This window comes from Cupressus sempervirens, chromosome 10 (assembly GCF_028749045.1).
Source record: "Cupressus sempervirens isolate cs-2001-9-10 chromosome 10, ASM2874904v1, whole genome shotgun sequence".
Classification (NCBI taxonomy): domain Eukaryota; kingdom Viridiplantae; phylum Streptophyta; class Pinopsida; order Cupressales; family Cupressaceae; genus Cupressus; species Cupressus sempervirens.
This window is the reverse complement of record NC_143127.1, coordinates 138,574,346-138,862,703: the sequence shown is the minus strand read 5'-3', so window position 1 is coordinate 138,862,703 and position 288,358 is coordinate 138,574,346.

Below are 288,358 nucleotides of genomic sequence, written 5' to 3'. Positions count from 1 at the left end.
ATTAAATAAATAAAATTGAAGGTCACAATATAACATTAAAGAAACTAGAAGAGATGAGAGAAACCTAAAATGGGCTCTGCTGATCATAGGCCCAGTCTATTAATTTATAGAGAAATACATAGTAAATGCTATCTTGACTATGCATGGAGCTAGCTATTACAATTAATCAAAAATTAATGTTGGATGGTGCAACTGGTGTGTTTGACAGTGCTTGGACAGCTCACTGTCTGCTACTTTTGATTGTTTTTCTACAATTGTTGGCGATGGGTAGGTGGAAGAAATTAATCCACCAACAAAAATGTAGTTGTTGTACAGCTATCATTTGTTTTTAGTTGTTGATGATGGGTATGTGTGAGAAATTAGTTTGCCAACAAAAATGTAGTTGTATGTTTTCAAAATAGGTATATAGCTGTCATTTGCACAAACTAAGTAAGGCATTTATGTATAAGCATTTGCGTTGGTAAGCTAATTTGCTATGTTTTGGGCTCGGTTATGTCTCTTGTTATCTTCACATATTCATTGTCCACAATGTTTATAGCAACATCATTGATACTAGATATATGTAGCCTCATCAATGTTTTCCATGCAAGAAAGTTCTCCTTGTTTAGCTTTGGTACCTCCCTTTTGTGAGTCATGATCTTTAGCTTTGAGTACCTTCAAAATTCTTTTTATAAGCATTGTGCTCTGATACCAATTGTTATAATGTTTAGAATAACTAAGAAGGCGCGTGAGGGTGTGGGGGGGGTGGTGGGGGGTCGGTTGAATCAGTTACTCAAGGTCCACAAGTACCATTTGAACAATCAAACATTAAACAATATATATTCTACTTAACATGTTGTAGCTCAATCTCTACTATATACTAATAAACAAAATTACTAGTACTTCATTGTCCTAATATAATAGTCTTGTTGAATGTAAATATTTCAATTGTAAAACACCATAAAATATTCAACAGAAGTTTGACACTAGGATTTAACATGGAAATCTAATTTGGGAAAAACCACCAGCAACATGTCACCACTTTTTCACTCTTTTGAAATGAATCCTCTTAGGAGCTAACCCTGTTAAAGGTTACAATACACACTATTAAATGTGACCTGGTTAAAGGATTTAATCACCCTGTTAGGAGTGGCCTTGGCAGAGGACTTTAGAAAATTCCATTAGAATGTCACCTTGCTAAAGGATTTATACAAACTATTAAGTCCTTCAATGACTGCTAGTCAACATTTGATTAAAAGGATTTTAATACAAACTATTTACAATAATTAGAAAGAAAATAGTATGGTTTGATCTATATGATTACAACTCACTTTGTAATTTTAGATCTCTATTCAATTCATGTGTTTACTCTCTAATAAGCTTTCCTTGCCACCTTTGTCCTTGATTCACTTAGCAACCCTTCAAGCAATCATTCTTCTTTTCTCAATAAAATGAAGCCTTCTACTTAGATTTTCTTATCAACCTCACCAACTTTGTTCCATCTTCCTGGAAACACACACAGATTCTTCGTGTCTTACACTTCACCCCTATATCACCTTCTTCATGCACTCTCTCACTCTCTTTCTCTATATCTCTAAAGTTCAGCTCTGCACCTCCTTAAATAGGTGATTCTAGTCCTTTGTCATTTTCCATGATCACTGTAGATCTTAGGGTTTACAATCTAATCCAATAGATTCATTATATATGCCCATATTTTTTCTTTTCTAGAAACTTCTCATCATATTCGTTCATTAAGTATGATATCTAATCCTCTCCTTAAATTAAATGACCCAATTCATCAATCTTGTCTTCAACATGGTTTCTATATCCCAAGAATTCAACTGAGTCGGTTGGAAATCACGATTTCTCATACGTATTCAAAATACTATCACTTGGCCATCACTAACTTATGATGCTCGTTCATCATTGAATTGGTTGGTCATTGTAGAACTTCTAGCTCGGCATCATCTTGTTTGCTCGGTCGATACTAATGCTCAGTCAATATTGCATTTGCTCGACTTGTACTAGAGTTCGATTGACACTAGCATCACTTGGCATACACTTCAAAAATCCTTGATCTTTTACTCTCTTTCTCAAGCTTTACATATTGCTTTGAACTCGATCTTAGACCACTATCCATCTTAAACAATAAAATAAAAATTAATTAAATATGTTATTTAAAGTGTAAAAATAATATTGATATATTCTATCCTTAAGATGAACATGAATGTGAGATGGAAGAAGCGAGCGAAGGCAATGGAGGAGGAGAAGGATACATTGAAGTTCCCCAAAAAGTGAATTAATAATCCGCATTTTAAGGTGAATCCACATAGGTAAGTGTGGGGTTACATAGGGAAAAAGTTTACCCACGTGGGTGATAAGAGAGCCATCGTTGTTTTTAACTTTAAAAAATTATAAAATTTGTTATTGACAAAGTAGATGCTAAATTATGACTGAATCATTGTAAATGTAAAATAAATTAAGGCATGCTTTACTAAATAATTCAAATCAATGGATAGGTAATAATAATGACACTTTGATTTATATATCGAGATTTAATAAAAAAACATTTCTTGACACTAACCTTAGGTTTAGAAATAATTAAGATGTAAATGATGATGATTCATTTTTCAAATATATTTATGTTGAGCTATTAGAATAGTTCACAAGTTGTTTGTGATATTGTGGTGTATTTTGTTTTGGTTCATAAAACACTATGTGTTAATTTGTATTATTTATTGTTAATCATATGTATTTTATTGTTTGATATAAACAAATATTTTTGAGATTTTATTAATTGAACTTTTTAGTAAGAAGTATGATAATAGAAAGCTTTTCAATTATTTTGTAAGTGTTATTGAAAATTGTTAGTAAATTTTAAAAAATACTTTTAAATTTTTTATAACTAATTCTAAATGAAATATTTTAAATTTTGAAAAGTTTGAAAATTGATAATATTACATAAACAAATTGAGATGAAAAAAATTCCATCCATCAAATTTGAATAACAATTTTTTTAAATGATAAATAAATTATAAAATGACAAATTTTCTTAAATTAAAAAAGTGAAGAATACAGAGGCCTTGTCCTAAAATCACCTTTTGAAAATTTTAAAATTAGAAAAATTTAAAAATATTTTTAAAAAAAATATTTTACCAGAGACCTGATCAAATAATTTATTTGCTAAAAGATAGTCCATAAGACCACTTCTTCAAAATTAAATAAATAAAATTGAAGGTTACAATATAAGATTACAAAGAAACCAAAACATATGGGAGAAACCCAAAATGAACTCTGCTGATCAGAGGCGCAGTCCATTAATTTATAGAGAAATGCATAATAAATGCTATCTTGAATATGCATCGAGTTGGCTATTACAATTAATGAACAATTAATGCTGGACTGTGCAGCTGGTGTGTCTAACAATGCTTAGACGGCTCACTGTCTGCTACTTTTGGCTATTTGTTTGTAGTTGTTGACGATGGGCAGGTGGGAGAAATTACTCCACCAACAAAATGTAGTTGTTGTACAACTATCATTTGTTTGCATCTATTGACGATGGGTAGGTGGGAGAAATTACTTTGCTAACCAAAAAAATGTAGTTGTATGTTTTCAAAATAGGTGTATAGCTATCATTTGCACAAACTCAGTGAGGAATTTGTATATAAGTGTTTGCATTGGTAAGCTAATTTGCTATGTTTTGGGCTCAATTCTATCTCTTATTAAATAAATGGGCTTTCAAAAGTTGCAAAGAAGTAGCCAAACTTAGGCCGGATGGCGTTTGGCAACTGTGGAAGAAGCGAAAGACAATCTAGATTCAATAAGTGGTGAAAACCTTATAGAGGAATGGGACAAAGTCCATCTACTAGATGGTTGGATGGGAGGCTAGGCTTATGGTTATATTTATGAGTACGATGGTTATGGTTACGATTATAGTTGGGGTTGTGGTCACGGCCTAAATGTGCAAGAGGGTTTCAAAAGCTGTCTTGGATACATGCTAGTCGTTGAACAACCAATTCCACAAATATTTGACGAAGGTCTGTACAACATCTTTTGGGGCTTTATTCACTTGAATTTAAACTAGTTGAACGTACATAACAAAATATGTGTACTAAAAATAAGAAAGCTTCTACTAGGATTTCTTGTTTTATGCAAACTTCCAGTTTTTTTGCGTACAACTCTTTGTCTGAGCTTTCCTCCTATAGGCACCACTTCTCAAACCACAATTACTACAAGAGCTTTTAGGTTAGGTTATAATGGCTCCAGCTAGTGGTGAACTAGTTGTTTCCGGTTCTCTTGTTGCTGCTTCGGAATGCCATAGCACACCTCTGAACAAACGCCCACGCAAGTTTGTCCCAAAGGTCTTTCATGAGGTAATCTTGATATTATCCTTCCTTTACAAGAATTTGATGCTTCTTGTGAATAGTTAGAACACCATACCTTGATAGGTTATTTTTTTGGTAGGACTCGTCCTGAAGCTATGCTCTGAGATTGGGTTAACAAATGTTGGACTCCTCATGGAGTCTACCTTGATGCTGTGCAAAACCTTACTAAAGGTTTTTTTTAATTTTGCTTCGCTAACCTGTCGCAAGCAAATGTGGCCTTTAACAACAGACCTTGGTCTGTGCGTTCCTCTCTGCTTGTTTTTCAAAAATGGTCCCGAGACTTCACAGTCTTGGATGATAAAAAGCTTAGGGTTCCTTTGTGGGTTGAGTTTCCAGGTCTTCCCTTACCATGTTGGCCTTTCATTGAGTCCATTGCCAAAACCCTTGGCAAAGTTGTCACCAAGGAGCCTGAGAAATTTTTTAATGCCCACCCATAGCAACACATTTGTGTCGAAGTTGATCTTTCCAAGGTTCTCAAGGATTCTATGGAAATCCAGATTGGAGATCAAACCTTCTCCCAAAAGGTCCTTTATTTGAATTTACCTAACACCTGTTATAGGTGCCAGTGTGTGGAACAGAAGATCAAGGATTGCCCTCTGGCTAGGCCTAGGGTCAAGCCCAGACCTAAATAAGTGCCTACCAAATGGGCCAAAGGAAAGAAGGAAGAATGGGTTACTGTTGGGTGCAAGGGAAAGGGTCCCTTGAATCCCTTGTCCCCCAAGCCATCTTATGTGGCGATCGATGCAATTCCTCCTATTCCCACAGAAGCATCCGCACTGGCTAGCATGGGGCCACAAGTGGCTCCTACAGTGCCTATTCTAGGGGTTTTGTAAGTTCCAAACCCTACTAATATGCAAGGGATTAAGGCAGCTACTAAGGTTTCTACCCTGGCTAGGGTTCATGCTCCTATTATAGTTTCTTCCATTGTGCCATCAGTGACAAGGAGTTCTAGCAGTCCTCCTAGATGTGTGAACAAACCAGAGGTAAAATGATAGGCTATTAGGTTAGACGATTTCCTGTCTAACTTCCACCAGGTTTCTACCTTCTTGCATAATAGCTACTCCTATGTTGAGGACGAGGATGATATGGAAGAGTTCTCATGAACTTCCTCTCCTTGAATGTTGGAGGTCTTTTCGACCTCTCCAAAAAATTCTATGTCCGGGACACCCATCATAGACTTGGTAATTTATATTTTCTTTGCCTGCAAGAAGTTAAGATTTTTGGTTTCATGCTTTCTTCTGCATGCCGCATCTTTTAGCAGGATGGTATTCTATTTTCCTCTCAGCATGAACCTGGCCGAGGTGGTGTAGTTACTTTCCTGTCACCTTGCCTTTATTCTGCTATTATTTCACACGGTTTTGACCCCACGCATAGAATTATCTGACACTTTCTTTCCATTCACAATCATTCTTTTGGAGTTATTAATGTTTATGCCTCCAATGATGTTGTGGAAAGGTCCCAAATGTGGGATTGGCTAAATGACAACTTGCCTCCTACTACTTGGGTCCCAAATGTGGGATTGACTAGCAAACACCCTCACCCTCAAAAAAGCCTATGAGGCTCTCACCTTCAACCCTTTTGATGTGGATTTGCAAATTAATCTTGCTGCACTTCGCCATGACAAGAAAATTGCTAACTATGCTGCCCGTGGAGCTCAAATCAAGGCTCGTCTCCACTGGTTGGAGGTTGGCAATAAAGCCTCGAAGGAGTTCTTTCAGGCTCTCCAGGCCCATCATACCAATGTTAGGATTAAAAAGCTCAAATAGGGAATGGTTGTTATGTCCAGTCTCCCTGACATCCTACAAGCCTTCGTTCATCATTATGAGAACATTTTTGCTTCATAGGGAAATTTGGTTGCTCAGGAGGAGGCTCTCAAAAAGTATATCTCTGTTACTCCAAACTGCCTTGTAGTTGAGCAATGTGCTTTTTGTGAGCAACTTCTTTCCCCAAAGACCTTAAAGAATTAGTTGACTCCATTATGGATGACAAGTCTCCTGAATGTGATGGCTTTCCCTATGAATTCTACAAACACCTTTGGGAACAAATAGGTCCTGACCTGCACAAAGTCTATCTCAAAGCATACCATACTAAAAGCTTAGGAGCGATAATAAATAAAGGGAATATCAAATTCATACCTAAAGCTAGTGATCCTAAGGACATATGCAATTGGAGGCCCATTACCCTTCTGAATGTGTCTTATAAGATCATTGCCAAGGCCCTCTCTCTCAAAATTAGGCACATGTTGCCTTCAATTGTGCAGCTTGAGCAAACTAACTTCATCAAGTTCAGATATATTCTGGATAATATCATTGCTGTCTGGGAGGGTATGGAATGGGATCACAAGTCCAAGCAGTAGGCTATCTTTTTAAAGATTGATTTTTCTAAAGCCTATGATCGCAATGAATGGCCCTTCATCTTGGCTATGCTTCAGGCTCTATGTTTTGGCCCCAATTTTCTTCAGTCCGAGGAGATGCTCTTTGGTGATGCTAATGCTTGCATTACCATCAATAATTCACAATTTGAGGCTTTTGGACTTTTTTATTCAATCAGGAAAGGTTGCCCTCTAGCTCTAGCACTTTATGTCCTTGCTGTTGAAGGTTTTGGCTATTTGTTAGCTCATTCTGTGTCTTTTTTACTAGTTCATGGCATTTCCTTGCCTAATTCTTCCTCCTAGTTAGTCAATGGTCATTTTGCTGATGATTCCTTTCTTATGCTTCTTGAGGATGAAGAAAATATCAAAAACACTTTAAATTGTCTGGACACCTTTTGTCAAGCCTCTGGCTCTACCATCCAATGAGATAAAATGCTCTATTACTGCTAGTCTTTTTTGCTAGCTCCACCTTGGCTCAACCAGTTAAAGTGGAAATGGGCCTCTCTTGTGGAGCTTTGGAATGTTGTGCTTGCCAAGATTAGCAAAAAGCTCGACTATTGGATTATCAAGTTGCTTTCTCTTGCTAGTAAATTCCAGATTTGTTCTAAGATTTTGGTTGCCACCCATCTCTACTATTCTTCCTACTGGGCACCATCCAAAGCTTCCTATCTCAAGCTAGAATGTTTTCTCAAAGATTTTCTTTAGGCTTCTAGCTCTAACCATCATGGTTTTCATAGAGTTTCTTGGGATTTTTGTTGTCTCCCTAGTGAGTCATGTGGTCTTGGCCTACTTTCCACTCGAAAATAAGGCCTTTATCTCTGTGCCAAATGGATTATCCAAGCTATCTTTGGGGACGAAGCCTGGTAGATTCTAGTAAGGCACTCCATTTCTTCCAGCTTCCCTATTAATAGGCCTGTGTGGAAGGGGATTGGTTTTCAAACCCTTCTCATCATGTATGAACTAGTGGCCATTTAGGGCTCTTTTATTATTAAGAGTATCTAGAAACCCTGGGAAGCTCTTAAGTCATGGCTTCATTGGGTTGGAGATGAGTTTTGCAATGGGATTTCATTGAATCAATAGAACATTTGGTGGTCTCCCCTATTTGCTATGCAGGGTACTCCTCTCGCCAAGATTCAAGGTGCTAGTGCTCTGCATTTTTTCAAACATGGTATCTGCACTCCTAAGGATCTCTTTTCAAGAGTCACCATGAGTTTTAGGTCATGGGAAGATATTCAAGTTCAGTTCCACCTTGTTAGTATGGATAAACAGACTTTTGACCTTTTGTTGTCTTCCATCCATGTGCACCTTGTTCATAAGGTGGGGATTCAATCTGGTCAGCCTTGGTGGCATAATTGGAAGTGGTATCCTACCACTCCATTTTCCAATTATAAGCCCAGTATGGGGTACTGATGGCTCTCGCCTCATCTTCCAATGGTTGACATGCTTAACCAATTATGCCATTTGCAATCTTTGCTCTCTCAATGGAGAAAACATTTTGATGCCATTTTGAGTGCTATTACAGAACCCAAGATTTTCCACTTTGCTTGTGCCTTGCCTTCCAAGGTCTTCTACTAGGGCCTCGGCTCAAGAACATTGGGGTTCCTGATCCCAAATGCCCATTCTGTGGTCAACCTGAGTCCTTTTTGCATATTTTTTGATTTTTTAAGCGTGCTCAAAATGATTGGCACTGGATTCATGATTTTTTCAAGCCTTTTAGGCCCGAACCATTTTCATGGCACATGATCTTATTGAGTGATTCCCCTAGAATTTCTCGGAAATTCACTCAAATTTGGCATACCTTCAAGATGGAAATTTTTTTTTCTCTATGGAAAGATAGGAATGTTATTCTATTCACTCATAGCTTTTTGGATGTTAACGTTGCTATGTAAACTAAAGCATGCATTTGTAACAATATGATTATGTAGATCCAGGTGGAAGCTAATAAAGTTGCCCTAGAAGTTGCTCACTTATAGAAATTATTAAATCATTGGGGCAATGCTCCTTGTACCATTGCTAGAGTTCCTCTGGATGCCTCCGTTGATGCCTTTATGCCTCATGGCCACCATTTCTTTCCGCCACTCCTTAGGCTGCCACTCACACATGCCACACTCCCAAGCTTCTTGGCACCGCTCTCCCAGTGGTGGTGATAGCGGATGAAGGCACTGCTCTGCTTCTCCACCTCATGGTGGTTCTGGCTAGTCCCCAGCTTTGCCTCCTGGGCCTCGATGAGCGCATTCTGGGAAATTTCCTCGCCTAGCTTTGGCAATTTCTCCTCCATGGCTAGAGGTTAAGGAAGCAGAGATTACCCTTGATCTTGCTGCTGCTAATGACAGCTAGACTGTTCCTAGTCCTCCCCACAATCCCACTAATACGTGGGGATTGCCTTGGCAGCCTGAGGTGGTTTATTCTCTTTTTTCTTTATGAATAGTTATTGTTTTCGGCTAAGGCTATGTTGTTAAGTCTGACTTCCGCCATGTGAACTCTTTCACGAGGTGATCTTGTATTCCCTAGCCCCTTTTTGGTGAATTGTATTATTAGTATATTTTATTAATAGAAAAGGACTATTCATCAAAAAAAGAAAAAGAAAGCTTTTAAAGGTTAGTGTTGATTTTGAAATACAATATTTGACTGATACTCTTATATTATTTGTAAAAGATGTTAGGAATGCGACAATATATTCTGAGGTTCCTGAATTGAGTGAGGAGGGAAGCAGAGTTGCGTTCTTACTATCCTGTGAAGACTGGAATGAGGAGGCCCTTTACTGGTTGGTGCCAGGACTGGATCGGGCAGTAGGGGAAGGTACTGAAGAAACATGGGAAGCGGCAAGCGAAGTAGTCAGCATAATAGCCAGGAAGTGGCAGGGCATGCATGCAAATAACAGAAGGTATGGAAGGCAACTTTTTGCAAAAATCTTTCAAGAATCTCTGGAAGACTTGATAGTCGGTACCGAAAAGTGTTTCAGAGGCTTGATTCTCAAAAATCAAAATTCAGAGAAAGGAAAGTTTATTAAGGAGATTATAGAAGAGATTCATAAAGAACTCATCCACGAAAGAGAGTTGAAAGAGAATTTTGAGATGTTTCAAGACATTGGACCTAACGTTGCTGAAAGATTCTAGTCTGATATGGTTGAACTCGTGGCTTGGCAAACATTCTACATTCTGTGCTCCTGATTATATGATAGAGTGGTGATTCATTCTGATCCATCGCTGGCAAATCTTATTCGCCATGCCTACGCCTTTTTCGGAAAAACTAAAAAAGAAGTGACGGCATCAGCAAAAGAGGCCAACAACGATTTTAAAGGATTTGATGGGATTTCACATTTCCAGATGTTCAGATGTAAAGGTCGGGCTGATGTTTTAAGCCCCTGCCTTCTTCGGGCTACCCAGGAAGGCAACGGGCATCTGATAAAATGGCTAACAGAGAGAGGCGCACAGACCTCTGCAATAGATGATGACAATGAATTCACAGCATTGTACCATGCAACAATGCTATGGGATGAGTCTGAGGGACTTGAAATCATGGAGATGCTGCTAACAGAAGATGGAAGCCTTCCAAACGTAGTTGACCATCAGGAGAGGAATCCTCTGCATCTTGCTGCTTCATCTAGCAAGGACAAAATGTGCACACTACTCCTCGACTACGAGGCAAGCTCGATCGCCCAAGATAAGTATGGGAGCACTCCGCTTCACTATGCATTAGATCATGACGACCACTCAAATGAGGAGGTTGTTCGTGTTCTAATCTGGAAACGCGCAAAAGGTATTGAAAGAAGCGCTTGCTTGGTAGATATTGAGGACAATAGTAGAGAGACGCCTTTGGATAGAGCTATTGGTAAAGGAGATGAGAGCATGGTGACATGGCTGTTGTCACTATCCAGCCAACCAGAACATTATTTTAAGAAATTGTAGGACCGACTGACAGGATATCTATGGGAGAGTACGCCATTGGGGTATGGAGATCCGGTTCAAAAGCTACTAGATGGAGGGGCTGATCCTTTCGAAAGCGATGATGAGGGAAGACAACAATCCACTATGTTGCCGAGGGTGAAAATGAGCATTTGGCATTGGAAATTTTTGAAAGGCTACTTCTTGATAAGAAAGATAAAAGCATAAACTGGAGAAAAGCATTGGTGGTTGACAAATATGGAAGAAACGTGCTTCATGTCACAGCTTTCCTTAGATAGGGATGGCTTTGTGGTAAGCTCTTGGAGGGTAATATAAATCTGATTCATACCAAGGATCATGATGGACAGAGTGCTATCTTTTATGCAGTGGTTGGACCTCATGACAATTCAAAGGTTTTAGAAGTGTTCATCTCAGGACAATTACAAGTTGCGCCACTTCAAGTTTTGGTCAAAGATTTTAGCCAAACAACTCTTTTGCACGTGGTTGTTGCTAGAGGCAACATAAATATGGTAGGAATGCTTCTTTCACTGATCTCAGAGCAAGAGCGCAAGAAGGATTATGTTGAGGCACCAGACGTGTTGGGTCAAATAGTACTGCATAAGGCAGCAAGTGGAGGTCACGTGAAAGTTGTTGAAAAGCTTATCGAGAATGGAGCCCATTTGTTAAGAGAAAGAGATTGTGATGGCCAGACAGCTCTCCATTTTGCTGCTGAAGTAGATGGCAAAGATGCCACCAAAATATCTAAGTTTCTTTTGGAAAGCTGTAAATCGGCAAAACAAAAAAGCCTGCTCCTGTTTGCTTCTACAGTTAGAATTGGTTTACGCTCTAATTCTTCACTTGAAGAATATCTTGAAGAGAAAATGTAAAATAGAGGAAACACTAGGCCCAGAGAATTTTCTTAGAGTGGAGGCAGCATCAGGTGATATAGATATGACACTGGAGTACGTCACCAAGGGCGCAAATATTTCTCTCATTCGCAATGAGCAATGGATGGCCACTCTCTTAGCAGAATAAAAAAACAATGTCCAGGATGGTAAGTTTGCTTATATCTTTTCTTTTGCTTCTTTTCCCTATCAAACAAATGAGTATACAACTATGTATAATTTTTTTTTGTTTTTTTGAAAAACAGTTTTGAAGCAAATAAAGACCATTGTTGAACAAGGGACCTATTGGAATATTAAATGAAATGGTCATTTGCCCCTAGATCCGAACGCCCACCTACCTCTATGATAGCTTGCAGAATGATCAAAAGAATTTATTGCTTGGTAGGTGAGTTTTCTGAAATCTAGAAAAGAGGGGGAAATTTTTGTGGTAGATGACAAAAGGAATGATCAGTTTCATTCAAATAGATAGATCAAAGTTCAGCAGGGCAGATTAGAGAGAGAGAAAGAGTTGAAGTTGAAGAGCTCAGAAGTTGCAGAGAAGGAAGAAGAAAGAAGTGATCAGTAGATCTAGTCGTCAGAGTGCAGAGACAAAAGGAAGTTCATTTCGTGCCTGCAGATGCACGTATTTCTTCTCTGGTCATTCTGTAAGTTTATTGTTTGTTGAGTTTGTCCTGTTGAAGCAGTGATTGCTCCAGGTATTATTGTATGCAGCCATTAGAGCTGCAAGTTTAAAGTTTTTTGAAGTATTGAAGTTGTTTAAAGTTTTAAGGTTTTCTAGTTGAAGCCTAATGCTCCCAGATTTTGTAATAGTTTAATCAAAGTTGAATAGAAAAACAAAGAGGCATACAAGAATACATTGTTCTTCTTCTATTCATTGCATTTGAAAAGTTTATTCAGGATCTTCATACTTTGGCTCTCTGATTTTAATGGTGAAAAGGAGTTCACATTATAGTTCTATCACTCGGTATTGTCTTTGGTAGAAGTCATCTACAGTTCAAGCCGATTTCACTCGGTAACGTCTTCTACGAAGCTCCACTCTACAGTGGCTACCGAGTTCACTCGGTGCCTTCTTCTACCGAGCTCAACCATCTTGTGGCTACCGAGTTCACTCGGCATCCACACTACCGAGCTCACTCAGCACTCTCCTACCACTCAGTTCCTTAGGGTGCCAAGCAAATCTGGTACCCGACAATGGTTGGTGTCGAGCGAAAATTTTTAAAGGTTGTGAGTTTATTTTAATATTTATTCACATGGTATTAGAGCTTTGAGGCCCCACATCCACAATGAGTTAGGGCATTTGTTTTTTTGGGATATTTGACATGGCAGGAGATGCAGGAAAGATATGGCAGCAGCCACCACCCTTCAATGGAAAAAATTATGATACATGGGCAAAGAAGATGAAGACCATAATGATTGTAAATGATTTGTGGGAGTTTGTAGTTAATGGGTTCAATGATCTGACAGACCCAACTCAGTATGCTGCTCTCACAAATGCACAAAAGACTCATTTGAAACAGTCAAGGAGGAAGGATGCTAAGGCATTAAGTCTTATTGAAGCAGCAATGACAAACTATTTTTTCCAAGATTGAAGCATCAAATTATGCAAAGGAAGCATGGGATATCCTTGAGACAAACTTCAAGGGGACTGATAAAGTTTGTATAGTAAAGCTGCAAAATATAAGGAGGGAGTTTGAGAACCTTTAGATGAAGGAAAATGAATCAATTGCAGATTTTAGTTCAAGGACCTCCAATGTAATTAACCAACAAAAGTCAAATGGATAAGACTATCAAGAGGAAAAGGATAGTTGAAAAGATATTGAGAAGTTTACCTCATAAATATGATAATTTGGTCATGACCATAAAAGAGGCAAAAGATCTCATTGTTTTGACAATGGATGAGTTGATGGGTATTCTTCAAACCCATGAGCATTGAATCAATAGATCTACATCTTCTTCTTCCCAAGAGCAAGCATTCAAGGCTCAGTCAAATCCAAGAGGAAGGGGGAGAGGAAAAAATGGCTCAGGCAGAACTCTAGAGGCAGAGGCCGAGGTAATGGAGGACAAAGAAATGCTGCAACAGAAAGCTTAAGAAGAGCAGATGGAGCAAGTAGCTCACAAAATAGTTCAAGAGGAGGTAAGAAAAACTACAACTCAAATAGGAGTAATGTAGAATGCTACTATTGTCATAAATATGGGCATTATGCAAATGAATGCTGGAAGAAGCAAAATGATCAGTTAGGACAAGTAAATGTGGCTAATGTGAACATGAGAAGTGAAAACAATGCCATTGCCTTCATCATGTGTAATGTTAGTGAAGAAGGAAGTCCTAAGGTTTGGCACCTTGACAGTGGATGTAGCAACCACATGAGTGGTAATGAAACCTTGTTTTCATTCATTGACAAGAGTTTCAAATCAAAGATTAAAATGGGTAATAATGGAACCCTACTAGTAGTGGGCAAAGGATCTATTATGGTTCGCACCAAGAAAGGTGAGAAGAAGGAAATACAAAATATATATTTTGTCCCTAGTATGAAGCACAATTTGATGAGCATTGGTCAGCTCATTCAAAATAGATACAAAGTGCTAATGGAGAATGACATGTGTGTCATTCATGAAAAGGATGGGAGCAAGAACGTACTTGCAGTAGTTCAAATGACAAAGAACAGAATGTTTCAGCTTCATACTTTGGCTCTCTAGTTTTAATGGTGAAAAGGAGTTCACGTTATAGTTCTGTCACTCGGTATTGTCTTTGGTAGAAGTCATTTGCAGTTCAAGCCGAGTTCACTCAGTAACGTCTTCTACAGAGCTACACTCTATAGTGACTACCAAGTTCACTCAGTGCCTTCTTCTACCGAGCTCCACCCTCCTGTGGCTACCGAGTTCACTCGGCATCCACACTACTGAGCTCACTTGGCATCCATTGGTGCCGAGTTGTTCTTCATTTGCTGAGCTCACTCGGCACTCTCCTGCCACTCAGTTCCTTATGGTGCCAAGAAAATCTAGCACTTGGCAATAGTTGGTGTCGAGGGAAAATTTTTAAAGGTTGTGAGTTTATTTTAATATTTCTTCACAGGACCGACAAATCGGCTATGGACGATAACCTTGGTAGGTGTAATTATCTAGTATAATAATAAAATATTCATAGGGGAAATTGTGTAACATGTGTTATAACATTGGGCAGGACGAAGTCCCTTTGTGATTGGTCTCGTTACATTGTTTTTAAATCCTTTCATGAAATCTCCCATAACCGTGGGAATCTCGGGAGAATGGGGAATGGGCAAGTCGAGTGTTATGCTTCAGGTAATCATCTTTCCTATAGATCTTAGCACATTTACCTCAAATATATAGACCTGCTATTAATCTAATCCATTATGTTTTCAGACAGAGAGCAATCTTCTAAAGGCAGCAACATAATTAGCATTTAAAAGTTCATTTCACAAAAGCAAATTGGCTAGAGTAGGCGAATCTAAATTATCTGTCACTAGGCAAGCCAGGCGTAGGAAAATAGCAAATGCAATAGAGAAGTTTTCCGCAAAGGTACACACCCTACATCCATAGATTAGATGTGCCTATTTACAATTCATAATCGATTTGTAGATAATGTTTCTAGTATATGTTAAGGTAAAAAGATTAACTGAGAAATAATTTTAGTTTAATTCAAAATTATGTACTTTATGAGTTTTTAAATTTGAAAGGACATTAGGTAAATAATGTACTTCTAAACTGATATAATTTTTCATTTACATAAATAAATTTATTCATTTATATATATATATGCAGATTTGAATAGCTGAATACTATTCTAGTACAAAACTAGCACTAAGTTTTAAAAAAATTATTATAGAGAGATGTGTCATTGTATTTATAGAAAAATATAGGTAGATATATCAAAGATAAATAATAACTCTTTAAAATAGATGGATTATTTATCTACTAGATAAATGTAAATTACATAATTATGCTAACTTAGGCAATGAGAAAGAAATGGTTATGGGAGGTGCCAAATAAGTCCAAAATAGAGTGAAATGTTAAATTTTCTTCTATTATAATTATGAATTTTAATAATATTCTTTTTGAGCTTTAAAATTCCCTTTTTGATTAACATAAGGCTGACGGTTGTCAAATTTTAGGGAGCCCCTAAAAACTTGAGATGACAAGAATAATTGAAAGCTAATATGCAAATAACATCAAAATCTTAGGAGATGGAATTTATGGCAACATCTATAATTGTCGTGTTGTTTGCTCTTACTCTATATACCATGGATGGTGCACAAAATTAATCATTTGTATACACAAAGCATGTGTGAATAACATTTCTATTTGCATGTTTCTCTCATACATTATGGTGATTGCTTGTTTGGTATTCTAGGGTATAGAATGAGAACACAAATATTGTAGCAAAGAACATTGAGGTCATCAAGTGAGATGGCAAGAAGGTTGGTGAGAGTGTGTTGAGTCAAGGGATTTAGTTGTAAAATGAACTATGGAATAAGATTCAAACATGGAAGGGATATGCGGATATGTGTTAGAGGGTAAGAGAAGTTTGGATGTCCAAATGTAGAAGGTAGATTATAAGAGTCCAAAGAATAAGGAGATGAAGGGAACTTAGAGTCATAGATGGGTGAAATTTTGTGAGTGAACCTAGAAACTGTAGGTAAAATGAGACCATATGAGGAGGTAGAATTTGAGAGTTTGAATGAATGAAGGATGCAAATATGGAAGGATAAAGAGTCAGTACTTAAGGATTCAAAGGAATGAGAAGCTATGCAATAAGTACAAAGGTACAAGGATGCCTAGACCAAGAAGAAAAATGGTCCTGGTTATGTTGAAGGAGTTACATATTTCAATCATGCTGGTATGTTTCAATCATGGTGGTATGTGAAAAATCGTAATGTTCCCACAACACAACCAAGCCTCTCTATATGGATGACATGTTATATTGTTAACACATCGAATGGATAGCATGACATATTTTTAACACATTATATGGATAACATGTTGCATTACTAACATAGTGTATGGTTAACTCATTGTACAATTAACACGTCGCATAATGACTAACATACTATCTTTATCCTTCTAATAAAGATAGTCTTCCATTTGCATGATTCATAACTAAAATTTATGTCCATTAAACTTCTCAACCTTCATCTTACCTTTGTCTTCCATTACTCTCACTCAATTGTCAAACATTCTTGTAGATGATAACTGAAACAACCTTGCTCTAATACCACTTGTGAAAACATTAGCGAGACAAAAATAATAATCACATGAAAATATATCCAATATCATGAAAGAATAAAGCACACATAAGTGAACAAAAGATACAAAGGTTCAATGTGGTTCACCCAATCTTTGGGCTACATCCACCAAATAGTGAGTCTAACATTATTATCTAGTGATTTCAACCTGATTATAATTTGCAATCCCTCGCAACTCCATACCATTGCAAGAAGCTAATAAATCATCATACATCATAAAAATCCTTAACCCTAAGTTATTTTATACAATACTTATGATGGTTATAGAATTAGGGCTAGCATATATCATCTAATAGAAAAAAAAAAAAAAACTCTTGATGTCTTTTATAATAATAAAGTCATTTTTGAGGTTAGGGTTGTTGCCCCTCAACCCTACCTTGTATCATAACATGGAGCACACCTGGGGCTTTTCCACATGACCTTGCCTTAGGTGCAGCCCCTAGATCTCGCAAGGAATGTTGCCCCTTAACCCCATCATGGGGGCACTATCCACAAACTCCCATAGAAAAATATGGGGGGAACCATATTGAAGAAAGGAAAATTAACCTCTAAGCTTAATTAGGCTCCACATAACAACAATCTCTCACATTGAGACTGATCAAACTCTACAAGAATGACCTCTCACTTGGAGACTAGTTATAGAACTAGCAAACTCATAACTCCCATTGGAATGTAAAACCACCCTTATTGTTCTATTTTATTCTATTCAGTCTAGAAGACCAACCGAAACTGAAGAGGAGAGCATTTTCTACCTTGGAACTTTCTTTGTAAACTTTTATTTTGGATTATCATCTATATGTATCTTTTCCAACTTTAATTGACTATCATCCAAAATTGATCGAATAAAATGGTATCCTAGTTTTACGTTTTTTTTTTCCCCTTGGAATATAAAACAAAATTATTGGAAAGATAAATGACACTCTATTATCTGTATATAGATAATTTTCTATTTCTGGGTGTCCTAACTTTTCCATGAAAATTGAAGTCATATCATCTCCTTGGTTGCCTCTATTGTAAAAACACGCTCAGTCTCTAAAGTGAATAAAGTATTCACCTTATGTAACCAAGAAATCCAACTCACTACTACCCCACCAATAGTAAATATATATCATATAGTATATTTCTTGGTATCTAGATCCTTAGTTGAATTTGAGTCAACATAGCTTTTTAAATCAATAGTGGAGCCTCCAAAATGTAAACATTTATTGGATGTAACCCTCTAGTATCTAAGAATCCATTTGACTTCATTTCAATGCTTAATCTCGAGATGCCTCATATGCCTACTAACAAATCTCACAACATATGCAATATCTAGTCTAGTACACATTGTGGTATGCATTAAACTACCTACATTTGAAGCATAAGGTACCTTGGAAATTTTATCTTCCTCTTCTTGTTCCTTTCAACACATCTCCTTTGTCAATTTCAAATGATCACACAAAGATGTCTTGACATCTTTGACATTCTCCATATGAAAATGTTGCCAGACCTTCTCAATACAATCATCTTGAGATAGTGTCAATTTTCTATTCTTCCCATCTCTACAAATTTTCATGCCAAGAATCTATTTTTTTTTTCCAAATCCTTCATAGCAAATGAATGCACTAACAGTTGTTTCAATCCCTTGATGTGATCCATGTTAGACCTAGCTACAATCATATAATCAATGTGTAAACATAAAATAATCTAATTATTTTCATCTGACCTCTTAAAATAAACACAATGGCCTGAACTAAACTAAGTGTATGCATACTTATTTATAAAACTATTAAATTTAATATACCATTGCCGAGGTGCTTGCTTCAAACCACATTAACTTTTTTTCAATCCACACACTAAATCCTCCTTACCTTTGACCTCAAATCCATGATGTATATGCTTCTTCATCAAAATCACCATAAAGAAAAAAAGAATTAACATCAAACTATTCTAAATGCAAATCTTCAGTAGCAACAATACATAGAACAATGCAAATAGAAGACAATTTTATAAGTGGAGAAAAGATCTTATCAAAATCAACTCCCTTTTTATGTGCAAATCCTTTTAAAACTAATTGAGCTTTAGATATTTTCTTTCCTCAACTCTCTTCTTTCATCCTATAAACAAATTTAGTTTTAAATCTCTTTTACCTATAGGAAACTTACATTAATTTCATATTTGATTTTTCACCAAAGAGTATATTTCTTCTATCATTGCAAACTCCTATTGAATCTTTGTATCCACTTGAACAACTTAATCATACCCTTATGGTTCACCTGCATCTATTAATAAAATAGAGTACAAAGACCTAGAGAAAATCTTTTTGGAGGTCTACTTAGCCTTTGTGATCGTCTTAACATTCATTGGAATTTGTAAAATTTGTTGTTGTTGTAGAGCATAAGGGACCATGAAAACATCATCTTTTGGAGTATCATTTAGTATAACATAATCATTTTCTTTCTTTTCATGTCACTATAGAAGACTATTGTACAACACTTTTTCATTGAATATGACATACTTATTCTCAACAATTTTATGATTTTCAAAATCCCAAAGGATATAGTCAAATTGATCAATTTCATATCCAAAAAAATACATTTCTTTGATTTAGGTTCTATCTTGGTTTAACTTTCATAGTTTATATGGACAAATACTTCACAACTGAAGGTTTTGAGAAAAGAATAACTCACCTTCTTACCTGTTCATACTTCCTCTAGAATACCACAACCCAAAGGAGTAGAGTGACCTTTATTGGACCCAACAAGGGGTGCTGGCCTCAAACCCCCATAAAATATTTGGGGGGAAACTATGCCAAAGGAAGTGGGAAAAATTAACTTTCAAGTCTAATTAGGCTCCACATAACAACAAAATAGGCACATTATTATGAAGTATTCATGTCATATTCCTTATTATATTCTTTTATTGTGTAAGTTATTTCATTACATTTTTTCACCATCATTTTCCCTTTAAAACTTACTTATAGTTTTAAATTTTATGTTTTCTTAATCTGTATAACTTGTATGAAACAAGAAATTTACTCTCTTTTAAATGAATCATTTTGTCTTCTCTCTTAAAGGTCAATAATGATACTCTTTTCTTGCATTATAGTACACACATTTTGATGCTAGCATGACAAACACTTTTTACTTGAAGCTATGAACCATTGACAAAATCTCTATTATAAAGGCTCCTTGAAGTGGGAGGCATTTGCTTTCCTATGGTGTTGCATTACATGGAGTCGGGATGAGAACAATATTCCAAAAACACGGATTCCCAAGATGCTCCCTGCTTTTGGTAATAATCTTAGGATGATTGTCTTTGTAGATGATCTCGATCGCTGTGAAGAAAGTGTGATTCTACAGGTATAAATAATGAAATACCATCTATTTACAGGTTTTATATTTGTTAAATATTGGTCTCTAATTTTTCGAATTTCTTTAATAAATTTCAATTGTCAGGTATTATCAGCAGTGAATCTGGTTCTAGCCACTTGTGAGATCAACGTTATTTTGAGCATGGAAAACAGCATGATCCAAAGGGCAATACTAAGAAAGTACAGGAATAACAATAGCAAAGATAATAAGTCTAGCGAGGAGTTAGCAGAGAAATACTTAAGGAAGATAGTTCAGCTACCGCTGCACCTACCAGACCCTAGTGACTCTGAGTCTAGCGAATTTGTAACTTCAACCCTAGAGAAATTTAAACAAGGTGAATATATGTGGGATAGTATAGAAGGGTCTACCAATCGATCCACCAATCCGACAGCAGAAACAGACAAATACACTGCTTATGTACGTAGTAAAGCAAATCAAAAGTTCCAATTTGTAACTTCAACTGAAGAGAAAATTGAACAAGGTGATATGTGGGATAGTATAGAAGGAGATAGCATAGAAGGGTCTACCAATCCAACAACAGAAACGAAAAAATACACTGCTCATGCACATAGTAAAGCGAATCCAAAGTTCCACTTTCTAACTTCGACCCTGGAGAAATCTAAACGAGGTGAATATCTCTGACTCTATTAAGTAGGACTAATCACGATTTATATTTGTCCAATTTAATGTTGTTGTTGGTACAGAAAGAATAGAAAGTGGTTTAGCTAGAGTACGACAAAGAGAGCGCGCCGATTCAGGTGAAAATATTCGCGATGCAATCCTTTTAGGCTGAACCGAAAATAGGATAGTAATGGTCTAAGCATTACTGTATACTTTAGTGATGATTTTAACCTGAAAACGTTGCTTCCTGTAACAGATTCGGATAGCGATACTCCTGATATGGCCCAACAAGGATTAGGACAAGTGGAAGAGCAAGAAATAATTGAGGAATCAGGTGAATATCTAATTCAAGTTACAAATACATAGCTTAGAGTAATGGTCTAAGCAGTAACATATAGTTAAGTAATGATATTTACCTGAGAATGTTGCTTCGTCGAACAGGCACTGATACGGTCCAGCAAGGATTAGGAAAAGTGAAAGAGCAAGAAATAATTGAGGAATCAGGTGAATATATAGTTCAAATGCACAGAGCAGAGTAACTGTCTAAGCATTACTGTATAGCTTAGTGATGGTTTTGACCTGAGAATGTTGCTTTCTTGAACAGACACTTGTACAGATACGGCCCAACAAAGATTAGCACAAGTGGAAGAGCAAGAAATAATTGAGGAATTAGGTGAATGTATAATTCAAATGCACCGAGCAGTACAGTTGATAGAGTTATTTAATGTAGGTTCACATAATGCACCATCCATTTTCATTCAAAATGTTTGACAGCAGAATGCTCTAAAGTTGAAGAAGGAGCGACTGTGATAGATATAACAAACAACAGTGAGCATCCACAAAATGCAGGTATCGAGTTTAATATGTTGCTATATCATATTTATTTATTTTCCTATAAGTTTCCTGTTGGTGGTAGATGGGGTCGTGGGTGAACAAAATCCACAAAAATACAAGCCCCAAAAATGCTATAGAATTTATCTTCTTTTCAATATACAATGGTCTTAGGATAAATCTAGAACGTGGGCCAACTGGTTGCTTACAAGTAAAGGTTTAATGGTTCTCACATTCATCTGTATATCTTCACTAGTCTAAAACCGAATATTCCAACTTACTTAGTTTCTCTCAAATAATGTTTCAGTTATTTATTCTTCTCATTTAACATTTGGTAGGAGACCTAATGTATTCCAACATTTCCCAATCCAGATCATTTATATTATATATTTCAATTTATATATACATAATCATGTCCTAGTGTGACTATCTTACACAGGCCCAACCAGCTGATAACATAATAAATATAATAATAATAATAACAACAAAAAAAAGATTTTGATAAATCTCTCACAGCCGCCACTTATGAAAAGAAAATAATGAAACATTCAACAAATTCAAGCATACAATCTAATAAGATAAATCTGTAATGCTTGAAAACTGTTACAGCTATTTCAAAAAAACATACAAAACAAAAAACAGTTGAGGAAAAATGTTGAACTCTTCATTTCTTGACTTGTGGTTAAAACATTTTTAACTTAAATACCAAACATTTTTAGTAGAAAATTAATCCTTTTGTTATTACTATTTGTTTAATATAATTTCATTGAAGTACACGTAGCATTTTAGACAATGATTTATGTAATGTCTGATGACATAATTCACCATCCATTTTCATTCAAAATGTGTGTTTGAAGAATGCTCCGGAGTTGAAGAAGAAGCAACAGCGATAGATATGACAACCGGCATTGATGAGCCAATCAAAACAGAGGAGCAACACGAAACAATTGAGAAACCAGGTGAATATTCATTCAAATACACAGAGGATTTTAGTAATGTTTGTCCAATGTAGGATGGTACAATTCACGATCCGTTTTTATTAAAAATGTTTGCTAGTAGATAGGGTATCTCCGATCACACAAATATACAGAAATATACAGAAATGTATATGCAGTGTACCAAAACACAATTCACAATCTGGAGGCGAAGAAGCGACGACTGAGATACAAGAGATGACCGACAGTCAACTATCAACCAGAACAGACGAAGAAGATACTGCAGATTTTAAATTTAATAAGCTGGCTATACCATTATATTCATTTTTTTTGGTCTACGTCCAGTTTCTTGATAAAATATATGCGAACCAATATATTTGAATTTGCATCTAAACAGTTATGCCCAACTGCAACTATTAAACATCTCTTCATTTAAAAAACTACAATAGTAGACTACTTATTAAATTCCAATGCCATATATAGAGCTTTGATAATAACAGCTTGATGTTTGCTGCAGGTGATCAACAAAAGCAAGAAGGCAGCAGGTGCAAGCGTAGTCTTATTGATGATCTCTCGTCAATAATTAGTGCAATGCTCATCCCAAAGTACACCCCGGGAGAAAGGAGTGCTTTTCGCTTTCTTCATAGTCGGTGCACACGCAGTAGAAAACTTCCCCGAGAGTGGAAATGTTTCATGGCATACCATCGGCTAGCATGGAATATATGGTATCTAATGTTCCATCAGGAAGATGTTAAGCGAGTTGAAGGATGGCAGGTTCAACTCATTGCATGGATTTTCGTGTGCTGGGAATGGAAGGACCTCGTAACAATTCTTATCAAAGTAAGTTACCATCACAATTTTTCCTTTAATCCCACCTTAATCTTCTTCACTTGGACAGACAAGGGTAGCTAATTTATTTCCAAAATGTTACTTGTTATAACCAAAAATTAAAACAAAAAAACCTTTGAATGCATTGATGCAGAAATGGAGCAAACTTGAGGTTTTAAAAACTTGGAAAGCTGAAGAGGGGCCTTCTCTGCGAGAGATTGTTGAGTATTATATCGATGACAAGTGGCCAACTGAAATTGGAAAGCTTAATGAGGATGTGGCTCATAAGTCTAGCAGCAACACAGAAGAAATGGAGAAAAGTGACAACTTGCCAGGCGAAAAAATGACAACAATTTACAGTGACGACACAAATGGAGATGATTATCTCAAGGAAGTTCTAAGGAAGGTGTTGAGAGAGCAGGAGGAGATGAGGGAAATTCTAAGAAAGAGTTTGAAAGAGCAGGAGGAGATGAGGGAAGCTCTGAGAAAGAATTTCAGAGAGCAAGAGGAGACGAGGGAAATGTTAAAGAAGAAATTTTCTAAAGAGGAAGAAGAGAAGAATCAGACAAGAATCATCCAGAAATTTTTCATAGACGATGAAGACATGGAAAGAGAAAGCTCAGTGCAACAGAACACAGCGGCTGAGGAGCGGGAGGAATGGATTAAGCTGAGAGACTCATTACGGCGTTACAATGTTTCCATGGACGGTATTCAAGCCTTCCAAAAATTTAGGTTTTATTGCCAGCCTGGACATCTTCCATGGCCCTTGCCAGAACTAGCCTAAATAAACATCACCAAATATCTGTTAGAAAAAGTCAGCATCCACATCATGAATTTGTTACAACTAAACTCATTCTAGGTGTGCAGTTTGACTGCACTTAACTCCACATCTCACTCAAGTTTCCTATGAAATTGCATTCAGTTAGATTATTTGTCACACTAGAATAGATCTTCCATCCACATAAGTCAAGTTTGTTAAGATTACTTCGAGTTTTGTCATATTTTACCTTCTCCACATGTGAAATCAGTTGAGCTTTTCTTGGTTTTAGAAAATGTAAACTTCTCTATATAGAGAGAGGTAATTGTAGCACAAAAATCAATCAATAAACAATATCTTTCTTTTCAAATTTGTTTTGTGCTGGTGTTCTTTTCTCTTAAGTTTGTTTATGTTTTCATCATGCTATCAAAGCATTATTGACTCTTGGGCTGTGGCATTTTTTTTGTGTGAATTTTTTTTTTTCTTCAAGATATAATCTAATTGAGCAGCATCAAAGAAGCCTTTGGAGTGTTTGGAAAGCCAAGATGGACAGTGGAATAGATTTTTTTTTAAATTGCGGCCTAAAGGAGAATAAAACGTGTCTGGTAAAAGATTACTGAACAGAAGGGAAGTTGGTTGTTGCTATGTTGTCTATAGCTATAGTAAGAGAAGAATGAGATTGTTAGAGGTAAAATTATCTATTTCATCAATGAAGAGAAAATGTCATACAGTTTGGTGTGATATTGTTGAGATGGTGATCATTTCCAATAATCTTATATTTGAATTCTTAAAGGAATGAATGAGGAAATCTGAAATTGTTACTATGATTGTGAAATGTGGTAATGCTAGTTAATTCAAAGAAAGTGTTATTTGTGGATTAATCACAATGGGGAAGCAAGGTAAAAGAGTGTTAAGAAAAGAAATGATGAATTAGAGGAGGAAATGAAGAAAGTAAAAGAAGAAAATTACTTGCTAAAGGATGAATTAGAGGAGAAAATGAAGAAAGCAAAAGAAAAAAATGACTTGTTAAAGGATGAACTAAATCAATCCATCATTGAAAGAAATGCATGTGTGAAAGAAAATTAGTATGCAATGTTTCATGTAGTACATATGATTTGAATTCACCACTAGAAAAGTGTGACTTTGTTGAGGTTGTTTATGATAAAGAATATGAAAATGTGGCATCAAATACTATTAGTTGTAATAATAACAATATTGGATGGAATATAATGAAGAAAATGGGTTATAAAGGTAAAGGACTAGGAAAACATGAACAAGGAATCATAGAGCCTATTGTGCCAATCATGAGACCAAAGTATAAAGGACTAGGATATATGATAGATGAAAGAAATGATTATATGGATTCAATCAGATTTGCTCAATGTAAATAATATATGCAATCATCAAATTATAATAGGAAAGGGCACATGAAAGACATGTGTTGGGATCTACATCCATGCAGTCTTTGTGGATTTAAAAGTCATTGTGAAAAGACATGTTGGAATAGAAAATGTAAAAATAATTCTATGGAGAAATGCTTCAACATGGATGTTGGATGGAGTTATGGATCAAGTTGGAAAAATATCACAGGTATGATAAAAGGTTTGTTTAGATACAAATGTTTGAGTATGAGGAATAATCAAAACATATCAAAGTGTCAACTCTCAAGAAGGATTACAAATGGTTCATGCAAATTAGAATCATTATCTACCAAGATATCCATGAAAAGTGAGCTTAAAGATAGTTTTTTGCCATCAGTGAAATAATTTTTTTTGCTAATCCCTTGAAAGGTTTGTGGTAATCCAAAACCACTGGTTTAAGTAAATCTATTGAATAGTTTGAAGTAAGTCAAAACCACTTATTTAGGTGAAAAACCTAAAAGTCTTGAAGGGTTTGTGGTAAACCAAAACCACTTGTTTGGGTGAAATATCCTAAAGCATTTTTTCAAAAAGTTTGTGGTAAGCTAAAACCACTTGTTTGGATGCAAAACCTAAAAGGTTTGTGGTAAGCCAAAACCACTTGTTTGGGTGAGAAATCCAAAAGAAAAATCAATTTTGTTAGTTGGGGCAAATCCCAAATTGTTATGGGTCAATTGGTTAAAAACCCACATCATAATGACATAGGGAACAAATTCATAATGAAAAGGGGAGCCAATTTTTTTAAAAATTTTGTAAATGGGTACCTAACAAGGCTCAATGCTAGGACTTATCCTATCCAAATTTCTTATTTTAATTTCTCCCACTGAAAGATATCTATAGTGGCAGAAATTAAGGGAGGGTATTAGGAAAAGTCAGCATCCACATCATGAATTTGTTACAACTGAAGTCATTCTAGGTATGCAATTTTATTGCACTCAACTCCACATCACTCATGTTTCCTATGAAATTGCATTCAGTTAGATTATTTGTCACACTAGAGCAGATCTTCCATCCACATAAGTCAAGGTTGTTAAGATTACTTGTAGTTCTGTCATATTTTACCTTCTCCACATGTGAAATCAGTTGAACTTTTCTTCATTCTAGAAAATTTAGACTTCTCTATATAGAGAGAGGTAATTGTAGTGCAAAAATGAATCAATAAATAATATCTTTCTCCTTCAAATTTCTTCTATACTATTGTTCTTTTCTCTTAAGTTTGTTTATGTTTTCATCAATATCCCTCTCATAATGGTTGATGTGGCTACATTTTCAAGTATTATTAGCCCATAGGCTTTCCCACTAGTTAGAGCCCACCCAAAAGTTATCACGTTGTTGGTTGACTAGTTATCTAGAAAAGGAAAATCTGATGCTAGCAAAATTTGTTTAAAATGATAACTAATAAAAGTCAAATAGTTTTTACAACACATCAGACTGAGTTTACATGGACAACTATGGGATTTCTTAGTCCATTTTCATCATTTTTCATGCCAAAGATTTCCTCATGTGTGAGATGAATAAGGAGTCCTCTTAGAAAGAGTTCATATCAATAAATTCGATTAATAAGTTGATCTTAGGCCTAAAGCTCTATAAAGCTCCATTTCATTATTTTGTTTTAGGTTTTTCAATTCTATTTTAAAATGATTTAGAGGTAGGTTGATTGGTCATTGTTGATAATTTATTAGTGCATAAACTCTAAATCAATGTTTCCTTGAGTGAATCAAATTTCTATTTATTCTATAGTTTTGAAAATGAAAAATTAATGGTATAGTATGTTTTTATCTATTAAGAAATTTTTTTGTGGTAGGTGAGGAACTTAGTAAAATAAGTTCTTTAAAATGGTAATATTCAATTATAAAATGTATATTATAATAGGAATTTATTTATGACTGAATAATCTTGATCAACATGTGGATGTTCTGTGTGCTTGGATGTGTGTATCACAAAATAATAGTGTGATAAATTTAATAGATCACATAATACCTTTCGTAATTTCACATATAGTAGATCAACACTCTCCTATATCTTATACCATAAATGTTAAACCATGTAACCTTTGTGCTAACACAAGGATTTAAAATATTATAATTTATCATATGGAAATTATTAGCATGCTAAATTCAAATATGTCTTGTTGTTCTCTACTCTAAATGACACAAATGCAAAAGCCTAAATCAACATAAATTTTTACTGACTTTTCTTTGTGCATTTTATAGCATTAAGGATCAAACTACCGCCAATCACATGAAAATCTATTATGGTATGCAGATTTTGAGCTTCTTTCAACCCATGACCTAAAATAATATAAAAGAAGAAATATTACTTTCAAGCACCATCTCTAAATTACCACGTAACCTTTGAAGACTCTCTTAATATCATTCTTAGTTGCCTTTGTTATTTACTAAGTGGGTTTTTCATACCACTAATTTTGTTGGGTTTTCTACCAAAGATGATGAGTTCATTACAACCATATTTTATTGTTGAATAGATTAACTTCTCACTTCTACCTTACACATAATATTCTACATCTCCACAAGGTCATTTTAATTAAGAAGCATAAAACTACACATTTTTGTTTATGGTATGACACTTCTAAAATATTTACAAGATTTAATTTGCCTATTCTTATATTAACATGGGTGAGTGGTGAAGAGTTATTATTAGGTTGTGCTTAGTGATATGCCAATGTTTAAAATAAAAGATCTTATTACATGATATTGCTATTAGGATTTAACTATGTATTTTTTGAGTCAAACTCATTGACCCATATTTCATGAGTAGTGATTCAGCATGAATCCATCTCTCATGAGAATAAATGGAACAGTTAGCACTCATTGGATCCAGGTGATGGTCATAGGGGTGAAGCATTGACACTTCCTTGGAGGCCACCTATCCCAGTACTACTCCAACCTAAGTGCACTTAACCACAAAATTTCCTCCATGGTTAAAACCACTCTACTTGCAACCTCATATACAAAACCTTCACCAATTTTTGCGCCTTATGAACCATTCATTAGAAAGCCCCTTAAGCTCATCAATTGACAAGTATGAGGTAATTTCCATAGCAAGTCAAATTATGATATTGCTATCAGGGTTTAACTATGTATTTTTTTACTCAAACTCATTGACCCATATTTAATGAGTTGTGATTCAACATGAATCCATCTCTCATGAGAATAAATGGAACACTTAGCACTCATTAGATCTAGGTGATGCTCCCAGGGGTGAAGCATCGAGACTTCTCAAGAGGTCCCCCATCCTAGTACTACTCCTACTTGAGTGTGCTTAACTACAAAGTTTCCTCCATGGTTGAACCCACTCTACTTGAAAAACCATTTACAAAACCTTTACCAAGTGTTATGCCTTATGAACCATTCATTAGAAAGCCCCTTAAGCTCATCAATTGATAAGTAGGAGGTAGTTTCCATAGCAAGTCAAATTATGATATTTCTATTAGGATTTAACTATGTAGCTTTTGAGTAAATCTTATTGACCCATGTTTCATGACTATTAATTCAACATGAATCCATCTCTCATGATAATAAATAGAACACTAAGCACTCATTGGATCTAGGTGATTCTCACAAGGGTGAAGCACTAGAACTTCTTAGGAGATCACCCATACCAACACTAATCCAGCTTGAGCACACTTAACTATGAAGTTTCCTCCATGGTTAAACCCACTCTACTTGCAACCCCATTTGCAAAACCTTCACCAAGTGTTGTGCCTTATGAACCATTCATTAGAAAGCCCCTTAAGCTTAAGTCAAACTCATTGACCTATATTTCATGATGAGCTTAAGCCCCTTAAGCCCCTTCACACAAACTCATTGACCCATTCATTAGAAATCCCCTTAAGCCCCTTAAGTTTCTTCTTACAATAATTTGTTAAAGTTCTCAATTCACTAATTGATATATAAATGATTGCAATTAACTACATATCAATATTTAATTGCATATCAATATCCAAATGTATATCTTGTTATTTAGCTAAATTATTTTATTACTAATTTTAATTTCTCCACTTATTACAATATATTTTATTAGTAGGATTATAAGCATTTATAAAGATTATTTTAATTCATAGACTTTTTAATCTTTAATAATTTATTTAAGATATATAAAATTCTCTACCGGCTTAACCTTGTACTAGCCTTTGTTACAAGCACTAGTATAGATATATATAAAGTTTAATTGTTATTACTTCCTACCTATGTGAAGAGTCAATTTAGTTATTTGACAAAGTCAAATAATCAATGAAGAAAAATTATTAAATTTTAATGCATGACCAAACTTGAGTACTTTTAATTAATATTATAATTTTTTAGGACTAGTATAGTCATTTATGTCGGTACACAAGAGTTCACCATAAGATAACTAAAGCTTTTTATGATGATTTACAAAGTTATTGTTGTGTAAGTCAAGATGATGTTAGATCAATTTTAAGGATTTTATATCTAAATGATAATATATAATACTTAAAAATAAATTATTTTTTGTTAATATATTTTTTCTAAATTTTTTTAATTTCTATTATAATATTTATATATAAATATTTATTTCACTAATTTCAAATATCTGTAATTTTATTATTTTAATTTTAAATCTATGAAAATGTTTTCCTATTCTTCTAGAAAAAAATCTTTAGTTCTACACACAAGAAAGTTTGAAGCAGATGCACAATGGTGTAATTGCCCTTCAATTTTTGATGCCTTGGAGATTTTGATCTCAAAAACCTCAACTAGTCAAAATCTTTGTCCAAACTAACTCTCTTAATTCTTTTTTTGAACCTTTTATGTCTACAATTTTAGTCGATCTATTCAAATGCTTACCCTCAATTCTAAGACTAGGGAACTCTATTTTATTGGTATTGTGTTTGATCTAGATATGAAATGATTTATGTTGATTTAATTTTTGTCTAAAATATCTGTGTTATGAATTTTATTCTAAGCTTGAAGATTTGGAAGAGAGGAAGGAATTAGTACAACCACCATCTCTACATTGCTCGTCAACAAATAACATTTTTTGTTGAGTACCAAAACAGGGTTCAGTTACCAACGAATTTTAAACATATTTATTTTTATCATGTTAGTACAAGAATTTATTGAGTTTTATCCAGAGTTATGCATCATATATTACTAATCTATGTGTAACAAGGGTCTCTGATATAGCTCAAGGGTGGGTCAGTGATCCACTTACTTTCAGTATAATTTTTGCCTAATTACAAATCCTTGAATGTTTATTGATACACAATTTTTTTTAAATTATAGATATGTGCACTTGGGATATGGACACATGAACAAGTTAAGGCCTAGAAGCCAATGGAAAAGGAGGAATTTTGTTTAGTCAAATTTGGCACACCAGAAGATTTTCCCATGAGGGTTAGTATTTCCATGCTTTCACCTATTTTTTCCAATTTAGTTGATTCTCCTACAAAAAAAATAGTATATGTAAAAGTATGTATGGGATGCAATGCAAATTATCAATCTAATGGCCAATCTTTAGTTTGGTCTTCAAGAAAATCATTATCTAGAAAGATTGGTTTACCAAACGAAAAAGATGTTGCAAATTTCTCTCATCCTTAGGCTTTGAAAAAAAGGGCATTTCCAATATAGTTGAACACTCTCAAAATCCTACCATAAATGAGTGTATGAAGGGCCTATCATTATAGTATTAATTTTTAGAATAATTACCTTCATGGTGATGTCTATAGAAAAAACATTTTGACCTAAACTCTAAAACATGAATAATTCAAGGTTTATGTTCCAATGCTCCAAAGAGTATTTATTTTCTTGGTTGATTTATTTCTTCTTTTCTATCTTTTTATGGAAAATTCTAAATCTTTTAGATGTAAGGTTTTTTGGATGGTTGATTCTTATATTATATTTGTTCAATTTTTTTTTAATATCTCCATAGAAATCTCTTATTGGAGATTATAATTGGAACAATTGTTGTATTGTCATTGATGTCAACTCTACTAAGGAGACATGTTGTTGTCTAATCTAAATGCCATATATGTTTGATTGGTGAAGAGGATTTGAGAGATTGCTCATAACAAAAGCACCTAGAAGAAAGGTTGAGTTATGAAAAGGAAGCTACTATGGACATTTGATTAGCTAGACTTTGACAAAATAAAGTGATTATTTAAATCATGTTGATGTTCTAGTCTTTACAGTTCAAGTCAAGATATATCACATACATGTCATCCCCACTAGGGTTTTCCCTAGTAAAAAAATCATTGTGCTAAGGTGTATGGTTTCTTATTGTTATGGATTATTTTTTTAATTGTTGGAGATCAGATAATTCATAGGTTTAGTTTTAGCCCACCTAAGTTGTGTGTGGATTTTACTTCCTAACTATTGGTATCAGAGTATCATGTCCTTTTTGAGAAGGAAGCTCAAAATTTTGAAGAGATAAATGACTTACAGGAAGGAGAGTCATGTTGGAAATACAATAAGGAAACTAAAATCTGAGAGGTAGGGAGTGGGGCCAGGGGATGGTGAATCAGCACTTAAAACTTTTACCCATAAAATTATTCACCGTACATCCATCCCATCATTCAATAAGTAAATTGAAATACCAGATCAATCATGTACATCTAATGCATGTAAGTAAGTAAACACTCACACAAATGTATTACACAAGATATTATTATGCAAAAAACCTCCAATGAGAAGGTAAAACTAGGGTGGGGATGACACTCACAAGTTTTCACTACTATAGTAATAAAGTGTATCCGAATAAATGGTTACAATGTTTGACCATGAAACATGATCTACCTTGTTAAAGGCTTACAAAGACTACTAGGTCTCACCCAGTTAAAAGATTTCAATTAAATGACTTTAACTTACAATGAAGTAAGTACCTTGTTAAAGGATTTACAAAAACCTATAAAGAATACTTTTTAAAGAGATTTAACTGATTCACCTATTAGAATGTCTTAGTAATGATCCTTTGGTTAGCACTCTGTTGTTGGATGAAAAATCACCTCTTTACTGATGTGTACTTGATCCTTTCTGATCAAATGTATCTCTATTGTCCTCTAACTCCTTCACTTTGTTATACTTTAACTAATTTTGCAATGGATTTCAAAATCACAACTCCTTAACCACCATGAGTGCTCTATAACTTCTTTCTTTTTCTCCTTCCATGCTCATTAAATTTTTTAGGGTTTTTCCTCCTTAAGAAGATCTAGGTGACTTAGGGTTAGGTATGAATGAATGATTGTGATTCAGCCATATTATCGCTTAATCCCTCTCCTTTTCTAATTGATTGCATGCATTGCATAGGGATCATCAATTAAGATTTGTTCATATTATCTATGATCTCAAAATATTTCTTTAAGTCAACTCCAAAATGGTTTACATAGTAGTTTGTTCCATTACAAACAATTAAGTCAAAACTATATAACTCAACATCTAAAGTCCCTGATGCTCAGCATCAACTACAACTTCCATGGTGGAACTCGGTTCCTAAATAACTCAACAACCTCTGCTTACTCAACACTTGAATCACTCAGCATCATATGTTTGCTCTGCACTTGAGTGACTTAGCACGAATTGTTTACTTGGTATACACTAAAAATCTTACTCGATATACACTATCTGACATGTTATGCTCAACATGCATTACTTGTTTGGTATGAACTAAGTACATAACTTATAAATGAATTAAGTGTATAGACACTCATTTGTCAAAACCAATCTAAGGTCAACAATCTCCCCCTTTGACATGAGTGAAAAAAAACACCTAGTCATGCATGAATGATCTTCACTTACAAGCATAACTTAGATATTCAATAACTCTATTTGGCTTATATACAAACTTTCAAAATTTCAAAATTTTGCAAAACATGACTTATCAATCATATCTCAAAATCTTATAACTCCCCTTGAGTTAATTGTACTTTTCTATATCTGAATCAATAGTCATTCCCCTTATTGAGTAGATTTGCATAAGCTAATCTGTGTACTCTATCTCTTGACTTTTGACTCCCTCTTTCTCAAAAATAGTAGCTCCCCCAAAAATATTATCTCCCAAAACTTATTACTTCCTCTGATTTATTGCTTTATTTACTTTGTTATTCATTACTCCCCTTGATTCCAAAACTTATTACTCCCCCTTTTTGACACTTATGTCAAAGGGTTATACACTTATAGTGTGTTTATCCAAAAATGTTTTATGGATCTTAAGCATAATTTTCAATGTAGCATCCCAATTGTCACAAGCTACATCCAATGATTGGATTTGGATAGACAACTTGATAGCAAGGTGTACTAAGCCTTCATGACTAGAAAGATGCAGATCTTTCTTCATGAGTATTTCAGCAAAGGCTAGTTCCTTGTGCAATATCTCCATATGTGAATTCAAAAGAGATTGGATGCTAATCAGTTTAGCCTTAATGTAATCTCATCTATGCAAACTTTTCAATAAGGGAACTTACTAATCTATTCAATAGTAATTTTTGCAAGATCAAACTTTGGAAACTTAATCACTTCATCCAAGTTTACACCAACAAATGATGTACCTTCATCTACCTTGGATAAGCTTGAACTTAGCCTAGATGATTGCAATGGTGTAGGTTCTACTCTTAGCCTTTGAAGTGCTTGACTGGGAGGAGTAGCAGCTGTTGGTAAGGTAACTAGTGTTTATATTGCCAATTGCTCCTTAGGCTTTGTAGTCAAGTCTAATTCTTCAGTCTTCTTCTCTTCTTGTTCTTCTTTCTCTTTAATCTGAGTTGCACCTTGAACTTGTGTTATAGGTGCTTGTGTTGCATCTTGTGTTTGAGTGGCAACCTTTGGTACTGAATAATTGCGCACCATTTTGCTGATATTTTCCATTGTTGTCTCCTTCCTTTGATACACTACAAGGGGTAATGTAGCTTGTACCAAGGTGAATTAAGGAGGGGCTATAGATGTTTCTGGTGTCTTAATTTCCTCCCTTGTGGATGCCTTGCTTTCCTTCTCAATCTCATCAACACTTACCAATATAGGATTTCCACAAATTTTTTCTTGGGTAGTGGATTCTATTAGTATCTTCTTCAGGTCTCCCTCTATAAGAGGATTGATGTTGTGAGTGATAGAGTCATAAACATCCTTAATCTTTACAGTATCAATATTTGCAATCAACTCATGTTGAGGATTGGCACTTGGCACTAGTGTATCTTGTACACCTTATTCTATTTGCTACTCAATCTTAGTTGGTGCACGTATGGCTATGTTCATTTCACTTCCTTCAACAACAATATCTTGTTTAGATTTTTCATCATTTTCCTCACCTACCTCAATAGGTGCCTACTTTATTGCCTTGGGTGTCAAACCATACAATGATTTCCACAACTAGGTGGTCTTTTGTATAACATTCTCATTATTATTCTGTAGTATGCTAAATGCTCTATATTTAGGTATAAATTTCCCTACATGCTTCTTTATTGCATTTTCCATTGATGCCCTATCCAATTCTAGCATTACTTGTGCAAGTGTAGTCTCTCTAATTTACCTTTCTATATTGAGACTATATTGCCATTTTTTCTCAACTCTATCATATGGATCTTTGGGTAATGAGTTGGCAATATTAGTTGGAGTCTATTTGGATATTGCCATCATGGTGTATATTGAATTTTCTACTTGATTCATCTCAATCTTTTGAAGTTTATAAAACTCAATATGTGTGAAACCAGATAAATCAACATTATTCTTTATGTTTTCACATATATGGTCTAAATCTAAGGAAGGACTATGACTTACCACTTTATATTGGTTATTGTCATCTAATTTTGTCCTTTCTTCATCAAATCCAACTGAAGCTATAAAATTTCTCCTCAGTTTCTTCTTATACTCTGCTTCTTTTCTAGTTGATCTAGCTCTCTTTTATTTTGGATTTTTTGCATCTTGAGCCTTTTTTAGTAGTGGCCCTTGTGTTTTCTCTAGTAGTAGCAATTGCAGGCTTAGTTTGTGTGAGTTTTACAACCTTCTTTGGCTAGCTTGCTGCTAAGGTCTTAGCTTTTCTCTTCTTCTTCTTAGTGGTTTAGGTGCTTCCTTAGATTCTTCTCCCTTGACACCTTCAATTTCTACCTCTTCTTCTTGGTACTCACCTTGACCTTGAGTAATGGTTAATGGTGCTTGGGTGAGCATTTCTTCTTCTTCATCTTCATCATCTTCCTCTATCCCTTCACCAAGTTTTTCTTTTAGTTTCTTTACCATTTTATTCTTCTTTCTTATGACTGTGACAATCTTTAGATCTATTGTAATTTTAGATTTTTCCATTTCATAATTTCCAAAAGCAGTAGCTTTGGCATCAATTTCTTCTGTAGGCAATGTTGTAATAGTTGCAGAGGCTTCATTTATATTATTCTCATATCCTAAGGGTCTAAGCCACTTAACCCTTGGTACTACATCATGAACATAAGTGAAATCAGTGTCCACTAGAAAGAAAACATCATCAAAATGTTTCTCCACTAGTGAAATTGGTATTCTTAGTCTTTTCTTCATTAACTTCTTGAAGTCCTCAAAATAACTAGTCGTTACAGACTTAAAGTTATCTCCAAGTTTCTTAATAAACTCACCTATCTACACTGCAATAGACCTATTTTTCTTCCATCCAACTTTACCAAAAGTAGGGAATATATTCTGTACATAAAAGAATATACATACAATAATTGAACCAAATTTACATTGTGTACTCTTGGTCTTCCTTATTGCTCCCAAATTTTCTATTAATTTTTGCAACTACAACTTGGCAAGGTCATAAATATGATCCTTCTTAACTAACTTATAGCCTATGTCAACGAAAATACAAGGTACAATATTGAGCCTGCTAGATTAATAAAATTTGTTTGCTATAATCCTCACTACAAAAGAAATTAGGGGGTTTGAGATAGTGTCTATAGACATTCCTCTCTTGTTCCACATTGCCCCTATATTCTTTTCAATTAATTCTTTTGCTTCATTCCTCATAGTTTTAGGTTGGTCTAGAGTTGGATACCCTATCACTTGGTGTACAATCTTCTTTGTGATTTTCACTCGTCCATTCTCCAACCATACAAAATTATCATGAAATCTGCTTAGAACTATCTGATGAGGCCAATTATTGCCTTTATTTTATGTTAATTTTAATACTCTATTTTTAATATTCTAAACACATTTGTGAACTCATAACCAATTAAACTTATGCTAAAGTCCAAATAGAACTGTTAAACCATGGGTAGATAGTTATGACATATTTTGCCAATATTATGCATATAATGTAGTATTTCATATAACCATCAAAATGTGTGTTCCAATATCTAGATTTAGTTTGATTATGCTTATTTGTGTAAATATTTCTATATCACAACTAACTTGCTAGGAAAGGAAGAAGCTGGAGAGTGGTTGATAACATTCAAGGAGCATCAAGGTCCAGTCGTGGTGGAGAAATCATCATGGCACCAAAAGACACAACTACTACAATGGAGAAGCCATTATCCAGGAATGTAGGGATGAAGTTTTTCTATATTCCCTCTACATTTACTATATGTTGAATTGGTCACCCAAACTTTATTACTTATTGCACGAGCTATTATATTTCCCTCTTCTTCTCTGGAGGATCTTTAGTTAGTTTGTTTTCTTTTCTATTTTAGAACAAGTGTCAATCCTCTATTTATAGGGATTGGATATATAGTTTTAGAGGTTGGAAAATTTATGAAAAATGTTGCTATATCTTGTAGCAAGTTATCTGTAGTTTTATGTGTTGTTCTTATGTAAGGAGAGACTGAAATATAATGAATTAGTTCTTTTCTTGCATTCTATGTTAGTAAATTAATAGAAGAAAACCAAGGGGACCCACTTGGGAGGTGGATTAGATTAGAGTAGTGTAGATTTATTTCTAGCATTTTTAGTATATCAAATAGAAGTTACACTTTTTTCCTGCAACATCGTACTTTGTGAATGTTCCTAGAGCATTTAGAAGAGCAGGTATAGTGGATGATCTAGGTTGAGATATAGGTAAGCATAGAGTCACATTCCCAATAGTTATTTTAGTAAGGAGTTAAGTATGTTACTTTCCTATAGCACTAGTGTAAGTTCTTTATATGCATTTTACTTTCTTACAACATAAGCATAATGACTCTTCGAGGAACCTAGTGCACATACCATGCTAAACATTTTAAGTATATGTCCTTAGGTTGAAAAATTAAATGCACCTTATGGTGGGGGAAGTAATCCTTTGGTTGAATGAACTATTCCTAAGTAAGGCTTTGGGCATGATTATCACACACCTATTGTGAGGCAGAACATTTTTGGCACCATTGTCAAGCATGGTGTCAAAGCTAGGAACATTTTTTTGAGTCATACTTTTTTAATACATAGCTAGTTTTTTTTAAAATAAGATTTGCGGTCCTAAAAATTTCTCCACAAGCATGAAGAATTCAATTGCATGCATCAAAGAGGAAGACAATGAGATGAATATGGTAGATTTCTTCCACAAGGGTCTGTTAATTTGAATGATGAAATTGAATAATTTGATTTGACTTTTGAGGATGTGTGTCCTAATTTTCTTGAAACATCTTCCTCTAGAGAAGAATATTTAGATATAAGAGGTCTTCAGCCTTTTTCTAGAATCTTGGCCAACTTTCTTGATAGTTCTAGTCCAAATCCACCTATTGTTAACCATCCCATAGCTAATGCTCCTTTTCAGTAGCAACCCCATAATCAAATACCTCTAGTAATGGTACACCCTACTTTTTCATTTCCTCTCCCAAGCCTTCTAAATAATGTTAATCTCAAAAATATACTCATAGCTACTCTTCTAAAGTTTTATGGCCTTCTAATTGAGGATCTTGATACTTTCTTGTTTGAATTTGACATACTCTATTGTAGCTTTTAGTATAACACCGATGCCCATAGGCTCAAGTTGTTTCCAGAAAAACTAAACGAATCAACCTTATAATGGTTCATGGGCTTAGGAGCTAATGCAATAGGTACTTGGGATGAGATGCAGACTATATTTCTAGAGAAATACAAAGATTATTGCAAGGGGAGTGATTCAAGAGGAAATGACATTTTTAAAATGTCACAGAAAGAGGATGAAACATTGGAAGACTATGTTTCACATTTTTTGTACACACTACAAAAGAAACCCTAGCATGTACTAACAAAGGATTCACAAAAACTAGTCTTCTTAAAAGGGGTAAATGATAATTATCTAGAAGCATTAGATATGATGATTGGTGGTCATATATACCAATCTTCTTGGGATGACCTTAAGAAAATCAATCTTAACTACTCAAGGTAAACTATAAAGAAAGGTAGAGGGTATCGATCCACCATCACTAAAGGGACCGGTCAGGGTATTTCAAAGCTTAAGATATCCAATTTAATCTCAAATTTCAAGTAGGATATCTTAAATGATGTTGCTACATATCTCGACACCATGATTGCAAAGAAGAAGCGTGTAGAAGCTAAAGCAAGACTACACATGTAAGCTGGTAGCCAACCTCAAGAATCAACATTTTCCAACTGAGTACGTGAACATAGATGGGGACAATGATCAAGTGTTCTTCATTGCTCAACGTCAACCATGGGCTTCAAGACAAGGTATGCCTCAAGAACCTCTACAATTTTCAAATCCTTAAAATAATCAATGGCAAAACCAACAAAACTACTAGTGGCCTAATCAAAAAAATTACCAATGGTAAAATCAGTAGAATCAATAGTAACCACCACAAGGAAATTGGCAACAAAATAACGAATGGAGGGGACCTCAACAATGGCCTAACCAAAATTTTGGTAACCCAAAACTACCGCCTCTAGTACAACCACCTACAATAATGCCACTTCTTGCACCAAATAATGCCAATCCTAAGCCAACCCAATTGCTTGCTCAATCTCAATCAAATCCAAACAACAAGCAACAACAAGTGTACACTGCTAATACTCAGGAGTACCCTACTTATTCAGTAGAGATATCTAATATACATTTGAGATCTAGTACAACTTTTTCTACACCACAATGTCCTATTAAATGGAAGTTGTAGACACTTCTGTAGCACCACTTCTAGAAGCTACGCTACCAAATACCAACCCATCAACTGATGTACCCAACAGGAATAATGACCACACCTTAGTGAATCCTCCTTTCCACATAGGTTAAACAATGAGAAATCTATATCCCAAGAGGAAGAGACATGTGGTATTGTTGAGTAGTTGAAAAACATGCACATCCAAATTTCTTTGTTCCAAGCTATCAAGGATGTTCTTCTTTATGGAAAGTCTATTAAGGAAGCATGCCTTAAGAAGCTGGGGAAAAAGAAGAAAGATCCTAAAATAGTCCATGTTGTTGTGCAATAAAAAAATATCATGTTAGGAAAGGTAGTGATACCAAAGTACCCAGATCATGGTAGTCAAGTAGTTAACCTAATCATAAATGGGTAGGCTGTGAAAAATGCTTTAGCTGATTTGGGAGTAGTAATATATGTGATGAGTAAAGATAAAATGCATAGGTTATGCATAGAAGGCTTAAGGAAAACTCCCACAGTGTTACAACTTGTTGATAGTTCAACTGTCACTCTAGATGGTCTCATAGAAGATGTGATAGTGACTTTAGATTCATGGGAATACCCTACTGATTTTCTTATCCTATCACCTAAAGTAAAACTTGATGGCTATCTTGTTATATTAGGGAGACCTTTGTTAGCCACCACTGATGCTCAAATTATTTGCAAATTAGGTAGTATGACAATTTCAAATTGTCAAACCATAACAAAACTAATGCTATATCCACCTGCCCAACCCCAACTAGACATGGGAGAAACTATTTGGCTAGATTTATAGGATGAAAAAGAAGAGCTAAGTTTTGTAGCCCAGCTCATGATGTTGCATAAGAACTAATTTCTAAAAATATAGGAGGAAGATGATGTAATATAGAGCATTCTTACCAATGAATGTATAGTGGCTAGAGATATTGCTGAGAGCTTTTCCTTAAAACTATGTACCTATGAAGAATGTGTCTACCCAACAAGCCCTGAGATAATTGATAAATTATTGCCAAGTGAAGTAGTTATTAAACCAATGCTAGAAGTGTTAATGGTAGAGTTAACTATTACTGTGGAATTTTCTCCATGTAAACAACAAGTTGTCCCAATCACAACTGGGATTGTTAACCAAGCTCCTCAATCAACATGAAAAAGCCTTTTCTTGGGATTATGGAGATATATTAGGATTGAGCCCTAAAATTTGCACCCATAGGATCTACATCAATGATGGAAGCTTATCACTTAGAAAACCTTAGAAGAGAATAAATCTAGCATTACATGAGATAGTTAAGATTGAATTATAGAAATTGTTGGATACTGGATTCATCTATCCAATCTCTGATAGAAAATGGGTATTACCCTAGTTATTATACCTAAGAAAGGAGGTAAGTGGTGGATATGTGTAGATTATAGGGAGTTAAATAATGCCACAAAGAACGATCACTTTCCTTTTCCCTTTATTAACCAAATTTTAGATACTTTGGCTAGAAAGAAATACTTCTCCTTTCTGGATGGATACCATGGTTACAATCAGATAAGTATTTCTCTAGAAGATCAAGAGAAGACTACATTTACATTTCCTTAGGTCACCTATTCTTATTCTGTATTACCATTTTACCTATGCAATGCACCTGCTACTTTTTAGAGAGCTATCATCAACATATTTGCTGACATATCACATGATTGCATGAATATATACAAGGATGAGTTCACTACATTTAGTGTCACATTTGAGGAAGCCCTAAAGAACTTAGAGAAAATACTAATTTGATATGAAGAACGCAACCTATCTCTCAACAGTGAGAAATTCTTTTTGATGATGTAGGAAGGCGTGGTCTTGGGAAATTTTATCTCTAAAGTTGGAATCTTGGTAGACCCTACAAAAATAGAGGTAATTCTCAGACTCCCTATTCCCACAAAGAAAAAGAAATTCAAAACGTTCCTAGGACATGCTGGCTATTATATGAGATTTATCAAAAAAATTAGTCAGATAGCTAGTCCTCTATATACTTTTCTTACCAAAAATCCTAAATTTTTCTGGAACAAGGAATGTGATGACTCCTTCTAGCAGCTCAAGTCACTATTGACAACTGCACCAATACTTAGGGTTCTTGATTGGAATTTTCCTTTTCAAATATATACAGATGCTTTTGACTATGCCATAGGTGCATTCCTAGGACAAAAATCTTAAAACCTTAAAAATGCAATCTACTATATCAGTAAGAGCCTTCATGGACTAGAGTTAAACTATACATTGACTGAAAAAGAACTATTAGTAGTAGTTTATGCTTTGAAAAAATTATGGCATTACGTAACTAGTTATCCCATATTTGTTCATACTGACCATGCAAAAATTAAGTATCTCATGAACAAACCTACCATCATAGGTAGGTCAGAAAGATGGCTACTTCTTTTGTAGGAATTTGATATCACAATCATTGACAAACCTAGGAAAGAAAATGTGGTAGTTGATTATCTATCCAGAATCCACCATGATGAAGAAGATACTACTTTGATAGATGATACATTTCCAAATGAGAATTTATTTCATATTGCTGTCCAAACCCCATGGTATGCAAACATAGCTAATTACATTGTAGCTAACAAAATGCCCAAACATTTCTTCTACAAGAATAAGAGGCTACTTATAGAGAAAAGCTTCCATTTCTCTTGGATTGATAACACACTAGACCTAATCAAGTTATGAGGTGATGTGTGCGAGAAGATGAGACATATGACATCCTACATGCATGTCATAATGAACCATGTGGGGGGCACTTTGTAGCAAAAAGAACAACATTGAAAATTTTAACAACTAGTTACTATCAGCCTACACTTCATAAAGATGTAGTTAATTATACACAAAAGTGTGGTAAATTTTAGAGGATGGGCCAACCAAAGAGATTAGATGAAATGCCTCTCACTCTATAGGTGGTGGTAACACCATTTGACAAATGGGGCATGGACTTCATTGGTATAATAGATCCTCCATCCAATGGGAAATCATACATCCTCATATGCACTGACTACCTAATAAAATGGGTTGAAGTCAAAGCCATGAAGTATGCCTATGACCATAAAGTTGTTTAATTTCTATATGAAGAAATCTTTACTAGATATGGTCTAGCTAGAGAACTTGTTACTGATCAAGGTGCTCAATTCACTTCCAATTTGATAATAGAACTCATGAAGAAATACAATATCAAACATTAGAAATCAAGCCCCTATCATCCTCTAAGTAATGGATAAGAAGAAGTTACAAATTGGGAGATAGAAGCCATCTTGACAAAGATAGTCCATTTGCACTACAAAGATTGGAGCAATAGATTACCAAAAGTTGTCTGGGCATATCACACAACATGGAAGACCACCATAGGGTTCACACCATTTGAACTATTGTATGCAAAAGCAATAATGCTACCCATTGAATTTGAACACAAAACTTTAAGAACAATGTTGGAGTTAAACACCGATCTTCCTATAGCATAGACAGAGCACTTACTACATCTTAATTCTTTGGATGAAATGCACAAGTCTACCCTAGAACACACATAAATCATTCATAAGCAAAGGAAACAATGGCATGACTCCAACATTTAGAGTAAGAAATTTCAAGTTGGAGACTAGGCATTACTTTATGATTCTAATTCAAAGATATACTAGGGAAGCTACAGACATGATGGTTGGGTCTTATGAAATAAGCCATGTATTTGCAAATGGAGCAGCCTAGTTAACCACAATTGATCTAGTACACTTCAAGTTACTAGTCAACGGAAATTGGCTAAAGTTGTATCACCAGCCCCAAATAAAAGAAGACTTCTTGTAGCAATTTAAATAGCTAATTTCAAACAAACAATAGGTAATACTTCATACAGTAGAGGGTCCCCACCTTCTTCCCATAGCTCTTTAATAGGAATTCCTTCGAGCATGCCTATAATAAAAACTTTATATTTACATAAAGTTCAATTCCCCATTCACTTTCTAAATTCTTCTTTTTCAACTCATTTCATTTCTTTTTCTACCAACCACCCACCTTCCACGTCATCATTTTCCTATGCTTTCAATAATATGGTGAATTTGTTGATGTATAATGTCACTGACGTATGTTGTCACTATCATTTTTCCACTATTGCCACCTTTATTTGGCACATGCAATGATCAACTTGATAGGTATAAGCTTTGAAAATTTTATTCATTTTTAGCACATAGATTTAGTTGGTTATATCTACTACTACATTAAATATATCATTGCGGCCTTATGCTAGTTCTATACCTCATGCCATGTATGACAAGTGAGGAAACTTGTCCATGTTTCATAGGGGGTAGGGAAGGTTACTAATTCTACATGACATTCCTATTTACTCATTAAAGATCCTCAAATCTATACTTCACTTTTTGTTTAATTAAAATCTAGTTGCCATAGTATGCAAGTGTCAAGTGTTGTACCTTTATTCCCAAATAATCCCTCATTGTTAGACTAAGATGTGACTTGAATTAAATTAGATGTGACTCAACTTAAATTTTGAAGTGATTCTTGCATATCTGTGATTCATTCTATTAAAACTACATTATTGTTGTTTATGATGAAAACACAAGAGGGGTGTAAAAAAAGGGGTCTGTGGTTTTCTAAAAGAAAAGTCTTAAATTCATAGAAGGGAAGAGGGATATCCTTGAAAATAGAGAAGAGGTTAATATTAGTAAGCACAAATGGGAGGTTAGTTGTACTGACATGAAACAATAGAACATAGTGTTTTACTTTCCAATGTAGAAGCAGTAAGAAGATTCAATGCATTTGGCTAGCTAGGATATTTCTTAAAATTAACAAAGTTTGATGAAGAGGTAGCTATTGAATTTAAAAATATATTTGAGGAAGGTAAAGCAATAGTATGGGGAGTGACAATCATTGCCACAAAGGAATGAATAGTAGAAGTAACTAGGTTACCAGTAGTAGGGGAACACTGCCCCAATGAGCACGATGCCAAATTAGCTAGGGCCTAGTTTACCATACCAAGTGACCCTCAATTGGAGATTACAAAGAAGGGGTGCAAATGAATGTCTATTCCTCCAGTGTACAATGAGTTGGCCATGCATATTATCAAGTATTTTACCTATGAAGGAATATTTTATAATTTGTATGCACATCTTTTTAAGTTACTCAGTCATGTAAGGCATAATCTTCTAGTGAATATCCTCAATTTCTTGTTCAATATGTTATGCATTAGCACCAAGGAAACCTAGAAGGGAAAGGATAATTCTATTACTCACCATGCCCTAATTAAATTTCTCATAGAAAGATCTATTAGGGACATGTCTCCTATCTCATAGGAAAAATTTGTCTAGAATAAAATCCTCTAGCCTCAGCCCCCAATATGTAGCCTAACCAAGACAATGCAATCCCCATTAACACAACTATTGAGCAAGGCACCCAAGGCATTGAAATTGAAACTGTGGAAGAAAATGTACATTTACCTACTCAAATGAGAAATGTACCTACTTCTACTTGAGAAAAAAGAAAACTAAAATTACAAGAAGAAATTCCAATTCCTATATTCTAAAAAAAACCCTACAGTCTCAAAATGGAAGAAAATAAATCTGGTTCCTATAGTAGCTACTCCTATAGCAAATACGCGAAAGAGGGTTAGCAGGAAAAAGGCTATGGTGTTTGAAGAAACCCTTGAAAGAAGAAGCTCTAGAATGAGAGTACAAGTCCCTAAAGCACCCTTAGAAACCTAATCCACTTTACCTAAACAATTTGATGAAGAACCTCCAATACAAGTTTTCCTAGATGATTCCCCTAGTCAACTTTAAAACCTAGAAATTCCTCAGAATCTTGATGAGAAATATAAATATGAGAGGAATGAATGCCAAAATGATTTCCAAGTAAGCTAATAGGATATCCCAAGTCACAAAGTAGAAGAAGACCCAATATCATACTAGTTGGCTTGTTCAAAAGCTACCCTAGTTTCCTATAAGCAAACATGGTTTACAAACTTCTTCAAACACTCATGGAGGGAAAAAAGGAAGAAAAATAATCAAGATGAAGAAAGTGGCCTGATTACCTTACAAATGTTTCTTTTTTAGCTATATAATAAACATGTGTTAACAATAATCCTATGGGAAGAAGAGAAAAAGAAGATGAAGGTAATAATAGACCAAGGTGAAGAAATTGTAGAATTAAAAGAGCAATTAGCAAGACAAAAGAAAAGGATGGATCATACCCTTAAGCTAACTAACCAAATAATTACTTGTAGGCTACCACCTAGGATCTATGCCATCTGTTTAAAAGAATAATTCCTATTATTGTAGTTGATGATGACCCTTAGAGATATAAATACAAAATTCAGGTCAGTTAAGGAATTTTATCGTTTGCACCAGACTCTTCCATCATGGCATCAAAATTTACTCTATGAATTGTATATGCATAATTTTATTATCCCTAGAAAAATGTAATGGAACCATCTACTTTATATAGGTGACATACTCCTTAGGGCTTTAACATCTTGGATACACAATGAAGCCAACTATGATAGATAATTGGACAATTATAGAGAATAGGAGAGTATAGAACCGCTGCCATTAAGAGCAAAAAACAATACACTAGAAGAAATTGTTAGGGATTGGTTCACGCTGACCTATGGAAGGATTCAAAAGGAAATAAGAAAACAAATCTTCGAGGCCAGAAAAAAGGTGTATGTAGAATATGACAACATGCCTTACTTTTTCTTTCAAAGAGCCATGTCCGGTTCCATAAGTAGATGAAGTAGACTATCTGAGGGATTCAAAAGGTTAGAACCACATAGTCCTATCAACCTTGAGGTAGCACTTCACTGTACACCAAAATACATGTAGCTAGGAAGGAAAATTAGACAAGAACTATGGTGTCCATTAATGATGCAGCCACCCATGCTCCTTTGGCCCATGTATGACATCAATGCTGACTGACTTGACAGGTTACAAGAGGATCATAGGAGGGATCTCTGAGAAAGAACAAGGGGATTCTATTACACTTTCATGAATAATAGGTGAAGAAGGATTGAGGTTGAAGACTTTCAATCACTTGCCAAAAGATGCAATGCTTGAGGATAAGCATTAAACTTACCAGGGGGCAGATGATGAGGCCAATTATTGCCTCTATTTTATGTTAATTTTAATACTCTATTTTTAATACTATCAAGACATTTGTGAACTCATAACTAGTTAAACTTATGCTAAAGTCTAGATAAAACTTTTAAACCATGGGTAGATAGTTATGACATATTTTGCCAATATTATACATATAATGCAATATTTTATATAACCATCAGAATATGTGTTCTAATATCTAGATTTAGTTTGATTATGCTTATTTGTGTAAATATTTTTGTATCACAACTAACTTTCTAGGAAAGGAAGAAGCTAGAGAGTGGACGATAGTTTTCAAGGAGTGTCAAGGTCTAGTTGCAGTGGAGAAATCATCATGGAACCAGAAGAAATGGCTGCTACAAAGGAGGAGCCATTATCCAGGAATGTAAGGATGAAGTGTTGCTATATTCCCTCTGCATTTACTATTATGTTGAATTGGTCACCCAAACTTTATTGCTTATTCTATAGGTTATTATATTTGCCTCTTCTTCTCTAATGGATCTTTAGTTAGTTTTTTTTATATGTTTTAAAATAAGTGTAGATCCTCTATTTATAGGGATTGGATCGATAGTTTTAGAGTTTGGAAAGTTTATGAAAAATGTTGTTGTATCTTGTAGCAAGTTATCAACATTTTAATGTGTTGTTCTTATGTAAGGAGAGATTGAAATATAATGAAGTAGTTCTTGGTTTACATTCTATGTTACTAGATTAGCAAAAGCCAACCAAGGGGGCCCACTTGGGAGGTGGATTAGATTAGAGTAGTGTAGATTTATTTCCAACATTTCCAATATTTTAGATAGAAGTTACAATTTCTTCCTACAAAATCTGTAAGAGTAGTTATAGTGGATGATCTAGGTTGAGATATAGGTTACCATTGAGTCACAATTCTAGCATTCATTTCAATAAGGAGTTAAGTGTGTTACTTTCTTGCAACACTAGTGTAGGTTCTTTATATGCATTTTACTTTCGTGTAACATAAGCATTATGACTCTTCAAGGAACCTAGTGCACATATCGTACCAACCATTTCAAGTATACATCCCTATGTTGACAAATTAAATGCACTTCATGGTGGGGGAAGTGATCCTTAGATTGAATAAACTATTCCTAAGTAAGGGTTTGGGCATGATTATCATACACCTATTATGAGGCAAAACACTATCTTTATCCATTCATTTTTGAAGATGTTGGGGAAATCTAGGGCACCAGTTAACCCTTTTGACTCTACAATTTTGAATTCATCATTCAAAAATCCATTTTCACATAGGTTTTCATAGGTTTCCCTCATCTCCATGTCTCCTATGCTACCAACCTTTCATGTGTAGCAAATTCTCACATCTTGAATCATTAAAACTTTTGGTGGTATCATTGATAGCGCACTAGATGGATCTTGCTTGTAAGCAATATCGAGAATAGCTTCAACACTTCTTTACGCTGTTTAACCTTAGCAGCTAAAGAACTAGATACCATTATAAAAATCTATGGTTTGCAAAAATTCAAATTGTGTAGCTCAACAGTCAATAAATACCTTTGAAAATTTGCTAAGATTGTGGCGAGTAACTATCGAATCGTACTTGCAAATTCTTTGAATGATCTCTACAATTCTCCTTTAGCTCTACATGCACTCTCTAGTTTTGAATGATGTTAAATGAGTCAAAGAATGATCATATAGACCTTAAAACCTAGTAATTAATGCTTAGTGCTTACACAATTGTAATCTTAGCTTGTATATAAATTTCAACTCACTTGGCTTCCATGAAGTTTCCTCTACACTAGGAAACAACTACAAGATCAATCAACACTATCACCTATGATAGCTTGGCTTCATCTAATATTTCACTCGGTAGCTAAAGTGAATGTCTTCATGCTCGGTAGTAACATGAAAAACTATAACAAGTTAAAGATTTCTTCCAGGTTATAATCAACGCTTTGCATCTTTCTTCATGAATATATAATCTTTTCGAAATTAAATCCTTGGAACTGATATATAGTATATCCTTTTAGGTATCAGTCCCACACATACCTCTTGATTGATTAATTGAAGGTGATGTGATCACCTAACCCATTGGGTGAAGTGCTCCCATTTGCACTTGATGTGATGCACTCTTCTCTTTTCTTCTATGTCTTGTTTATCTAACTTCTGACATCTTCAATATCTCCCTTTCCTTTGCCTTTGTTGAACTCACTTCTAGTTACCTTTGACCTTGTTGGGCAATTCTTTCTTATGTGACTAGTCTTCAAACAACTAAAACATGTAGTTTGAATCAACTACCTTTTGTAGTCACTTCTGAAATGTGTCCTTATGCAATTCTCAGGAACATGTCCATGCCTTTAACAATAGTGGCAGCTATAACTAGTATTATAATCCTAATTATAAGAGTTTCCATTGTACTTTACCTTTGTCTACTTTTTCGATGACCATTTACTCTTCGATCTACACTCATATGGTCTATGTCCATACTTTTGATAGCTATAGTGGTATCCTTTGAATCTTTGTATACTTATGGTCTTGGTTCTACATTCATGTGCATGTTGTCCTTGTTGTTATATTTGTGGTAGTAACCCATAAACTTCTACTTAGAATTTTGATTTGTAGTCTTGCTCCTAAAAACATTAGTAGTATGACCTATCTTACCACAATTATGACAAGTAGGTTTGGAGTTCTTACCATTGGCATTCCTTTGTTCACCACTTTTAGATGATTCTCCTTCTTTAGTGCTAGTGTATCCTAATCTAGTAGTATCACTATTGGATCTAGGGGATCTCATCAATTTCTTAAAATAATTTTTGGATTCATTTGGTTTGTTGAAACTTTTGGAAAACTCCTTTTCCCTTTTTAGATCATTTCTCAACTATTCATTTTGCAACTTCAGTTTTGTGATCTCAATGTATTTACTATTTATTTCATGATTAGCAATCATGACTTGATTCATTGTCTCCAATTCCATGTGAGAAATCCTATTTACCTTTGATGACTTCTCCTCCAATCTATTGATCAATATACTTTTGTCATCTTTAATTATTACTTTGTCTTTCATAGCTTTCTTCTTTTTTTTAGTTACCTCACATAGCAATATGGCTTGTGATTCTTGCTCTATCTTTAGATTTCTAACCTCTTCAGCTAGGGTTCCATTCTTTTCCACTAGATCTACAATTGTTACATCAAATTCAGTTGTATTACCTTCAGTGAATAGTCTAGTAGTGTTAATCTCTTGATAGTGCATGTCATTCTCTTCAATGGCTATATCTTTTCTTCTTTTTAGCGAATTCTTTAGATTATCTCTTGCTTCATTTAGCTGATGCATGACAAGCTATATCTCAATCTTTTGGTTCTAAATAACCTTTCCCAACTTGTAGATTTCCATTTCCAAAATTTCCTTAAAGTTGCAAAGCTTTACTTTCTCGAGAACTCTTCTTTGATACCAATTTTTGGAAATATTATAATAAGGAAAGTAAACTTTGAGGGGGGGGAGAGGGGGGGGGGGGGGGGGGGGGTCGGTGGGGTGAATTAGCACTTAAAACTTTTAATCATAAAATCATTCACCTCACATTCATCTCATCATTCAATAAGTAAAATAAAATATCAGAGCAAGCATGTACATCTAATGCATGTATGTAAGTAAACATTCACACAAATAGATGACACATGATATGATTACCCAAAAATCCTCTAATGAGAAGGTAAAACTAGGGTAGGGATTACACCCATAAATCTTCATTATTGTAGTAATAAAGTGTATCCAAATGAATGGTTATAATGTTTGACCATGAAACATAATGTACCTTATTAAAGGCTTACAAAGACAATTAGGTTTCACCTAGTTAAAGGATTTCAACACCCTATTAGAAGTGTGCCTGATTAAAGGACTTCAAATTACAATGAAGTAAGCACATTGTTAAAGGATTTACAATAGTCTATAAAGACTACTTTGTTAAGAGATTTAACTGATTAACCTATTAGAATGTCTCAGCAATGATCCATTAGTTAGCACTCTATTTCTTGATGATAGATCACCTCTTTGCTGATGTGTATTTGACCCTTTCTAATCAAATGTATCTCTGCTATCCTCTAACTCCTTCACCATATTCTCCTTTAACTGATTTTGCAATGGATTTCAAAATAACAACTTCTTAGCCACCATGAGTGCTCTATAAGTTCTCTCTTTTTCTCCTTCTACACTCATTAATTTTTTTAGGGTTTTTCCTCCTTAAGAAGATCTAGGTGACTTAGGGTTAGGTATGATCAGCCATTGTGATCCACCCATATTGCCTCTTAATCCCTCTCCTTTTTTGATTGGTTGCATGTATTTCATAGGGATCATCGATTAAGATTTGTTCATATCATCTATGATCTCAAAATATCTCTTTAAGTTAGCTCCAACATGGTTGACATAGTAGTTTGTGCCATTACAAATAACTAAGTCAAAACTATATAACTTGGCATCTAAAGTCCTTGATGCTTGACATTAACTACAACTTCAATTTTTGAACTTAGTTCCTGAATGACTCAACAACCTATATTTACTCGACACTTGAATCACTCGGCATCATCTACCTGCTTGGCACTTGAGTGACTCAACACTAACTGTTTACTTGGTATACACTATCTAACATGTTATGCTCGACATGTATTAGTTGTTTAGCATGAACTAAGTACATAAATTGTAAATGACTTAAGTATATAGGGACTCATTTGTCAAAACCAATCTTAGATCAACAAGTCCAAAGATTAATGGTGATAAATATACTATTTGGAAGAGCATGATGCAAACACATTTGATCTGTCTGTGAATAAAGTATTGGATGATTACAAAGAATGAAGTTAAAGTAAAAATTGAACATGAGCTATCTTCAAGCGCAAATGATGAAAATAAGGTATTCTATTACAATGTGATTGCAAGAGATGCACTTATTAGTGCCCTATCAAAAACATAATTCATTGAGGTAAAGGAACTTGAATTAGCACATGATATTTGGATTAAGATAGAGAATTTATATAAAGGAGATATTTTTACAAAGAAAGTGAAGTTGCATAATTGGAAAAGTAAGCTAGAAAATGCAAGAAGATGAGACTATTAGAGCATATGCACAAACAATTACTCAAATTACTTCAGGGATAGAAAGTTGAGGAGGAACCATATTAGAAAATAAATTTGTTCAGAAGATTCTTAGATCCTTAATACCAACCTATGAGAATAAGGTAAATGCAATTTGATAATCCATTTCTCTTATTAAAGGATTTAATAGGGAAACATTAATTGGTAAATTGCAAGTTTTTGAAGCTGGAGGATTGAAAGATGCTTTGCCTAGAATTGAAATTTCTTTTAGTAGTGCACATAGAGATAAAAGAGTCCTAACCAAGAGTGAAAGTGTATGCCAAAAATGTAGCACACTTCTACAAACTATTATTTGCAAAGAATCTCATGAAAGCAGATACTTGAGAGGTGACTTATAGCTCTCTATCCATGATGTGTAAAGGATAAATAAGCAATACTAGTAATTGTGGCTCTCAAATAAACCCAACTTTTGTGACCCTTGTAAGAACTAGTACATTTTAGGTCAAATTTTGACCTTTATTTTTGATCTAGCTCTTAATATGCTTGATGAATACATTTTTTTTGTTTTTATGCCTGAGTTGGTCAAAATTTTGACCAACTTACATAAAAAAGAAAGAAAAAAGTTTTTATTCCATTACTAGTTGGAGGATATTATTTATGCATGTGCACCATAGGAGCTATTTTAGGTGAGGTAAGTCTATGTCATTACCTTTTACATGTTAATGATTGCATGGGCACTAGCAGATTTAGCAGGTCTTTTATAGTGGAAAATAACTACAACAAACCATTTCATTTTCTACGTTTTTGGATGAAAAGCTTGGGGGAAAAGGATAATATTAGAGGCTCATGTGTTTGGTTATAATCAAGAATAGTGTGCATACTATATTCCCCATTACACTGCGCATATTGAGTTAGGTTGTTCCATTATTCCAAGTGGGCCTGGGTAGTTCAAGAAGCATGTCTATGATACTCTATGAGTTGAGCATATTGGTGTTGTAGTACTAGCTAACCCACAAGAACAACAATAAAGAGAATAGTTGGGAGTTTGGTCCTACCCATAACACCCAAATGTAAGAAGAATTTAGACCTTATTCTATAGCCATAATTGATTGTGAGAATGAACCAAAACTTCCTTCCATTAGCCTAGGCCCTTATTTTCTTCTCTTCAGTGGGAGGGAAAGGGGTGGATAAGGAAGACCTTGAATGTATGGAAGGAGGGATAGACTTGTTAATGCATAATCCACCATGCTAGCCTTATAACCATGCTAGAAATAGGTGAACCTAATTACATCCCAATAACCCTATAATCCATTAAGAGTTAAAAGATCATGGGCTTATACTATCTAAAATAGATGCATCTGAACCACAAGTTGGGAGAGGCATGGTTGCATTAACTAAAATTGTTTCCTTTAGCACTTTTGAATTATTAAAATGAATTCTCTCACACATTAACTATGTCCTTAGCTTGGAAATCACTTCTCCACATGTCATCTACACATACTGCATCCCCAATAGTATCATATATAACATTCTAATTTTTTTTTTTTCTAAAAGCTAATTGTGCAAATTTCAATCCAAGTCATTGTATTGCAATTGGTATTTCTCACTAGCTTCTACCTCAACTCTTTCTTCCTCCTCTTTTATTTTCAATCAATTAAAAAAATAAGGGAGGGAAGAGTTAAACATACAAGGAATTTATTTAACAATACATTCTAATTCTAATTTTAAAATTTTGATTTCTCTTGTGTGTTTATATAGTAAGTCATACTAATTTAATTAGGTATTATTAGAGAACTTATTGTTTAGGTGGTCTATGAGAAAGCACACTCTACTTCAATTTACTTGGGTGGCACATTCAATATCATACAAATAGATAGATTCTATTAATTTAGTGTAAATTCATTGAAACCATAGTAATAGGTGGCTATTACAATCAAAATAAGTTAATGTAGTTTCGAATGGATCATCTTATAGATAGATCCTCTTGAAAAAGCTTGTTAATTGCCCATTTGAAAGTATACTTTAATTTTCTTAGGTGGACTATTCATTTGTATCCATAAAAGGTAGTGTTTTTCCTATACAATTGCCCAAACAAAATGCCAATATAGCCAACCTTTTAATGGAGTTCCATCATTATTACCATTGATCGAGAAGGTGCTTTTTCCTTTATCTGCATGAAAGTTTATTCAAGTATTGCTCTTTTCTATCACATGCCTCTATGTTGAAAAGTAAAGTTGGCATTTCTAAATCCTTCAAATCATGAGAAAACTTTTAGACTAAGAAAGACAATAAACTGAAAAGACATTCTTGGAAAGTGCTCACACTTTTTCTTTCGCTATGTGTTTTTGTCTTATATTAGCAGTTTTATTCAACTTTTTTTTCATGGCCCTTCACAACATGATGAGGAACCATACTTTTATTTGAATTATCTTGAGGTAACCCACTTTACAAAAGACCTTCTCCTTTATACAATTAGTCTAAGTCCATTGTAAAATATTACTAGTTTCAAGAGACATGAAGATAAAAAGAATTTTCATAGTTGCTTTAGGCAAAAATAAAACAAGCCTAGTTCCATGACAGTGAAGTGTAGTTGATGCATTATAAAAGTACTTTGTGTTAATAATATATTGAGGGTGGGAAAAATAGTTATAGTCAAATATAGGATACATTGTATTTCAACTTTGGCCATAGGTATGTCATGTGAATATTGTAAAACAAAGCCCATATTGTATTGTAATTTTGAGAGCTGAACTTGCACTTTAACTTTGCCAATCTAGAAAAACTTCAAGATTGTCAAAATCTTATCCAAAAAAAAATTAATCATGAACAATTTAATATTTTTTTGTGTAGCCTATAGAGAAAATTGTAAGAGGAAAAATACATTTATCTGATAGTGCTCTTACATGATTGTAGTATGAGTGTGAGACTGATGATAAGCCACATTAGAAAACTCTCTCATCACAACAACACTCCTTCTTATTCATAATTCATAGCTATTATCATGAGACTAGTTCTTATATCATCTAAGATTGATAGGGAATACTATCCACTAGTCACATCCTCCCAACTTCAAAAACACAATAGGTCTGCTATGGGAAATTGACCATTTTGTCTACATCTCTCTACAATCCCATTTATAAGTCAATAGCTCATCTCTCTATAACCTAGATGTGGAAATTTTTCCTCTTCACTCATATACTCCAAGATGAGGTATTCCATTCACAATATTGGCCATGTTATTGTTTTGTATCACTCAACTAAGATGGTTATACATGAGGAAGAAGGGGAGGAGAGGAGAGGCCAAGTTTTCTTGTTGAGTCAAATAGAATAATGTGTTGACTTTATTATGAACCTTGGCAGAAACAATAACATCCAACTTGAACACTAGAGTTTGCATTTTGGAAGGTAGTCTGAAGTGACTGGAAAGTTGCCAACCATGTGAGCATCAAAGAACTGAAATTGATGACATGGAAGATGATTATGTTTAGCAGTAGAAGAATGTTTGTCATGTGTGCATATTTCATCAGAGATTGTAGATAATTAGGTATACCTCACTAGTACATTATAGGCCAATGAATGACTTTTAGTTTGGCTTTGATATTTGAACTATCAATCATTCAGAATCTTTACTAATGTAGATACATAAAGTTTTGCATTTAAAATATGTGCACGCATATGTCTAAACTACTTTTCAATTGAATTAAATGTAATTTGGCACCAAAATGCCTCTATAAAAATCTTAAAAGAAAGGCCTAGAATGTAGCATGATGATACAGTAGTGATAATATATGTGAAGAATATGAGCATTTTGGAATACAACATGGTCAACTAACACATCTAGAAAGTTAGTAGAGGTAAATAGGAGAGAAGTCTAGATGGACGATGCAAACATTTTAATTGTTTTGGTTTGACTATGAATTGGTTTTGAAATTAATGTTCATCTAGTGGGAAAATCATAAGCATCTAGTAAATGATGGAGGCACTCTTGTTTAAATACCTCTCCTAGCCATTTTGGGATGCAAATCTCAAATGAGACCAAAATAAACCTATAATCCCTACTAAAACCAAATAAATATTGCCCAATTTAGATTTGATACCAAATATTAGAGGATATGGGAAAATTTTAGGGAAAGAGAAACCCCAAGTTTCCCTTGTCCTCCCTAATCATCCTTCTCTTCGCAAGATAGATCTGAATTTGGAACAAAGATCCTACTTGGAGATACGATATTACAAATATGTGTGGAATTGATATAGGATAAGAAAAAATGGATGTTGAAGGCCACATTGTTTTAGTGGGACCTAGATAAGAAAGAAATTATATGGTAATACAATATAGATGGTCTCTTGGTAGAGAGAGAGAGAGAGAGAGAGAGAGAGAGAGAGAGAGAGAGAGAGAGAGAGAGAGAGAGATGAAACACTTAAAATTAAGGATATTAGCATGTAAAACCACTTACAAAAGCACAAAAAAAAAAACAAAAATAGATAAAGGAAAAGACAAACAAAGATGCACATAAAAAGGCTTAATTGTAAAAATAAAAGCTCCAAATAAAATAGTTAAAGATAGCTCAATGAAAATATTGTCTCAACCACTACTATCATGCTTGAAATTCTATTTCAAGAGAATAAATCACAATGAAATTAAGATAAAAGCATAGGACCCTAATTAATACCTCAATAGCTATACATACATACATACAAACATACATACATACGTACATACGTAAATACATATATACATACATACATACATATATACATACATACATACATACATGCATACATACATACATACATACATACATACATACATACATACATACATACATACATACATACATACATATATATATATCATAGTCATAAGTTATCTATATCAAATTAATAAAAATCAGTTATTTTTATACTATAAACCAATTAGAGTCAATTTAGGATTTCATATAAAATATTTCTATGTGAAATTTGACCTTAGATCTTCATAATGAATACTCAATACTTTAACCAATTATAACTCAATCCCTTAATCCAAATACAAATCTATAAAAAATGGGTAATATGCTTCGAATCCAATTTCCATAAAGAACTAAAGCTTGAATTCATTCTTTCCTAGAAATCCTCTTAGTTTCTTTAAGTGTGCTAAAGGCGATGTGTAAGTATGGAAGTCTACATATTCAAAAAGCTATATAAGAGCACACTAGTAGCTTGAGACATGATGTTTGGAGTAACACAGAGTAGGGGAAAGAAAATTAATAAAACAAAGATATCGTATCCAACACTAGGTGAGATAGTAGGACATGATTGATTCATAAAATGGTTAATCTTAAATATTATATACTCAAAAAAAATTAAGCTTAAAAAATAAGTCAACTTTAACTATTTAATACTTCTAATCTTGAAATAAAATCTTAATATGTGATATTTAAGTGTCTTGATAAAAACCTTCCATTAGTACCGACTCCCTTTTGAATTGATTTCTAAAATATATTAGCCCATTTATGGTTATACAATTTTTTATTTTATAGATCAAATAATACCTTGTAAATTCATATGGAAAATATAAGTTTCTTGATCAAGTAATTAATAGAATCAAACTAGCTAAGAATAAACAAAGTGTACAATTGCCTCACTATATAGAGGTCTAAGCAGAAAACCATACAATAAATAGAATTACTAGTAGTTTCAACCAAATTTACATCCTCTAGGTTGGACAAGTGGATTGTTGGAGTAGCCATGGTTTATTATAGTGAGAATGGAATATATGGCTTGGATGACAAGGCATCTCAACCACCTTCTTTCCCAATACAAAATTACTACTGCATATTAGATATTTACCCACATCATTAACATGATGGACTAAAATAGTTATGAAGGGAAAATCTTTTAAAATGCTTATCAATATGTCAAATTGATTCTTAAAACTCTTATTTAACATAATCATTGTCTCAAGTTTTGCATCAAACATCTGGACTTCAAAATATTTCTCCCAAGATCAATTATAATTTTGGTATTAAATGCTTGCAGATAAAGCCTAATATATCCTCTTTCAACAAAAAAATTTAGCATTCAACAAACCTTAGTTTCTCTTTTGTGTGATGTAATGTTTTCAATTGAGAACCTTTGAAATAATAAAGTTTAGAAGACATCTAGAGTTCATTTTTCACAGTGTTAAGGTCTACAATCATTGTACATACTTCATCAAATGAATATGTATAATCCACTTTATTTGATTGCCCAATTAAATGATCTCCTCGCTCTTTGTAAGAAAGTAGGCAAAGCTCAATACTTATTAAGATACTCATGTTCTCCTCTCCTCTTCTTTTATTTTGAGCTTTATTGATGGGGTGAAGTTGAAACCCATATTAAGAATTTTTGAAGTCTAAAGATTTTTTATTGATTTCATTTTACCTCTCTTGTCACCATCACTGTGTGCCTATGATTCTCTAATTTTTTTTTGAAAAAGAGGAGTACAAATTTATTAGAACTAAAATGATTACAACAAGGAGAGATCTATCCTGAGCAACAATTTCATCAAATTCTTGGACCATCTCATTGGGAAGCTACCCCCTATCCATAAAATTCTAGCTTGAATCATGACCAGAGGCCCATTTGACCAAACAATCAGTAGCTTTGTTCCATTCATGAGGAATGTAAGTAAACCTAATGAACTCAAAAGAGGTACAAAAGAGAAGAGTCTGATTAACAAAAGTGTCTGAATACCAACTAACATCCTCAAGCTCTTGTGAGGAAAACAAGTTCACCACCACTTGGGAGTCAGACTCACAGATAATCTTGCATCATCCCCACAAACAAAACTATTCCACAACATATAAAATGTCCTCATCCTCCATGAGATTATTAGTGTAGCCACCCTTATTTACTAAGAAAAGGAATTTAACATCACTAGAACTGCAATGAGCCACTTGGGATTCCCCCAAGAAGAACCATCACTATTAATTTTTAAAACTTCATGGGGAGGAGTCCAAATTCCATCCCAATTCACATGTACTTTCCTCTATTGGTGAGGCTATCTAGGCACTCTTTGATATCATTGAGTTGCAACCCCATCTTGAAGATGAAAATTGAGGTGATTGTATATAGCAAGATCAACCATTTCCATACCCTTATCTAGTGCACACTTCACTTGAATAGTTTCTTGAAGTGAATGCAAGATCTTCCACCAAAGATGCATAGAACCAATCCAAACATCTTAGAATATTTGACAATGTCTCTCTAGCTAGATATGCCAAAGAATGAATGAAGGGCTAGCAATCCAAGCAGCATGGAGAGGAGAAGACTTGGAGGGAGCACTTCGCAAGTGACCCAAAACTTAGGCAAAGAGGAAGCATGCCTACATGAGCAACCCCAAGAACTCCACCAAAGGTGCCATAACTAAGTAGAAAAGGAGCAATGGAAGAATAGATGGGAGACTGCCTCCTCCCTATTACCATACAAAACACAATAAGAGGAGCCTTCAAATCCACATTTACAAAGATTATCCTAGATAAGATAGTGGTTGTGAGCCACTAGGTACATGAAAAATTTCTCTTGGACCAAGAAACTTTATTCTAAACTTGCTTCCACCAAGGGACCTCAACATCCCCAAATAATTGTCTAGTTATCTCCTAACACCCAATAGAGACATGATATTTACTAGAAAAGGTATCTCCCCAAGCCAAAACATCTAGTCCTAGCAAAGAGGAACACTCCCTAAAGGCCAAAATTTGAGAAAGCTCCTAATGATCCACCTCCATGCCTCCAAGAGGCCATCAGAAGAATGTTTCCATTTGTAACCAACAACATGACCCAATTGATAAGGAGTCTTGTAATGGGCCACTTTATCCCATCCAATAGTATAAAAAGAATCAGAAAGAGTCTAAAGATGAGGGTGCATGGATAATGTGGATGGGAATCCATCCCAAGCATCAAAACAAAACAAATCCTTAGAGCTTCCCTTACATAACCAAAACATACCTCTCTTGACTAACACAACACTGGTCTTTAGAGTGTGGTAGACCACAGAGCCATGACCTTCAAGAGGAAGTGTAGAAATAGAGCTAGGATCAACACCACAAAAATATTTATAGGTGATAATATGAGCCCAAAGTTAATCTTGTACAAAGCACCATCACCAATAAAGCTTAGTAGCCAATGCTTGACTACTAAAGAGAGCTGATTGAAGACCAAGAGAACCCTCCTTTTTAGGCCTACAAATAGTCTCTCAACTAGTCAAACTACATTTAGTGCTACAAAAATTACCATTCTAAAGGAATTGTTGAGAAAGAGCATCAAACTCCTTGAGAAAGTAAACAAGAGCAGCCTAAACCATGCTTCTATAAGTAGTAATAGCTTGAATAATATATTGAAGAAGAGTAACCGAAGTAGTAGTAGAAAGCCATCTATGAGTCTAGTGATTTACCTTATCTTGAAGCTTGGTAATCAATTTTTTCTAGAAGAGTCTTGGCTACCTAGAAACAACAATAGGGATGCCAAGATAAGTAAAAGGAAGCTACCCAATATGAAACTATAGGATATCAAAAATCCTTTTCTAAAGAGAATTAGGAGTGTTAAAAAAGTAAATGGAAGATTTGTGCTCATTAGATTTTTGTCCTAAAGTTGCGAAATAGATATCTAGAGTATGTTGAAAAGCTTCATCTTTCTTGATCCTAGCAAGACTGGAAAGAGTAGAGTCATCAACAAATTGAAGGTGAGAAAGAGTAGATAAATCATTACTCCATTGCCATGCTTGAATAGAATTCTACGACACCTGATACTTAATGAATCTACCCAAGCCCTCAGCCCTGATGATGAAAAGATAAGGGGAGAGAGGATCACCCTGGCAGAGACCTCTAGAGGCATCAAATAGTTGGCAAGGTTGACCATTAAGAAGAATTCAAAAAGAGGCAGAAGTAACATAAGTCAGTCCAACTCACCTAGTCAGAGCTAATGCCAAAAGTAAGAAGAATATTCATTAGGGAAATCCATTTAACTTTATCATAGGCCTTAGCCATGTCTAGCTTAAAAAAAATTGATCTCTCCCTTGAACTAGCCATAAAATGAATAGCCTTAGTAGCAATAACCACCCCATCCAACATTTGTCTTCCAACAAAAAAACCACTTTGTTCCACTAAGATAATAATGGGGAGTCACTTATTAATTTTCTTAGCAATTAAATTAGTAATGACTTTGTAAACCACATTAAATAAGGCAATTGGTCTAAAAAACTCCAATTGATTAGCCCCCTCTTTTTTTGGAATAAGAATCAAGAAAGTAGAGTTCAATGCCTGAAGCATCTACTTGCTAGAATAGAATTCCATAACCACCTCCAACAAATCATGATTAATGATTTCCTAGAATTCTTGAAAGAACTCAACTAGAAAGCCATTAAGACTAGGATCCTTTCCCTTAGGCATGCCAAAGACCACTTCCTCCAGCTCTTCCAAAGAGATTGGTCGCATGAGACAATCATTCATTTCCTGAGTAATAAAGGAAGGAATACAAGAAAAAATAATATTTTCGTCATTATCAATAAGAGGATAGTCCTCAGAGAAGAGGGTAGAAAGGTACCGAGTAACTTGCTAGAACAAAGTTTGCAAGGAAGTCAGTTGGATACCTTGATAATTAACTAAGGAAGAGATATTGCATTGATTCTGACAAGATTGTATAGTTTTATGGAAAAAGGTAGTATTCCTGTCACCTTCTTGGAGCCAATCAACTCTAGCCTTTTGCTTCCAAAAAATTTACTCTTGAAGTTCCCATTCTTCAAGGTAAGGGATTCAACCCTTCCAAGATCCTTGAAAAAGCCTTGATCTCTAATTTGCCTGTGATGACATCAAGATCTTCCTAAGAAAGTCTCTTCATAGAGTGAAGGTTCTCAAAAAATTATCTATTCCATATCTTGAGTTTCCTTTCAATATATTGAAGCCTTTTAGAAAATGAAAACATAGTAGTACCATAAGCAGGAGTGCCATCTCTCCACCAACATAAAATAATATCACAAAGAGAGGAGTCACAAAGCTAGATCAACTAGAACTTGAAAGGTGGATGCTTTTGAATAAATGCCCTAGTAGTAGAAAATTTGATTGGCCAATTATTAGAACCCCTCCAATACAAAAATTTGGAAGAGAGAGTAAGGGTGCCACTAACCCAAAAACAAGAAAGAAGAAATCTATCCAGATATTCTAAGATAGAACCAGCCCCAAACCTTCAATTATTCTATGCATAGAGACCATTAGAAAGGTTAACATCAGAGAGGTGAAAAAGTGATATGTGTTGTCGAAGAAGAGTAGAAGAAGGCCCCAATCTAGCCAAACCACCATGCTTCTCCTCCAAACTTAAAATTGATTTTAAGTCTCTTGCTAACACCCAAGGATGAAAAGGGTGACAATTTCTAACATATTGAATATGCCTCCAAAGTTTCTCCTTTCCCACAAAATCAATAGGCACATACACATTAGTAATCATGATTACCTCTCCTAAGTCTAATGTAGAAGCCACCATAGAGAGAGATGAGTGAGAAGACACCCAACCAATGGGAGAAATTTTCCATGGATAACAAAAATAGAAAAACCAACAGCACTTCCAATAGCCCCAATACATTGGCATTGACCTTGAGTCCAAATACTAGAGGTATATTGGATCATAGAATCCATAGAGAGCATAGTCTCTTGGATAAAAAAACATCAGGAGAATGATCAACCACCAAATTCTGAATAGCCTTTTTTCTAGGGATTCTATTCAACCCCCTAACATTCTAAGAGAGAATAATCATCATTGAGTAGAATGGGAAAAATGAGCATCCAATGTTTTCACTAACCCAAACTTTATCAATATATCTCCTATGATTTTCATCTTCTCTTGGTTTTTTTTCCCCCACTCCTTAGAGGAGTAAAGGAAACCCTCTTAAAGTGTCTATGCATCAATCCTAAGGGAAGAGGAGACCCCTTACCCTTACTAGATGCTAGCACATCCTTAACCAAGCTTGTCATAACAATGTCACAATGACATCTGACATAGGAGCTATGGGGACCTCAAAGATCTAGTGTACAATAACCTAGGATGCCCCACAAGAATCATTAGGTGAAAGTCCCTCATCTAGGAAAATTGGGTTAGAAGAGATAGTAGGAGGATTACCCTCCTCTAGAACCATACTATCTAGCACCTTAAATTGATTAAAACCTAAATTAGATAATCTCTCTTTCAAAGGCCTCTTCTAACCATACCCCTTAGCTTGTGGGAAAGTAGGGGTCAATCCATCCTTTCTTGGATTTTAGCCTTTCCCTTCCTTGTAGCATTTGGTTGATTCTTCCCCTTGGTTGCATTATCCATCTGAGCTTGTCCTTTCCCTACAACATCTGCCAGACCACCACCATTGCCAGACATAGAACCATCCACTCCTTTGGAAGTCTAAATATGAGGACTAATTCTATAAATGACCATACTCATGGCATATTTGGCATCGAAAAGGGAGGGATTCATAATCTAACTATTGCACCCAAGAAGAATCCCCAAGACAAATTTCCATAGAATCTGGTGATGGGTTATTCAAATTAATTTTAAGACAAATTCTAGCAAAAGAAATAAATTTTTTATCAAGGGAGTGATGCATAATCATAGGTGGCTTTCTTAGAAAAGAAACAATTTGATGAAGGATGTCTTCTCGCTAGAATTCTAGGGGAAGCTGAGGCAAGTGAACCCAAACTAGCATTGTTGAAGGGATATTCTTCATAGAATTAAATCATGAGTGCTAGGTTTTCACAAATAACTGCACATGGTTGTAGAAATAAGGCCCTCCTTCAAAAACATGATCACAATCAGACATGCATGAGAATATAACAAAACAATAACTATTTCTAGCCAGCATGATCTCCATATCTCCATCCACCTACCGTGAGTGATGGATCCATGCCTGAAGAGTAGAAAAAAAAAATTTGAATTCCAAGAAATTTACATATCAAAGAATTCTTGGTCCAATATTCAATGTCCTCCATCACCATCATTGGAGGAATAACCAGAAAAAGGAGATCCTAGCTACACGAAAAATAACCATTAACTTTTTTCATCTTGGAGCTCTCCCTTGAATAAAATAATTCAGATCTCATTGCCTACATAGTTGGAGAAGAACCATCCATCCTTACTAACACAAAAGAAATCCCAAGCGCTGCCATGCAAACAATAAAAAACTCCAATCCAAAATTGTCTGCAAATACTCTCAAAAATTTAGAACCCACACAAATTTTGTCTAGCAACCATCAATCCAAAAAGAAGAGAGAAGAATATCAACAAAAGGGGCAATCAAAAAACATGGGCTAAGGATTGAACCCTAGCCTAGCTAGAATCCATCACTACTCATCACGTTTTCATTAGTGCCTATCATTCTCTTTTAGAGAAAAAGGTTAATTTAATTTAATTTATTAAATTAGCTTTACTCCCTTCTTAAGATTTCACTTTATGCACCTTGCATTTCCATTTAATAATTAATTAGTAATTATTAAATGTCATTTACCTCTTATGGCTTCTCTTTTAGGGTTTTGATCTCCTTTATAAGGATTGATTAGTTCTAATTTCATTCATTCTATTTTGCACAAGTAAATTCAATCTTCTTGTTTATCAAGCAAACTCTTCTCTCTCTGTATTTCTTTCTTCCTTGTAATAGGTTATTTGCATGTAGGATATCCAAGGATCTATGAATTTGTTCATCATCAAATTCCACATGGTATCAGAGCCTTACTTGTGGCTGCCTATTTTTGTGTGAAGAAAAAGAGGAACAAGGGTTTGACAGAATAAATCTAAGATTTTTTAGTTTTTTGTGTGAAAATAGCGGGGTCTCTAATTTTTGGATCACTTTCAGCAAAAATGGGCCTCATTGTTGTGCTCAAAATGTCCAAAAACCCCTAGTTTCATAGAAGGCATGTCCAATTTGGACACAGTTGAAGTCTGAGGCAAAAAATTGGCCCCTAGATCTGACATGCTTCCTAAGGTAGTGATTTATTTTTTATTAAAAAATAAATCAAAATTTAAAAGAAATCAATTTTTTTATAAACATGCATTGGAAAATTAAAAAAAAAAATGGCCCATGCAAAAGGTTAAAAAAACAAATTGAAAAAACAAAGTCAAAAAACACTTTAAAAGTGTTGACATCGATAGTATAGTCGATTACATATGTACAGGTGCTGACATCAGCATTTCTCAAGCCAAAATTTGATGAACATTCACCCATCATTGTTTGATTTATTTTATCCTAAAGACCTATTGTTGGTTTTTTACAACATCTTGAGCATACGAGGGCCTTTTTTTGATCCAAAAAAAGTGTTAGAAAGCTAGTTCAAAGACTAAGACAATGGTATAGGTATTTTAAAGATTTTTTTTCTAGTTTGGTACCTATTCTTATGCTTGAAGTTTGTTGATGTCTATCATCTTTCGAGGGGTGTACCTTGTTTGTTATAGATCCATTTTTTTATCCAAAAAAAGGGCTAGAAATATCTTCTTGAGACCTATTCGAATTCTTTGATCAATATTCCTCAAAGGTATATGTGATTCTAAATTGAATTTTTTTTGCTCTCTTCTTATTTATGCATTCCTTCTAGTAGTTGGGGTTCAATTTTTTGTATTGTGGGGGGTGTTTTGTATTATTGTTTCTATTATTTACATTAGTAAATAAGACCTATTTCAAAAATAATCCAACACCTTCTAAAACAATGGCTGACACCTCTTGTTTTCTAGAACTCTTGACTCCTCATAACTATCACACATGAAAGACGTTGATGACATGACTTTCTTGGTCAAAAGTTTGTGGTCTTGTTTAGATGCAGTGAAACCAATTTTATAGAGGCCTTTTGAGGTCATGCAACATAGAAACAAGATGGATGAAAAAATAGGATTGGTTTCTTTATAGGTATCCAACAATCTATAGTTTCATCTTGATGGTTGCAATACCCCTCTAGCTATGTGAACCAAGCTTGAATGTGTGTTTGGTATAGTGAATGAGTTTAGGGTACTTCAGATTGAGGTAGAGCTTACCACTCTTGTACCAGATTATTTTCCTTCCATTGAGGACTTCTTGATGAAGTTCAATCAATAGAGATCTTTATTGCAGGGTTGTGAGAAGAGTGAGTGTATTTATCTTATTCTTTCTAATCTTCATGGAAACTTTCAAATTTTTTCTTCTACCTTCTATTCCACCAAAGATGCTTTGGGTAATAGATTTTCCATGCCATCTTTTGAGAATTTTTTTGATTGTTTGAATCAAGAGCAAGCTAAGCTCTTTGGATTGTCTCACATGCTCATAGAATTATGTATTGGTAGCTCAGTCATCTTTAGGGATGAAGGAGAAGACACAAAAATCTCATTCTATAGAGTTTCAGATTGATTCTAGCACTCGTAATTCATCAGGGCCACCTCCTTCTAAGGGGGGTAAACCAAAGCTAGAAAGACTAATGTGTACTTATTGTAATAAGCCTAATCATGATGAGTTATGTTTCTATGAGAAGAAGTTAGATGGCTATGCCAAATATGTTTCAAATTGGACAACTCTCCTTTAGAAGAGTAGCATTGATTTTCCTTCTACTTCTCATAGATCTTCTTCTTCATCATAATTTCAGTCATATGATAAAGATATAGGAAAGGGTCATGAACTATTTACAACTACTACTCCACCCTCTTCTTGATGGTTACTAGATTTAAGTGCTTCACACCATATGATATCTTCTTAGGATTTTTCCTCTTCTTTTGAGGCTTCTCCTACTCCACACATTTTGATGGAGAACAACATTGTTATGAATATATGTGGGAAAGGTTTTATTGGCATTGATGATGATACATTTCATGATGTACTATGTATTCCATCTTTTTCCTCTAACCTTCTCTCTATTTATCAGATTACACATAGTGGGATAGGGAAGATAGTTAAGTTTGCATAGGATTCAGTGTAGAACAGAGATAGTGAGATAAGAAATATTATTGCTACAAAGACTATTGATCATGCTTCCAACCTATATTCCTTCTCACATTTTGGTCCATCATCTTCACTATTAGAGACACTCTCCTTTTTCATGAGAGTCTATTGAGGTGAAGCCAAGTTGTTTGAACTTATGTTTTGTTCCTGAGAGCAGTGTTGTGACTTTTACACCATTGCCTCCTATTCAGATTCCATCTCTTGCACATGATTACTCTTCAACATTGCCTACTATTGTAGCCTCAGTCATCAAGCCACCTACTCTAGTTTTTGAGGATATATCAAAGGAAACACATCTCCTCTTAAATGATAGATTCAACACACCTATTATAAGAATCAAGGTAGGAAGTACTCAAGGTTTAAGTGTCAAGCAATGGTACTTAAGGCTTAAATCAATAATAAATAAGATGCCTTTTCATTGTAGGCCTGAGGAATCTTCCTTGCCTAGTATTTAGTCAATTGTCTAGCACTTATAAGATCACAAAGGATTTTGCAAGTTGAAAGATTCATTGAAGAGATGGAAAATGATTATTATGGATTTCATGTTATGTCTTCTAATGATAATAAGTTTGCTAAAAGCCAAGGTAGCAATGAATATAATGAATCTATACATAAAGATGATTTGTCTTCCGAATGTGAAGAGGTGGATTCAAATGTTAATGAATCAGGTAATTGCAATTAGCATAAGGAAGATGGATATGAATGTGAAAGTAAATTTGGATGCAGTAAATATGAAGTTGAGGAATTATGTAACAATAGTAAGGGTAGTGATTGCCATGATAAGAAAAAATGTCATAATAATGTTGATTTTCTAGATTGTTATACTTATGATCTTGCTATTGTAAATTCTTCATGCCATCCAGATGATAATCATAGCTAAGACAAGATTTGTGAGGCAGTCTTCTTCAGCCTTGATGAAATCTTTGTTTTGTTGCTCATGATTTCGAAAAGAAAGTAAGTGTTTCTAAGGATCTTCATATTTTCCATCATAATATTTCTTCATTTAGTCAAATCAATTCCCCAAAGTTGGATGTAGAAAGAGATGTAGAATTCAAACAATCCTTATTAGATTTTGGAGGTGTAGATGAAAGTACCTCAAATGTCTTTGCACATGATGATTTGTTGGATGCAGGGAATGTTGATGAAGGGAAGGTTAATGCTGTTTTAGATTCTCCTCATGTTGATTTTGCTACGATATGTTTTGATGTTTCATGTGATGAAGAGGAAAACAGTGAAGGTTGTCAGTCTAATTATAGATTTTCTTTATATGCTAATAATTCTTGCAAAGATAAGCTCAAGGTTTATTCCAAATTTTAGTTAGATGAAGAAAATCATTATGATCAGCATAGTTTAGACCAACACTTTTAGAATGAGTTTTCAATTTTGGTGACTAATAAGTTATTTGAGTGTGAAGAGGTTTCAGTAGAGAATAAATCTAATTTAGTGATTGACATGACTGCCAGTAGGCAACAATCAAATTTTAGATACTCTTCGCAACTAAAGAGATAGGGTGAGTTGCAAGTTTTTGGTACATGCAATTTGGTGAATGGTGTAGAATATGAAGTCCTTGTGTTTTCGATCAGCATGCATGAATCATTGTTGAATTTTGGTTCTCAGTTTGGTGTGTGTAATTATGAGCATGCTGATTTGTTTTCTCATAGTAAGCATGAGGTAGAAGATAATGCTTATTTGTATATGCACCATGAGAATGAAGAGAAATGTTTCATTTTTCCAAGTGATATGATCCAAGATGCTAATCTAATTGGTAAAATTGAGAAAGATAATTCTATCTTACCTTAGAGAGATGTAAATGAGAATCAAGTTTTTGATAGAGGTAAGAAGTTTTGAAAACTTTTCGGTGGCCAAGGCCCATCATGTCTACATAGTAGGAGTAGTTGTCTTTGATTTTAATAAAGCTATTCGAGAGAAGTTTTTGTAGTCAGGTGTGTGGTTTGCTACTTCTAGAGATCTGAATCCTTGCCATGCTTACAAGGGACATGCATACCCAGATAGAATCACTGTTGGTGCTCAAAATTGCGTTCTCATTTTGAGTCTCTTTTGAAAATTTTGAGTCATTTTAAGCCCTTTAAATGCCCATAAATGAGATTGTACTTGGCTCACTTTCAAGCCCCAAGAGGTGTTTAATGATTCTAGCACCTTTCATTTAGTGCATCTATGTGTTTCATGAAGTTAAATTGCCATTCTGAGCTAGTTTGTGAAGTCCTATTTTGAGCACTTGTCAATTCTACATTTTCTGATGCAAGAGCATCCAGAGGTATAAGGGCAATCCTGTGTCACCCAAAAAAATATACTTAGTTTCTATTTCATGTATTTTCATTTTTGGATACACATTTGGGTCAAATAAAGGTTCCAACTCTCATAGTTCCACTATCAGTGTTCATGTAAATCTCAAAAAAATAGGAGTATGTAATTGAGCCATCATTTTGGTGAACTAGGAGGTGTAAATTGACTAGATGAATGTAATTGTAATTTAGAGCATTCCAAAAAAAGAATCAGGTCAAAAGGCCCCACAGTTTGAAAGTTATTGCAATTTTTTTGGTTGTGGAGACCTCCTAAGAATGCTTCAAAGTTAGGTTAGGGGCATTAAATGACCTCAAAAATGGACAAGAAATGGGGGGATGATAAAATCTAGTCCATAGGGCTATAGAGCGCTTCAAGAGCTTTCCAAAAATGTAAACGGTTTGTCAATCAGAGCTACGGTTCAAAAGTTATACCTCTCGAAAGTTTGGTTACCATTTCTGGATTCTTCTAAATTTGCGCCGACTTCTAACATAGATTCTGGAGCCTTCTATTTGCTCAGTGGATGCCTACTAGCACTTTCTAGAATGTATTCCTAGTCCTTAACCCTCTAGGTTCTATTTAAGGAGATTCCTGGCATCGTAAAAGGCAGTTTGGAGTGGAGTTTGAGAGGAGGTACTGAAAGGAGAAATTATCTCCACATTTATGCTATTGTAAGCCCTTAGGGCATGTTTTGAAGTTTATTTTCTCTGTACTGAATGTACTAGCTTATTTTTTCAGTTAATACAATTTCCTTTTTTTGTTGTGTCCATTCTGTTCTTGGGTTGTGTCCCCATCATTTTCACCTAAGTGTCAAATAGTGATAGGAGGCCATGTTTTCCATTGAATATCTCGTACCCAAAAATGTTTCATGACTCATTGCTTTGGAAGTGTCTAGCGTCAATTCTTAAGATCCTATGTTTCAAATTTTGAGTCATTTTGAGTTTGTTTGACTAGGTTTTGAATCCCTCAAAGTTGGTTAGTTATCAAGGTCATACTGATGAGAAATGTTCAGAGTTCTGGGAAGCCTTGTTTGATGAGTTGTAGTTTTGACCTAGTTGACTAAAATGCTAAATTTCCTTTTGCATTGCATTTTAGATGTTAGAAACTTGTTATGTTTCAAGATTTAGCTTATGAAGAATCCATTTGATTAGTTTTCAAATGTGATTCCAAACACAATTTCTATCTTTTTACTAGTGTCAACATTTGTAGATTTGTTGGAACCCCTATTCATGACATCATAACTCCTAATCTGTGATAGGTGAGATCAAATGGATTGTACCATTCTGTGGTCCTCTGAAAATGCTTCAAGTGTGCCAACTTTTAGCTCTTGAAAAATCCATTTGCACACTTTTCCAAGTCAATTTCATTTGAAAAAAATGCTTTTTCTCAATGTTTCCAATCTACAAATTTTGAGTAGCCCACTTTGACCATTTTCCATTTGTGTCTTGTTATTCATCATAAGTCCAAATCAAAGATCCATGCTCTCCTCATGATAGTGAACTAATATCCCAATTTTTGTCCTTCCAAGTGTTAGTTTACCCAGTTTTTGAAGCTAATTCTGAACCTAGTTTAGTGTTTTTTGACTTTTTTTCTTACAGGCAGTTTTGAAAGGTCAACTTTGACATCATATATCTTTTGACCCCAAATTTTTCATGAGACAAGATCTGACAGTATGCAAGAATCAGTATGCCAATTTTTAGAGGCTGAGCAAGTGTTCTGGTTAGTTTTTAAGGCCAGTCAATGGACCTCCTGGCACAAAATTGACAAGTTGCAAAAAAAGGTAAATTAGAGTTTCAAATGCTAGTTCAGTGATCAAACTTAATTTTAGACAACTTGAGGTGATCATTGGGTCATTATGCAAAGTCAGTTGTTTGAAAACAATTTTTTTTAAAGCCAGACCCACTTTGGGGTCTGGCTAAATTCATTAGATGGGTGATATACCAGTTTAGTTTTAGTGAGTATGAAAGAAAGAGTATAATGTTCAAAGAATTTATTACTAATAATGGCAAAAGCCTCACCATTTGACAAAATAATATTAGCTGAGCTTTCATCCTTTACATTGTAAAATGCATTCTATGCTTCTTGAAAGGAGGTTGTAGACAACATCTTATCAGAGGGGACTGTTGAAGTTGGAAGAGAGCTTATGTTACCAAACTCAATAATTAGTTGAAGAGTTCTTCAGATAATAAAGGGCTTGATGCTAATGTGTTATATATATCTCACATCCAAGTGAACCAAGAAAAAGTTGAGTCATACACTTATCACCATCATGCCTTTGGCCTTAGCCAAATTTAACTAACAGAGGAAATGTCAATGCTTTAGAGGCTTTTGACCCCATCCATGTGCACAAGAATATCAAGACATCATGTAGATATAGAAGCACACCAACTTTTTGAAAAGCCTCCAGTCTAATAGAGTTGTCCATCAACGTTTGATTTGAAGAAGCCACTGTTTGAAAAGAAGCAAGGCACCCCATTCAAAGGCATCTCACTTTTTCTAATGCCAGCATGTAAGAGAGCTTGCAGCCCATGTTAAAAAGAAAAATCTATGTCAAAATAGTAGACACGCGTAGGCATGAAAAGAAGTAAATCAGAGGAAAATGTATGAAGAGGAGGAGATGCCATGCATGGGAGCAGGTAGGGGATCCACTTTGGAAGCTCCATGCATTTAGAGTACTCACAACCAATAAGGAGGAAGGCATCGAGCCAGCAATTAAAAAGAAATAGTGCATGCATAAAATGAGCTCATGCAGTCAATGATAAAAAAAATGCCAACCAAATGCAAATAAGCCCACACCAACAAAGCCAGTGACTTGAAAACTCATGCAGGTCAAAGGGCGTTAACAAGAAACTTGCACAGAGAAAAGCCAAACATCCCAAGCTGCAGGGCTCAAGGAAAGGCTAAATTAATAAAAGAAATAGAGTGCAAGAACAGGCAAGAAATAAGCTCCCAAGCCGCTAGGTACAGACAAGGAGATTGCAAGTCATTCACTGATGATGAATGCATTTGGATTGAAGCCATGGTTGGTGAAGTAGTTGAGATGCTCATTCTGAAGTATGCACACGAGGCAAAATATCCACATAGCAAGGGAAACTTGTAGGGAAAATGTTGTGGAAAATAGCTTCTCATTACTTCCACTTTCACCGTAATAAAGGAATTTGCTAGCTAAAGAGGGTCCATGCGTGAATAGGGGAGTTGAAATCAAATTGGAGAAGACCTTGTGCAAGAAAAAAGAGTCCATGCCAAGTTGAAATAAAGAACAGAGCTGAAAATAGTTGAAGCTTTTATCCCACATTAGGCATGCACAGATGTCTTTTGATCTTTAAATGCAAGAACACATATAGCTTAAAATATCTTAAAGACATGGTGTCTTTTGTGGACATGAAGATTTGCGTGTGGACCCCATGTGTTAGATGAAGATGATAGTAGGCAAGAAAGTATGCATAATTTTGAACAAAAATGTAGGTATGATGACATGGTGATCTCACAAACTGGTGCATGAGATGTCGACATGTGTCAAGATCAACAATTGGTACAAATACGCAAAACTAAGATGCTCAACTATTAAAAAGTATGATATTGTAGAATTTTGATACATGGCAAGTGGGTCCTACATGTGATGATGTGGCAGTCAAGAGCATGATCAGAGATGAAGCATAGGATGTTGCCACGTGGCAGATCCAACGGTGAGTGCAATTCCACAAAATGGAGATGCACACCGATTAAGAAAAGTGGGTATGCGGGCATGTGACATGTGGTACCAGGCCCACCCAATGTTGATGTGGCAGTCTAGTGGTAGGATGCAAAAGTTGGCCAATCACAAAGCACTATGTGGCACCCAGTTAAACAGAGGTTTGACTCCAGATTTTGGGGGATAGGGAACAATTTGAAAAATAATAAAAAATATTATTTGTTTCTCAGAATGCAAATACACATCAAAAATTTTAAAATAAAAAAGGGCATTTAAAGTAAAGTTTGAACTTTAGTTCAATTTAAATTTTTCAAAAATTAAAAAAAAAAAGAGTTGCAGATCAGACATTTCTAGCAGAGGGGGACATTTTTCAAATTGAATTCCTGGGCATTTTTGATAGGCTAAATATGTGATATTATATATTGTTAGAATTACGAGAATCTGAATTTTCATATTATGTAGCTAGTTTATGCATAGGAAGCAATCTATTTGAGCTATAAGGGGTTTTCTATCAGGTTTCTAATTTGCAATTGTAATCAGGTTTCAAAGTTTAGAATTAATTTTTGACATGTTAATGACCTGAATGTGGTTAAAAGGTAGTGAAAATGCAATTTGGGTGAAATTTGGTCACCCATTCACTCAATAAAAACTCAAATTTCACTAGAATTTCATAAGGTAAATCAAATATTGTGGATGCAAAAGGGTTTTTCATCAATTTCAAAATCAATTACAAGTAATGATGAAAATAAAATTAGATGAAAGGGGTAGAATGATGAAGTAGGCTTTTAGTTGTAGGAGATTAAATTTCAAGTGGAAAGCTGTGAGTTGCATATCAGATCTGAGAATTCATCTTCTTCTATATCATTCTATTTTTCTTTCATTGTAATGGTTGGTAGTTTGCTCTGGGTAATACTAGCATGGTTCCAGTGTTTTACTATTGAAACCAAGGATTGTAGATGGTTTGGATTCCTATCTAGTGAGCTATGCTCTAGTAGTGAAGGCCACACATCCACCTCTTGTGCAAATTTTTAGTTCATTCTCATGTGTTGTTTTCTGAGATAAATGGAGAATGATGCTGGATTATGTGTATTATTTAGAGTTTCATTTAGTATTGCCAGTTCATGTATTCAGTGTTTCCATGGATGAATATAAAAAGGGATTTATAAGAATTATATTAGTTTCCTTGTTCTATCTCCTAATTCTTCATATGTCATTAACTTTGTGATTAAATGGATAAGGTTCATTTGATTTAAGGTAGGTTGGATGAGTTGTGTATTATATCTTTTGTTGCTTCTAACTCAAGGAGTTAGGTAAATACTTTAGTGTTCTGATAGGGTTTCTAGGTGTATGAAGGGGATATTGCATAAGAATGGGATTTGGGGATTTCAGTTGATAAACTTGATTGTAATGCAAACAAGTTAGGTCATCCTGCTAGTAGTGACTCTATGTTTCAATGGATAAGGGACTGATCACTAAATCGGATGCAAGTTGATATGAATGTCATTTGCACAAAATATTTTATTCAAAATAAATTTAGTATTTCATATTCTTTAGTGGGTTAAAAAGAATTAACCGTCACTCAACTTATGAGATTCATAGATTTGCATTTAGCTGTTCTAGATCCTTGTCATTTCATGAGTTATTAGGGAATATAAGGGTTTTCATCTACAATAAATAGGTTCAAATTTATGTTTTAAATGCATTGGTACCATATCTCAGAACCTCAAGGTTAACCCAGCTAGGTCTTGCAAAGCCTGAAGTGAAGAAGGGTCAAGCCTTATAGTTGGCCCAAGACTACAGTCAGGTGCATTCATCATAGAAATTTGCTAGTCTTAGATGCATTTGTCTAGTCTCTTGGTTGTTTGTAAAATTGTTAAATTAGGAGCCAATAGCTCCTTTAAATTTGTCATTTCTTCACCTTAAGATGCTATAACTTTATTAATATTTTTACTCTCTTCTTCCCACAAGGCCTCAGCAAACATATGCTATCCAAACAACTAAAAAAGGAGTTTCTATAGCATAATATAACCATTATCTTCTTCATGATTTATTTTCCTCTTCCTCTATTCCTTCCATAAATGTTCTCCAAAACTAGTGATCCATGTTGATTTATGGGAAACTACGGCAGTGTTTGGATCAACTTCCATACAAACTATTTCATCCCTACAGCTTGAAGTACCTAGTTTGTCTACTAGGGTATCATTTGGATTTTCTTTGATTTGATCACTACATTTGTCATTAGGCTTTTTGGGAATGTGTGTAATTTTAGGATGGGGAGGAGAGTGATCAGAGATAATTTGTATAGGAGCTTCCTTAGTAGATTTTTTGGATAAAGTAGAATCTTTAGAAATGTTCCCTCTCATTCTAGGGCTTCTCCTTATGAGGGTTTCTTCCTATATCATAGCTTTTTATCTACCTTTCCCTTTGGGTGTCTCTGTTGTAGGAGTAGTTGTTGGAGGACTTTTCTTAATTCTATTTTGTCTCACAACTATAGGGTTTGGCTCTTCCTTTTCCTGAATAGAGATTTCTTCTTGCAGTTTTCATTTTCTATTTGTTTTCCTAGAAGTAGGTTTCAGGGTTTCTTGCACAGGTGAAGGTATAGTCTCTTGAATAGGGATAGTTTCTTGCACATTTTCTTTGGTTTTTTGTTCAGTAGGCTCATTGGTGGGGACTAAATTTTCCTCACTGGGCTATTCACTAGGGACAGCTTGGGGTTGCAGATTTTTGGCTTGTACAAATTCATCCCATGTCATGGGAGACACATCCCTAAGAAACCTTTCTATTAGTAGCTTAATTAGGGCATGATGGGTAATGGAATTATCTTTTCCTTTTTGAGTTTCTTTTGCGCTAATACAAAGCATATTGTACATGAAATTTGGAATGTTTACTGAAAGATTATGCCTTATACAACTAAGTAATTTGAAATGATGTGCATGTAAGTATGAGAATCTACCTTTGCATGTAAAGTACCTGATAATATGCATGGCTAATTCATCGTATGGAAATAGTAGTGACATTCTCTTGCAGCCTTGCTTTGTAATGTCCATTTGAGGATCAATCAGTCTAGTAAACTGAGCTCTTGCTGATCTCACATTATGTGTGCTGGGATAATGTTCTCTAATTGTAGGCAACCCAATTACTTTATTAATGTATTCCTCTATTGCAATCACCATTAAACTCCAAACGAAAGCTTTAACATCATCAAATGTCCTTGTGAATTTTGTAGTTGCCTCTTCATCATATGCAGTCAAACTCAAAAAATACCCTAACCATCCACATGTATTAATCCTTCTTACAACCTCTACATCTGAGAGCAACACAATATGTGCCACTAGTTCTCTCCTTTGCAACTGTCCACCCATTTTCTTAACACTTTCTCTATTTTCACTATTTTCCCCCTTTTGAATTCAAGCTACTTTGTTGTTTTATAGACTCAACTCACATTTCTTTGTTTTAACAGGCAATTACTGTCATAACAAATTATTATGCATAATAATATGGCTTTAATGAAGGTAAATCATGAATATGTGTGAGAATCATCCAAAAATGGGTTTAGATCACATAAAATTTAAACACAAGTCACATCATAGCCTCACAATAAAATCATTTAAAAATAAGGGGTATGACACCTCACTTGTGTACTTATGGGAATTAAATTCCATCAATGAAGGAAATACAAAGATTTGGAAAAATATTTACAGATAAATAGGAGTTCCATTGGATATTAGTGACCTTTCCTACCTCCTGCTAAATATGGACTGGTAAGGGACTGTCATAACACCGCCATCATATAAAGAATGTAGTATTAAATATAATTAACAAAATTAGTGTACTATAAATGAATAATAATTTGAAAATTTTATATCTATCAACTGATCATTGCACATACCCAAAAGGTGGTTGAAGTGATATCAACATTGGCAACATTTGTGAACATCTTGTGGGATTTATTGAAAACATGAGAAATTGATGACATGGAAAGTGGGTGGATGGAAGATAAAGAAATGAGATGAGGTTGATGGGTGGAAGGTGATGAAATGAGATGGAATGAGGAAGTGAATGAAAAAGTGAACTTTATGTGGATATAAAGTCTTTATTATGAACATGCACAAAGGAATCAATGTTGAAGAGCAACAGGCAGAAGATTGACACCTTCAGCTGCAAGAAGAGTTACTTGACATGTATTTGAATCTAGCTACTGAAATTGCTATAGGAAGTCCTTTTTTTTGGGGGCCATTTATATAATTTGAGTTTGTGACCATTGACTAATAATTTGAAAGGTACTAGATCAATGGTAGTTAATTGAAGAGATCCAGTCTCAAACACATGAGTGATTTCATATGAACCCAACCATCTTTCCTACAACTTTCCTTGCATATCTTTAAATTTGGAATCATATAGTAGTGCCCAGTCACCAACTTGAAATTTCTTACTGATAATATGAGAGTCACACCATCATTTCCTTTGTTTTTGTATAAGTTTAGTGCATTCCAAAGTAGCTTTGCACATTTCCTCTAGAGAGTTAAGATGTAGAAGACATTATCTTTATGCTACATGAAGTTCAATTTCTAGCTCCATTGCAGTTCTCAATGTTTTATGTTCAAATTTAATGGGGAGCATTGCTACCTTTCAATATAGGAGCTCAAATTATGTAAATCCTATAGTAGTCTTCCATGTTCTGTAAGCCCAAATAGCTTCTTGTAATCTACTAGTCCAATCCCTATGATGTAGACGAATTGTTTTTATTAGGATGTTCTCCAGTTGACAATTTGTGACCTCTACTTGTCCATTATGTTGAGGGTGATAAGAATTGGATTTTCAGTGCCTGATGTTATATTGTTTCATCAACTCTAAGATTAGATTAGAGGTACATTACACATCTTGGTCAGTGACTAGCTCTTTGGGTACACCATAGCGAGTAAAAATTTTGTCATATAGAAATTCAACAACTTTTTTATCACAACCATGCTTCATGGCCTTGACTTCAACCCATTTTGTTAGGTAATTAGTGCACACAAGAATATAGCTTTTCCCATTAGATGGAGGATCAATTAGACCAATGAAGTCCATGCCCCATTTGTCAAATGGTGTTAACACCATCTAAGGATTAAGAGGCATTTCATCTATTCTTGTTGGTCAGCTCATCCTTTGACACTTGTCACACTTCCATGTATAGTTGGCTACATCTTTGTGTAGGCCAATAATAACTAATTGTCAAGATTTTCAAGGCTATTCTTTTTGCTGCAAAGTGTCCTCCACATGGTTCATTATGACATGCATGTAGAATATCATATATCTCATCCTCTCTCACACATCTTCTCATAACTTGATCGGGTCCAATGTAAAACAAGAGATTATCTATCCAAGAGAAATGAAAACTTTTCTCTACAAGAAGCTTCTTTTCCTTGTAAGAAAAATATTTTGGCATTTTATTAACTACAATGTAGTTAGCAATGTCTGCATACCATGGAGTTTGAATAGCAATATGAAATAAATGCTCATCTAGAAATGCATCATCTACCAAAGTAGTATCAATATCATCATGATGGATTCTTGATAAATAATCAGCTACAATATTGGCTTTTCCAAGCTTATCAACAATAGTTATATCAAATTCTTGCAACAATAGTAACCATCTTGATAATCTACCAATTATAGCAAGTTTCTCATGAGATATTTAATTTCTGCATGATCAGTATGAAAAAATATGGAATTTGTTTAGGGCATAAACTACTACTAGCAATTCTTTTTCTGTCACTATGTACTTTAATTTTGGTCCATGAAGGCTCTTGCTAATATAATAGATTGTTTTGCTAGTATTGCACCTATGGCATAATCAGAGGCATATGTATATATGTGAAAAGGTAAATTCCAATCAAGGTCATGTAAAATTGGGGCCATAGTTAGAACTTTCTTAAGATGCAAGAAGGCTTCATCACATTCAGATGTCCAACTAAATTCAGCTTCTTTTGTGAGTAACTTATACAAGGGACTAGCTATTTTGTTGAAATCTTTTATAAAATGTCTTTAATATCCAGCATGACCTAAAAAAGATCTTACATATTTTTATTTTGTAGGTATGGGCAATGCTTGAATTACCTCTATCTTAGCTTGATCCACTTGTATTCCTACAACTGATATGAAATGACCAAGTACCATGCCTTCCTACATGAGCATGAAATAATTTTCACTATTAAGTGCCAAATTATGTTCTTGACATTACTAAAACCTTTTCAAGATTCACCATTGCTTCCTTAAAAGTGACTCCAAATGTTGTGAAATCATCCATATATATTTCCACACGATAATGTGATATATGAGCAAAGATGCTAATAACTACTTGTTGGAATGTTGCAGGAGCATTACATAGACCAAATGGTAAAATAGAGTATGCAAAAGTACCCCATGGGCATATAAATGTTCTTTTTTCTTGATCTTCAAGAACAATATTGATTTGGTTATAACCACTATACCCATCTAGAAAAGAGAAATACTTCTTTCCAGCTAGAGTGTCTAGAACTTGGTCTATAAATGGTAAAGGAAAGTGATCCTTTTTAGTGGCCTTGTTCAATTCTCTATAATCTACACAAATTCTCCATTTTCCTCCTTTTTTAGGCACTATGGCTAGGGGTGACACCCATCTACTATCAGATATAGGATAAATAAAACCAACGTCAAGTAATTTTTGCAATTCAATTGTAACTATCTCTCTAAGGCTTAGATTTATGCTTCTCTAGGGTTGACGGAGTGGTAGACTATCTTCATTGATGTATATGCTATGGGTGCTACCCTTTCATATCACTATAGTCCCATGCAAAGGCCTTTTCATGCCTTTAAAGCAATTCTTTTAACTATTCCATCTTTGTAGGTCTTAATTTGGGATTAACATGGAGATTATGACCTTTAGTTAGTTCAATAGTAGTGGTGGACTCTATCATAGTAGCTTCAGAGATTGGACTTTCTTCTAATTCACATGATAAGAGTGGATGAAGAATTTAGGTTCTTTGAGAAAAGTACAATTCTTATCACATTCTTTATATGTGATTAATTCCAACACAAAAAATTTAGATACATCTTTTTCTACCACACAACTGTTAGTAAGGATACTTTGAAGTATTAAATCTTCCTCTTGCAATTTTAGAAAAGATTGTCTATGTAACATCATGAGCTATACTATAGAATTTAACTCTTCTTCTTCATAGCCTAAATTTGGTAACGGTTGGGTTGGAGGATATAAATCAAATTTATTTGTTTTTTGGCCATTTGATATGGTCATATTCCCTAATCTACAACTTATATTTGTAATAGTTGTGGCTAACCATAGTTTACGTAGGATGACAAGGTAACTAGATAGATTAACTTTGTAAGATAAAATCTTGTAATGGTTGGGCTAGAGGATATAAATCAAATTTCTTTATTTCTTGGCCATTTGATATGGTCATATTCCTTGATCAAATCTGGTAATGGTTGGATTGGAGGATATAAATCAAATTTCTTTGTTTCTTGGCCATTTGGTATGGTCATATTCCCTAATCTAAAACTTATATTTGCATCAGATGTGGTTAACCATGGTTGACCTAGGATGATAGGGTAACTAGATAGAATAACTTTACAAGATAAAATCATGAAGTTTGCAAAATATTGTAGAGAATCTAAAATTACAACTATGTTTTCTATCATCCCATCAGGGGTGATAGTAGAACTATCTGCATGTTGTAGAATTGTTGATGTAGCCCTTAGTCCTTCTATTTTCAACTTCTTCATAGTATCCTTGGTCATGACATTTATAGTAGCTCCAAGATCTATTAAAGAATTTTTAACAAACTAATCATTTATACTAACATTCCCTACTAGACTTCCTAGATCAAAATATTTTGGTGTGATCGATTTCCCTAACATGATGTCATCCAATTGTCCCACAACATGGAATATGGTGGGGTCCTTTTTCTTCCTTCTAGGCTTCTTCAAGCAAGCACCTCTAATGGCTTTTTCATAAACTGGAACATCCTGAATGGCTTGAAATAGGGGTATTTGGACATGTATGTTTTTCAACTAATTAACGATATCAAAAGGATGTTCCTCTGTTTGTTTAGGTTTCTTTTGTATAAGGTTTTCTAGAAAAGAAGGTTCCACTACTGGTTGAGCTTGGGTTGACATAGTAACATTGGTTGGGTCAACTATTTCAGAAACTAAGGGTTCTAATGCTATAGGAGAATTTGGTATTTTAATTATAAGAGGTGGTTTAGGCACTGGAAAAGTTGTACCAGATCTTAGATGTATGTCTACAACAACCAAAGCATAAGTAGGATACTATTGAGCATCAACACTATACATGGGATGCTATGGCTATTGGTTATTTGGGTTTGGCTGAGGTTGTGTAGGTAACTGTGTTTGCTTTTGAGGTCTAGGATTTGTAGGTGGTGACATTAGAGAAGGTTGTTGAACTGGAGATGGTAATTATGGAGGACTAGTATTTTGGTTAGGCCATTATTGAGATCCCCTCCATTAATTTGTAGACTGTCAATTCCCTTGGGGTGGTTACCATTGGTTATGCTAGTTTTGCCATTGGTTACTTTGTTGGTTAGGCTAGGGTGGTTGCGAATTCTGAGGCCATTCGGATTGTTGTGGGTTGTTTTACCCAGCATTGTTCCAATTAGGTTGATATTGTGGAGGACCTTGGCAATTACAGCTTTGCCATTGATTACCATATGAATTTGAATATTAAAAAGGGTCCTAAGGCATACCTTGATGTTGGGCCAATGGTCAGTGTTGAGCAACAAAGAATACTTGCTCATCATCTCCATCTATCTTGATGTATTTAGTTGGAAGATGTTGGTTCTCCATGCTTGCAACCAATTTACATTGGCAATCATTTTTTTGCTTCCAACAATGGGGGCAGTATTTAGCTAGTTGTAGCTTGACTTCTACATACTTCTTCTTTGTAGTCATTGTGTCAAGATGTGTAGTGACATTGTTGATGATGTCTTGTTTGAAATCTGACAATAGGTTAGATATGTTAAGCTTTGAAATACCTTGACTGATTCCTTTAGTGATTGTGGAATGAGGTCCTTAGGCCTTCTTCTTGAGGTCTTTCTAGGAAGCTTGATATACATTGCCACTAGCCATCAGGTCTAGTGCTTCTAGACAGTTATCATTCACACCTCTTAGAAAGACTAGCTTTTGTGAATCCTCGGACAACACATGCTAAGGGTTCTTCTATAGTGTATACAAAAATATGAAACATAGTCTTCCAATGTTTCTTCCTCCTTCTGAGATATCCTAGAGACATCATCTCCTCTTGAACTAGATGGTTTGCAATACTCTTTTTACTTATCCAGAAATAGAGTTTGCATTTCATCCCAACTTCCTACTACATTGGCTCCTAAGCCCATGAACCATCGTAGAGCTAATTCTTTCAATGTTGTTGGAAACAATTTGAGTTTATGGGCATTGGTGTTGTAGTAAAAAATACGACAAATTATGTTAAATTCAAACAAGAAAGTATCAGGGTCTTCAATTGCAAGGCCATAGAACTTTGGAAGGGAAACTATAGGTATATTCTTGAGATTATCAGTATTTACAAGGCTTGGGAAAGGAAATAGAAAAGTAGGCTGTGCCATGACTAGAGGTATTAGATTATGAGGTTTCTACTAAAAAGGGACATTAGCTACTGGATGATTAACAACTGGTGGATTAAAAGTAGTGTTATCAAGAAAAATGACCAAAACTTCAATAAAAGGTTGAAGACCACTTGTATTTATTGGTTTAGCTCTTGATGATGATGCTATCAAAAAAATAGGGCTTGCATCTTCAAAAGGTAACTCAACTTCTTCTTCTTCTTCGATTTATTCATTCAAATTAATAGACTCTCGTGGAAGAAATCTACCATATTCATCTAGTCATCTTCCTCTTTGATGCATGCAATTAAACTTTTCACACTGGTGAAAGAAGCTTCAAAACTAGAAATTGCTAAAAAAAACTTTATCTAAGAACTATGACCCAAAAATGCTTCTAGCTCAACACCATCCCTAGCAATGGTGCCAAAAATGGTCTACCTCACAATAGGTGTATCATAGTCATGCTCTGAGTGATGCTTAGGAATAATATATTCAAACTAAGGACTATTTTTCCCACTATGAGCTTCATTTAATCTTGTCAACCTAGGGACATATACTTGAAATGGTCAGCACAGTATGTACACTAGGTCTCTTAATGAGTCACTAAGCTTATGTTGCAGCAAAGTAAAATGCAAGGAAAAGAACTTACACTATTGTTGTAGAAACTAACACACTTAACTCTATGAATACTAGAAATACAATGAAAGGCTAACAAATATTCCAACATAGTTCATCCACTATAACTATTCTCACATATGTTGTAGGAACATTCACGAAGTGCAATGCTACAGGAAGGAATTTACAACTTCTACTTATGATACTAAAAATGCTTGGAAATGAATATATTATATCCTAATCTAATCCACCTTCCAAGTGGGCCCCCTTGGTTGGCTTCAACTAAACTACTAATACAAGATAGATGCTAAAAACTATTTCATTACATTATAGAAATTCATTACATAACACATAGAACTATAAAAATACAACTCACTATAAAAGTTAATAGTCTGTTCTCATAAACTTTTTCTTCTAACTGGCTAAACTAACACACTTGGGTTGATTCCTATATATAGGAGATTGACACTTATTCCATATTAGAAAAGTAAATATCATATCTTTAAATCTGTAGAAGAGAAAGAAGGAAAATAACAACTCAAGGTGGGAAGAAGAGATAACAGTTTAAGGTGGGAATAATAAAGTCTAAACATTTTCTCACCATAAGAATAAATGTAGAGAATGCAATGAGTCTTGATAGCTCCTCCATGCTCAATTCCATGTCCTTTGGAACCATTACAACTTTCCTCCACTGTGGCTACACCTTAGTATTCTTTTCTCCTTAAATGTTGTTGGTGCTCATCTTTGAATTCTTCCAATCATCTTTTAGCTTCATTGCTAATAGGTTAGTTATTATGCACAAACAAGTTTTCAAATAATCATTTATCAAATTAAATTCAAATATAAGAACACACATTTTGATAACTATATGAAATACTGCATAATTTATATAATACTAGCAAAAGATGGCATAGTATCTACCCATAGGTTTATAATAGGTTTTGGTAAACATAGGTCGAAAAATGTTTTAACAAAAATAAAATTGAGTATCAACAAAGTGTTTAAAAACCATCATGAAATAAAGGCAATATTTGGCCTCATCACCAAGTTTTCTTTCAGCATTGCAGTTTCCTTGCATTATTTGTAGCTACATTGTTGCTCATATTAAGGTGGGTGTTAGAGAAAGAGGTTAATTTAATTTAATTTAATTTATTAAATTACCTTTCAACCCTTCTTAATATTTCACTTTATGCACCTTGCATTTCCATTTAATAATTAATTAGTAATTATTAAATGTCATTTACCTCTTAGGGCTTCCCTTTTAGGGTTTTGATCTCCTTCATAAGGATTGACCAGTTGTAATTTGATTAATTCTATTTTGCACAAGTAAATTCAATCTTATAGTTTATCAAGCAATCCCTTCTTTCTCTTTGGCTTTCTTTCTTCCTTGTAATAGGCTATTTGCATGCAAAATATCCAAGGATCTATGAATTTGTTCATCATTAATTTATATATTCTCAACTCAAAGATTGAAAAAAATGGTGTACTAATGAATGAGACATGCATCTCAACAATGAAAATCTTTGTTATTGATTTCATTTTGTATCTCTTGTCACCATCACTACATGCTTATCATTCTCAACTCAAACATTGAAAACAATATTCATTGATGATTCCTCCCTGATTGAGTTCTCTATACATACCAAAAATAACTCAATACTTCCCACTTTGTTTAGTATTTATAATTTGGCATTACTCCTCCCTATCATTACTATCTAGTGCATTGTATTCTCATAGACTATGCAAATGGACATCTAGGCTACTGGTAGAATTACATTGGGCTGCTATGGGTCTTGTTTGCATTCACAAAATGAGTGATACACAAATTCCTTATGAAGATCAATTCCTTGGTCTTTAAAAAAAATCATTAGACATCTCTACATATTACTCACCCCATGGCATGAATTGACATTGCTCTTTCATAAATGCAAAATTAACTAATTCTATTATGTTTTTAATTTTCAATGTATTGTTAATAGAATTTGATAATAAATTATCTTAACTTTATAATGCGATGCACAATTTCATCATGGGTTTAGACTTCACCCTATTAATGAAGAGCATAAAATATGCATTTTCTTTATTGTCTCCTTCCTTTTTTTGTGTTTTTGTATATTAGATTACATAATTCTCTAGAGCTTCATTTGTATCTCTTATATTTTCACTCTTATCATCTCCAATGATCAAATATTTGTCTTTTATAAAATGATCCACAATCACTTATAGTGAAGGTTCCATATATTGAAGAGGACAAAGTTTGTCCCAGTTTTGCACAAAAATAGATGACAAAGATTTTTCTTTTAAGATATTTACCTACATATACACACTATGTGAAACAAAATATGAATAGTTTGTATAGGATAAGGGAGGGGCATCAACACCTTTATGATGATATTCATATTTTGATGAAGTGTGCTCCCCTTAATACAATAAACCATAACAAAAAACAAAGAAATAAAAATAAATGCAAGAACAAAATATGAGCTTCTTAGTTGCACCACAAATGTGGAATTACAAAATTCACAAGTATAATATGCTAACCCACATGGGTACTTTCATTACAATAATCTGCAAGACAAGCAACAAACTATCACCCAAAGTTGTCCTAGAATATGTTTGAGCCTTTATTAAATAGGCAATTTTATGCTACTTGGGAAGGTTCTAGATGCTCAAACTTAATACCTAGGGCTAACAAACCCTAACAATACATATGGAGTTGGTTAAATACAACTTTGACAAATTATTTTAGAAATTTTGGTAGTCCAATTTTCTAAGGCCATAACTCACAAACTCTTGCTCCAATTGGCTATTATAACCACTTTTCAAAAACACCAACTCATGAACTATAGGCTCAAAACTATGCAAGTGTCCTTCTATTGAGTTTTCAGACCTCATCTGGGCACCCTAAGGTCTCCAATGGTGAGCTTGAAGTTTTTTCTACAAAAATTTCCACCAAAAATCTGCAATAACTTCTCCAATACTTAAGATGGAGCAATGAGATTTTTATGGTAGGCTTATAACTCTGAAATGAACCTTCATGTAGAAAATGAGAACATTCTGAGCTTGAATGAGAGACTTAATAAAAATATCAAGTTCCCATAAATAGTAACCACCCTATCTACTAGTCCTTATTAAAATAGAAAAGACTGATAATAATTTTTTTGGGTGATGTAAGATTGCTCTTATGCCCAAGATGCTCTTGCATCATATTTTCCTCCCATTTCGAACATATAAGTATCCATGTAATCAAGTGAACTTTACACCCATCCAAATCATTTACTTTATTGTTAATGCCACACCAATCTATGATAGTTCAAGAGGAACTTCCACTCTCGAGAAAATTTTATGATATTTTTTGTCATTTCCTAAAAAAATGAAATACATTTTTCTCCCCTTGACTATATATCATGAACAAGAGAAGCCTCAAATGAATTATATTATTTAAACACTAATCACCTCAATCAACACATCACATGACTACCCTCAACATAAATTTTAACTAAATTAAAGGATAGCACTAATATTATATAATTTGCACTAGAAATTCAATCTATAATCTAGGTATTCTTACTATAATCACCTTCAGCTGATTTTTTTTCTTGGATAGCTTCTGTTCCATAATTTTGTATCATATCTCCTAGAATCTTCACTACTACTTTCCATAATGATTTAATGCCACTATTTTATCACGGTGAGCCACTAGCATCTACCAATACAAATGTAAAGTTAGTTGTTAGTAGTAGATAGAATTGAGATCTACTTTTTCATGTTTGAAATATTTCTTATAACATTAGTTATTATCATTTGGATGATTAGTTAGAAATCAATTTATAATATTGTTTTTCTTATTATCACCTTTAGTTACATCATCTTCCTTAGGAGATTCTTTTATAGGAATGATGCAAAATGTAACTCCTACAACATTTACTACTATTTTCTATAAGGTTTGAATGATATTGGTCTATCATGAGCTGCTATCATCTACATATACAATGGAAAGCCAAATATTAGTAATAGGCAATTTATTTAAGTTCAAAATGTTGCTTATTTCTTAAACAATATATTTATTTGAAATTTAATATTAAAGTTCAAATGTGGATTAAAGTATTGATGCACTATTCACTCTAACTTCTACTCTTCCTTCTTCAATATTCCTAATTCACTTCTTGGTTCCTACTTCCCTCCAAGGCACTATGAGTCTAAATATGTTGACCCAAGACTTAAGGTATCCTATACTGGTTTAAAAGAAGGATTTTACACTTGTTTCAATCACCAACCTTCCATATAAAGGTTGGCTACCTATATATCAGATTTGTGACCTTTAGCCTACATGTAGAGTAAGTCTCTCCTAGTGACTTCTCTCCAAACAAGGATGAGATTGCAGTTTCAAGGCTTCTTAGGATGGACTTCTCTAGTATAATTGTCTCCATTGGGTGCATAAAACTGATTTTTTAGTTTGGTGACCTCTTAAAGATCAAGAATGAACTATTGCATTCAAAAAATCTAACCCAGAAGCTTCCCTTCTTGATTACTTGCTCAAACAACACATTCTAAGGCTAAATACATAGTCATATTTAGCCTAGGGCATCAAGTTTCAAGTGGCTAATGAGATTTTCCTACCTTGAGCCTTTGAAGTTTCAAAATTCATCCTACCTAATTGCATTTCATTGAAGGGCATTAATTTCTAATGGTGAAATTGCAAGTTATGGACATTTCTTGGCTTCAAACCCTTGAAATGAGGGTTTGAGACCTGTAGTCAGAAAATTTGCTAAAACTACATCAAAAATCAATTAAATTCAACCAAATCAATTGCAAATGAAAGGTAACCCAAGAATCTAACTTTACATGTGCATCATCTATCTATACCAATACGTACAAAACAAATTCGCTCTAGAAAATAGGTTTTTCCCTTCATAAAATGTAGATTTTTCTATACAACTTGATAATCAGTTATGAAATGGACACAATGAGTCTTAAATACCTTCATCTAATTAGTTCAAACCAATGTTTGATGGTTATGAATTTTGGGAGGCCAAAAAGACATTTTTGACAACTTTTCCAAAATTTCATATTTGTAATTTCTTGTTAAATATGACAATGTTTTGCATTTTTAATCCTAATCAACACCAATTGATCCCAAACATTTATGAGTAGTAGGAAATGCATGTCTAAGGTGAAACAAACATGTTTTCCATTATTGAACACCAAAGCAATCAAAAACCAAGAATTAGGTGTTTTAGTGATGAAGTTCAAAAACCAGTGAAATAAAAAAGATTTAAGTATTTACATCTTCAAGAATAATTAAGAATGAAGTGACACAAAGGAGGATGTTAGGAAAGAGAATTTTACGTGAACAACTTTTCATTGATTATAATATGGGTGAATTTGAGTGAGGTGACCAAATGTTTCTTTCAAAACCATATGTGTAGATATAAAAATTAAGTACATGTCCAATTTTTTTTAGATATACACATTAATTAGAACAAATTTTTCTTTCAAAACCATATGTGTAGGTATAAACATTAACTAGAAAATGTCTAATTTTTTAAACAAATATACACATTAATTACACCAATTTTTTCTTTCAAAACCATATGTATAGATATAAACATTAAATACACCATGTCCAATACTTTTTCAGATATATATTCCTATGAAGAAAGGCTACACCTAGAAATATGAACCCATAAAAAAATAACAAGACAATTGCTATATTGTGGTCTCAGTTTCGAATAAAAGTTGATAAATGTAATTATCCTTGCAAAAAGTGTAAGGGCTTAAAGAATTGAAGAATTCTAATCTCAACAACCCAAAGTCATTGTAGGAAACATGGTTACACTGAAGGGGGCCATGTTTTTCATCAATTGGTGGATGTGGATTTCTAGTCAGAGGAACATGGAGGTGTGAATATCCAAGTTGAGGATTGTTGGTCATGTTTTTACCTCATGCTTTTTTGAGTATGTCATTCTATGAAAGTTCTTGGGATTTTGTGAGAAAATTAGGGTTTGGTTCCTTTTAAAAAATTTAAGCCTAAGGAAAACATTAATTAATATCTTACAATTTTATGCCCTAGGTAAGCCCTTTAGGTCATATGCCTTTACCTTATAAATCAAGCAAGAAAAATCATTTTGAAAGGTATATATTTTTGGGAACCTTTTAGAGAATTTTCATCTTTGCTTCATAATCTCCCAAAAATTTCCTTGCCATCGGATCTTTTTAAGATCTACAATGGTTGTGTTCATTTTATATCATGTGACATGGTGACCAAACAAGTACCACCTATGAGACCTGGTTAATATTTGGTATGGTTTTAATGCACTTTTCCTACATCGTTGGATCTTCCCAGATCAACGGTGGTCACTATGTCACCACCAAGAATTGCAAGATCTTTATTGGTCATGACATCAAAACCTCCTACAAAAAAAAGAAAAAGAAACATGGCAAGATAAAATAATAAGATGGGAACATTAAAGATGTTTTGTCATTAATGAGCCTTGTCAACATTTTGGAATGTCACAAGTGGTAGACATAGTAAAGGATGTACCATAGCAAGAATGTGTGGATTAATTCATGATGCTAGACTTCTTTGAAAACTATGATGGTCACTATGTCACCATTGAAAATTATAAGAATTTCACCAGTCATGACATAGTGACTTTCTATGAAAGGAAAACATAGTGGGACCTAATTTCAAAAGGCAATGCCAAAAGGATAAATTGTTATAAATGACCATGCCAGCATGTCAAGGTGATCTAATGTCACATGCCACTGGGACTTGTACTCAGAAAAGGTACTTGTTGATGGGAGTTGTCAGATCTCTTCTAGATCTACGATGGGCACCATGTCGCTATAGAAACTTACTTGATCTTTAGTGCATGCAACATGGTGACCAAAGGAAAATAAAAAGGACCCATCATAGCTACAAGGAAGTAATCAAAAAATGTTCATCATCTGATCAAACCTATATTAATAATGGTTTCTATGTCACTATGAGGAGTTGCATGATGTTTATGCATAGCGGCATAGCGAGAGTGTGATGCATGTCCAAAGGTTCTAGTGGGTCTAGTATGACTTGCCAACAATAGAAGGAAAGGCTTATGTGGAGAAATTTGATTGGGTTGACTACCAACCTAGCAAATTGAAAGTGAGTCATTCATAATTTTATTCTTAGATCATTAGATTTTTTAGAATCATCAACTTGCTTTCAAAATTAGAAGGTGATGCCACCTTCTTTCTCCTTACAATTCATTTATGAAAATTGAAAGCTCCCCATGTGAACTAGAACTAGAGATATATTGCCATTTTTGTATATGCAAATGAATTCTAAAATTTTAAAGAGCTAAGAGCCAGTTGAAGAATTGTTCCTTGGCTGATTGAAATTGCAAAAGATTTTTAGTATCTGCCATTTGTTGTAGAATTTCAAGAAAGATAATAAGGAGACAAGAAAGTTTCTCAATTCATCATGTATATCAAAGCATTCTAGTATTCTACAAATTTTATCAAATATGCCTCCACAATTTTTTTTCTCAAGATAGGTAGATTATGCAAGAAAAAATATACATAATGACCTTCTTGAACTATTGCTTGAGTCTACAAATGTGTTTGCCTAGATGAAAAAGCTAATTTCTGTGAACCTTAGGCTTAATATTGTAGATGGCATATATGATAGAGGGAGTTGGGTTAGGGATGCTACCACTACTAAAATAGGGCTCTATCTTTTTAAGAAATGGGTTTTAGAAAGAAATTTTTTTCTCCCTATGGAAATATTTGGAATTTTGATTTGGGAAAACTAGTAGTCCCTGGTGTTTTTATGGATTCTAACCTATTCATGGCTAGTGCCCAAAATTATGACCCAATAGCCAGGATAGTGAGAAGAATAGATGGGGAATGTGTAGTGCTTCTCCCATTTGACTTTTGTAAGTCGTCCTAATGGATGCACCCTTGCTGATCTTTTGTTGTGATAGATCATGATTGTGACCCAGAGTTGTCTACTCCATTGAGGTGTTTGGATTTATGTTTCTGTATCAGTTGCTTTGATTATGCTTTTGACTGATCTTTGAGATTATGATATGATATTTGGTTCACTAAGGTTTGTGCCAGTGGTTACCAGGAGCGATGTGGTATCATGAGGTTGTTTCGTGATTACCCTGAGATGTGTGCAGAGATTGCACTATGTTCTTTTACCATGCTACACTGGACTAGGTTCTTGTAGCAGTGGTTAGTCATGTTTATAACTGCGTTTGCTTATGTGTTTTAAATGCCTTTTAATGCAGAGTAATCAATCTTTATTAAATGCATTAATGATTAGAAATGGATTGTCCATGTTGATTTATTGGGTTCTGTGTTGCAAACATTTACCTTTTTATATTTCTGATTAGAGAGATATTTGTTACTCATGTTATGTTTACATTTGAGAGGACTCGAGGGTCAGATGTTACTCTTTGATTCCAATATCATAGATATTAGACTACTATGCTATTCAGTTAATCATATTGCATGATGATGCCATTTTGAGATGACAGTGTGTTTTATTATGATATCTAGTTATCTGGTATTTGGACATACCTCTGATTTTGTTATGTGATGGATTTAATGCTATGGTTATTTACTTCATTCCTGCGTTGCTATGCCTTTTTCGAATGTGAGTGATGTAAATAGATTATTTTAATATAATTAATTAAATGGTTAAATTAGGTGATTTAATGCATTCATTGCTTCGGCTATGTTATTATATGCAATTGCACTTGATCGTGTTGTTTAGTGTGCAGGATTTATATCCCTGGCAGTGGCACATGGAGTTAGTGATTCAGCCTTTCATATTTTACCAATGTCATCCTTGTATGGTCGACGTATCCTTAATTAAATGTTTAATTTAAACCTTTCAGTGATTATTAAATCTGAACTCATTTGCATTATGTGATTAGACCAGTAAGCGTGTCTGTGCATTTAGAGGTTCGCATTGTCGCGAAAAGTTGTTTAAGGTGATTTTTGTGCTTTTGGGTTTTCGGGCTTTTTTATTTGATTTATTTTAACTTCTGGCAGCTTTTCCATAGATGAATTCCTATTTATAGGAATGGCCTATTTTCGTTTGGGTCAATTTGGGGTTTAACTGGATGGGCTGGTTAAATGCCCTAATCGATTATTCACCCAAAAAGTGAATAAGTATCCAAAGAGGAATTTAATTCCTCACTTCTCACTTTCAAATTGGAAAGTTGGAGAGTAAAACCCAAAATCCTCTTCATGAGGATTTACTATTTTGTTCGTTGTGGGAGCTATGGGCATGGGATCGTCGCGAGGTCGGGCTCATCGGATCCAGCTCGGGGAAACCTTGGATTGCTGCGATTTTCAGCTACTTCTATGAGATATTTACTTTATGGTTCAGATTCCCATTTTGCCCTTTTGGCTGTGAGGTAGGGCTTTCCTATTTTATTGTTTCTGCTCCATTTCAGCTTCTATTTTTGGTAGCCATTTGTTTGGAGGCTGAGAACTAGTGTTCCCCTCTGTTTTTGTATGTTAGTTCTACCTGGTTGGGCGGGTATGAACATTTCCCTATTTTTTTGGATGAGGGTTTGGGATTTTACGCTGTTATGCTGGCTATTTTTGCATACGGTGTACGATTCCATTTATTTTTGGATTTTTGGGGTTTTTGAACTCAAAGGCCAAATGGGTTTTAATTTTGAAGTTTTTCCAAATTTGAGATTTTCACCTCATTTTGCGTGCCGTCCTATTTTCTCAAGTTTTCTTGGCACATTGTGGTTCATGGACCTGGATGATCCATTTGAATATCAGTCAGACCACTATTGCACTTTTATGTTGCATTGGGATGCATGTTGCATCCGTACTCCCAACATTGTGTTCGGTTGAGTGATTTTATACTTCTTGTTATGGTTTCGTTTAGACCTTTTCTTTTGTTTCGTGAATGCTAGGGTTCGTGTAGAATCCATACTCTCGGATTGAGGTTGGTTGAGTGAGTTCACGATGTTTGGTCTTGTTACATCATTGGGATTTGTGTAGAATCCATACTCTCGGATTGAGGCCGATTGAGTGATTTCATGATGTATGATTTTATTGGCTTTGGGATTCATGTAGAATCCGTCCTCTTGAGTTGCTTTCAGTTGGGTGTTTGTTTTGCATTGTGTTCTCATTCTTGTCCTTGTGTTATGATCTTTGTGATGGTGGTGTGCCACACATGAGTACATACGTGTACATTTGTTGGGTGACTTGCAAGGCCCGATCTTCCATGGATTTGCCGAAAGTTATGATCATTGGGGTTGGGATGGGAGTATGCATGCCCATGGACACTTGTCATAGGATGAGCATGGGTAGGGTAGGGTAGCATATGGAGGGGGCTTCTACATCGCAGCCTGGTGATCATTGTGCCCAGAGGGTTGGTGAAGGAAGCTTTAATTAAGTGAAAATAAAATAAAATGTGCGACTGGTAATAAAACTTAAGATAATAAAAAGGTTTGGGGTGCAAGAGCCTTTTTGTTGAGGGATGTTGAATCTGTGCAAGTCCTAGCTTGGGCTTTTTGATGCCAAGTGACTCTCCATGATGTCAGCCCCTACTTAGTAGCCTTTTGAGTGTCTGACCAGGACCTGTACTCCTTGCATTGTCTTAGGTTCTTGGTTGCAGCCATCATACTATCTGGCATGAGTGTTAGCCATGGATGTTCTTTTGTGTGTTTGTGGTTGGATCATTATCTCCATCAGCACGACGGGTGTGGACCTACGGGTGCCATGTGGTTGGGAGGCATAGCTACCTTCACCACTGCTAGGGATCGGTGTATAGTGACGATCTTTTGTCCTACTGCGACCGTTGCTGAATGTTTTCACTTGGTACTTCGAGTTCCGAAGTATGCTTTCTTGTTCTTTATGCTTTCATTGGGATGCTTGTATATCATGTTAGATGATGTTAGTTTATTTTACGCATTCCCTTATTATGATGTTTTGCATATGATTAGATGATGTGATTTGCTTTAGTAGTTTATCTGTTGCTTACTACTGTTTAGCATGTGATAGGTGATGTTATCTACTATAGAATTATCTTATGCGTTATCACTAGCATGTTAGATTTTCTTATGCTATTATTTTGCATGTTTTAGTAGTGATTTCCCTATTACGACAGTACTGACGATTTGGTCGGTGGCTTGGGATGTTACGCGTGAGGGATGGCTAGGATCCATGATGGTCTTATGATGCTATTGACAGTTGGGAGGAACCGCGTACTTAGTTTGGTTGTTTTGTTCCTGAGATGTATTTCTGTTCATTGCGATGTTGCTTTTGTTCTCTACGAGGTTTAATTTAGTGTGTTCTTTGTTGCTGTAGTTTAGATGGTTAGATGTTCTCCTTTCTATGTTTTTCTTGCACTTGAGTGTTCATTCCTCAAGCCTTTGTGGATCCGGTACTCCCTTGTGTGGAGGTTCTTTGCTCTATTTTGGTCCTTTTTGCTTCTGGGAGTGTTTTCGTGTTTCTATGGGCGACATTTGTTCAACATTGTGCGACACTGATAAAGTATCACATGCCCATAGAAAGAATGGCATACGATACTATAAAGTATTGCAAACATTACTGGAGAAGTGTCATACGACACTAGAAGAGTGTCACACAATACTTTTCCAGTATCGCACACCTTCTTGAGAAGTTTCGCACGCAGTAAGGGAGAAGTATCGCCCTCCCTTAGTAAAAAGTGTCGCACGATTTTTGTGAAAAACTTGTGCATGCCATGAGCAGGCACTTTTGTTCATGATTCGATCTTTTTGAGAGTTAGTCTGGATACCCTTTTGGGCATTCTTCAAGCCTATGTTGTTGTATTTTGAATTCAGGAGGTTTCTTTTGAAATTCAATTTTTGGGTTTCTGTTGCAGTCCTTCGGGGTTTAAAATATATCGTTTAAGTATAAGTTGACAAATCGTTTGAGATAGGTTTCAGACCTCTTAGAGATAAGTTATGGATTCTAGGAAATTTTAGGGCTTCAAAAATCTGGATTTAGCTAATTTTCATGGCTTCAGGATTTCAGGCTTAGCCAAATTTCAGGATTTTGCTTTTTCCCCAGCTTGGTGTTTCATTGATGAGTGGTCATTTCTTGTGCCCTCATCTTGTTGTGGTGGTTGTTGGCTTTTGTTTGGGTGTGTTAGTTGGATAGTGGTGTTCAGAGATTCGTTGGTTGTCAGGATTGTGTTGAAGTCTTTCGTTGCAATCTTTGTGATCCCTGTATGATGTTGTCTTGTGCATTCATACTTGTAAAAAAAAAATATCTTGGCTTAATTTGAATCCTTGTTTCCAAGGATCTCCAGGCGGGGCATTACAGAATGCTTGGTAAGAATAAATATTGAGGAAATTCAAGAGGTCTTTCATTTGGAACCACTTTTAGATTATCATGAGACCATTGACTTGCTAGGACTGGAAAAGGAATAATTCTCTAAAAGAGATAAGATTAGGTAGGGTGCACTAAGGGCACACTTGGGCTTAATTGGAAAATTTCCATTGGTTACAACATCTACTAAAGAACCCTTTAAGAAGGAATTTTTCACTTCTAGGGCCATAGAAATATATATGACTTTGTGTAGGCTTTTTGGTGAGGAGGAACAAAATTTTGTGCCAATAAAATTTATGAATATGATGACTCAGATCTCTTCTTTTGGTGTGGCTATTATTTTTCATTTTGCATCCTATATAATAGAAGAGATCCACATAGGATTAGTTAGAATTGCAAAGAGCAAGGTGGAAAAGACTTTTGGCCATTGCTCACTGTTGATGCACATGTTCTTATTTAAGGGGGTAACCTATTTCTAAAAGGAGATGGTTTTGAACTAAGAGTATGAAGAAAAGGCTTTTCCAGTCCAGTTGTAAAGTGAAGACATGATCTGAGATGCAGAAGAGGCTAGTTTTGTCACATTTGATAGGTATTTTGCATCCAAGTTAAGATACCTCATATTAAGGGATAATCCTAGAATCTCCAAGGCATTGATGTACTTCATTAGGCCCATGTACAATCCTTCTAATTTGAAGGTTTCCCACAATTGGGTAGATATCATACCATACAATGTTTCAATAGCTTTTAGGGTTTATGGATTCAAAGGGACTCTCCATGTACTACCCTATCAGGTGTCTTTCAAGGTAGGGATAGCTGAGATGTTGTGGTAGATAGGGGGATTGGAGGAAACACAATTGTTTGGAAGAAACATAGGCTCAATTTTCCACACCTGTACTACAGTTCACCATTTCATAATCACAAAGGGTCATTGGTTGTTCTTGTATAAATTCATGGAGCAGTAAAAGATGGTTTGTATCTCATCCCCATTTTTGTGATAGTGAGGGATTTTTTGATGTGTTTATACAAAGGGCTAAATTTGGTTCTAAAAATCATGAACTTTACTTTCCTAAAGATATAATAAGGAATGAGTTCTCCTTGTAAGAGTAAGAGACCAAAAAGGAAAAGTCAAGGGTTTATTGTAGGGTTTTGGAATTCATTTATTGTTTTGATAATAATTACAAGCCTCTAGATGATGCAAAAATAGATGCAAAAAAATTGAATAAATTAATTACTACTTTTCCTAAAATTATGGAAGTCATGAATGAGAAAAAGCTATTATTTATTAATTCCTTTGTAGAAAAAGCTAAAGAGGTCATGAGGAGATTATCATTTACTCCTATAGTAGGATCAGGGTAGTTAATTATTCAAAGGAAACCTTGTTATAGTGTAATTTAGAATAAAAGTGACACAATAGACAAGGGAAAACAAATAATGGGGTATACTAGGGTTGTTCTTGAGGAGAAACTAGATGAGCCCTCACCCAAGATGCAGAAAACAAAAAAGGAAAAAACACCCCAAATTGAGGAATATTCACCCACCTAGTCCCCATTACAAATAGGAGATGAAAAAATCACTAGGGAGAAGATCGAATAGTTGGGATCCCAAGGGTAAGTATTCATTACTCAAGTAGAATTGGAGGAAGGAAACCCCTAGGAGCCTCCTATGCCAAGCCTTGAGCTTACTATTACAGATTATAGAGGGAAGAAGTTTAAAGAAATTTGACCCTAGGATGGAACATGCCTACCATGAATTTATATCTGATGAAAATTTTATCAAATCCATAGCCTTTCAGCAATTTTCTTGGAGAACAAACATTGGAATATTTGAGGAAAGATGCAGAAAATTGAAAGCATGCTTAAGGAAAGACACTTTTTTCCCCCCTTTTTTGATTTCTATTTATTTTTTCTATTTTTCAATTTGGATTTCTAGAAAGAATTCAGGATTTTTCCTCTTTAGATAATGCTCCTCTTAAAACATATGATATGAAAGGCCTAGTCCATTAAAAGGTATGCTCAAACATGCTAATAGGGTAATGGGAGGGAGATGGTAGAGAAACTAGAGGTATATGGAGGATAAGGCTCTAGGCTTTGGAAGGATAAAAAGATGATGGACAATAAGAAAATGTAGAATTGAAAAGATTGTATAAGGCTAGGCAAGAAAGTGAGAAATATCAACATTGACACATACCTTGAAGGGTGATGAAATGATGGAGGAAATATGGATGAAATAGCTTGAGCTTTAAATGTATGAGGTGGTGGAGTGATTTTGGAGGAAGATGGAGTGGAAGGATTCAAAATATTTTTTGTAAGACTTTTGGAATAAGATGAGATGGAAGACTTTGGAAGCTTTTGAGGAAGATGTCTAGAAGAATATGGAGTGGAAGCATTTGGAAGCTTTAATTTCAACTTAGATTTATTTTCAATACTCAAGTCTATTAAGAGAGACTTGGGAGTCCATATAGCTTTTTTTCCATTCCATTTGAATTATTTAGAACACATTTCTTTAATAATGTATTTAGGTACTCATATTATCTTTGAATTTTCTCTTTGGTTAGTGAACCTTTGTGGTCTCTTTAATATTTCTTTTCTCTTTGTCTTCACATGTTGATTAGATAGGACCTACTGATTTTCGGTTTTCAATGGATTCTTCTATTTCTTTCTTTCATGTTCTACATCCCATTTTCTTCCAAAAGACTAGGGAGCTATGGATGGATGAGGCTGATTTGATGTGTTTAGATGGATGGGTGGATGTAAATTTGTGAAGGATGCATGTCTTTGTTGATCTTGAGGTATCATGGGAGAAGTGGATGATGAGATAGGAGTGAAAGGTATAGGAGATGGAGGAACATAATGACACAATATATATGGAAGATTTTAAGGTTTTATCTTTGATGGGTAAGGACCAAGGATACATTTAGAAAATGAGAATGGATAATGGAAAGGAATATAAATATCTTTAGAGTGAGAAACATGGCCAAGGCTCTCATATTTAGGAAACATCTTTGTACCAATAGGATCATGAATATCTTTTATAGGAGAAAAATATTTGATAGGAGCACTTGAAACTTAAGGATTTTTATTCCTATGAAAAGGCTTAGGAAGAATGGAGAATTTATGAGATGGGTATGGAGAAATACAAAAAGGAAATGTGGGGATAATTTGATCTTCACAAATGTCTTTGGATAAAATAGGAAGATAATTTTTCTCAAGATTTTCAGCAAGCTTAATGGAAGTGGTATCTTTATTTTTCATGAGAGGGGTGATAGACATAGAAAATGGAGGGATACATTATTCTTGAGATAGAGGGATGCCTTCTTGGAGGATATGAAAGGGTACAAAGGTATCTTGATCTTGATCTTTCTTGACACTTGTTTCTTTATCTTTTTGATAGTCCTCTTGACATGAATCCACTTCTAAGGATAAGATAGTATCTTGGGTTTACATGATAGGATCTTGAAGAGATAATGAAGGACTAATTGGGGTAGGCATGATAGGAATGATAGTGCATGAAGGTTAGGTATCTTTAGTCTTAGTAGCATTGAAAATATTCATAGCCAAGTGTAGATTAGCTTGAGTTTATTTTAGAGGTAGTCCTTGAGGGTATGCATAGTCAATATGAATAGTATCTGGATCTTTTGTTTTATTGAGGCATATTGGAAAATTTTGAAGTTTTAAGATATTCATGAATGTTGAAATATGTAGGATTGTCAAGGGAACCACTACTGGTTATTTGTTCATCAACATGATCTTTCTCAAGAGTAGTATCTTCATCACATGAGCCTATAGAGTTTGCAATGCCAACTACCCTATCATCAATAAGATCTTGTACTTTATGTTTTAATGCTATGAAATCTAAAGTACTATGGTTATTGCAACAATGGTAGGCATAATAGGGTTCAAAGCATGTCATTGCATATCGGGTAGATTTAGGTGTACCATCCCAAAATGGACGTACTTTCCTTTAAAGAAATTTCAATGCCCTTTTTAAAATGCCTTTCTTAGACCAAGGATGTACCCATGCTTAGTGTACTTTTATCTTATATTCTTCTACTTTTTACCTTATTCCTTTTGGTGATTGCCTCTTCTTTCTATAGCATCTGAGATCTAATCTCTGGGACTAGGTCAAATTAGGTTGACCTATTCTAGACTAGGTCAAACTCAAGCCAATATAGTCTAGGATTAGGTTGATCTAGGTTGACCTAGTGATTTTAGGGATCGGGGCCCAAAATGCATCAAGAGTTTAATTAGTTTCACTGCACTCTCTAGTTAGCTTGTATTTTTCTCCCACTCGAAAAATAATATATAAGGACGCTTGGAGACTTTATTTTGACATCAAACTCTCAATCTATCCCAAGATCTTGTTTTCAAGCCAAGATTTCATCCTTTTGTATTTCAAGGAGTTCAAGAATTCAAGACAATCAAGTATTTTTAAACATTCAAGCAAGGAGATTTCTACATAGAATTGAAGGATTCTTTGTGTGACTTTTCTCTTTGATATCTAGCTTATTATTGTCCATCAAGGGAGGAGATTTATATTGAATAATTCATAATATTTTACATTGATGTATATTTGCATCCATGGCACTATGATGGGATTATAGTAGACCCATTGCAAATTGTGGAGATACCTTGCATTCCTAGCTCAAGATTTGCAACACATTAAAAATTATTATCAAAAATGGTTTTAAAAAAAGTAAATCCTAAAATTTATCTCTTTATTTAGTTATTTACATTTATCTTTCACATTTAGCGTTATTCCCTTAACCTTGGGATTGACCAAGGCAAGCCCTCATCCAATCCAATAACAAAAACCCTTCTTTTTTGTGTGTAGTAGCATGATAGAAGGATCTCACATATAGATGTGGAAATAAATCCATGGGATCTTTCTAGAGATGTTCATTACAGTGTCACTAGACTATGTCAACCATTTTGTAAGTCATCTTTTATACATGCTGACCTAGTCATTTTTGTTAAAATAAGTAAGATCGTCTCTGCAAATGTATAATCATGGCCATTGTTATTGATGATTTCCAAATGTAGATTTTGATCTCATTTAAATATGAGAGGAGGAGACATGTCTCTTCAAGAGACATGAAGAGACATGTCTCTATAGTTAATCACTATTTGGTTAATAAATAACTATATGTATAACTCACCTTTAAACATATATAATATTAATATACTAACCATATATGTAATATAATATAATATTATTATATTATTATATAATAATATATCAGGCATAATATTATATATATATAATGAAAAATATATATAAGATACTTATGTTAAGGATAATTTATCACAAATGAGGTAGCTCTGATAAAATCAATCCAATAGAGGCTACAACAAAGTCATGTCTCATAGAGACATGTGGTGGTGAAACAATTACATTCAAGAACTTCATAATACAACAGTCTCTTCTAATCATAAGATCCCAATTAATTAAGTAAAGTAATTTATGAATATGTAGATGTCTACACACACACACACACACACACACACACACACACACACACACACACACACAATTATCAATAATATGAGACATAAAATAATGTTCATATAAACCATGAATACAAATACTCAATGTAATGATTATATCATTTTGACTAATTTTATACTTCAACACTCCATCTTAGCAAGGGAGAAGTGACAAAAGAATTTATTTATGAGATATCAATACTAAGGATATCTATACACAACATATTATCTGACTTTAACACTTTGAAATAGTGACTTATCAAATAACAATATTCAAAATGTTATAAACACTATCATAACATATATTATGATCTCTATTTGTCCAAAACAATAACTAGAGTAATCATAATGCATTTTTTATCAATGATCTCTAATTTTCTAAAATAATATCTAGAATTTTCATGATAACAGGCCTATGATTTGCAAGATTGTCATCTTACAAAGATTATCTTCTTTCTATTCATTATCATGGTGTCCAACAAAATTTAGCCAAAATAACCATGATAACAGGTCTACCATTTATAAGAGCATCATCTTATAATGGTTACCTTTTTTTTATATATGTTAATGAAAGATTGTGACCTTTCATTACATATCATATGTTTGATAATAACCATCAAGAACCTAGTCATAAAGTAGTACAAAGGATTTTCTCCTAATATTTCTCTCTCATAGAGGAGAGATTATTATAAAGAATTTATCTTAGAACTTCTCGTTATAGAGAAGATATCATCCACAAAGGATTGCATCTCAAAATTTCTCCCTCAAAACATCAATCCTAGAAAGTCTGGTCCTCTAGATACTTCCTTAAAAACTCTCTTTATCCAAGGATGCCTATCAAACTCATTACTCCCTCATGATATACATAGGATTAGGCCCATCAATATCATGCAATCGCCCACATATATTCTAGACTCCCTCTGAGTATATAAATCTTCTAAGCTCCTGCATTGTCATCAAAGAAGTGTCATACTCCCTCTTAATGTAAAATAATCTCATAATATTAATCAGTAAGGATATTTTCTTCAAAGATGTCATAATTTACATATGCTACCAAATATTTGGTATTGTATGTAAAGTACCAACCTTCTTATCCTGTAAGAATATCCTCAAACATAAATGAAAAGATCAAAGTAGAATAACCCTCATAGTATGTATAGAATTACAAATAAATGAATAGATAAATGTAAAAGATACAAGTACTTATCTATCCATGAGGGTCATGGAATATTTCCTTTTCTAAGGATGGTTCAAGTGGGAATGAAACATTGCCTATTATTCCCCCCCACAATGTAAGATTCCCACTTATATTGTTTGAACACTTTTACATCACATCAAATTTGATGAATTCTTTCTAAGTTTCAACTTTCACTTTTCATCCATTGAAGCTCCCAAACATTTATTAAGCTTAATAGTAGAAGCTAACACAAACTCATCCACAATACACCAATATCTTGATTGATTATGATTGTGCCACTTGAATGACACTACAACTCATATGTCAATTTTCATTTATCAAACAAGGACTCATAGATAGTTTAATTAAAGTCACAACTTTCTTATAATGTACACAGGGAGTAGGCCCATTCACATAGTTGCATGAATTTCAGTCCTCTTGAATGTTGCAATTTATAGATCACTAAAGATTCCATCACAACATTGATTTACTCCCTCTAAATCAATATGATTGATATCACTGACGGTTGACAAAACCATATCCTCTAAATACTCCCCATCGTAACATTGATTTACTCCTCTGAATCAATATAATTGATATCACTAACAGTTGACAAAACCATATCCTCTAAATAATCCCTTTGATGAATGTGTCAGAATTCCTCTAAACATAAATCTTCTAAGCTTCTAAAATAAACTTTCCTTTAACAAAGTGCTAGACTCTCTCCGAGTATGATATTAATCCTCCTTTTCCTACAAGAACATTCTCCGAGAAAAAGATCAAGGAAAATGCTCATATAGAAATACAAGTAAGCAAGATATTACAAATATTAGCTAAATAAAATACTCAAGGATAATATATTCTCATTTGTACAAATAAGAATATCAATATTAGTTACAATTTTAGTAATCTAACTCATGCCCATTACTACTAATAACATAAAGGATTATAACATCTCTCTTTATTTTCAATAATAGAATAAAGAAAAAAAAATTTAATTTCTATATATATGATTTTTCCCTTCTAAAATAATCTATCATTCTTGTGATGATAATATAGGAATGACACCTTAGATAAGGATTTCCTTTATAAGGAGGATTTATGGCATCATGTGGTCCACTTTCTCACTCTTTTGCATCCTTTTCGAGCACTTTTTATGATAAATTCCATGCATGGTTTCCTTTTTCCACAACTTTTTGTTCTATTGATGAAAATTTAATTTATAATAAATTAACATTCATAATGAATGTTCTCCACCAATAATGATTGAACCATCTTATGATAGTGACAATAAATGCCCTCCGCCAAGATGAACTTGGATCATATTATGACATTCTCAAGGAATGTCCTCCACCAAGATACACTCTTAATTATTTATTATACTATTCAATGTCTTATCAAATAGTAAGATTTGTATCATTACTCATCATGTCATTATAATAAAAGAGATTAATACATAATTTATTGATTTCATTATATATCCTATATTTATTAGTTTTATAAATGAAATAATTCCAAATATACCACATATACATACCATTACTTGATGCCTTTAATATTGTTGGGGACACACCTTTCTTATGTCCACATGGTTACTCTAGTTGGGACTATCTAATTTCTATACTCTCTTGATGGGATTAGGTTTATATAATGGATTGTCCTTCATTTTGTAACTTGGTGCATGTGCGGGGGTGTTTACTATCCCATCAATGTGACATCCAATGTCTTGCTGATGTGGTAGTCTATCCAATGACCCAATGTCCCCATGTAATTATGACTTAGACCCCTTATGGATAGTTCTTGATTTATATATAAATGCCACATGAAGGAATCATAATTCTTCCTCATTTTATTTTTTTCAATTTTCATATTTCCAAAGGCCACAACACCTCTATCTTAATCCCTTATCTGGCAATTTCCTCACGAATTATCAATGTGAAGATCATCAACACTTGCAATCATTATTCCCTAAACTTCTAACATTCTATTAGTGGATTTAATTATTATATAGGATAATAGTAACTAGATTTGATGACCTTCGAACCCATTATCAACATTGTCAAATAGTTTTCATGGCATCCACCCCAGTTTTTAATTGAATATGCTAAGGGGCAATGGAAAATTCTTCCAAACACAAATGATTACTTCATTTTTAATATCTTTAACACAATGATTATTGCCAACCTTTGTTCAAAAATAATTGATGGTTAGTGTTTCTCTCCAATAGGAAGCACATAACTTTGGTAATTCCACCAATCCTCTATATGTTTGCTTGTGTTGAATAGATTGAACTATCTATTTTGATAAAAATTTAAATGGTTCCCTTTATACTTATCAAACCCTCTTTTGAGTGTTTGCTAATCCATATCTTCCTAATTCAAATCTTTGATGATCTTTTCATTGATTGGATTCTACTATGAAGTTTTCTTCATGATGGTTTCTTATATTTCACATTCATTATGTTTGACTTGCACTACTTCTATCCTCAACTATATCTATTTGAGACTTATGTTCTTCTATGCTGCCTTTCCAAGCAACAATGTAGTTGTACAAAGGAGGGGGTGTTGACCAGTTATCAAATGTTCCATTTATCATTGGAATCTTTAACACCATTGCATTCTATCCACCATTATTTGAAGTCAAAAATCTCACTAAATATGTTACACGTAGTCCAATGTAATTGTGTTTGTTAAGAGGGCCATACTATACATATGTAGTTACCATGTTAAGATAACTAAGATCATCTCTACAAATATATAATCATGGCCATTTTTATTGATGATTTCCAAATGCACATTTGTATCTGATATAAATATCATAGGAGGAGACATGTCTCTATAGTTAATCACCATTTAGTTAATAAATAACTATATGTATAATTCATCTTTAAACATATATAATATTAATATATTAACCATATATGTAATATATAATATAATATAATATTATCATTGTATAATAATATATAATACATAATATATAATAGATATATTATATATATATATAAGATATATAATTTAAAAAATATATTATATATATAAGATACTTCTCTTAAGTATAATTTATCATAAATGAGGTAGCTTTGATAAAATCAATCCGACAGAGGCTACAACAAAGTCATGTCCCAAAGAGAAATGTGGTGGTGAAACAATTGCATTCAAGGACTTCATAACACAATAGGCTCTTCAGATCATAAGAGCCTAGTTAGTGAAGTAGAGTAATTTATGAATACATAGACATCTACACACACACATGCACGCACACACGCACACATAGAAACACACACACACACACACACACACACACACACACACACACACACACACACACACACACACACACACACACACACACTTATCGATAATATGAGACATAAAACAATATTCATATAAACCATGAATACAAATACTCAATGTAATGAGTATATCACTTTGACTAATTCTATACGTCAACATTTTTCACCTTCTTACCAAACAATTTATGGGTTTTTTTTCCTTTCATCATGTCATTCAGGAATCTATAGTTGGATATTTAGAAATAGGATCAAATTTGTGACTTTTGGAGCGAAGATAAATCTTACATATTTCAAGGTGAGTCTTTAATATTTCATTTCCTTTTATATCTTCACCCTAGATATATATCTTAATTGGGCTAATTGTATACACATATTATCTAGATTTATATTATTTAAGCAATTGGTTCAATTTTATATACACATTATCCTCTAACAGTGTTATGCCCTACATATACATCCCTACTTTATGTGAGAAAAAAGTTAGATTCCCTCTTTCTGCTTTCTGAGCTTACCTTGCTTGGGATAAGTTTGTTTGGTTTGTTTCTTTTTTTTTTTTCAATCTTTGGGCTTCTGCATTCCTTGTCTATTCTATAGATCCCTTTAGTAAGGAAAAAGAAAGCAAGATTCTTGGTTTTGGGAAAAGATCTTGGTCGTCTCAAAAGGTTACTCTTAGATCAATTTGGAAATTTTCCTCATGTGTCTTTATAGTGGGGGGGAATTTCTATGGTCTCAAGGCTAGACATCTATCAATGCTCATTAATGAAAGGTAAGTATAATTAATGCACCCTTTAAACTACCATGATCAAGATGTTATTTAAGGAACCTAAAGGGGTTAATTGTCACTTTTCTCAATAATCACAATTGTGCTCTACAAGTCAAGTTGTTTCCTATGTTGTCACCGTACCTAGAAGTGATTTTGGTTGTACAATTTTGTGAAATCTTCTTTAATTCTAAAGTTAGCTCTGGTTCATGTACAAGTTAGGGAAGATTTTGGAACCATGGTGTTCTTCATTTCCATCTTTTGAGTTGGTATTTCTATTCAACCCTTATTGTGTCTCTTTCCCAATTTGTAGGTTGTGTTCACCTAGTTTCTTTTCTTTTGTGGGTTTTACTTTCCTATTTCCTTGTTCCTTTGTATTTTGTTTTTCTTCTACCTTTTGGGCATGGTCCTTTTTTTAGGGGGCACATAGTTTTGTTTTTGGTCTGCTCACGCCCATGTTTTCTCTTTCTTCAATTATTTTTTGTGTGGGCAGAGTCACATCGGCTACACCCTTGGCATGTTGATTTTTAGCCTATTAGCATGATCAACTTAACAGTAGGAAATATGGGTTCTTGTAAAATGAAACTAGGTTTCATAGTGCAAATTTTATCTCACTAAGGGAAGGCATAATTAGAATCTGATTTGGTCTCTTTGGTCTGATGGTGTGAGTTCTTTGCTCCTAGTTTTTTGAGTTTTTCTTTTCTATTGGAAGATTGTCTCTTCCATCTAGATAGTCTCTATTATCCCATTTTGATCCTAGTTTTGGTGTGAGGTAGGATCTCTCTAGTCAAGTTTTTCCTTACTCGGCCAAGGAAGTTACATCTAGGCCTCTGTGGGTGCCTGGGTGGTATGTTTTTTGGCTATGAAAGATTAAATATATTAACAAAACATCACTATTACATGCACATGCATGACCTCAACCATGGTAGAATAAGCAACATGTTTCTTGGAATTACACTAGCAATTCCATGATATTCTAGGTGGTGGTGAGTAGTGGTTTGTCACTCCTCTCACTAGTCTAGGTCACGCAATCTTCCTTGAGTTGAGTGTCTTATGACATTCATGATGTATTTTTTGGTATTTTGAAATTTTAAACATTATCACATGAAAAATACTTAGCATTAAGTAAACCCATGTGTAAGATGAGTGGGTATTAAGTAGTGGTCTTGTCAATCATGTAAGGACAACTCAACATCATGAGCCAGATCCCAATAATTTTGGCCCAGGTAGCATACTTATTAGGTTTTTTGCATAAGGAAAAAATAAGATAACCTTGGGCCTTGAAAATTGTCTATGTATTTGACCTTTATGAAATTGTATGTTCTCAAGATTCAGGGATTCTTCACCTCATTAGTAGTGAGTTATATTTTTTATGTTCCCAAGGTATGGCTTCCAATTACATTTTTTTTTTTTTATTAGTTGAAATACCTGATCGAGATTTTATGTTTTTCTTCTTCTCCCTAGGTGGCACATTTATCCTTTTATATCAATGGGAGGGAAGAGAACCCTTGGAATCCTAGAAATCTAAAAGCTTGATAAATGATAAGTTGTAAAAATAGAAGGATCATAATACTAATGAATGTCTAGTCTCCACAAGTACTAATGGGTAGTGTCTTTGGAGGGCCAAAAAAATTATTTAGGTATCAGGACTAGAAAAAGATCAGCGCAAATTATGAAAAAAGGGAGACCACTCGATAAAAAGGGTATCTTAGGACAAAGATGGAAACGAGATTTCCTAGTGAGTTTAGATCAGCTAGATTTAAAGATCCTAACCATGGAAGGATTAAGTTTCAATAAAGGAGGCAAGGTTTCCCAAGAATGAAATCTCTTAAAGAAACTAATTAAGAAAGGCAGAGGCACTTGCATGATCTACACTCCACTAAGGTAGACCCAAGATGCCTATCTTCCTAGCTCAATGAGGAATTCTCTTCTATTTTTTACCCCTTTGGTGTCATGATATGGGAGGTTTGGTGATGAGGACTCCCCTACAAGAAATATTTTGAGCATGTGGAGTTCCTTTTCGCTAGTTTCAATACCTTCTTAGTGGAAGTTTTACTTGCTCCCTAGGACACCACAACTCTACAAAATGAAAGACCCTATCCAAGAATTTTTTTTTCCTGTGACTTGGTTAGGTGAGCTTGCATTACATGGTGGTTGGTAGTCAATGCTTAGTAATGAAAGGTTTTGGAACTTTAATCCTTTTAAGGCATGGAAGGATATGCAAAGATTCCACCCAGATCTTGCCTTTCACCACTAGTGTGTCTGACATACTTCTTAATCTAGTGAGTGCTAAGTGTTCCATTTATTCTCATGAGAGATGGATTCATGCTGAATCAATACTCATGAAACATGGGTCAATGAGTTTGACTCAAAATCACACAACTAAATCCTGATAACAATATCACAATACTTCTTAATGACATGACATGAAGGTAATGATGGTAGATAAAGAATACCCTTTTTCCAACTACATGTTCCCTCATACACCTTATGTATTTAAGGTTTTTAGAGGATTGAATTTCTCTTAACAATCTATAGACACTCGAGGAGATAATTTATATAGATGTGATAGATAAAGTGTATAAAGATAAGTGCTCACGAACTAGATTTTCTTTGCAAAATCTCTATCTTATTCTTTGCTCCTTTCTATCCTCTTTTCATGAATGTTTAAATACAATTTCCTATTCCTTAAGTTGTCATTGTCTGAAGAAGGATAGAGATTTAGTAAATCTTAGAAATAAAGGTGGTACTTGAATTAGTTGTGGCAAGAAGTTGATTTCTTGACAAAGATCATAGGAAGTAATTGTAAGAAAATGATCAAAATGAAATATAATGAAATAATCCAAGAAATATTGATATGAATAATATTTACTCTAAACCAAGAGAGTCTTCCAAGGATCAACAAAAATGGAGACAATACATTTTGAAAGGGGAAATCAAAGAAAACCCCTTATGAATTATATGAATGATGAAAATGCCTAAAGAATGCTAAGAGAGAAAGAGGAAGAGGGGAAAAGGAGCCATTAGGCTCATTACAAGAACTACATATTGATTGTCTATTGTAAAGAACGAGAGAGGAGAATCTCTTATATAGAGATGAGAGGAGTCATTTTGTAAATCCTATGTGAATGCTTGCCACATTCATAAGTGTGTGCATAACAAGTATCATCATACTCTTAAGGAGGAATAACTATTTTCCTTAATAAAGGAGTTACAAATATGAGTTGTCCTCGCACATGGATAGTAAGAAAAGTAAATGACATGTCCATCACATGCAGACAAGAGGAAAAACTACATAAGGGATACCTTGGTTTATCCAATTTAATGGATAAATATAACCAAGGAAAGATTACTACTTCTAACATCCCCTTTGATTTTTACTTGGGGAAAACAACAAAGGGTATCAACACCAATTGACAATAATACAACTTAAGCTTTTGAAATATCTTCAATTGTGTAAGAGGTCTCTTGTCAGCATGGGAACATCACTACAGAGCCAAGAGAAATGGATAGGTCCTACGTAAAAGCACAAACTCATGTTGCCCTTGGGGATATCTTGGAGGGTTATGGCTGAAATGGTTATAGCCAAAAGGATTTTGATTGTAACCCTATCTATTGTACCTACATGGTGCTTTCTCAAGTCAACGTGGAAGCCAGGGTTATGATTGAAAGGGTACAAGGAAATATATATATATATATATGTCAAAATCACTTTTAGAGGTCATTTTCATTGTTGCGGTTTCTAGATTTTGGGGAGTGGGTTAGGATGTTTTGGTCATAAGTTGTAGGTTGTGTTTCTTAGTTTTGACAAGTTTTTTTTAGTTATTACATGTTAGTATTAGTTAAATTAATTGTATTTTAAGTGTTTTAGTAGTTATTTATTTAGATTAGTTAATTTTTTATATAGTTAAATCATATGTTAGATAGAGTACTATAGTATTTTTAAATTAAATATCTACTTAATCATAGATGTAGATTTTACATCAAACATAGTAAACTCAAGTTTAAACCTAGATAACTAAATTAATTACATTTCAAAAAAAATCAACATAGTAAACCTATATAGATAACTAACATGTAGTGAAACATTAGGTAGAACTAAACTATAATAGCTTCTAGTTGTTGAAACTTGGAAAGTTAAAATTTAGCCAATTTCAAAAGATACACAAACACACACACACACACACACACACACACACACACACACACACATGTATGTATGTATGTATGTATGTATAAAACACACACACACACACACACACACACACACACACACACACACACACACACACACACACACACACATGTATGCATAAAACACACACACACAAAAACACACACACACACACACACACACACACACACACACACACACACACACACACACACATGAAATTTAGAAAACTTATTTAGACCTACATTTTTGAAAACATTAACATAGTAAACCTATGCATTTTAACATGTAGTCAAAAATTAGGTGGAAAGTTAACTTAATTTCAAATTATTTTTTGATCACACATACATGAGCTATACAATAATTTTGACATATATTTAACATGTGTGTTAAATAAAATGGTTCACAGTTTTTAGTTGTTCAACTTTGTACATAGATATACATACATACATACATACTTTAAATTAAATTTAACTTTCATTTTATATACTTACATATGTTAGCTCCACATTTATAGAAATATCTTCTTTACATATCATACATTATGGCATCTGGTATTAGTGGTGCACCTACATCCTTAGGGGAGGCTAGCATATAGGGAGGGGGTTGTAGTGATGAGTCTAGTACAATATGTAGACTGACATCATCTACTAAGGAGAGAGAGCATTTATTTAGAGATACAATTGCTAGGCTATCTCATGCTATTGAGTTCCTAGATTCTACACTTTTGGCTTCTACTACCCTCCCTAATAGGGAGAAGATTATTTCTATGAGAGATGAGTTGTGTCGTATGATTCAGATGATTCACTTATATAACCCATATGATGATATTAGTATTGAGACTTTTTACTCTTCTCTTTCTCACAATGTCACTGGCACTGTGAAGTATAAATAGATTGATACAAAGGTCTCCACCACTATGGTAAAGAGCATGTTTCCATTTTATATATACAAGTCTAGGGATAGAGGTTATTTAGCTACAAAGTGTATAGATCATCTTGTTGCACTATTATATATCCTCACTCGTTAGCTGCACATCGTAGGTGGCCACAAAAGGATGAGTTTACTCTCTACTTCTAGAAACAATCTTTTGTAGAATCTCATTTAAATCATGATGTAGATTATATAGATTTTCCAGGTCATTCTGGATAGGGCCTTAGTAGACTATCAGAGAGATTTAGACATGCAAACACCACTATGCCCATTAATAGATGAGTTGTAGTGCCTTTCATGTTTGCAGATTGTACCTTATTATATTTTGATCTGAGAGATACTTGTTACTCACATTATCTTTACATTTGAGATAACCTAAGGGTAAGATGTTATACTTTGATTCCCAATATCATAGATGTTATTACTATGTCATTTAGTCAATAATATTTGGATGATGATGCTATTAAGAGATAACAATATGTTTTATGATGATATCTGGTTATCTAGTATTTGGACATATCTTTGATTATATTATATGTTGGATGTAATGCTATGGTAAATTACTTCATTCTTGATTTTTAATGCTTTATGCAAAAATGAGTAATGTAAATGGATTATTTTAGTATAATTCAATAAATGGTTAAATTAGGTTATTTAATGCATTTATTGCTTTGGCTATGATATTATATGCAATTGCACTTGATCATGTATTTTAGTGTGCATGATTTATATCCCTGGTAGTGGCACATGGAGTTAGTGATCTAGTTGTTCATATTTTACCTATGTTATCCTTGTATGGTCAACATATCATATTTGATTCTTTAAATTAAACCTTCTGATGATTGATTAAATCTAGACTCATTTGCATTATGTGATTAGACCTGTGAATGTGTTTATGCATTTAGAGGTTCACATTGTCGTGAAAGTTATCAAGAATTTATGTGATTTTGGTCTTTATTTTAATTAATTTTAATTTATAGCAACTTTTCCATAGATGAATTCCAATTTCTTAGAATAACTTGTTTTCATTTGGGTTGATTCTAGGTTTAACTAGGTTACTTGGTATTTACCCTAATCAATTATTCACTTGAAAAGTGAATAAGTATCCAAAGAGGAAATTTATTCCTCACTTTTCACTTTTGAAAATTAGAAATTTGAGAGCTTTTTCCAAAATCCTCTTCTAGAGGATTGTGTTTGTGTTCATTGTGAGAGGTACAGGTGTGAGATCTTCACAAGATCAGTCTCATTGGATCTAGCTCAGGGAGACCTATATTATGATATTTAACATATGATCAGATGATGTGATTTACTTAGTTGGAGTATCAATTTATTATTGGTTTAGCATGTTAGATTTCCTTGTGCTTATGATGTTATTGTGTTTTAGTAGTGACACTCTCATAAGATAGCTTCACTATGTAGTTGGTAGTTTGGGATGCTACATATGAGGATCGTTAGGACCTTCAAGGTCTCATGATGCTATTATGGTTGGGAGGAACCACACATGAGTTTAGTTATTTTTCACATTGCAATAATAATTTCATTGCATTTTCTTTACTAATATTGTTTAGATGGTTAGTTGTATTTCCATCTTTCTTATCTTGTGTTTGAGTGTCCAAGCCTCGATTGGTGGATCTGTTATTCCCTGGTGTGGAGATTCTCACTCTCATTTTATCCCTCTAGATTTTTTCAAAGTATTTCTTGCATTCCCCAGGCAATAGTATTCTAGCATTGGGTGATACTTATAAAGTATTACACATCTAAAGAAGAAGTATCATGCAATACTAGAAGTATCACATGCCTTAAGGGAAAATGTCATGCGATACTGGAAAGTATTACATTCCCATTGGAAAAATGTTGTACAATACTAGAAGAGTGTTGCACAAACTTAGCTATAGCATCCCCCAATCCTTAAAAGTATCACACGAACTTTTGAGAAATGTCATACGATACTGGTAATTATCACATGGCTATTTGGAAATGTCGCATGACCTTGTCAGAAAACCTACTCAAGTGACTAGCAACACTTTTCAGCTTGACTAAAAGGTTTTGAGAGGTGATTGGGACACTATTTATGAAGTTCTCAAACCCTAGTGTTTGACATTTCAAATTTGGGATGTTTTAGATTCAAATACATTCTATGAATTTTGCAGTTTGTCATTTTTGATCAATAGTGGAATTTAGAGATCTGTTAGTGTTTGGATGTTTTATTACTCTTCTGTCATGATCTTTTTGATTAGTGTGTGTTGATTTTCATTTGCATCTATACTTATTTAAAAAGAAAACATTATCTTGGCTTATATTTATCCTTGTTCCAAGGATCTCCAAGTAGGGCATTACATGTAGTATCAAAGCCAATGATAGTAGTGAAATTCTCTCTAGGGAATGATACTTTCTTCTACTTAGCCAATATTCATTCCTTACACACAACAATAGTAGGCTTAACAATCTTAGGCAAGTCTCTAACTACAAAAGTACTACTAACCTTCACAATATTATCAACATTTATGTGACAAAATGTTCTATGCCATAACCAACTATTATCCACTTTAGCTATCAAACATGTCATCTAAGTAGGATTCAACTAAAATACATTACCTTTGGATCTAGTGCCAATTCCAATCAACTTACCATCTTTGTCTTTGATAATGCAGGTCTTCTTGGTAAATTGCAATTGATAACCCTTGTCCACCAACTGTCCAACACTCAACAAGTTATGCTTCAATCCATCAACAAGATAAACATCATCAATGTTAGTTTGACCATCAAGAGTAATGGATTCAATTGTTGTTATATGACAAGTTTATTTGTTACCAAATCTAACAATTCCTCCATCATCATTTTTTATCTTAATGAACATATTTATATCACTAGTCATGTGATGTAAACAACCACTATCAATTATCCAATTAGACTTCTTTTCAACCTGGGAAATTAGAGCTCTTTCTTCTCTAATATCTCTCTCAAGAACGTCTTCCTCAATAGCCACAAATCCTTATTCATCATCACTTTCACTTTCACTTTCACTTTTTTCATTAGATTCTTCATCTTCATTTGCATACAAACAATTTCTATCTCTTCTAAAATTTCCTTTGTACTCTTTCTCTTTATTAGGAAATTTAGATGCATAATGACCAAATTCATTGCAATTCCAACATTCAAAGATTTTCTTACCATCTTTTTCTCTTCTCACTAGAAGGGATATTCCTTCCTCAATCTTCTTGTCTTCATCAGCTCTACTATTGCTAGTAAAATCTCCTCCTATGCTTATAGTCCTTGTCAAATTAGGTTGAATTTTTAGGAAACTAAAAGAAATTTTGACTCTTGTGAATTCTCCAAACTATAATAGATCTACTTCTATTGATTTCAATCTTCCAAACAATGTCTCTTTTGTGAAATCCTTAGTGCAAGGCATTACTAGCTGAATCATTTGAGCTATAGGTTTGAATGGTGGTGTCAAACTTTTCAAGATCTTCCATACAACTTCATCATCTTCTTTGGTTCCACCATAGGATCAAATTTCTACAACAATTTCTGATATTCTACCAACATAACTTCTTACACACTCATCTTCCATCATTTTAGCATCTTGAAATGCACATATCTAATTATGTAATCTCATTCTCTTTGCATGATCATCACCTTCAAAAGTAGATTCTAATGCTTTTAAAATTTCATGAGATGTTACAAGTGACTTTACCTAACTGTATTCATTCTCTGGTAGATCTATCAATATAGTTTCTCTTTCTCTCATGTTATACATGAATAGATCTCTTTTTTTCTTATTACATTCTTCAATAATTTCTTCTTCAACGATTGTCTTCTCATTATTTGTCAAGATCCAATATCCTAGACCCATGCACAACAAATGAGTTTTCATTTTCTCCTTCCAAATATCATATTTAGCACCATCAAATCTAGGACTATCCTTTCTAAAAATATTCACCATTGATCTCTTAAAGATGTTAACCTTATCCTTCAAGCACCTGATGCTCTAATATTAATTGTTAGAATATATGATCCACTAATATAAATGAGAGGGGGAGGGGTGAATTAGTTATACAACTATTATCACAATTATAAACCTTAAATAATATTAACCATATGAGCAATATAAACTAAAACCACAACAAGATACTCATACACAATAACACCAAATATGTTAACTAGGGAAACCCTTGATCAGAGGAAAAATCCCGGTGGGGATGGTACCTACAAGATGATGTACTAATATAAATATCCCTTGTTAGAGGATGGATCATGTTAGGATTCTATGAATACATATAGTACATATGAGTCCCTATTAGGAGGCTTTGAATCCCTGTTAGGAGATTCCAACCCTATTAGGAGTTGTGGAAGACAATTGAACCCACTACCCAAATAACTTCAAGGGAAAGACCAATGAACCCACTGTCCAAATGATCTTTGTATTATTTCTTATAGAATAATAGAATTGTATTTTACTATTCCTTCCTCTTTCTCTATCCTATCAATCAGAGCTCTGCTCCTTTTGATCTTGTAACTAGAGAAAAAATCTTGCATCCAATAATCCCTTGGATTGCTTACACACATTCCTCAAGAACTTTGATTATTTTTTAACTTTAGACATCTTAAAACAAAAAAAATCCTCTACAATCAAGGAAAAGATATTCCCTTTATACCATATCTTCATAATAATTCCTTGAGTTGGCCTTGAGGCTTTCCTAATTAATCAAAAATAAGATAATTAATTAATTACAATTACAATAGCACTATCGGCTCATAGTCTATACAAAAATTTACACATGCAATACTAACACTTGCACACTATTTGTCGTCATTAGCTAACTATCCTTTGTCACTACCTGACTGCATATCTCTTCATTACATCTTAGATGAAAGATAGATAACAAACATCAAAAATTACTTTTGCAATACTCTATCTCTAAACTTCTCTCTATAAATTAGGTACAAGTTCTATACATCTTCGACTAAGACAAACCATGTCATTAAGATACTATGTGGAATATGTCCATGACTACACATTACAAAAAATCAAAACATTGTCTGTACCATCAAGATCTTTGTTTGCTACTCTACCATTCTTTATAAAAACAATGCTATGTAGACATCAATGATAAATGTAGTCATGAATGCAACATATCAATACTCTCCAATGCTTAGGCTACTCTTCCAATGTAGTATCATCAATATTCATGCAAATAGTATGTTTTTATTTTATGTGTGCTATTTTGATATCTTTCTGTGGTTCATTCTTGTGACTCTTATGTTTGTGATGTATGATTTTGACCTTATCTTATTTCTTCCATAGTGATGCCTCTTGCACATAGATCTAGTGGTTGGGGTAGTAACTGATGAAATAACTATGAAGAAGGAAACCAAGAAGAGGAACATTAGGATGGTGAGGGAGAACATGGTAAAAATGATCACGGTGGCATTAGGGCATTGATGCCTTTGCTTCAAGAGATCATAGATTAGTTGGGACCCTGTGTAGAGGAAAACCAATGTGACCAGGGCCAAGAAGAGGAATCTCATCATGGAGATTCCCACATGTCTAAGCATAGAGAGGAGGAGCATGAATGCTCTTGCACATGGCTAGGTGATAGAAGGCACCATCGAGGTGGTAGGAACCACGATGATGAGGATTCCATCTATTTTGACATTATAAAAACTCTTTAGGAGTCCAAACCACCATTCTATGATGGTAAGGGAGGTAGCCTCAAGCTGAAGACTTGGTTATTAGACATGAAATGTTACTTTTCCATGTATCCCTATGCAACCAATTTGAGGGCCTATTATTTAGTTATGCAGCTGAGGGACCACACATCCCTTTGGTGGAATATTGAGGGCTAGAAGCTCTAGATCAACATCATAGGTCTCACATGGGAGATATTTGAGGATAGATTTAGAGAGAGATTTTTATCTCCTCAATTCAAGGAGGGTCATGCTGATGTGTTCCATGATTAAACAAGGGAACATGCTAGCGGACTAGTATGAGATTAGATTATTTGAACTTTGATGTACTATTCTATAATCATGATGAGATACTCCTTACTTATAATTTTTTCCACTATCTAAAGAACTCCCTTATAAAAGAGGTTTAGATACATCAACCTAGGACACTTATCCTTTCTATGGACAAGGTACAAATTGTGGAGAGTAAATTGGCTAGAGGGTCTAGTAGTAAATTAGGTTCTTAGAACCATAGTGCCTAGACTTTAGGGCAGGATGCATAGTTTACTTAGTCCTCAAGAAAGGACCAAACCTAATCAACACCCTCACAAGTGGACCAAGGGCACTAGAAGTGACACATTTGGCATAGTGCAAGGTAGGAGAATCCCCAAAGAAGATGCCCTAGCCCCCAAAAAATAACCACACAGCAAAAGAAAAATAACACTGCATGATTTGATACCAAATCACAACTATTTATTCATAAAATAATTGATTACATGTAATGTGTTGGGTTGTAAGGCCTTCCCAATTATGGCCAAATACAAAGCAAGTAATAGTCCTACAAGATCCCTCAAGATCCAAACCAAACACTAGCTAGTCCAGATCCAAACTCTCATAGAGACCTCCAAGGAAGATCCAACTGGTACTTGCAAGCCTACCAAGAAATCTCCTTGTTTCTAAACCATAGCCACTAGCTCTTCTCACAAACTTGCAACTCCACCACAATCTTGTTGTAAACTACCTCACATTTAGTGCTCTATCCATAGACTCAAGGACACTCGATCCTCTACTTCCTCCTCTCCAAGCTTCTACTAAGAAGAGATGACACCTTAAAGCTTGATTACAAATGCTCATATGCCTTGCTTAAATAGCCACTTATCACCCAAGATGTTAAAAATGAAACCAATGTGGGATAAAAGACAAATACAAATACCTTAAAACAAATATTTAATTCCCACCCAAATACAACTAAGCACCACCATGCAGTCCAACAAATATTAAATGCATGATTTAAGGAAATGTCCACAAACTTCAAGAATTCCACCTACACGCCTCAATAAATAGAATGACAACCATTTTTATTTATTTTTCTATTTATGCCACCTATGCACCTCAAAAATAGAAATTCCTCTTTTTCACCTTTTTTCTATTGTTTATTTTTTTAATTTTTTCTCTAATTTTTGTCACTTTCTCTCTCTTTTTTTTTAAAAATATATTTTTTTTCCCTAATGCAAGATGCTCCTATATTGGACTCCCCAAGTCGATAGAAAAGTGTACCCCACACTTTGACACCAAACAAAAGATCTACAACCATCTTCATCTTCACCAAATGTTTCCACTTCATTAGGGAAGAGAAAACCAATATGCAAATCATCCACATCTGCATCACTCTGTCAAATGCAAGAATCTCAACCATCCAATCAGTATGCTCACTTCCAAGAAAAAAACTAAGCATAATGCTTCATCAAAAAACCTTCACCTACATAAGAAACTAGTGAATCCACACCAAAAGAAACAAACTCCATATCAATAGCAATATGTAACCCCTCAACAACATATGCCAAACTCTCAACACCAACCATCTCATTTCTCACAACAAGATACTTTGCAACACACAAGTCACTACCAACAACAACTAGATCATCCATGATTAAGTGCTCTACAATATCCATGTTAGACTCAACCAACTAATCATGAAAACCAATCTCCATCCCAACATCAACAAGGTTAGAAATATCCTCAGCAACAAACTCTAGGTAGTCTACAAGTTCTATATCAGACTCCACAAACTGATCAACAAAGCTAACCTCTTGCACCTTGACCTTGTTACACCATCTTCTCTCTTGAAGAAGTCTTCTAACCAGCCAAACAACTATCTTTTGGATTGGTAGACTCCAACTCCAGTAGCATACAACTTCCTTCTTTAGTTTCTCAACTCTTTAGAAAAAGTAGCATCTACAACAACATCCACCAAAGCTATTGTCTCATTAATCCTCCTCTCCACTATATCATGGAGACTCACAATCCTCCCAAGGTCTAATCCTCTCAAAGATATCTTTCAAGCTCTTTGAAAAACCTCTGTAACAAATCACCAATAGATAAATCTTCTCAAACAAGATCATCCTTCCATCTTCAAAACCATAGATCCATCTATATGTCCTTCCAAGGTCTTGGTGCAAATTGCCTCAACTTCAGTGATCTATTTACACACTCAGGAACAACCTTCACTCTAATACCACTTGAGGCAATGCAAAGCAAGAGAATCCCCAAAGGAGATGTCCTAGCCCCTAGAAAATGACCACATAGTAAAAACACAATAACAATGCAAGATCTGATAGCAAATCACAACTCTTTATTCATAAAATAAATGATTGCTATCTAGTCTAGATGCACACTCTGGTAGAAACCTCCAAGGAATATCCAACTAATACTCACAAGCCCACCAAGAAATGCCCTTGTTTCTAAACTGCAACCACTAGATCTTCTCACAAACTCACAACTCTACCACAATCCTATTGTAAACTTCCTTACATTCGACGCTCTATCCACAGACTTAGGAATAGTTGATCCTCTACTTCCTCCTCTCCAAGCTTCTACTAAGAAGAGATCACACCTTGAAGCTTGATTACAAATGCTCATATGCCTTTCTTAAATAGCTACCTACCACCCAAGATGTTACAAACACAACCAATGTGGGATAAAAGGTAAATAGAAATACCTTATAACAAATATTTAATTCCCACCAAAATACAACTAAGCACCACCATGTGGTCCAACAAATATTAAATGCATGATTTAAGGAAATGTCTACAAACTTCAAGAATGCTAGGTACACACCTTAGTAAATGGAATGACAACCATTTTAATTTTTTTTTCTCTTTACAACCCCTATGCATCTCAAAAATAGAATTCTTCCTTTTCACCTTTTCTACTTTTTTATTTTAATTTTTTTTCTCTAATTTTCATCACTTTCTCTCTCCTCTAGTTTTTTTTTCCTAACACAAGGTGCTCTTGCATCAGTGAAATAACCATTATTGGCGGTCTAAGGATGGGAATAATTTAGGTGCCTCAAGGAAGAAGAGAGATGACCAGATCCATGGTCAAAAGTCCTAGTAGGATCGCCCTCCTCAGACTAGTCAATCGAACTCTAGCAAGGGAAGTGCACTTTATTATAGTGTTGCTCAAGGTGTACGTGGAACCAATTCGAACTTTCTAGGAGAATGTTTTTCTTGTGGGAATCTCAACCATAAATTATTGAGATGTCCTATTAAGCCTTCTTCAAGACTTGGTAGAGGTGTAACTAGCTTAGAGCCTACTATGGGATATGCAGGTAGAAACTATCAAGTATTTGTGGTAATTGATAACCCTCAAGCTAAGCACCAGGGTACCATAGTCAAGGCTATAGGTATGTTTCATGGTATTTCATCTTTAGTATTATATGACTTAGGTGCTTTAGATTCTTTTATTTTACCATCTTTTGGTAAATCATATGGGCTAGCAGCAACATGTTAGGTCAATAGGTGGTAGGTTGAGTTAGCCATAGGGTGCAAAGTCGTTGTGGATTCCTTGGTTAGTGGTTCTAGATTGAACTTGAGTACCTTCACCACCATAGTGGATCTTTGTATCCTACCTCTAGGATTGTATGAAATTGTGTTGGGCATGGATTGGTTAGCCGCCCATCAAGTGGTATAATGTGTTGATGAAATAGGTGGGCATGTGGAACTCTTAAGGATCTAGAGACCAGTCTCACTTCAGATGATCTTAGCTAACTAGCTAAAGTAGAGTGTGAGGAAGGGATGTTAGATGTTTGCTATTTTTGTCTATGATCTTGAAGAAGCCAAGAGCTATATGGTGACACTTGATGTTCACCCACTCTTTTGTGAGTATGCAAATGTGTTTTCAAATGAGATACCAAGTGTTAGGATTTGACAAATTTGGAACACTATACAAATAAATAGTTAAATGTAGAAACAAAATTAGAAAACCATAAGAATATAGATAACACACATATTTAATGTCATTCACCCAAAACTTGGGCTACATCCACCTACATAACAGTCCAACCTTTCTTATTATCTAGTAATTATAGTACAAAGCTTTACAGCTCAATACCACCACAAGAACAACCTATCTGATTATACATCACATTTTTTTCAATCCCTAACCCTAAGCTATCTTATATAATATATTCCCACTTTAGGGTTACAATATGCCTATCTAAATAGGGTATGGTAAAATAGGAACAATTTTTTTTACAATACTTCTCTAATCAGTCACCACAAACTAACAAATTCCCACTTGGGGATTGATAAGACTCCACCCTAGACAAAAATCTCCCACTTGGAGATTGATCTTGTAGCAATACCACTACTACATGAGGCTTCCACTAGATAAAAGACATTTTTGTGTATTAACTCCATGATCATTAGTCAAGAAGCCCAATCGAAGCTGAGTAAGAAACTAGCTTCTCCTTGGGGTTTGTCTTTGTGAACATGCCTATAGGATTATCACTTGAATGAATCTTTTCAACATGTAATTTTCCATACTCCAAAAAAAACCATATAAAATGATACTTCAGTTGTATGTGCTTTGTCCTTGAATGAAAAGAAGAATTCTTTATAAGATGAATGACACTCTGGCTATCACTATACAATGGTTGATCTTCCTGCTTCTGACCCAATTCCTCTAGACAACATTGTAACCAAATCATGTCCTTGTTAGCTTCCATAGTAGCTGCATACTCAACTTCAGTGGTTGAAACTGCATTAACCTTCTACAATCTAGAAATCCAATTGACTATAGCACACCCTATAGTAAATACATACCCTTTAATACTCCTCATTGTATCAACATCTCCTATGAGATCAAAGTCAACAAATCCACTCAGAGTAGAACTAGATCTTGTGAAACATAATGCCTTTGTAATAGTACCTCTCAAATATTGAAGTATCCATTTGACAACACTCCAATGTTCCATACTTGGATTACTCATATACCTACTAAAAAATCCCACTGTATGAACAATATTTGGTCATGTGCATACCATTTCATACACCAAACTACCTACTGCTGATGAATACAGGATGTTAGACATTTTATCTACCTCTTCTAGTGCTTTTGGGCACATTTCAATAGTCAATCTAAAATGACTAGCCAAAGGTGTATTGATTGCTTTTGCATCCTTCATATTAAATCTTTTCAACACCTTCTTTATATACTTACTTTAGGAAAAATTCAAGGTTCTATTTTTTCTATCCCATGTGATCCTCATACCAAGAATTTTCTTAATAGTACCCAAATCCTTCATAGCAAATAACCTTGCTAATTTCTATTTAAGTTCATTTATCTATTGCATATTAGACCTAACAACAAGCATGCCATCAACATAGAGTAATAGAATAATGTAACTCCTATTATCTGATCTCTTAAAATATACAAAGTTATTAGAATGACATCTGTGGTAACCTTGTTTAGTCATGAAACTATCAAATTTTAAATACCATTGCTGAGGTGCCTAGTTTAGGGCATACAAACTCTTCCTTAACTTGCACACCAAATTCTCCTTACCCTTGACCTCGTATCCCTCTAGTTGCTGCATGTAAATTTCCTCCTTAAAATCTCCATGGAGAAATGTTGTTTTCACATCTAGCTATTCAAGATGCAAGTCATCTGTAGCAACAAGACTTAGTATAGTTCTAATTGAAGTCATTTTTACAACAAGGGAAAATATTTTATCAAATTCTATACCCTTTTTCTATGCAAAACCTTATACCACAAGTCCAGCCTTATACCTTTTATTTCCTTCATCTTCCTTTTTCAACCTATAAACACATTTTTTAGGCAAAGCTCTTTCTCCTTCATGTAAAGGGACTAAGTCCCAAGTCTTAATTTTCAACAAGGAGTCCATATCCTCTTTCATTGCCAGTTTCTACTACTGTCTGGCATCTACCTATATTTCCTCTTCATACTCCTTTGGTTCACTAGAATCAGTTAATAAAATTGAGTATAAAGAAGGATAAAACCTTTTAGGAGGTTTACTCAAATGAGTAGAATGTCTAACACTTATAGGAGTTTTTGGGAAAACCTTTTTTAACTGAGCATCAAGTACCAGTGGCATTTTCTTTTCAAGAATGTCATCCAAAACCACCTAGTCTTCTTTGACCTATTCATGTTTCTTTTCCTACAACTGTTCTTTGTACATGACCTTCTCATTGAATATAACATCTCTACTTCTAATTATTTTTATATTTCCAAAATCCCATAACTGATAACCCTAGTCATCTATTCCATATCGAATGAAGGTACAGTTCTAAGATTTAGCATCAAGCTTGGTTCTATTATGTTGATCAACATGGGTAAAAGCTTCACAACCAATTTTTTTTAGAAATGAATATGATATAGGATCATCCTAGGTTTCCTTTCAATCCTACACTTTTTTTCATTATGCCTATTGCTACTGAGTTCTTAGCTGGTGTTGAACATTCAGTTGATGTTGAGTGAATCCTTTGGTTACTAAGTCCCTTTAGTTGTTGAGTGATTTACTATGGATGCCAAGTTTTTTCTTTCCTTGCGGAGTCTCTTTAGTTGCCGAGTGACTTTCTTTGGTTGCTAAGCATTGGAGGATGCTAAGTTGACCATTTCTACCAAGTAATCCCTTTGGATGCTAAGTTTGTATGGGTGTTGAGTGCTAGTATTTCGTAAAGGCTTCATTTGTTGAGTTGTCTATGTTTGGTTCTAGTTTGGGCTGACTTAGCTTGCATTTAATTTCAGCTTAGGTAGTTTTATCTCCTATGAGCCAACCTATGGCTATACATGCATTTAATATTTTATTTTATCGTATGATGGGCTAACCTATGGGCACACATGTATTTGAGGAGGTCAATGATAGAGTTTAAGGTAGAATGGAGAGGTGAATGGTCTCAAAAGATAAAGTGCCAAGCTGAATTATTAAAGAATGTATTTGAATTATATTTGGCCTTAACCTAGAAGGCCTTACAGTTGGGAATGTATGTTGTTTACTTGATGAATCAATAATAAGAATATCTTGTTCTCTCTTTCCTTGTTCCTCTATTTGTGTTTGTTTTCCATTGTGTTTACTCATGCAGGTTGATCTAGAAGGCTAGGTGTGAACTAGGCCCTAGTTGTTCCTTGTCTCCCTATGATAGTTGGCATTAGAGCTAGAGGTTCATCTTTGTGGTGATTGGATTGTGTAGAACCCTAAGTGAATTAGGTTGTAGGATTGTAGATCTAAGGATTTGACCTAAAGGGTTATGATCTTGTAGGAACCTAATTTGTAAAGATGGTTCAAGGTAGAAGAAATGCTAACAATGCAATATTGGATATATTGATACATATTACAGCTAGATTAGATTCTATAGAGATAGCCTAGAGGAGAGGAGCACATCTTGATGATGTAAGTGATGATGAGGCAGTAGAAAAAAACTCTAATTTAGAACCTGAAGAAGATCAAGATGAAGAAACATTGTTGAGAGTATTATCTAGAGAAAATTCAAAGCCTATTATGGAAGTTGTTCCTTATGATGGAATGTTGGATACCAATGTTGTGTTGGATTGGATCTCTAAAATGGAGAAGTTCTTTGAGTATGAAAATACACCTAATAATAGGATGGTGAAGATTATTGTTACAATATTGAAAGGTCATGCCTCACTATGGTGGGAGCATTTGCAAACTAATAGACAAAGGAGAAGAAAGGAAATGATCAGAACTTGGGTGAAGATGGTAAACAAGGTTAAGAAAAAATTCCTTCCTATTGATTACCAAGTTAGCTTGTTGAGAAAAATGCAAAATTTGAGACAAAGAGACATGAGTGTGAAGGAGTTTACTGAGGAATTCTATAGATTACACATCAGGTCTAGACATGTGGATGATGATGTTGAGAAAATTCTAAGATACCTGAATGGATTAAGATCTAGAATTCAAGATGAAATCAATTTTGTGAAATTAGAAAGTGTGGAGGAAGCATACAAATATGCCTTGAAAGTTGAGGAAATTTTGACAAAGAAGCATGAACAAAGACAAAGAGGTAGGGGTAGATGTTATGGAGAAGGTGGTAGATCTGACAATTGTGTGCAAGATAAAGGAAAATTTGAATGGAATAATGATGACAAAGGAAATCTTGAATGGAAAGGTGGTGATTGCTAATGAGGTGGTATTGGTTCTTATTGAGGAAGAGGTAATTCTTATTCTAGAGGTCATTTTCATGGTAATTGTTTCAAATGTGGTAAAGAAGGACATAGATGTTTTGAATGTAGATCATCTAAAAGTAGGCAAGGTAATAGATATTCTATGATTCAAGGAGATGATGAGGGTTCACCAAGTGGACCTAAGGCTAGTGAAAATTTGATGGTGAGAAGAACCTTATGTAATGAGGAAAGTGATGAGGAACTATTTTAGTGATAAGTCTTTTCAAAACAAAATTTAATATGGCTATAAAATGTTGCAAAGTGATGATTGATAGTGGAAGTTCTAAAATTTTTGCATTAGAAGAGTTGGTTAAAAAGTTGTAGTTGTAGAGGCTAAAACATCCTAAACCCTATCATGTTTCATGGATCAAAGATGAACATAAGATATTGGTAAGTGAGTAATGCCTTGCAAAGTTCAAGATTAGACATTACTTTGATGAAGTTTTGTGTGATATTATGCCTATGGATTGTTGTCATCTTTTTTTGGGTAGACCTTGGCAATATGATAGATATGCTATACATGATGGAAGATTGAATCAATATACTCTTTGGGTGAATGGGAACATGCAAATATTACTGCTTTTGATTAAAAGTCCAAATGAGGTTAATTGTACTACTATGAAAATTTGCATGGCCAATGGGAAAAAATTTGAAAAGGAAATGAGAAAGAATCAAGTTTTTTTTGCTATAATTCCTAGAAGATCAAGTGGTGACCAAGTGAAAACAGAAATTAAAAATTTGCTGAAAAAATATAAGGATATTGTTGCATAGGATATACCTGATGGGTTACCTCCAATGAGAAGTATAAGTCATTATATGAATCTAATTCCTGGAGCTAGTTTTCCAAATAAAGCACCATATAGATTGACACCTATAGAGAATGAGGAACTTAACAAAAAAGTGCATGAGTTATTGAAGAAAGGTTTCATAAGATAAAGTTTGAGTCCATGTGTTGTACTTGTTATATTAGCACCTAAGAAGAATGGAGAATGGAGAATGTGTATTGATTCTAGAGCTATTAACAAGATAACAGTGAAATATAAGTTTCTTATGCTAAGGATAGATGACATAATGGACTATTTGAGAGGAGAAAAATATTTTACAAAGATTGATTTGAAGAGTGGCTATCATCAAATCAAAATCAAAAAAGGTGATGAGTGGAAGAATACTTTCAATAAAAAGGATGGTTTGTATAAGTGGTTGGTTATGCCTTTTGGATTGACTAATGCACCTAGTACTTTTATGAGGTTGATGAATGAAGTTCTAAAAAGATTCTTGGGTAAGTTTGTGATTGTTTATTTGGATGAAATTTTGATATTCAATAAGACTAAGGAAGAATATCTTGAGTATGTTAGACAAGTATTGCAAAGATTGAAAGAAGAGAAGTTGATGATTAATCTAAAAAAGTGTTCTTTTATGCAAGAGGAGATCATGTATTTGGGATTTGTAATTTCAGCTAATGGTTTGAAGATAGATCATAAGAAGGTAAAAGCAATTTTGGAATGGCCTAAACCTAAGAATGTGGGTGAGGTAAGATCATTTCATGGTTTGGATAGTTTCTATAGAAATTTTATAAGGAATTTCAATTCTATTTTTAATGCTATGACTGAGACAATGAGAGGAGATAAAAGAGAATTCAAGTGGACACATGGAGCTAGTAAAATTTTTGAGACTTTGAAACAAAAGGTTGCTGATTTATCTAAATTGTCTTTACCTAATTTCAATAAGGTTTTTCAAGTTGAATGTGATGCTAGTGGTAGTGCAATAGGAGCTATATTGAGTCAAGAAGGAAAACATGTTGCTTTCTTTAGTGAGAATTTGAATGATGCTAAAAGGAAGTATTCTATGTATGATCAAGAGTTTTATGCTATTGTTCAAGCCTTGAAGAAGTGGAGAAATTATTTGATTCCTAAGGAGTTTGTATTGTATACTGATCATAGAGCTTTACAATAGTTGGAAAGTCAACATAAATTAAATCAAAAACATATCAAGTGGGTTGAATACTTGTAGAGTTTTACATTTGTGATCAAGCATAAGAGTGGAGTTACTAACAAAGTTGTTGATGCATTGAGTAGAATACATTCTTTATTGATTGAGATAAAAATTGAAGTTCTTAGTTTTGATGGAATGAAAGAGTTGTATGATACTAACCTTGATTTTTTTGAGGCATGGATAGAGTGTAGAGAACCAAATTTGATAGATCACATAAGTAAGTATGATGAATATTTCATTGAAGAAGGTATGTTTTTCAAAGGTATTCAGTTGTGTATCCCAAGAAATTCTATGAGATTGAATTTGATTAAGGAAAAGCATAGTCATGGATTGGCTAGACATTTTTGAATTGATAAAATATTGAGCTTGTTGAAGGAGAAGTATTTCTAGCCACAAATGTATATGGATGTTTAGAAATTTGTGAAAAGTTGTGGAGTTTGTCAAGTTGCAATAGGAGTAAGTTAGAATATTGGTTCGTATACAACTATTATTGTTCCTAAGAAACCTTGGAGTGACATCTGTATGGATTTTATTCTTGGATTACTTATAACAGTGAAGGGTTATGATTCTATATTTATTGTTGTGGATAGACTTTCAAAAATGGCTCATTTCATACCATGTAAGAAGATGTCAGATGTAGGGCATGTTACTGAACTTTTCTTTAAAGAGATAGTGAGATTGCATGGAGTACCAAGAAGTATTATTTCTGATAGAAAAAATAAGTTTGTTGGTTACTTTTGGAAAGCTTTATGGAAGAAGATGGGTAAGTTGAAGTTTAGTTCTATATTCCATCCATAGATAGATGGACAGAAAAAGGTTGTGAATAGAAGCTTGGGTTATTTGCTAAGATGTTTTGTTGGAGACAAGCCAAGTAATTGGGAGATGGTATTAGCACAAGCTAGGTTTTCATATAATAATTCTATACCTAGGAGTACAAGGAAGACATTTTTGAGATTGTTACTGGAATGTAGCCTAGTGGAGTATTAGATTTGAGAGATGTTGTTGGTGAAGAAAAGAGAAGTGTTGTAGGGGAAGCATTTTTTGATTTTATGGATTCTTTACATAAGGAAGTGAAGTTGAAGTTGGAACAAAGTAATCAAAAGTATAAAAAAATGCTAATAATTCTAGAAGAAATCATGTTTTTGAAGTTGGTGATGAGGTAATGGTTCATTTGAAGAAAAGAAGATTTCCTATTGGAACATATGGTAAGATGAAGATGAAGAAGTTTGATAGTGGTAATTCTTATGAAATTGAGTTACTTGATGAGATGGACATATCTCCTATATTCAGTGTTGTTGATTTATATAAGTACCATGAGTTATATGAAGTTGTTGCATCAAATGATTATCCTAAGAAGTAGATTGAAGAAATTGAATAGATCTTGAATCAAGATTTGGTAAGAGTACAAGAGGAAAAGATTACTATGAGTATTTGGTGAAGTGGAAGAATAGACCCACTAAAGATGCTGCATGGATTTTCCAATCTGAGTTGGATTTTTTTCAGGTTGTGACACTTGCATGATTTAGGAGAATCATTTTTCTCCAACCCTAGTTGTCTGATGAGAGAGAATCCTAGGTTGCCTTACAATCCTATACTTTTGTTTATTTTTCCTATTGTTACTAAGCTCTTAGTTGGTGTCGAGCATTCAGTTGATGTTGAGTGAATCCTTTGGTTATTGAGTCCCTTTGGTTGCTGAGCAATTTGCTTTGGATGTCAATTCATTTCTTTGGTTGCCAAGTGACTTTCTTTGGTTGCTAAGCATTGGAGGATGTTGGGTTCATGGTGGCTACCAAGTCATCCCTTTGGATGCCAAGTTTGTATGGGTGTTGAGAGCTAGCATTTTGTAAAGGCTTTATTTGGTGAGTTATCTATGTCTAGTTCCAGGTTGGGCTAACATAGCTTGTATTTAATTTTAATTTAGGTAGTTTTATCTTTTGTGAACCAACTTGTGGCTGCACATGCATTTAATGTTTGATTTTATCTTGTGATGGGCCGATCTATGGCCACACATGTATTTAAGGAGATCAAGGATAGGGTTTAAGGTAGAATGGATAGGTGAATGGTCTTAGAAGATAGAGTTTGAAGCTTAATCATTAAAGATTTTATTTGAATTATATTTGGCTATAACATAGTAGGCCTTACAGCTAGGCATGTATGTTGTTTACTTGATAAATCAATAATAAGGATATATTGTTCTTCCTCTCCTTGGTGTTGTATTTGTCTATGTTTTCTATTGTGTTTACTCTTGCAAATTGATTTGGATGACTAGGTGTGACCCAGGCTCTAGTTGTTCCTTGTCTCTTTATGTCGAAATAATTTAACTTTTTACTGGTCCATGATTCCTCTAGAATACCACCATCCAAAGGAGTTGAAGGTCCCCTATTTATCAAATAGACAACAATGTTTACAACATATGCCCAAAAATGAAGTGGCAGACTAGCATGCATTCTCATGCTCCTTGCACATTCCATGATTGTCATATTCATCCTCTTAGACACACCATTTTCTTGTGGATTTCTTGGAACAATCTTCTACCTTCTGATTCCATTAAAAAAATAGTAATCTTCAAAGGACTTTCTACAATACTGACCTCCATTATCTAATCTGAGACACTTTAGCTTCTTTCTTGTCTCATTTTCAACCAAAGCTTTGCATTTCTTAAAATTTTCAAAGACATCATATTTTTTCTTCAAAAAATACACCCATGTCTTCCAAGTTGAATCATCAATGAAAAAAAAATAGTAACAAGAGCCACCAAGAGATGATACCCGAGTCAGTCCCTACACATCTGAGTGGACTAGCTCTAACTTCTCACTCTTCTTTTCTTTTCCAACTTTGAGAAATCAGACTCTTTTTTGTTTACTAGAAACACAATTTTCAAAGAACTCTAAATTAGTATTTTTCAACCTTGGTAATAGATTCCTAGAGTAAAGGATTTTCATCCCTTTTTCACTCATGTAGGTGCCACACAATTGAATCTATTCTTGCAAAATTTATAGTAGCTTTTCCTACATTATCAATATCAGTAGCAACTAAAGTGGAATAAGTGTTCCTAGCACACAAGTACAATGTGCCAACCTTTGTACCTTTAGTTACCTTCAAAAATTGTCTATAAAAATGACTACACAAACTTCACTACCCAGTTGTCCTACAAAAATTAAATTTCTTCTTAAATTATGGGCATGCCTTACCTCCTATAGCATCTAGTCATTTCCATTTGGCAACCTGATCTTTATTTTTCCTTTTCCAACAATAGGACAGGGCTCATCATCACCCAAATATACCTGTCCAAAATTACCTTGAACATAGTCTTGAAAATATTTCCTATGGGGTGTAGCATGGAATCAGGCCCTATAATCTATTGCCTAGGAATCATTAGAATTATCTAAAAATAAGATTAAAGCATCTTGTAAATCATTACTTGCAACATTAGCTTCCTTATTGTCATCTTCATTTCTATCTCCTTGTTTGTTTTGTCGAGACCAACAATCTTTCTTCAAGTGACTAGGTTTTCCATAGCACCAACAATCTTTCTTTCCTTTAGATTGAGAACATCCTTTCTTTGACTTCCCTCATGACTTTTCATGCGAAGTGCCCTTTCCTCTTTGACTTGTTCTTCCTCTATTCTCCACATTCAATGTGGAACCTAATGAGGTTGAAGTTTCACTTGTGCTTTTCCATTGCATTTCCTTGCTTAGGATAACACCAACAACTTCATCAAATTTCAAAGTATTTGAACCAAAGATAGAGTTACAACCATAATGAAGCTATTCCATCTTTCTAGCAAAGAACATAAAATTAAGAGAATCCTAACCTTTTCACCAAATGAAATTTGTATGGATAAAAATTAAATGGTGACTATGTTAAACTCATTTAAATGATTCTTTATAGATCCTTCCTCACCCATTTTCATATTAAATAAATGCTTCATAATAAATACCTTATTTGAAGCTGAGGGTTTCTCGTATAACTTAACTAATGTTTCTATCAACTCTACAATAATTCTTTCCTTTGATATATTGAATTTTATAGATGACACAAGGAACAATTGAATAGATCCTAGTACCTTCCTATCCAAGATCTCCCAATCTTCATCTGTGATCATTCCTTGTCTCTTAGCTTTCCCTTCTAATGGCTTCTAGAGATCCTTTTGATATAAATAATCTTCCATCTGTATTTTCCATAACTAAAAATTTTGGCCATTGAATTTTTCAATATTGAATTTGGAATCCTCCATTGCTTCTACTCAAATATAAAATTCCTTGCAATCTATAGCAACAAACCTTACTTTGATACCAATTGATAGGATTTGACAGATCCAGAACAATATACGAATAAATAGTTAAATATAGAAACAAAAGAAGAAAATCATATGAATATAGATAACACATAGATTTAATGTGGTTTACCCAAAACCTAGGCCACCTACCCAGTTGTCCAACCTTTCTTATTATCTAGTAATTATAGTACAAACCCTTATAGTTCAATATCACTACAAGAACAACCTATCTCATTATACATCGCATTTTTTTTTCAATCCCTAACCCTAAGCTATCTTATATAATATATTCCCACTTTAGGATTACAATATGGCTATCTAAATAAGGCATGGCAAAATAAGAGTGGAAAATTTTATAGTGCTTCTCTGATCAATCACCATGAACTAACACCAAGTATGCCACCACAATGTGACATTGATTTTTGGATTGATCTTGTACTAGGAGCAGAGCCAATTTCATGAGCTCCTTAGCACATGACTACTCAAGAGTTGACTAAGCTCAGATTGAAGTTGGAGGAATTGTTGCCGAAGGGCCATATTCATCCTAGTGTATCCCCATGGGGTGCACCAATCATCATTATGAAAAAGAAAGATGGATCATTTTGTTTATGCATTGACTATTGAGATTTTAATAAGGTGACAATGAAGAACTGGTACACTTTTTTGAGGCTTTCAAAAATTGATCTTAAGTCAGGATACCACCAAATTTGTATCCATGAGGCTAACATTCATTAGAAAACTTTTCGTACATGATATGGTCATTATGAGTTCATGGTTGTACCCTTTGGGTTAACAAATGCACCATTGGTGTTCATTAGCCTAATGAATGGAGTATTTTCCATGTACCCTGATTAGTGTGTCATTGTATTCTTGAATGACATATTGATCTATTCTAAAACTATAGAGGAACATGAGGTCCATTTATGCCAGGTGTTGCAATGCTTATGAGATCATCAATTGTATGACAACTTGGGTAAATGTGGATTATTCTAGTCAGAGGTAAAGTATTTGGGGCATATCATCATTGGTAATGGTACTATGGTGGATCTAGAGAAAATATAAGCTATCATGGATTGGCTAGTACCCACTAATGTATTTGAGGTTAGGAGTTTCATGGGATTGGAAGGATATTACCATCACTTCTTGAAGGACTTTTAACATGTAGCTCATCCCATCACTTCTTTTTAGAAAAAAGCAAAGAAGTATGTTTGGTTAGATCAGTGTGAAGAAGAATTTAATGCTCTTAAGGAGTGTTTGACTAATGCACTAGTCCTTGAAGTGCCTAATCCTTTAGGAAATTATATGGTTTGTACAAATGTTTCGTTGGAAGGCTTGGGTGCAGTGTTGATATAGGATGGTCAAGTGATTATACATGAGTCTAGAAAACTCAAGGACCATGAGCTTAACTACCCCACTCATGATTTAGAACTTGTAGCTATGGTGCATGCTCTTGTTTGTTGGAGACATTTCCTTTTGGGACATAGGTTTAAGTTGCATAGTGATTATAGGAGCATGCAATATATCTTCACTTAGCCAAACCTAAATGCATGACATTGTCATTGGATAGAGTTCCTATGTGAATATGACTTTGATGTTCACTACATTAAAGGGAAAGAGAATGTTGTTACATATGTCTTGAGTAGGAGGCAACATGAGATCAATTTTTTCATTAGGAGTCAATTTGCAAGGCCATATCTTGGAGGCTTTTCCTAGTGACACATGGTATCATGAGGTGAGGGTGGAGATCAAGTCTAGATGTACTCTTGAGGGGATATTTTTAGGTTATTTTCTTTAGTCTGATGGACTGCTATGACACTTGGGATTTATCTATATACCAGTTTCTTGTGATCTTTGTACCTTGATTTTGTTAGAAGCACATTTTATATCATATTCTACACATCCTGATGTCAAGAAGATGCATTCTGATCTTAAACAGTTGAACTTTTGGGTAGGAATGAGGTGTGATGTTGCTGATTTTTTTGGTTGATGTCTTGAGTACTAGTGAGTGAAGGCAGGGCATCAGCATCTGGTGGGTCTTTTGTAGTCACGTACCATTCTAGAGTGAAAATGGGATACCATATCCATTGATTTCATGATGTGGTTTCTTATTTCATCACAATGATATTATTGTATCATGGTGACAATGGAAATTTTTTCCAAGGTAGCACACTTTTCAGCCATGAGGACATCCTACACAACTTCTTCTATAGTGCATGTTTTCTTGGAATATTATTGTTTGATTACATGGGATCCCTTGTCAGATTATTTTTGATAGAGATCTAGTGCTTACTTCAGCACTATGGATATCTCTCTATCATCATTTGAGCATGTAGCTCAATTTTTGCTTGGCTTACCACCCAAAGATCGATGGTTAGACAAAGAGAGTGAACCAGGTTCTCGAAGACATGCTTTGCATGTATGTGATGGATAGGCAGGTGAAGTGGGAGGATTATTTATACCTTGTCAAGTGTTCTCATAACAATGGATATCATAGTTCTCCTGGCATGTCACCTTTTTAGGCCTTGTATGGTAGACTATGTCATACCCCTTTGAGTTGTGATCATTTGGAGGACTGAGTACTTCTAGGTCAAGAGATGGTTCATGATATGGAGCAATATGTTGTTTATATTAGAGAGCATTTGGTTACTACTCTAGACAGACAGAAGAAGTATACAAATTCCCATAGGTGTTTTGAGAGTGCATCCAAGGTAGAGCCCCATCCATTATGGGAAAGGATTTGAGTTGGTGCCACATTTTGTCAAACCATTTGAGATCCTTGAGAGGATCAATCCTATTTCTTATCGACTAGTGTTGCCACCTATCCTATCACACATACATGATGTTTTCCATGTTTATGTTTTGACATAGTATATTCTTGATGTGACCCACATTATTGATTGGGATGCTTTGTAGGTTGAGAATAGGTAGCTTTCTTTGGAGCCCATTCATATCCTTCAACATCAGAGACTAATGTTGAGAAGTTGAGACATAGAGAAGGTAAGGGTCTAGTGGGATCTAAGTGATGAGACTTCTATTACTTGGGAGGATGCTACACGATTGAGAGAATTGTACCCCTATCTATTTGTAGGCTTCTAGGAGTAAGCTTATGCCTAGTGGGTTAGGATGTAGTACATATCATGCTTGTAGTCTATACATTATTATATTTTGATTTGAGAGATACTCTTTACTCATGTTATTTTTACATTTGAGATGACTTGATGGTCAAATGTTATACTTTGATTCATATTATCATAGATGTTAGATTACTATGTTGTTCAGTTGATCATATTTGCATGATGATCCCATTTTGAGATGACAATATGTTTTATGATGATATCTAGTTATTTGGTATTTGGACATATCTTTGATTATGTTATATGTTGGATTGAATGCTATTGTAAATTACTTCATTCTTGCATTGATATGCTTTATGTGAACATGAGTGATGTAAATTAATTATTTTAGTATAATTAAATAAATGGTTAAAATAGGTTATTTAATGCATTTATAACTTTGACTATGTTATTATACGGAATTGCACTTGATTATGTGTTTTAGTGTGTAGGATTTATATACCTAGTAGTGGCACATGGAGTTAGTGATACAATTGTTCATATTTTAACAATGTCATCCCAATATGATCGACGTATCATATTTTATTTTTTAAATTAAACCTTCTAATGATTGATTAAATCTAGACTCATTTGCATTATGTGATTGGACCTATGAAAATGTTTGTGCATTTAGAGGTTTGCATTGTCGTAAAAGTTATTAAGAATTTATGTGATTTTGGTTTAAGGGTTTTAGGCTTTATTTTAATTAATTTTAATTTCAAGTAGTTTTGTCATAAATAAATTTCAATTACTTAGAATAGCCTATTTTTTATTTGGGTTGATTCAAGGTTTAACTAGGTTACCTAGTTATTTACTCTAATCAATTATTCACTCCAAAAGTGAATAACTATCCAAAGAGGAAATTTATTCCTCACTTTTGAAAATTAGAAATTTGAGAGATTTTTTCAAAATCCTCTTCTACAGGATTGTTTTTATGTTCGTTGTGAGAGCTATGGGTTTGGGATCTTCACGAGATTAGTCTCATTGGATCTAGCTTGAGGAGACCTTGGTTTGCCATGACTTTTAGCAGCTTCCACAAGATATTTATTTCATCTGGTTAATTCACATTTTAGCCCTTTTGTTTGTTAGGTAAGGATCTTCCATTTTTATGTTCTAGCTCTATTTCTATTTCCATTTTTGGGAGTTGTATGTTAGGAGGTTGAAAACTAGTGTTCCCCTCCATTTCTGATTGTTAGTTCTTCCCAGTTTGATGAGTATGAATTTTATCCTAATTTTTGGGATAAGGGTTTGGAGTTTCACACTATTATGCTAGCCATTTTTTAATATGGTGTTTGATTTTATTGGATTTTTGTGGCTTTTTTGGCCTAAGACCAAATGGGTTTTAATTTCAAAGTTTTTGAGTTTTTACCTCAATTTGCATGCCACCCAATTTTCTCAAGTTTTCTTGGCATGATATTGGTCCTACACTTGGATTATCCATAGGATGTCATTCAAATTTCTATTGTACTTTTATGTTGCATTAGAATGCATGTCATATCCATTCTCCTAAGCTTTTTATTGGTTGAGTGTGATTTTTCTTATGTTCTAATCTAGCTCTTACATTTTGATCTTCATGATGGTGGTACACCCATGCATGAGCATGTACAAGTGCATTTATCAGGTGACTTGTGAGGCATGAAATCCTATTTGGATTTTGATGGAGTTATGTTCATTTGGGGTTGGGTTAGGAATATGCATGCCTACAGGCACTTATCATTGGATGAGTATGGGTAGGGTAGGGTAGCACCATGGAGGGGCTTCTACCACAACCTTGGTGCCTATTTCCCAAGTTGGTATGAAGAAAGCTTAATTGAGTGAAAAATAAATAAATTATTATGTAATAAATTTAAGATAATAAAGTGTGTGAGAACCTAGTTAAGTCTAAGGACACAGTGTGAGAGCCTTCTATTGGGGAGTTGATTTTGCATAATACTAGCTTGGGCTACATGATTCTAAGTGATTTACCCTCCAAAGAGTCCCTACATAGTTAACCCATTGAGTGTCTCACTAGGATCTATTGTACTTGCATTGTCTCATGATCTTGGTTGCAGTTATCTTTAATATCTACCATGTGTGTTAGCCATGGATGTTTTCTTTATATGTGTTTGTGGTTGGATCATTATCTCCATTAGCATGATGGGAGTAGACCTTAGGTTTCACATGGTTGGGAGGCATAGCTACCTATACCACTATTAGGGGCTGGTATATAGAGATGGTCTATCTCTAGTTGTAATTGATGCTTGATGTTCACTTCGTATATTTGAGATTATGAAGTATGCTTCCTTGTGATCTATGCTTTCATTAGAATGCTTGGATATCATGTTTAGACAATGTTATTTTATTTAACACATTCCTATATTATGATGTTCAGCATGTGATTAGATGATGTGATTTACCTAGTTGGAGTGTATATTACTTATTCATTTAGCATGTTCTATATTTTCTTGTCACTATGATGTTATTACATTTTAGTAGTGATGCCCCCATAAGATAACTTTAACTATCTAGTTGGTAGTTTGGGATGTTATGTGTGGGGGATGGCTAGGACCTTTAAGGTCTCATGATGTTATTATGGTTGGGAGGAACTGCACATGAGTTTAGTTGTTTCTACACATTGCGATGTTGTTTTTAGTACATTTCCTTTATTGCTATGGTCTATATGGTTAGTTGTATTTATATCTTTTTGCTCTTGTGTTTGAGTGTCCAAGCCTCAATTGGTGGATCTAGTACTTCCCGTTGTGAAGGTTCCAACTCTATGTTTTATCCCTCTATATTTTTTTGAAGCATTTCTTGGATTTCCTCAATGATAGTGTTCCAACAATGAGCAATACTTATAAAGTATCACATATCCAAAGAAGTAGTATCGTGTGACACTATAAAGTATCATACACCCTAAGGGAAAAAGTCATGTGATATTAGAAAGTATCATATGCCCATTGGAGAAATGTTGTATGACATTGAAAGTGTGTCGTGCAACTTTTACTATAGTATCTCCTAATCCCTAAAAGTATCACATGACCTTTTGAGAAATGTCATAAGATACCGATACAATACCGCATGGCTATTTGGAAATGTCACATGACCTTGTGAGAAAACCTACTCAGGTGACTAGCGGGGACTTTTTGACTTGACCAAGAGATTTTGAGAGGTGATTGAGATAACCTTTATGGACTTCTAAAACCCTAATGTTTGACCTTTCAAATTTGGGATGTTTTAAATTTGATGCATTTTGTGACTTATATAGTTTGCCATTTTTGGTTAGTAGTGGTGTTTGGAGATCCATTGGTGATTGGATGTTTGTGTATTCTTTCATTATGATATTTGTGATCCTCATATGTTTATTTTCATGTGAATCCATACTTGTTTTTAAAAAATTAATCTTGGCTTACATTTATCAATGTTCCAAGGATCTCTAGGTGAGGGATTGCATGGGCGATGATGGGTCCAAACCATTTGGTCATGTCAAGAGCTCCATAGATGGCTGCTGTGGGTATAATTTTTCTAGATGATAGATTCAAGAGTAAGATCTATCCTAACATTGCCACAATTTCTATGTAGTTATAGGAGATGTCTTTAGATCAATGTGGCAGATATATGTTACGATCTCGTGGTACCATTCTGACAGCTACATCCTCTAGCATAGGAGTTGCTGAATCGTATGGGATAGAAGATATAACATCTCCACTAGAGGTTTCTACTATATCAAATGTAGATGCATTGCATCATATGGCATCCTATTAGCACCTGATCTTCTTTGTTCATATCAAGCATTTTTGAAAGTCATAGGGACTCCTCTTAGTGAGATTGGTGGACAAATCAGCCATATTCTTTCATGCACACTAGGATCATAGGGTTCACAAAGAAATGAGGATACTCCTACACCTTATGCAACACCTACTTCTAATGGTCGTGAGTTAGTCAACTAGAGATAGAAAGTATTAATTGTCCTCAAAGTGTTTTGTTAGGAAATCTCCCAATGCATCCCAGGAAGTGGTAGAGCCTACAACAAGGCTTTGAAACCATTGTACTACTTTCACTTTGAATGAGGTTGTAAGAAACTTCATGACAATGTCTTCTTCTATACCATGATACTTGTTACATAGTGCAACAACATCTCTAATATGATCAAATATTGTTTTTCCCTCTCTAGTGAAGTATGGTAAACTCTTCAGGGAAGCTATTTGATATTAATGATGTTGAGAAAAGAGTAATGGAATCCCTTGGTTGAAAGGGACAAAATTGTACTACCTTGCCATTGGTACATGAAAGATTCTTCTACTTGGGATAGTGACTTGTCTTACAACAACAACAAGACTTAAAGGTGGAGGGGTAGTTTGGGCACTTATTATTTGAATGAGGGTATCCTAAATTATTTCAACTATTCTACCTTTTCTCCTAGGTGGGGATAATTATCTATATTCAAAACCCACAGAGTTTCTTCTTGTTTGCACTAAAAGTTAACTCTAAAAGTTGCCCCTATGACTGGATTCTAATTAGTCAGCTTTGAGTAACATGGAAACACTCCTAGGTAGTGGGAAATACCTAAGATAGGAATGAATCTCTGGATTATAGGCTAGATCCTCTTGATGTCTCACTAGTTTACTTCCTTAGATAGGAAAATAAACTTGAAGGGGAAAAATGATAGAAGGATTTCTTGGACATTAAATACTAAAAATGTAAATGGGGGTGATATATCAAATGGTAGGATTAGGATATTTCTAGTCTGATTTGATGAACACTTCTAGATAGTTAGCAAGAACTCAATATTACAAAGTATCATTAATATATAAGTATTTTACAAGGAGCATGTCATTTAGGAAAGATGTTAAAGGGAATGCTAACATTAACAATGTCACAAACTTGGATGGAAACACAGTATCTCAACTTGTAACCTAGATGAATAAACCCAATTCCACTTATAGTTAAAATTGACATGGAATCTAGGGATTTAAAGATTAAATCTCAAGAAATTCTATAAAATTAGAGACTTAAGAAACAAGCAGACATAATAAGGCTTCTAAGGCTGTTCCTTCATTCAATTTGAAAGGTCATTGAACAATATTTATCCAGATTGACTGTAAAAGATAAATTAATGTGTAGAGGAAAGCATGAAGGACTCCTAAGAGATCTCGACACTACTATCTTGGGAATCCTTAAATAGACCAGGATTGCAAAAATCTTTAGATGGGAGGGGTGCATGTGAAAAAATCAATGGAAGAGTACATATATTTCAAAGAATTACATTCACCATTAAGCCTTACATCTCTTGGTATGGGTACCACCAAGAGGATAATCATGAAAAACCAAATGCTACATGTTGTAGGAGTATCTTAGCTACCATTTCTCCTTGAGGCATTCAAAGATCGCATCCACAACCACCCTCACCAACATAGCATTAATAGTCAAAACTTGAATTTTAGGAAAGATAATATATGTCTTGGTGATTATCACATGGAAGCAATCTAATCCAGTCTCAACTCTACTCAAGTGTAGATCAAACATTCATTAAATTGGGCCATTTGGATCACCAACTCATCTCCTCAATTGATGCTAACATATGGTGCTTCATTTCTACAATATTATTATGCCACCCTGGGGAAAAATGCTAACTAAATGTCAAGATGTGTCACATGTTGCAACCTGATAGGCTAGGTGGGCCACCCTTGGTTAGTTTTGTAGGGTCATATACATAATTGAAAAGTCAACCTTAACTTTGACTCTCAATTTCTTCATATTATTACCTTACAACATGCTAGGTGGAAGACCCCTCATAATTTCTTTTCATGAAAACCCTACCCTCACCATCCTACAATCACTTGTTGCATTATGAGCCCATGAAAATATCTCTAAGACCATACAATAATTCATGTGTCGTAGCATCGAAACATGCCCTTTTTGCTCCATACTACCTGATGACTACTTGCTTCCTTTGCTAGGATAGCATTGGTAGCTTGATGCTTAACCTCCATAATCTTATGAAAAACAATAATCATGAGGGTGTCACATGAATGAATGACCCTTGAGATCTCACAAAGCAACACTTATCACAGTATCAAAGATTCAAAATTACATTTACACCTTTTTCTTAATGTTTCTGGGCCCAACTTGCCCTATCACATATGATCTTATGCAAATGCATTGCCATGCCATCAAGACTCTTCATTTTGGCATTAAAAATCCTATGATAAACTTTAGCCATGACATTAGAACCTAGAGATGTGTCACCTCCTCACTTTTTCTCTATAGGTGAGGATCTTGTATCTTCCCAAAGTGGTAAAGTGACCACAATTGATCTGATGAAGATTGAGGGGCCCCATGATCTATCTAATTTCATGGCACAAGGGGACCTACAAGAATAAAATAAAATATTTTTAAACCATCAAACATGTAAACTTAGAATATTAAAACCTAGGGATATAATGATAAGTCTCGGTTAATGCTTTAGGTGTCCCTTGATCGCATGGGTATTAAATGAGTTAGAAAATATATCCTTAACACCCTAGGAAATATGGCTAGTCAACCTACAAATTTGTGCATGGTAATAAAAATGGGTAATAGTACTATAAGAACTTTTGGGGCTCATATTAGGAGATAGAAGATGTGGGGAGAAATGCTACACCATCTAGACAAGCATCTATGTATGATTATCTGGTGTTGGACTTTTAAGACACAACTTGGCCCATGGGTGGAGTAGAAAACTAAATACTTTGATTTATATGTATTGACATATTCCCTGAAGTTTTCCAATTGGTTTGGCTCAAAGATGATTTGAATTCCTAGTAATTTATTTGTAAAAATAACCTAATTATCCCTATTAGGCCTAGGGAAGCATTGTAAGAAAATTGAGTTAGGGGATTGGTCAGGAGTCCTAACTTGGTTAGGGTTGTTGATTAGTAGATTGAAGAGTTTGGAGGCGATTAAAGATTTCTATGGTGGATTTCTAGCAAGGTTTCCTTTAAAAATCCTTGAATTCTCCTTGTAGCCCTATTTAGAGGTTTGGGTGTGGTGCAAGAGCATCTTGGGTTGAGCTACTATCCTGCATGTTTTCAGTTTTTATCTTGTTGCTAAAACTATGTTCTACTAAAATTATGTTTCTTTGTTTTTTGGTGCCTATTTCAGACTGTGTAACTAGTTTTTTTGTAATGAATGAGATGCTCCACACTTTAAGGATTGAAGAGGGCTTAGAATACTATCTATCATCCAAGGTGCAAGTTCTAACTCCTTATAAGTTGGGAGATGTGGAAATTCTCCTAGAGTATCAATTTCTTGCAGTTTTGCATAAAAGTTTTCTATGCTTGAATTTTAGGTTGGATGTGCACTTTTCCTTGGTGATTCAGCCTTTGCATACTTAAGGGGCTATAGAGGACATAAAATATTACCCACATATTGAAGTGTGAGTCCTAATTCAATCAGAGCTAGGAGATATCATGATTTTTCTTGGACATTGATTTCTGGACATTTAATTGCTAATGCATGTCAAGTTATGGCTCTTCAAGAATTTAATGTTAGGTTTATTTTAATTTAATATTTGATGAGATCTAATTTGTGGCTTATCTATGTTCTATAATGATCAGTAAGCCATTTTATCTAGTATAAATAGAGTGTTTAGTCTTAGAGCTAGGATAGTTTTTAGAGATGATTGCAGAGCATAACTAAAAAGTGTGAATTTGAAGCTAGATCTTAGATCATGAATGTATTTGTATCTAGCCATAACCTAGAAGGAATTCCAACTGGGCATGAATGTTGAATATTTGAAGCATCAATGAAAGTGTTTTCTCTTCCTCCTTTGGCTGTTGATTCTATGTGTTAGATTTCTGCTGCGTTAACTCTTGTAGGGTGGTTTAGAGAGCTAGGTGTATCATTGGCCCTAGTTTTCCCTATCCTTCCCTATGTTAGGTGCTATCAGATCTTGATGATCATCCTTGTGGATATTGGATCATGTAGAACCCTATTCGAGATATTGGTTGTAGGATTGTAGATTTGCAGATTTGACCTATAACTTGTAGAGGGTTACAACCTTGTAGTAAACTGATTTGTAAAGATGGTTCATGGTAGAGGAAATGTTGATAATGCTATATTTGATCAATTGAGACAAATTGTAGCCAGATTAGCTGCTATGGAGATAGCCCAAAGGAGAGAAGTGCATCTTGATGATGTAAGTGATGATGGAGCAGCAACACCAAACCATAATCTAGAACTTGAAGAAGATCAAGATGAGGAAAGATTGTTGAGAGTATTATCCAAGGAAAATTCAAAGCCTATTATAGAATTTGTTCCTTATGATGGAAAATTGAATACCAATTTTGTGTTGGATTGGATCTCAGATATGGAGATGTTCTTTGAGTATGAAAACCCTCCTGATAATAAGAAGGTGAAGATTGTAGACACTGGGTTGAAAGGTCATGCATCACTATGGTGGGAGTATTTGCAAACTGATAGATAAAGGAAAGTAAAGGAGAAGATTAGAACTCAGTTGAAGATGGTGAACAAGGTAAAGAAAAAATTTCTTCCTACTGATTACCAAGTTAGCTTGTTGAGAAAGATGCAAAATTTGAAACAAAAGGATGTGACTGTGAAAGAGTATACTAAAGAATTCTATAAATTGGACATTAGATCTAGACATGTGGATGATGATTTTGAGAAAATTACAAGGCACAAAAATGGATTGAGATATAGAATTCAAGATGAAATAAGTTTTGTGAATTTGGAAAGTGTAAAAGAAGCATATCAATATGCCTTGAAAGTTGAGGAGATGTTGACAAAGAAGCATGAACAAAGACAAAGTGGTAGAGGTAGATCTTATGGTGAAAGCGGTAGATCTGATAGTTTTGTGCAAGATAAAGAAAAATTTGAATGGAATAATGATGACAAAGACAAGACTAAGTGGAAAGGTGGTAGTTCTTACTGAGGAGCTACTAGATCTTACTAAGGAAGCGGTAATTCTTATCCTAGAGGTAGTTTTCATGGAAATTATTTCAGATGTGGCAAAGAAGGGTATAGAACTTTTGAATGTAGATCTTTTGAAAGTGGGTAGAATAATAGAAATGATGTGATTGAAGGAGACATTGAGAGTTTACCAAGTGGACCTGAGCCTAGAGAAAATGTCATGGTGAGAAGAACCTTATGTAATAAAGGAAGTGATGAGGAACCTATCCTTAGAAGAAGTCTTTTCAAGACCAGATGTAAGATGGATGGAAAATGCTACAAGGTTATTATTGTTAGTGGAAGTTCTACAAATTTGGCTTTAGAAGAGCTGGTTACATAGTTGTAGTTGCAGAGGCTGAAACATCCCAAACCTTATCATGTTTCATGGATCAAAGATGAGCATAAGATATTGGTGAGAGATGCCTTGTGAAGTTCAAAATTGGACATTAGTTTGATGAAGTTTTGTGTGATATTATGACCATGGATTTTTGTAATATTTTGTTGGGTAGACCTTTGCAATATGATATATATGTCATGCATGATGGAAGATTGAATCAAGATACTTGTTTGGCAAATGGAAAGAAAAAAATATTGTTGCCTTTGATTGAAAGTCTAGATGAGGTTGGTTGTACTACAATAAAATTTTTCATGGTTAATGGAAAAAAAATTGAAAAGGAAGTAAAGAAGAATCAAGTATGTTTTTCTATAGTTCCTAGAGGATCAAGTGTTGGTAGTAATGACGAAGCAGCAATTGTTGGTAATGAAAGAATGAAAACAAAAATTGTAGAATTTTTGAACAAGTATAAATATATTGTTGCTAAAGATATTCTTGATGGTTTACCTCCAATAATAAGTATAAGTCATTGTATGGATTTGATTCCTAGAGCTAGTTTTCCAGACAAAGTATCATATAGATTGACACCTATAGAGAATGAAAAACTTAACAAACAAGTGCATGAGTTGTTGCAGAAAGGTTTGATCAAAAAAAATTTGAGACCGTGTGTTGTACCTATTGTATTAGCACTTAAAAAGAATGGAGAATGGAGAATGTGTACTGATTCCAAAGCTATTAACAAAATCATAGTGAAATATAGGTTTTCTATGCTGAGGATGGATGACAAAATGGATTGTTTGAATGGAGCAAAGTATTTTACCAAAATTGATTTGAAGAGTGGCTATCATTAGATTAGAATAAGAGATGGTGATTAATGAAAGACTACTTTAAAGACAAAATATTTTTAGTATGAATGGTTCGTTATGCCTTTTGGTTTGACTAATGCATCTATTACTTTCATGAGGTTGATGAATGAAGTTTTGAAAAGATTCTTGGGTAAGTTTGTGATTGTTTATTTGAATGACATTAATATATTTAGTGGCACTAAGGAAGAAAATTTTGAGCATATTAGACAAGTATTGCAAAGGATGAAAGAGGAAAATTTGTTGATTAATCTAAAAAAGTGTTCTTTTAAGCAAGAGGAGATTGTGTATTTTGGATTTATGATTTTATCTCATGGATTGAAGATGAATCCTTAGAAACTTTAAAGCAATTTTGGAGTGGCTTGAACCTAAGAATGTGGGTGAGGTAAGATCATTTCATGGTTTGGCTAGTTTTTACAAAAAATTTATAAAGATTTTTAGTGTTGTTTGTAATGCTATAATTGAGATAGTGAGGGGAGATAGAAATGAATTCAAGTGAACACATGGAGCTGATAAGAGTTTTGAGACTTTGAAACAAAAGGTTAATTAATTACATGTATTGGCTTTGCCTGATTTCAATAAGGTATTTTACATTGAATGTAATGCAAGTGGTAATGCAATAGGAGCTATATTAAGTCAAGAAGGTAAACCTATTGCTTTCTTTAGTAAAAAGTTGAATGATGCTAAAAGGAAGTATTATGTATATGATCAAGAATTTTATGTTATTTTTCAAGCTTTGAAGAAGTGGAGACATTATTTGATTCCTAAGGACTTTGCATTGTATATTGATCATAAAGATTTACAATACTTGGAAAGTCAACATAAATTGAATCAAAGACATATGAAGTGGGTTGAGTATTTGTAGAGTTTCACATTTGTAATTAAGCATAAGAGTGGACTTACTAACAGAGTTGTTGATGCATTGAGTAGATGTTCTTTGTTGACTAGAATGAAGGTTGAAGTTCTTCATTTTGATGAAATGAAAGAGTTGTATGGTGTTGATCTTGATTTTTTTGAGGCATGCAAAGAGTACAAAGAAAAAAATAGAGCAAATCACATAAGTAAGCATGATGAGTATTTCATTCAAGAAGCTATGTTGTTCAAAGATATTTAGTTATGTATTCCTAGAAGTTCTATGTGTTTGAATTTGATAAGGGAAAAGCATAGTGGTGGATTGGATAGATATTTAGAATTAATAAGACATTGAGTTTGTTGAAAGAGAAGTATTATGGGCCATAAAAGTATAAGGATGTTTAATAATTTGTAAAGAGTTGTGGAAGTTTATCAAGTTGCAAAAGGAGTGAGTCAAAATACTAGTTTGTATATGCCTATTACTATTCCTAAGAAACCTTGGAGTGAAATTAGTATGGATTTTGTTCTTGGATTACCTAAGAAAATGAATGGGTATGATTCCATATTTTTTGTAGTGCATAGATTCTGTAAGATGGGTCATTTCATACCATGTAAGAAGACATCAAATGTTGAGCATGTTGTTGAACTTTTCTTTAAAGAGATTGTGAGATTGCATGAACTACCGAGAAGTATACTTTTTGATAGAGGCATTAAGTTTGTTGATTATTTATGGAAGGCTTTATGGAAGAAGATGGGTATTGAGTTGAAGTTTAGTTCTACATTTCATTTGCAGACAAATGGATAGAAAAAGGTTGTGAATAGAAGCTTTTGTAATTTTCTAAGATGTTTGTTTGGGAATAAACCAAGTAATTGGGAGATGATATTGGCAAAAGTTAAATTTGCATATAATAATTCCATGAATAGGAGTATAGGAAAGACACTTTTTGAAATAGTTACTGGAATATGTATGTACCCTAAAATGGTCACCTAGACTATGGGTCCCCATTAGTCAATTTATCAAATTTCCTGAATCAATGGTTTGTAATATTTTATTAAATAAATTTAAATCAATTTCCTTGATCAAATTCATTTTTTTTTATTTTTAAGGTTGATCATTTTATCCTAAGTCTTATTTAATTGAAAGAAAATCTCTTTTTTAATTAAATAAAATAAGTCCCCATTTAATTAATAGGAAACCTCTCTTTTAATTAAATAATTCATCCACATTTAATTAATTAAGAGAAAAACCCCTCTTTTAATTTAATTAAGTATTTCCTATTTAATTAAAAGAACTTGCTCCCTTTTAATTAAATAAAAATCCCACTTAAATATGTCTTTTTTGTGAAAAAGGAAATAAATCAAATAAATCTATTTTTTGTTTTCTCTACACTTAATGTGGGAGTTATCTTTTTCCTCTTTCAACTTTCCTCTCCAATACTCCTCTTTTCTCATTGGTGGAATTTTGTCTCACGTGAATCCAATTCTATTATCCCATGTTGATTGTGAGAATCCTCTCACCTCTATATTTTTCTTTATAAGGGAGAGCCCTCTCCTCATTTTGGACATCCATTATTATGCTATTATTGTGTTACAGGTTTGGAGAGCAATTTTTGAAGAAGGAGTTTGAATAATAAAGCTTTTTGTGGAGAACTTCTACCTTCTTTTGTTCTTCTCTCATGCATCCATGGCTTCCATCATGAGTTTTCATCCTTTCATTTGCATACTAGCCTAGGTCCATATTTGTTTTCATAGATTATTATTGCATTGTTATTACATTTCCTTTCTTGCATTGTTATCATTTAGATTAGTTTTCATCTCCATTTTCATGCATATTGGACCATTGAATCTCTTGTTTCATGGTGTACTTTCATGGGAAAAAACTAGGTTAAACTGAGAGCCTCCATTAGAAACCCTTGCATTCCATGAATAAAGAGCTATGAGCCACCATTTGAGACCTCATTCTTGAATTTTTTTGGATATAATGACTCATAGAAGTATGCACACATTTTAGGCATATAAAATGAAGCCTGGAGGAGTATCAACTTTGAGAGATATTTCTGGTGAAGAAAAGAGAAGTGATGTAGGAGAAGAATTTGCTGATTTTATGAAATATTAGAATAAGAAAGTGAAGTTGAGGATAGAACAAAGTAATCATAAGTATAAGGAGAATGATGATAAGTCTAGGAGACATCATTATTTTCAAGTTGGTGATGAGGTGATGGTTATTTGAAGAAAGGAAGATTTTCAATTGGAACATATGGTAAGTTGAAGATGAATAATTTTGGACCTTGTAGGATCATGAAGAAATTTGGTAGTGGAAATGCTTATGAAATTAAGTTACCAGATGACATGGATATATCTCCTATATTCAATGTTGCTAATCTATACAAGTATCATGAGTCAAATGATGAAGTTATTTTATCAAAAGACTATCCTAAGAAGAAGATTGAAGAAGTTGAATAGATATTGGATCAAAATATTGGTAAGAGCTTAAGGGGAAAAGATTATTTTGAATATTTGGTGAAGTGGAAGAACAAACCTATGGAAGATGCTTCATGGATTTCTCAATCTAAATTAGATTCATCTTAGGTTGTGACATCTAAATGTTCTAGGAGAATCATTTCTTCCAATCTTGGTTGTCTAATGTAGGAGCATCTTGGGTTGCACTACTATGCTACATGTTTTTAGTTTTTATCTTACTGCTAAAATTATGGTATGCTGAAATTATGTTTTTTGGTTTCTGGGTGCCTATTGCAGACTATGTAACTAATTTTTTTAATGAATGAGAGGCTTCAAAATTTGGATATTGAAGAGGGCCTAGATTACTATCTATGGTTTAAGGCAAAAATTCTAACCCCTTATAAGTTGGGAGATATGGAAATTCTCCTAGAGTATCAATATATGGTAGTTTTATGTGCTTGAATTCTAGGTTGGGTGGACATTCTTCCTTGGTGAATCAGCCTTTGCACACTTATGGGGTGGTAGAGGACCTAAAATAATACCCACAGTTCGAAGCATGAGTTCTAATTCAATTAGAGCTAGAAGATATTGCGATTTTTCTTGGATGTCAATTTCTGGACATTTAACTATTGATGCCGACCAACTTGAAGCTCTTAAAGAATCTAATGTTATGTTTATTTTTATTTAATATTTGTTGAGAGCTAACTTGTGGCTTGTATATGTTCTAGAATGATATATAAGCCATTTTCTCTAGTATAGATAGAGTGTTTAGGCTTAGATCTAGGAAAAGTTTTAGAGGTGATTGGAGAGTAGAACTAAAAAGTGTGAATTTGAAGCTGGATCTTAGATCATGAATATATTTGTATCTAGACATAACCTAGAAGGCCTTATAGCTGGGCATGTATGTTGAATATTTGAAGAATCAATGAAAGTCTTTTCTTTTCCTCCTTTGGTTGTTGATTCTATGTGTTAGATTTCCATCGTGTTAACTCTTGTAGGGTGGTTCAGAGAGCTAGGTGGGTCATTGGCCCTAGTTTTCCCTATCCTTTCTTGTGTTAGGGTGTGTAGATTTAATTTCCAAAGAAATTATTGAGGATTTTATATTTCAAACATTTGAGATTTTTATCTAGGTGTTGATGAATATCATATTCCATCCTTGAAATATTTGGTCCTAATATTTTATCTTGATAAGCCTTAAAAGGTGTTCTAGACTTTAAATTAGATCTAGTCTAGATAGTGTTAGTTTTGGGAACCATTTACAAAGCCCTAGGTTGTACTAGTGAAGAGTGTCTTTGTTCGCTACTAAGTAAAAAATTTTGATACAATTTGGGGACTCTGCTCCAAGTGGTATCATAGAAGCTAGTAGACCTTTGGAGGAAGAAAAAGTCACATTCATGTCAAATGGTGGAGAAGAAAATGTTAGTGAATTTCCTATGAGAATGACAATGTTGAACTTATGAGGGTAGTGAAGGAGCATTATGCAGAAAGGAAGAAGATGAAGAAAGAGATGGAAAGACTAAAAGAGCAAGTCAAGAAAGGATTCAATGGTAACTTTGAGATTGAGAAAGAGGGGAGTGATGAAGAGATGTTGGAAGATTGTCAAGACTGGAAGATTGGTTTGATGATGGATATGTTACATTCATGATTGAGTTTGTCATTGATGTCAACATAGCATGTTTGATGTCTTCTATGGTATCTAACAGAAGAACAACAAAAATATTAAGTTGGTATGGATGGCTAGTTGAGCATGATAACCACTTGAGGTTATGGGATATACTTCTAAGTATCTAGTATATATTGTTAATGTCAAAAGTAGAAAGGACAAGTCTAGAAGAAGTTATGTAAGTTTTGGTGATGTCTATTCTAAGATAGAGTTTACAGAGGCATGTTCTAGTAATTTTTTTATATCTCCTAGTAGAGTTGATATCTTTAGGATTGAGGTGGAGGACATGAAGAGTACATGTTGAGAATGATTTGGCTAAGCTTGCTTGTCATAATATTGTGTGTATGGAAAGTTATTCAAGTTGAAAAGTAGAAGATTAAGGTTATCACTAAGTGTAACATGGTCTTAGTGAGATCTTATAAAAATTAAATCAGAAGGACTAACAACCAACTTAGGGAATTATTTTATGGGCTCAGTATAAAAGGAAGGACATTTTTGTTTATCATGTGGTGTGTTGACATGATGGAATGATTGATAATAAGTATCATAAAATGTGAATTTGAGTAGAATAGTGTAGAAGTGAAGGAAACTTCATTGCTGATGTTTTCTAAGTGATTTGAGGTTTGATATTTGGATCTAAAGTTTGTGACCTGGTCTACAAGGTTGGATAGTGATTGGCGCAATTGATAGGACAAAGGAAAGGATAGCAAAAAGAAGAAGATACAAGTAAATTACTTGTTTGAGCAGTGAGCTCTTCTTGCAGTTAAAATTCCATGTTTGCATAGTGCACTCTTCTTTCATAAATTATATGTAATGAACCATTTTTGGGACATTTATATATTTTCCCATTTTCATTCATACAACTTGATAATCTTCCTATCTTTTAATATCTAATCAATGGCGTAACTATTATTAGGGAGAAGAGGTGCTTGATGAATTTTAATTATTTTCCTATTTATACCTGAATAGACAAAATTATCTAGTTAGCTTTAACAGAGATGGTTCGTTCTTTGTTTATTGATATAATTGTGTTTTTCCATATCTGCTCCAATTCAATTTAATTGGCAAAGAAGGAAATTGAACCATCAATATGTTTCTTTTGTAGAAGACAGTACATTGCTGGATTGTAATGGTGTATAAGTGGTGGCAATTTGTGTAGCTATTAATGCAACTGGCCATTCTAAATTGTTTGAATCCAAAAGATCAATTATTTCATTTATAGAACAATCAACACTTTCAGTCTTCTGAGAAGAAATTTTCCTAGATATACGTCCTCTAGAGTCAATTGATTTCTTCCTTCTTAATTTTTGTCTTTTTCCACCTTATAAGTCTAATGATCAATAGTCTCAATATTTGCTTCACATGACTCACTTGGTTGTTCATGAAATGCATTGTGCTATCAAAGCTACTCATGATTGCGAAAAACATCACTATGAGATATTTTTCAATTAATTTTTGGATGGACCTTGTTACTGAAATATTTAAAGGTTATATTCAAATTTTAAGTTAAATGCACACATGTTTTCCTTGTTAAAACAAGATGCATATCATATCAAAGAAACCTGCAATAGGAAGGAATTCAAGACATAGCAGTGGTGCTGCAATTTTCCAATTGGAAACATGATACTTTCTTCATATCATACAAGCAGAGATTTCTAGATTTGTATTGGTCTCATGGAGAGAAACTCCTAGTGGCATCTACAATGGAAAAAGGTAAGTAAGGTACATGATTAAAGGTAAATATTCATGTCACATTTATTTGTTCCTATAGACAAGCATTAAATGGAATGATAATAATTGCATAGATGTATATTATTCAATATCTTATTACAATTAGCAATTAATAATATTTTGTCTACTATTAAATTCTACAAATTTGATATTGAATCTTAATTGGAATTAGTTTCTAAATCATTTTTGCCAATAACTATTATGCTAAAATTGGCCTACAAGTAGGAAACAAGGATTATTTCTTCTCACGAATATTGAATATTTGAATATCGATTAGTTATAATGGAGTGATTGAATCCCTAAGATGCTAGGGTTATAATTAAATTATTATTAAATAAGATGATTACAATTAAGTAATGATTGATTAGAATTAAGTTTCCAAATTCTCATATTGAATTTTAAGAGATATTAGTTTTTCAATTGTTATCACAAATAATTTTGTTAAATTGATAAAGTTATTTAAGGTTATCATCTTCCAAGATGAGATAAGGCCTGCAGTGGAATGGGTTGGGTGACACCATTCGAGGTATTGGATAAAGCCTATGGGTACCAAGTAAAGCCTACAGTGGAGTGAATATCCTAGGGTACATCATGCAAAGGCACCATCTTGGGAATGATGATTGGAGAGAGGTAATGATAATAAAGGAGAATGGTGAGGCCCACTGGTTTGGTAACAAGGCACCCTATTATGGTTTCTCCTCCTATATTTTTAATGATAAATTAAATTCCTTACACTACAAAGAACTATTATAGTTTCTCCTCATGTACATAGGAATGGATGAGTTAATATTATAATGAACAAACACTTTTGACTAAAAAGTCAGTAAATTGAAACTATAAACACCTTGTCAAGAGATTGATTTATATATAATGTGTACTAATGATTTTTTGTGTGTTGTAGGTTCACAATTAAGGAAACACATAACATGTTTATTGTGTGTTTGCATCGTGTTTTCTCTATGTCTTCATTTGTCTAAATCGTGTATGCTTCATGTTTTCATTCATGTATATTTCATAAATCTTTCTGGTCTTTGAATGCAAATATGTTTTGTGTCTTTGACAAGAGCTTATATATGAAAGATTTTGCTTGAGGGCAAGCAAATTCGAGAGGGGAGGACTGTGATGTCCCCATTTTGGCATATAATTTTATATTAAATAAGTATCATATATAAAATTTGTAATATTAAAATAATCAATAATGTATATACACTAAGATGGAAATATAAATTATTATATCTCATAATAATATAATTATAAATATTAATATATAACTGTACATATATACAAATATTATATATATCTATATAATTAGATATTTAAATACCATGCTATATATATATATATATATATATATATATATATATATATATATATATATATATATATATATACACATATATATATATATACATACACATATATATACATACATATATACATATATATATATATATATATATATATATATATATATACATACATATATATATATATACATACATATATATATATATATATACATACATATATATATATATATATATATATATATATATATATATATATATATATATATATATATATATATATACATACATATATATATATATATACATGCATATCAACTATTTTAAATACTATAGTATATAACAATTACATCCTTATTAAGTATTAAAATAATAATGTTATAAATAATTAAATAATATTATTAATTATAAGAAATATTATTCATATTAATTAGAAGAATGAACTTAGACAGTCTGAAGAATCAATAAAAATAGAGATAGCTTTCAATGCCTTGAATATTCGACTTAACCTATTAAGGAGTAGAAGTTCTAGATGACATTTTGCTAGTAGCAATAGATCTAAAGAAGATAAAAAGATTCATGAAGCAATAGCCATTCTGGTAAGAAGAGAGAAAGGAGGTAAGAAAATTTTTAATTGTTGGACTTGTGATGAGTATGGTCATTATGCATCTAAGTTTCCTAAAAAGGAGAAAAGGTATAAGGGAAATCATAAGTCTAGAAAACATAGAGATTGTTTTTATACAAATGAAGATAATGATTGTAATGATCAAGCATTTAGTGCTAGTGATGATAAAATTGGATTTGTGGCAATTAAAGAGGAAATTCCAGAGAAGGTATCTTTGGTATCATAGGTTGAGAAGAAATCTAATTGGATAATTGATAGTGGTTTTTCATATCATATGACTAGTGATATGAACAAGTTTGTTGACTTCAAAAGTCAGGAAGGAGGAATTGTTAGAGTGGGAAACAATGCAACATGCCAAGTAAATGGTATTGAATCTATAACTTTTTGTGGTAAAACTAATACTAAGGATGTATAATTTGTTGCTGGTTTAAAGTATAATCTTTTGATTATTGGACAACTAGTAGAAAAAGGTTATTAGTTGCAGTTTACAGAAAAGACATGCATAATAAAGACAAAGATGGAAAGGTAAGTGGAGCAGGAACTAGATCTAAAGGTAATGTATTTCAGTTGAATCCTACTAAAATGACATGTTTGATTTCAAAGGTAGATGAAAATTGGTTATGGAAGGAGAAATTCTATCATATAATCTTTGATAGTATTTTGAGGACTAGTAAAATGTTTGTTTTTAGAGATTTTCCAAAGATTGTAAAGCCTACTAACACAATTTGTAAGGAGTGTGTTTTGGCAAAGCATAACAGAACTTATTTTCCCTATAAGAAGTTTCCTACTAGAGTGAAGTTAGAAATTGTACACACAGGTCTCAACAGTCTTACAAAGACTAAAGGATTATATGGTGAAAGGTATTTTATGATTCCTTTTGATGATTTTTCTAGAATGATGTGGGTTGCATTTCTTAAAGAGAAATTTGAGGCATTTGACAAGTTTAAGATGTTCAAGAATAGAGTTGTGAATGAATCTAGTGCAAAGTTTAAATGTTTAAGATCAAATAGAGGAGAATTTACTTCAAATGAGTTTAACATATTTTGTGAGGAAAATGGAATTAAGAGAAAACTATTAGCTCCAAGAACCCCTAAATAGAGTGGTCTTGTAGAGAGAAGAAACAAGTCAGTAATAGAAATAGCTACAACTATGTTAGCAGAAAATGATCTATTCAAGACATTTTAGAGAGAAGTAGTGAATACAACTGTCTACACTATGAATAGGGCTCAAGTTAGGAAGGACACAAATAAGACACCATATGAACTGTGGTTTGGTCACTCACCTATAGTTAAGTACTTTAGAATACTTGAAAGTAAGTGTTACATAAAGAGAGATGACGACATTGGTAAGTTCGATGCCAGAAGTGATCAAGCTATTTCTTGAGACTAAAAATGATGTGAAGAATGAAGGAGAAAAAAGGTAGGAACTATTAGCAATCAAAATTGTAGCCCTGATTTTGAGCACCATTGAAGAAATTAAGCCCTATAAGTGTTTTTAAATGCATGTGTACCTGGCTGTGCATATGAGGCCAAAGAGGTGTTTAATGTTTCTAACACCTTGCATTAAGTATGTCTACTCGTCCCATGATGATAAATTTCCATTCCAAGCCATTTTGTGAAGTCTTGTTTTCAACAATTGTCAAATCTGCATTTTCATCCAAGTGTCAAACTGTGACAGGAGGCCATGTTTGCAAGTGAATATCTCACACCTAGTAATGTTTCATGACTCACCACTTTTCAAGTGTCTAGTGTCCATACTAGAGAGCCTATGTTTCAGATTTTGAGTCATTTCAAGTCTGTTTGACAAGCTTTTGAATCCATCAAATTTGGTCATTTATAAATGGCATGCTGATGCAATTTGTTTTTTAATTTTGGGAAGCCCTGTTTGACTGCTATGACTTTGATCGAGTTGACCCAAACAAGAAATTTCCTTTTGCATCATATTTTAGGGTTCAGAGACTTACTATGTTTCAATTTTGAGCTTATGAAAAATCAGTTTGATTAGTTTTCAAACGTGATTCAAAATACAATTTCTAACTTTTTAATGGTGTCAAGAAAGGCAAATTTGTCAGAACCCCTGTTCATGATGTTATATCTCAAAATCTATGATAGATGAGATCAAATGGATTGTACCACTATGTTGTACTCTAGAAATACTCCAAGTGCACCAATTTTCATGTCTTAAGAAAATATGTTTGCACACTTTCCCAGGTCAACTCCATTTGCAAAAAATGCTTTTCTGCCATTATTTCAATCTAAAAATTCTGAGTAGCCTACTTTGACCATTTGCAAAATGCACCTAGTTATTCTTCATGAGCTAAAATCCTAGATCTATACTCTCCCTATGACAATGAACAAACGCCCTAGTTTCTATTCTCCTAAGTGTCAATTTGCCCAATTTTCAAAGCAAAATTCAAACCCAATTTATTGTTTTCTAACATGTTTCCTTGCAGGCAGTTCTAAGAGGTCAACTTTGACGGTCAATATTTTTTGACCCTAAATTTTCCATGAGACGAGATTCAACGGGGGGCAAGTGTACGAAATAATGAATTAGTATGTTTGATTTCAGAGTCTAGTCAAAGGTTCAGATCAATTTTTAAGGCTAGTCAAAGGACCTCTTGACGCAAAGTTGATAGTTTGCAAAAGAGAGTTAAACTAAGTTTTATTTGAGTATTCAGTGGTCAAATTTGGTTCAAATTAGTGCTGGATGGTCAATAGGTTACTTTGCAATGTCAGTCGTTCAAAAATGAAATTGTTTTTTGCCAAACCCACTTTGGGGCCTGAATAATGATAATAGACTGATAAGGTATACTGGGGATTAAATTTTTCTAAATAGAAGGATTATAATGATTGTAATCATTGTAAATTTTAATATGAATGCACATCATTCATGAACTATGTGAATAATAAGATATATATGGAATCGAGACTGGCATGTTAGGTGATGATAAAGGAGACTTTGTGGGTATTGTTGGTCATGAGATCAAATTGAGGAATGTTGTTGGGTGTTTCTGTCAGTCACATGGGTAAAAGAATAGATCCGTGTCACCATTTATCATACCAAAACTTGTTTTGGTCAAATCTCATTTCTCTATCAAAACTTTTTTTTTTTCAAAAACAAAAAATACCCTTTTATAGATATCAGATTCAATATCATCATTATATCCTCTTCATGAATCTATAATTTTTTTTGAAGAAGGTAAAGATTTGATAGGGAAGTTTTGATGGGAGGAAAAAATTGTTGGATTCTAACAAGGTCAAACTTGAGTACTTATAACAAAGAAAATATACATAAAAAATAAATCTTTTTTTTTTGTTCACTAGCTATACATGTCATCTATAGCATATTCTCAAATCAGAACAAAAAAAGATTATTTGCATATACTTGTTTGACAGGAACTACACCCTATATTTTTTATAGTTAAAAAAGGGACTTCAAAATAAAATAGAATGAATAAATTCTCACTCAAAAAAATTATTTAAATTATAGACATAAAATACATCCAATTCTACACATTTCATCAGTTTACATCAGCTTCATATTTTAAACACAAATACCATTTTTTTGTCATTAATGTTGAACTATCACATTTTGATATCATGTTTCTTTATAAAAGGTGACACTGGTTTGTTCTTTTACCCACATATGTGTTTTGACAACATCTAAGGATCTAAGGAAGGGAAATATCTCTAATTTGGAATGTGCATATAGATTGCAACTTGTTTATACTGGACGTCATCACTTTTGTGATTTTTCCTTAGACTAAGCTTGAAGAAGTATGAAAGCCAAGTATTGAAGCTTATAAAAGAAATGTGATTATAATAGGGATAACTTCTCAACAGTCTCTACATCAATTGTTAAGAAAAATTTAACTATGAAAATTTGTTAGAGAAGGATTCTATGTGTGGAAAATTGATTCCATAGTAGGGAGAAGAAAACCTATCATAACTTTTGCCAGTACGTTTCAGTTGAAGTCATTACAGCTCTTGGAGTAACAAATTTTGAATTAAAAGAAGTGTTTAACTTTATTCTTTCAAGCCTATAGGGAGGCATTGATCCTCCAGCATCTGAGGTGGGATTTGTATTAGGGAGAGCAACCTCACTATGAATTTCTTAAAAAGAACTTTACTGACAATGTAGAAAAACTAGCTCAAAAGGGCTATCATGTGCTTGTTGTGGAAAAAACTAAAACACTAGACCAACTTGAATAGAGTAGGAAAGAGATATGAAGCAAGGAAACCTCTAATCAATAGTTTAGCTCTTGTTCTTGTATTCAACACAACAACCAAATTGAGAATCTACCTGATGTCCTTTGGAGTAGTCAATGGTAGGAGAAGGGTGGAACTCAAAGCTAAAAATGCATGGATCTACAAGCTGTAAGGGAGTTGAAAGAACGCAAGAGTCTTCTTCCCATATGAAAGAAATCACTCCCAAATCATTCTTCCTACATGGGCTTGTGAGTACTATATGAATTTGTCAATTTGAGCTCAAATCTTTTCTATATGACTCTTTGTGTCTTGCATCCACAAAATAGCTATTGGTGCAACCAAAATGGTTCTTGGCCTCCTTACATTCAATAAACGTTTGATAGCAACTAGCTTGTCTTAACTACTTGCATGGGGTACTAGGTACTGGATAAGACTAGGCTAAAAGAATTGTGAGAAAACTCCTAGAGCTTTCATGTTCATAGTTAAAGAAAAGTTTTCAAAATTATTATTGTTATTATTATAAATGTCACCTCCTTTGACTAGCCTAAATTAATGGGACACCTAATCAAGCACATTATATATACTCCACTATTTGCATTAGCTTCTCATGTTTTGGCTCACAGTTCAAAAATCTAAACAGCCTTTAGGGTAGAGTTATTGGAGGATTGAAGAATTAAGATGAAAATGAAGGCATAGGTCTCCAAAGTCATGGGGGAGGCAAGATAGTTTTAGCAAAGATCACCATGGCAATAGAAAGAATGCCCACATTCTACCATGAAAAAGGGAGGCAAAGATGCCCACACAGAAGGAAAGTCAAAGGAGCCATTTGGAGAGGTAGTCAATGTTGAATCAGAGCATCATGCCAAACATGAGGAGATCCATGCAAAATAGAGCTCCACATTGAACAGAGGAACCTACATTAAGTAGAATCCAATGTATGAAGAGGGGAGCTTGATTTGTTTGCAATAATGTGATATGCATGCAACACAAAGACCCTCACAAATATGCTATGTTTAAAGCATAGCTGTGGGCATTCTAAGTAAAAAGGAAGAACACACATTAAAAAAAAGAAAGCCACCAAGAAATGAAGACCATAGTCCCATGCAAAGGAGAAAACTCAACATGTTCAAATGTAGAGACGCAAGCAGAAGGAAGTCGCTAAAAGCCAGAAGATGCGGTTAGAGAAGGGTATTTACAATAAAAACAATATATCCCCGGTAGATGTGGGATATAATTTTAAAAAGTTTATATACTTTTCTAAACTAGATACAATGGTTGTCTTAAGATAATAGCCTTTTTAAGGCAAGCTATGCATGATGTGGGGCTTGTGGCTAGGCTGGAAGATAATGTAAGAAATTTTTTTATTGAGGATGATGTCACGATGACATGGCACCATAACAATAGTTCAAACCCAGATGCACCTAGATGATGACATGTGTCCTCACCCTGTAGTGGGTACATGGACACCATATAAAGATGCAAGGAAGTTAAATAGTGTGGGCATGCAGGAAAGTGTCATATGGTAGCGAGCCTAGTTGGTGATGATGTGGCAATTGATGATAGATTCAAACTGTAGGCTTAAGATCATGACACATGGCCCAAATCAATGGTTAGTGCATCCTTGCAAAATGAAGTTGCTTGATCATTAAGAAAAGTGAGAATGCGGGAAAGTGCCATGTGGCAGCAGGTCTCATTGCATGGTGACATGGCGAGTGCATCTAGATCATGCCACATGCCACCTAGATGGAGCTAACTATGTAGTGGTCGACCAATCGGATGCTAGCATGTGAAATATTTAAAAATGTCATTTTTAAATTATTTTTTCAAAAAGGTTACATGTAGACTTATAAAGTTTCAAAATGCTATTTTCTAAAGTTGAAACTTTAGACATTTTAAATTTCTGAAAAATTTAGTTGCAATTCAGAGTTTCATAGCAATGGGTGTTTTTCAAATCAACTTTCAAGGGGTTCCTAAGAGGCAAATATAGCAATATTATATATATCACCAGAATTAGGAGAAGACAAACTTTCTGATTATAATTTCTTTTTTATATAGGTGCTCACTGGTTCGAGTTATAGGTAGAAATACAAAATTTGGGTCCTTCTTAGTGAAATGAGCTAAATTTGAAAATGCAGTTACAAGATTGCTAAAACATAGTAAAAATATAGTTGGGGTCAAATTTGGTCACTTTCATATTAGTTAAGCCTTAATTCCTTTAGCATTTCATCAGGATTTATAGATATTTTATTTGTAGAATGGTTTTCATCATTAAGTAGAGACATTTAAAAGTCAGTTATAGTATAATAATGAAAACCAAATCATATCAAAGGGGTAGACAGATGAAAGAGGTTTTCAATAGTAGAAGATGGAATTTCAAGTGGACACATGTCATTTTGAGAACAGATCTAGGAATTCACTCTCGTCTATATCTTTCTTTCTTTCATCCATTGTAGGGGTTCTAGTTCTCACTATGAAATTTGTTAGTTCCAGTCTTGAGTTTTCTCAAATTTGAGATACCATTCTTCAACAAATAATTCTTGTATGGACAATAGTAATGAATAGAACATAGATAGTTCAGATCTTTTAGGTATTTTTGTGTTTCAATTTTAGGCATATGAATGTATTATTTCAAGGAAATCAATAAAAATAATAATAGGTGTTGAGTTTCATCTTAAATCTTGTCTCCTCTATCAGTAATCTTCAATGTTTTATGATCTTTGAACAAAGATCCTAGGTCATAGTTGCAATCCCTTAAGGTTGTATGTTGTTTAATTATTGGTTATAATTCAAGGAGTTATGTAAATGCTTCAGGGAAATCAACAGGGTTGCAAGTTTATTGATGAGAATATCAGGTAAGAATGAGATTTAGATTGAACATAGATGTCTATTTACAAGGTGAATAGATAGATCATATGTCTAAAGATATGAATATGTCTCAGGTATCCATATGTATGTGATTGATTCATGGAATTGCTCAATAGATAAGGCACTAATCAACTACAGGATCATTAGTTCTTACTACTACATATTTTGGGTGTTGCTGAATTCAACATTATTAATCAAATGCTTTTCCCCCTTTCATGTTGAAGAGCTATAATAGAATGCCCTCAATGAGCTTGTGAATTTCATAGATTTACATTTAGCTACTGTAGATCTGTGTTATTGCATGAGTTATTAGGAGATATAAGGGTTAAATATTCTTTTATAGATTCAAGATTATGTTTTGCATTGGTACCATATTGATTGAATCTGAGGTCCACTCACCTAGGTTTTCCAAAGCCTAAAGTGGAATAAGGGTCAAGCCTTATAGTTGGCTCAGCATTTGAAAGGACATGTTGAAAATGAGAATTAGTTTCCCTTAGATGTGTCTTGTTCTCATTAGGGTAATTGGAAATTGGTAGCATTTTCAAACACCAACAAACTAGCAACTCTACTAGGGAGTTGCATATAGTAAGAATCAAAATGTCTAGCATGAAGAAAATTGGATATAGAAAATATATAGCAAGATGTGTTTGTTATTTCCTTGCTAAATTTCCATGTTCCCTAGTATCCTTATTCATTGACAATAGTAATGTGACTGAATTGAATACATTGTGATATCAAAGTCATTTGGCATTTTGATAAGTTGCTATCAAATTTTAGAGTTAATGTCAAGTTCCTTCACTTTGTCAATAGTGTGAAATTCGTAAGTGTTGTATAAAGTTTCAAATACCTATTCTAAATTTTGGACTAGCTTGTTATGTTTTCCAAGTTGGTAAATCTTTTCTCACGAAGTGAGTGGAAACTCAAAGTTATATCTCTGCACCAATGCTTCATGAATGTGAAGGTATTTTGAAGGATGAAATAGTCGAAAAGAATATTTGAAGAATTCATCTCAAGTTCTTGACAATTAGTGAAAGAGTTAGGTGAGATGCATGCAAATGTTACTAGATCCAAATAGGATCTGAATCTATTGTTATTTGCAGCATCAAAGTAGATGCAGGCATCAATATTGAAAGGTATTTTCTACTTTCATGTGATTTCATTTCCTTGAATGTAATCTTTACAAGAGATTCTCCATCAAATGGTTTTCAACATTAATTAGGAGAATGGTTTAATACATTTCAATATACTTTATGAAAGACAAATTCAATGAATTTGTGTTTACACTTTGAAGTATGTTTTAAGTTTTGAATTGGTAGCAAGAACTCTAGATCTACTATAATTAATAAATTTTGAGAGTATTTATGATGAATGAGTTTTAAGTTTGAAGAATGTCAAGTTTCCTTTCATCTAGTATGCAGCCTATCAGTGAAATTTCTAGATCTATTTCTACCAAGAGATACATTCCATATGTTTTGACGGCATTCATGCTTTCGTAAAAACTATTTTGTATAATCTTAAAAAGTATTTACCTAAGTTTAGTGGGAACCATAAAAATTAAGCCAATCATCATGTTCAATTGTTTAGTGACTTGGTTGGTGATTTTTAAATTGCTTATGAAGACATTCATATGAAGTTGTTTGTTCAAATTTTAGAAGATGATGTTAGGGATTAGTTTTCCTTTTTGCCAACATGTTCAATTTCATCTTGGAATGAATTACTTTCAGCCTTCATGAAGCAGTTTAGGGAAAGAGTAAGTGTCTCTGATTATTTTGATAAGTTTTTGAAAATTTAAATTAGGAATAATGTGTTAGGTCCTGAATTTAATATCAGATTTGCAAAGGTTTTAAATGAGATTCCTAAAAGTTATAAGCTAGATGATAAAATCTATTTAGTGGTTTATCTTGACACATTTGATAAGAAGATGCGCTATCTAATTAGAGATAAAGAACCTAAGACTTTGCATCAAGAATTTATAATAGCAATGGAGATTGAAAATAACATAAAGTATGGATTAACTAGGAGCCATTTCTCTAGAAATGTTTGCTGGCTAGATGAGGCTCAAAGAACAAATCAATGTCATGAAGAATATTCAAATTCAGATCAACAAGTAGGTACTTCTACTGTGGTGGATAATTTTTTTGAAAATTTAGAACTAAAGATATGTGTAGATGAAGTTTCTTGGTTTCAAGGAAGAGATTATTCTGTTATTGATGAATAGAGTGCACATATTTGTGATATCACAACAAAAAATGATAAGGTGGATTCACTTGACCAATCAGATATGCAAGAAATGATTTCTCTTATTGATAGATTGCATTATGTTGAGAATGTTATAAAATTTGAAGTTAAAAAATGTTCATCTTAGTATGAGAGGAAGAGGTTGGTAGTGATTTTTCAAGTGATGAATGTCAAATTTCTGATCCAACATATTGTGAAGAAGCATCATGTGAAGATAATGGCGAGTATTGTTGCTTGAGTCAAGAAGAGGATAGTGCTAGTATATGTTTTACTTCATGTAAATCAGATGCAAATTAGGAAGAAGAAAGAAATGATGAAAGTGAGTACTCTTATGCTAGTAGAAGTATGAGTTCACTTGAAGTTTTATTTCAGAATTATGCAAATCAGCTTGAGGTTGAAAGTTGTGAAGAAGATTTGTCTACACAATATGGAGATAAAGTGATTGTTTATAAAGATGGACTACCTAATTGTGTAGATGAATTTCTTGAGGATGCATGTAGTGATAATCAACATATGAATGATTCTGAGATTAATGCATCAACACCCATTATTAAGATAAATAATGATTTGTTTGAAAGACATTTGAATCACCTTAATGGAGACAAAGAAAGTAATATTGAATCATATTTTGTATGGTTTGTTGATGGAGTTGACGATGTGTCTTCTTGTGATGATTCTTATTTTTCTTCTTCACATCCTAAAAATTTCCATGATAGTGATGTTAGAAATGGTTTTAAAGTTTTCACTAATCCGTTATATGGTGAGGAGTTTGATGTTGATCAGCACATCACTTCTCATAATTTCTACAAAAGCACTTTGCATGGAATTATCAACCCTCTTTTGAAGAGCACATGGAAGATTCAAATTTAGTTGAGGATGATCTTAATGATGATACTTTATCCTATTGTTGTGAGAGATAAGATTTTTCTTCTTCTAAGTATGATGGTGAAGATGATGATGTTGCATCTGATGAGATGGATGGACCATTTGAAGATTATGGATTAGTTTCAGATTCTAAAATTGATGACATGTGTGAGTACAAATCAAAGTGTTCATTTGAGTACAATCCAACTATGCATAAGGACACATATTTTCAAGGTATGTGTAATCCCTTTCCCCATGTTGAATAGAATACCTTCATATTTGAGAATGGTAGCATGCATGATTCATTCATTAGAGAAAGTATCCATATTTAGTTTGATATTTTTGAGTATGCTGATTAGTACTTTCATAATGAACAAATGGTTGAAAGTGAAGCTAGTTTTTGTATGCATTGTGAAAGTCAAGGTTTAGATTCAGTTTTGCTGAATGAGTTAATTCAGAATGAAAATATGATTGGTGAAACTGATATGAGAAGTGTTTCTAGTTTACCTCATGAGAATGTAGATGAAAATAAGATTTATGATAGAGGTAAAAAATTCTATTGACGTTTGGTGGCCTAGGGTTATTGCTTGTACATAGTAGGTGTAGTTTTCTTGATTTCAATAAAGTTGTTCGAGAGATTTTTTTGTGAGTGGTATGCTTCTTCCAAAGATCTAAATCCTTTCCATACTCACAAGGGACATGCATCCCCAGATAGAGCCACTATTGGCACTCAAAATTGTAGCCTTAATTTTGAGCACCATTGAAGAAATTAAGCCCTATAAGTACTTTTAAATGAATGCATACCTGGCTATCGGTATGGGGCCTAAGAGGTGTTTAATGTTTCTAACACCTTGCATTCAGTATGTCTAGTCATCCCATGATGATAAATTTCCATTCTGATCCATTTCGTGAAGTCTCATTTTTAGCAATTGTCAAATCTGCATTTTCATCCAAGTGTCAAACAGTGATAGGAGGCCATGTTTGCAAGTGAATATCTCACACCTAGTAATGTTTCATGACTCACCACTTTTACAGTGTCTAGTGTCCATACCAAAGAGCCCATGTCTTAGATTTTAAGTCATTTTGAGTCTATTTGACTAAGGTTTTAATCCCTCAAAGTTGGTCATTTATCAATGTCATGCTAATGAAATTTGTTTTGAATTCTAGGAAGCCATGTTTGACTTGCTATAACTTTGACCTAGTTGACCCAAATAAGAAATTTACTTTTGCATCATATTCTAGGGGTTAGAGACTTTCTATGTTCCAATTTTGAGCTTATGAAAAATTTGTTTGATTAGTTTTCAAACACGATTACAAATGCAATTTTTGAATTTGTATTGGTGTCAAAAAAGTAGATTTTTCAAAACCCTTGTCCATGATGTCATATCTTGAAATTCATGATAGGTGAGATTAAATGGATTGCACCACTATGTTGTACTCTAAAAATACTCCAAGTGTGCCAACTTTCAAGTCTTGATGAATCCGTATGCACACTTTCCCAGGTCAATTCCATTTGCCAAAAATTCTTTTCTACCATTATTTCAATCTAAAAAGTCTAAGTAACCTACGTTCACCATTTTCCAAATGTGCATAGTTATATTTCATGAGCCCAAATCCTAGATTTATACTCTCCCTATGATAGTGAACAAATGCCCCATTTTTTGTTCTCCCAAGTGTCAATTTGCCCAATTTTCAAAGCCAAATCCGAATCCAATTTATTGTTTTCTAACATGTTTTCTTGCAAGTAGTTCTAAGAGGTCAACTTTGATGGTCAATATCTTTTGATCCCAAACTCATCATGAGATGAGATTTGATGGGGGGTAAGTGTATACAAAAAAGAATTAGTATGTTTTATTTAAGAGCTCGATCAGAGGTTCAGATCTATTTGTAAGGCTAGTCAAAGGACCTCCTGATGCAAAGTTGACAATTTGCAAAAGAGAGTTAAACTAAGTTTTATTTGATTATTCAATGGTTGAATTTGTTTCAAATTAGTGCTGGATGGTCAAAAAGTTACTTTGCAATGTCAAGCATTCAAAAACAAAAAAGAAATTAGTTAGATCCACTTGGGGGCCCAACTAAATGATAATAGACTAATAAGTTATACTGGGGATTATTATTTTTTAAATAGAAGGATTATAATGATTGTAGTCATTGTAAATTTTGATATAAATGCACGTCATTCATGAACTATATGAAGAATAAGATATGTATGGAATTAGGACTGGCGTGTTAGGTGATGATAAAGGAGACTTTGTGGGTATTGTTGCTCATGAGATCAAATTGGGAAATATTGTTGGGTGTTTCCATGAGTCACAGATGTGTTTTGACAACATCTAAGGATCTAAGGAAGGAAAATATCTCTAATACAGAATGTGCACATAGCTTGCAACTTGTTGTACTAGAGGTCATCACTTTTGTCATTTTTCCTTAGACTAAACTTGAAGAAGTATGAAAGCAAAGTATTGAAGTTTATGAAAGAAATGTGACTTGGTAATAGGAATGGCTTCTCAAGAGTCTTCTCATCAATTTTTAAGAAAAATTTAACTATGACAATTTGTTAGAGAAGGATTCTATGTATGAAAAATTGATTCCACAATAGGGAGAGGAAAACCTATCATAACTTTTGCTAGTACATTTTAGTTGAAGTCATTGCAGTTCTTGGAGTAACAGATTTTGAATTAAAGGAAGTATTTGACTTTATTCATTCAAGCTTGTGGGGAGGCATTGATCCTCCAGCATTTAAGGTGGGGTTTTTAGTAGGGAGAGTAGCCTCATTGTGGAATTCCTAAAATGAACTTTATTGACAATGTAGAAAAACTAGCTTGGAAGGGCTATTGTGTACTTTCTATGGAATAAACTGAAACACTAGACCAACTTGAACAAAAAAAGAAACAGATAGGAGGAAGGAAATCTTTGATCAATAATTTAGGTCATGTTCTTGTATTCAACATAGCAATGAAATTGAGAATCTACCTGATATCATTTGGAGTAGTCAATGACAGGGGAAGAGTAGAAGTCAAAGCTAAAATTGCATGGATCTCCAAGCTACAAGGGAGTTGAAAGCGTCCAAGAGTCTTCTTCATGTAAGAAAGAAATCATGCCAAAATCATTTTTCCTACATGGGCTTGTGAGTACTATATGAATTCGTCAATTTGAGCTCAAATCTCTGCTACATGACTCTTCATGTCTTTGATCCACAAAATAGCTATTGGTGCAACCAAAATGGTTCTTGGCCTCATTACATTTAGTCAACTTTTGATAGCAGCTAGCATTTCTTAAGTGCTTGTGTGGGGTACCAAGTACTGGATAAGACTAGGCTAAAAGAATTGTGAGAAAACTCCCAGAGATTTCATGTTCATAGTTAAAGACAATTTTTCAAAATTATTATTGTTATTATTATAAATTTTTCCTCCTTTGACTAGCCTAAATTAATGGGACACCTAATTGAGCACATTATATATACTCCATTCTTTGCATTAGCTTCTCATGTTTTGGCTCATAGTCCAAAAATCTAAACACCCTTTAGGGTAGAGTTATCAAAATATTGAAGAATTAGGATGAAAATGAAGGTATAGGTCTCCAAAGTTGTAGGGGAGGCAAGATAGTTTCAGCAAAGATCACCATGGCAATAGACAGATTACCCACATTCCACCATGAAAAAGGGAGGCATAGATGCCCGAGCAGTAGGAAAGTCAAAGGAGCCATTTGGAGAGGTAGTCAATGTTGAATCTGAGTACCATGCCAAACATGAGGAGATTCATACAAAAAAAAGCTCCACAATGAACAAAGGAACCCACATTAATTAGAATCCAACATATCAAAGAAGGGAGCTTCATTTGTTTGAAATAATGTGGCACACATGTAGCATAAAGACCCATGTAAATATGCTATTCTTAGAGCATAGCCATGGGCATTCTAAATAAAAAGGAAGAACACACATAAAAATAAATAAAGCCACCAAGAAATCAAGACCATAGTCCCACACAAAGGAGCAAACTTAGCACGCTCAAATGGAGAAACACAAGGAAAAGGAAGTCATTGAAAGCCGAAAGATGCAATCACACAATTTACATTGAAAATAATATATCCCACATTAGTTGTGGGATAGAATTTTAAAATTTTTATATAATTTTCTACACCATATGATGGTTGTCTTAAGACAATGGCATTTGTAAGGCAAGTTATGCATGATGTGGGGCCTATAACCAGGCTAGAAGATGATGTAAGAAAATTTTTGACTAACAATGACATCATGGTGATGTGGTAGAATAATAAAAGTTGAAACCAAGATGCACCCAGATGATGACACATGTGTTCATCCTGCGGTGTGTGCATGCCTGCAAAATAAAGATGCAAGGAAGTTAAATATTGTAGGCATGCAGAGAAGCACCACATGGTACTAGGCCTGGATGGTGATGATATGGTCATTGATGGAAAATAAAAACTAGAAGCATAAAATTATGACATGTGGCCTAGATCAATGGTCAATACAACCTCGCAAAATGAAGTTGCTCGATTATTAAGTGAAATAGGAATGCGAGAAAGCACCATGTGGTAGTGGGTCTCAGTGCATGGTGACATGGTAGGTGCAACTATATGATGCCATGTGGCACCCATATGGTGCTAATATGTGGAAATTGATCAAATGTGGTTTGACCCAAAGTTGTAGGGTGATGGAAAAAAGTGAAATATTTGAAAATATATTTTTTAAATTAATTTTTCAAAAAGGTTATGTGCTGACTTATAAAATTTCAAAATTATATTTTCTAAAGTTGAAACTTTAGACATTTTAAATTTTTGAAAAATACAATTTTCATAGTAGGGGGTGTTTTTCAAATTGACTTTCACCGGAATTGGGAGAAGACAAACTTTCGGATCATGATGTTCCTTTTTGTACAAGTGCTCACTAGTTTGACTTATAGGTAGAAATACAAAATTTGGGGCCTTCTCAATGAAATGAGCTAAAATTGAAAATAAAGTTACAAGATTGGTAAATCATAGTAAAAATATAGTTTGGGTTGAATTTGGTCACTTTCAGATCAATTAAGCCTTAATTCCTTCAGCATTTCATGAGGATTTTTAGATATTTTTGTTGTAGAATGGTTTTCATCATTGAGTAGAGATATTTACAAGTCAGTTATAGTATAATAATGAAAACTAAATTATATCAAAGGGTTAGAAAGATGAAAGAGGTTTTCAACAATAGAAGATGGAATTTCAAGTAGACACATGTCATTCTGAGATCAGATCCAAAAATTCACTCCCATCTGTATCTTTCTTTCTTTCATCCATTGTAGGGGTTCCAGTTTTCACTATGAAATTGGTTGGTTGCAATCTTGAGTTTTCTTAGATCTAAGATACCATTCTTGAGCAAATTATTCTTGTATGAACAATAGTAATGAATAGAACATAGATAGTTCAAATTTTTTAGGTTTTTCTATGTTTCAATTTCAGGCATATGAATGTATTATTTCAAGGAAATCAATACAAAGAATACTATGCGTTGAGTTTCATCTTAAATCTTATCTCCTATATTAGTAATCTTCAATGTTTTATGATCTTTGAACAAAGAGCCTAGGTCATAGTTGCAGTCCCTTAGGGTTGTATGTTGTTTCATTATTTCTTGTAATTCAAGGATTTATGTAAATGCTTCAGGGAAATCAACAGGGTTGCAAGTTTATTGATGAGGATATCAAGTAAGAATGAGATTTAGATTGAACATAGATGTCTATTTACAAGGTGAATACATAGATCAAATATCTAAAGATACAAATATGTCTCAGGTATCCATATGTATGTGATTGATTCATGGAATTGCCCAATAGATAAGGCATTGATTAGCTACAGGATTATTAGTTCTTACTACTAAATATTTGGGTTGTTGTTGAATTGAAAATTATTAATCAAATGATTTCCCCCCTTTCATGTTGAAGAGCTATAATAGAATGCCCTCACCTAGCTTGTGAATTTCATATATTTTCATTTAGCTACCATAGATTTGTGTTATTGCATGAATTAACAGGAAATATAAGGGTTAAATCTACTTTGACAGATTTAGGAGTATGTTTTTCCACTAGTACCATATTGATTGAATCTAAGGTCCACTTGCCTAGGTTTTGTAGAGAATAAAGTAGAAGAAGGGTCAAGCCTTATAGGTAGCTCGATGTCTAAAATGACATGTTGAAAATGGAAATTAGCTACCCCTAGATGTGTCTTGTTCTCATCAGGGTAATTGGAAACCGGTAGCATTTTCAAAAACCAACAAGAAAAAAGCTCGGAACCCTTAGTAGAGACAAGAGTTGAGATAACAACACCTTTAGGAAAGAACATGATAAAAAATAACCCATCCAAATAGATCATCGGAAACAAAGACAAAGGTGTGATGACAAGAAGTAGAGTTAATGAAGAACTATGCTTGATATCTTAAGTTGAGCTGAAGAATGAAGATGAAGCATGTAAAGATGACAATTGGAAGTGATGCATAATTTAAAATTACAAAAAAAAAAAAAATTGTGGAGGAGAGAGAAAGTGACAAAAATAGAAGGAAAAATAATTTTTAAAAAAATAAAATAAGGGAAAAAGGAGAAAAGAAGAATTGAAAAAAAGGAATTTCTATTTTTGAGGTGCATGGGTGGCATAAATAGGAAAATACTTGTCATTCCATTAATCGAGGTGTGTAGGTGGCATCTTAGAAGTTTGTGGAAAGTTCTTTAAATCATGCATTTAATATTTGTTGTCATCCATAAAGGAAATGTAATTTTCTAATTGGCCCACATGGTGGTGCTTAGTTGTATTTAGGTGGAAATTCTAGAAAGTTGTAGATATTGTAGAAGGTTGTGGATATTGTGTAGGTAGAATTCTAGAATGTTGTCGATAAATCATGCATTGGGTAAGTGCCTATTTAAGGAAGGCTTATGTTAATTTGTAATCAAGCTCTTTGAATGTAATCTCTTGTACGAAAGCTCTCAAGGTGTAGCGAACAAGCTCTTTTTTTGTAAGCTCTTCTAGTTGGAAGCCGTTAGGGAGGAAGCTCTCTTATATTATAAGAGTTTGGAGTTTTTCCATTTGGAGAATATTATAGTGAATTTCAAGTATTAATGGATCATTTACAAAGAATTTTTTCATCTCTTTTCTCCATCTTTTTGTGATATCTATTATGTGTTTGGAAGGGTGGTGTGGCCCTTCATCAGTGGTATCAGAGTGAGAGTTCTTGAGCATGCTGACAAATCGCCAAATGTGAGGCAGTTTGCACCAAAGCCTTGAGTTGGGTGAAATTTGTCAAGAAGTTCTTGATTGTGTAGAAAAATCATCGAATGTGAGGTAGTTTTCACAAGGTTCTTGTGTTGCATGGGATTTTTCTCCTAAAGACTTGATTATGGAGAAGACAAAGAAGAAGATTACTTTTTTGATTGGATGGATTCTGCAGATTCCTTGACTTGAGAAAATTAGAGCAAGAAATCAAGGGGCATTGCTAGTTGATTTGCATAAGTAATTGAATGAATTAGAAGATGATTTTTGGAAACAAAGAGCATGTCACCAAAAATGAGATGTTTATAATTCCTTAGATTAGGAAAAGAAAGAAGATCTAGTGGAGTATCAAACATGTGGACCAAAAGTTGAAGAAGATGAAAGAGAAGAGGAAGAGCATGAAGATAAGCATTTTTGTGCACCGAAAGTAGATGAAGATGATTAGAAGATTGCTATAATGGAGGAAAAGTACAGTGCCTTAGTTTGAGATCAAGCAAGTGAAGTAGTTATATGCATTGTTGACAACATGAAAGAGGAAATCAAAGATGAATATGTTAAAGAGGTAAATTCTTATGAATCATGGGATGATGAATTTGAGATGAGTTTAAAAGATATTGATGATGGTTTGCATAAGGATCTTGTTGCTAGGTTTATTACAAGTGTGATTAATTCAACAAGATTGAATGAGGATGAGATTTATGCTTGGATAGAGTTCATTGCAAAGGAGATATTTCAGCAACAGACACTTGTTTGGACTAGGTGTTGGAAAAGAAGAAAGAAGGAAATATATCGACACCAGATACTTGTTCCAGCTATGTGTTGGATGAAGAGAAAAAAAATATGTCCACAATGGCTACTTCATTTTGTGAAACCATATTCACAAAATTTTTCCTACCATGGGAGCTAGATGTAGGAACATCATGCATTAGAAAAAAAAATGTGGAAGATTTGCATGTTGGTTTTCTTGTCCCTATTGAGGTGAAAGCTTGTGTTGAAGATGAAGATGGTTGTATATCTTTCTTTTGGCGTCAACGTGTGGAACACACTTTTCTATCTACTAGTGGAGTCTGATGCAGGAGCATCTTCCATGAGAAAATTATATTTAAAAAAAAAAATTGTGGAGGAGAGAGAAAGTGATGAAAATAGAACAAAAATAATTTAAAAATAAAAATAAAATAAGGGAAAAAGCAGAAAAGAAGAATAAAAAAAAGGAATTTCTATTTTCAAGGTGCATGGGTGGCATAAATAGGAAAATAGTTGTCATTCTATTAGTCAAGGTGTGTAGGTGGCATCTTAAAAGTTTGTGGAAAGTTCTTTAAATCATACATTTAATATTTTTTGTCATCCATAAAGGAAATTTAAATTTTTAATTAGGCCACATGGTGGTGCTTAGTTGTATTTAGGTGGAAATTCTAGAAAGTTGTAGATATTGTAGAAGGTTGTGGATACTGTGTAGGTGGAATTTTAGAATGTTGTGGATAAATCATACATTGGGTGGTAAGTGCCTATTTAAGAAAGGCTTATGTTCACTTGTAATCAAGCTCTTCGAATGTAATCTCTTGTAAGAAGCTCTCAAGGTGTAGTGAACAAGCTCTTTTGTTGTAAGCTCTTCTAGTTGGAAGCCCTTAGTGAGGAAGCTCTCTTATATTATAAGAGTTTGGAGTTTTTCCATTTGGAGAATATTGTAGTGAATTTCAAGTATTAATGGATGCTTTATGAAGCATTTTTTCATCTCTTGTCTCCATCTTGTTGTGATATTGGTTGTGCATTTGTAAGGGTGGGGTGGCCCTTCATCAGTGATATCAGAGCGAGAGTTCCTGAGCATGCAGATAGATCACCGAACATGAGGCAGTTTGCACTAGGACCTTGAGTTGGGTGAAGTTTGTCAAGAAGTTCTTGATTGTGTAGATAGATCACCAACTATGAGGTAGTTTGCACAAGGTTTTTGTGTTGCATGAGATTTTTCTTCTAAAGACTTGATTATGGAGAAGAGAAAGAAGAAGATGACTTTTGTGATTGAATGGATTCTGAGGATTCCTCGACTTGAGAAAATTAGAGCAAGAAATCAAGGGGCATTGCTAGTTGATTTGCAGAATCAAGTGAATGAATTAGAAGCTAAGTTATGGAAATAAAGAGCATGTCACCATAAACAAGCTATTGATAATTCCTTAGATTTAGAAGAGAAAAAAGACCCAGTGGAGTATTAGACATGTGGTACAAAAGAAGAGCAAGCAGATGAAGAGGAATTTATTTGTGAACCAAAAGTTGAAGAAGATGAAAGAGAAGAGGAAGAGCATGAAGAGAAGCATATTTGTGTGCCAAAAGTAGATGAAGATGATTTGAAGATTGCAACAATGGAGGAAAAGTATAGTGCCTTAGTTGGAGATCAAGCAAGTGAAGTAGTTATATGCATTGTTGACAACATGAAAGAGCCAATCAAAGATGAATATGTCAAAGAGGTAAATTCTTATGAATCATGGGATGATGAATTTGAGATGAGTTTAAAAGATATTGATGATGGTTTGCATCAGGATCTTGTTGCTAGGTTTATTACAAGTGTGATTAATTCAAAAAGATTGAATAAGGATGAGATTTATACTTGGACAAAGTTCATTGCAAAGGAGAAGTTTCAACAACAGACACTTGTTTAGACTACGTGTTGGAAAAGAAGAAAGAAAAAAATATATTGGCACAGAATACTTGTTCCAGCTATGTGTTGGAGGAAGAGAAAAAAATATGTCAATAATGGCTACTTCATTTTGTGAATCCATATTAACAAAAGTTTTACTACCATGGGAGTCGGATGTAGGAGCATCATGCATCAGAAAAAATAAAACTGTGGAAGATTTGCATGTTGGTTTTCTTGTCCCTGTTGAGGTGGAAGCTTGTGGTTAAGATGAAGATGGTTGTATATCTTTCTTTTAGCGTCAAAGTGTGGGACAAAATTTTCTATCTACCAAGGGAGTTTGATGCAGGAGCATCTTGCATGAGAAAATTAATTATTTAAATAAAAAAAAGTTTTGGAGGAGAGAGAAAGTGATGAAAATAGAAGGAAAAATATTTTTTTTTAGAAAATAAAATAAGGGAAAAAGGAGAAAAGAAGAATTATAAAAAGGAATTTCTATTTTCAAGGTGCATGGGTGGCATAAATTGGAAAATAGTTATCATTCCATTAATCGAGGTGTGTAGGTGGCATCTTAGAAGTTTGTGGAAAGTTCCTTAAATCATGCATTTAATATTTGTTGTGATCCATAAAAGAAATGTAATTTTCTAATTGGGCCACATGGTGGTGCTTAGTTGTATTTAGGTGGAAATTCTAGAAAGTTGTAGATATTGTAGAAGGTTGTGGATATTGTGTAGGTGGAATTCTAGAATGTTGTGGATAAATCATGCATTGGGTGGTAAGTGTCTATTTAAGGAAGGCTTATGTTCATTTTCAATCAATCTCTTCAAATTTTATCTCTTATAAGGAATCTCTCAAGGTGTAGGGAACAAGCTTTTCTGTTGTAAGCTCTTCTAGTTGGAAGCCCTTAATGAGGAAGCTCTCTTATATTATAAGAGTTTGGAGTTTTTCCATTTGGAGAATATTGTAATGAATTTCAAGTATTAATGGATGCTTTATGAAGCATTTTTTCATCTCTTGTCTCCATCTTGTTGTGATATTGGTTTTGCATTTGTAAGGGTGGTGTGGCCCTTCATCAGGAAAGAAGTTATAAAAGAGGAATTAGATCAAATAGTAAAGAATGAGACATGGGAATTGGTCCCCTGATGAGCAGATGAGAATATGATAGGAACAAAATTAGTATTTAGGTATTCATAAACAAGATGAATGAGCAAGGAGAAGTTGTAAGAAATAAAGCAAGATTGGTATGTAAAGGTTACTCACAATAAGAAGGAATACATTATGAGGAGACTTATGCTCTAGTGGCTAGAATAGAATTAGAGAGATTATTCTTAACCTATGCAACACAAAAGAAATTTAAATTATATCAGATGGATGTCAAGTCAACATTTCTGAATGGAGAATTTGAAGAAGGGGTATACATTGAGCAGCCTGAAGGATGACCTTTAACAAATGACAAGGACATAGTATGTTGATTGAGGAAAGAACTGTATGGATTGAAGCAAGCACCAGAAGCTAGTATGCAAGGTTGGAAAAGCATTTGAAAAAACTTGGATATAGAAAAGTTACGGCAGATGCTAATCTATATTGGAAAGAAATTGATGATGGTTTGATGATTTTGGTAATATTTGTTGATGATATCATATTTGGAGGAAATGATGAAGAAAGTAAGAAGTTTTCAGAAGAAATGAAGAAAGAATTTGAAATGAGTATGATAGGAGAGATGAAATATTTCCTAGGATTGTAGATAATATAGAATAAAGAAGGAATCTTTATTTCTCAGACTAAGTAATTGAAGGATTTATTGAAAAGTTTTTGTTTTGGAAACATTTAAACCTATTGGAACATCTATGGTAACTGGACATAAGTTATCTACCAAAGATGAGAAACCTATTGTTGACAAGTAGAAGTACAGATTTATGATTGGAGGTTTGCAATATTTGACTCACAGAAGGCTAGATATAGAAAATTTATTTGGAATTGTTGCAAAAATCTTGGCTGATCCCAGAGAAGCGCATTACGCAATAGTGAAAAAGGATATTTAGATATATGAAAGGAATTTTAGAATTTGGATTATGGTATAATAGATCTAATAATTTTACTCTAAATGCTTATATTGATGTAGATTGGGAAGGAAGTATAGATGATAGAAAGAGCACTAATGGAGGAGCTTTCTTTCTTGGAAGAAGATTGGTTTCTTGCTTAAGCAAGAGGTAGGATTGTACATCTCAAAGTACAAAAGAAGTAGAGTATGTTGCAGCAACAAATAATTGCAATCAAGTTATTTGGATGAAGCACATGCTAAATGATATAAGTATAGAAATTAGTGAGTCTATTGTTATACATTGTGACAACACAAGCATGGTAAATATGTCTAAGAATCTGGTATTGCATTCAAGGACTAAACTCATTTCTATTAAGTATCATATGTTGAGAGAAAAATTTACAAAAAAGGAAATCAAATTGGGGTATGTGAACCCTAAAGAGAAGATTATAGATATATTCACTAAGCCTCTTCCCAAAGAGACATTTGAGTATTTGTGAGTAATGCTTGGGGTTATTCCTCTTCCTATATCAGAGTAGAAGATGCAAGAGTGCATTAGTCTAGGATAATGAAGCACCATTTTTTTCTAGAATGGATGTTGATGTTTCCTATATGGGGGAGTATCTATGATGGATAGAGTCATTTGAAACTCTTATTGATTTCATTGATACTTTTTTCAATAGTTTCTTTTTCCACTCAAGTTGAGTAAGAATCAGTTGTTGCAAAGTTTGATGCAGAGATGTTGGTTGTAGAAACCTTTGACATTGATGTCAATGGGAGAAAAGTGTGGCATGAAAACCATTATATTATGCAGAAAAAGTATTGTAGGAGAGAATTATACTAAAGTAGAAGTTTGGAAAGAATTTGTAATAACAATTTGGTATTGAGGACATTGAGGTATATCAATGGGGGAGTATGATTGATGAAGAGGATTTGAAGACTATCTATCTTTTGTTGGTATTCTTGGAACTAGATGTTTTTCATCTATGTTGCCATCAATGCCAAAGAGGGATAGTAATGGAGGATTGGAAATATTGGAAGATTGTTTTGATGATGATATGTTACATTCTTGACTAAGTGTGTCATTGATGTCAAGATAGCATGTTTGATGTCTTCAATGGTATCAAATAGAACAACAATGAAAATATTATGTTGGTACAAATGGATAGTGTAGCATGATAATTACTTGAGGTTATGGGAGATGCTTTTGAGTATCTAGTATATTTAGTTAATGTCAAAAGTAGAAAGGACAAGTCTAGAATAAGTTATGTAAGTTTTGGTGATGTCTATTCTAAGATAGAGTTTATAGAGGCATGTTTTGGTAAACTTGTTATATCTCCTAGAAGAGTTGATATATTGAGGATCAAGGTTGAGGACATGAAGAAGATATGTTGAGGATGACATGGCTATGCTCGATTTTCATAATATTGCATGTACAAAAAGTTACTCAAGTTGCAAAGTGGAAGATTAAGGTTATTGCTAAGTGTAATGTATTCTTAGTGAGGTCCTATAATAATTAATTGAGAAGGACTAACAACTAACTCTGGTAATTTTTTTGTGGAATTAGTATTAAGGAAGTAAAATTTCCTTTATCATATGGTGTGTTGATATGATTGAATGATTGATGATAAGCAGCAGGGAATGTGAAGTTGAGTAGAGTAGTTCAGAAGTGAAAGAAACTTTATTGCTGATGTTTTTCTGAGTGATCCTAGGTTTGATATTTGGATCTGAGGTTTATAAGATGGTATACAAGGTCTGATAGTGATTTTTTTGGTTGATAGGACAAAGGAAAGGATAGAGGAAAGAATAAGATACCAACAAGTTACTTGTTTGAGCAGTGAGCTCTTCTTGTAGTTGAAATTGCATGTTTAGGAAGTGGGCTCTTCTTGCATACATTATACCACAACTCCTAATAGGGATTCAAAGTCTCCTAATAAGGACTTATTGTACTAAATGTTGTAAGAAAATCCTAATAGGGTCTATCCTCTAATAAGGAATAATTATATTAGTAAATCATCTTGTGGGCATTATTCCTACCAAGGTTTTCCCTTTGATTAAGGGTTTCCCTAGTTAACATATCTTGTGTAATTGTGTATGTGTATCTTTGTATGGTTGTTGTTTACTTTGGTTGAATGGTTAAGTTTTTTTAATGAAGATAAGTGTTGTTTTCTTTGGTTGAATGGTTAAGTTTGTTCCTATGTATAGTGGGAAGATTGATCCAAAAGAAGTAATGGATTAGATTGATATACTCACTATTTTATTTGACTGTGAGGAGATATTGAGCATTAGAAGGTTAAGATATACAAATCCAAGTTGAAGGAGGTCAGCCCTAACTTGGTGGAATTTCACTCAAATAGAGAGGGTGAAGATGGAGAAAAACTAGATAAGTACATGAAACAAATATTGACCTTGATAAAGGAATCCTATGTACCTAAGGAATATGAGATTATACTTCATAAGAAGAGGTTGAGTCTAAGGAAAAAAGATATAGACATCTCTAATTATTCTAAGGAATTCCACAAACTGACAATGAATACTAAGTTAGTGAAACTAGAGTGTGTCAAACTTGCTACATATATACAAGGGTTGAGGATGAATATCCAGGATGAGTTGAGTCTATATTCTCCCAACATAGTTCATAAATGCTTTTAATTAGCATTCAAAGTGGAGGAAAAAATTAAGAGGAAACAAGATCCAGATGGAGAAGAAAGTGTCTATAGATATTTTGGAAATAAAGGAAGAGGATCAAGTGGTGGCAAAGGAAAAACACACAAAGACTATGGTGAGACTAGTAAAGAGAACTCCTTTGTTAAGAACAATTCTAGAGGATCCCATAGAGGGAGAAGATGAGAACTGAGGGGAATATTTGTAGGGAGATCATTAGGACCTCCAAGGTGTTAAAAATGTAATCAATCTATACACTTGGACTCTAAGTGTCCTAAAAAGGAAAAGAATTAGATTGATAGGAGGGAAAACCTAGTTTAAGAAGAAGAATGTCAAGAAGAGGAAACACAAGGATCTTATGTAGAACCCAAGAAGGGAGAATCCCTTATCATGATGAGGACACCATTGAATACTCCAAGCACTCATGAACCATCTTAGAGGAAGAACCTATTCATAATTTCTTGCAAGTGTGGAGACAAAATCCGCAAGATGTTGATTGAGAGTGGGTCTAAAGAAAACTTAGTATCTAAAGAAGAAGTGAAGAAGTTGAAATTGAGAAGGTTGCCACATCCAAACCCTTGAAAGGTCTCATAGCTCAAAAAGAGGCAAAAAACTATCATAGAGGAGCAAACTTGGGTGGAATTCCAAGTTGGAAAATACAAAGAAAGAGTCCTCTATAGTATTTTCTGAATGGATGCCTATCATTTGATACTAGGGAGAAATTGGCAATATGATGTATAGTCTCATCATGATGGAAATTTGAACACTTCCAAAATAAACCACAAAGGTGAAAAGGTAACCCTCTTACCCTTGCCATATTTTATAGAAGAAAAAAAAGATCTTAAGGTTTTATTTATAGATGGAAAAGAGTTTCTAAAAGTTATGAAGCAAGAAAAGTCTCCATGATGAGCCCTAGTTATTTTTCTTAGGGATGATAGACCTAAGAAGGTTTTGAAGGAAGTGAAGCCCTTAAATCATGTACATCTTAAAGAGGTTGTAGACCTATTAGAATAGTATATAGACATTGTCACCAAATGAGTTGCCTCTAATCAAAGACATAAGCCATAACACAGATCAGATCCTAGGAGCAACAATGCCTAATAATTAAGCATACAAAAAGACTCTAGATTAGAACAAGTAAATGAAAAGACAAATATAAGAAATTATAGATAAAATTTTGATAACAAAAAGCCTTACTCCTTGTGCAATAACTTCCCTTTTAAGCCTTAAGAAGGAATGAACATGGAGAGTGTACATTGATTCTAGAGAAATAAATAGAACCACTATTAGGTATAGATTTGATATACCTAGAATAGAAGACCTATTGGATCAACTAGGGGGAGCATGGTACTATTCTAAGATATAATTGAAGAGTGACTATGACGAAATAAGGATTAGGGATGGTGATGAGTGGAAAACTATATTTAAAACCAATGAGGGCTTTTATGAATGGAGAGTGATGCCTTTTGGCCTGTCAAAGGCTCCAAGAACATTCATGACACATGAATTAAGTGGTCAAGCCATTCCTTGGGAAATTTTTCATAGTGTACCTTGATGACATCCTTATTTTCCAGTAAGAGTAAGGAGGAGCATTTAGAACATTTTAACTTGGTTTTAAAAATGTTGTATGAAGAAAAGATTTTCATAGACTTGGACAAGTGTGGTTTTATGTATGGAGAACTTATTTATTTTGGACTTGTAATCTTAGAAGGTAATATCAAATGGATCCTGAGAATGTGTAAGCTATCTTGAGTTGGCCTTTTCCTAGGACCATGACTGATGTCAGAAGCTTTCATGGACTTTCTTCTTTTTGTAGAAGGTTCATTCGATGCTTCACTTAGTTGTTTACTCCTATCTTTGAGACCATTAAAGATGAGAAAATATGTAAGTTTGTGTGGAACAAGGATGTAGTAGAAGCCTTCCAAATGTTGAAGAAGAAGGTAATGGAGAAACCTATCCTAGTGTTCAATGATTTTTAGAAGATATTTACCATTGAGTATGATGCTTCAAACCTGGCTATAGGGATTTTCTTGAGCCAACAGGGAAAGCTAATAGCCTTTTTTAGTTAGAAATTGAATGAAGCCAAGAGGAAATACTCCTCTTATGACTTGTAATTGTATGCCTTAGTACCACAATTAAAGAAATGGAGGCACTACTTCCTTCCAAAGGAATTTGTGGTCTTCATAGATAACCAATCTTTGAGTTTCTCAAATAGCCAAGAGTAACTAAGCCACAAAAATATGAAATTGGTGGAATCAATTGAAGCCTAAACCTTTTGAATGAAACATAAGAAGGGAGTTGCCAATAAAGTGGCAGATGCACTAAGTAGGAGAAATCTAGTTGTGAAAGAAATCCAACTCCAAAGTGTAGGGATCAATTTATTGAAATCCATGTATAAGGATGATGTTTATTTAAAATATATCTATAAGACATGTTCTAAATTTTCTAGTGCTTATCAAATTGAATATGCAAACTACTTGATTCAGAATGGGCTATTGTTCAAGGGGAACCAACTATGCATTGTACAAAGTTCAATAAGGGAGAAGTCTTGGAAATATAAGAGGAGTAACTAAGAGGGGAGAGGTGAAATAGTTACTACAAAAATCTATCCCAAATCCCTTAAATTTCAATAAAAAATAAACTTTAAAATCTAAACTCTTTTGATGCTCAACAAACACACAAAAAAATGTTGTAACTCTGTAAACACTAAAAGTGATTGGAAAATACTTAACCTAAAATCTTAAGATGTTATCTATGATTATTAATACTTTAACTTAGTTTCAAACACATAAGAAAAATAGCATGAACACATTTGACACTAAGATTTAACATGGAAATCCAAATTGGGAAAAACCACCAATTGCAACTAGTTACTGATTTTCACTCTCCTAAAGTAAGCCCTATTAGGAGCTAACCTTGTTAAAGGTTAAAAAACACACTATTAGGTGTGACCCTGTTAGAGGATTTGATTACCCTATTAGAAGTGGCCTATTTAGAGGTCTTTGGACAATTCAATAGAAATGTTATCTTGTTAGAGGATTTACAAATAGCTATTAAGACAACTATATTAAGAGATTTAGATCACTACTACAATGGTTAAAGAGTAACAATGACATGACTTGATTTTGGATGCAACTAAATTGCTGATTATAGATCTTAATTTTGGCTTATACTTGATCCTTCTTGATCAAATATATCTTTTCAGCTCCACAAGCATATCCTACTTATCCTTCTGATTTTCTTCCTCTTAGCATCATCAAATCTTCAATTCTCTTCCATGCATTCAAACTTTATAAATCTCAACTTGACCTTATATTTATATCTTTCATTTTATCCAGTTGGCTAGAACATAACTTAGAATAATTATTATTCATCTCTTCAATTGGCTAGAACCAATAGATAAATGAATTGAACTCAATATGCCAAAACAAGAAAAGCCCTCATTAGCCAATCCTGCTCTATAGACACTAACTTAGAAATGATATTTTTGTGTTAACCAAGTGAACTCAGTCAGCACTACATACTCTCAAAGTTCCTTTGGTAACCAAGTGAGCTTGGCTAACACTAGTTCCATCCAACATTTCCTTCATTTACTAAGTCATCTTGGGTAACAGTGAACTTCCATAAACTTTCCTTTGGTGCCTGAGTGAACTTAGTAGATACTATCTTCTAAACTAGGCAAACTCTAGAATGCTCGATAGACACAATAAACTATCTTCAATACCTGAGTGAGCTCAGCATACACTAATTGGTAATGATATGACATTTTGTATAAAATAAAAGACAATACACAATGAATCAATTGTTTCAACAATCTCCCTCTTTGGCATTGCTAGCAAGACAGCATGTCATAATGCAATGAAATTTTTTTAGAGCAACAAACAAAGTAAGAAACATATCCTTAGTTTCAATCCTCTATCAGTGTGAACTCTTTCCTCCTTTGGTTTCTCCATCTGTCAAAAAACATCAGACTACTATAACTTCTTTTGATAGAAAACTCTGCCTTTAATATCAAACCAAGTTCATTCTCCCTCTTTGACGTCTCCTTATTTTCCTATTTACAAAATTTATATAAGATATGATAGAAAAATTCTCCCTCCTTGACATCTCATGCCAAAGATGATATTCAATGAATATCAATGTACCCTAAGTATTAATTCATTTGCAATATGCCCTTGTCAATATTGCACCAACTAACTAATCTTCAATATGTTCTCGTTGATGCAAAACTAAATATATATTTTTAGTGACCTTAGATAAGGGAATGACACCTAGTGTACCTCTTAGATACATAAATGCATCCTTAGGTAATGGCTTGGTGAATATATCTACAATTTGTTTTTTTGTATTTACATATTCCAATTTGACTTCTTTATCTTGTACCAATTCTCTCAAGAAATGATATTTTATAGAAATGTGTTTTGTTTTGGTATGCATCCCTAGATTCTTTGAAATATTTATTGTACTAGTGTTATTATAGTATATGACTATTGGATCCTTGATCTCTATCTTCATACATGCTAACAGTTTTTTTAAATAAACAATATTAGAGAAATTGATTGTTGTTGCCACATGTTTTGCCTCTACTAGACTGAGAGATACAATTTTGTTTCTTTTTTGTCCAAGACACTAGTCTTTTACCAAGAAAGAATGCTCCACCACTAGTGCTTTTCCTTTCATCAATACTTTTTTCCAATCAACATCGGTGAATATTTTTAAGTCCAAATTGCCTCCTAATTTGTACCATAAACCATATTCTTCAGTACCTTTCAAATATCTCATGATTCTTTTAATTTCCATCATGTGGTTTTCTTTGGGGTTTGTTGAGAATCTTGCTACCATACCAATTGCTAATACAATATTAGATCTTGTATACACTACATACTATAATTTTCTAATCATTGGTCTATATGTGGTTTGATCTACCTCTTCGGAATCATCATTATTGGAAAGTTTATGTCCAATAGACATAGGGCTTCTAACTAGTCTTGAATCTTCCATTCCAAATTTCTTCAGTATCTCCTTGATATATTTTGATTTAGTAATGTACATACTATGTTTCTTCTATTGAATCTACAATCCAAAAAAGAATTTTATCTCACCAAACATACACATCTCAAATTCTTTACTCATTTCTTCTAAAAATGCCTTGAACAAGTCATCATTTCCTATGAATAAAGTATCATCAAAAGATATTTTTTCCAGCACAATCTTTTTGTCTAGTCCTTTAATATATAAACTATTGTAATCATTTGTTCTTTGAAAACCAATATGTATCATGTAGTTATGAAGCCTTTCATACCCAACTCTAAGAGCTTGCCTGAGACCATATAATGCCTTGTGTAATTTCCAAACCATGTCCTTTTGCTAAGATCTACAAAACCTTCAAGTTGCTCAATCTAGACTTCCTCATCAACAATTCTAACAATTTGATAAACTTTAAATCCTTTGTGAACTACATATGCTAGTAAAGTTATAACACCTTCTAATCTTGCAATAGGAGAAATTTTTTTAGCATAATCAATACCTTCTTCTTGAGAATAGCCTTTACATACTAACCTTGCTTTGTTTTTGGAAACTTTTCCATCTTCATTTAGCTTATTTCTAAATACATTTTTATCCTTGGGTCTAGGAACAAGTGTCCAAGTTTTATTCTTCTCTATCTATTCCATTTCTTCATTCATTTCTTCAATGCAACTTTCATTATCCAAATAATCTTTAAAATTTCTAGATTCAAATTTAGCAAATAAACATGTACCTCTCAATTTTTTTATTGTCATTGTTTCATTTGATTTGTCTCCAATGATTTGATTAGGTGCATTATGCCTTCTAATATAACTTGCTAACATATGGTCTTTAGATTTGGAGTCTGTTTCATTGATTTAATCATAAACTTCATGATTAAGCTCAAGTCCCACTGTCTATGACTTAGGTCCATCAAACTTGGTTTTTTGTTGTAGTATCTTGGTAGCCACTAACTATGACTTGGGTTGCACTATTTGCAACTTGATAGCTATTGGAGATTTTGGGGACTCAGGAGGTGAAGCATCTTATCTATCAAATAGGTTTGGCTAGGTATTAGGTTTGTAGTAAAAAAATCTTTTGTAATCCTCAAGCTCTTTGTTGCTTTCTTCATCACTCTTTTCTACAAAATCATCAATTCTCACATGTGCACTTTTTTATGATTTTATTAGTAGACAAATTCAGATACTTGTATGCTTTACTTCCATAGGAGTATCCTAAGAATATGACATCATCACCTTTGACATCAACTTTACTTTCCTAGATTCTTTAAATATATAACATTCGCTACCAAATACTTTCAAGTATCTTACATTAGGTTTGTAGCCATACCATAGTTTATAAGGAGTTTGATTTGAGTCTTTCTTCAACTATACTCTATTCAAAGTATGAACTCTAGTGTTGATAGCTTGCTTCCAATATTTGATTGCAACATTATTTTCTCTTATTAGTGTTCTTGGATAATCCATGATGGATATGTTCTTTCTTTCAGCTATACCATTCTACTAAGTTGTACAATGGGCTAATACTTGTCTTTTAATTCCCTTTTAAATGTAGAATTCATTGAACTCATTGGAGATAAATTCACCACCTCTTTTTGATCTTAAACATTTAATCTTCTTTCTAGTTTCTTTTTCTACTCTTGCTAGATACCACTTGAATTTTTGAAAAGCTTCTAATTTTTCTTTTAGATACATTACAACCATCATTCTAGAATAGTCATCAACAAATAGAATGAAAAAATTATCTCCACTATAACTCTCTATTCCAATATGTCCACATAAGTCTATATGCACAAGCTCTAAGATTTCTTCAAAATGATAGTTCTTTCTTTTGAAACTAGTCTTTCCCATCTTATCAATTTGACAATTTTGGCATGGACCCATACCAGGTTTCCTCAAGCTAGGAATACCTCTTACTCTTCTATGTTTTCTTATCTTAACCAAATTATTCAAGTTTACATGACATAATATTTTGTTCCATAACCAATTTTCTTCTACTTGAACAATAAAACATGAACTTTTACTAAGATCAAGATAAAATAGGTTACCTTTTGTTTTTTTGCTAGATTCAAGTAGATTTACTTTTCCATCAAGCAATTTGACCTTCACATCCATAAATTTTGCCTTGAATCCAATGGTATTCAACTATGCCACACTCAATAGATTATGATTTAGTCCCTCAACCCAATAATAATTATCACATATAAGTTCATTGGTCAATGAGATAAATCCTTTTCCTTTTATGCAACAAGGTTCATTGTTTCCAAATCTCACACTACCACCATCATAATATTCTATGTTCTCAAACTTTTTTTTGTCTCCAATCATATGATGTGAATAGCCACTATCAATAACCCATGTATCATTTTTTCTAACATGAGAAATAAGTGTCATCTTATCTATTTCATCATCACATTCATCTTTTATGGAAATGTATACCATTTCATCTTCACTATTATCATAATCTTTAACCATAAAACAAGATTCTTTATCTTTGTCCTTGTATTTTTGAGTTCCTTCTTGCCTTTGTACTTATTGCTTTTCTTTTCATTTTTGTTTTCCTTATTTGGGTACCTAGCAGCAATGTGATCAATTTCTACACAAAAAAAATAGATTAGAAGAATCTTACCTTTGTACTCTCCCTTGCCTTTGGAATATTTTGTTGCAAGTAGGGCTTTAAAAAATTCAAGATCATCGTTAGCACTTTCTTCTTCTTCTTTACTTCCTAATTGATTTTCCTTTGATTTCTTACTCCTTTTTTTGAGTGAGAGTTTGGCTTCAAATACACACTCAATACCTTTGGAGCTAGGAACATAGTTGTCATAGTTATCCAACTCAAAAGCTATTAATCTTCCAACTAGAGCATTGAAAGTTATATTTCTATTTGGATCACATCTCATCTCTTGAATAGTAGACACTCTAATTGCATAGATAAGAAGAAGGGTTCTGAGTACCTTTCTTACAACTATTTCATCATTAATGTCTCCTCTAGATGTTTTGATTTCACTCACACTTGCTTTGATTCTCTCAATATATTTTGCAACATTTTCATCTTCTCTCATCTTCGTCTGATCAAATTGACCTCTGAGACTTTTTTCTTTACCTCTTCTTACATTTTCATCTCCTCCATAAATATCTTTTAGTTTGATTCAAATTTCATGAGCTATAGTAAAATCTTTTACTTCATCAAATTAAGCATAATTAAGAGCAAATGCAATATCAATCATCATGATGTTATGATTTTTCTTTTCAGCAATATCTTCAACTAATAATGTTCTAGTAGGAGTCTTTTATTTAGTATCAAGATACTTACAACTTGAATCACTAATAGTTGCTAGAAGTAACCTCATAAGTCCTTTCCATATTACCAAGTTCTCTCTATTCAACCTTTTAATCTCTCTTTTGTAAGACATCCTGATCTTTAGCTTAGGTCCTTGAAACCTTCTCTATAAGCACAAAAGCCTCTAATATGAATTGTTTGATATATAAGAGAAGTAACTAAGAGGGGAGGGGTGAATCAATTACTACAAAAATATATTCCAAATCCCTTAGATGTCAATACAAAATAATCTCTAAAAAATCAACTCTATTGATGCTCAACAAACACATTGAAAAATGTTGTGACTTAGTAAACACTAAAAATGCTCGACAAATACTTAACATAAAATCTTAAGACATTATCTATGATTATTAATACTTTAACTTAGTTGCAAACACATTTGAGACCGAGATTTAACATGGAAATCCAATTTGAGAAATACCACCAATTGCAACTAGTTACTAATTTTCACTCATCTGAAGTGAGCCCTATTAGGAGGCAACCCTGTTAAAGGTTACAAAACACATTGTTAGGTGTGACCCTATTAAAAGAATTAATCACCCTATTTCGAGTGGCCTTGTTAGAGGTCTTTTGAAAATTCAATAGAAATGTCACCTTGTTACAGGATTTACAAATAGTTGTTAAGCCAACTCCATTAATAAATGCAGATCACTGCTACAATGGTTGGAGATTGATTAACAATGACATGACCTAATTTTAGATTAAATTGAATTTCTAATTACAGATCTCAATTCTAGATTATACTTGATCCTTCTTGATCGAATATATCTTTTCATCTCCACAAGGATATTCTACTTATAATTTTGATTCGCTTCCTCTTAGCATCATCAAATCATAAATTCTCTTCCATCCATTCACACTTTCTAAATCTCAACTTGACCTTATGTTTATATCTTTCATATTGTCAAGTTAGGTAGATTATAACTTACAATAATTAATATTCATCTCTTCAGTTAGCTAGAATAAATAGACAAATCAATTAAACTCAATATGCCAAAACAAGAAAATGCTTCATTAGATGACCTTCCTTGGTAGACACTAACGCAGAAATGATTTTCTTGTGTTAACCAAGTGAGCTCAGTCAACACTACATACTCACAAATTTCCTTTGGTAACTGAGTGAGCTTAATTAACACTAGTTCCATCCAACATTTCCTTCATTAACCAAGTGAGCTTAGTTAACACTCAACTTCTACAAACTTTCCTTTGGCACTTGAGTGACCCCAATAGATATTGTTTTCTAAACTAGGCAAGCTTTGGAATGCTTGGTAGACACATAAAGCTATCTTCAATGACTAAGTGAGCTTGGCATACACTAACTAGTAATGATATGAAATTTTGTGTAACATCAAAGATGATATAAAATTAATCAATTCTTTCAACAAGAACATCATTAAGGAGAAACATGTAGGTAACACATGAGGACATTTTTGGCTTGAATAAAACCTTGGAATAGGTGGGAAGGTCATATTATTTTCCAAGACTTCAGATTGAAGTGAGGAATATTGTGGAGACATATAAAATCTATTAGAGATCTAAGGGTACATCCATTAATCCAAGATTATACCAACCTTTTTCATTTTCATACAAGGCATTGGGAGAATTGTAGTATGAACTTTATGATGGGATTGCTAAGATCACACAAAGAAAATTCTAGAATTGATGTTGTAGTAGAAAATTTTAGTAAAATGGCCCAATTCATCCCTTGTAAGAGCACTAATGATGCACTAGAAATTGCAACATTTTTCTTCAAAGAAATTGTTAGGGTACATGATTTTCCTTAAACCATTCATTCAAACAGAGATGTGAAGTTTATTGGTCACTTTTGGAAAACCTTGTGGAAGAAGTTGGGAACTAATTTGAGTTTTAGCTCTACCTACCATCTAAAAATAGATGGATAGACATAGGTGGTCAAAAAGTCTCTTGGGAATCTACTTAGGTGCTTGACAAAGCAATATGGAGACAAGTGGGAATCAATCCTACCCCAAGTAGAGTTTTCATTTAAAGACCTTGAGTTTTTGGACCTCATCCTCACTTTTATCTCTTACTGAAAGATTTATTCCTCTATGCATTTTTTCTTCCAATGCTTGCATTGTCTATGGAGGGCTAGAAAACCCTCAGGTGTAACACCTACAACTCTTCTACAATGCTCTCTTCATGAAGGCATTTTCATGCTTCCATTGAAACCCTAGTGCAAACTGCCTCACAATCAATGAGCTATCTACACACTTAGCCCAAACCATGGTCTTGGTGTGAGTTGCGTCATAGTCGATGATTCTTCCACACACTCAAGAACTCTACCTCTAATACTACTTGATGAAGGGTTCTCCCCTTAAAACCATAAAATTGTAATAGAAATAAAGAAACGATAGCGAATGTGAGAACAAAATATGGACTTCTTATTTGTGCCACAAATGTAGAATTACAAAATTCACAAGTACAATATGCTAACCCACATGGCCACCTTCATTACAATAATTTGCAAGACAAGTTGAAAACTACCAAAAAAAGTTGTTCTAGACAAATTGTTGCTCTAATTAGCTATTATAGCCACTTTTTGAAAACACTAGCCCTCGATCTACAACCTCAAAATGATGCAAAAAACCTTTTTGTTGAGCATTCAGGCCTCATTTGGACACTCCAAGGCCTCCAATAATGAGCTTGAAGATTTTTCTACAAATATTTTCACCAAAAATCTGTGATAACTTCTCTGATACTTGAGTTGGAGAAATAAGGTTTTTATGGTAGGCTTATAACTCTAAAATGAACCTTCATGAAGAAAATGAGAACATTCCAAGCTCATAGAATTTTTTATATAAAAATAGCAAGTTTCCATAAATACTAACCACCCTATCTACTAGTCCTTATTAAAATAGAAAAGAATGAAAAGAAAAATAATTTTGGTGATGCAAGATTGCTCTTACACCTAGGATGCTCCTACATCACCCGAGGTAACTTGAGAAGTGACTCCATCACATCTTAGGTGCTTAGAGGAAAAGTAAGATAGTTAATCTCCTCCTTTGCTAGCCATGATGAATCCTCTACTAGCCTCCATTTCCATTTGACCAAGTCTTCCTTATAAGTTATGTTCCTTGTACTTTTTCCAACATGACTATCCAATATCTCCTCAATCTCCTTTTTAGCCAAACTAGCTACTGGAATACTCCACTACACTTCTAAAAATTCATCTTCCTCACCTCCATAATACTTTGTCAAATCTAAAATATTAAATACTGGCAAAATATTCAATTCAGTAGGCAACTCCACTTCATAAGCATTTCTAGAATCATGCCTTTTCACTAACTTGCATAGTCCAAACTTCTTCATCTTCAACTTATTATATGTACCCACTAGAAAACTCTCCTTCCTCAAATGAGCCATGACTTCATCTCCAATCTAAAATTCTTTATACCTTCTTTTCACATCTGCCTTAGCTTTATACTATGTATTCATCTTTATGATGTGCTTCCTTACCTCCTCATGGATGTTCTTCAAATGTTCATCAAATTCTTCTAATTCAACACTACTTATCTCTCCTTTATCTAACTACCTCAATTTAGAAGCATTTTTGGAACTACTAAGATTTTCTAGTACTCATGTTCACATAATTATTATATGCAAATTTTTCCTGTGGTAAAATTAGATCCCATCTTTTGGCTTGTCTCCAAAAAAAACATATCAAAAAGTTTCCCAAATTATGATTCACAACTTATGTCTATCCATCAATCTATGGATGATGTGGTGAACTAAACTTCAAATCTATCTTCAATTTCTTCCACAATGTACACCAAAAATACCTAACAAATTTGGTATCTCAATATGAATCTATATTATTTGGAAGACCATGTAGTCTCACCACTTCTCTAAAAAACAACTGTGCTACATGAACAATGTCACTGGTCTTCTTGGAAGGAATAAAATGTGTCATCTTTAAAAACCTATTGACCACCACAAAAATAGAATCATGCCCACATTGAGTCCTCAGTGATCCAAGAACAAAATCCATGCTAGCATCCTCCCACAACTTCTTTGGTACAAGTAAGGGATGATAAAACCCTATATTCTGCTTGACTCATTTGCCATCTACCATACTCTATAATTCTGTACAAACTTCTTCACATCTTGCTACAATTGTAGCTAGTAATAATTTTTAGCAACCAAACCTATGGTTTTATCTTTACCAAAATGTCCAACCAATCCTCCACTATGGTTCTCCTTGATGAGATTATCTATCATAGAACCTCGAGGAATGCACAATTGGCTTCCTTTGAACAAAACACTAGCCCAAATCATGAAATCCAACCACTTTGTCCTGCCAAGTGTAACAATTTATGTATAATCATTCCATGCTTCACCAAAATCAAGATCATCTAGGTACAAGGTATTGAGTTCCATGTACCCAACCACCTCTATCTGGATTTTTGTCAGCATAAGTTTTCTTCTACTAAGAGCATCTGCAACTTTATTAGACTTCTCACTCCTATGTTTCAAAATAAATGTATAACTCTACAAAAATTGAACCCACTTCAAATTCCTTTAGTTCAATTTTCCTTGACTATTTAAATATTGCAAACCTTGATGATCAATATACAAAGAAAACTCCTTAGGAAGAAGATAGTATCTCTACTTCTTCAATGCTTGAACTATAACATAAGATTCCTAATCATAAACATAATATTTTCTTTTTGCATCATTCAATTTCTCACTAAAGTAAGTAATAGGTCTACCTTCTTGACTCATAGTAGCTTCTATTGCAGTAGAACTAACATCACAGTCTACTTGAAACACCTTGTTAAAATAAGGAAGTGTTAAAATAGGCTACTTGGTAACTTTCTATTTAAATAGATTAAAACTCTTATCTACCGCTATAGACGACTTAAATTTTTTTCCATCCTCTCTCATTGTTTCAATCAAGGGTCCACAAATACTATTAAAACCTCTTGTGAAATTTCTATAAAAATTAGGAAATCCATGAAATGATCTTACCTCTATTGCACTCCTTGGAGTAGGCCATTTAGGGGTATCCTTCTCTTTCTCTAGGTCCACTTTTAGACCTTTGACTAAGACTACAAATCCTAGGTACACCAACTCCTTTACGAAACTATACTTATTTAGGTTTATCATCAATTTTTCTTCCCTCAACTTATCAAACACCTTGTGAATATGGATCAAATGATCCTCCAATGTCTTACTAAAGATCAAAATATCATCTAGGCAAACAATGAAAAAATTTCCCAAAAACTTCTTCAGTAACTCATTCATGAGCCTCATGAAAGTTCTTAGTGCATTGGTTAGCTCAAAAGGCATGACTAGTACAGTCCTTTTCTCTTGAAAGTAGTTTTCCATTCATCTCTTTCTCTGATATGAATCTGATGGTACCTACTCTTCAAGTCTATCTTTGTGAAATACTCAACTCCACTCAAATAGTCCATAATATCATCCATCATTGCTAATGGAAATTTTTACTTGATTGTGATCTTATTGATAGCACAAGAATCTATACACGTCCCCAATTTACCATTCTTTTTTGGTGCTAATATGGCTAGTACAACACATAGAATCAAAATCTCTTGAATCAACCCCTTTTACAATAGATCATGAAATTGTCTATTCAACTCTTTACTTTCTACTAGTGTTATTCTATGCACTGTCTTGTTTTGCAAATTGGCTCTTGGAACCAGATACATCTGGTGACAAATTCTCCTTATTGGGGGAAATCAATCAAGTACATTATCTGATACAATATCAAAAACTCCCAACATATCTATAACTTCTACATACCTCCTCTACTTCTTCTTTACTATCTTTTGGAATTATAACATAATACATATGCTGAGGCTTCATACCTTTGAGAAACTCTTTTCCATCAACAAAATATATTCTGGTAGCACTACATACTTTTTCTTCTTTCTTCTTCAATGACTTCAAGTTATGTTTCATGTCATCCGGTATTTTCCTATCCATCATGTACAACATGCTTGTCAAACTACAAGGGCCTACCAAACAACATATGACATATGCATAGGTATGATATCACATAGTCCCTCATACTGGTAGCTTCCAATCATGAACTTCATGAAGCAGTGCTCATTGACCATGACCTTGTGGTCATCTTGCACCCAAGCAATATAGTATGGATGTAGGTGTTTTTGTCTCTTCAACTTCAGCTTGGTGACCATCATTTCTAACACTATATTTTTAGTACTTATACCATCAATGATTACATAACAACACTCATCTTTACATCTATACCTTATCCAAAACAAGCTCCTTCTTTGATTAGGTTTATTCTCAGCACTCAATAGGACTCTTTTGTTAACTAGGACTTCTCCTCTTTCAACATCTTTACAATGTGAGGATCTGATATCTTCATAAACATGTATAACTTTGGCCTAGCCTTTTGTTCTTTGATCTATCCTTCCTTCATGCTAGGAAGATTCAAATTCTCCATGCCCTTCTTCTCCATAGTGAAAATATTACCCATAGAAGCCTCCTCTTGTAGATCCTTATCCTTGGTCTCTTCCTCTCTGATCTCTATTGTTATAATCAGGGAAAAAATTGAAATTGTTTCCCCTTTGGTTTTGATTGCTACTTCTAGCCTCATCCTTTTTCTTCTAATCATAATTATTGCCTCCATAAGATCATCTACTAGATCTTCCATTGCGAGCTCTTCTACTATTCTTGTTGTCAAACTCCTTACTTGATTTCTCCTCAACTTTGAGGGAAAACTAGTATGCATCCTCAATATTGTTTATTCAAAGTAGACTTAGCTCATCTTGAATGGTTGACCTTAACTCATAAAAATAATGGGCCACTTTCTCCTTATCAACTTCTGCATGGTTGGTTCTAATGAGAACTTAGTAGAACTCTTCAGTATACTCTTGAGAAAATTCTCTTGCTTGTTTCAACCCTTGCATTTTATTCAATAGATCAAGCTCATAATCCATCGGAATAAATTATCCCTTTAGTTTAGCTACCATTGATTTCCAACTGGCAAGTTTTTCATTTCCCTTTCTATTTCACTCCAACTAAACCTCCTACCACTAGATCTTTGCATGTCCCTTCAACTTTGCCTTCACAAACTAGACCCTATCATGATCCTCAATATCCTCATACTCAAAGTACTCCTCTAGTTCATTGATCCAATTGACCAGCTCCTTTGGGTTAAAATTTTCTAAAAATGTGAGAACCTCAAACTTAGGTCTTTTTCCAATCTTAGAGATGGCCCTAAAAAGATTCTCTTCTTCTAGGTTTAGAACTCCTTGTTTCAACATTTTCTTCTACTTCATCCTCATCCTCGCTTTCATCTCTTATAAGAAGATTTATTCCTTTACACATTTGTTCTTCTAATGCTTGTATTTGCCTTTAGAAAGCTAGGAAACCATCAGATGTAACACCTACAACTCTTTTTCCATGCTCTCTTTGTGGAGGCATTTTTGTGCTTCCACTAAAACCCTAGTGCAAACTACCTCACAATCAGTAATATGTCTACATGCATAGCCCAAACCATGGTCCTAGTACAAGCTACCTCATAGGTGGTGATCTGTCCACACACTCAAGAACTCTAGCTCTAATACCACTTGATGAAGGGTGCTCCCCTAAAATCATAAACTCATAATAGAAACAAAGAAACAAAAGAAAATGTGAGAACAAAATATGGACTTCTTATCTGTAGTGCAAATGTGGAATTACAAAATTCACAAGTACAATATGCTAACCCACATGGGAACCTTCATTACAATAATTTATAGGACAATCTGTGAACTACCATCCAACTTTGTCCGAGATAATGTTTGGGCCTTTCTTAAATAGGCAATTTTATGCCATTTGGGAAGGTTCTAGACATTGAAACTTAATACCTAGGGCCGAAGGACCCTAACAATCCATATGGAGTTGGCCAAATACATCTTTCACAATTATTTTAGATATTTTGGGTAGCCCAACTTTGAAAGTCCATAACTCATGAACTATTGCTCTGATTGTCAATTATAACCACTTTTTGGAAATGCTAGCTCTTGATCTATAGGCTCGAAATAGTGCAGGTGCCTATCCATTGAGTTTTTAGATCTCATCTAGATACTCCAAGTCTTCTAATGGTGAGCTTGAATATTTTTCTACAAATATTTCCACCAAAAATCCACAATAACTTCTTTCCTACTTAAGATGGAGCAATGAGATTTTTATGGTAGGCTTATAACTCTAAAATGAACCTTCATGTATAAAATGAAAACATTCTGAACTCATATGAAAAACTTACTATAAATAGCAAGTTCCCATAAATAATAATCACCTTGTCTACTAATACCTATTAAAATAGAAAATACTGAAAACAAAATATTTATGGGTGATGCAAGATTTCTCTTACGCCCAAGATGCTCTTGCATCAGTAGTACATGGGAGGGCTAAGGATAGCGAAAAACCCTTATTATTGAGAAGTCTCCAAACAGAAAAAGACTAGCCCAATCATGGCTCATTACCCTATCTCCATTAGGACAATCAGATGGTCTAATCAACATTCCTTCTCCCTTAGGTATCCTCTTAGTAATATCAGCCATCATATTTGATATTGGAAAAACAAAATCATTATAGAAAGCAATAGAACTACAACAAGGATAAAAAAAATTTCCAAATGCAAGTCCACAACTATAAGGGAAAGTTCTCTCCATTCTCCTTAGTGGCTTCAATGAATTCCATAATGATGTGCATTAAAAATTAGTAATTGAAGAATCTAAAATTTTCCATTTCTCTCTTCTAAGCTACCACAATATCTTTATACATCATGTTGATGATGTATTAAACCAATTCATGTCCAATATCATGAACTAGGTCCTGAATATCTAGATCCTTAATGTAGATATATCTAGGGGCATTCATGGTGCCATCTACTCACACTAGGTTGTTGATATTAAAAATGGTGTATTTGAAGTATTTGTAGAAGAATTCAAGTGACATAACTTCTCCTAACTTCTTTGGTAGTTCCCCCTTCTCCTTCTTTTCCATGGGGATGTGTCTTCTCATAACCCTTCTATTAAAGAAGTTTTTTTGACTCTTAAATATTTCATTCATCTTTTCTTTCTCAATTGGCCTGGTCATAGGCCCCCCTAGGTCAAAACTTCAATAAAAGTCTCCTTGTCCAGCCTGTATGGGATACTCATATCCTTCCTATGAAATATTTAGTTTTAGAATTATATGATTTGATAAATTCCTTCATCACATCAATTTCTACTATTACCTTTGGCATTATCAAATTTTCCATATTTCTAATCCAAGGGTCGCAAAATGGCGATTTCTCTAATTTGTTATTATAAAAATACTAATAGAGCTCATTCTCATTAGTATCTGAGACAATAGCATCTCTATAGAAAGGGTACACATCTCTAAAAATATGTGCATTCAAGGTTTGAACATGTAAAGATCCTGGAAGGAAGTATACCCATTCCTTTGCATATAGAGTTGCCAGCTTTGGTTTGGCCAGCTCAATGGCTTGTGAAGACTCTTCAATGTCAACCTGGGCTATTATCTTGCCTTCTCCTTCTACCATGACTTTTGCAATCAAATTCTTTTAAAAAAATTCTTTCAATATTAGCTTCTCAAAACTTTGAATATCTCTACAAATTTTGGGAATCTCTTAGTGCTCTAGGTTCTATCTTTAGATTGTGCAAAATGTTGTAGCTTAGAAAATTGTTATATCGACATATTAATAGAGAAATGAGCAGTGGAATGATAATTTATGTGTCTTAATGTCAACATACGTGAAAATCTCAATTTATGTAAAAGTGCCAAATTATACTTGTACTACTAGGGATAACTTTAAGAAACCCCTCCCAAAAAAAAAGCCTAAAATGTTGGCAAATCCAACATCTTGGGGGTAGGAAAATTTTAATTTTGAGGGTGATTTTTTTATTCCATATAGGGAAAAAAAATATTATATGTTGGTGATTTTTTTCTTTCCCTAGCAAAAATCATTTTAAATGTGGCGAATTAATGTTTTTTTCACTGATGGATATATAAATGATGGCTATTTTTCTCTTGCCAAAAATGAATTAATAATATCAAAGGTGAATTACATGTTTTGTAGGAAAATGAATAATAATGGTCTTGGCTAACATTCAATGGTAAAATAAAAATTGTTTAATTTGAAAGAAAAATTTGCACATGTATTGGTTAGTGACTGTACTAATTGCTGAGTAGTCACTTTCACGTTTCAACTTGTGTATTGTCTTAGATGTGTTATTAATAATATTGTAACATCATTACATCAATGTCACAATTACCAAGTCGACTATCGTCACTTTTTTTATGTTAATAGTAAATACAATAGTTTTATTGACCATTGATTAGTTAGAGATCAATGATAGATGCCTCTCAAGGCCATTTGCTTGAAAAGACTTAGAGTCACACGTAATTTTCTAGAATGGTGAAACATGGAAAATTTTGCATGGAAATCATTAATCATGTTAGGCACTATTGACTATCTGACATTAATGTTAGCACATTTCAAGATTTCACACACTTAAAAATTAATAGGAATACAAAAAAATAAGATATGGAAGATTGCGAATGCGAAAAAATTAGATGCAACAACAATTTTCCATTAAATAGGCTCTTCAATTTCTCTTTCAATATCATTTCTCATATTCTAATTTCTTTATTCTGAATTTGGTTTGTAGTTGCACTTTGCTGAGTTTTCAATTTCTTGAATTGTAGTGATGGTTATGCCAATCCTCTTGAAATGCAATAATATGGCTCTGCAAAAGCCCTTTTAGGGAAAAATTCCTAGTGATGTCCTTGCCATGGTTTGCAAGGTAGACGGCCAAAGTTCTTTTATCTACCATGCTATATGCATGGTACTCAGCCATGAATTTTTGAGAAATGATAAGAGATATCGTGTGTCCACAGATATTACCTCCCGCTTCCTCACATCTCTTCTCGACCTTGGAGGTAGGCAAATAGACATGTTGATGCTTCTGCATAACATTTTTAAGGAAATATTTTTAGAAGATGATATCAAAATTATTGTATTGGCCAAGTAGGTACCAAGGCTAGGTATTGGCATCCCTTTTGCAGATGTAGCAGACAAGTGTTGGGCGGAAGGCATAGGGTGCATTATATATAAGAATCCTTTCTTGCTCAGCATGGACGAATGGCATCTGACTCACCATCAAAAGTGGGCATGACTCAAAAGAGATTTTTTGTGGAAATGGTTGTTGTTGGATGATGACATCAGCGAGATAGACTTCAGATGGCTGGACAAGTTTAGTAACATCATCTTCTCCAATAAATTCCTCGCAAACAGAATTGAAGACCTTTTTGATTAAAGGCTTCAATCCCTCAGCCCCTTAGCCTACTCATGCTTCCAACCTCCTTGGTTCCCTATTCCCTTGGCCCTTTAGGGAAAAAAAATATTTTGATTAGGGGAAAAGTTTGCCAAAAAAATGTTTTCAAGATATCTTTATTTTTCTTTGGATTAGGCCCTACCCTTCTTTGTAAATTACAAAATAGTAAAACCAGGCTGATTAGTGATTTAATCAGCTATTTTGAATATGTAAGCTATGAATTAGTATTATGCACATTGTATAGTCTAAAATATTACCAATGAAAACAATAGCTTTTGGCTTCTCAAATTGTTGCTCTTCTTAGTCTACGACTTTGTAAGTTTATTTTTGGCATCTTGTTTCTCAAATTATGCACTATTGAAATGTTATTGTTAGTTTGCAACTTAGTTAAAAATAGTGAACTATTTTCCTTTAATCTAATTGGTTAAAAGTTAACAAATGGAGCTTCAAGAAAAACTAAATATTAATACATTATAACCTTAACAAATTTAAATATAATTTTGATAATTTATGTGTCAAATTTTTATTTCATACCTATCTTTTCACCTATTCCTAACATTTTTTTCATTATGAAATCTTTTAAATGATGAAGAATAGTTTATAAACAATTATCACAATTTTCAATATATGTTAAATTTTAATAATTTATAGATATTATAACTATGTTATATTTTAATTTTGAAACTAAATAATAAATATGAATAAAAATAGAGCATTTGCAATTATATATTTAAATTGTAATTATAACCATATCATTTACATATAATATAATTATATATAATATAATATAATAAAATATAATTATAATTTATAACCATATAATATTTATATAATATGGTAATAATAATAATGCCCATCTCAATCTGATAGATCGATAGCCCGAGATGAATTTTGGGCCAATTTGGAGAATCTTTTCCCATCTACTCAGATTCATTTGAAATTGTGACCGATGGTCAATCTGATAGATTGATGGCCTAGGATGAATTTTGGGCTGATTTGGGGAATCTTTTCCCATCTGCCCAGATTCATTTGAAATCGTGACTGATGGTCAATCTGATAGATTGATGACTCAGGATGAATTTCAAGCCAATTTAGGGAATCTTTTTCCATATGCCTAGATTCATCTGGAATTGTGACACATGACATGTGTCACGATTTCGAATGAATCTGGAAAGATGGGAAAAGATTTCCCAAATTGGCCCAAAATGCATCCCAGGCTGTTGATCTATCAAATTGAGATGGTCATTATATATTTTATTAAATTTATTATTATTATATTATATTATATTATATTACATGGTTATATTTATATTTTATTAAATGGTTATGATTATATCATATGGCTATAATTATATTATATTATATTATAGTGTAAATAATTATATTATATGTTCTATTATATAATAAATATTTATAAATAAAAATAATATTATTTTTATAATAATAATAAATCTTAAGTGATTACATAATATAAGTAATATTATTTTTAATTGAATGCCAAAAAATGTATTATAATTTATAAAAAAATACATTATTAAAATATAAAATATAAACCAATGCACTTACATTAAAAAATAAAAAATATTTAACAACAATAATAATTTAATAATTTAATTAAAAATAATAGAACAAATGATATAATCATAACCATATAATATAATATAATTATAACCATATAATATTTATATAATATAATAATAATAATAATAATGACCATCGAGTCATTGACAACCCGAGATGAATTTTGGGTTGATTTGGAGAATCTTTTTGGATTTTTTCAGATTTATCTAGAATCGTGACAATGATTCCGGATGAATTTGGGCAGATGGGAAAAGATTCCCCAAATCGGCCTAAAATTCATCTCGAGCCATCGATCTATCAAATTGAGATGGTCATTATTATTATTATATTATATTATTTAATATTATCTATGTAATATTATTTAATATTACATAAATAATATAATAATAAAAATAAATTTAATAACCATTTGATAGTCTATAGATCCATGGCTTGAGATGAATTTCAGGCTGATTTGGCGAATGCTTTCCCATCTACCAAGATTCATCTGGAATCGTACCACATGTAACTTATGTACATCACTACATTATTTAATATTGAGTCTTGACAATTTATTACAGTTAGATGTACACTATACATAAAAGTTAAAACCATTAATTACTTATTATTTTTATTTTAACTATTAAACATCAAGCATTACCTTTTTAGAGTATGAAGTTGAGAGTTCTAGAACTATAAGATGAGAGTCTGATATGACAGCCATTGGGTTTTCAAATTTTAAATTTTCAAAGACTGGCAAAATTTTATTTTGTGTTCCTAATTTTTGAAGACTGAAAGTGTGAAACTTGGGTATCAGATGAGAATACTAGTTATGCAATCTCAATTCTAGGTATTTAATTTTTTTCAAAAAAATTCCATTGCAATTTGTAGCAATAGAAATCTTGATTTTAATTATCTTAGGTTTACACTTTACAATTATTTTGAATAGGGCCTGAAGTCTAATAACTAGTAGCAGCCAAGCATGAGAAAAACAAAGTCAAAAACCTCCCAAACAAGTGCACCCATAAAGGAAAAGAACACAATTATAGAACTCAGACAAGTGCTACAAATCCCAAGTTTTGCTGATGAATGTCATGATATTTTTTATCCTGTTATCCATGGAGATTTTAGAATCATGGAAATTAGACATTCATTGTTTAATAAGTGGAAAGATCCACAAAATGGGATAATTTATTACAAATATAATAGCAGTATTGGCGCATATACAAATAAACTAACTACTTTATTTACTAGATTAGCAAACCTGGCTGTACACAAAGTATTCCCTTGCCCTAAAATTGTAATGCTATGTAACTAGAATTATGATGAAAATAGAAAGGCAATTGTAAACCAAAACACTCAGGAGGAAATTTTATCAATAAATGAGAGTGAATTTTTCACTCTGTTAGACTTAGGGTTAGGGTTTAGAATAGAAAGCTCTAAGGAGTGCATTGACTTGGATAAACTAGCTCAGGCTTATGACAAGTTGGAAAGAAGTTTTCAAGGTTCATATATTAAGGGTTTAATACCCTCATAGTCAACTACTACTGTTACATTGGACAAAGACCATAAGCCTCCTTATCAGTATGATATTTTTTTGCCAAGGGTTTAGAATACTATTTCTTTGTTATCATTTTTTTTGGGATTGGACAATAACAAGGAAGTGGGAGTTAGTGTTCTTGAAATGATTTATAATATCCATTGTTGAGGTTAGTCAGTTGACAATGTAGTAGCAAGATATGATTTTGTTTAGTACATTGTTGAATCTATGCAAAAACAATTATTAATGATTAAACAAAGTACAACTACAGGCAAGACAAAGACATTTAGGTTCACAAGTTACTTGTGCTAACTTCTTTAAGGAAATATTCATGCAATATTTGAGACTAAGAACAACAAGCTTGATATTGAGGTCTATAAGTTTGATGAGAAAACCCAAAAGAAATTGGAGACACCAAGTCTAGTATATGAGTGGACACATAAGATGAGGATGACTGTTAATAATAAAAACTAAAACCATTTTTTAGACTTCTTTTTTAACCTTATTTACCAAAAAATCACAAGCACTTCAATGCCTAGATTGCCTATGTCTTGTAAAGATTGCATTCAACTGGGAAGTCAAATTCAATTGGCTGACTAGTTCTTCATGGAAGAGTACACTATCTTAAGGTTTTATGGTTCAGTAGTTGAACCCTACAAACTTCCAATGCATGTTACAAAAAGGGTTTTTGCACCAGAATATGTAAGGCAGATGGAGAGCGCAGATGAACTTTTTAGTGGAGAACAAAAGAAAATGATATTTCTTTCCTTGCCTTTCAAAATTGGAGGCCTCACATTTGAGAGTTAGACTTTCAAAGTGGCAAATGAATTGGTAACCTTTTTTGCTTTCATTTTGTTAGTCACTAAAATTATGATCCACTAAACATAATAAAAACAAGACTTATTGCCAATGGGAACTCTACGAACAAATATAAACATGAGGAGATGCCATTCATAGAAAAGTTAAAAAATAAAGATTCATGGGATGAGGTTAAGAAAGAGATGGAGAAACATGCAACAGAGAATAATATTTCAATGCAACAACTGTCATCCCAATTTATGACATTGCACATATCAGAGTCACACAAATCACAGCCTCTAACATACTTAAATTTCTATAAGAAAGCATCTGAACCTTCTAAGAAGTCTATGCTGAAAGCAATTAAAGAGGCATGCATATTTGAAATGTGGTGTCAAACCAAGATAACTGAGTTTTGAAAAATGAGGCAAAATTTGGTTGAACCAAAGACATCAATAGATTTTGAGGAAATTGATGAGGATGACCCTTTCAACACTTATTGGGATAAAGAGCATCCAATTGTACTATATCAACTTGGCAGTTGCAGTGATAGTGATATTCAAAGACAAAAGGACCTCTAGTCTAATGCTAACATTCAAGGTATTGAGGATTCAAGGTCAACTAGAGGTAGTGATATTATTAAACTTCAAATGAGTGATTCTATTGAACAAACATATGGTAAAGGAGCAACTATGATATAAAACATGGGTTACACAGGTATAGGGCCCATTGGTGCAAGTGGTGATGGGATTTGGAATCTAGTTCCAATACGAGACCCACCCAAAAGAGGAAGTAAACCAATCATTAGAAGCTTCAAGATTGAAGATGATTCATCTAGAAAGGGAAAAAAACATTATACTTTTTCTTCTGAAGGTCATCCCAACACATTATTTGTTAAATCTTCAAATCTAGTTGTATATGATCCCATTGGCACTGGCACTAGCATGGATGAACCTTGTGCAAAAATGAAAAAACTTATGACAATTACACCACAAGAAATGTTAGCAGTTACTTTAGTAATGTATTCACCAGTGGCTTCTATACAAAACCATAAAAATAGTCCTAAAATGCTAGGATTTGGAATGGGCCATCTTCAGTATGTTGGCAATCCTCAAAATACAATTGTAGGTGTAGTAAGTTTAGCTAGAGATGGAGGAGCATCAACATTCAATAATACAGTTGATAATTCACCTTTCAAACACTCAATTGTGTTAAAATTTTGAATTTTAGTTTGAACGAGTTTGCATCAAAGTTTGAATAGACAAGCAAAAGAAATAAGCAAATTATGAAGACTTTGAAAAGTGATGTAGTTGTCGAATGTTAGGGATCTACTAACAAAATATTTCCAACATATGATCCAAAAAATGAAATGATGAACTTCATGGCTAGTATGCCCCTAGGTAGAGATAATAATCCACCACAAAATGTAATAAATCATAACGATATAAAAGTTACCAATCTTCAAATGGATTTGTTAAAAGTGAAAAATATTGACAAAATCAATATATCAAAAGAAAGCAACAAAATGGTCTACTCCACACTTCTGAAAGCAAAGAGGGAGAACACAAGGCTTACAAAGAAAATAGAAAATTTATAGGTATATCTTGATAATGTGAAGGCAAAGGAGAAACAAACAAACAATAGGTTCAAAGAATTAAAAAACATGATAAAGAAATCTTGTCCTACAGAGGCAATTGTCTAGCAAGAAAAGATGAATGAACAAGTGCAACATTTGACTAAAGAATTGGATGAGTGCCAAAAAAGACTTAAGAATGAACAAGTGTCTATTGCATAGGTCATCAATCAATTGAAAACTAAGCTAGAATCTATTGCCAATGAAAATAAAATTTTGAAGGATGAATGGGAGAAGGGAAAAAAAAAAAAGTGGAGTCTAGAGCAAGTATGAATTTTAATTTGCACAAGGAATTGGGGAATGAGAAGAAAAAAGGGGATGCTAGTGCAGACAAAATCCATAATTTGAACAAGCAATTGGAGAATATGATACAAAAGGATTTTTCAACTGCAAAAACTATCAGTCATTTGAAGGAGGAATTGGAGAATGCAAAGAAAATGGAGTCTAGTGTTATTGCAAGCCCTAACACAATCCAAAAATTGAGGAGGGAATTGGAGAATGCAAAGAAAAAAGAGGAGTCAGCTGCAAAGAAAAACCTTGATTTGAGAAAAGAATTGGAGAATGCAAAGAAAGAGGAGTCTATTCAAAGTCTTGATGATTTGAAGAAGGAATTGGATAGTGCAAAGAAAAAGGAGTCCACTTCAAAGACAATTCATGATCTAAAAAGGCAACTCGAGGAAAAATAGAAAAAGGAGGTAACTACTGCAAATAAAATCCAAGATTTGAAGAAGAAATTGGAGGATGAGAGGAAGAGAGTGAATAATTGGCAAAGGCAACTAGAGGAAATATAGAAAAAGAGTGAAAATGTAAGGAAACTCAGGTGTGGAAACAACTTCCTACACTAATCTCATAAGGAAAGTATGATGCAAATCCTATTAAAATATTCTACACTTATAGATTCAATATCATGTAAACAACAATATTGCAGCCAACCATGCATACAGAGAATAGAAAAAGAAAGAAACACACAACACAAAGATTTTCCAATGGGGAAAAACCTTTCGGTAAAACAACCCCACCCCTTCAGAACCTGCACAATGTATTATCTTCAACAAAAGGTTACAATACACTTGCAATGCAAGCTCAACATCAACAACAGAAGACTCCAGTAGCTCTTATGTGTCATAGGAATCCATCTAACATAGCTCTTACGTGTCAGAGGAATCTGTCATAACCATTTTAGTCATGATCTCCTTATACACAATTCAAGATGTTGACACATCAACATTATTTGCAAGAAATACATTTTACAAAAAAAATAATAAGAATAGGAATTATACAAGGTTGAGACACCTTATTCCTAACATTCTCCCACTTGTTGAACACCTTGTAAGAGCAACAAGAACATAACAGGAACTAACTACTATAGGTCAAAAGGCCCATAGACTCTGAGCACCATCTGAACTTCTCAGTGCCTACTAGTTTCATTAATGCATCTAGAAAATTCTTCATAGTATCTACCTTTTCCAAATTTACCTTTCCATCTTCCACCATATCTCTCACAAAGTGATACTGCACATCAATGTGCTTCGTTCTGGCATGGAAAGTTGGATTCTTCATAAGGAAAATAGCACTCTGACTGTCACACCAAATAGTAATCTATTCTACATCAACACCAACATCAGAACACAATCTCTTAAGCCAAATGGCTTCCTTACAAGCATGAGTAGCAGCCATATACTCAGCTTTTGTAGTGGACAAAGCAACCACAACTTGTCGCTTGCTCATCCAACTGATGGAACCACCAAACATAGTGAACACATAAGCACTGGTGGATCTCCTGCGATCAATATCACCTACCCAATATGAATCCACAAACCCATGAATACAAATTGAATGTGGAGATCTAGAAGAGTTACCATGGTAACATATGGAGTAATCTGATGTACCCCTCAAATATCTGAATACTCGCTTAACTGCATCCCAATGTATCCATCTAGGATTAGCCATAAATCGACTCAGGACTCCCACTGCTTGGGCAATGTCTAGTCTAGTACAAACCATAGCATACATAAGACTACCAACTACACTAGCATAAGGTACTCTACTCATGTCCTCCAACTCACTAGGAGATTTTGGACAATCATCTATAGATAACTTTGTTCCCATAGGAATAGGAACACATAGTGGTCTACAATCTGCCATGCTGAACCTGTCCAACACAGACTTCACATACTTACTCTGACTCAACCAAAGTTTTCTGTTAGACTTGTCTCTACTAATTTCCATACCCAAGATGTACCTAGTTGTCCCAAGATCTTTCATCTCAAACTGTACTGACAATTGAGATTTAAAATCAGAAATCATACCCTTACCTTTCCCAAACAGCAACATATCATCAACATATAATGCAACAATAAGAAGGTGATCATTTTCAATTCTGAAATAAACACAATGATATAATTTTTATCTTACAAATCCAATTGACAACACAAAGGCATCAAACTTAAGGTACCACATCCTAGGAGATTGCTTCAAGCCATATAGAGATTTCTTTAATCTACAAACTAAGGATTCTTTACCTTTAACAATGTAGTGCTCAGGCTGTGACATATAAATCTCTTCCTCCAAATCACCATGAAGGAAAGCTATCTTCACATCCATCTATTCTATCTCTAAATCATATGATGCAGCAAGAGATAACAAAAATTGAGTGGATGTCAACTTTGCAATAGGAGAGAATATTTCACCATAATCTATTCCCACTACTTGTGAATACCCCTTTGCAACCAATCTAGCTTTGTACCTTTCAACACTGCCATCTGCACATAATTTCTTCTTGAACATCCATTTACAACCAATATATTTTCTCCCTTTAGGCAAAGGTACAAGGTCCCATGTTTTCTTTTTCTCTAATGAAGCCATCTCATCATCCATAGCCTCAATCCAGGAACCTGCATCTTCCATGCCCAAAGCCTCTTTCATAGATCTAGGCTCATCAGTGTTAGTATTCAAAGAAAAAGCACAACTAGAATCTAACATAGAATAACCAAACCTTTCTAGTTTCTTTCTTTCTCTCATGGATCTCCTCAAGGGCTGAGGTTGAGGTTTTTCTTCCTCTTCTTCTGAACTATTAGACCTGCAAGAGCTCTCCTCATCATTAGACCCAACATAGTTTCTTTGTTCAGTCTTCTCAGGGGTAGGAGGCAATTGAACAACATATTTTTCCTTTTCTTTTTCATCTGGTTATAGCACAATAGGAGAAGATGTTAGCTCTCTAAAAATAACATTTCTACTATACAACACCTTACTAGTCATAGGATCCCAAAGCTTGTATCCTTTCACACCAGCACTATACTCGATGAAAATACATTTAACAGCTTTGTTTTCCAACTTAGATCTTTTCTCCATTGGAACATGTGCATAAGCTTCACAACTAAAAACACGAAGATGTCTAATTGAAGGCTTCTTACTAGACCACACCTCCATGGGTGTCTTACCAACAAGGGTTGATGTAGGAGATTTGTTAACTAGATAGAAAGCAGTGGCCATAGCTTCGGCCCAAAACCTTTGTTCTAAACCAGCTCCACTAAGCATACTCCTAGCCTTCTCCATCAGTGTCCTATTCATTCTCTCGACAACTCCATTTTTCTCTAGGGTATAAGGAGTTATCTTATGCCTCTTGATACCTTGTTCTTTATAGAATTTTTCAAACTATGCTGAGCAAAACTCACCACCATTGTCAGTTCTCACACACTTAATCTTCTTACTAGTCTGATTCTCTACAATGGCTTTAAATTCCTTGAATTGTCTAAAGACTTGTGTCTTACTTTTAAGGAAATAAATCCATGTCCTTCTACTGTAATCATCTATGAAAGATATAAAAAATATAGACTTGGAGATTGAAGGAAGTTTTATAGGACCAAATATATCAAAATGAATAAGATCCAAAACATCAGAAGATTTGTGAGAACTAGAGTAAAATTGAACATGATTTTGTTTACCGTAGACACAATGTTCATAGAAGTTGAACTCAAGATTGCAATCATTTAACCCCTCAACAAGTTTTTTATTTTTTAGGATTCTGAGACCCTTCTCACCAATGTAGCCAAATCTCATATGCCACAACATTGTCTTTTTTGTGGGAAGCTTACCTTCCAAAGTGTTTGCATTGCCATCAGAACCAATAACCACAATATTCTTCACGGCTCGTTCAAATGGTGAGGATGAAGAAGTATTACATAGAGGAATACATGCATCTAGCTTAAATAAGGTACCTCTCCTAGTACCCCTTGCAAGCACTATCGATCCTCTTATCATATTGCATCCTTCTTTCGAAAAAACAACTTGCACACCTACATCATTCAGCATACTTATAGATAATAGGTTTCATGCCAAACCTGGAATGTGCATAACTCCATTGATTCCCTTTACTCGTCCATCAGGAAATTTGATAGTGACCCTTCCACGTCCAACTATCTTTAGGTGAGAATCATCACCCAAGTACACCTTTCCACCATCAAACTCTTCATATGTTGAGAACCAATTTCAATGAGAGGTCATGTGAAAAGATGCATCCGAGTCAACCAACCACACATCATCAAATGCATGGGCTGCCAAAGCTAAGATGAATGCATTGCCATCTTCTTGAGATTTTTCAGAACCAGAATCTGAGGCTTTCTTCTTCTTCTTAGGCTCTTTACAGTCTTTACGGCAGTGCCTAGTCTTATTATAGTTCCAACATTTTTCCTTGGACTTATTGGAAGTCTTTGACTTCCCAAAAGATTTGGATCTACCCTTATTGTCAGACTTATTGTCATTTTTCTTTCCTCTTTCCATGGATCTCCCATGAATAACAAGGGCTTCTTTTTCTAAAATAGAAGCCTTTCTCCACATCTCCTCTAATAGCAGTGAAGACACCACGTCATCCATTTTGAAGGTGACTAATGTGCTTCTGAGAGCCATCACAAGATGGTCCCATGAATCCGATAAAGAACACAGAAGTGTGTAGCAATGATCCTCCTCCTCTAACTTGACACCAGCTAATGTCAACTGTGCAGCTAGCAGATTAAATGCATTTGAATGATCTGTTAAGCATCCACCTTCCTCCATTCATAGAGAATACAACTTCTTCCTCAGGAACAACTTGTTCACCAAAGATTTGGCCTAATACATGGGTCCAAGTCTCTCCCACAAACTATATGCAATTTTCTCATCGAGAACATTTAGAAGGACTACATCAGTTAAACAGTGTCTTATGAGACCCTTAGCTTTATGATCTTTGATATCCCAATTTTCTTGAGCTATAGTTGCTGGTCTTGTAGCGCTTGTAGTTGCTTCCCATAGGTCACAATCTTCCAACATGTCTTCCATCTTGAGTTTCCACAACTTGAAATTAGTACCATTAAATTTCTCCACCTTCATTCTTCCATATGATGAACTCACCATCTCAATCTGCAAATAAGATTCAGGATGCTCTACACAAGACTCCCACTCAACTTGAAATTAGCTCAAAAAACCCTACCCAACAACTAGGATCAAAAGTTGATCAAGCTCTGATACCACTTGTAAGGAAACTTAGGTGCGAAAATAGCTTCCTACACTAATCTCATAAGGAAAGTATGATGTAAATCCTATTAAAATCTTCTACAATTATAGATTCAATATCATGTAAACAACAATATTGCAGCTAACCATGCATACAAAAAATAGATAGAGAAAGAAACACGCAACACAAAGATTTTCTAGTGGGGAAAAACCTTTCGGTAAAAAAACCCCATCCCTTCAAAACCTGCACAATGTATTATCTTCAACAAAAGGTTACAATACACTTGTAATGCAAGCTCAACATTGACAATAGAAGACTCCAGTAGCTACTCACAGTACCAAAAATACACCTTTTTTGCAACGCATCTCTTCGCAACCCTAAAAATTCTTATATCATGCACTTCACTTTAGGGCTACTCCCAAAGGTAAACTGTTTTAGGGTTTTACCATTCCCCGAGAAAATAGGAACCCCAAAAATTTTTTTTGGGCAATGCCCCGAACCCCACTATTGGGTTAGAGTGTACAGTACTCAAATATCTTAGTTGTCACATGTCTTCACCTATCATTGAATCTTCCTAACATAGCTCTTATGTGTCATAGGAATCTGTCATAACCATTTTAGTCATGATCTCCTTATACACAATTCAAGATGTTGACACATCAACATTATTTGCAAGAAATACATTTTACAAAACAAATAATAAGAATAGGAATTATACAAGGTTGAGACACCTTATTCCTAACAAAAAAGAGATGTCCAAAATGAAGAAAAAGGTGGAGAATGTAATGGCAGAAAATTAGAACGACCTCTTCCAAAGACCATCATGTGAAGGATACTATAATGAACATAGTTAAGCTTATCAAACAAGAAATTTGGGACAAAATAATGACAATCAGTGATGGTTTTGTTGAATGGATTGATTTAAATAGAAATCTCAAAGTTGTCTTTGAAAATGTAAAAATTGATTTTCAAGCTAAAAGAAAAATCTTCACCAGCTCCTTAAAAGATCTTTCTGACCAAGTTCTCAATAAAAAGGAGTCCACTTCAAAGACAATCCATGATCTAAAAAGGGAACTCCAGGAAAAGAAGAAAAAGGAGGTAACTACTACAAATAGAATCCAAGATTTGAAGAAGAAATTGGAGGATGAGAGGAAGAGAGTGACTAATTGGAAAAGGAAACTAGAGGAAATATAGAAAAAGAGTGAAAAAGAGATGTCTGAAATGAAGAAAAAGGTGGAGAATGTAATGGCAGAAAATAGAACAACCTCTTCCAAAGACCATCATGTGAAGGATACTATAATAAACGTAGTTAGGCTTATCAAACAAGAAATTTGGGACAAAATAATGATGATCAGTGATGGTTTCATTGAATGGCTTGATTTAAATAGCAATCTCAAAGTTGTCTTTGAAATTTTAAAAATTGATTTTTAGGCTAAAAGACAAATCTTCACTAGTTCCTTAAAAGATCTTTCTGAACAAGTTCTCAATAAACAAAATAGATCTAGTGACAGGGATTCGGTAAACCATGGAATAAACAACTACTTGGATGCCTGTGTAATGGCCATTAATGTTTCTCAACATTATGAAGAAGTAACATGAATTGGTGAATCGCTCAATTCTACTTCCAAAGTATTGATGAAGATGAATAACACCATAGTGAACTTGTTGAATGTTGTATTACCAAATCTAGCTAACTCAGAAGGCACATTCATTGGAAATGAAAATTACATGAAAAAGTTGTAGGGTAGGATGAATTCTAATTTAGGGAAATTTCCTGAGGAATTCACTCGGGAGGGAATTGCAAGTTGCATCAAACCACTATCAACAATGAGTGATGTTATAGATAGATTCCTCCTATCATATTATTCTATCTCTTAGAAGTATTTTTTTTTGATGAGACTACAACTAATTAGCTACAACCTCAAAAAAATGGGGCTTCCAAATGATGCAGAATGGAGCGCCCTAAAGAAATTCAGTGAAGTTGGGTCATCTTCTCAAACTGTTACTGTTGCTATCAGTGGCAGTCATAACTGATAGCACTAAGTAGTAACACTATAACAACTTAGTAAGTGATAGAACTATAATCATTTTGTTACTTGTTACTCTTTAATTTTAAATTTTGGATTTAATTTCAACTTTGTTTAATGTTAATTGTTATAGGAATCAAGAGCTAGCATATCAGGATTGTTGGACAGCTAGGCACTAGCATACTATGGCATATTAGGAATCAAGAGCCAACATATCTGATCATATATACAATTACAAACTGACCTACAACTACTATTGCTCCCTTGTATCTACAAAAGGGAATTCACAGTCATTGTAATTTGACATTGAGTCATTTGCAAAGGGTTGTAATTGTTTGTAATTGACAATCATTAAATGTATTATGTTACTTGCTGATTTGTAGTTATAAATTATAATACTTTTTTTTTAAATGGAGCTTGTTTTGTTAAATGCATTATGTTACAATTTCTTAAAGAAACTAGAACCAATGAAAATCTCCACATGTAAGTACTAAGTTTGTAACATCAACATGTTAAAATATATATATATATATATATATATATATATATATATATATATATTAAGCATCTATAAAGGTACAGTGAATGAAGGCTATAAATTAACTTCTATAAACATGTTACATAATTAATTAGTAGGTAGAGTCTTAGATCAAAGCTACTAGCCTACTACATGACTCATGCAAAAGGTTGAGAAGCTATTATAGTTGTCATTCTTCCTGGAATGGCTCAGCATCACTATCATCAGAATCCTCCTCATTTATTGCATATAACATTTCATTATTTGTTGTGTTTTCTTTAGATTCACTGTCAGCATCAAACTCACTATGCATGCCAAATTCAACATCATCTTCGTTGCTTTGACTTTCAATATCACGATATGAACCACTATCACCACCACTGCCACTGCCACTACCACTACCACCACCACTACCATTATCACTTGTGTTTGAAATGTTGGCAATCCCTCTTCTTTGACATTTCTTTCTCCAAATGTTGAAAACCCTATCATAAGGGAAACTTTCTACCTCATACCTAGAATTATAGAGCCTTAGACAATTATCCAAATTTTTCTCTAATTTGTTTCTAACCTGTTGTTTTGATTTTTCACAATATAGAAATTTTGGAAGATTTTTAGTGAAAAATCATTTGAGTCTTTGTGTCTTAAAAATTAGCATTTTTTTCCTTGTATTTTTCAAACCCTTAGATTTCCCTAGTTCATGTCTTGGTCTTTGTATTATTTGAATTCTATCATTTTGTCAAGGTGTTTCATTGAAATTTTTTCAAAAAATCCTAAGTGTGTAAGAAACCTTAATGCCTTACCTTATTTTACCCTAGTTTTGAAAACCTTTGAAAGTATTTTTGCAGAAAAAATAATTTTAAGGCATATCACCCTATCCTAAGGTTAGGCTTACATGAGCATGTCTTTATTAAAAGCCTTGTTTTAAGTCTTGTTGGCCATGCTCTATTTGTGTTTGGCTCTATATTTTATTGAGGAATATCCTATATAATACATATTTCATGTGACCATTGATCTTATTCAGATCAACGAGAACCACATTCCCGCAATGTTAAGATATAAGGTTTTTAAGAAATGTGGGCATGCACTTTGGTGACATGTGGCAAGGTGGGGCCGAGAATCATCAGTGTGTGCTATGGTGTGCCAAGCTATAAAAATTTTGTTGATATGAATTGCTAGTTATGCAAATAAAGTGTTTCATTTGCCAAATCAACTGAAGTTTTGTTAGACTATAGATCCTTCAAAGATCGAGGGTGGGCACATGCCCTCATTAAGAAACTACTTAGGAAATAAGGAATGCAGCTATGCACCTTTGCGTCCTGTGTCACAATGGGGCCAAGGATTAATGGGAAATGCTAAATCAGGCCATGATGTATGACACATATGCACAGGTGGAAATACTTATGATGTGGACACAAAATTTTAACAATTAATGCAGTAGTTAGGTTTTTCAGAACATGAGGGTAAAGAAATTCTTATTTTATTTGGACAGAATGCATGTGCAACCATAGCTGAAAAAGTTTTACCTACCGTCAATCTTGGGCATATCAACAAAGGGCACATGCCCGCTTTAGGATAGTGCTTATTGGATAAGGAAAGTTGGGATGCACCAGCTTGATGCTTGGAAAAGATGATGTCAGGCACCACTTTCTCATATTTTAATTGGGGACCTACTTGCATGGAAAATTGTCAGGTGAGATGGAATACAAAGGAAGTGCCTCATTGGTTCATCTAGCTAACTAAGTATATAGTCATCAGATATTTTGATTGCCGTAGATTTAAATGAGATTTAGGGTTAGCGCTTACCCACAATATGGACTTACTCGAAATTTAAATAATGTGGGAAAGCAGGCACAGTAGGACCAAGACTTAAAAGGAATGTTGAATCATGCCATACTAGAAAGGTTAGATGAAGTAAAGCAAGCTTATTGGTGGAAGGTGACAAGTATGCTAAGTTGGAAGTGGTGATGTCATAGGCCCTAAAACTCTAAATGCCATAGTCAAATCTGTCAGAGCACATTGATTAAAAGATGATATTCTATTCGTCAAGCTAGATGAGTGGGATGTCAAAAAAAAAGTTTTAGATTCACCATCAATCTAAGTAAGATTGATGGAGAGTGCTTGCCTACAATAAGAAGATGCAATGTTTTTAAATAATGCATGCATATGCCCTTTTGACACATGGTTGGGTGCTCTAACTTTTTTAAAGCTTTTTGTGTTTTCAAATAAAGTTGTCCAATCATCATAGGATCAACGGGTGAAATTCAAAGTTGAAGCACAAACATGAAAATAATGGCTATAGAAGTTAATATGATTTAGAGTTCCTTCGTGTGACCTTAATGCATAGGTATAACATGAGAATTCGCCATTATTGAGTCACAAAATTGTAGATTCTCTCAACGTGAAAGGATTTCTAGAGGTAGGGCATAGAATTTTACAGTGGTTTCAATAAATTTGCAAAGAAAGTTGCGAAAGAAGAAGGGAAAATTTTGGCAGGTAAGTAATCTATAACTTGTAAAAATCAAGAACTTGGTTTTTGGAAGGTCTTAAAATTTTAAAAGATGCCTCCATAGAAGGAATTTTCTGGGCAAACTAATTATTTAAAGAGGGCTATGCATGACTATTTCTTGGAACAATTTCCCTTATTAGTAAATGAGATAACCAAAGGTAGAGAGCTCATTCCTAAACACCCTAGGGTAGTTGTAGTAGAGGGTTTTTATGACAAGGCTAACTAGGTACAAGATTCCTAGATCTCCATGCGAGGTCTAGAGTTGTTTAGAAAATGGTTTTTAGAGTGAAAACTTGACACTCTTATGAGCTATGTATGGGAGTTTGACATTGGTAAATTAATAGTCCCCACAGTTTTATTTGATAGTGATTTGTTGATGGATTTGGCCAAGAAATATGATCCAATTATAGGGTGGGTAAGAACTGTGTTGGGGTAAATCTTTGTAGGGTTTTCCCTGAATTAATTATAGAGGTCTTCAATCTTAACCCTAACCATGCGATGCGTGAAATTATTGATATGGATGACTTTCAAGCAAGGTACGATGCACAAAGGGTTTACATAAGAATAGGGCCACTACAGGAGCATGTTGCTAAAATTGGTACTTTGCTTGTGATTATAGCCAACACCCCTAAACCATTACTAAGAAGGCATTTTAACCTTAGGGCTTAGGCATTGTATTTTTCTCTTTGCAAGATTTTTGGAATGGATGAAGTTGAGCAAATTCTAGGCTCAACTGTCCTCATAATGGCTCAAACTCTTCAATTTGGGATGAGCACTATTCTAGATTTTGCTACTTTCCTTGCAAAGGAGATTCACAATGGTTTGGTGGGGATAGCATGGGGAAAAGTGGATAAACCTTTCTATTGGTATTTCTTACTCATGTATGTATGTTTGTATAAGGGATTTACTATTTTCTCCAAGGAAATGGAAATGGAAATGACTAGGGATGGAGAAAGGAATCTAGTTTAGTTGTGGAGTGTGGATATGACCTCAAAAGCTATAGATTCCAGTCATGTGAGGTTTGATAGATACTTTGCATCAAAGCTTAGGTTATTCTTGAGAGGATACAGCCCTAGGATTCCTCAAGCACTACTAGAATTGGTTAGACCCAAGGACCATGCAATAGGGCTTTTTTTTCAGTCATTACTAGGGGAATATAATCCCTTGCAATGTTTCAATAGTAATAAGAGTAGATGGCTTCTTGGGAAAGCCTCATGTTCTACCTTTCCATGTGCCTTAGAAAATAGGGATAGAAAAATTGTTATGGAAGATAGGCACTATTGATGAAAGAGATATGCCAAAGAAGGGTACCTTCTTACCGATTGTTACTATAGTGCATGATTTTTTTTTTTGTGAAGAAGGGATGGAAACATCTTAACTTATTCTTGGATAGATAAAACATGGTAGAGTTACCAATCCTGAAGGTTTCTATGATCTCTTAAGAGAAAGGAAAAAGGTTGCTCATATGGTACACTAGGTATACTATCCTAAGGATGTTATTAGGAATATTTTTTCTCTACAAGAGCAAGAATTGAGGAAAGAAAAATGGATAGTATTCAATAATACTATAGGACTCATTAATGCTTTTGAACTCCATTATGATCCATTGAAAGATAAGAAATATTAGGGAGCCAAGATGTAGGAATTAATGAATAATTTTTTTGTGATAATACAAGCCATGAATAAGAAGAAGGATGGATACATCAAGGTTTATCCAGACAAGGCTGTAGAGGTGCAGAGGAGAATAAATAGTAGAAATGTGGTGGCTCTTGGCCAATATACTTTTTAGAGAAGGGCAGGTTATGTGATGGTTCAAAGTGTGCAACAAGCACCCCTTCATCAGAGGCCAAGACCAAAAAGTCCATCTATAGCTAGTGCTCCAAAAAGGCAAAAATTGGACCAGGGATCTTCTTCTTCTCAAGTAGAACAATACTCCCTAAGGTAGTCCCAAATCTGGATCAATGATGAAGCATCTTTAAGGGAGTAGCTTAGAAAAATGGGTGGAGAAGGGGATGTAATTGTTACTTCTATAGACTTGGAGATTGGAGAACCACAAGAACCTCCTACACCTTCCTTGGATTTAACTATTGTTGATTATCAAGGTAAGGAAATTGATCCTATAGTTGGTCAAGCCTCTGAGAGGTTTATTAATGATGAAAATTTTATGAAGTCTAGAGCCTTTGCACAATTTTTGTGCAGGTTAAACATGGGCAATTTTGAAAAGACATGTGAAAAGCTAAAGACAGAATAGCCTGATAAATCAAACTCTTCTATTAAGGAAGAGGTAAAGTCTAAATTTTTTAATCATTTTGCTCAATTTACACCTGAGGCTAGAAGGAAAATAATTAGATAGTTAGAAGTCCTTGTTTTGCTAGAATGACATATAGTAAATTCTATGGTTTTTGATTCAGTAAGAAAACAAAAGGATGTCCAATTTAAGACTAAGGAAGAGGTACTACAGGCTCATAGAGGAGTCAAGTTTAGTGATGACCACCAAGCTCTTGTTATTTGTTCTATTGAGAAAAGGGATAAGACTAGGATGCAAGAAATTTCTATTGATGAGATTATTGGTGCATTGAAAATATTTAGGGTTGGTGAGGTTGGTAGTAAACATATAATTGGAATGGCCTCAGAAATGTTGAACTTTGGTAGTGTTGTATCTAGTCAGGAAGAAGAAAGATTTTCCCAACTCAATGCTAGGTTTGAAGTGTAGACACCTAAATTTGATTACACTGCTTTGGTAATCTAATTTAGCCATCTCTAAAGTCATCATTAATTAAATTCTTATTTAATTAATCCTTTTCCATCCCTAGTTGATTAATTTAATTAATCATCTATAGTCCTAATTGATAAATCAAATAATCTATTATTTATCAATTAAATCCTTTTCTCCTATCTAATTCCAAAAATCCCCATTTATTAAATAAATCTATTTGATAAATGAAATCCTCAAATTCAAAAACCCCTAACCTATCTCTAATCCTCCATTTAGCCTAATCCACCCCATCCACCCATACTAACCAAGCTTAGCCACTAACTCACCCACCCTCATTAATGTCATCCACTTGCACATCTCTAACATCGCTAATCTAATCCTAAACCCAAGCCTAATCCACCCCCTAATGTTGTCACATTCCTTAAATAAGTTTAAGACTTTCCTAATCCAAACCAAAGTCTCCCCTCAAAAAACCCAACCACTAAGTCATGAGTGCTCTTACAAAAAATAAAAGACTCTTACAAGCCCACTCATGACTCTTACACCCATCTTCCACACTCTTCCCTCTTCCACACTCATTCCTCTTACATACTCAACCCCACTCATCATGCCTTTAACCAACCCTTTACCCTACCCTCTCACACTTATCCTCCTTGTGACAAGTGTCACCTTCCCATTAGTGCTAAACAAGCACAATCCATGTGCTCTCCTTTGAGTGCATCCTAGCCCTCCTTAAGCCGTCATCCATCCTTGCATCTAAGCCATCCATCCCTCTACCCCTTATCCTATAAATTGAATCCCATCCCAAGCCATTTCATCAACAATCTTTGAGCTAAAGTTACCATGCTATTTTGAGAACCAAAGCCATTAATCTTACCCTTATAATGCCAAATTGAGAGCTCACAAAGCTACCAATTTTCCATTACCCATCTCCATTGAAGCATCTTTTGAGCATCTTGAGCACACATCCACAACAAAAGGACACATCTACAGAATCCAAAAAGCATGGAGTGTTTTCTCTTGTGAGGTTTGCACTTCTTGTTTTCTTTCTTTGTCTAAGCATATATGTGAATTTAGTTTTTGGTTTGTGAATGTTTACTTTATTTTTTAATGTTCTTTGCATACTAAATTCTTGTTCTACATGAAGAAGTTTTGAAAGCATATGAGGAGAGTGGTATGCAGATATAGTCATTGGAAAACAAAGTATCTCAAATGGAAAAGGTACTTGGGAAGATAAAAGTACAAGAATCTAGTAGACCTAGAATTTCATATCCCCTAAGGCCACTTGTTGGACCTTTAAAATAAAATCCAAATGTTGAGGTATTAGACACCCCAGAAAAGCCATAGTTCTACACTGCAGATGAGTTTGGAGAGTAGAAGAAAAAAATATATGCACTACATGTAGAACTAAATAATCAGTATGAAGAAAAAATGAGGCAACGTGTTATGTATTTAGTGGATAGGATAGAATGGCCATCATTTTTTGATTTATTATTAGGGATTACAACCATCAGGGATGAGTTGAAGAAAAATGAGGCTAAATTCAAACCCCTTATGTAGAAATGGATAGAAAGAAATAAAGATATCACTGTTATGTGTATATCTATCATTCAACTACCATGTCATCAAATAGAACAGAAACTTGACTTGCTAAATAAATTGCAAGATTTTGATGAAAAAGAAGATTCTTATCAAAAAAGATTAATTATTTGTTTTTCCAAGTATGTTGCAGAGAAGTTTGATTTATTTCCTTGTGCTTTAAAGACCATTGATAAAGTGAAGGAAAAGGAAGAGTGGAAAAGAGAATTAGATGAAATTCTTTTTGAAAGGATGAATAAAATCATTAATGAGACTGGTCATTTTTTGTAGGCAAGGACAAATGAGGAGTTGGTTAAAGTGAAAATATTCTATAACTCGATCAGAAAAGCATTGGTTGATATAGAGGCAATTGTAAATTCTTTAATAACTATACAAAGAGAGGTTCTAAATTTTGATTGGCCGGAGGACACTACCTACAATGAGTGGAAAGATAAATTTATGTCTATGGAGCAAATGGAAGAGGATGATGAAGCACAAGATGATAAGGAGGAAGAAGGTGCAAAAGTAAAAGTTACACTTACAGTTAATGACGAAGAAAAGGAAAATCCTTGGATTAAAGTAAGTTTGTAGGTGATCAAAGATGACTCATCACTTTCAAACTTGATGGCCACTTACTTCAAGGAATCAGAGTAATCAAAGAATTAGATGGTAAAACTTTTTTTTGTTCAAGTGGAATAATAGAAAGGGACCCACAAAGGAATGTTTGATGTATTAACCTTTCTATTATTTTTATTTTTTCTTCTGGTGACAGGTGTGTGTAAATATCTTTTGAGGGACAATTGTCAATCACATTTTCCCTTTGCTTGTTGCAACTCATGTCTATATAAATGAGTTTTCAAGGCAATGTGATGGTTTGAAGCTTGTAGAATTTTTGTTTTCTTTCAAGAAAAGTACATTCAGTTAGTCCAATAGTATGTAGGTGTTTTGATTTTGCTTCCAATTGTACTCTTTGATAACATGTTGAAATGACAGAAATAGCAATCTCTTCTGGGCTTTCAATTGATTTCTATTGGTCACTGTATTAGTCATCTGAAAGGATAATACAAAGGGGTAGTTACACTATATTTTTTCATCAATTTTTATCTCTATTTTATGTGTTTTTCTACTTTGAAGTCATTTAAATAAGGTTTAACTTGGCTGAATACAATCTGAATGGGTTGTATGATGATTTTACTGTTGCTTTTAATTCAAGAAATTATAGAAATGCTTCAATGAATCATGAGGGTTTATGAGTTTATCAAAAGGATACTTTGTAAAAATGGAAATGGGTGATTAAAATTGATTAATTCATTTACAAGTTATTTGAATTAGATCTCCTACCAATAATTAATTTTCTACCCAATGGATAAGGCACTAGTCACATAAGTTATAAGTGAGTAAAGGTAAATTCTACTATTGCATATCAAATCAATTATTCAAAAAATTAAAAACCATTTCATTCCATTTTGTTTAAAGTTACAAATTCTGGTTACCACTCATTTGCATATAGTTTCTTGAGTCTTAGATAGCCACTAATTCTAGGAATACTTGTAAACTAATAGGAGATTTATAACCAAAACTGCTTATAGGGGATGCATATAGATCTGAGAGCTTTTAGAGAAAATTGATAAATTGTGTATGTGCCTCAGGGTAGAAGATGAGAATTAGAATGAAACTAAGACAATTTCATACCACAACTTGCATTAGAATCATCCCTAGGTATATTTGCCTTGGTTTAGCAGAGCCTAAAGAGTAGAAAACCATTCTTGGTTTTGTTGAAGTTGTGTCAAAGTGGTCTATTCATGTAATTGCTACTATGAATTGGCTAATCCTTAGATTGTGTGAGTAATTTCACTATGATATTGAGCATTTTTTTGCTCAGTAGTTTCAAACACCAACATAACCTTTGACTTAAGGAAGCCCAAAGTACTAAAAACTCTCTCATCCTCCACTAAACCCAATATCATTGTCAAACATAAATTGGTAAGCTTGAAATATTCTGGTATTGCCTCTCTCAACTAATTTCTCTCACCAAGGTTTTTCCAAAGCTTTGTTAACGCTCCCTCTTCATTTGGGTTCTCCATAATAGCATATTATTCCCTCATTATGTTTGCAAAAGAGTATGATTGATCTCTCAGTCGAGTTTCATCTAAAATTTCATTTATGGTGACTCCATTGATTACTTTAGGTGTGCAAAAATGTTGGATCAAAGTTGTCATCCTTCTTTGAAAATCAATTGGACTATTTAGAGACCAATATTATGGAAAAACAATTGACATTGCTTCCATTAGTTCCTCTGGAGGGAATCTAAATCTGATTTTTGATGATAGATTGTAGCAAAATTTCTTGATAGAGTCAAGCACAGAGTCTTTGATCTTTTTGAAGGCTTCACTTGTAACAAGTGAAAGTACCTTCTCTAGTTCTGATTCAACTTCACTTCCTACTTTCTTGGGGTTGGATTTGGGGTCGATGTAGGCATAATATTGCATTGGTATGTCAAATCTACATACCCTAGCATATACCTAATTGTTTACACCAATATGTAAAAAGTTCCCACCATTGTTCAAATCTGAGATTTCTAACCACTTTGCAAACTTTGTTTCATCTAATGGTAATAATTAGTATAGAGTATCTAGGATAAAACATGTCATTTTACACAGCTTATTATATTCTGCAATGTACATAGCTCTTTGTTGAACCTTTTTTATAATATTTCTCATGTCCTGTAGCATGGGGAGAATAGCTGCTAAAGTTAAGAGTACCTTAACATTAGTTAGGCTTGAATATAGCCTAGGGAATCTATTTCACACAGAGTGGATTAGTCCAAGAAATGATGGGTATTTAGACATTACTCGATGCATTGGTCCATCCAAAGAGATCCATCTAGTATCATTGTCTTTAAGAAGCTTCCTCCCATCAGTAAGTCCTGCAACAAAGTGTTGAAATTCTCAAACTCATTTTGGACTTCGACATAAGTATTGGTAAATCTCTTTGATCAATGATTCCACTTTGCTTACACAACCAAAATTGCTAACAATTCCAAAAGCTAGATTCATTCGATGGGCCATGCAATGAATGGGAATAACGTAGGGTGCCAAATCATTCTTGATCTTTTTACAAAGACTGCCTTTATGACCTTGCATAACCAAAGCACCATCTACTCCAACACACACCAACTTTTGGCAATCTCCATGCTATCCAAACCTCTAGATTCAATTAGAGTAGTCTTTAATAATTTATTTAGGTTTTCACCTTTCGCACTATGATTCAATTTAGCAATAGATAGTAGAAATGGTTGACGACAAAGATTTTTTACAATATAAACATGCATGCACACCCAGGAAGTATTATCAATTGTTGTAACTTCCTCTAGAGACAATTCAATGAAATTTAAGCTTTTTATAGATTCCTTCATATCTTCTATTTTAGTCTGTTCAAGACATTTAGCCCATTCCTACCTGCTATTTATTGACCAGTGGCTATTAGGATAGTTTTGAGTTTTCAAAAAATGCAATAATGTAGTCATTGAAGGGTAGTCCATCATAGGGAATCCTCTACTCAATATATAAAAGAACACACCTAATTGAACTACATTTCCCATATTTTTCACTTTCGTTGCTTTCACAATGAAATCTTCAACATAACCTTTTACTACAGAATGCTTCTCCCGTATTTGCTAGTGTAACTTGAATATTTCAGCATTCCTAATTTGCATATAGTTCTCCTTTGTTTTCCAAGTTAGCATGGATTTTTTGACTCCATCTATAATTTCCTTCTTGTAAACTTTATCAACATGCTTTTCTATGGTATCAATTTTAAGTTATAGCCTCTTCTCCTTCTTTGTTATCTCTATGCAAATCTTACATCTACATTCTGCAAGAGGCTCACCATCATTTGGATTGGGCATTGGTTTAATTAACTGTTACTTTTTCACCCATTCTAATTGAAAATTCCTTTTAGATAGATCCCAACGATATCTATCTTTCTTCGATTATAGTTTTCTTTTCCCCTTTTGTGCATGAACCTAATTTATGGAATCAATTTTGGTTTTCTCAATGGACTAGTCTAGGACTGACTCCAAATCTATAATCTTATTTTGTGACTCCCTACTTAGGGGAAGTTCCTCCAAATATTGATCAAGTTCTTCCTTGACTAAGATATCAAGTTCACCAACTTGAACTTCAATACTATCTAAGGGTCCAACTTGTGATGAATCTCCTTTTTAAATAACCACTAGAGATCTAAGTTGTGAATCTTATAGGTTGCCAACATTTCCACCACCAAAATATGTCACTATGGTTCTACATTTTGGTAATGGTGGCCTCTCTTGGAATTTAAGGATCATACCCCTCTTGTTTGACATGGCAAACTGATAAAGGCTGCAAAAAAAATCAACATAGTTATTGAACAAAAGACTTAACTACTTAGACTACATATAATAACAATAATATGATTCATTCTCAAAAAAATATTACTAGTACTACAATACTATAGTCTACAGTACTACCCAATATAATTTACAAAACAAATACCTATAGGCTATCTTAGCATGTGAGATGTCCAGTCACTAGCAAACATTGGACAGTGAAACTAAAAAAATAACTAGTACAACTTACAAAATAATTTAAAAATCACTTTCCTTTTACAAAAATTAGGGTCCATTAGTCAATGGCCAATGCACTCAACACTCTAAAAGTTCGGCAGCAATAAGAAATGCCAGTGTCCAAACTAGAAAATAGCAAATTGTGTAGAATAATAATTTCTTATAGTCCAATCTAGGTTGGAAAATTAGGTAGGATTAACAAGAAGGAATGTCAAATGCATGTGAAATGCATCTTCCTATGCAAGCCCATAGTAGGAAATAATTGGCTAAATTGGGTGGGTGATCGACACACATCAGTAAAGTGGTTGGTAACACCCAACCCAAAGAAAATTTATATGGTTGTAGTAATGGTGAAATAACATCGGCCAATAAGAAACAACATGCAAAGGCTAGCAATATGTTTAAAATAAATGTATCCAAAATGTATATTACATTGAAAATTGCACCAATATTTTTGACCAATCATGTGATAACTAATGGGAAACCACCCTGGGCATTGGACCCAAATATGATAAATATTAGCCAAATGATGATTGACCTGTCAGATGGGATAACCAAAAGGCCAAGATTCGTCGCTAAAGTAATCCCTATGTACTACCATCCTTTCAAATATTTTAATGCAATTTTGATAGGACATTGTTTTTAAATCATGATGATGCTCTCAATGTTATCAACTTTTTTCTTTATAACTCATTCTCACAACCCACTGACTCCTTTTATTCATTGTTTCATGGTTATTTTTTGCCTTATCATTTAACACTAACAATCATATGATCACATCTTTTCATCTTCTTCACCACTTTGACATCTAGTCAATTTTGTTGGAAGTTAACTATTCGAATGAGAAGCTTAAGGATTGGACCCATTATATAACTTTAATCACATGGTTGCTCCATTTTATTAGCAATAAATTTATTCTCTAGGACTACATGAATGCCCTTGTCAATCATGAAAATCACTACTTCACACACCTTTCTTTCTTTTAAACTTTCATTGCTACAACTATGTGATCATGGTGTAATATGCAATTTAATTTGAGAGATCACTGGGTAGCGGCTTAGCTATAGTGATAAAAAAATTTCCTTGTAATTATACAAGAAAAAAACTCTTCATGCTTTCTTGACCTAGTCACTACTTTGTGGCTCATCTTTACTAACATTTCTTTAATATTGTGACAACATAATCTACTATATTCTTCATTCATTCTCACTTGTTTGCATAGTCATGTTTTGAATTCTTCTTTTGATCCTTAACCACATGACCATTCGAGCGAGTATCTTTTAGCTAGTTTCACAATATCATAGCTTATTCTAATTAACATCATGACAATGTGATCGCATACATTCTTTCTTCAAACTGACTAGGTAGTTGGGTCACTGACTTTATGACTCTTATTTTCTTTAACAACATGATCAAGTGAACAAACAAATTCATGCACTATGTAGTTATGTTCACTAGGTCACAACATATCCTTCTCACTACTTAGATAGCATCACAACTACATGATTTAACAAATTTTATGCCATATTGTCTTGTCATAGTCTAAAAATTGGATACTTATCTTAACCATGTGAATATGCAAAGTAGTATCTTTGTGAACTTCATAATACATTCTCCAGGTCACAATTCATTCAACATGTTATGACCTAACTTCCTCGATGATGCGAGTGAAATTAATTTCATGTCTTTTAACTTGGTTGTTCCTTCATAGTCAAATCTTCTAACCATCTAGCCACCCCTAGGAGCATGTGAATAAAGATTTCTTACGTGCTTCTAATCAATTTCTCACAGTTATGGTCATCTTTCAATATTTATCTTTTGATGCCCTAACTGTGTGATAATAACATTTTGCCCAATTACTATGAAAATTCATTATACCTTTCTCATTTAAGTGACCACATGACTTAGGCTTTATTGATTATTTCTCTCAGTCATGGTCTAAAAGGTAGTTCAGTGCTTAACTTCTATGACTCAATAATAAAATGAGACTTCACTGCTTCATGAGATCACACTATAAAATGCTACTATCTTATGATAAGCTTTAACTATTTGTTTGACTTGGTCATCTAGTTACACAATTAAAAACTTTATGAGCTCATATCAAAATTCCAAAATGTTAAAACAAGATACAACCATTTGAAAATTTTGAAAATTAAATAGCTCAAAAAGGGCATGTATTTAAAAAAGGGGTTTCCTAGGGTAAAACATATTATATGAAGCTCAAGGAAAAACCAAATCCTAGGAATGGGTAAACTTTATCAAATTAGGGTTTTCAAGAAAGGGTGGACAATACAAAATAACAAACCCTAGCTATATATCACAATTCAAGACATTTTCAAAATAATTTTTTTAGTAATTAGGCATTTGAAAATGAGGGCTAACACTTCCAATCTTGAACTTCACTAGGCATTGGTCTAGCACCTAGACAATATGGTTTGGATGTAGGTGTTTATGCCTCTTGAGACTAAACTTCATGATCATCTTTGCTAACACTAGATTGTTAGTTCTTTCACCATCAATGATTACAATACAAAACTTATCTACACATTTAAAATTTGTGTGAAACAAACTCCTCCTTTGATCGGACTCATTCTCACCACTCAGAAAGACTATTCAATTAACTATAAATTCTCCTCTTTCAACATATTTAGAATGTGATGATCAAGCATATTAATAAACATGTATAGTTGTAGCCTAGCCTTTAGTTCTTCTATCTATCCTTCCTTACCATTAAGAATTTTCAAATGCTCTATGTCATTCTTCTCTATAGTGAAATTTTTTCCATAGTAACCTCCTTTTCCAAATCCTTAACCTCTTGCTCTTCATTTATGATCTCTATTATTCTGATCATGGAATCATTTAGAATTGTTTCCCCTCTATTTATGATTCCTACTACTAGCCTTATTCTTATTATTATTATTATCACTTCATCCTCCATAAGTCCATTCATTGAATCTTCCATAGTGACCTCTTCCACTATTATTGTTATCAAACATTGTGTTCATATTTTCCTCAACTCTTAGGGAAAAATGGTATGCCTCTTCAATACTACTCATTCTACCCAAACTCAACTTCTCTTGAATACTTGGCCTCAACTGAATAAGATAATGTGAAAGCTTCTCCTTGTCAAATTTTGTATGGCTTCTTCTAATGAGAACTCTTTTGTATACTTCTAAATAGATCTTCTCACTTGCTTCAACCCTTGCAGTTTCTTTATTAGATAAGCCTAATAATCCACCCAAATGAATTATTTCTTTATTTTAGCTATCATTTGATCCCATCTAGTGATTTTCTCCCCCCTCTTCTACTTTTCTCCAATTAGATCTCCTACCACCAAATCTTAGCATGACCCCTCAGATTGGTCTTTACAAATTGGACCCTATTTGAATCATCAATATCTTGATATTCAAAGTACTCTTTCAATTCATTGATCTAATAATTCAATTCCTCTAGGTTAAGATTTAAAGAAAAATTGGGAACATAAAACTTAGGTCTTTTTCTAATCAAGGAAATGGACTTAAAACTATTTTCCTCCTCTTGGTTAAGATCTTCATCGACTACCACTTGATCAATGTTTCCTTCTTCTTCTCTTTCATCCCACATTCATCATATCCTTTGACAAGATTCATTCCTTTGTGAATTTATTCTTTAATGGTTGTATCTATTTAAAAAAACTATTCAATTTTATATTGTCTTTGGTGTTACAAAAAATGTCAAGTATTTACCAGTTAGTGTTTGTCAAGCTTACTCAAGTAATGAAGATAGTTTTAAGTGTCTACTGAGCTAATCCAATTCAAAGCTAGTTTTAGTTGAGTTCGCTTGGGCACCAAAGGAATTTTATAGGAAGATAATGTTTATTGAGTTCACTTGGGCACCCAAGACATGTTGGAAAGGAACCAATGTTAACCAAGCTTACTTCGTTAACAAAGGTAATTTTGGTTAGGATGCAGTGTTAATTAAGTTCACTTAGCTACTAAAGGTTGTCTAAAGAAATTATTTTTCTAATTTACTATTGACAAAGTTGGGTCAGCTAACAAAGGATTTTCTTGAGTTATCATATTTATTTTAATAAATTTATTTGTTAATTCTAGCTAACTTAAGGGATGAATACCAAACATTTGTAAGTGTGTTCAAGCCGACTTGACAAGGAAAAAAATATTTAAGTATAAGGTCAAGTTGTGGGATTGAAAAATAGAAGTATGGGATTGAAAAGATAAACCAAGGAAGTGAATTGGAAGGATAGTAAAGTATCTTGAGTTGACCAAGCTGCAAAGTTCTATTTCATCAAGGAGGATCAAGTATTAAAGTCATGATAGAGATCTAAAACCAACAAGATAGTTGCATCAACAATTAGGTCATATAATTTTTACTCTATTATAATTATTTTTCAACAAAGTTAATTATGGTTAATAACACTAAACATCCTAAGATATGAATATTTTAGTAATTTCCAAGTACCAAAGATTCCTAGTGTTTTCCAAATGATTCCTTGCTAACTAAGTCACAACAATATTTTCAATTCTAGAAGAGTTTGGTTTTGATTTGTATTAACATTTAAGGGATCTAGGATCTTATTTTGTGGTAATCTATTAGCCCTTCCCTCTTAATTACTCTTATATTTCTAATAGTCAGTATCATAGCTTTTGGTTCTTATAGTGAATGTTTAAACCTAAGCTAAGGATCAAGATGTCTTACAAAAGGGAGACCCTTGTTATAATTCTTTAGAATAACTGTTCGAGGGGGTGAATCAATTATTCAAAGTCCAATGCCACTTTTTCTCTCAATCCTCAATAGCACATAACTGAAACTATCATGCATGTAATTTTAACATTTAAACAACTATGAAAAGTAGACATGCATCACACCATAACACTAAGAATTTGATAACCTAGAAACCCTCTAGGAATAAGAAGGTAAAATTAGGGTGGGGATGATACCAACAAAATAACTACGCATTTGATTTCAACCACTTCTAATGGTCTGCCCTATTAAAAGCCTACCTTGTTAAAGGCTACAACACATTGTTAAATGTGACCTTGTTAGAGGATTTCACCATACTGTTAGGAATGGACCTAGTTAAAGGACTTTAGAACATTTACTTGGAATGTCACCCTATTAAAGGATTTACAACATGCCTATTAAACCAACCTAATTCCATAGGGTTTATCTTAACTGTTACAATTGCTAGAGAGTAACAATAATGACTTTTGATCGAATACAACTTACAACATATCTTGCAGATTAAAGATCACACTTCAGTTCAATCGTTTGCTTAGCTTTAATCATTGTAGCTCTAAAAGTTTTTTATCTCAAGCTTCGTCATCTTGAGTCTTCTTACTCATTATACCAATGCAATCATATCTATGGTCACCTATCAAAGTAGAGTATCTGTGCTCTCTTCTACGTTATCACTTTCTTCAACATTTCATAATTTCATGCTTGACCACCACACCACACTTTTCTTTGTGACCTTATGACTCCTTAAATAGAAATATGGAATACCTTTCCCACTCGATTCTCCCTTTCCAACTTTTAGGGTTCCAATAGATGAGGTAAGATACAATGTATCTATCCCATATTTTGCTCTTATCTAGAAACTTCATCTAGAATCCAATTGTATTTGCCAAAAATGGTTTACATAGTATTCTATGCCACCAGATCATCATTCTTATCTTCTATCTAGTTCATAGAATTCTAGATAACTACCATGTCAGCTCAGATCTAGTGAATCTTCGATTTTCAAAATAATGCAACACATCGACACTATTGATTTACTGATGCTTGACACCCTTTGTACTACTCAGCTCTTGTATTCTACTCAGCATCTGATCTTCGCTCAGCACTTGATATTTACTCAGCACTTTTAAGATCCCATGGCACTTGATATTTACTCGACACTTGATATTTACTCAAGACTTGAAGATACTCGACACACTCTAAAGGTGAACTTTCTCAGCTTCAACTAAGAATGTATTTGGCACTAAATAGCTTGCTTGACACTCTCTCATGAACTTAGTTAGGCTATACAAAGGACTTAGCTAAACCTTACATCTTTGATATGTCTTGGTGTGTCTACGCTCTCTGTCTTAGAGTATGTCATCAATACACTATTTCATCAATGGCTTAGCTGATCCTTATACTTCATTAAAACATCATAACTTCAACCTTTGTCTAGCTTTTCAATCATTTCCAACAATATCCCTCTTTAGAATTGATGGAAAACCAAACTGATCAATCCATCAACTTAGTTACCACCAAAATTACATACGTTTTCTACTACTTTCTACATACATTTTCTGCTACTTTCTGCACATATTTTTTGCTACATTCTGCTTCTCCCTCTTTATTGCTACATCCTTACTACTGATCTTACATCATAACTTTTTCATATATATCTCCCTCTTACTTTGTAGATGACCATTTTTCTACATTTATCTCCCTCTTTGACATAAATGCCAAAGATGTAACATCTTAATCATGTGAAATATAAGCTTTGCATCTCATATTGTCTCCCTATATCACCATGCTTGTGACTGATTTGGAGTTCCTACTTCTACTATTATCCTCTGCATTATTCTTCTGATATTTTAATGATTTGTTTCTATTCATGCAGGGAAACTTCTTTGCTTTAAACTGCTTGAGTTAGGGGTATTAGCCCCAACTTGCCTCTAAGATATTCATAAGCATCCTTAGGCAATGGTTTGGTGAAGATATATGTAGTTTGTTCCTTTGTGTGAATGTACTCCATCTTCACTTGTCTGTCTTCTACCAATTCTCTGACATAGTGATACTGGATTACAATATGCTTAGTTTTTTAATGCATTACTGGATTCTTGGATATGATTATAGCACTTGTATTATGACAATACAATATCACAGGTTTGGTTACCTCTGCTTTCATTCCTTGCAATAAATGTGATAGCCACACAATGTTTGTGCAATTGACTGTGGCTACCACATATTATGATTCTATAGTGGACTGAGATGTGCATGTCTACTTCTTGTTAGTCCAAGTAACTAGTCTTTTACCTAAAAATAATGCTCCTCCACTTGTGCTCTTTCTATCATCAATGTTGCCTCCCCAATATGCATTTGTGTATGCATTGAGCTCAAACTTTTCATGCTTTTTATAATATAGGCCAAAATCTTCAATTCCTTTGAGATACCTCATTATTCCTTTTACTGCTATGAGATGATTTTCTTTAGGATTTGCAAAGAATCTAGCCACTATTCCAACTACTAATGCTCTGTCTGGTCTGCTATGTACAACATATTGTAGTTTTCCAACTATGGATTTGTACATTTTTTGATTAACTTCAGCTGATACATCATTTTTGGATAGCTTATGTCCTATTGCCATTGGTGTGCTGATTGGTTTGGAGTCTTCTAATCCAAATTTTTTAAGTATCTCTTTGATGTAATTTGATTGTGTCATAAATATACCATTTTTTAGTTGATGTACTTGCAATCCAACAAAAAATTTGATCTCTCCAAACATAGACATCTCAAACTCATGTTTCATTTTGTCTACAAAACTTTTGCAAAGCAGTTTCTTTCCTCCAAAAATTATGTTATGCACAAAGATTTTAGATACAATAATATCCTTGCCTTCTTCTGATTTGATGTACATGTTGATGTTATCATCATTTCTTTCAAATCCTATTTACACTAGATACTTGTGAAGTCTCTCATACCATGCTCTAAGTGCTTGTTTCAGACCATAGAGTTCTTTATGTAGTTTACAAACCATATCCCTATTATTTTCATCAACAAATCCCTCTGGTTGTTCAATGTAGACTTCCTTTTACAATATACAATTCAAAAAAGTAGACTTTACATCTATCTGAAAGACTTTAAAACCTTTATATGTAGCATATGCAAGTAAAGTTCTTACTCCTTCCATTCTTACAATAGGGGCAAAAGTTTCCCCATAGTCCAATCCTTCTTCTTGAGAATAACCCTTACATACTAGTCTGGCCTTGTTTCTAGTAATCTCACCATTCCCATCTAGCTTGTTTCTGAATACCCACTTGGTGCTAATCATATTCTTTTCAACTGGTTTAGGAACCAAACTCTAGGTTTTTTTTTAATTTTATTTCATCAATCTATTCTTCCATAGCTTTATACCAGTCACATCTTGTAATGCATCATACACTGTCTTAGGTTCAAATTTTCTTAACAGACATGATTTATTTCTTAGTCTATTCCTTGTCATTGGTCATGCATCTTTGTCATCAATTATCTGTTTAGTAGGGTGATGTCTCTTCACATATTTGGACAATCTTGGTTCTATCCTTGTTTCCATATTTGATCTTTTAGATTCAGGATCACTATGCACTTTGTTGTTAGGTAGTTCTACATCTCTGTCATGTGTAATGACTTCAGAGTTCGAATGAGAATTTCCTTCATTTTGCAACTCGACTTTTGAATGCAGCTTGACATTCACTGGTTATGACTCAGTTGAGACTGAAACTTTCTATTGAATTCCAATTTGATTGATAGTATCCTCATCAATAGGCATTCCTTCATAAGAATATACAAAGGTTCTTTAGTCATCCATTTTCTTTGGTTTTTCAACTTGGACATCTGCATGCTCATCAAAGTTTACATTTTCACTTTCCACAATTTTTTTAGTGTTAGTATTTAAACACTTGTACAGTTTACTTCTAGTGGAGTAACCAAGGAATATGCCTTTATCACTTTTTGCATCAAATTTTCTATTTCTAGCATCTTTAAGGATAAAGAATTTGCAACCAAATACTTTGAAATGCTTTATATTGGGTGAATGACCATACAATAATTCAAAAGGTGTTGCATTAGTACTTTTCTTGACTTGTACTCAGTTTAGTGTATGAATAGCCACACTTACAGCTTCTCTCCAATATTTCAGAGCAACAGTCTTTTGCATCATTAATGTTTTGGCATAGTCAATCATAGATCTATTTCTTCTCTCAGCAATTCCATTCTGTGGGGGAGTTCTAGGAGTTGATGTTTGTCTCTTGATTCTTTTGTGTTTGCAAAATGTCCCAAATTTTTTTGATGTGAATTCACCACCTCTTTCTAATCTCAGGCATTTCAAACTCTTTCCTGTTTATTTTTCAACTCTAGCCACATACCACTTAAACATTTGAAAAGCATTAGATTTATTTTTTAAGAGCATAACAGTCATCATCCTTGAATAATCATCAACAAACAACATTATATATTTATCTCCTTTGTAGCTCTGTACTTCTATCTGACCACATAAGTCAGTATGGACTAACTCAAGTACTTCTTTAGATGTATAATTTTTACTCTTGAAACTTGACTTGGTCATCTTTCCTAGCTAATATTGTTTGCACATGATATTGTCAGGCTTCTTTAGTTTAGGTAAACCTCTGACTTTCTTCATTTTATTGATATTGACCAGATTATCAAAGTTCACATGATATAGCCTTCTATACCATAACCACACATCATCAAATTTTTTAACAAGACAAGAAGCATTTTAAATATCAAGATAAAATAGATTACTTCTTGTTTGATCTCTTTTTCCTATCAATTTGCCATCAGTATCATAGATTTTTGTAGTTTTGTTTTCAAATTCTACTTTGCACCCTACATTGCCTAACTGTAAGACACTTAGAAAATTGTAGTTTAGTCCTTCAACATAATATGCATTGTCACATGAAATTTTCTCTGCAAGCTTAATGGAACCTTTTCCTTTGATTTGACATGTAGCATCATTACCAAATCTAACACTATTTCTATCATACTGAGTAAAGTTAAAAAATTTACTTTTGTCTTTTGTCATGTGATGTGAACATCCGCTATCTATAATCCATCTGTCATTCTTGTTCATACATGTTACTAGTGTTGTAGGCTCTTCTTCATTAGATTGGTCCTTTATGGCCACATAGAAAATTTCATCATCATCATCAGAATCCTCTTCGATGATATAGCACTTCTTGCCTTTGTCTTTATAATCTCTCTTATCATCTTCTCTTCTATTTTTTTACTTGTTACCTTCCTTGTATTGCTTTTTCTGTGTACACCTTGCAGAAATATGTCCTATTTCATTGCAATTGAAGCAAATGATAGGCAGCTTACCTTTGAATTTTCCTTTGCCTTTGTGAAATCATCTAGCTAGCAATGCTTTCAATTTTTCCACATCTTTCTCATCAATGCTACTATCACTAGATACATATTTCATCTTTCTTCCCTTCTTTGATTTCACCTAATCAACATCTTTTAGTGATAGCTTGGCCTTGAAAGCAGATTCAACATTCTCAGGTCTGTAGTTGCCAAAGTTAGATAACTCAAATGTAGTGAGTCTACCCACTATACCTTCAAAACTTAGACTGTTTTGTGGCACACATCTTAGCTCTTGTATAAATGATACTCTAATAGCATAGATAGGGAGTAAGGTTCTCAAAAACTTAATATTAATAGTATCATCATCTAATTGACCACTCAAACATCTTATTGCACTTACCACTTCTTTTATTCTAGCAGCATACAAAACAACATTCTCACCTTCTTCCATTTTCATATCATTGAACTTTCCTCTGAGGCTTTCTTTTTTTCCTCTTTGGACATTCTGATCTCCTCCATAGATGTTTGATAGGGCTTTCCACATCTTGAATGATGTGTCATATCCTTTGACATCATCGAATTTAGTATAGTTGAGTGCAAAAGTAATTTTCAACATTGTTTGATTGTGTTCCTATTTGTTTTTCAAATCTTCTATAGTAAGAGTACAAGTTGGATCAACATGTTTAGTAACAATTCAATTTTGGACATAATCTCCTATGGATCCAAAATGTAGCTTCATCAAGCTTTTCCATGCAACAAAGTTGTCTTTTTCGAGCTTGGGAACTTCTCTTTTAGGAATTTTGATCTTTTATGCTTGTAGTCCCTTTAAACTAAGTCAGTAGCTGTAGCTCTGATACCAATTGTTATAACTCTTTAGAATAACTGAGAGGGGGGGTGAATCAGTTATTCAAAGTCTAATGCCACTTTTTCTCTCAATCCTCAATAGCACATAACTGATACTGTCATGCATGTAATTTGAACATTTAAACAACTATGAAAAGTAGATATGCATCACACCATAACACTAAGAATTTGATAACCCAGAAACCCTCAAGGAATAAGAAGGTAAAACTAGGGTGGGGATGATACCTACAAAATAACTGCATAATTGATTTCAACCACTTCTGATGGTCTGCCCTGTTAAAAGCCTACCCTTTGAAATGCTACAACACATTATATTAAATGTGACCTTGCTAGAGGATTTCACCATAATGTTAGTAATAGGCCTGGTTAAAGGACTTTGGAACATTCACTTGGAATGTCACCCTATTAAAGGATTTACAACATGGCTATTAAACTAACGTAAGTCCATAGGGTTTATCTTAACTGTTACAATTGCTAGAGAGTAATAATAATGACTTTCCATTTGATACAACTTACAACATATCTTGTAGATTACAAATAACACTTCAGTTCAATCCTTTTCTTTCCTTTAATCACTCCAGCTCTGAAAGCTTGTTATCTCAAGCTTCATCATCTTGAGTCTTCTTACTCATTATACCAATGCAATCATATATATGGTCACCTATCAAAGCAGAGTATCAAAGCAGAGTAACAAATTAGGTAAGATATAACGTACCTATTCCATATTTTTCTCTTATCTAGAAACTTCATCTAGAATCCAATTGTATTTGCCAAAAATGGTTTACGTAGTGTTCTATGCCACCAACTCATCACTCTTGTCTTCTATTTGGTTCACAAAATTCTAGATAACTACCATGTTTGCTCAGATCTAGTGAATCTTCAATTTTCAAAATAATGCAACACCTCAGCACTATTGGTTTGCTGATGCTCGACACCCTCTTTATTACTCAACTTTTGTATTCTACTCGGCATCTGATCTTCACTCGGCACTTGATATTTACTCGGCACTTTGAAGATCACTCAGCACTTGATATTTACTCGACACTTGAAAATCACTCAGCACACTCTAAACATAAACTTTCTCGGCAACAACTAAGAATCTATTCGGCACTAACTAGCTTGCTCAACACTCTCTCATGAACTTAGTGAGGCTATACAAATGACTTAGCTAAACCTTACATCTTTGATATGTCTTGGTGTGTCTTTGCTCTATGTCTTAGAGTATGTCATCAATACAATATTTCATCAATGGCTTAGCTGATCCTTATACTTCATTACAACATCATAACTTCAACCTTTGTCTAGGTACTCTAGTTACATCTTATTGATTGTCACCTCTTTGTCAATCAACCAACTTATAGTATTTGGATCACTAAAGCAATTTTCATTCTTACAAGTAGCAAGTTTGACATCAATGACAAAACAATGATTGAAAACATTCTTTACCAATTCCATTACTCTTCATTCATGAGCTCATTAATCATTTCCAACAATCTCCCTCTTTGGCATTGATGGCAAACCAAACTGATCAATCTATCAACTTAGTTACTACCAAAATTACATACATTTTCTGCTACTTTCTACATATGTTTTCTACTACTTTTGCCATACCTTTCCTGCTACTTTTTTGCTTCTCCCTCTTTACTGTTGTATCCTTACTACTGATCTTACATCATAACTTTTTCATATATATCTCCCTCTTACTTTGTAGATGATCAGTTCTCTACATATATCTCGCTCTTTGACATAAATTCCAAAGATGTAACAACTTAATCATCTAAAATATAAGCTTTGCATCTCATATTTTCTCCCCCTATCACCATGCTTGTGACTGATTTAGAGTTCCTACTTCTGCTGTTATCCTCTGCATCATTCTTCTGATATTTTAATGATTTATTTTTGTTGATGCAGGGAAACTTCTTTTCTTTAAATTTCTTGAGTTAAGGGCATTACCCCCGACTTGCCTCTAAGATATTCATAAGCATCTTTGGGCAATGGTTTTGTGAAGATATTTGTAGTTTGTTCATTTCTATGAATGTACTCCATCTTCACTTGTCTGTCTTCTACCAATTCTCTAACGTACTGATACTTGATTGCAATATGCTTTTTTTTTGCATGCATTACTGGATTCTTGGATATGTTTATAGCACTTGTATTATCACAATACAATATCATAGGTTTGGTTACCTCTTCTTTCATTCCTTGCAATAAATGTGTGAGCCACACAATGTTTGTGCAATTGACTGGTGCTGCCACATATTTTGATTTTGTAGTGTGCATGTCTGCTTCTTGCTAGTCCAAGTAATTAGTCTTTTACTAAAAAATAATGCTCCTCCACTTGTGCTCTTTCTATCATCAATGTTTCCTTCCCAATCTGCATCTGTGTATGCATTGAGCTCAAACTTTTCATGCTTTTTATAATATAGGCCAAAATCTTTAGTTCCTTTGAGATACCTTATTATTCTTTTTACTGCTATGAGATGATTCTCTTTAGGATTTGCAAAGAATCTAGCCACTATTCCTGTTGGTGCTCAAAATTGTAGTCTGAATTTTGAGCACTATCGATCAGTTTGAGGCCTATAAATGCTTTGTGAAGCCTATGTACCTAGCTGTACCTTTGAACCCCATGAGGTGTTTTATGCTTCTAGCAACTTTCATTTAGTGCGTCTAAGTGTTCCATGAAGTTAAAGCATCATTTTGAACCATTCTGCAAAGTCTTGTTTTGAGTGCATTTCAAATCTGCATTTTACCCCAAGTGTCAAATAGCGACAGGAGGCTGTGTTTGCCATTGAATATTTCGCACCCAAAAAAGGTTTTGTGACTTTCCACTTTGAGAGTGTCTAGTGTCCATACCTGAGAACCTATATTCCATATTTTGAATCATTTCAAATCCATTTGATTAGGTTTTGAATCCCTCGAAGTTGGTCAGTTCCTGTTTTCATGATTTTGCACTTTGCGCATATTTTTGGGTAGGCCTGTTTGATGTGCTATAACTTTTCACCAGTTGACCAAAATATTGGAATTCCTGTTGCATTATATTTTCAATGTCAGAGACTTTTTATGTTTCAAGTTTCAACTCTTGACGAATCCGTTTGGGTGGTTTTCAAACGCGATTACAAATGGAATTTCTAACTTTTCACTGGTGTCAGTATTTACAGATTGATTGGTAGCCCTGTTCGAGACGTCATAACTCCTGATCTGTGATTGGTGAGATCAAATGGATTATACCATTGTGTTTTCCTCTAAAAATATTCCAAGTGTGTCAATTTGCAAGCCATGACGAATCCATTTACACACTTTTTCGGGTCAATTCCATTTGCAAAAATCACTTTCAGTCAGTGTTCCTAATTGCAAAATTCTAAGTAGCCCACTTTGAGTGTTCACCATTTCTGTCCTGTGATCCATCATGATCCCAAATTTCATATCCATAATATCCTCATGACAAAGATTTAACACCCCAATTTTTGTCTTCCAATGTGCCCATCTGCCTAGTTTTTTGAGCCAAATCCAAAACCAGTTTATTGCTTTCTGACATGTTTTCTTGCAGGTAAATCTGAGAAGCCAACTTTGATAGTCAATACCTTTTGACTGCAAATTCGTCATGAGTTGACATTCGACAAGATGCAAGAGTACAGAACAGAGAGCCAGTGTGTCAGATTTCAGAGCCTAATCAGGTGATTGGGTCAGTTTTCAAAGGTAGTCAACAGACTCCCTAACTCAAAAGTGACAGTCTGCAGATAAGAGTCAAAATGAGTTTTAAAGATCAAATTATTGATTGAATTTGATTCTAAGAAATTTGAAGTGTTCAGTAGATCAGTTTGTCAATGAAGATTAGGATGCCTTTAAAAAAAGGGGGGTGCCATTCATGCCAGAAAAATGCAGTAAATAAAGCCCATCAGCAAATATAAAGGATCCGAGAGCACCAACCTTTTCCATGGTTGTTGAAGTTGAAATTATTTACTCCCAAAACTGGACTGGCATATCCACATATATCTCATTGTCTTGGAGGTGGTGATATTTTAATCTCTTGTCTTGGAAACAAAGAGAAGACCCAGCCAATTATAAGAAGAATCTACGTCTGTAACAGGTTATACCACGCAAATGAAAGAAGAATCACGTATTCAGAACAAAGATAAAGTCAAGCTTGCGAGTCAAAAATTGTAAGAAAGCCACCACAAAGGATAAGGCAGAGAGTGCCAATTTAAATCTTCACAGAGATCTACGGTTCTTAAGAAACCCCAGTCAGACTGGTGTCCACATAGAGAAAGACCACAACAAAATGGTGGTAAAGTGGTTGATGCTATTCAGTTTTACAAACTTGCTTTTCAAGCAGAAGAGGTTGCCAAGTCTTTGCATCTTAAGCATAAGGTAGAGCAGGAGCTCCCTCTTATCCTTCATGCCCATTTGAAGTTCGGTGTTGCAGAGGTAATGGTCTGTGATGAGACGGAGGAAACCGGTGAAGAGGTGAAGACGCAACATAACAAAGGAACTTCCCACGCAATCAATAGGGGAGTCTGAGCAGGAGCGGCATAAAAAAGAGAATGCACACGCCAAATGAGGCACCCAATGGAGATTCAAGCTGCCAGTGAAGCAACCCTGTGCAAGGAAAAGATAGAGATTAAAATGGGCATCCCATCCCATTTAGATTTTGATCTACTATGCAGTAGATTAAAAAGAAAAATTCCCACACATTGAAAGAGTGCAGCTCTTCACTGGGCTTATATCCCACATTGGTGGGAATAATAATTTTTGAAATCTTTAAATACCATTTTAAGACTATAACATGATGTCTTAAGGAAAGCGGCTTTTTGAAAGCCATGTAAAGTGCATGGGTCCATGCTAGTTGTAGGATGATGTTAGAAGGTGGTTCATCTAGAATAAATTTTAAACGGATATACAAAGTTGCTGATGTGGCGATGAGCACTAGATTTTGACACGTGTCTTGGTTACAATAGCGAGATAGCGACCTCGCAACACGTGGCAGCAGGCTCGGGTTGGGTGATGACATGGTGACTCTGTCAGCGTGCTGAGGTGGTAGTGTAGGCCAATTAAATCTGGAAACATGGCAAAGAACAGAAGGTCATGCGACGAGCAGGTCTCAAGATCGCACCAGATCATGCCACGTGGCACAGATCTGACAGAATGTGCTACGTCGCTATCGAAAGTTGCTCACTAGTTACCATAGCGACATAGCATCAGTGAATCAAAGGGCGCCATGTGGCAGAAGCTGGTTGACCCGAATGGAAGGAGAGGGAAATATGAAGGAAACTAAAAATAATAATTTTTATTATTTCCCATTTTTTTTCTGAAGTTACGTTCAGGCTTTTGAAATCAAATAAAGGATATATTCTAAAGTTTGGACTTTAGAGTATTTTAAATTTTTTGAAATTTTAAATATGAGTTGCAGACCTAAGCATTTTATAGCCAGAAGGGACATTTTCAAATGGCAATTTCAGGCTCTTCCGGTAACCAAAATATGAAGTGTTATATATCGCCGGAATCGAGAGAAGATGAACTTTGCAATTTTGGAGTCAGTTTTTGCACAGGTATTAGTCAGTTTGAGCTACACGAGGTTTTCTATCAGGTACCTAAAGTGCAACCATATTCATACCAGGAAGTTCAAATTTGTTTTTTGTCAAGATAATGACCTGGATATCAGTAGAAGGCAATGGAAATGCAGTTAGGGTCGAATTTGTTCTGATTTACTCAGTAAAAGCTCATTTTCACTGGCTTTTTCATGGGGCAATCAGATATTTTGCCAAGTAAAGGGTTTTCATCATTAGGCAAGGATATTTTGCAAGTTTGTTACAGATTAATGATGAAACAAAATCAGGTTAGAAGGGATGAAAGAAGAAGGAGGTTTTTCAGTTACAGAGGATTGGATTTCAAGTGGACACTTGTCAATTGCATATCAGATCCGGGAATTCATTTCTTGCTATATCTTTCTTTCTTTCTTCATTTGTAAGGGTTCCAGTTTTTGTCACTGAGAAACCAGTTGGTTCCAGTTTCGGGGAAGAAAAAAGTTCATTGCTATGATACCATTTGGGATCCTAGTTTTTGTACTGTGAGACCATTGGTTCCAGTATTTTGACATGTTTCCATGACTGTGACACCATTTTCTTCAACAAAACTCTCATGTGAACAACATTGTAGAGATAATATAGATAGTTTTGAGATATTAGGTTGTTTCATGTTTTAATCTTATGCATCTGAATGTATAGTTTCAAGGAAATGAATACATATGAGCAACAATCTCACTAGTTTTGTTTTGGTTCTTGTCTCCTGTCTCAACAATCTGTAAGTCTTATGTGGTTTTGGAACAAAGATTTGAGACCCATTTGCATCCCTTTCAGGTTGTATGTTTAATGTATCTTGCTATTAGACCAAAGGGCCAAGTAAATGCTCGATATGTTTAAACAAGGTTACTGGTTGTTTGAGAAGGATATTTTGTGAGAATGAGACTTGAGTGAACATTGATGTCTGAATCACAAGGTGGTTGGAGAGATCTGATGTCTAGGTATATGAGATACGTCTTGATGTCACTGATGTATGCTTTGAATTCATGGAATTGCCCAATGGATTAGGCACTGATCATTTATAGGATCACTGGTTATACTATTGCATTTTTGAGGTTTTGTTGAATCAACATCTTTAATCAAATGAATTTCCCTTTCATGTTGAAGAGCTATAAACAGAATGCCCTCACTTAGCTTACGAATTTTATTGTTTTGCATCTAGCTACTGCAGATATATGTTATTTCATAAGTTATCAGGAGAAATAAGGGTTTTATCTGCTTCACATTAGATTCAGTGTATGCTTTGACAACTGGTACCATATAAAGAATTTACAGGTCTACCTGCCTAGGTTTTGCAGAGCCTGAAGTAGAAGAAGGGTCATGCCTTATAGTTGGCCTGGTGTCTGAATGGATCTGTTGATAGTGGGAGTTAGCTGCCCCTAGATGCATTTTGTTCTCATCGGGGTAATTGGTAATGGGTAACGTTTTCAAACACCAACAAGATGGCGACTCTGCTGGGGAAGCTGTGAAGTAATTCACTGTTAAAAGGACAAGAATCTCTGGTGTATAATTTGAAAATTTCAGTCCTACTCTCAGTTGGGTTTTTCCCATCCGAGTCACCAACAAGATGGCGACTCTGCTGGGGAGTTGCATATAGAAAGAATAAAAATCTCTGCCATGAAACAGATTGGATATAGCAAATATGTAGCAAGATGTGTTCCTTTTCCTTGCTGAAGTTTCATGTCCCCAAGTTAAGCTTTATTCATTATCAGCAGTATGTTGAAACTAGATGAAAATTGTGTTTTATGACTGTCATAGGTCTATCTTCAATCAGTCCAGTTTGCAAATACTGTTGAGAAAGTTTCAGAGTCAAGAATTCATTTATAAAGTGTAAATTCTTTTCAATATAATAATGATCTGCAAGTTTTTGCTACATTGAAAGTATGGTTCAGATTTGTCAAGTGACAAATTATTTTTTATTTCTCACAAAGTGTGAGTGGCGACTCTCAAATCTCTATACCAATTTGTTCCTAGTTGATTTCATTGCAAAATTTTGAAGGACTTTCAGTTGTATGGGCAGATCTGAAGCTTTTGGTGGTTTCTTGAAAAGGAGTTTCAAATTCTTGATAAGTTTTTAAGTGCTGGTTGCAATCTGCTGTTATAAATAATTGAAATATAAAAATAGATCACAGCAGTGGTTATTTCATTCCTCTTGCAAAGAGGTGGTGACTCTACAAAGTTTGATCAGTGGTGTAAAGGATTTTCAATCTTGCACCTGTGCCAAATCAGTAGATCCAAGTTCAATATTAGCACTGGAGGTATCAGGGCAACCGTGCAGAAGGTTACCTGATGGGTGGCATTGTTGGATGCCCCTAAACTAATCTCCTCAATTATAGAGAGGGGGAGCAGGGGGGGCTAGGGGCAGTTCAGGTAATCCCATCAGGGTAGACAAACTTTGATGTAATGAACCGGTATAACTTACTCACCAGCTACCTGCAGATTCCTTCATCCTCGGTTGCAGGCCCATAGAATTGGGCAAGGATAGGACCCGACGAGGACCCTCTGGTGGCTAGATGGAAGGTTCAATCAGCACGGAGGAACCTAACTGGAAGTTGCCTCTATTTAGTGATTTTTAGCACTAGAAAGAAGAGGTAGAAAGTTTGTTTTATGATGGAGTCAGATCTTAGATCTGAGATTAGTTCCCCAAATTTTGAGAGTTTGAAAATTGTGAGTAATAACATTGCTATGTTGAATAGACTGGTTTACAAAAGGATTTTCAGTCTTATAAGAATTGAAGTAGGCAGTACTCAAGGTCTAAGTGTCGAACAATGTTATTTAAGGCTTAAGTTAGTAATCAGTAAGATGCCTTTTCATTGTAGACCTGAGGAATCTTCCCTACCAAATATTTTCCTTGATGTTCTAGTACCTGATTCAATAGATAGGCCAGCACCTATAAGGTTACAAACAATTTTGCAGACTAAAAAATTCATTGAGGAGATGGAAAGTGGTGATTATAAATTTCATGAAGTATTTCCTAATGATAATGAATGTGCTAAAAGCCAACGTAGCAATGAATAGAATGAAATCGTACAATAAGATAATCTGTCTTCTAAGTGTGAAGAGGTGGATTCAAATGTTAATGAATTAGGTAACAACAATCAGCATGAAAAAGATGGATATAAAAGAGAAGATAAATTTTGTTACAGTACATATGAAGTTGAAGAAAGTTGTAACAACAATAGGTCTAATGATTGCCATGATAAGAAAGAATGTTGTAATAATTCTGATTTTCCAAATTTCTACACTAAGGATCTTGTTGTTGTAAGTTCTTCATGTTATCCAGATGAATATAATTACAGCCAGGAGAAGATTTGTGAGGCAATCTTCTTGAGTTATGATGAAATCTCTATTTTGTTGGCTCGTGAGTTTGAAAAGCACATAAGTATCTCTAAGGATTTTCATATGTTCTCTCATAATACTTTCTCATTCAGTCAAATCAATTCCCCAAAGTTTGATGTGGAAAAGGAGGTAGAATCTGAACAATCTTTGTTGGACTTTGGAGGTGTATATAATAGAACCTCAAATGTTTTTGCACATGACGATTTGCTGGATGTAGGGAATGTTAATGAAGGGAAGGTTAATGCTGTTTCGGGTTCTTTTCATGTTGATCTTGCTGAACATTGTTTTGATTTTTCATATGATGAGGAGGAAAAAATTGAAGGTTGTCAATCAGATTATAGATTTTATTCATGTGCTAATAAGTCTTGTAAAGATGAGTTCAAGGTGTCTTCTAAGATTCAGTTTGATGAAGAAAATGATAGTGATCAGCATAGTCTAGATAAACACTTTCAGAATGAATTTTCATATATGGTCACTAATCAATGTTTTGAGTGTGAAGAGGTTTCAGCAAAGGATAAATCTGATTCAAAGTGTAACATGGTTGCAAGTAGGCAACGATTCAATTTCACATACTCTTCATTTATGGAAGCACAAGGTGAGTTACCATCTGATTCATGTAACTCGTTCAATGAAATAGAGTACCAAGATTTTGTGTTTCCGGTTAAAGGAATCCATGTTTCAATTAGAAGTGATCAGTTTCAGCTTGATATCAGTTGTTATAGTCATGCTAATCTTTTTTTTCATAGTGGGAAAGATGAAGAAAGTATGTCTGATTTTTATTCACACTATGAAGATGATGATAGTTTTGTTTTACGTATTGAGTTGATTGTGAATAATGATGTGTTGGGTAAGAAGGGGAAGAATCAGAGTTTTAGTTTGCCTTAGGAGAATGTGTATGAAAATAAGGTATATGATAGAGGTAAAAAGTTCTGAAACTTTTCAGTGGCCTGGGGCCATCTCTTGTACATAGTTAAGAGTAGTTTCCTGTTTTCAATAAAGTTGTTCGAGAAAGTTTTGTTGTTCAGGAGAGTTTTGAAGTTTTGGAATGGTCTGCTTCTCCCAGAGACCTGAATCCCTCCCATGCCCGCAAGGGGCATGCATCCCTAGATAGAGCCACTATTGGCGCTCAAAATTGTAGTCCAAATTTTGAGCACTATCAATCAGTTTGAGGCCTATAAATGCTTTGTGAAGCCTATGTACCTAGCTGTACCTTTGAACCCCATGATGTGTTTTATGCTTCTAGAAACTTTCATTTAGTGCGTCTAAGTGTTCCATGAAGTTAAAGCATCATTTTGAACCATTCTGCAAAGTCTTGTTTTGAGTGCATTTCAAATCTGCATTTTACCCCAAGTGTCAAACAGCGACAGGAGGCTGTGTTTGCCATTGAATATTTCGCACCCAAAAAAGGTTTTGTGACTTTCCACTTTGAGAGTGTCTAGTGTCCATACCTGAGAACCTATATTCCATATTTTGAATCATTTCAAATCCATTTGTTTAGGTTTTGAATCCCTCGAAGTTGGTCAGTTCCTGTTTTCATGATTTTGCAGTTTGCGCATATTTTTGGGTAGGCCTGTTTGACTTGCTATAACTTTTGACCAGTTGACCAAAATGTTGAAATTCCTATTGCATTATATTTTCAACATGAGAGACTTTTTATGTTTCAAGTTTCAACTCTTGACGAATTCGTTTGAGTTGTTTTCAAACGCAATTCCAAATGGAATTTTTAACTTTTCATTGGTGTCAGTATTTACAGATTGATTGGTAGCCCTGTTCGAGATGTCATAACTCCAGATCTGTGATTGGTGAGATTGAATGGATTATAACCATGTGTTGTTCTCTGAAAATATTCCAAGTGTGTCAGTTTGCAAGCCATGACGAATCCATTTACACACTTTTTCGGGTCAATTCCATTTGCAAAAATCGCTTTCAGTCAGTGTTCCTAATTGCAAAATTATGAGTAGCCCACTTTGAGTGTCCACCATTTGTGTCCTGTGATTCATCATGAGCCCAAATCTCATATCCATAATGTCCTCATGACAGAGATTTAATGCCCCAGTTGTCATCTTCCCATGTGCCCATCTGCCTAGTTTTTTGAGCCAAATCCAAAACCAGTTTATTGCTTTCTGACATGTTTTCTTGCAGGTAAATCTGAGAAGGCAACTTTGACAGTCAATACCTTTTGACTGCAAATTCATCATGAGTCAAAATTCGATAGGATGCAAGAGTGCAGAACAGAGAGCCAGTGTGTCAGATTTCAGAGCCTAATCAGGTGATTGGGTCAATTTTCAAAGGCAGTCAACAGAATCCCTAACTCAAAAGTGATAGTCTGCAGATAAGAGTCAAAATGAGTTTTGAAGATCACATTATTGATCGAATTTGATTCTAAGAAATTTGAAGTGTTCAGTAGATCAGTTTGTCAATGAAGATTATGATGCTTTTAAAAAAAAGGGGGCGCCATTCATGCCAAAAAAATGCAGTAAATAAAGCCCATCAGCAAATATAAAGGATCCAAGAGCACCAACCTTTTCCAAGGTTGTTGAACTTGAAATTATTTACTCCCAAAACTGGACTGGCATATCCACATATAACTCATTGTCTTGGAGGTGGCGATATTTTAATCTCTTGTCTTGGAAACAAAGAGAAGACTTAGCCAATTATAAGAAGAATCTACGCCTGTAACAGGTTATACCATGCAAATGAAAGAAGAATCACATATTCAGAACAAAGATAAAGTCAAGCCTGCAAGTCAAAAATAGCAAGAAAGCCACCACAAAGGATAAGGCAGAGAGTGCCAATTTAAATCTTCACAGAGATCTACGGTTCTTAAGAAACCCTAGTCAGACTAGTGTCCACATAGAGAAAAACCACAGCAAAATGGTGGGAAAGTGGCAGACGCTATTCAATTTTACAAACTGGCTTTTGGAGCGGAAGAGTTTGCCAAGTCTTTGCATCCTAAGCGTAAGGCAGAGCAGGAGCTCCCTCTTATCCTTCATGCCCATTTGAAGTTCGGTGCTATAGAGGTAATGGTCTGTGATGAGATGGAGGAAGCCGGTGAAGAGGTGAAGACGCAACATAACAAAGGAACTTCCCATGCAATCAGCAGGGGAGTCTGAGCAGGAGCGACATAAAAAAGAGAATGCACACGCCAAATGAGGCACCCAATGGAGATTCATGCCACCAGTGAAGCAACCCTGCGCAAAGAAAAGACAGAGATTAAAATGGGCATCCCATCCCATTTAGATTTTGATCTAGTGTGTAGTAGATTAAAAAGAAAAATGCCAACACATTGAAAGAGCGCAACTCTTCACTGGGCTTATATCCCACATTGGTGGGAATAATAATTTTTGAAATCTTTAAATACCATTTTAAGACTATAACATGATGTCTTAAGGAAAGTGGCTTTTTGAAAGCCATGTAAAGTGCGTGGGTCCATGCCAGTTGTAGGATGATGTCAGCAGGTGGGTCATCTAGAATAAATTTTAAACAGATATACAAAGTTGCTGATGTGGCAATGAGCACCAAATTTTGACACGTGTCTTGATCTTGCGGCAGGCACTATCTCGCCATACAAAGATACACACTGGTTACCATAGCGAGATAGCGGCCTCGCGACACATGGCAGTAGGCCCGGGTCGGGTGATGACATGGTGACTTTGTCAGCGTGCTGAGGTGGTAGTACAGGCCAATTAAATCTAGACACGTGGTAGAGAACAGAAGGTCATGCGGTGGGTAGGTCTCAAGATCGCACCAGATCACACCACATGGCACAGATCTGATGGTAGGCGCTATGTTGCTATCGAAAGTTGCTCACTAGTTACCATAGCAACATAGCATGAGTGAATCAAAGGGCACCACATGGCAGAAGCTGGTTGACCCGGATGGAAGGAGAGGGAAATATGAAGGCAAATAAAAATAATAATTTTTATTATTTCCCATTTTTTTTTGAAGTCATGTTCAGGCTTTTGAAATCAAATAAAGGATATATTCTAAAGTTTGGACTTTAGAGTATTTTAAATTTTTTGAAATTTTAAATATGAGTTGTAGACCTAAGCATTTTATAGCCAGAGGGGACATTTTCAAATGGCAATTTCAGGTGCTTCCGATAACCAAAATATGAAGTGTTATATATCGCTAGAATCGAGAGAAGATGAACTTTGCGATTCTTGAGTCAGTTTTTGCACAGGTATCAGTCAGTTTGAGCTACACAAGGTTTTCTATCAGGTACCTAAATTGCAACCATATTCATACCAGGAAGTTCAGATTTGTTTTTTGTCAAGATAATGACCTGGATATCAGTAGAAGGCAATGGAAATGCAGTTAGGGTCAAATTTGTTCTGATTTACTCAGTAAAAACTCATTTTCACTGGCTTTTTCATGGGGCAATTAGATATTTTGGCAAGTAAAGTTCTTTGATCATTAGGCAAGGATATTTTGCAAGTTTGTTACAGATTAATGATGAAACAAAATCAGGTCAGAAGGGATGAAAGAAGAAGGAGGGTTTTCAGTTACAAAGGATTGGATTTCAAGTCGACACCTGGCAATTGCATATCAGATCCGGGAATTCATTTCTTGTTATATCTTTCTTTCTTTATTCATTTGTAAGGGTTCCAATTTTTTTCACTGAGAAACCAGTTGGTTCCAGTTTCTGGGAAGAAAAAAAGTTCATTGCTGTGATACCATTTGGGATCCCAGTTTTTACACTATGAGACCATTGGTTCTAGTATTTTTACATGTTTCCATGACTGTGACACCATTTTCTTCAGCAGAACTCTCATGTGAACAGCATTGTAGAGATAATATAGATAGTTCTGAGATATTAGGTTGTTTCATGTTTTAATCTTATGCATCTAAATGTATAGTTTCAAGGAAATGAATACATATGAGCAACAATCTCACTAGTTTTGTTCTGGTTCTTGTCTCCTATCTTAACAATCTGTAGGTCTTATGTGGTTTTGGAACAAATATTTGAGACCCATTTGCATCCCTTTTAGGTTGTATGTTTAATGTATCTTGCTGTTGGACCAAAGGGCCAAGTAAATGCTCGATATGTTTAAACAAGGTTATTGGTTGTTTGAGAAGGATATTTTGTGAGAATGAGACCTGAATGAACATTGATGTCTGAATCACAAGGTGGTTGGATAGATCTGATGTCTGGGTATATGAGATATGTCCTGATGTCACAGATGTATGTTTTGAATTCATGGAATTGCCCAATGGATTAGGCACTGATCATTTATAGGATCACTAGTTATACTGTTGCATTTTTGAGGTTTTTGTTGAATCAACATCTTTAATCAAATGAATTTCCCTTTCATGGTGAAGAGCTATAAACAGAATGCCCTCACTCAGCTTACGAATTTCATTGTTTTGCATCTAGCTACTGTAGATATATGTTATTTCATAAGTTATCAGGAGAAATAAGGGTTTTATCTGCTTCACATTAGATTCAGTGTATGCTTTGACAATTGGTACCATATAAAGAATTTAAAGGTCTACCCACCTAGGTTTTGGAGAGCCTGAAGTGGAAGAAGGGTCATGCCTTATAGTTGGCCTGGTGTCTGAATGGATGTGTTGATAATGGGAGTTAGCTGCCCCTAGATGCATTTTGTTCTCATTAGGGTAATTGGAAATGGGTAACGTTTTCAAACACCAAAAAGATGGCGACTCTGCTGGTTATACTGTTGCATTTTTGAGGTTTTGTTGAATCAACATCTTTAATCAAATGAATTTCCCTTTCATGTTGAAGAGCTATAAACTTAATGCCCTCACTCAGCTTACGAATTTCATTGTTTTTCATCTAGCTACTGCAGATATATGTTATTTCATAAGTTATCAGGAGAAATAAGGGTTTTATCTGCTTCACATTAGATTCAGTGTATGCTTTGACAACTGGTACCATATAAAGAATCTACAGGTCTACCCGCCTAGGTTTTGCAGAGCCTGAAGTAGAAGAAGGGTCATGCCTTATAGTTGGCCTGGTGTCTGAATGGATGTGTTGATAATGGTAGTTAGCTGCCCCTAGATGCATTTTGTTCTCATCGGGGTAATTGGAAATGGGTAACGTTTTCAAACACCAACAAGATGGCGACTCTGCTGGGGAAGCTATGAAGTAATTCACTGTTAAAAGGACAAGAATCTCTGGTGTATAATTTGAAAATTTTAGTACTACTCTCAGTTGGGTTTTGCCCATCCGAGTTGCCAACAAGATGGCGACTCTGCTGGGGAGTTGCATATAGAAAGAATAAAAATCTCTGCCATGAAACAGATTGGATATAGCAAATATGTAGCAAGATGTGTTCCTTTTCCTTGCTGAAGTTTCATGTCCCCAAGTTAAGCTTTATTCATTATCAGCAGTATGTTGAAACTAGATGAAAATTATATTCTATGACTGTCATAGGTCTATCTTCAATCAGTCCAATTTTCAAATACTGTTGAGAAAGTTTCAGAGTCAAGAATTCATTTATAAAGTGTAAATTCTTTTCAAGATAATAATGATCTGCAAGTTTTTCCTACATTGAAAGTCGGGTTCAGATTTGTCAAGTGACAAATTATGTTTTATTTTTCACAAAGTGTGAGTGGCGACTCTCAAATCTCTGTACCAGTTTTTTCCTAGTTGATTTCATTGCAAAATTTTGAAGGACTTTCAGTTGTGTGGGAAGATCTGAAGCTTTTGTTAGTTTCTTGAAAAGGAGTTTCAAATTCTTGATAAGTTTTTAAGTGCTAGTTGCAATCTGCTATTATAAATAATTGAAATATAAAAATAGATCACAGTAGTGGTTATTTCATTCCTCTTGCAAAGAGGTGGTGAATCTACAAAGTTTGATCAGTGGTGTAAAGGATTTTCAGTCTTGCACCTGTGCCAAATCAGCAGATCCAAGTTCAGTATCAGCACTGGAGGTATTTTGGTTTTCATGTTTTCTTTTCATGGAAGTCAAGTGTTTAAAGAAGTTGCCTCTATTTAGTGATTTTCAGCACTAGAATGAAGAGGTAGAAAGTTTTTTTTATGATGGAGTCAGATCTTAGATCTGAGATTAGTTCCCCGAATTCTGAGAGTTTGAAAATTGTGAGTAATAACATTGCTATGTTGAATAGACTGGTTTACAAAAGGATTGTCAGTCTTATAAGAATTTAAGTAGGTAGTACTCAAGGTCTAAGTGTCAAACAATGTTATTTAAGGCTTAAGTTAGTAATCAATAAGATGCCTTTTCATTGTAGACCTGAGGAATCTTCCCTACCAAATATTTTCCTTGATGTTCTAGTACCCGATTCAGTAGATTGGCCAGCACCTATAAGGTTACAAACAATTTTGCAAACTAAAAAATTCATTGAGGAGATGGAAATTGGTGATTATAAATTTCATGAAATATCTCCTAATGATAATGAATGTGCTGAAAGCCAAGGTAGCAATGAATATATTGAATCTGTACAACAAGATAATCTGTCTTCTGAGTGTGAAGAGGTGGATTCAAATGTTAATGAATCAGGTAACAACAATCAGCATGAAAAAGATGGATATAAAAGAGAAGATAAATTTTTTTACAGTACATATGAAGTTGAAGAAAGTTGTAACAACAGTAGGTCTAATGATTGCCATAATAAGAAAGAATGTTGTAATAATTCTGATTTTCCAAATTGCTACACTATGGATCCTGTTGTTGTAAGTTCTTCATGTTATCCAGATGAATATAATCACAGCCAGGAGAAGATTTGTGAGGCAATCTTCTTGAGTTCTGATGAAATCTCTATTTTGTTGGCTCGTGAGTTTGAAAAGCACATAAGTATCTCTAAGGATTTTCATATGTTCTCTCATAATACTTTCTCATTCAGTCAAATCAATTCCCCAAAGTTTGATGTGGAAAAGGAGGTAGAATTTGAACAATCTTTGTTGGACTTTGGAGGTGTATATAACAGAACCTCAAATGTTTTTGCACATGATGATTTGTTGGATGTAGGGAATGTTAATGAAGGGAAGGTTTATGCTGTTTCGGGTTCTTTTCATGTTGATCTTGCTGAACATTGTTTTGATTTTTCATATGATGAGGAGGAAAACAGTGAAGGTTGTCAATCAAATTATAGATTTTCTTCATGTGCTAATAAGTCTTGTAAAGATGAGTTCAAGGTGTATTCTAACATTCAGTTTGATGAAGAAAATGATAGTGATCAGCATAGTCTAGATCAACACTTTCAGAATGAATTTTCATATATGGTCACTAATCAATGTTTTGAGTGTGAAGAGGTTTCAGCAAAGGATAAATCTGATTCAAAGTGTAACATGGTTGCAAGTAGGAAACGATTAGATTTCACATACTCTTCATTTATGGAAGCACAAGGTGAGTTACCATCTGATTCATGTAACTCGTTCAACGAAATAGAGTACCAAGATTTTGTGTTTCTGGTTAAAGGAATCCATGTTTCAGTTAGAAGTAATCAGTTTCAGCTTGATATCAGTTGTTATGGTCATGCTAATCATTTTTTTCATAGTGGGCAAGATGAAGAAAGTATGTCTGATTTTTATTCGCACTATGAAGATGATGATAATTTTGTTTTACCTATTGAGTTGATTATGAATAATGATGTGTTGGGTAAGACAAGGAAGAATGAGAGTTTTAGTTTGCCTTAGGAGAATGTGAATGAAAATAAGGTATATGATAGAGGTAAAAAGTTCTAAAACTTTTCAGTGGCCTGGGGCCATCTCTTGTACATAGTTAAGAGTAGTTTCCTGTTTTCAATAAAGCTGTTCGAGAAAGTTTTGCTGTTCAGGAGAGTTTTGAAGTTTTGGAATGGTTTGGTTCTCCCAGAGACCTGAATCCTTCCCATGCCCGCAAGGGGCATGCATCCCCAGACAAAGCCACTATTGGCCCTCAAAATTGTAGTCCGAATTTTGAGCACTATCGATCAGTTTGAGGCCTATAAATGCTTTGTGAAGCCTATGTACCTAGCTGTACCTTTGAACCCCATGAGGTGTTTTATGTTTCTAGAAACTTTCATTTAGTGCGTCTAAGTGTTCCATGAAGTTAAAGCATCATTTTGAACCATTCTGCGAAGTCTTGTTTTGAGTGCATTTCAAATCTGCATTTTACCCCAAGTGTCAAACAATGATAGGAGGCTGTGTTTGCCATTGAATATTTTACACCCAAAAAAGTTTTTGTGACTTTCTACTTTGACAGTGTCTAGTGTCCATACCTGAGAACCTATATTCTAGATTTTGAATCATTTCAAATCAATTTGATTAGGTTTTGAATCCCTCGAAGTTGGTCAGTTCCTGTTTTCATGATTACGCACTTTGCGCATATTTCTGGGTAGGCCTGTTTGACTTGCTATAACTTCTGACCAGTTGACCAAAATGTTGAAATTCCTATTGCATTATATTTTTGACGTCAGAGACTTGTTATGTTTCAAGTTTCAACTCTTGACGAATCTGTTTGAGTGGTTTTCAAACGCGATTCCAAATGGAATTTCTAACTTTTCACTGGTGTCAGTATTTACAGATTGATTGGTAGCCCTGTTTGAGACATCATAACTCCTGATCTATGATTGGTGAGATCGAATGGATTATACCCCTATGTTTTCCTCTGAAAATATTCCAAGTGTGTCAGTTTGCAAGGCATGACGAATCCATTTACACACTTTTTCGGGTCAATTCCATTTGCAAAAATTGCTTTCAGTTAGTGTTCCTAATTGCAAAATTCTGAGTAGCCCACTTTGAGTCTCTGCCATTTGTGTCCTGTGATTCGTCATGAACCCAAATCGCATATCCATAATGTCCTCATGACAGAGATTTAACGCCCCAGTTGTTGTCTTCCCATGTGCCCATCTGCCTAGTTTTTTGAGCCAAATCCAAAACCAGTTTATTGCTTTCTGACATGTTTTCTTGCAGGTAAATCTGAGAAGGAAACTTTGACGGTCAATACCTTTTGACTGCAAATTCATCATGAGTCGACATTCAACAAGATGCAAGAGTGCAGAACAGAGAGCCAGTGTGTCAGATTTCAGAGCCTAATCAGTTGACTGGGTCAGGTTTCAAAGGCAGTCAACAGACTCCCTGACTCAAAAGTGACAGTCTGCAGATAAGAGTCAAAATGAGTTTTAAAGATCAAATTATTGATCGAATTTTATTCTAATAAATTTGAAGTGTTCAGTAGATCAGTTTGTCAATGAAGATTAGGATGCTTTTAAAAAAAAGGGGGTGCCATTCATGCCAGAAAAATGCAATAAATAAAGCCCATCAGCAAATATAAAGGATCCGAGAGCACCAACCATTTCCAAGGTTGTTGAACTTGAAATTATTTACTCCCAAAACTGGACTGGTATATCCACATATAACTCATTATCTTGGAGGTGGCAATATTTCAGTCTCTTGTCTTGGAAACAAAGAGAAGACCCAACCAATTATAAGAAGAATCTACGCCTGTAACAGGTTATACCACGCAAATGAAAGAAGAATCACATATTCAAAACAAAGATAAAGTCAAGCCTGCGAGCCAAAAATAGCAAGAAAGCCACAACAAAGGATAAGGCAAAGAGTGCCAATTTAAATCTTCACAGAGATCTATGGTTCTTAAGAAACCCTAGTCAGACTGGTGTCCACATAGAGAAAGACCACAGTAAAATGGTGGTAAAGTGGTTGACGCTATTCAGTTTTACAAATTGGCTTTTGGAGCGGAAGAGGTTGCCAAGTCTTTGCATCCTAAGCGTAAGGTAGAGCAGGAGCTCCCTCTTATCCTTCATGCCCATTTGAAGTTCGGTGCTGCAGAGGTAATGGTCTGTGATGAGACGGAGGAAGCCGGTGAAGAGGTGAAGATGCAACATAACAAAGGAACTTCCCATGCAATCAACTGGGGAGTCTAAGCAGGAGTGGCATAAAAAAGAGAATGCACACGCCAAATGAGGCACCCAATGGAGATTCATGCCACGAGTGAAGCAACCCTGCACAAAGAAAAGACAGAGATTAAAATGGGCATCCCATCCCATTTAGATTTTGATCTAGTGTGTAGTAGATTAAAAAGAAAAATGCCCACACATTGAAAGAGTGCAGCTCTTCACTGGGCTTATATCCCACATTGGTGGGTATAATAATTTTTGAAATCTTTAAATACCATTTTAAGACTATAACATGATGTCTTAAGGAAAGTGGCTTTTTGAAAGCCATGTAAAGTAAGTGGGTCCATGCCAGTTGTAGGATGATGTCAGCAGGTGGGTCATCTAGAATAAATTTTAAATGGATATACAAAGTTGCTGATGTGGCGATGAGCGCCAGATTTTGACACATGTCTTGATCTTGCGGCAGGTGCTATCTCGCCATACGAAGATGCACACCAGTTACCATAGCGAGATAGCAACCTCGCGACACATGGCAACAAGCGTGGGTCGGGTGATGACATGGTGACTCTGTCAGCGTCCTGAGGTGGCAGTACAGGCCCATTAAATCTGGACACGTGGCAGAGAACAGAAGGTCATGCGGCAAGCAGGCCTAAAGATCGCACTAGATCACGCCATGTGGCACAGATCTGATGGTAGGCGCTATGTCGCTATCAAAAGTTCCTCACTAGTTACCATAGCGACATAACATGAGTGAATCAAAGGGCACCACGTGGCAGAAGCTAGTTGAACCAGATGGAAGGAGAGGGAAATATGAAGGCAAATAAAAATAATAATTTTTATTATTTCCCAATTTTTTTTGAAGTCACGTTCAGGCTTTTGAAATCAAATAAAGGATATATTCTAAAGTTTGAACTTTAGAGTATTTTAAATTTTTTGAAATTTTAAATATGAGTTGTAGACCTAAGCATTTTATAGCTAGAGGGGACATTTTTAAATGGCAATTTCAGGTGCTTCTGGTAACCAAAATATGAAGTGTTATATATCGCCGGAATTGAGAGAAGATGAACTTCGCGATTCTGGAGTTGGTTTTTGCATAGGTATCAGTCAGTTTGAGCTACACGAGGTTTTCTATCAGGTACCTAAAGTGCAACCATATTCATACCAAGAAGTTCAAATTTGTTTTTTGTCAAGATAATGACCTGGATATCAGTAGAAGGCAATGGAAATGCAGTTAGGGTTGAATTTGTTCTGATTTACTCAGTAAAAACTCATTTTCACTGGCTTTTTCATGGGGCAATCAGATATTTTGGCAAGTAAAGGGTTTTCATCATTAGGCAAGGATATTTTGCAAGTTTTTTACAGATTAATGATGAAACAAAATCAGGTCAGAAGGGATGAAAGAAGAAGGAGGTTTTTCAGTTACAGAGGATTGGATTTCAAGTCGACACGTGGCAATTGCATATCAGATCCAAGAATTCATTTCTTGCTATATCTTTCTTTCTTTCTTCATTTGTAAGGGTTCCAGTTTTTGTCACTGAGAAACCAGTTGGTTCCAGTTTCTGGGAAGAAAAAAGTTCATTGCTGTGATACCATTTGGGATCGCAGTTTTTGCACTGTGAGACCATTGGTTCCAGTATTTTTACATGTTTCCATGACTGTGACACCATTTTCTTTAGCAGAACTCTCATATGAACAGTATTGTAGAGATAATATAGATAGTTCTAAGATATTAGGTTGTTTCATGTTTTAATCTTATGCATCTAAATGTATAGTTTCAAGGAAATGAATACATATGAGCAACAATCTCACTAGTTTTGTTCTGGTTCTTGTCTCCTGTCTCAACAATTTGTAAGTCTGATGTGGTTTTGGAACAAAGATTTGAGACCCATTTGCATCCCTTTCAGGTTGTATGTTTAATGTATCTTGCTGTTGGACCAAAGGGCCAAGTAAATGCTTGATATGTTTAAACAAGGTTACTAGTTGTTTGAGAAGGATATTTTGTGAGAATGAGACCTGAATGAACATTGATGTCTGAATCACAAGGTGGTTGGATAGATCTGATGTTTAGGTATATGAGATACATCCTGATGTCATAGATGTATGTTTTGAATTCATGGAATTGCCCAATGGATTAGGCACTGATCATTTATAGGATCATTGGTTATACTGTTTCATTTTTGAGGTTTTGTTGAATCAACATTTTTAATTAAATGAATTTCCCTTTCATGTTGAAGAGCTATAAACAGAATGCCCTCACTCAGCTTACGAATTTCATTGTTTTGCATCTAGCTACTATAGATATATGTTATTTCATAAGTTATTAGGAGAAATAAGGGTTTTATCTACTTCACATTAGATTCAGTGTATGCTTTGACAACTAGTACCATATAAAGAATCTACAGGTCTACCCGCCTAGGTTTTGCAGAGCCTGAAGTAGAAGAAGGGTCATGCCTTATAGTTGGCCTAGTGTTTGAATGGATGTGTTGATAATGGGAGTTAGCTGCCCCTAGATGCATTTTGTTCTCATCAGGGTAATTGGAAATGGGTAACATTTTCAAACACCAACAAGATGGCGACTCTGCTGGTTATACTGTTGCATTTTATAAGTTTTGTTGAATCAACATCTTTAATCAAATGAATTTCCCTTTCATGTTGAAGATCTATAAATAGAATGCCCTCACTCAGCTTACAAATTTCATTGTTTTGCATCTAGCTACTATAGATATATGTTATTTCATAAGTTATCAGGAGAAATAAAGGTTTTATCTACTTCACATTAGATTCAGTGTATGCTTTGACAACTGGTACCATATAAAGAATCTATAGGTCTACCCACCTAGGTTTTGCAGAGCCTAAAGTAGAAGAAGGGTCATGCCTTATAGTTGGCCTGGTGTCTGAATGGATGTGTTGATAATGGGAGTTAGCTGCCCCTAGATGCATTTTGTTCTCATCGGGGTAATTGGAAATGGGTAACATTTTCAAACACCAACAAGATGTCAACTTTGCTGGTTATACTGTTGCTTTTTTGAGGTTTTGTTGAATCAACATCTTTAATCAAATGAATTTCCCTTTCATGTTGAAGAGCTATAAATAGAATGCCCTCACTCAGCTTACGAATCTCATTGTTTTGCATCTAGCTATTGCAGATATATGTTATTTCATAAGTTATCAGGAGAAATAAGGGTTTTATCTACTTCACATTAGATTCAGTGTATGCTTTGACAACTGGTACCATATAAAGAATCTACATGTCTACCTGCCTAGGTTTTGCAGAGCCTGAAGTAGAAGAAGGGTCATGCCTTATAGTTGGCCTGGTGTCTAAATGGATGTGTTGATAATGGGAGTTAGTTGCCCTTAGATGCATTTTTTTCTCATCAGGGTAATTGGAAATAGGTAATTTTTTCAAACACCAACAATTCCAACTGCTATGTACAACATATTGTAGTTTTCCAATTATGGATATGTACATTTTGTGATTAACTTCAGCTGATACATCATTTTGGATAGCTTATGTCTTGTTTCCATTGGTGTGTTGACTGGTTTGGAGTCTTCTAATCCAAATGTTTTAAGTATCTCTTTGATTTACTTTGATTGTGTCATAAATATACCATGTTTTAGTTGATGTACTTGAAATCCAACAAAAAATTTGATCTCTCCAAACATAGACATCTCAAACTCATGTTTCATTTTGTCTACAAAAATTTTGCAAAGAACTTCCTTTCTTCCAAACACTATGTCATCCACAAAGATTTCAGATCAAATAATATCCTTACCTTCTTTTGATTTGATGTACATGTTGTTGTTATCATCAGTTCTTTCAAATCCTATTTGCACTAGATACTTGTGAAGTCTCTCATACCATGCTCTAGGTGCTTATTTCAGACCATAGAGTGCAATATGTAGTTTACAAACCATATCCTTGTTATTTTCATCAAAACATCCCTCTGATTGTTCAATATAGACTTTCTCTTCCAATATACAATTTAGAAAAGTAGACTTTACATTCATATAGTAGACTTTAAAACTTTTATATGCAGCATATGCAAGTAAAGTTCTTACTCTTTCCATTCTTGCAACAGGGGCAAATGTTTCCCCATAGTCCAATCCTTCTTCTTGAGCATAACCCTTATATACTAGTCTGGCCTTGTTTCTAGTAATCTCACCATTCTCATCTAGCTTGTTTCTGAATACCCACTTGGTGTCAATCACGTTCTTGTCAACTAGTCTAGGAACCAAACTCTAGATTTTGTTCTTATTTATTTGATCAATCTCTTCTTCCATAGCTTTATACTAGTCACCATCTTGTAATGCATCATACACTATCTTTGGTTGAAATTTTCTAAATAGACATGATTCATTTCTTAGTCTATTCCTTGTCATTGGTCTTGCATTCCTCTGAGGCTTTCTCTTTTTACTCTTTTGACATTTTGATCTCCTCGATAAATGTCTGATAGATCTTTCCACATCTTGAATGATGTGTCACATCCTTTGATATCATGGAATTTAGCATAGTTGAGTGTAGAAGCAATTTCCAGCATTGTCTGATTGTGTTCTTGTTTGTTTTTCAAATCTTCTACAGTAAGAGTAGCAGTTGGATCAACATGTTTAATAACAATTGAATTTTGTGCATAATCTCCTATGGATCCAAGATGTAGCTTCATCAAGCTTTTCCATGCAACAAAGTTGTCTTTGTTGAGCTTGGGAACTTCTCTTTTAGGAATTTTGATCTTTTTTGCTTCTAGTCCCTTTAAACTAAGTCATTCGATGTAGCTCTGATACCAATTGTTATAATTCTTTAGAATAACTGAGGGGGGGGGGGGGGGTGAATTAGTTATTCAAAGTCCAATGCCACTTTTTCTCTCAATCCTCAATAGCACATAACTGAAACTATCATGCATATAATTTGAACATTTAAACAACTATGAAAAGTAGACATGCATCACACCATAACACTAAGAATTTGATAACCCATAAACTCTTAAGGAATAAGAATGTAAAACTGGGGTGGGCATGATACCCACAAAATAACTATGCAATTGATTTCAACCACTTCTGATGGTCTGCCTTGTTAAAGGCTACAACACATTGTTAAATGTGACCTTGTTAGAGGATTTCACCATACTGTTAGGAATGGGCCTGGTTAAAGGACTTTGGAACATTCACTTGGAATGTCACCATGTTAAAGGATTTAGAACATGGCTATTAAACCAAAATAAGTCCATAGAGTTTATCTTAACTATTACAATTTCTAGAGAGTAACAATAATGACTTTTGATCTGATACAACTTACAACATATCTTGCAGATTATAGATCACACTTCAGTTCAATCCTTTGCTTGGCTTTAATCACTACAGCTCTAAAAGCTTGTTATCTCAAGCTTCATCAACTTGAGTCTTCTTACCCATTAGACCAATGCAATCATATCTATGGTCACCTATCAAAGTAGAGTATTTGTGCTCTCTTCCACCTTATCACTTTCTTCAGCATTTCATAATTTCATGCTTGACCACCACACCACACTTTGCTTTGTGACCTTATGACTCCTTAAATAGAAATCTGGAATACCTTTCTCACTCAATTTTCCCTTTCCAACTTTTAGGGTTCCAAAAGACTAGGTAAGATACAATGTATCTATCCCATATTTTTCTCTTATCTAGAAACTTAATCTAGAATCCAATTGTATTTTCCAAAAATGGTTTACATAGTGTTCTGTGCCACCAACTCATCATTCTTATCTTCTATCTAGTTCACAAAATTCTAGATAACTACCATGTTGGCTCAGATCTTGTGAATCTTTGATTTTCAAAATTATGTAGCACCTCGACACTTTTGGTTTACTAATGCTAGGCACCCTCTTTATTACTTAGCTCTTGTATTCTACTTGGCATCTAATCTTCACTCGACACTTGATATTTACTCGTCATTTTGAAGATCACTCAACACTTGATATTTACTCGGCACTTGAAGATCACTCAGCATTTGATATTTACTCGGCACTTGAAGACCAACTTATAGTATTTGGATCACTAAAGCAGTTGTCATTCCTACAAGTAGCAAGTTTGACATCAATGGCAAAACAATGATTGAAAACATTCTTTACCAATTCCATTACTCTTCATTCATTAGCTTTTCAATCATTTTCAACAACCCTAAGCTAAACAAAGATAACTTGAAGGCATGATAAGAACTCATGAGATTGAATTGGGTAACCATTGGAGACTCATGGCTAAAGTACCTTGACAACAAGTATGTGGTGTTGGTGTTTTGAAATGTTATAGATTTCAAATTATCTTAATGATAATAAAGTTAATCGAGAGGTAGCTAACTCCCATCCTTAACATATCTTTTTAGACATTAGGCCAACTATAAGGGTAGATCATTCTTCTACTTCAAGCTCTACAAAACCTAGGTGGGTGGACCTTAGATTCAATTTTTATGGTACCAGTGCTAAACATATTCTTGAATCTATTATATCATATTTAACCCTTATATCTCCTAATAACTCATACAATGACATAGACCAGCAGTAGCTAAATGCAAGATAATGCAATGCATAAGTTGAGTGAGGGCATCCTTTTTAGCTCTTCAACATGAAAGGGAAATACAATTGATTAATGATGTCGATTATCAACATTACCCCAAGTATGCAATAGTATGAACAAGTGATTCTCTAGCTAATTAGTGCATTATCTATTGGGTAACTACATGAATTAAAACCATACATCTTTTGAAAATATTTGACATGAATCTTACATCAAGATCCCTGATGTATCTTTCACCTTGTGAATAGACATTTGCATCAAAATGAATCTCATAATTGAATTACCCCATCATGAAATCTGCAAAACCTATGATAAAGATCAAGCAATTACATGGCTCTTTGTTCCATCAGAAAAATACTTGCATCACATACATTCTTAAACAAAATATAACCTAGTTTATGCTCTTTGTTCACAAACTAGAAAAGATTACAAATCCATGAATAGGAGACAAGATTTAGACTGAAATTAAAACCCCTTGCTGTGTTTTTATTCATTTTCCTTAGAAATGAATACATGAAAGATGTACAAAAATACTTCACAAATCACCTAACAAATGAGAACTATTTGCATAAAACTTAAATGTTGCTAAATACAAGAGAAATTGCTAAAGGAAATGGTGTCATAGCAATGAGAACATATCAAATTCTAGAACCAATGGTCTCACAGTGAAAAACTAGAATCCTTACAATGAGAAAGAAAGAGAATGATATATAGGAATGAATTCTCATATCTGCTCTATGTTTGACATCTGTCCACCTAGAAAACATCTCGTAATAGTGGAAAGAATCTCTCTAATCTCTCTTTACAACTGGTAAATCAAATCCTTGATCATTTTTGTCTCCCAACTTATAAAGTATCTCAAATACTTGATGGAACAATAACCATTTTTGATGCTAGATTTGAAATCAAGCCAAAAGAAAAATTAGTTAAATGGCCTCTAGAATGCAATATAATCTTTTCAAATTTACTTTTTCTACCTTCAGGGTTCAATAAGTTTTCATAGCTGCCCTCTATCCAACTTTGATGATCAAGGACAAATTCTACCCATTCTGTTGAGAATACCCCAAAACTTACAAATTTACTTATAGCTCAAATTGGTGAATACCTATACAAAATCTAACTTCATATTTGGAAAATTCATTTCCTCTTGGTTCCAACAATATATTGAAATGCTCATTTCAGACACAAATTGCCCTTGTGTTAGCCATTTGATGTTTTAGGCTCCTACTATGGTGTTGCACATTAAAAATAATGAATTTAATTTATTTATTCTAATTCCATAGTTTAAACTATAGAAAGTCATTTTTTGAAACCAATTTTTTTCAATCTTACACTACACGTGAAAATAGAGGATGTTATTTTAAATTTTAAATTTTGTTATATCCCCTCAACCTATCGAATAGTGCCAATAGTGCCATGTGTCACATTTGCATTGACTCTAATCTGCACAATTGGTGGCACATGTCACATTTGCATAGGCTAATGATATTGAGATGGCCCCACACCATACTTACCATTTTTTTGATTTTTTGGAAGGTCACCATGTCGCTGCTAGAAAATCCTCCCATTTTTCAGTGGTAACATGGCAACCATCAGATTTTGCCAAACTTTTTTGGCATACTCCTCTACCCACTGACACCACATCACTGCCACCTGGCCCCACATCTCATTGCCACCTTGCTAGTTGCTATGTTGCCATGGTTATCTAGTGAGAAAATTTTCTTGGTGACATACCGATCATCATTAGATTCTCCATGTGGCATCTAGATTTTTGGCTTCTATATCTGCTACTTTGAGCATGAAATGACTCCTTATGCCTTAACCTAGAATCCCTTTGTTTGGTTTTCTCTTCAACATGCCTGCCATGTATATTATAAAAGACTTACCAAACAAATCATAGACTCTTCAAAAAAAATGCCACCACCATAATGAATTTCATCCATCTTTCCAAGCATGGTCTCCCTTGGTTGCTATGAGTTACCTCTGCTCATCCCAAGCAGCTTCCTTCGTTTACTTAAGAATGTACCAATCTCCATATCTTCATTTTTTGAGTCTAAAATTTGAAAAGGCCTTCTTCTCCTAGCTTCACTAGTACTATATTTTTCCATTCTAGATTTCTGAAAAAGCACCCCAATCTTTGCATTTTCACAAAATAACTTTGTTATCTGCTTCTACACCTCTACCTTCACCAAATTCTCAAGATCAAATGCAATATGGTTTGAGGTATTATGATTTTTTAGGCAATCTTGAGACTTTTTACTAATGCACTTTGTTCCACTTTTTGGAATCTTTAACTGTGGATCAATTTCACAATTCCTAGCATTATCCCTTTCAAATTTCCTAGGCCTACCTCATTTTATTTTCATGGGACTAACAATTCTCTCTCTACCTTGATTTCCTTATTTTCTAACATTACAAGAATTTCTCTATCGCTTCCAGCATCAGATAACTCAATAATGTCTTCTTGTTGATCCTTTAGCTAATCTTGAGACTTCTTGTTAATGTAGTTAATCTGACTTCCTAAAATGCTTGAGTGTGAGTCTCCTTCACATTTGATAACACTATCTTTTTCACACTTCCTAGGCCTACTTGGTTTTCCTTATTTTATAACACTAGTAGACCTCTGTGTCTTGATTTCTTTAGCTTTAGGCATTACAAGTTTCACAGCATCACTTTTAATGTCATGAAAATTCATAAAGACTATTTCTTGTGTCAGAGGAATAGTTTTGTAAACTAGTTGGCATATTGTTTCCTGAGTTGACCTTATTTTGTGAACATTGCTCTTCCTTAAGTGAACTTTAGACATTATGGTAATGCCACTATCACCTTCATTTCCATGAACCTCAATAAAATCTACTTGTTTCATAGGTTTTTTATGGCTCTGTTGGCAAATCAATTTTTGAGCTAACCTTGTTCTCCAGGCTACATGTGCATAATCCATGCTACGGTCATAAGGAAAAAAACCTTTTCCATACCCCTGAGAAGAATTTCTAGTTGTGATCCCCATTCATGCAAGTTTCAATATCTTGTTTTAAATTTATCTTTTCTTCTGTGTCTTTCTCCAATCTTGGCATGGATTCAACAAGACTTTCTCTATGCCTTTGATTTTCACTAGCAACTTCATTATGCCATGTAATGGGGCTTTGTTCTACAATACCAAATACCTAAAGCTCTTAGATGATTAAGAAACATTATAACATCACTTGGATAATCCTAATCCATAATCTCTTAGCAAACTGATGCAAATTAGTCGGGCCGCCCAAAGTGGGTCTGACTAAAAACATTTTCATTTTCAAACAACTAAAATGTCAAACTGATCCATTGATTTCCTAATACTGATTTGACACAAAATTGACCCTTGGATAGTCATTTAAAAGTTATTTTATCACTTTATTGCAACTTATTGACTTTGTGCTATGAGGTCCTTTGACCGGCTTTAAAAATTGACCAAAACAACTGATCAAGCCCTAAAATATGACACATTGATTCTTTGTTCCACATACTCCTACCTTGAAAAATCTTGTCTCATGATGACATTGGGGTCAAAAGATATTGACCTCCAAAGTTGCTTACTTAAAATCACCTCCAAGAAAACTTGTCAATTAACTCTAAATCACGTTTGGGATTGACTTTTAAAACTAGGCAAACTGACATTTGGGGCACAAAAACTAGGGAATTTTTTCACTTTCATGAGGATAATATGGATCTATTATTTGGGCTCATGACAAGTGAATAGGCATAAATGGAAAGTGGTCAAAGTGGGCTACTCTGATTTTGCATATTGGAAACAATAACAACATTTTTTGCAAATGGAATGGACCTGAGAAAGTGTTCAGATAAATTTTTCAAGACTTGAAAATTGGCACGCTTGAAGTAATTTTAGAGGAAAACATAGTGGTACAATTCATTTGATCTCACCTATCAAAAATTCAAAGTTATGACATCACGAATAGTGGTACTAACAAATTTGCACTTCTAGACACTAGTAAAAGGTTAGAAATTGCATTTGGAATCATGTTTGAAATCTGATCAAACAGATTCTTCATAATCTCAAATTTGAAACATAGCAATTCTTTGACATCTAAAAAGAAAAACAAAAGGAATTTTTTCATTTTTTTCAACTGGGTCAAAGTTATAACAAGTCAAACATGGCTTCCTAGAATTTTGAATAATTCACATCAACATGACAACAATAAATGACCAACTTTGCAGGATTGAAAATCTAGTCAAATAGATTTGAAACAACTCAAAAATTGAAACATAGACTCTTTGGTAGGGAAAATAGACATTCCCAAAGTGGCAAGTCATGAAACATTACTGGGTGTGAGATATTCAATTAAAAACATAGCCTCTTATTGTTGTTTGATACTTAAGCAACAATGCAGATTTGACAAATGCTCAAAATGTCAATTTATCGTCATGGAACACATAGAAGAACTAAATGAAAGGTTCTAGAAGCATTAAACACCTCTTAGGCTTCAAATGAATAACTGAGTACACATGCATCAAAAAGTGCTCATGGGGCTTGATTTTTCAATGGTACTCAAAATTAGGGCTTCAATTTTGAGTCCCAACATGTGGAACCTACTAGAACTATGATTGTTGAAGAAATTACACAAAAGAATAATTATAACATTATGATGATTGATATTGCTTCAACTCTCAACTATGTTGAATTTTAGGAAGTCAAATACTATGGTACATCTTATGAGATGTAGATAAAGTTGAAAGCCATCTATGGAAGAGATGATAATGTGAGGAGAGATAAAACAAAATGTCTCAAAGGTAAATTTGAGCAAAGGGGGATGAGAGAAGATGGAAACTGATGCAAGGAGGGCAAGAAGAACTAGGGCCAAAGGCACACCTAGCAATCTAAACCAACCTTTCAAAGTTAACACAATGGAAGTAAACACACAAAGAGAACAACAACACAAAGAGAGTTCAAACACTTTTATTAATTCATCAAAATATTAGCATATGTGTCTAACTATAAGGCCTTCTAGGTTATGGCCAGATACAATATACATTCCAGATCTAAGATCCAACTTCAAATTTGTACTTCTAGACACATATGCAATAGAATTTTTTATTCCTCCAAAATCTCTAAGTTCTACTCCCACTAAAATCTAAGCCTAAACACCCTATTTGTACTTGCCAAAATGGACTACAAAATATTATAGAACATATTAAAACAAAAAGGTCAACCCTTAAATTGTTTGCACACATCCCAAAATAAGATCTAATCATAAAAATCATGATCAATATTAATCCCACAATTTGGCTCCCATTACAAATCAAAATGTAGAAAATGCATCTAAAATGCTAACAATCGACATCAATAGGAACACTTAGCACATGAAGGATAGCTTGGAACACACTATGAAACTTAGCACACACTTAGAGAGAGATGGGATACCATGCTTACCTGAGTGTTAACATGAAGTGGGATAACTTCAACTCGGCTTATACTGCAAAATTATTGACACTTGCTAATTGCTACAACTTGACAACAACTGGAAAAATGAACACAAATGAGCAAGATAACACATCAACCTAGGATGATCTTGCATCAAATAACTAGGGTAGAAAGAAATGACTCTCCTAAATTATATAGGTATTAGAACCCGAGCTGAATCCAACTCAGATTGAGAAATCCATGTAGCAACTTCAACTATCTAGTTTTTCCACTTCCCCAAATATTCATAGTAGTCTTTTCCTCTTGTACTTTTACCAACTCTTTGGTGCAATATTTGTTCAACCTCTTTAGTCTTCTTCTTAGGGTAATCATTAGGTACAAAAAATTCATCATCTGACTCATGATACTTATATAGATCAGTAATATTGAATATAGGAGATATATCCATGTCATCAATAACTCAACTTCATAACCATCACCACATCTCCAACTTCAAAAGCATATTATCTTATAGACTTGTCAGTATTCTCCTTATACTTTTGATTACTTTCCAACTTTAACTTCACATCTTTATGTAAAAAATCCATAAAATCAAAAAATTCTTCTCCTACAATACTTCTATTTTCTTTGCAAGCAACATCCCTAAAATATGATCCTCATCTAGGCTTCATTCTAGTAACAATATCAAAAGGTGTCTTCCTTGTACTACTATTCATAGAATTATAATGTGCAAACTTAGCTTGTACCAATACCATCTCCCAATTATGTGGTTCATCTCCAACTAAGAATGTCAACAAATTACCCAAGCTTCTATTGGTGTTTTGAAACACTACAGGTTTCAAATTACCCTAATGAGAACAAGACACATCTAGGGCCAAATAACTCTCATCCTTAACATATCCTTTTAGACACCAGGCCAACTATAAGGCTTGACCCTTCTGCTTCAAGCTCTGCAAAAGCTAGGTGAGACTACCTCAAATTCATTTAATATGGTACCGATGCAAAAACATATTCCTTAATCTAATAAGTAGATTTAACCCTTATTTCTCCTAATGACTTATGAAATGACATAGATCTGCAGTAGCTAAATGCACAACAATGAAATTCATAAGCTGAGTGAGGGCATTTTTTTCTAGCTCTTCAACATGAAAAGTAAAAGAAATTGATGAATGATGTTGAGTTCAAAAAAACCTCAAATATGTAGCAATAACAATGAATGATCCTATAGTTGATCAGTGCCTTACCTATTGGGCAATTCCATGAATCAAATGCATACATCTATGTATCAATGATATAATGCATACACCAAGACATCAGATCTATTCTATCACTTTTTGAATTAGAAATTAGTATTCATTTAGACCTCACTCTCACAAAATATCCTTCCCAAATAATCATCAACCCTATCAAACACATCAAGCATTTACTTGGCTCTTTGTTCCAATAGAAAAACATATATGACATACAACCTTAAAGGGATGCAAATGGGTCTTAGCTCTTTGTTCCTAGACCACATAAGACTATAGATTACTAAGATAGGAGATGAGAATCAAAATGAAACTAAAGAAAATTTGGCTCATTTGTATTTGTTTCTTTGAAACAATACATTCAAATGAATGAAATGAAAACATAAAAACACCTAATAGATCTGAATTTTATCTATAATATACACTAATGCTATTCATATAAGAGAATTTTATGAAGAAAATGTGGTGTCACAATCAAGAAAATACATCAAAACTAGAACCAATGGTCTCACAGTGAAAAATTGGAACCCATAATTGTATCATAGCAATGAAACTTGTTCTTCTCAAAAATTGGACCTAATCCAATGAGAAAGAAAGAGAACACTATAGGACGAAGTGAATTCTTAGATCTAATCTATAGACAACATGTGTTCACTTGAAATTCTCTCTCCTAGCAATGAAAATATTTTTTGTAATCTCTCTCTACAACTGGTGAATCAAATCCTTCCTCCTCACTGAAAATTGGAGCCAAATTATACCAAAAGGACATAATATTCTCATAATTAACCCAACAAGACTTTTACCATTTTTTTTATCATCCCTATAACTAAATTTTCGAATTACATCAATTTAATTGAGAAGGTCCAAAATTTACATTTTTGCCTATAACTCGAACCAGTGGCAGCTGTGCAAAATAAACTCCATAGTTGAAAAGTTCATATTCTCCTAGTTCTGACAATATATAATATCACTATATTCACCTCTCAGAAACGTCCAAAATATTATTTTGAAAAATCTTCCCTAGGCATGAACTTTGGCCTGCAACTTTTAAATTTTTCAAAAATTAAAAATTTGCAAAGTGTATACTTTAGAAATAACCCTTTTTAAATTTAAAATTTTGGGTACGAGAGCCTTTTTAGAAAGTATTTCAAATCAATTTTTTAAAATCTTTCTTGAATTTCCTCTACCCATGAATTTTGTTTCAACCTTCCTTTGACTTTTTGCCACATGTCATATTCTAATTCACTTGTAATTTGAGCCCTCTAACTAGGTGTCACATGTCAACATCTCATTGGTTCCTGAACTACCACCAAACTATCATGTCATCACCTCAAATGCACCCACCACATCACCAATCCACAGGATGACATGTTAGTGCCACCTCACTGCTAGCTCACTACCACACATCAACTTTTTCTGGATTTCCATGTTGCTATGTTAACTAACGTATATCTTGGCTTTGGCAACATGGCGACAGTCATCGAATGTGCCACATGTCACCAGCTTGTGCTCATGATATCTTGATCTACCATGCCATTCAGCATCTTGTGGTTGGTCTAGAACTCCACATCATCATTGAGTCATTCTATACACACTGCTTGCCTACCACTTGTCAAATTTTGGTTCATTGTCTGCATCTAGGCAAGACCCACATCTTCCTCCGTCGAGTTTTGAGTTATCTGGCTAGTCATTTTCTGGAATCTCCACTTTCTAGGAGGTCACCATGTTGCTACCAGTGAGACCCTCCCATTTTCTAGTGGTGACATGGTGACCACTAGAAACATCAACTTTTCTAGCACCATTTTACCTTTTCAGCAACTATTTTTGTTAAAATTTTCATTGACTCCGTCTTGCATGCCCATTCAAAAAATTACCTGAACCTCTAGCTAGCCATCCACAACCTCACCATGCATGGTCTTGGCTTTCAAAAAGTTAGCATTTCATAAGATATTTTACATTGTGTGCATGGGTGTATTTAAAAACATGAAACTTCACCACATTATGTGATGTAAATTTTCTTGTATGCAATCTTTCCACTACATAGACCTATGCCAAGAGACCATGATTTCCTATAATTCACTGAGCTTCTCAACTGATTGTCTATACTCCCCTACATTTTCCTTTGGCTATGGACATCTTAGGAGTTTTCTTAGTCAACGCAGGGCTCCTCCTCATTACTTGGCATGGACATCTCTTACACTAGACACTGGCTTCTTCTCTTAATGTTGTTGATTGTTCATGCTACTCTTCATAGAGTTTCAATGTGTCTTTTGATATCCCAATTCTTGCTTTGATTCTCTTCAACTTGTGAAGCAATAGTTTTGACATTTTCCATGGCTGATGCTACTCTTCCATCTAACAAATGCTTCTCATTGCAGAGCCTTTCAATCTTTAAATTTGCTTCATCCATGTCTTCCTAGACCTTTTGGAATCTCCTTTCTCTTTCAATTTTTTTTGCATTTTAAATCCATCTATTGTGAATACTTCCTTAACATTTCGGGACCTATTTTCAAATGCCACTACCCATGGGAATATTTGTTCTTACTACTACCTCTCTTGCTACAAATCACATCTCAAACTCTAGAAGATCAATGCCTCCCCATTGGCTTGGAAATAATAAAGTCAAACACTTCCTTAAATTTATAAATTTTTACTCTAGGAGCTACTATGACTTTAACTAAAGTCCTAGGATCTAGCAAAAATTATGATAGAGCCTCCTCTCCACACTGTGGAATTAATTTACCAAACATAGAGTTCTTCTCTAACAAATTGTCATAGTTGAATTTTGCCTAAAAATTCATGAGGAGACTCTTGAGAGGCCATTTCTCTTACCAAGTCACCATTCTTTTACAAAAAATGATTGGAAAGTGCTCAATTCTTGGCTTTTAAACTTCTTCAAACTTACTCTAAGGAAAAATGACAAAAGTGATGACCTCCAGTATGAACAAGTTACAAACTATGTGCACATTTTGTATTAGAGAGCTTTTTCTTGCTTAGATCCTTAGACATTGTCAAAACATAGTTACAATTGATGGAAACACCCAATAACCTTCCCCAAGTTGATCTCATGAGCAACAATACCCATAAAGTATCCTTTTAAATCACATAGGATGCTAGTCTCAATTCCATAGTGAGTTAGTGGATTTCAAGGCACTTAAATGTAAATTTAACTCATTGGACATCTTTCTCATATGGAATCTTGATCAATTTAATCCACCTTCATTAATCAATCAAAAGCTTGGATTTCTAAAATCTCAACAACCACACATTTGTTCCAAATCCTTTTCTGGATAGACAACAACAATCTTATTATTTTAAATAATTCATCAAGCTGATACAATCAGTCAGACGCCAAAATGGGTCTGGCTAAAAAAAAAAATGCTAAACTCTCAAAGTGGTCTACTAAACATCCAACATTGACGGGATTCAAATTCAATCAATGTTCTACCATTAAAAACTCATTTTATCATTGATCTGCAAACTTGTGATTTTTTAGCTAATAGGGCCTGTTAGCTGCCTTTTAAAACTAACCCAAATAGATAACTAGGGTTTGAAATAAAACACACTTTTACCTTGTTGAATCTCATATCATGATGAATTCTCAGTCAAAAGATATTGATTGTCAAAGTTTCCCTCTCAAAATTGCTTGCAATAAACATGTCAAAAACACATAATCTATGTTTGGATTTGGCTTCAAAAATAGGGTAAACTGACACTTGGGAAGATGAAAATTGGGGCTTTGGTTCACTATCATGAGGAAAATATAAATTTTCTATTTGGGCTCATGAAAAATAATAGGATGCAAATGAAAAGTGGTTAAAGTGGACTATTCAAAATTGTAGATTGCAAACACTGGAAGAAAAGCATTTTTGGCAAATGTAATTGACCTAGGAAAGTGTGTAGATGGATTCCTAAAAATGTGAAAATTGGCACACTCAAAGTACTTACAAAGTAAAATATAGTGGTACAGTTCATTCAATCTCACCTATCATAGATCTCAGGATATGACATCATGAACAGGGGTTTTGACAAATTTGCATTTGTTGACACCAGTAAAACTTTACAAATTGCATTTTGAATCATGTTCAAAAATTGATCAAACAAATTTTTCATAAGCTCAAAATTGAAACATAGTAAGTATTCGACCTCTAAAATCCAACGTAAAAGGAAATTCATCATTTTAGTCAATTGGGTCAAAGTTTTAACAAGACAAATAGGGCTTCCCAAAATTAAAAAAATTTCATATCAACATGACATCGATAAATGACCAACTTTGAGGGATTCAAAACGTAGACAAATGGATTCAAAATGACTCAAAATCTTAAAAAAAGCTCTATGGTATGGAACTAGGCACTCCCAAAGTGGAAAGTCATAAAACATTACTAGGTGTGAGATATTCAATTGCAAACACAACCTCTTGTCACTGTTTGACACTTAGCAAAAATGCAGAATTGACAATTGCTCAAAATGGAACTTGACAAAATGGCTCAGAATGACAATTTAACTTCATGGAATGCATAGACACACTGAATGCATGGTTTTAGAAACATTGAACACCTCTTAGGCCTCAAATGAGCAGCTAGGTACATATGCATCAAAAAGTGTTTATAGGCCTTAATTTCTCAATGGCACTCAAAATTAGGGCTTTGATTTTGAGTCCCAACTGCTTCTATTCACAACCTCTTTCTATGCATCATTCTATGGGTGGAATGTAGAACTAAATTTCAACCTAGTGCCCATCTTCTTCAACAAAGTTCTCCAAAAATAACCAACAAACTTACTATCTCTTTCAGAAATAATACTTCTTGGTAATCCATGCTATCTAACAATCTCTTTGAATAAAAGGTCAACAATATGCTCAGAATTTGATGTCTTCTTACATGGTATAAAATGAGCCATTTTAGAAAATCTATCGACAACAAAAAATATAGAATCATACCCATTTTCTATTTTAGGCAATCCAAGAAAAAAATCCATATTGATGTCACTCTAAGGTTTCTCAGGAATAAAAAAAGGTGTATACAATCTAGTATGTTGACTCCTTTTGCAACTTGACAAACTCCATAACCCTTTACAAAATTTTGAACATCCTTATACATCTATGGCCAATAATACTTCTCCTTCAGGAAACTAAATGTCTTATCAATTCCAAAATGTCCAGTTAGTCCACCACTATGTTTTTCCTTAATCAAATTCAACCTCATAGAACTTGTACAGATACAAAACTTAATACCTTTGAATAAAATATCTTCTTGAATGAAATAATCATCATACTTATTGATGTGATCTATAAGATTTGGTGCTTTGCACTCTCTCTATGTGTCAGAAAAATCAAGGTCAGTATCATACAACTCTTTCATTTTATCAAAACCAAGAACTTCAACCTTCATTTTAGCCAACAAAGAACATCTTCTACTCAATGCATCAACACTTTGTTAGTAACTTCACTCTGTAAATACTCAACCCATTTCATATCTCTATATTTCAATTTATGTTGACTTCCCAATTATTGTAAAGCTTCATTCAATAAATATACAAAAAAAACTCCTTAGGAATCAAATAATGTCTCCACTTCTTTAAAGCTTGAGCAAAAGCATAAAACTATTGATCATACACATAATAATTCCTTTTAACATCATTCAAATTCTCACTAAATAAAGAAATAGGCTTACCTTCTTGACTCAATACAACTCCTATTGCACTACCAATTGCATCACATTCAATTTGAAATACCTTATTGAAATTAGGCAAAGCCAATATAGGTAACTCAACATTGACTTTTGGTTTTAATGTCTCAAAACTCTTATCAGCTGCATCTGTCCACTTAAATTCCTCTGTCCACTTAAATTCCTTTTTATCTTCTCTAATTTTCTTAGTCATAGCATTACAAACAACACTAAAATTCTTTATAAACTTCATATAAAAACTAGCCAAACCATGAAATGATCTTACCTCACCCCTAGTCTCAGGCGTAGGCCATTCCAAAATTGCATTAACCTTCTTAGGATCCATTCTCAAACCATCAGCTGAAATAAAAAATTCCAAAGACACAATCTCCTCTTGCATAAAAGAACATATTTTTAGATTAATCATCAACTCCTCCTCTTTCAATCTCTACAATACTTGTCTAACATGCTCAATATTTTCTTCCTTATTGTTACTGAATATCAGAATATCATCCACATAAATAATTACAAACTTACCCAAAAATATTTTGAGGACTTCATTCATCAACCTCATGGAAGTATTGGATGCATTAAAGTAAAACCAAAAGGCATAACCAACCATTCATACAAACCATCTTTTTGTCTTGAAAGTAGTCTTCAATTCATCACCTTCTCTAATTCCAATCTAGTGATAGTCACTCTTCAAATCAATCTTTGTAAAATACTTTTCTCCACCCAAACTATCCATTATGTCATCCATCATCAACATAGGAAACTTGTATTTCACTATGATCTTTTTAATAGCTCTAGAATCATTACGCATTCTCCATTCTTCATTCTTCTTAGATGCCAATACAATAGGTACAAAACATGGATTCAAATTTTCCTTGATTGATCCATTCTATAAAAATTCATGCACTTTTCTATTATGTTCTTCATTCTCTATAGGCATCAATCTATATGGTGCTTTGTTCAAAAAACTAGCTCTAGGAATTAGATCCATACAATGACTTATACTTCTTACTAGTGGTAAACCATTAGGAATATCCTCAGCAACAATCTCTTTATACTCATTCAAAAATTCTATAATTTCTTTTGGTACTCCACTACCACTATTTTCTGTCACTTTCTCATTACCAACTTCTGCTATCACTCGACCATTACTACCCAAACTTTGTCCTCTAGGAATTATGGAAAAATAGACTTGATTCTTCTTTACTTATTTTTCAAATTTCATTCCATTACCCATGAAAATTCTCATAGTAGTACACTTAACCTCATCTAGACTTTCAACCAAAGGCAACAATATTTGCTTCTTCCCATTCACCCAATAAATATATTGATTCAATCCTCCATCATTTATAGCATATCTATCATATTTCCAAGGTCTACCCAACAAAATATGACAATAATCCATAGGCATAATATCACACAACACTTCATCAAAGTAATGTCCAATCTTGAACTTCACATTGCATTGCTCACTTACCAATATCTTATACTCATCATTGATCCATGAAACATGATAGGATTTACAATGTTTCAGCTTTTACAACTACAACTTTGTAACTAACTCTTTTGATTCCAAATTTGTAGAACTTACATTGTCAATGAGTACCTTGAAACATTATCCAACCATCTTACATCTAGTCTTGAAAAGACTTCTCCTTAAAATAGATTCCTCATCGCTTCCCTTATTACATATGGTTCCTCTCACCATAAGATTTTCTCCAGCCTTTGCTCCACTTAGTGAACTCTCAATTTCTCCTTGAATCAAAATATTTCTATTACCTTGCCTACTTTCTGAGGATCTACATTAAAAAGATCTATGTCCTTTTTTACCACATCTAAAATAATTACCATGAAAACAATCTCTAGGATAATGCTTACCTCTTCCTTGATAAGAATGAGTACCTACTTGGTATGAACTACCACCTTTCCACTCACTCTTGTCTTTTTCATCATTCCTCCATTTGTATTTTCCCTTATCTTTCAAATAACTATTAGATCTACCACCTTCACCATAAGATCAACCTCTACCTCTTTCTCTTTGTTCATGCTTCTTTGTCAATATCTCCTCAGCTTTCAAGGCATATTGATATGCTTCTTCCACACTTTCTAATTTCAAAAAACTTATTTCATCAAGAATTCTAGATCTCAATCCATTTACATATATTGCATTTTTCTCAACATCATCATCCACATGTCCAAATCTAATGTCTAATCTATAGAATTCCCTTGTATACACTTTCACAATCATGTCTCTTTGTCCCAAATCTGGAATCTTTCTGAGCAATCTAACTTGGTAATCAGCAAGAATGAATTTTTTCTTTACCTCATTCACAATTTCCACCCAAGTTTTTGTAGATGCTTAAAAATGGTTCACATCTATACTTTCATCACTTCTTCATACTAATTTGTCCCATTTTCTCATTCTAGTAAGTTTGATCTTTTGGCTAGATTGACCATATTTTGTCATTTGTATCCCCTTTCACATCAATTTCATATCAACTCAGAATCATATCAAATCAACTCGAAATCATATCAAATCAACTCAGAATCACTTGAAATTAGTCCTAATCAACCCAAAACATATCAAATATCCCAAATCAATCATCACCTGGGCATTGTTGTGGCTTTCAGTTCCTTGGAAACCTATCAACTTATCAATCTTATCAATTTGACCTTAGTATTGTCATGGCTCTCAATGCTAGGTCAAAATATCATTCATGTCATTCAATCTTTGACATTGTTGAGGCTTTCAATGTCAGATCATGGAATCATCAACCATTTTAATAACATTGACAATGTTCATTGGTGTTATTATGATCAAACCTTATCAATCAATTTCAATCCTGTAGCATTTACAATGTCGGTTAAATGTTACATATCAACCAATTCATGTCATGTGTCCTTGGCATGTTATCAACTTCAATCAATCAATTTGATCATGCCTTTGATCTACTAGTCATCATCTTATTTGATATCCATCATCATCACATTTTCATCAAAGGATACAGTCGCATTCATTTAATCAATTTGGCCAATTATCTACTAATTTTCTCCATAGGATTAAATAACCCATAATTTAATCCTATTCTTTCTAATTATTCTTCCTAATTATCATCCTCAATTAATTAATTTTATTAATTAATTGATTTATCATCTCCAAACCATGAAAATTCTTAATTTCCTAAGTTCTATTTTTCATCATTAAATCCATTTTCTACTAATTCTTATTTTGTGGAATAAGAGGATTTTTAATTCAAATATTCCATAAAATATTGCATCATCATGACACTTGGATGTGACACCTCGTGGATCCTCCTTTGACACCTGGCTGAGATTTGTCATAATCAAATATTATTACCTCTTACGCATGCCCCTATTTGGCTTATTCGTCATAGATTCTTGGTTTTAAGTGGGTTGAGGAATCTTATGACGCGTCATAGATTCTCTTCCAAATTTGACTCTCATGTGTCATAGAATCTTACTTTTGGTATATTCTGTCATATGTGTCATAAGAATCTCTTGCCATATTGCATGTCTATGGGTCAAAAATCCAATGCTCTCACTCTACATAAAAATTATAAAATGGACACCCTTCTTCTCATTTCGAATCTTAATGCTTAAGTCTTGAGTCCTTGAGGATCCAGATGCTTAAGTTTTGAAAATCCAAATTGTTGAATCTTTGAGTCTCTACTTCTTTGCATGTTGCATTCTCTCTCTCACATAAAATCACACTTCAAGTGTTCTCATGGAATTATCCACATCATAGGCTTTGGCTTCAACCTTGTGTGCACTATAGGAAACTTTGGAGCTACAATCATTTGGAAAAGAAAGAAGGAGATGGGAGCTACAAATAGAAAAGGGAGTTTTTGATTATGTTTTCTTTCTTTTGATTAGTTTGGCTTTCATGGTAGACTAGTTTGTGCTAATACATGTTGATTGAGTTTGTGATTTTCTCATAGTGTGTTATGCTTTTAACCCATTTTTTTGGTCCTACATTTGGTGAACCCGAAGTGAACATGCATATCTAACTTGGGTTTTCTTGTTTTGTGCTTGTAGGTGTAAGGGAGGAGCTCACTTGGAAGGGTATAACAACTATCTGCTCTTCCTTTTCACACATAGATTAATCAAGGGGTCCAGTAAAATTCTTATATGCTATTATTTCATACATTCTATTAGCTTGCTATCGTAGGGCACACTCTGCTTTGTCAGGGTGCACTTGGGACCCCTAGGAGCAGTTTTAGGAGCCCAGAAGACACCAAAGCCTCTTTTTGCTATTTCCAACTTACCAACTGCACCCATCTGGGCCCCAACTATGTGATTGATTTAGTTTTCACTATTTGGGCACACTTGGGAGTGTAGCTCTAAAAATTTCAGTTTCTGGGTCTTGGCTAGGCACCCATTTCCCCACACCTTGCACCTGACTTCCCAACTGCAACCTAAAACTACCAACTATGCCCAACTGGGCCCCAACTGCATCATTGATGTAGTCTACACTATCTAGGCACACTTGTGGATGTACAAAGCCATTTTGGCCATCTAGGGAGCAATTTGCACTATCAGAGCACACCTAGGTTCACAGTAAGCACATGCATCAATCAAAATCTGCATTTCAAGTTCCTATCACTCTCTAGGTCATAGATTAGGTGATTTTGTGTTATTAATGGTCTATTTGTAGCATGTGGTGATTGTTGGATGAAGATATGATCATAACAAACTACTTATGTTGGCTTTGTAGGGCGTTGTCGAAGACTTTGTGTGTCTTTCAAAACTATGTGTGTGGATTTTCTAGATTAGATAACATTTTGTTTGGTGCTTAAAAAGAACCTTTTTCTTTTTTGCCTGGCATGTATATGGTGTTAGATCCCTAGGATTTGCATTGGACGTATCCTCTCCGCTTGCCATTCGTGGATCTTGGGTGTAAGAGAACTCTGTGTAACTTCTATAGGAGGCCTGCCTTGGACCAAGATACTCGATATTGGGTATGCTAGGGGACAACCTCAGAGCAATAACGGGCCAAAGCTAGGTCAACATTCCAACCACTATATAAAACTTGATTATAGTGAAAGCTATGTTGGCGGTATTGTTGCGTGATAGCTCTCCTCCAGTACCCTTGTGGTGCATCAAACCCTGGTTCTCGGGGCTGGGAGACCTTCTGCGGCAGTTTATCATTAACTTGCCAAATGGAATGCCCTTACTAAAAACCATGTTTTAATGGCCAAAATCCTTTCTATCCACTGGCTCAAGGGGTCACCTATGCCCATGAAGACATCCTACATTCTCGTGGTCCTTAGTAGAGGCAACAGTCCCTTGGGAAGTCATGCCCCTTGGGAAGAAAATCTTGGTAGCCCCGAGAAGTGAGTGCGCTGTAAGGGGGAGCCTATGGTGCCAAGATCCTAGGTTGTCTACTCTAGATAAGCATAGCTAAACTTTGGTTCAAGTAGGAATTCAGTGGATACAGTCCTAAAAGCCTAGGTTGTGGTGTGTTTGTTAACTTTTTACAACAGCTATTCTTGTCTTAATGTGTCTTGTGTGTGTGTAAAACATAATCAAGATAAAAGTCAAACTATTAAATTTACACCTTGGATATCATTTGAACTTTTCAAAACATCACACGTTGCCAAAACATTTCAACCTTTATCAAACTTTGCAAACTTTTGTTCAACACACTCAAACCTTGGAAAACATGTTGACTTGTACTCCTAAATGTGCTTGGAAAAACGTAGACCTCACACTTGCATAGACTTCATTTGCATTCACCTTAGTATAGGCCTCATTCGTGCATCATATAGACTTCATATTGCACCTTTTAGCTCTCATTTAGTATCTATTACCTTTCATATTGCATCCATTTAGGTTCAGTTTACTTTCCTTAGTTTTTGCATTCCCATCTCAGAATCAGCACTTTGCACTCACCACCTTGCACCTTTGCATACCTATTCATCATCTTGACCACTTTATCCATCATTTTGGGTGTCCTAATCATCATTTTGAGCATCCAAACTGGCCCTAACACTGTCCTCTATCATTTACCTCTTTATGACATCAATCCTGAAACCATAGCTTCTAGAATTGCCTCAGTTTCAGCCTAGCTTACCAACTGTGCCCAACTGGGCCCCAACTATATCATTAACATAGTTTGCACTGTCTAGGCACACTTGGTGGTCCCGAGATCTAGTTTTGGGTTCCAGATAACATTTTGGGGCTTCAACAGTGTCCTTAGGTACCTGGTTATCTCCCCTTGCACTAGCGAGCCCAGATCTGCATTCTACAACACCTAATCATCATCACCTTCACTTAAGACATCATTCTATATGTCATAACCTTCATTTTACATTTCCCAAACCATCCTAACATCAACCCTAGCATCCTGGCTTCCTGGCATGTCAGTTTGGTAACCATACCCCTCAAAATCAGCAAACATTCTTCCTAGCTTACCAACTGCACCCAAAAACTACCAACTGCACCCAAACTATCTCCAAGTGCATAAATGTCATAGTTGGTACTATTAGGGTGCACTTGGGTACCTGCATGACCATTTTGGGTCTCTGAACTGCACTCTAGGACCCCAAAACTGCATCTAGGATCCTCTAGACCTCCCTGTTCTGCACTTGACCCAAAACCGCATCTTGCACCCAAAATCCCCTTTTGCATCATAGGAATTTTCCATATCACATATCTGCTCAGCATCACCACCATTTTGAGTTCTCTAAATGTCATTTTGAACCCCCAAAACACTTTTTTGAATTTAGTCACAAATCTAGACAAAGTATAAGTCTTAGAGTATCTCCTAGTGTTGACGGATAATGGATCTTGACTAGTCTTTTTACCTCTTTTCTTATTATTTTCTTTGGTAAAAATATATCTATGTCTTGATATATTTAACCTTTTCATCTTTTATAAATTTGATCTTTTCATCTTTTATCAGTTTTTGGTCAAGATACAAAGTCCTTTATCACAAGGTTAAACTCTTAGAGAAAATACTTTCAAAAGGTTTTATCTAAGTTCAAAACTTTCCATATGCCCTTTTCATAACATGATTATCCCTAGCATCCCAAAATGTTATTTTTACCTACCCTAGTGGTATATCCCCTTCATATTGCATTGATCAAAATCCTTAACATCATTTTCACTACCAAACCCTATCAAATTGTCCATCAACCAAATTTCCTTCTTGAGCATTTACCCTCATTTTGCATGTCCCTAACATCATTATGAACCCTAGAACAGCATCTATTGCATGGTCTACCTTCCATACACCTACCTTTAGTATCATTACCAAGTCCAAAACGTAACCCTAATTGTCATTTTGCATACCTTAGAGTCATTTTCATCCCCTCTAGTCAAACTTCAAAACATCACCTTGCATTTGCATTTGCATAACATCCCTAGGACATTTGCACTTTACACATCAAAAATATAATTCATATAGCATTTCCTCACATTGCATAACATTCCTAAACAATTAAAAATCCCAAAAACACTCATATCTTGCATACCCACCACTCTAAAATCACCCAAAACACTCAAAAATTCCATTGCATTTGCACACTTAGGTATCATGCCAGCACTTACTAGGAGACAAGCAGCTTAGAGACTAGAGGAACTCTATCAACCTTTGTTTTTTGAGGCACAAGAACAACCAAAACCTCATCCAAGACAAAGAAAGAGAAAGAAAATCCAACAAACCTTTGACGAAGACCAAATCGAGGCATCACAACCATTACTATCAGACCCTTTGAATATGTATTCACAAGATCCTCATAATCAAGCTATGGCACAAGAAACCTTGAACAATGCACATACCATGAGATTTCCTCAAAACACTTCCCCCACACATGGGATGGTTCAATGGAGTCTTGACTTTGAACCTATATTCGTGCCAATGCCACCAGGAGAAGGAAGTGTACCAACCTCACCTGAAGATGAACAATCACATTCATTTGAATTCAACCAACCTAACACATCAAACATACAACAAGGTATTGTACACCTAAGTGATGACTTTGACACTGATTATGGCATCACTTATGAAGAAATGGCTAGGGCATGTCAAGACAAAAGTTTTTGCAAGAACTTCAAATGTTTGGCAGCTAAAGAAACTATCAAATTTAATCCAAACTTGGAAGGTCCTAGGTCCAAAAATCAAACCAACACAACAATTGAAAACATCCAACCCATGATAAATTTGGACTTAGACAAGGGAAAACAACCTTTGGAGTTTTCAAACACAATAATGGCACCTATAAGATCCCATCAAGAACCAACAATTGAAATCCTCCAAAGTACATTTGAACACATCAATGTCAACCCCTTGTTTGATGAAATACCACCAATCCCTAAACACCCCAAAAGGACATTAAGACTTGATTTTAGTCACATTATTCAACAACAAGATGCACCTAAAGGGACTTGTACTCTAGGGGTGCTAGACATACCTTCTTTGGAGGCAAATCAACAAAGTACACCTTTGTTCCTAACTTTACCAAGTGTTATGGCATCAAATGCTATAGAGCCTGTCATTAATACAACATGTGGAACATCAAGTACAACCATCCCTATGGATGCACAAAGGAAAATTCTTATTGACATTACACCCATTCCCAAGAGGGACACATCTCATAGTCAAGTCAATATGATGTTGCAAGTAGGAAAATATAACACACAAAGGTACCAAAACCATAATCCAAACATGACATTCAATTCTCAAGGACTTAGTCAACCCTTACGACAACAACAACCTACAATGGTACAAGGACTCAACACTTCCAAGGAACAACCAAGTCTACGTCCGCTTGACACACATCCCACATATCAACAACAACATCAAACACAATGACAACAACCACAAGTGGGGCAAACATCCAACATTCCTAACACACAATCCCATGAGGACCCAATTGACTTACACACAATTTATCAACAACAATTTCTGCAGCAATTCCAACAACAACAAATGATGTTTTCTAAACAACAAGAGAAACTTAAGCAACAATTGGAATACCAAAGGCACCTTGAGCAACAGATCACATACCAGAAACATTTTTTACAATAAAAACATGTGCCACAATAACCTCAACAAATACCTCTACAACAAAAAGCACGCACATGGTCTCACATACAACCAACAGAGGTATCCCAACAACAACCACAACACATGGCACAACAACAACACATGGTAGAACAATTGCAGTCAATCCCACAATAAGTGCCACATCAAATACCACAACAAGTACCCCAACAACAAGGACCTTTCTGTCTTCAAGGTGCCAACATACCTCCACCACCTAGCAGCACTTCATCAGACTCATCAGACATATAAATGTCAGAACCAAGTAGACATAGTTCTCACCACAGCAAATGGTCTAGTCATAGATACAAAAGACTTTAAGGAAAGACCATCATGCAAAACCCCAATGAAGAACTATTACAACAATTCAAACAACTTTCCAAACAAGTTGAGGCATTGGGAGTCCAAAAGAAATAGGCTCTATATATAGAAAGGGACCTATGTCCTAACCCATTCAATAAAAGTCTGTATATGCCTCCATTCCATAAACACTTTGAAGCTCCAAGGTTTGAAAAATATCGAGAAAAAGGCAACCCTATTGATCACATTTGAGAATTTTGTGCTTCATGTACTAAACTCAGTGATGAACCCACTTACCTTATGAGATTGTTCCCTCATTCTTTAGGTGGGCCTGCACTTGAGTGGTACTCCAAACTTTCTGGTAATATCAAATCTTGGTCAGAGCTAGCAGACAAATTTATCTGCCACTTTGCCTTTAACATCACAAATGAGGTGACACTTTTTGATTTGTGCTGAACTAAAAAAAAGATAGGAGAATCATTCATCACATTCTTACTGCATTGGAGAAGCTTAGTTAGTCAATGCTCATTAGACATCCCTGAAGAACAACAAGTACACTTGTGCATTGAAAACCTAGTCCTAGACTTAATGTATGATTTCAAAATCAAGAGTCCAAGCACCACTTCTAAACTAATGAAAAAAGGGGCTAGTATTGAAGATGCTCTTATCCATAAGGGAGTCCTCAAGATAAAAAAAGAAAACACAAACACCAACTCGTCTAATGACAAGGAAAAAAATTTCTCCAAAAACAAGAATGTGACTAATGATGGCATTGTAGATGCCTGCATGATTAGCACAACACAACCTCAACTAATTTTGAAAGGTGCAAACCCTATAAATTCATAAACTCCTAATCAAACAACACCTCAACAAAAGAAAATTGAGACTTCCACACAACACAAAAGACATCCTAGAACCAAAGACAAGAAATTCACACCATTGGGAATACCACTTGAGACTGCATTGCAACAGTTACTGAGTAATAAATTCCTGCAGCTACCCCCAATCAAAGATGAACCATTAACTAAAGCAGATTGGTGGGATGAAAAAAAGTATTGTGATTACCATCACACCAAAGGACACAAGACTTCATCATGCTTCCAACTGAAACATGCAATACAAGACCTTATTGATGATGATGTTATCACAATTGATCCATCATTGTTAGCATCCAACTCTGATCATACTATTTTCTAAGATCCTTTGGGTAATCATGACAAAGAGAAACCCTCAAGTTCAAACTCAAACTCACAAGGTAATGTGAATTACACATGCATCGGCTATGACTACACCATTAATTGCTTTAATGAGTCTGACTTCCACATATCCACATTCACATTGAAGGCTGAAGACCCTCGTTGTGCTATCACTACATGTCATAGCAAGATCATCCTACCTAGAGTCCCATCTAGACCTACTGCTTCTACTAGACCTACACCCCCATCTAGACCTACTACTCCTACTTCATCTGATTATAGCCTTGTTGAACAACTTGGCAAAACCCCTGCACAAATATCCATTTCGGACCTACTGCATGCATCCCCCCAACACCAAAAAATCTTAGAGCAAGCCCTTAAAGAGTCAATAGTCCCAGATAACATGGATGTCGCCCAGTTCCAAGCCATGGTTGGGAACCTATCTACGTCACAACATATCACTTTTTCACCTCGTGATATTCCTAAGGACAAACCTAACCATAATGATCCCCTTTATCTTGAATTCTTCATCCATAATGCCAAAGTCAGATGTGTCTTAATAGATGGAGGAGCAGGACTGAACATCTGTACTCTTAAGGTTTTCAACAATTTGGATTATTCTAAAGATGATGTAGATCCCTCTCGAAGGATCACAATCAAAGCCTATGATGATGGTGAATGCTATTCCAAGGGCATCATCACATTACCTGTCAGATTTGGTCCAGCTATTGAAGATACATTGTTCCATGTCCTAGATATAGAAATGAATTGCAACATGATACTAGGACACCCTTGGCTTCATGCTATGAAAGCAGTCCCTTCTACATATCATCAATGTTTGAAGTTTTCCTATCACAACATAGAGGTTACCATCCTCGGTGATCCAGATCCTTTCCAGTTTTTTCCTAATCTAAGAGATGCTACTGCATACCAAATCCCGACAAATAATGAAGCACAACCCACAAATTCCTCTAAGTATGTGGGTGCTGATATACTACTCAGTAAAGCCAAGGAAAAGATGAAGATTGAAGACAATGGGTGTGGAGAGTACTTTCTATCTCAAGTCTCTCACATTAGGGAGTCACCACTTTCTCCCATTAGCACAAAGAGTGATACTTCTGTCAATGAGAATACATCCATATGTATTGAGAAAGAAAAAGCAGAATGAGAACCCACTTTGATATCTCCTAGTAAGTATGGACTTGGGTTTACCATCATGCAGAAACAAGGCTATGATGGCTATAGTGGTCTTGGATCTCAAAAACAAGGAATCATTGAACCTATTACTATAGAAGGACAACCTCCTAGTTTGGGGCTTGGATTAAATCATTACGAATAGGTACTCCTAGTACCATGGTACCTACATGTAAGACAATGGATGTTTCAAATGATGAAAAGGCATCTAAGGATATCCCACTTGAAACCAACAATCCCCTAGCCTCTGAGCATAACCCCAATGACCTAGTTGAATTACTTACCCATATATCTACCTTCAACCAAAGCCCATTCAACACTGACGATGACACCCCATCAATTTATCCTAAACCTTTGGATTGGGACCAACGTGGACCACAAATTTTTGATCAATTCAACAATTATGACACTCTTATAATAGACTTTGAAGGCATTGTGACTGAAGATCATAAAGAAGAAATTTCTTCTAAAGAGAACACATTGGCATACTTTGGGGAGCCTACTCCACCTTCTAGTTAGAAAGCAAAAAGAGAAAGAAATAACAAGCATAGGTCTCTTGGTGAAAATCGAAAGGCACCATTAGACCATAAAAAATCAAAAGCTAAGAAGCTCCCAAGGATACAAAATGAAAAAGATGACGCCATGAATATCAATGTTCCATTGTTCAACATGCCAAAAAGTCTTTTGGAGCACCCTCCCTACCCTCCCTTATATCCCTTTGTTTATCCCCCAATCCAGCTACCTAATTTGTCCTATAACCAAAATCAGTCCTTTATCCAACAAGCCTTTGCATATGTCATCATCAGTGACATCCCACATGACATTTCTATTGACCCAATTATCCTTAGATGCCTTGATTCACAAGAGATACACATTGTCTTACATATGGTACACGATGGTATCTCTCGAGGCCTTTCTAGTGGTTTGATTTTAGCTACAGACTCAGAATGACTCCTATGTAGTTATGGTCATTCATGGATCCAGAGCTCATCAGCTAGCAGCATCAACAACAGATAGCTTCTCAGCATTTGTCAGTGACATTCTTGATTCCATCTAAAAGTCATGAAAAAATATCAAAAAAATTGCAAAATGTCCTGAAAAAAATACCAAAAAAATAGCAAAAAGTCATGAAAAAAGCAAAGAAAAAAGTGAAAAAAGTCATGAAAAAATGGATGCCTTGATGAAAACCTAGCAAACAAGCATCTTGGCACAAAAATTTGAGTCAAGAGAAAAATTTCGTCCAAAAGTGAAAACCTGGCAAACAGGCGCTTTGGGCATGTACCATGGTGAAAACATGGCAAACAGGTGCCATGTGTAATCAGTGTTGCTCCTCCATCTATCGGGATTCCATCTAGTATTTTCCCCCTCTATCATTCCTTGATCATATCCTTCATATTGCAAGACATCCTTGGTACGTTATCATGGCTCATGAACTGGTTAATGTCCTTTGTTACCTTGCCTAAACATCATTAGTCTGCACACACACTCTGTCATTGGCCTTTCTACATAGTTTGCATCTTGTCTGGGGGCATATTACCTACATGGTGCATGAGTTTGAATTTGAACTGGGGGCATATCCCTAAGTGCTTTTTATTTTATCCATTAGACCTGTCGCATAACGGATTGGAGCTAACACTTGTTTATGCTTATACAATCCTAAAAAAATCACTAAAAATCACATAATGTCCTGAAAAAATCCTAAACATTCAAATACGATCCTAAAAAAATACTAAAAACCATAACATGTCCTAAAAAAAGCACTAAAAATCATAAAATGTCCTGAAATAAACCCTAAAAATCGTAAAATGTCCTGAAGAAACTAGTCACGCAAAATCATCAAATATCCCCAAAAACCCTAAAAATCACAAAACCCATCAAAAATTTGCAATAAACCTTGTACATGCTCACTATGGATAACCACCCCTTTTGAGTAAACACTTGCTCTTTGCAGACTGAAAATCAAAGCACTACGCTTCAAGACAATCACACTATCTGACCAACATGAACCAACAATCAATCCAACATGTCACTACGAACCTATCAACTAAATCCACAAATAGTGCTATCACATTATCAACCTATTGAACGCCATCTAAACACCTAAAACACTAAAAAGCAAGTAATAATGGACAAGGATAGTTGTTGGCTCACACTGTTTAGTGAGTGATTTTTTTTTTTATGCTTTGTTTTTCTTTGATCATGTTCCTATGCCACTCGATGATATAAAACTAATCTTGGAGACTGGCCGGGATGGTTCATGGTCATCTTTTTCCATTTTTGTTTGTTACAATGTACCTTTGAGAGTCTAGGGCATGTATATATGCCTTAGGAAGGACAAGGTCATTCTATGTTTGCATCGTACTTGTTTACGAAAAAGGCTTGCATTTGCACTCTGGCCCTTTATGCCATGATGCATTGCATTCTATTTTCCATATCAAAATAAAGCTCCATTTGACATATAGTGCACTTTCTAGAAGCAAAAGTCTTTCCATCATACTAACATCTCATCATCTCATCTTTCTTCTTCATCTCATTCTCCATCACCACGATCATGTCTTCTAATTCACCAAATCATCTGCATCTTGCATTCATGCATTCTTGCATCATCCTGCACTATCAATCAACTTTCACATCTTAGCTCTGATTTGTGATCCATCAATTGCTATGGTTTTGTCTTCTTGTTTTTAATAAATTGACTTATCATATGCTTATCTTAGTCAATTTTTCGAGGGGGAACCCATATATATCATCCCTACTGGGGCATGTTGTGGCTTTCTCATCAGTTATTCTTTGATACAATGCTCTAAATCACATTGTATCAAAGAGGGGCAAAATTTAGACACTCAAAAATGGTTCACATCTAAAATTTAATCACTTCTTCATACTAATTTGTCCCATTTTCTCATTATACTAACTTTGATCTTTTGGCCAGATTGACCATATTTCGTCATTTGTATCCCCTTTCAAATCAATTTCATATCAACTCATAATCATATCAAATCAACTCAAAATCATATAAAATCAACTTAGAATCACTCAAAATTGATCCTAATCAACATGAAACATATCAAACATCCCAAATCAATCATCATTTATCCGCTCCTGGGCATTGTTGTGGCTTTCAGTTCCTTGGAAACCTATCAACTTATCAATCTTATCAATCTGACCTTAGTACTGTCATGGCTCTCAATGCTAGGTCAAAATATCATTCATGTCATTCAATCATTGATGTTTTTAAGGCTTTCAATGTCAGCTCATGGCATCATCAACCATTAATAACATTGACAATGTTCGTCGATGTTATTATGATCAAACCTTATCAATCAATTTCAATCCTGTAGCATTTACAATGTCAGTTAAATGTTACATATCAACCAATTCATGTCATGTGTCCTTGGCATGTTATCAACTTCAATCAATCAATTTTATCATGGCTTTGATCCACTAGTCATCATCTTATTCGATATCCATCATCATCACATTTTCATTAAAGGATACGGTCGCATTCATTTAATCAATTTGGCCAATTATCTACTAATTTTCTCTATAGGATTAAATAACCCATAATTCAATCCTATTATTTCTAATTATTCTTCCTAATTATCATCCTCAATTAATTAATTTTATTAATTAATTGGTTTATCATCTGCAAACCATGGAAATTCTTAATTTCCTAAGTTCTGTTTTTCATCATTAAATCTAGTTTCTACTCATTCTTATTTTGTGGAATAAGAGGATTTTTAATTCAAATATTCCATAAAATATTGCATCATCATGACACTTGGATGTGACACCTCGTGGATCCTCCTTTGACACCTGGCTAAGATTTGGCATAATCAAATATTATTACCTCTTACGAATATCCCTATTTGGCTTATTCATTATAGATTCTTGGATTTAAGTCGGTTGAGGAATCTTATGATGCATCATAGATTCTCTTCCAAATTTGACTCTCATGTGTCATAGAATCTTACTTTTGGCATATTCTGTCATATGCATCATAGGAATCTCTTGTCACGTTGCATGTCTATGGGTGACAAATCCAATGCTCTCACCCTACATGAAAATTATAAAATGGACACCCTTCCTCTCATTTTGAATCTTAATGCTTAAGTCTTGAGTCCTTGAGGATCCGGATGCTTAAGTTTTGAAAATCCAAATTGTTGAATCTTTGAGTCTCTACTTCTTTGCATGTTGCATTCTCTCTCTCACATAAAATCACATTTCAAGTATTCTCATGGCATTATCCACATCATAGGCTTTGGCTTCAACCTTGTGTGCACTATAGGCAACTTTGGAGCTACAA